Genomic DNA, 288,358 nt, shown 5'->3' with positions numbered 1-288,358 from the left:
ACAACTATGGATCACTTAAAATTATTGACAAAGTAATTACATATCATAAACATATTCTGTGTAAGACAGAATATGTTAAATTTTCATAAAATTCATGGTCTTTTTGGTGAAGTTTCTTAAAACTAAGTTTATAGACAAATCCATAATACTTGCATAGGGCTTATTTTGGTAAAGGTGAATATTTCAGAGTCAAACTGTGAGTTCATCACCCCCCTCTCTCTCTCATTTAATAGCTACAGAAACTTAAGCAATTTTCATAACCTCGTAGATGGAATAATGCGCTTCAGCTAATGTTAAGGATATAGTATATGCTCAATAAGTGGTAGTTCTGACTACTATTATTATAACTGTCAGTACAACCACTACCTTTACTACCAGTGGTCCATCCACTACTTCTACTAGAGGAAGGAAAAATAATAAAACTGCAGAAATGCAGAAGATAATTGATGAACATACTGTTTTATGATGGGAAGAGTTATTTAGTTGTTCCAGCAGTTGTCCTGTTGATATTTTATGATTCAAAGGATTGAAATACTCTTTTATCGGATATTGTTAGTCACTTATCCCAATTTTATGGAGCATTTTTATTGCCCTGGCTCAGTAATCCTGGAGATACATTTTCCTTGGGCTATGACAGTTCAAATAGTTAGCAGTTAATGTTGGTCATCATCAAAGGAAATTCCTTTGATTTGGAATGGCATTAGTTTAGTGGATAATCTTGCATGCAATGTGAAGTAATGCAAAAAAAGTTTATTTTACCTAAAGTCAGATGAATAGGAGAATTTCAACTGTCGTCTACTGCTTAAAAATAATAGCTTTTGGAAGAAGAGTAGCATTCAAATTCACAGTCAGAAAAAGACAGTGGATATTTGTAATAGATAACATGTTAATTCTTGTACAAAAATCACAAATATTCTGGGTATATTTTAGTGTGTAGTTCAAATGAACTTTGATCCCTGGATATATCTGTTTTTCTAATGTGAATTTTCTTCCTTTGTTTCTTATTGAAAGTGGTTCCAGTTAAAAATAAAATTGCAAATTCAACTTCTAAAGTATTACCATAAGCGGATTCTATCTATTGCAGCATATTCATACCTACATAGAATTTTATTCTATTTACAGAGCTTACTGAATAAACATTTGTTGAATAACTATTGAATTTGAATTGCTATACAAAATGCAGTTCTGTGTATAATGCCATAAGGTAAAGCTGATTGTTATGCAATCTGCTCTCCTTTTCTGCCACCGTGTGAGGCAGCATTCACTCGACAATTTTATTAACATATATTTTTGTCCCCATGTTCTCAAAGTTAGAATTTAAGCAAACCATCCCAAAAATAAAATTTTGGAAGATGAATTTTGCATGAAATGGAAAGAGATGACTGCAATTCTATAAAAATATTTCAGTGGTTTTAATTATTCAACCAAATGGAAGTTTTGACTACCAAATTTGCTGAAGGCTATGGCACCTTCAAAGTGTATTTGCCTCCAAGCTGCACTTTAGAGTACAAAAAGAAGCCACAAATAACTAGCTACATGACTATCAGGGTGTGAAATATCAAATTTAATTTCACAATTGACTCAACAATTTTTGCATTTCTAGGGAAAGAGAGTTAAAGAGCTAAGCGATAGGCAAATATGGCTGGAGGTAAACTGTTTCGTGTTTGCAAAACAAGAAGTATGCTTCCCTGTGCAAGTCAAACATGAAAGAAAAATTTAAATACTGAGAAATCATATTTGTGCAGTTTTATACCAAATTTTAGAGTATTGTTTATCTCAATTTAAGAATTATTTTCACATTCTCTCCAGGGAATGTAATTAATTAAAATATGACATTGGTAATTATAATTATCTAAATCTTTTAAAATTGAAACATAATGCAACATACATATTTGAGATAGCTTAGAATCGATGTCATAAAGACAACTGAATAACTAAAACAACAATAACAGATAAAAACTATGTAGCAAGAAGAAGGAGGTCATTATTATAATTGCTACAATGAGTATCTCATTGTGCAATATAATAGAAATTATACTTTATGGAGTTTTCAAAAGAAACTGTAGGAGTATTTTTATGTCTCTTCACTGAATCACTCAGTTCACTACCTTACAAATGTCAAAAGTCAATTGCCAATTAACTTAATGTGCATATATCGTTGGGGAGCTAAAATAATTGGGGTCTGGTCACCTAGTTTTCTAAACTAGTACAAAGATTTTGCTACCTGGATCCATATTTTTCAGATATTGTTACACAAAAGGATCACCTGGAAAGCTTTAGATGCAAATGCCTGGATCCTGCTCCAAGATATTCTGCCGATTTAACACAGACCAAGAAACTTACTAAAAATGACTCTCCAGGAAATTCTGAGGATGTTGACCCAAATGGGAATCTTTTAGGCTATTGATCCAATATATGGTATTTTGTATGTAAGATGCCATCAACTATATGGTGCATTTTTCAGTATTTCTAAGAAAGAAAAAAGAAAAAGATGTCAGTTGTACAATTTCATTGATTATAAGATGCATCTTAATTTTAGAGAAGTTAAAATGCATTATTCATCTTGGATTGCTGTCATACTATATCACTAATCTATACCAAGCTTTTGACATCATTGGATAGCAGTTGATTCAAAATTAAAAACTCTAATAATCTCTGCTTGAACCAACCAAACTTATTTTATTTATACCTATACTCTATGTCAAGAGCTTTGATAAGCATCAGTTCCTGTTATCTTTTGCTGCATTAAAAAAAAAGACCCCAAAACTCAAGATGCTTAAACAGTAATTTATTATTATTGTACAAGGTTCTCTGACTTGTTTGGGGCTCAGCTGGGCAGTTCTTAGTTGATACATCTCACGCAGTTACAGTCAAATGCCGGTTGGAGCTGCAGTCAAAATAATGCTCAGCTGTGCTGGGCTTCCAAGATTGCTCATTCACAAGACTGGTGGTTTATGCTGGCTGTTGGCTTAAAACTCAGCTGGGGATTTCAGCTTGAGTACCTTCATTGGCCTCTTCATTTGGCTTGGGCTTCATCGCACTTGTTTAGTTTTCTGAGAGGAAGAATTCCAAGAGTGAGTGTTCCAAGAGGCTGAGTCTGAAGCTGCAAGGCTTCTTCTGACCTAACCTCTGCTCATTATGACCATAGAATCACCTTCTCTGCATTCTGTTGTCAAGAGTGAGTCACAGTCAGCTTACAGTCAAGGGGAGGGGACTACATTGAGGGCATGACTAACAGGCGGAATGGTTCATTGGGGCACCATCTTTGGAAACTAGTTATATAGAACCATTACATATTATCTAATTTAATCTTCATTACAAATTCTAGAAGATACTTGTTAGCCAAATAGAGTTGATTCTCTATTCTCTGTGCTGATAGCTCACAGAAATTGACGCATTTCAAGTACAGCAAGCCCTTCGTATAGTCTGTTGGCTTAAATCATGGAAAATTCTTTAAAACGTTCCTCATTCTATAGTCACCTTCTTAAAGGAAGACATTCACTTTTTCAAGCCCATTTGGTCAGATCTTTTTCTTTTCTTTTTTTTTTGCGGTACGCTAGCCTCTCACTGTTGTGGCCTCTCCCATTGCGGAACACAGGCTCCGGATGCGCAGGCTCAGCGGACGTGGCTCACGGGCCCAGCCGCTCCGCGGCATGTGGGATCCTCCAGGACCAGGGCACGAACCCGTGTCCCCTGAATCGGCAGGCGGACTCTCAACCACTGCGCCACCAGGGAAGCCCTGGTCAGATCTTGAATGTAGAAAAGTCATTCTGGGTTCCCCATTATTCTTCCACCCTTATGCCACATGCTCTCATTCCTTCCTTACTGCACTCTCCTCTCCACCCTTTTCATACAGCTAAGACCAAAGGGGGAAGAAAATCAAGGACCATTTTTTTAATGAAATTAGCATATGCTTGACTGGGAAACTGTAAAAAATACCTATATAGCATATCAACCAATTATTGCTGAGCTACTGTGTGCCAATTATGTGCTAAGTGCTTATGTTTCCTACCTAACTGAACTTACACAATAAACCAATGAGGCAGACATTATTATCCTCATTTTCATGAGGAAATTGAGGTTAAGAGAGGCAAGGAACTCTCCCAAAACTAAAAACATGTTAGAGAATTATATCAGATTGTGTCTACCTGGAAACTTATATCCATCTATCTCATAATGAATATTTGAGTTTTGGCTCAGTTGATGCTAAAGCATTCTTTCTCTCAGTAATTAGTCAACATTTCCAGTTGCTTCCTAAGGCAGTTCTTGATTTATGATAATAAATTGTTATCGTCAGATTAGAGGAGGAGATTGTCTTCCCATTGCTGCTGTGATAGAGAAAATGTACACAGCTTCTCTCAATGCCACATCAGCTTGTCTAAATCATCTTAAAAGGGGAGATAGAATTTAGCTTTGTTTTGTGCAGCTTAAGAAGGGATTTTGATGTGCTAGTATTCTATTCTTACCCATTCTGACATGTTATAATGTTGCAATCTTAGAAACAATATTACATGTCAATATAATAGGAATTATGGTGAAATCTGAGCTGATCTCAAAGGTAATACTACCTAGAAAGTCAAAGACTGATCAGTAAATTACTGCTACAAGTTTTTAACTATGTTTTTCTGGAGTTGCCCTATATTTGCTTGCTTCTCATTGCAGCTTTTGCACTTTCATAGGTGTAAGAAAAGTGATATTGAATTTGGATGGAATATTCTGCAGAGAGTCAGGTGTGTGGTTTCAGGATAAGAGAGAGTTGGCCTTCTTAAGAAATTTACTGGGGAAAAGCTCAATTCCTTTCTGGACAGTGTCAGTTTGTCTTCCAATTAAGCTGAACTTCTTTACACATTGGTCAATCAGGTGATCAACTATGACTCTCTCTCTCTTTGTGGTAATCTGTAAGCCCATATAACATCCCCAGTATTTTGTTTTTAGGTCCTATAGGCAAAAAATATCCAGTCTCAATCTAAAAGGTAACTGCCTGAGATTTGGAGCTGACTTAGAATTATGAGCTATTTTCCTCCAGGTCCTCATTCAGCAAACACTATTTCTAGCACAGCCACCAGGTGTGAACAACGATCACCTCTGCCATCAAAGGGTCTTGCCATCTAGGGGAAATACAGACAAATAAGCAATCAAATTATGGGAGGGTAAGTACAATGCAATGTGGAAAGTCGAAAGCACTAGAGGCAGACAAAGCAGGGGTACCTCCCCTAGCGTTTGAGGTCTGGAAAAGCCTTCCCAGAGGAAGTTACTTCTAAAGCATGCACCTGCAGGAAAATTAAGAATTTATGCAGGTGAAAAGGCATTAGCAGGGGGAAGAGTGTCGTAGCCAGAGGTACCCGTTTGCACAAAGACACGCAGAAGAACTGAGAGATTATCAGCCTGGCTGTAACAAGCAACATGTGGGCTGAAGTTGGGAGCTCATGTTGGTGATGTCAGCCAGGGCCACATCCTGCAGCTGTGCTAAGCAGTTTGAACTTCTTCCTGAAGCAAGGAGTGCCAGTGAAATTTTTTAAGGTGAGGAGAGAACAAAAGGATCTTTTCAATGAATAAATAAATGAGTCTCTCAGAAGGTAACTTGGAGAGGAGAATGGTAGATGGGGAGAAGGATAATGACTGAAGGCAAGGTGGCCTTGGAAAACCTTTCTGACCATGTAACTCATAACCCAAGTGAGGGCTTAAGGAGCAGAATTTTCCTTCAGTCATTAATTTAACAGAAATTTATCATATACCCACTAGATCTCCAATTCTTTTAAAATCATTAGAGGATGTAGCAGTGGACAAACCAGACAACATCTTTGCCATTATGGAGTTTATGTACATAAATGAATATATATCAGGTATTATTTATGCTGTAAAAAATGAAACAGGATAAGGAGATAGAGAATAAGGGGATGAAGGTGTTCTTATTTTACATAGGGTGCTCTGGTAAAGGTACGCAACTCATCCATCTCTTGTCTCTGGATGCTTTTTGTCTGAGAAAAAAAAAAGTTGCACTGTTTGTTTATCCATTCATTCAATATTCATGTAGTGCCTGTGTATACTAGGTGCTCTGTGAGACACCATGGCAGTGTCATGCAGGTTTAGAGGCAGAAAAGATCAATCAAGCAGTACTTTGTAGACCATGTTAAAGGTTAAAGGTTTCTTATGGACAATGGAAGCCATTGTAGTGTTTAATTAAGAATTCCATGTGATTCGATTTGTATTTTTAAAAGAGCGCTCTAGCTGCAGGGAGAAGAATGAATTAACAGATTGGGAATGGGTTCTCTTCCAGTAAAGGGAAAAGAACAAATTTAACTTGTTTAGCTATTAGTAGTGAAGGATAAATTTCTCTCCAAAGAAAAATAACAGTTTTTTTTTTTTTTTTTTTTTTTTTACTGTGAATGAAGGATTTTCTTCTCCCAAGTAGAAAAAATTGATTGGGCTAAAATAGAATCTAGTATTTTAAATATTTGTTATCACCTAATCATTTGAATTCCTGACATCTATTTTTAGACCCATAAATAAATGTCTTATGAATACTTTTTCCTTTTGAATGCCAAACTTACTATTTTGTGAAGGCTAAGGTGTGAATGTGTGAACCAAGTGAACTTACAAAAGAAATCCTAATGTGTCCTTACCTACTGATTGGGGACCTTTTGGGTCTAAGGGAGAGTAATATTATCTTTATCTATGACACTTGATTGGCAGAAAATACTCATTTTATTATGAAAACACATCAGGCACACTTCTGTTACTACTGCTAAACACCTTTCTCATTAACGTTTTATACATGTGGAATGTTAAAGTATTTGTTTGTATAACATTATGTAAGGATGTATCTTAATACAGCTTTGGCCGTATTCAAAATGCCTTATATGTCATGTTGCTCAGATGGCATGTTTACAAATAAGTTTTCAAAGCTCCATATGCACAAATATGAAGTTTTCCTCTAAATACTAAGAATACAACTCATTCTACATTTGCTGGTTTATCGTGCTAACATTTATCTGTATCTCTATATCCCAAGATTTGCAAATGAGATAATTCTGTTGCAGTATGCCACCAAGTATAAACAGCTGGCTCTCTTTGCCAAGCAGAATAGCATCTGAACATTTAATGTAACCCTTCCTCTAGGAGGCCTTTTATCATCAGAATTTAGGGAGGGACATTTGCTTGGCATGTATAAAATGTACTGTTCTCTAAAGTCTTACAGCCCATGGATTCTCTTGATAACTATAATAATAAGAGATATGGAAAGGACAAGATATTAATATTAAGCATTGTAAATGAAATCTTATGAACCTATAATAGGGATATTTCAGGGAAACAGTTTGAAATTTTAAATAGGTAGTTTAATGTAGTGATGCTATCTTAAGTTATTTACAAACAAAATGAAATTCACTCAGTGGAGTTTTGAGGAGCTGCAGTATATCCAAATATGGAGTAGGGGTGAGAAAAAGTTTCACTGTCAACATGATATAAAACATGAATCAAATAACCAAATATTTCCCTCTGGGTCCCATCAATCCATATATGAAGCATATTTCTGCCATTCTTTCACAAGTGGAAATAACATTCATTGACACACTTTCATAAAGTTACAAATAACACTGCAACAAAGAAGTAATCAAGACCAGTTTGAGAAGGAAATTGTAAGAACAAATGTAGGAGCAAGAATAGTCGGTGTTGAAATGTAGTTAGTGCCACTGAGGAAACACATTTAAAATTTAATTTAATTTAAATTAATGGAAACAAATTTGAATAGAAACATGTGGCTATTGGCTATCACATTGGACATGCATGTCTAGGCCATGAGAAGAATCTTTCTCTCTGTAACTATGACATAGGACAGTAATTCAGAGCTGGTCCTACAGCCACTCCAGCCCATAGTTCACAGGAAGGCTGACACCTGCACAAAGCAGTAGTTCTGGACTCCACTGTCTGTGTTCTCAGGATGGGTGACAAATTATCTTGGAAGATTCCCGAGAACCACTAGTTATTCTAAAAGCTCATTCAGAAGTGATGATAGCCTAGATGAGGAGAATATGTTAGCTACCCAAATGAACAATAATCATCTTAACTGAAAATCAGATGTTTCACAGGGAAGATGCAGTTAGAGGAAAGAAACTTACTGTTGATGTTAGAGGTATTATTTTATGATGTTTCAAAAGGTTTATTTTTATACTGAAAATTATGAATTATTTATCTCACTGCAAAGACACTAATATTTTGAGCCTCCCACATTTATTTTAACTCTAAAGGTTACAACTGTATGGCAAATTAATGTTTATTTATTATTTTAATAGTTCTTTTCACGTCAAAGCAACTTAAGTGGAAATTACCTGTCTGAAATACATATGTTAAGAAAACAGAACAACTCAAGAAACAGTAGAAACAAAAAAAAAATGTGCAGGGGAGACAAGATTCTCTTACAAATCATAATTGCTGAAATGTACTTGAGATTTTTATCAAAAATAAAACTAACTTAAGATAATAGCAAATACTTACTGGGTATTTACTATACGCCTGACACTGTAAGTGGTGTATATGGATTCTAGATTTTAATCAATCTACAAAATGGGTGTTATCATTATTTTTATTTTGCCATTGAGGATGCTGGGACCTAGAGATATGAAGTAATGCTTCTAAACTCAAATAATAAATCAGTGAGCTGACCAGAATCTGGATCTAGTTTTGCACAAATCCATTTTTTTTTTTTTTTTTTTTTTTTTTTTTTTGTGGTACGCGGGCCTCTCACTGTTGTGGCCTCTCCCGTTGCGGAGCACAGGCTCCGGACGCGCAGGCTCAGCCGCCGTGGCTCACGGGCCCAGCCGCTCCGCGACATGTGGAATCTTCCCAGACCGGGGCACGAACCCGTGTCCCCTGCATCGGCAGGCGGACTCCCAACCACTGCGCCACCAGGGAAGCCCTGCACAAATCCATTCTTAACCAATTAAATGAAACCTTCAGAAGATCTAAAATGATTTCATTTGTATCATAGATTGTTGGAATGAACATTTTCTGTAGTCAAAGAATGACTTTCCCAAGAAAACAAATGGACAACAGAAAACCTGAATTCAGATATTCAGAAAACCTGAATTTAGTAAATAAGTTCATTTGTATCATTTTTTTAGATTCCACATATAAGTGATATCATATGATATTTGTCTCTCTCTGACTTACTTCACTCAGTATGACAATCTCTAGGTCCATCCATGTAGCTGCAAATGGATTGACATATACACACTACTATATATAAAACAGATAACGAACAAGGACCTACTGTATAGCACAGGGAACTCTACTCAGTACTCTATGAGGACCTATATGGGAAAAGAATCTATAAAAGAGTAGATATATTTATACAAATAACTGATGCACTTTGTTGCATAGCAGAAAATAACACAACAGTGTGAATCAATGATATTCCAATAAAAAATTTAAAAAATACATATGTCTTTACACATATTAAAGTTAAGATATGTGACAGTTTTTTTTGCGTGTATAATTTGAGCATAACGCACCAAATCTGTGACAATGAAATCAGTTCTGTTATGCAATTGTAGTACTAGAAAATCTGAAGGATACAAGAAAGTGTGTGAGCTGCTGCTATCATCGAAGTTTCCAGTTTGCATCTGAGAGCTGGAGGGCACTGTGCATCCACTTGCCGAGGTGGCCAGGTACATGACTACGTCTCTGAAATCAGTGTAGAACTACTTCCAGAGGAACTGAAAAAATGTTTCCTCCATTCCTTTTGACAAGAAGTCATTACCAGCAGCCTTTGGGGGAGATTTGTGGAAGCTGCATAAAAAGTACAAGACCCTTATTTACTTTTGATACTTCAAGCCTAGGTCTGAAGGAACAGATACAGTAATAAGACCTATTGCTTGTGACGAGTAAGTCTCATTGTGACTCTCAGCCAACTTTAAAAATACAGAACTGAGCTCAGAACGTGTTTTTTTTCTGTAGATGTTCTTGTTTCTTGTCTATTTGGGAATTTTATTCTGCTGGTAACATTGGCCCTAGTATAATATTACCACTGTAATGTTTTATTTTTACTTTAATGCTATCACAGTGACGGTTCACCGATGGTTATTTCATGATTAGGAGAATATAACATTAGAATGAATTTTAGCATTAAATATTTAACCACGGGTAAGAAGAAGAATTGTCTTTTTTTTTCCTACCTGTGAACATTTATACATCGTTTTCCAGCTTTTATTTCTGACAGAGGGAGGCAAATGACATGGTTATTGGTATGTTGAAAATTGCTCTAGATTTTGATTCAGTTTCCATGGGTTCTGGTTTTAGTTTTCAGTTTGAGTCTGCTACCTGCTAGCTGAATCATTTTTGGTAAATTCCTTAATCTCTGTGAATATCTATTTAATTCTCTGTGAATAGGGATACTAAACTATCTTGGTGATAAAGATCAAATGAAACACTAAATTTGAAAGTAAACTATAAAATCATAGAGATTTGAAAGAGTATAATTTTATGATTTAGAGATATGAAAATGGTGTTTAAATTTCATAAAGAAATGCTTACATTTGGCATTTTTGTTTTAAAAACTTATAGTTTTAGTCCTTCTCACCACTGAGCATGTGAACATGCTTGTGTGTCTAACTTCTCTAATCCTGAAAACATTTACTGCAGATATATAGAGAGGGATAAGCTATCTAACATCATGCTGATTTATTTCAACAGTTAAGAGATCACAAAATGAATTAAAAAAAAATTCAACCTAAACTCTTTTACCCAGATTATTATACAAAAGTATATCACTAGTGATTTTATCTATGACCTTTATCTAAAGGATTAGCAAGGGAGCAGGTAATTATCATCTGTAGGTTTACATCAGTGTTTATTTCATTTCACCTTATTGGTTTAATGCACATTCAAAATGCAGGGACTGATCAGATCAATGTCACAAATAAAGATATTCAGGGAGTATCTTTAGCATTACAGGTGGAAATGTAGAGATTCTCAAAAAGCTGTAAAGGAGCTTGAAAACCTTCCATCTGCTTCTGTGTACCAACACCAATCATAAATCTGAAAGTGGCTTGACTTAGTAGTATGGGACATTGTAGAAGATGAAGGTGGTCCAGGTATGACACTAAGTTCTACCCCTACCTCTTTCCTTCAAGAATTTGGAAATAAGGAAACTCGGGTTGGAAAAGAGCAGAGGCAGAATTTGTGTTGGAAATAGTCTTGACTGAATGGATTCATCAAAGAGGGAAAGGTGCCAAAATAAATTCTGGGTGGGAGACACAGAGACAGACAGAGACAGAGACAGAGAGACAGAGAGACTCTAATTAGTGAGTCCTTCTGTCTGCTTGTATATCCTTGTATTAGAAAGCACTGCTGTCTTCCAGAATATAATGTAATTAACTTTCTGAATTATATAACTAACTCTCATTATATTGATTCCCTTCTTTTTAAGATGCGTCCCCAAGAGAAGCTTCTGGCTGAAAGACATAAATGCTGGTCTAGCAGCTGAGGTCAGCTGGCTTCCTAGCTTATACCTTCTGTCACTTGTGAATACAAAAAAAATTTTAGGAGAAATCGTCAACTTTAGGGCACTGGGGAGATCTAGTTTCAGCAAAACTCAAGACCAACATCAGGACATGGTGAAATTACTAAGTCAGTGTCATTATGTGTGGTCTCTTGTAGGGAGTCATTTGACCATCCTCAGACTACCTTAACTTGTTCATATGCTTTTGAGAAACATCCACATAAGTCATATGTCATTTTCATACAAATCCAATATGTGTGTGTGGGTGTGCGGGTGAGAGAGAGAGAGAGAGAGAGAGAGAGAGAGAGAGAGAGAGAAGTGTCATCTTAGATTGATAAGGTTCTCCTCTCTCACATTTGTGCCACATTTTTTAAGGGCAACTTTCAACATTTATTTTGCCCTCCTCAGTCTCAATTACCTACTTTTGGCTCTCCAAGATATGGGTATGTTCTTGTTATCTATTCAATGCCATCTATGTGTAATGTGTACTGTATGAGCATTACTTCAATGCTATCCTATCAGTTATGTTCAAGGACTTTAGTATTGATGATCTGATTTAACCTGAATATGCATTATAGCACAGAGTGAAGGATGGGGGTGGGCTGTGGAGTAGAACATTACTAAAATATGCAAAAGGTGTGTGCACTTTTTATAGGAGGACACAGCACATGCTATAGACCATTAATTGAGTCTTTGGTTTGCTGATTTTTTTCTCTAACTTTTAGTCAATTTTGCAAGTCATACTTTTTTAGTTATTCACATTTTGATCAGTTCATCACTGCATTATGTATTACTGATACTTAAGTGGCAGAGTCTAAGACTGTATTCTTGAAATTCCAATGGAAACCTGCAGGTTAGTTTGGGATTTGCCTGGTATATAAGTCGCAAAGGTGATCTGATTCTATATCATTAATTCAGCTATTACTTTTATATTTATAAAACTTAAATCTATATATTTTGATATATGAGACTTGGACATAATTTTATATTATGTACATAACTCGACGTTGGAATTTTAGTTTTCAGATATAGCTCCTTTTATAGATTTTGCACTTTTGAGGTCAGGGACCTCATCTTATTCATCATTGTATCCTTCGCACTCAGCTTGGTGCCTAGAAGATAAATCAACACATATTTACTGAACTGAATTGATAGCTATTTCTACTATAGCTCTTTGTTTTTATTCTCAAAATCTAGTTGATTAATCTAGATCCATCTGTTAGTTTAAAAATTTATATTCTGCCCCAAATCTCCCTAATTCAGTGAAGAAGGGGCACCTTTGCTATTACAAAGTTCCCAATTGGCTGGCCAGGGTAGACATATAAACAAGTTCAGGATGGGGCATTGGTGAAGACAGCAGGATAGGAGTTGAATGGAGTACAGTGGGTAAACGAAAAAGAGGCTGCATACCTCTCTTGGTTGGGAGGCAGCTAAAGGCAGAAAAAGGTCCAAACAGGAGGTGATGCTGGAGCTTGAATTTGCAAGCTGATGTGTTTGCTTGTTGAGCAAGGTGGTGGTCACTGTGAGAAGGGTTAGCACAATGTTTACAGCCTAGGTTGTCAATAACGATGTGGTAATTGGGAATAGCATGAGGAAAAGCAGCTTAGTGGTTCCAAAACTGTAATTACTGTGTTCTGACTGGAGTACAGGGCATGAGGTCAGCCTCACAAGAGACTTAGTAAGTACTGAGAGGGAGGCAAAGACCAGAACATGAAGGGCTTTGCATTCCATGGAAAACAAAATTAATTTTGCTGTTTTGTCTGAAAATCCTCCTTGTCATCTTTAACTTTTCGTTTTATGTCTTCTATCTTCTACTGATTAAAATTAAACCTGTTTTAACATGCTTTGTAATGTTTACTTTCTCTACCTTATTTTTCTTGTTGCTATTGTTACTAGTCTGGTCATTCATTCATTCAAACACTATATTTTATGTGCCAAATGTTATCCTAGGTTATAGGGAAACAGTTGTAAAAAAGCCAGACAAAACACCTCCATCAAGCTTGTAGATAATTAATACACAATGTATCTCTTAAATTTACCTTAAAATATCAAGAAGTAATAAGACCTGTGAAAGTAAAATGTAGTAAAGGGATATCGCATTGTAGAGTATACCTTGCTAGACAGGGTGGTCAGGCAGTCACTGCTGAGCAGATGACATTTCAATTGGGACCTGGATAAATTCATGAGCCAGCCATGGGAGGGCTGGGCAAAAGGAGTTTCGGAAAGAGTGAATGGCAAGAACAAAGATGCATGGGTGGGGATGAGCGTGACTGATTTAAGGATGAACCTGAGCATCTCCCACAAGTATTTAAGGTCAAATACATTCCCTATTTGGTAATAATCATAGTGGCTCTGCCTCCTTCCTCAAGTCCCGATAGGTGCAGGTATAAGTGACTGGAGCAGAGTGAGTGAAGAAAGCAGCCTGTGCTCTTGTTTGTCATCCTCACCCTGGGATAAAAAACCTTAACTTTTCATTAGATATCCTTCTGGTGCTTATTTAGAATATATACTGAGCACTTTAAGAATGTGAGGTGAAAAGTTTGGATAAAATATAAATATTATGTTTAGCCCCACCATTTATATAATTCGATCAAGCAACATATCTCATAGAATATACTGTGATGTTGTCCTGAGTGAAAAGGCATTTCTTCAGCTTGAATATATTTGAAATAGAGTTAGCCGTTGTTCACACTGTACTGTGCAAAATGGAATCGAGTGGAATACATTTCTTGAGGGATCTCTAGAAGTGAAATATTTTTTATCTACACTGAAATAAAGTCTCATTCATTACTAGGAGAAATAAACAAAACTTAATAGAAATATCTTAGCCCTTAAAGGATACCTTTCTGTTACCTTTAGATCTGTTCTTTGATTAATTTAAGGAAGGCCTAATATTTTACCTATGTATTGTTTTTCCACTTTGGAATATAATCATATTTCTATAAACACAGCCATATTTGGACTGGCAGCTGTAAATACTCTTTAAATTCATTTTTGAGAATGGCATTTGTCACGGTTAGGACTAGTTCCTTCTTAAGATTCAGCAACCCTTTTTGCAAATGATACAGTATTTCTTAAGAGCTTTAACTTATCAAACATTGTTAAAATGTAAATAAAATCAATAAAATGGAATTTGGATCCATGGGGTGCCTCTAATAACTTTTCCTCCTTGACATGGAGCTAATATGAATGCATCTAACCAGTTGATTTTTATAAAATTGCAGAAACTGACAGTTATTTTCCAGTGCTGCTTGCCACTGTTCTATCTCGTTTTAATTCCAGAATCAATGGACAATACCGATACCTATGGATTCCATGTTAAAAAGGATTTATGAATTATGGAAGAACTGGGACAGTTATTGGTATTTAAAGGCATCATATTTCATGTTGAATATTAATAGAAATGAAAGACCAGAGGAATATATATAGTTACAAAAAATATTTCAAAACAGACTAGCTTCTTTAAGCCATAGGATATAAGAATAAATGTCAAAAGAAATTATAGGGGCTTCCCTGGTGGTGCGGTGGTTGAGAGTCCACCTGTCGATGAAGGGGACACGGGTTCGTGCCCCAGTCTGGGAAGATCCCACATGCCGCGGAGCGGCTGGGCCCGTGAGCCGTGGCCGATGAGCCTGCGCGTCCGGAGCCTGTGCTCCGCAACGGGAAAGGCCACAACAGTGAGAGGCCCGCGTATCGCAAAAAAAAAAAAAAGAAATTATAGGTAACTCATTTAGTGACAATTTCTACAATGACGACTAGAGATGAGAACTTACCATCAAACGCTTTTTATTATTATTCAATTAGTGCAAATCTAATGTGGACATTAAATAAAAACATAGTTTAAAAATTGTCCTATATTGTGATAGTGTCTATTGTCTCATTGTTTGGTTTTATATGATTACTGGAAGGAAACTACATGACCACATGATATATAATAAAATGTAATTTAAATTTTTAATTTTAAGAGTTCAAGTCACTCTTAAGAAAATAGGAAAATATTTTTATTCAACACTTGTGAGATGGCATCATAAATGATTACTTTTACTATGTATGTCTGTTCTGTTGGTGCACAATAAAAGTGGCTGGGCCTCTGCCTCTTGGGATTAGGGTCTTATTTCCCAAATTTGCATAATCACAAAAAGGAATTTATTCATTCTCTTAAACTGTAAGGAATTGGATCAAGCTCACCAACCCACAAGAAGCTAATAAACCGAAATATTAATATCCAGTCATGGATTACTGTGTAATGAGAAACAAAAGAGAAATACCAAGAAGACTAGAATGTGTGCTGACTGAAAAGTATGTTGCATTCCCTGTAGGAATGTCATTTATCATTTATTCATCAAATGTTCATTGATGTCTGATTTATACCAGACATTTTGCTAGACACTTTGATGAAAAGTCAAATAGGGTATAGTCTACACCATCAAGGAGCTTATTGACTAGTTAGAATGACAGCCAAGTAAAAATAGCAATTATAGCCGTGTGAAGAGAAGAAGATTCCAAATCCAAATCGTCATCTGGAAGGGCTTCTCTAAGGGGATGAAACAAGGTGAAATAGAAAGTAAGTAGAAGTTTATTAGTAGAAGAAAATAATTAGTTCATTTGAAACTCTCTGGTTTCTGGACGTCTGAGATGACATGGTACTACGAAATCCAGGTGAGAGTTCCATGAGTGAAGACAGGTATGCCTGTGGATTGAGGCTGCTTTGCCTGCTCTCTCTAACCAAGAACCTGTCTCTCCATGGGATCCTATCCATTAGCATGCAACTAAGTTCTGGTTTATACCACTTATTTTTTATTCAGGCATCCTACAAATTCTTTGAGCATCTACTGTGTGCCAAGCAGTGTACTAGCACTGAGCATTAAGTAGTGAACAAAATAAAATCACTAGGCGTCATAGAACTTAGAATCTTATTTTAAAAAATACCCTCCCTTGACCCATGTACCCTGTCAATTACCTTCCCATTTCTCTTATCAAGCTTACTGATATTTCTACAACTGTTTCTTTTGCCTCACCTCACTTTTTGTCTTCATCTACTCTAAATCTTTCCACTCCACTCCCAGCACTGCTCTTGATGATGTCATAACAACCTCCATGTGTCAAAGCCAGTGGCCACATCTCTCACTCTCATGTTATTCAAACACTCGGCAGAATTAGACACTCTTGCCTACTCCTTTCTCTTTAGTACTTTTTTCTTTCCTTTCCGTTTTTTTTTTTTTTTTTTTTTTTCTTTTTTGACTTCAAAGACAGATTTTCCTTCTTTCATCTCACTGGTTCCTCCTTCTCTATCTCCTTTGCTTCTCTTGGCTGGACAGACCTCCAAAGGCTGTAGTAACTCAGGCTCAGTCCTGGATTCACCTGTATCTTTTCTCCTACCTATCTTCCCCTTTTTTCTTCTCCCTTCCCTTTTCTGTCTCTGAGGAATGTGTGATCCTCACATGTTTTAAGTGATTGATTTAGGAATATAGAAAACAATTTAAGAGAGAGAATGTCAGGATTAGATTTACATTAAAAATTATTTAGCAGTCTCCTAAATTGTCTTCTTTCTGTATATTTGTGATGGAGTAAGGGTAGTTGAATTATCTCAATCATGAAAATAGGGATATGATGTCCAAGTGCTTGGAGATGTTTACCTGTAGTTCTAGGAGCCCTTCTCACTGGAACATGTGGAAAGTAAACTGACAAATTATTTTGCTTGGGTTCCTTTCTTCTATACTATGTATATTATATACCTTTATGTCAAAAGGAGACTACAAGTAATAACTTTATCACTTATCTTGGTCTACCTATATTCTATGCATGATAGGTACAGTCTCTGAGGCATTCTGGTCTCGGCGAGGTGGACGTAGAAATGCCATAGTCCCATTACAACCGTTCGAGTTTTTTTTTTGAGTGATGATTTATAATAGTGTTAATCTGATTTTAAAGTACTATTTTCTAGTCCTGTTAATAGGTTCTGAGATTATTTGGGGAATGCCCATTATCCTATGAATAACTGATTATCTAAACTTAATGTTCTTATAGCATAATATTTATTTTGAATCATGCGCACCACTGTCAATGCAACAACTCAGGGTATATGGTAACTTTTCCTGAGTTCCAGACAGAAATCTCCTATAAATAGTGCTATCTTTATTATAGGATGGAATAAAAATAGTAGCAAATAATTTCTGAGTATTGATTGCTTTGTTCTAAGGTTTTTACTGTATGAAGTCATGTAACCCTCACAAGAACGCTCCTTGTGAGAAGAGAGTTTAACCTCGCCTTAACTTCAAGGCGAAGTTAAACAACTTGGTTATGTCACAGAGCTAACAAGGCCCACGTCTATCTCCAAAGCCTGTGTTCTTAATCACCAAGCTGCACTCTAAAGGTAGATTTATGCCATTAGAATAGTTCCAAATCTATGCCATTAAGACTGAACATACTGTTGTGATGTTTTATTAGCGTCATGCTTGATTGGAATAAATATGTTTCTGAGGCAGGAAGGCCTGAGAGCAGGAAAACGCAGGGGTCCATCCCTTCCTCCCCTACCTGTTCTGAAATCCTTCACAGCCCACTGCACGCAGTCACTTCCAGTACTGGACCGTCTCTGACTGTTACCATTTGGATGCTCGAAAAGGATAGGCAGTGTTGTATTTAGCTATACAATAGCAGAATATAAAATATAAGCAGATTTGGGTGAACCTGATCAATATTTATAGCTAAAATTGAATAATTTACCTCCTCCGAAATAAATGCACATCAATGAAGATTTTATTCTTGAAATATTTGGAAGACTATTTTAAACAGTAACTCTACTGTTTAAAATGTCTTTATGTAAAGGGACATAAAAAGAGGCATTGGAAGTAGAAACAATTAACTTGGGTAAATGACTTGGCGTTCTCCAATCAGGGCAATATGTTGTTAGAACAATAACTTAGCTAATTGCAGTTTTGTCTATAAGACATTACCACGTCCACAATTCAGGAGTCAAATGATATTTTTCCTTGCTTTTGAAGATGACAAAATTTTCTTCCCAAATAAGACCCTAAAATTGTCCTTCTCTTGTATCTTCATAATTTCTGGTTCCATTCCAGCATGTCTCTGTCTATTTCCTCTATCTTATATTCTCCATTTGGGGTTTTATTATAATTTCAAAAAGTACATGTTAGAATCTGTCCTTGATCTTGCGTCTTTATTTATATGTCTTTCTGTAGGGCTCGCGTGTTTATTTTGCTAGCAGTCATAATGAGATGATAACAATAGTGTGCAGAAAACAAGAAAATAATTTTATGTTTTAGCTCACATGTAAATCTTTGGAGCTATAGTTCAAAATTGAGCAATAATCTTTGCTGTTACTGCTGGTTTGGGGGTTTGTAGGGAAGATAAGAGGAAGGATCAAAGAATGTGAGTAAAGAAAAGTAAGTAAGAGGAAAGCAAAATACTATGGCAAAAGAAGGGTTTTGTTTGATTTTCTGTATAAAGAGAGAAAGTTTACAAGGTAAGGCTTGAGGTAGGGTAACTGAGACAAAACCTCAACTCCAGTGAGAGAGGACTTTTGGAGCTTAAGTTCATCTGAATCCTGTTACAAGGTGAGGTGAAATTGGAGCGAGGCAAGGGTTTGCTACCAGAGAGAAGGGAATACTGAGGAATGAAGAAAAGCAGGGTCCAATACTGCAAACATACTTTTCAGTTGGATTGAAACATTAGCCTCTGAAGCAGGAAGGGGATGGTGGGTGAGTGGAACAGGTGAGAGTCAACAAAGAAATGATGGTCAAGAGAAGAAGCTTTTTTTCTACCTCATCCGATATTATTTCTGAAATATTAAGCTTTTTCTTTGTAGTAAAGTGATATATTCCTTTATGAACAAAGGATGGATTACATATCAAACAACTAAGAAAATAAAGCTACAGAATATCTGTATTTGGTAGTGAGAGAGATTCAAGAAGAACAATGGCATGTAGCCATAAATACAGAATAGCCCACAAGCGGCCAAAGGCAACAGTCATGGAAACTAAGAGAGAGAGAAAACATAGCTAATGTTGATGGACCACTTCCATGCATTCAGCTTTGTACTAAGTGGTTTCATTTATTTGGTGTTATTCTTTCCTGAGAATATCTCTGTGAAGCTTGTTATTTTATCCTGAGTTTGTAGATATGTTAATGACTTAAGATCATATTATTTTTTAAAAGATGGAAATGGAATGCTTACTTTAGACTCATATTCTTTCTATTCTGCTATTCCTTGCGGCATTCTTGTTAAAATCAGAACACCGTGCTGACTCTAAGAATAATTCCACTCTTTGAAGTTAATGTTTGCCAAACTTTTCATATCATACAGCACCATAGGTTAAAGAGAATCGATCATTCACTTCCATTGTATTTATCTATTTTGTATAAAGTATGTGTATGACTCTATAAGAATATAATGTCCCCTATGAAACATACACAAAACTTTAAAAGTATGAATTGAAACTAAATGTAATTAAAAGTGCTAATATTTCCAGGTAGTATCCCAAATTTTTGTCTAGTTCAGCCTCCAGAGTAATTTTGTCTAGTTCAGCCTCTATAGAGAGCACTGTTGCATATCACCATTACCACCTTCTGTACAGCATGCATTGGGTTATATACATACAACAAATCTCAGTATTTAAGCCTCTTAAGCAGGTTACGATAATGATGAATCCATTATGGTGGTCAGCATATCTTCTGGTTTGATAAAAGTCACAATTATCTAAAGGACATGGCTTCTTTACCTAATGCTTTATTGAGAGGAGATGCCACCTGCAGCATGTTATTTTCTAAAAAGTCCTAATAGACCTGCATGCACTGCTGAAGTGGGATTCAATGAAAGATACAATGCAGAGGTTACCTGTTATTCCTGAATCTCTGAAAGAACTTAACTGCTCGTCCTGTAATGGCACTTTCCTCCTCCTTATCCCACAAAGATTATTTGTTTTGGATAATGTATTCCTACATATATTAGTTAACTGGCTCCTTCCCCTCTCTCTGCATTTTTTTTTTTAAGTGTCGGGAGGTGTGGAACGTGAAATCAAGTCTAACAGGCCAGTGGACCAGAGATGTGATATGCAGAGACTGCAGCTGTAATTACAGGTCACTGTGTGAAGCCGTATAAGAGGTTGTCCTCACTGTGAAGCCTTCTGTTTTGTCAATACTTCTACATCAATACTTGGCAGTCAGTTCTGTTGCTTTAGGGTTTCAGCATATAAAACAGACAAAGTCACTAATATCAAATTGGAGCTACTTTGCATCTGCAGTTGACAAATCCTATTTTAGAAATATATATGAGCCTGAGGATTAGATCAAGCTTTTAACATTTACATTTTTTTTTTTCCAGCAGGGAAGTTTCTGATCCTCTCCTAATTTACCTGTTGTTGATTTCCTGAATCTTTTTAAATTCTTTGCAACCGAGGCTGGTCTCCCCATCGGAGAAGCAATTAACCAAATCCCTGACTAGAGTGTATGCGGCATCTGTTATAAAAGTATAAAAGGATAACTTAAATCCCAGCACACAAAGGAGATGTCAGACCAGAACAAATCAGCATGGAGAATTACCTGGAGGGGATGCAAGGTTAGGTGGAGCACATGTACAGTTAAGAGGATGTTTATGACTAGCGGAATTTGTTTTTCAGACTGAGAAGCCTGGAAGATTAGAAATGACATGTCTATTATGAATCAACATAATTCATATTCTGCAGCTTTTACCTGACAAAAGAAGATGTACCTTATTTTTCCCTCTGCAACTCCAAAACCAAACAAAGAGTTGTAGAGGTGTCAACTTTCATCTCACCTAAGTGCTTAGGTATTTTCTTTTTTTAAAGAAGACAGCAGTTTTTAAAAGATCATGCATTGCCTGAGTTAGGTGGATTAGTAAGCAGGTAACAACGAACTAACTTGTTTTTTATATACAGACAGGCCTCTTTCCGCCAGCTATTGTAGGCTGGAACAACAAAATTTATTAAAATATTGTAATTATGAAGCTAATAATTATAAAGTAAATGGGCTTGGATATTATAATTTTAGATGGACTTATGCAGCAGGATGCAGATGGCCATACATTCTTTGATACTCTTCCCACTGGGAGGAGGGTTCTAGGTCCCCTCCACTTGAATCTTGATGTGCTCTGTGAGTGCCTTATCAGTAAAATATGGCAGGAGTAATGCTGTGCCCAGTTACTGGACCAAAGTCTCCTAAGACTGTATGAGCCCTAAGCTATTGTGCAGGTCCAGCTATCTTGAAAAGACTGTGTGGTGGAGAGACCTGAGACTGGAGAGAGAGGCACGATTTAATTCAGTCTTTCAGCCTCGCTGAGATCCCCAAAATGGGAGTGAAGCTGTCTTGGAACCATCAGACTGTACTAGCCATCAACTGGATGCTACCAAGTAACTCTTGTTGACATCCTGTGGAGCCAAATAAACTGCCAAGGAAGACTCTGTATCAGTTGGTACCGAACAAAATATAAAGTTTATTAAAACGTGGTTGTTCTAAACTGCTAATCTTCAGGGTATTTCGTTAAAATAACAGGTAGCTGAGCTGGTAGCTATGACAAATTTCATTACTTTTATAATTAATCCTTAAGAATTAGGATATTTTCAATTCAAGATTAGTACATTTTAAAAGTAAATATGAAACCTGAGGAAATGGAAATTATAAGCCAATATGTCAGAGTCATGTATTGAGGACACCCTTAACTTGATGAAGTTACATAGATAAAGCCATGAGGGGAGTATAACATAACATCTTTGTTTCTTCACCACCCTGATAGGTGAGTCTGATGTGTTTTCTCTAAAGTCGCATATTCTGGACCATTGTCCCAAATCTTTGGATTTTGCAAACATATAATGTTATATCAAACGTGAATTCACTCTGTTACAAATTTGTCATGGCTGTCAGCTGAAATTCTCTATACTTGTAGATTTAAAGCCTATCACACAAGGCTTCCCTGGTGGCGCAGTGGTTGAGAGTCCGCCTGCCGATGCAGGGGACACGGGTTCGTGCCGCGGTCCGGGAGGATCCCACATGCCGCGGAGCGGCTGGGCCCGTGAGCCATGGCCACTGAGCCTGCGCGTCCGGAGCCTGTGCTCCGCAACGGGAGAGGTCACAACAGTGAGAGGCCCGCGTACCAAAAAGAAAAACAAAAAAACAAAAAAACATCACACAGATAGTTAGATCCCTGAATCCCTGCAAATCTATACAGTGTCTAGGGACGAAGAATGGCAGCTTCTCTTCCCTTCTCTTCCTCTTCTTCCTTCTCCTTATCTTTTCCTTTCTATACATCTTGATGTCTAATCGCCCAATTTCACTGAATTAGCTCTATGGTGGGTCATTTTACCATCCTCCTGGGGAATATTTCACACATATATGAGGTACAGTTCTTTTTATTAGTATTACTTGACATTACTCCTGAAAAGCATTTTATGGCTTTCAGCTTCTAATGAAGATTTGCTGTGGTAAAGATTTTACACCAGCTAGGCTGCACTCTCAGTGTATTTTCATTCCTCTCCAGGTGCCTCCATTCCAGAAAACTCAAATTTTTACTTTGTTTTGCCAAGAAATTGTTTTCTCTATCCTTTACTTTTTTGTAAGTACATTCTTTTATATATAAATATTTACTAACTAACTTTGTTAATCCTGAAACCATATTCCTAAATTTATCCCCAGCAGAGAAACTGACAGAGGTGAGAGCTTCCATTTTTATCATTTTCCCACCCTATGTGTCTCTTTGGGTACAGGGGAAAAGGGGAAAGGACATTTTTCAGATACTACATGGCTCCAGGATTGGATTAGGAAATCAAACTCAAGTGAATCAACTATCTTCTCTAGTGTCAAGATTTCAAGGATTTGATTTCAAGGATACGACAATAAAGAGGCTCGGATGAAGAAAAGAGATCTCTGGGACGTTGAGAGTGATTTCCCAGGTCCTTTCTTTTCACATCAGACATGCCTCTTTGGCCCCAAATAATATAAGAGATCTGCAAGTGGAACTTTGTGAGTTATTACCTCACACAGCAGGAAGATTATTTAAATGATGAACATTTTCACTTTATACCCCAGAGAGTTGTGTAGCTTATGTGACATTCTCCAAGGGAGTCAGGCCTCATAACTCTATAGATCTTGGGTATATTTACTAAAAATAACCCTCAACTGGCAACCTTCTGGTAATGGCTTTCTACATAAGAGGACCATTCCTTCTAGAAAATATAATTTGCCTATTTACATAGAGATCCAGCTGACAAGATGAAACAAAGTGACACAGTTTTTTTCCTTTTCTAAGAAAAAGAAAGTAATTCCGGTAACATGAGCGACCTGCTCTAGGCTAGATGCTCTACTGCTTCTCCCGCTCTGTGTCTCTCTGTTTCTTTCACACACACACACACACACACACACACACACACACACACACACACACACACATCCCTTCTCTTCTACCATTCTCCCTATTCTCATTCTCTCTCTCTTGCTCACTTGCTCTCTCCCACTTCAATGTCCATGTGTACCTTACTTTTTTTCCTGTGACTCTTTTTAGTGTCCATTATCTCACTGTTTACTCAAAACAACTCTGTTAAATATATATATATATATATACACACACACACATATAATTTCTTATACTTTAAAAATAAAAATATATTTGTGGTTCGAGGGGTTCCATTACATTTTTCCAAACTGACAGCCACTTAATAAGCAACCACTGAACGGCTTCAATGTACCAGGCATTACTCAAGGATACTGAGGACTTAAACAGGGCTGAAATCCCATTGGGATGTCCCAATATTCCTGTATCAATTATTCAAATATTACAACGCTTGTATATTTTCTTTCCCTTCCCCCTTTGTCAGTTTTTCTCTGGGCCTCTTCTCCGATCTGCACCTACTGTGATCAGGGCACTAAAGTTTTATACCCAGCTCAGGCGGCTCCCATGATCCTGCCTCACCTCAAAAACTAGATTCTCTCCATGTAGAAACAGGTGAACCCCTCTTTTGCAAATCTTGCCTCCCAGCCACCTTTATTAGGGAGTAGCCCAATTTATAGGGTTAATCAGTTCCCTGCTTGAAATACTCATCATGAACATTACTGGGCCACCATTGTGGACTTCCCTTCCAAGCTGCCACAGCTCTAACACACACTCACCTGGCCAGAGCTACACACACCATAACACTATTAGCAGTGCCGGCATCTAAAGGGACTACTGTCTCTTGATCATCTGGTTCCTACTGTGACTGCCTCTCATTGGCTAGTGGCTTTCCATTCCCTTTTTTTCCAACTCTGAGTTGCCTTTATGTAGCTGCCTGTGGGAACTGTATCCTTTGCACGTCATTGACCCCGAGTTCCAGAGGAAAACTTGGAGAGAATGTAGACTGGCAACAATGGTAATAGCTCAGGCTCTGATATGGTACTCTTAGCTGCACAGGCATGGCTGACCTTTCTGAGACAAGATTTGGGAAGAATGGTGGGACTTTGATTAATGACTAGGGATATGGCATATCTAGGATGTGGGTTCCACTTTCCATCCTCTGGTTGAAATTTACCTTTATTTGGTGGGAGGAGATCATCAAAATGTACCTAATGTCTGCTCATCATGTCATTAACAATCTTCATTTTAATAATTAAAAAGAGAGCTAATGCATATTATAAAGCACTTAGTCTGAGACAGGGCTTGTTCAAAATACATTTTAACTAATCTGAGTGCTAGATTTACTGTCGTCATCCCTATTTCACAGATGAGGAAACTGAGGCATTGAGTTATTACCTAAAGCTTAAGTGACAGAGCAAGGATTTGACTGCAGGAAATTGTGAAACAAAACCTACTCTTCAAACGACGAAAATTTGCCACCTCGCCACAATGTACCTCCTCTCATGTGATCTAACAAGCTTGGTTTGCCTTAATAAAATTTGACATTTCAATGAACTGTTTTCCAGACTGGTTTCATATAGAATGCTACATTATTCTCAGGTTTTCATTGCCCCCTATTAAAGAATTAAACCGCCTTGTTTTCAGTAGCTTCCAGTAGAGAGAGTGGAGTATATTTCTCCACCCCATTAATGTTGCACTGGGCCATGTGACTTGCTTTTGCCCAGGAAATATGAGTGGAAGTGGCAGCATTTTGTTTCTGATAGAGGCCTTAAAAGGCATCAGGCATTTCTGCTTGCTCCTCTTTTGTGCTTCTGTCATTGCAATGAGTCGATGTCCTGGGTAACTGCTGTTTCCAGAGTGATGTTGGATACGTGTAGCACATCTGAGCCCAAACTTCACCTCCCAGCCCAGCCTCGATAATGTGTAACATTAATGTGTAACTAAAACAGAGGTGCTCAGAAGAATCCACTTTAAATCAGCCAAAACCTTAGTGGACCTGCAGACCCAGAAACAGAAGAGTAAATGCTTTCTTTTGTAAGATTGAGTTTTAGAGTCCTTGGTTTTTTAGTATTATTGTAACAATACCTGATAAATACTTTCAATAAAAGATATATTAAATATATTAAGATATAAGATATTAATCTAAGATTTATGAAACTCCTAAATACAGTTGTTATTTTTTACACACACACACACACATATACAACTAAAACAAGAGTTTGGACTTACGAATGTTATTGATAGTAAGAGAAATTGAGAATATAAATCATGTAATGTCTACCCGTTTAATGAGGAAGTGTTAGGAAATTTCATGTTTTTCCCTTATGTCAAATCATGATTCTGACAGTCATTTCAAACCAATGTAGTGCTACCACTTTCTAAAAATCAAGAAATGTTTTGGAAATCATTAGAATAATTTAATGAAAAATCAGCACTGTAACAAACTTTGACAGTGTTTGGTAATATAGTTTAATTTTATTTAGAAAATGAAGGTAATACATTTTTCAAGTTTTGATTTTTATAAAAAATTATCTTACCATACTGTTTGTTAAATATTTTGAAAATTGCTCTTGAATATGAACATAAATGGCAAATGGCCTTTTCCTTAGGATAGTTCAGGAGGTTATTAGGAAGATGCATATTTAAAGATAAAATTAAATTAAACAAGGTAAGTGAGTATAGCAAGCAAAGACACTATAATGAAACTAACTCGTAACAGCTACCCAGTTCTGAACTGAACTGTCTTAGCCTACAAAACCTGTTTTATCTCAACAATTTTATTCCGTTGAGGTCAGGATGCCGTTTTTGTACTGAGGAGAATTTTGTGGGCAGATGACTGTAACTTTCCTGTTGGCTTATCTCAGTCCCATTTTCATGTTCTCCTGCCTGGCATGGAGTTTTTGTGGCGTTGAAAGGTTATAATATTGGGAGACTCTTTGTAAGAAAAAAGACATACATTTTTTGAATTTTTTAAAAAAGTTTATTTATTTTTGGCTGTGTTGGGTCTTCGTTGTGGCGCGCGGGCTTCTTGTTGCAGTGGCTTCTCTTGTTGCGGAGCACAGGCTCTAGGCACGCGGGCTTCAGTAGGTGTGGCTCGCGGGCTCTAGAGCGCAGGCTCAGTAGTTGTGGCACACGGGCTTAGCTGCTCCACGCATGTGGGATCTTCCCTGACCAGGGCTGGAACCCGTGTCCCCTGCATTGGCAGGTGGATTCTTTAACCACTGTGCCACCAGGGAAGTGGTAAAATTAGTTAAATTAGTATCGAAAATGAATATCTATTTAAAACAATAAATTACAGAAAATTGGTACAGCTTTTGAGCTTCTAATCCCTTTGGCAATCTACCGTAAATACTCAGAGCTTGCCAGTTGCACTCTGCCATTCTCGCCCTCCTAGAATATCTGAAAACTCTTGCAATTCTCCCCCATCTCAGGGACTGTGCTGTGGGAGAGGAGTACTAGTTTCATGGTAAACTTCCCTCTGTTGATTTTTGAGACTCTTTCTTAATGTCCACTTCATTTCCATATATTTTTTTCTGTCAAAGTTTATTTTCATCTGTCCTACCTTCATACTGCAAACTTGTATTGAGTTTATTAAATGTTTTAAGAATAGTATTCAATGCTATATTCAAAGGTACTTCTGACATACATCCTGTTCTAAAGAAGTTTATGGTTTAAGGAAAACTGCCATGGAAGTTAAAAATTATAATTAGTGCTAGAGTAGAAATATGCTGTGGATATTAGACTAAGAACACAAAGGAAGCAATAGACAATTATGTCTAGGAAACAGAAAGACTTTGTGGAGGCGATGGAGCTTCTACTGAATTGTGCAAGATGGGGAAGTTTTGGGGGGGGGCAAAGAGGAGTGGGACAGGTATTTGAGGCAGAGCCATGACTCAGATATAAAGGAGTGATCAAAAGCACAGAAGCCCAACAGAGTAGTTGATAAAAATAGTTACCTAACATGACCAGGATGAAGGATATGAGAGGAGTCTTCGTTCTCATAATGGCAAGCTGTGGTGCCACCCTAAGGAGCCTGTGCCCTGCATAGGAAGTACGTAATGTATGAAATAATAATGTATTATAAACAGAAGCTTGGCATAATTGCAATTTTAGCAGCAATAGGGAGGGGACGTTTGTGAGATGGAGTTTGAAAAAGGAAGTGGAAAGACCAGTTAAAAGATTGTTTTGTATTTGAAGTTTTGATTGCAGTCAGTTTTGATACTTCTGCTTGACTTATGCCAAAAAGGAACCTTTAAAGGAAAGGAGAATAATTTGCTAGGAGATATGGTTCTTGGAATGCAATAGTAAATGGGTTTAAAACTATTCCTTGATTCTATGTAGAGAAAATCATCTTTATCTTTTGATTAACGTTCAGAAGTGATAGAAAACTACTCACAAACAAAACCCAGGCATGAAAAGGTTATTCATTGTAATGTTTTTTCTGAAGGAAAATTACTAAAATTTTGTGAAAGAGATCTTACACCAATGTCTATGAGATTTAAATGATTGTCAAAACATGGTCAAATTGAAATGCCATGTTACCCTCCAGTTGCCCAGTGTACAGTGAGTTGATTTTCGTTCTTTGCACCAAGGAACCAGATAGGTAAAAAAGATAAGGTGTCAATAAGAGGGAGGGAGATGGGGAAAGACCATGGGGAGGAAGGATCATGGGTAGATGGAAGCTCAGTGGAGGTATCCAGGACAATTACATGATAGGGATTCAATGTTAGAATGTTAGAAGAATGCTGGAGGAGGCAAAATTTCCACCATTTAAAACGTGGGAGAAGTTCCATTATTTAAAAAGTGGGTCAGATATCAGTAAGCCTTTCCATGTTCAATGATGAAATATGGTGAAATATAAAGGGAAGATCATGCATGGTTTCTCATCACATACTTTTAAAATATGTATTCAGTGAAATTTGTTATCTCTACGCTCCTTTAAATGATGCCAAAAGCCCAAGAAAACAAGTCTTGGAGTAATGTCTAAATCTCCTGGGAGTTACTAGACTAATGTCTAAAATTGATCAAGATAACTCCACTTCCATCCTCTTTGATTTCTGGTTTATCACAAATCACAGCTCCAAACATTTACTTTAAGATTATATACTGGCTCTGCACAACCCACCTCTGATGATGAGTTTTGCACACATCCTTCTGACTGACCTTAGTGCTTTCCTTTGGAAAGCCTTGTAACTTTTAATCTTTGGTTCCACCTACATTCTGCTCCAGCCCTGCTAGACTGACCAGCTGGGCCTCCCATCCAGGTAAGGTTAACACACGTAAAGCACAAATAGAGAGGAACTTAGATAGGGTGAGAAGATAGGAGAAAAGCAGAGACATTTTCAGAAAGAAAGAATAAACAAGATGGTTCTTGCGCTCAGTGTAACTTGCACTTGAGTGGAGGATATGCATAACTAACACTGGACAATGTAAAAATGGCAAAGAGTGAAAATATTGAGTCTTTTCTGAACTCTGACATAGTATATTGATGTTTTGGTAGGAAGGGCCACTTGGATCACAGAAGCACAGGACATGTTTTCTCAAGTGTGGGAACAAGAGAGAAGGTTGGATGGGGAGGGATATAGCTAAGTACTATTCTAGCAATATGGTTGCAAGTAGACACGCTCTAGTGTAAAGGAAGACATGAGCTCTGTGCCTACTGATTCTCACACAAGCTATTAGAGAATGTTGTGTTGTCATGAAAAAAGGAAAAGTTCATTTCAAGGTCTACAGCTTATTCTGTTACTTTGAGTAACAGAAAAAATGAAAATTTAATAATTATTAGAATAAAATGTGATGAGGTAATGCATGTTAGCATGTAGGAGGGTTGAATAAGTGAACAAATAGGTCTTATGTGCCCATCAAAATAGAATATTTACAACTAACTGGTGTATTCCTTCTTCATATCAGGATAAAGTTTTGTCAGTATTAAGAGAGATAAATGTTATGACATCTCTTTTAGGCCATCACTTAAGCACATATTATACCTAATCTGACTCCAATTAGGCATGGACATAACACTAACTTGTATAACTGACTGTATAGGGCTCATGGTAGTAAAACTGTATTTGAAATGCCATATGTATTAGGTTGGTTATTTTATCCTGTCCTACTTTACATCAGCAAAAGTGATTGATATATACATTTTTGCATGATAGTTTGGATGTCATATGTTTTAAATTTTTCTATTTGAGGTAGACAATATTTATCTTCTTGTCAAAATATTTCCAATTAAATTTTAGAAAGTTCTTTAACTTATACAATTAAGTGCGTAGCCATTATAAAGCAGTCGTTCCTAGATAAAGCATTTGGACAGTTACCTCAATAGGGAACCACATGTTAACGATTGAGTATCTGTGTAAGATAGGATTGTGGACAATATTTTCACTTTCTTTGTGTGTGTGTCTGTGTGTTTGTGTGTGTGTGTGTGAATCCTGTTTATATAAGCAATTTTTTAAATAAAATAATATTAAATATACAAAATGGGTTTTGGTTAATTGAATAAAACTAAAATAAGCATATTATTCTTATTTAGCAATCTTACATATGGAGAAGGAAAGAGGTAGGGATTGAAATATTCTTTTCTGGTGTGCTTGACATTTGCCTATAAAATGCCTACTATGTTTGACTCAGCTCTACAAAAAGAAGGAAAGAATTTGTTGAGATACTTACTCCAAAGGATGAAGTGGAAAATATATGTAGTTTACTATGTATAACATTAGCTAACACTAATTGAGCATTGACAGTACTAGGGATTTTACATTTACTATTTTATTTTATTTTCACAAAGTCTCACAGGACAGATATTCTTCAACATTTCCATTATACAACTAAAGCTTAGAGAACTTGAGCTTGGTAGATTCTCTAGTCATGTGCATCCAGGATCTAGAGGTCAAGACAGAGGAGAATTCTACTGTCTTGTCTTCATATATAAATATAAGCAAATCTAACTTCACTCATCTACTTTTTCCTACACCTGACTCTCAAACCTGTTCCTGAAATATTTCACAACATAAGCCATTTTAACTTTGAAAATATAATTTAAATCACATCAACTTTCTGCTTAAAAGCCTTCAATGATATTCCACTGAAATTAGAATAAAACCTAAGCTCCTTAACATGGCCTACAAGACTACACAACATCTGTCTCCTTACTACCTCTCTAACCTTGACAGGTACTATTCTCTTTTTGCCATAATGGCCTTGTTTTAAACATGCACAGTTCATTTCTGTTTCAGGACCTTTACAATTGATATTCTCTTTTCCCGTTCTTACCCTACACTGTTATAACTGCTCACTGTTTTTCACCATTCAGTTCTTTGTTGCAATATCATCTCTACAGAGAGGGTGTAAGACACCTATTCCTTACAATCTTAACCAAAGTAACCTTTCTTCCCTCTACCTTAATGCGCTCTGTCCCCTATGTTGTTAAATTTTTCTTTATAGTACCTATCACTATTTAAAATTATTTTATGTATTCGTTCGCATTTATCATTTGTCTTTTCCAGCTTTACTAGGCCAGGGGTTTTATCTGTTTTATTGTTGACTCATCAGTAGTAGAACTACTACTATCTACAAACCAGCCCCCAAACCTACAACATATTAAATGAATGAATAGATAGAATTTGATATGACATTAAATATTCAGAAATGTCCCAATTCTCAGAAAGACCTAAACGACTCACCTAGTTTAGAAAACTTTCTGAGGTTAAATGCTTCATATCCCATGTTTATTAAGCTCATGTCTGAGTACTTCCAGGAGTAGGTAATGCATTAACTCTCAGTGTAAACCATACAGTGTAAATTGTCACCTTGGTGTGGTTCTGGCTGCTAGAAAATTCCTCCTAAGATTGAGTTGAAAAGTATGGGCCTTTTTATCCTATATCCATGCATGAGACTACCCACTGGGACCATGCAAGTCTTAAAATCTCAATTATTTGATAAGCACTATAATTCACATTGTGAATCTTATCTTCTGCAGGATAAGACATCATAAGTACATTTTACTTATTTTTTAAATAAGGTATTCTTTCATTATTTTTTATATTCCTTTCTGGACATCTCCCATTTTGACTGTATGTCCTCTACATTGCAGGACATGGAATATGGAGTAAACATAATTGATTGTCCTCTAGCGGGCTGGTAAATGTTTAACAACTGGCTCTCCAAGTATAGTTCTGACTTAAATGTTGGTTGATATGTTTACTTTAATGAGTAAGATGAAAGTGAAACAACAAAGACCAAAGTCTTTGTTCTTTCATCAGTGGCACTGGGGATTTCTTTGCTGAACTGGATAATGGTTTTGGAACTTTGTATGTATATTCCTCAAAATTTTGAGTTATTCAGAATGTAATAGGTACAGACACAGACACACTTTTAAGTTTAATCATCATGCAACATCTAGGGACAGGGGCAAACTTTTAAGTTTAATCTTCTTTATGAACATTTTCTCCACTTTCTTAACTTTAGACAATCCATAAAACACACACTCAAAAGAAGGCAATCTATTGTATATGTGGCATTTTCTGATTACTGTGGTGTAAATACTCTCACCATGGTCAATATTAAAGTACAAACATGACATTGTTGAATACAAAGATACACAGAAGTACACCATCTATATGGTATTTACAGTATAAAGATGTGATTGGAACAAATAAACTCAAGAATATAGATAATAGAAAAATGTAATAAAATAATTAGGTAAAGATGAGTGTGTGTTACCTTCAATATTGATTCCCTCTGTTTTAATATCATTTAATGATAAGTTTATGTAATATAATTTTTATAATGGCTCTGTTTAAACACTGGTTCACAAAATTCCTGAAAGTTTAACACTTAGATTTTGTGAATTTTTAGTAGCTGGCTCTAGCCCATAATTGCAGGCTGACCCAACTCCATAAATGGGAGTCAACTGTGATGTTCCTGGGAGAGTTTTTGCTTTCTGGTAGTAGGATCTGCTTTTTCTTTCCTTTTCCATCCTGCAGGAAATTCAGTGCAATTGCTGTAGCTACGACAGCCTTGTTACTTTGAGGGAAATACAAGTCCTTTGCAAACGTAGTGGCCAGGCCATGTTGTACTGATGAACCAGCGCCAGTAACCACCTACTTTGGACTTCTTATCATGAGAAAAAAGTTTAGTTACCAAGATTGGCTCTCTGTCACTTGAAAGAAAAAGCATTCCTAAATGATGCAGAACTGAATCCAATGCTCTAGGTGTTTTGGCCAATCTTGACTTATTGTTCATCCTGCAGTAGATACTTCATATTAACTTAGAAAGACAAAGACTGGGTTCTTTTTTTTTTTTTTTTTTTTTTGATAGCCTAATTCAAAGTTTGAATAACAGGACTGGCCAAAGTTTGTTTGTTTCGGTCTAACTGACGACTTATTCTAGATATGAATTGTCTTCTGGTATGTGTTGAGGTTGTATACAAAGAAATCTCTCCCCCCTCCCTGTCAGTTGCTTTGTGGGATACAGGAAACAAAGGCTATCCTAAGAAATAGAGAACAGATTGGTGATTGCTGGGGGTTGAGGGTGGAGGGTGGCAAAATGGATGAAGGTGGTCAAAGGGTATGAAATTCCAGTTATAAAATGAATAAGTTATGGGGAGGTAATCTATGGCAAGGTGACTCTATAATTAACGATAATGTACTGTATATTTGAAAGTTGCTAAGAAAATAGATTTTAAAAGTCCTTACCATATACACACACACACACACACAAATTGTAACTATGTGAGGTAATAGATGTTTTAACTAATCTTATTGTGGTAATTATTTTGCAATATATACATATATAAAATCACTATATCGTATACCTTAAATGTACACTATGTTATATGTCAATTATAGCTCAAAAGATCTGGGAAAAATACTCAAAGTATGCTGAGGTAGACACTTTTATAATTTCTATTGTTAGGACATAATATAGAATTGGAATTTAACCCTGAGGAAGAAATAAATTACTGGATACTTTTGAATAGAGACTGACCATTGTGGCAGCAGCAGGGGGGAGTGAATTCTGGTTTGGTCAGAGAGAAAGCAGACAGAGAGGCAAGCTGGGTGATAATTATGGGGGTTTTAGACATGAAGATAGTGAGACTTAGGGTATGCCTTGAAGGAGGAGCCTAAAGCTATCAGTTATAAAGGAAAGAGAAGAACCAGAAATGGTTCCTTATTAGTTTTTGCTTGTTTCTTGTATTTTCCTGAGAAACTATGTGCTTTTTACTGAGATATTAATAATGAAAGCTAATATTTATAAAGCATTATATAGGCATATAGTATATATATATATGTGTGTGTGTGCATATATATATATATATATGCACACACACACACACACACACACACACACACGTATACTCATTTCAATCTTACATTAACCCTATAGGTTGGCATTTTTATTATTCCCATTTCCCAGAGCGAAAATTTAGAAACAGAGAGGTTAATAACTGGCCACTGAATCATACGACCCGTGGTAAGGAACACAGCCAGAATTTGAACATTTGTTATTTCGTAACCACCATGCTTTTAAACAGAACTGCGTGGAAGGGAAGACTGGAAATAAAAGTTCAGGTTTGTGTGGTAATGCTGATATAGCCAGTAAACGTGAGAGAGTCATGGAAGAATTGATTAGAAAACATTGAGATATTCCCATTGAGTACAGGCTGTTTGTAGCAGAATGGTATTATGTGTAACTTCTTTGGTGCCCCCTTGCCTACCATTTTGGGACTTCCAGGTCCCTCCAACACTCGGCAATCAAAATATGCTTTCTTTACCCTAGTGAAGAAACTGTGATTAAGGAGTGCAATATCTCAGGCCATATTACTCTCAAGAAAGGGTGAGATTCCTTCAGGTCTTGGACCATTGTATCACAATTTGATTGTATCAAAAATTATAATTCAGGGCTTCCCTGGTGGCGCAGTGGTTGAGAGTCTGCCTGCCGATGCAGGGGACACAGGTTTGTGTCCCGGTCTGGGAAGATCCCACATGCCACGGAGTGGCTGGGCCTGTGAGCCATGGCTGCTGAGCCTGCGCGTCCAGAGCCTGTGCTCTGCAACGGGAGAGGCCACAGCAGTGAGAGGCCCGCATACCGCAAAAAAAAAAAAAAAAAAATTATAATTCATATCTTTACATAGCACTTTACTTAGCTTTACAAAGCACATGCTTATAGTTCATATCATTTTGATATTAATTCTTACATTAACTCTACAATGTTTCTAATGCAGGCATTATTATTCTCATTTCAGAAGTGAATCTACTTGTCCTCATACAAATTAAGGACTATCAACCTGAAAATTAGTTGCAAAGAGGAGATAGTAATTAGGGTTTCTTTAGTTCATCTTGTTGTCTTTTCTAAGGACTTTAGACCCAACATTAGAATTAAGAGTTCTGTTTGAATCTTATATGTCCAGGTGGCAGCACCATGACTTAATGTAATGTAAGTGTGCAATAGAGTATTTTATCACATAATTCCAGATAGTTTAAGGAGACACCTGACAATACTGATTGATTTTGTGGTTGGTTTTCCATATGCATATGGAAAAGTCAGGGCTATCCAAACTTGATCTTCAGTCAATATCTACAACACGCACAGGATTCTCAGCAGGAAGAAATACCTAAGTGTTTGGAGAGCCTAGGCATATGTAACTTGTTCAGTTCCAAACCCCATGAAACTCTCAGCCTTGGTGAAGTGACCTGGGCTATGGACAAGCACCGAACTTAATTTTCCCTTTTTTTAAACTTAAGCTAATGGGTCACACAAAATCTTCCCAGCAATGCATCACCTTCTTACTCATGGTATTTCCATGGCCATGGATAGTTGAGATTTTAAACATTCAGATCTTAAAGCTCACTTACTGTGGTCTAAGACAGCGTTCAAAATTTTAAGCCTATTTCCTCTTTGATAAACTGAAACACTCAAGCCTTTCTAACAAATAGCACTGCTCCCACTCTGACCCTGGAGATTATGAAAAGAGCCATCACTAACCCTCCCACTAAAAATCACTGACCTGTACTAATTGCAGGCTTCCTGGGTTCACAACATACTCCTCTCTTGATATCTTATCAGGCAGTGGTGGAAAGAGGCAGGGAGGACAACCTAAAAGAGAAAAGAGACAAGTGAAGTCATCTTTTCTCTCCAAGGCCTACAGAAGGCATGACCAGCCCATTGGCCCCACCTGCAAGCGTCCCCACAGTGCAGACTCTCCTAAGTGGCAGGCAGCCCTGCTCTCCCTGCACACCTGTTACATGGAAATAAGTGATTCAAAAGAGAACTTAACACTTTTGAAGCAGGATCCAAAAATAAAAGAGGTAGAGAGAAAGCAGGCTACATAGAAAAAGAGCACATTTAATGCTGATAGTTTTGTTTTGTTTTGCGGTACGCGGGCCTCTCACTGTTGTGGCCTCTCCCGTTGCGGAGCACAGGCTCCAGACGCGCAGGCTCAGCGGCCATGGCTCACGGGCCCAGCTGCTCCGCGGCATGTGGGATCCTCCCGGACCGGGGCACGAACCCACGTCCCCTGCATCAGCAGGCGGACTCTCAACCACTGCGCCACCAGGGAAGCCCTAATGCTGCTAGTTAACGCCCTTGACCCAGATGATAACTTGTTTGCCTCGAGGTGGGAGAAGATTAGAGCAAGAAAACTGTGAGATTAACAGTGGGAAGAATAAAGGCACCGCAAAACAATGTTTCTCTTTCCTTTTTAAATTTTAAAATGCTAAGCTTTTAAATGGTTAAAGAAAACTAGTTATAAACATGTATTGCTTTACTGCTTGCATCTTTCCTTGGGGCACATTCTGTTCTTCATTTCCCTTACTTGTTCTCTGGTCTGCAGTTTTGAAACAGCAATTCACTGCAGAGATCCCTGGGTTAAGTAGTGAGGGAAATCATTCCAGCTTAAGCATGTTAACTTTGGATGAGGGTACAGAACTCTAGAAGAAATCGAAACTTACAATCGTGCTTGATAGGCTTTAACCCTTCAACGTACTGTGTGGTAGTGCATTGGGTAGTAATATGTCCTGTTACCCTGTGCAGATGTTATATGTAAAATCCTTTAAGTGCAAGCAGCACTTGTCACTCCATCAACTATTCAGATTGTCAGAGGTGTATCAGCCAACCCTAACTACCCTCTACAGGCAATCTGGAGCCAGCCTGCTGTTTAATAACCAGCAGTTAACAAGAAATAACACGTAGATATGGTGTGTGGTTTAAAACATTGTGTTAAGCGTCATTAAAACTCAGTCTCCTAAGAGGCTTATTAGAAGAGCCCTTTCCTCACCATGATAAACCATTTCTCTGTGACTATTTCGATCTAGCTGCTAACAATACAAACAAAATGCCTCTTAATTTAGCATCCCACTAGAGGGCCATTGTGATTGTAGAACTGTAAAAGCAGGGAGAAAAAAAACAAAAAAACAAAAAACTCTAAACTACCCTTCCCCAATCCCATCTAATCAGTGAAACTAAAGCACTAGGAACCTTTGATTTTACGATTTTATTTTTACAGGGTTTTTTTTTTTTTCCTTCCCTTATACTCCATGTGTTGTTATTACTGGGGGCTGTGCCTTTGTTCAGCATCAGGAAGAAAGGTTGCTAATGACAGAAATGGGCCCTGCATCATGGGATCAGCAATCTGTAGTCGTTGGATGGGCTGATGCAGTTCTCAAGACAGTGCATACACGAAACCTGTAAGAATTCATGAGCTCTTGATGGTACTATTTATCAATATTTGAAAAGAAAATGAAATTTGCTTATCTTACAGTTAGTGTGAAGTCCTCCCATCCTATTATTGTAAGAGAAAATACATGCATAATTTTGTCAATTAACAGAGATAATAATTCAAATCTTCTACTACAGAAATACAGAAAAATCCAATTCTGTTTCCAGTCTTCCTCCTTTGAAAATATGTGTGCCAGGTTTCTCTGTACAACTTTCCCTACCGCTTCATAGACAGTTAGCTAACAAAATTGACAAATCACAATAATATTTTGATAAAGAATGCTAGCAAATTAGATTTAGGAAGACTTTATTATTTGGTCTACTGAATAAATTTTCTAACCTGCAATATTTGAAGTGACTCAAGCAGCAGTATATAGGATTGTAAGTGGCCAGTTGACTAAAATTGATCTTTGCTTTCTTTTGAAATGACTACAAAGGAAAGAGAAGTTGTTTTATCTCATTTTCAGTTAATCTTGCCTACAAGACTGAGACAAGGTGCCAAACACACTGCTTTTATTTTCACTCGTGCTGTTTATCCAAATGCTGGGGGATGTATTGATACTTGGATAAATAAGTATTTGTACCCCAGATTCTCTAAATTTCCCTGAAATATAGAATAGCTTTCCAAGGTTTGAAAAACTTACACAGTGCTATAGATGAATGATATCTCAATAAAACTGGAAGAAAAACTTTAAAAAAATGAATAAATAAAGTGAATTATAAATTTATTTTAGTAGCAGTTTCTCTGAATATAAAGATCAAAGTTCAGAGTCTTTCCTTATGAAAGGATGACTCTAACACACATGCAATGCTGTAATACGTTCTTCCTAAAAACTCAGAGGAGAGGACCCATAAACTCTTTATTGGTGAGTCAAATATTTCTTTAAACCCTTTCAATTTGAAAGTACATGCTGATGGTGAAAAATGAGATAGGAGATTGTATTATTTACATGTAAGGGTGACATATCGAGTGTGCCCAATATCCACTTAAGGAGAAGGTTGCATTTTCACTCTCTATCTTATCTCTGAATAGATAGTACTGTGACTCCACTACATTTTCTCTACATTAAAATTTATTCAGGGCCCAATGAAATCTGCCAGGTTATTCCCAGGAGGCCCTCTGGAGACAGAGCTATTAGTGAAGTGCACAATATAATTAAAGTGTAGACTGTGAAATACATTCACACCAGTATGATATGAGATATTACCTGCACCCAACTGTGGTTTTCTTTTGAAATCTCGCCGTATCATGTTCCTCTGTGGCATTTTTCTTGTATACCACTTCTTCTTCAGTCACTATGTGTTTCGGCAATTTAGAGAAGTTAAACAATATTCTGTCTCGATAGAAAGTATGCCATCTAAAGTTAGCCCATAAGAAAGGTCTTATGAAATCCACAGATTTAATATAAACTAGATCATTATGTTTTAACTCTGATAAATAAAATTTCACATAAAGATTATGGTAATTTCCCAGAAATGGAAAAGTTCACAGTATAACTTGCTTTGTATTAATGTACAAATTAATGTACATCCATGCTAAAATATAAATTTCCATTCATTCCAAACCAATTTTTTGAATGCCTACTCACAGGCTATACCAGGTATTGTGGATCCAAAAATGCAAAGATACAGACTTTGCCCTCAAATTATTTATTGTATAGTGGGTAGATCGAACAACAAATAAAATCACTAACGAGGAGAAGGGCAAAGGGCAGTGAGACCACAAGATAAGCACCTTTGTTTAACCAAAAAATGCTTTTTACTTGTTGAGACTTGAAGACATATTCCAGGCAGAAGAAGCAACATGAATAACAAACACACAATTACAGATCCTTGAAGGAGCTTGTAATGTTTGGGTAAGGAATGAGGTCTAGATCATATAGGGCAGTACATGCTGTGCCTACGAATATAAAATTCACCCTTCAGTGGAATGGGAAGCAATTGAAAAATTTTGAGCAAATGAGGAATATGATGAATTTAATTGTGTGACTTATCTCTCTGATGGCAGTGTGGCTAGGTATGTTGAACAGGGGTGAGATTGAGGGGTGAGGTGGGACTCTGATAGCCCAGTAGAGAGATGACAAATGTCCACACCAGTGCACCTGAAATCTAATGAAAGTAAGAGGATGGATAACAGAGATATTTAGGGAATGTGGGAATAACTAGTTGAATATGAAATGGAGGCAAATAGGAAAAAAGATTTAGGATGATGTCTGGTTTGAGTGTCATATTTGTTTCAATCATCCTCTATATCCCGAAGACCATCTGATATATTTCCCCAGCCCATTCCTCTAAATTCTCCACTTTGGGTTCTATATACTTTAACTGCATTATGACCAATTGCTCTCTGCTCCCAGGGATGCTTCCTTTTATTCTACATTAACCTCAGCTCATGGCACCATCATTTATTTACCTATTAGCTCAAGCCATAAAACTTGCTTGTCAGGCTTACATTTTATTCTTCTTCATTCCAATAAACTACCTAGTCCCATTGATTTTCCTTATAAATATTTTCTCAAACCTCTCCACTGCTCTTCATTCCCACTGCCAAAATTCCCACCTCCACTTTCTGCTACAAGCCTAAGCTACCAAGTGCTTCTATTCTACTGAGAGAGTCTTTTCTTTTTTTTTTTTTTTTCTGAAATAGTCTTTTCAATTGTTTCCCCAAACTCAATTTCCTTCACTCTTGCCCTCCAATTCGCACTTGCTCTCCACTTCACACTGGCGCCAAGTGATCTATAACTAGACGTTTTTGAAATATCCTTAACATTGCCTATTCAGCTTTGGTCTCTGCCAGTATCTCACATCATTTACTACCTCCTCCATATATACAATTTCTGTGACTCAGCTCTAGTGGCCTCTTTTTCTTGCTTCAGCAAATTCATATATATTTTTCTCTCTTTCTGAAATGTTCCTTCTCTTCTCCCTCCTCTTAACACCAGTAACTCTTACGCATGTTTCTCAAGTCTTGCTTAGAGATCACTTCCTCCATTCTAGAGTAAGACCCTAGTAACAAGTTTATATAATGCCCTAAATCACTGTGCTGTATCACTGAATAAATATTCAATAAGGAATAATGTACAAGTACGAAATGGAAGTGTAATATTTGAGCTGGGATGGTGATAGGTGAAGTGATAAAGTTGAATGGACGGAAGGAAAATGAACATTTAAGAGGTGAAGAATCTGTGGGGTTAGTTTGTTAGGTGGGTCAGATACGAGGAGATTAAAAGCCTTCAAGATAACAGTAAGCATTGGAAAGGTGAAGAATATGGTGAAGTCAGTAATGGATGTGTAGGAGTTCAATAGAGTGGCATAGGCTGATTGTAAGGAATAAATTTTGAGAAACAGCCATGGACTACTGTTAGAATAAAGGTATGGTCATCGACTTTGTGGAATCTATTTAATATGGGAAAGAGGTCACATTAAGATGGGAAAATAAACCAGGGAGCTAGATGTATGAGCTGCTGTGGAGGGTGAAAGTGGTAGAGATGAAAGATATGAAGGATGGTTATACTTGGCAAATGGCAATGGATGATGGTAGAAGAAACAGAATTTTTCATTTCAAAGTTCCTGGACAGAATTTAGATTAAAATTATTCTGATGAAAAACTGACACAGCCTTTATATGGTTGGGGAAGTAATATTTATATCCTACTGTTGGATCTCAATTGCACTGGAAGGGTGAAAGTTAAACAGGTCTCTGTGTTAGAAAGTAGGAGAATAAGACAGGTGGTGTTAAATATCACTCAGAGTAGGAGTCTGAAGACTCTAGCCTGTGGGCTGAATCTGGTCCTACGACTATTTTCGTATGGACTCTGAGCTAAGAATGATTTTACGCTTTTATATGGTTGAAAATATCAGATGAATACATTTATATCGACTGCTTTATAATATGCCATGCAGTGTTCTAAATCTTTGCATTTGTTAGCTCATTTAATCTTTACAACAACCCTGTGAAGTAGGTACTATAACTCATTCTTAGATGAGGAAATTGAAACTTTGAGAGGTTAAAGTATTCAAAGATAATACAGCCAATGAGTAGTTTGGCTGGGTTTGAAACTCAGAGTCTTAACACAGAAGCTGTGTTTCAACCTGCTTTCCCATATGAAAAGTTACCCAACATAATGAGGGCAGTCTGCAAGTGTGAACAAGAGAAATGCAGGGAACACATTCTGGTGTAGTCCCGGGATGAATTTCAGAGAAGCAAGGGAAGACTGCAGAAGAATAAGACCACGTTTCTACCATGAAGAGTGAGAACTCACTTTGAATCCTAATTAAGCAAAATGGTTCCCCGACTCAAGAATGAATTCCATTCTTCTCATTAGTAGAGTCTTAATTATAAAACTTTTACTCAGTTGTTATTATTATATTTTGAAATCCATCCATTGAAAATTTGCAGAAGTTTGTTTTTCTCTCCTTTTTGCAAGTACCTTCATAAATATCCTTGATTTTGTCTCTTGGCTCACAAAGCCTAGCATATTTACTACCTGGCCCTTTACAGAAAAAGTTCAACAACTTTTGACTTAGAGTAGTTGTCTTCAAGTTACTCAACACTAACTGAAAAATAGGATAAACTTGGAGTATATAAGACCATGTCTACCATCAATATCTAGTAAGATCAATCAAATGTTTTTGCATCATATCATGCTTAGACTTCTCTAACCAGTCTGTGTTCCATTATTTTATCACTCTTAGTTTCTCACGAACTAGAAGAACCAAACCAGAACATCGCCCAGTGCAGGGAGTTTGCTTTCTCCATAGGGGTTTTGCCAGTGGGAAGTACATCTGCTCTTGCTGTTTGAGGTGTCTTTGTTAGCTTGTTCCTCCCCCAACAGCCAATATCAATTGTCCCCTGTGCATATATTCACTTCATTCCTGCCGAATTTTACCAGATGTTAGTTGTGCTACCGAGAAAGGAAGATGGACAGAATCCAAAATTGCAGATCAGCTATCTCCTGCCAATGCTCACCTTAATTCCTAGGGGATACATGTGCGCAGCAAATTCCCTGTATAGAGCATCTCACATTGACAATTTCAGCGGCGATCAATTTTTTTCCCAGTGTGTACAAGCTGTTATTTTTGCATGTAACAAGGAGACCTAACATAATATCCATATTGTTTCCCAAACCAAAATGGTAGTATTCTTAATTCAAGTTTTATTTTTTACATATCTATATATCTAAAAGAAACTAAACTTAATGTTACTAATGTAAACTGCAAACACCATCAAACCTAGATCATTAATTTCTAGGGCAAAAGGCCAGAATGCCAAGGAACCCATCAACTTCAGAGGACCAGTCATGGGACACAGTTAGCCAGAGGCAAGTTCCAGGAGAGAACCAGGAGAATAAATTTCCTGAAATAGCTCTGCTCTCTTCCCCAAATTACTCTCCAGAGATATTTACTGACTGACCCCATAGGCAGAGGGCACCATGTGTAAAGCAGGGTAGGACAGGGTGAGGAGTAAATTTGGAGTGACCAAGAGAAGATAACTCTCATTGTTTCCCTTTCCTTGTGCAGTCAATAAATACCCACCTGTGTATACGTGCCCATCATTGCACTAGACCTGGGTATACTACATGAAATGAAGCTCATTCATATCTAATCCAGGGGTCATTTTTGTGGGTAGTGTAGTGTTATGGAATGAAAGTGTTCGATCAGCCTGTGCTAGGACCAAAGGTTACAAAAAAGTATGTAGATTAAATAAACAGTTAAGAATCACAAATGAAGCATTGTTCTCTTTGTCCTTATTTTCACAACAGATGGTTGAATGAAAAACTCTGGTAAACTCAGAAGACTGATTTAATAATGGAATATTATCCGTAAAGCTCATTTAGAATATGCGATTAGATTTCATTCTTGATTATATGTTCAAATACCTTCTAAGAAAACGACAGCTTAATTTTGGTTCAGTAACCATTTCGAGACTTTGAACCTTATGATTTCTAAATTTTTGTGTAGTATGATAGTCTAGGGAAGCCATATGCATTTATAAGGTGAAAATTATCCACTTTTAAGTTGTTCATAGGAAAATAAATAATACTGCCATTGAAGAGAAGGAGAATTCCTATAGAAAACCTATTACTACACTGTAGGATACCTCAAGAGAAACCAGTAATCATCAGTTTTTGGTGTGTATTAAAGTTGAGGTAATAAAAGTGATACCCCAAATACTACCACTAAAGTTTTCACATTAATACAAATAACAGTAATAGTAATAATGCCCTATAAATAAAGAGCCTGCTCAGAGGAAAAGAATATTTTGTTGCTGTTACAGTACGTCGCAGATTCTTAAGAAAAGAAATTTAAGTTGAAACTCATGTCAGTTTGCCATTTGTCTCAAAGATGATTCTAGACTTGAGACCAATAGTAAATATAACAGACATTTATTTCCTTGTTTTAGAGACTCTATCATCTCCCTAACATTACATAGTCTCTCCATAATGAGATCAGGCAAGAGACTCATATCCTCCTTGTGGTCAACGAAACATTCCCATAAAATTTTCCATTAATTTATCTGAAGCTAAATATCTCTCTTAAATGCATTTTTTAAAAATCCTCAAACACAGGTACATTGTATATCAGTGTAACCATGTTATCCTGATTCGTTTTTGTTTTGTTTTGAGTCAGTTATTCTAGTTGATACGATACTTTATTCACATAAATTCTGCCATCTGGCATATTAACTATTCTTTCTCATTGTGTTTGGATCACAATTTTGATGACGATAGACTCAATACAGAAACCTATAGTGTATCAGTAGAGACATCCCTATAGGCTGACAGAGATTAATTGCGCAGCATCAGCTCTGAATTTATCTAACTGCATGTTTTTAAAGTTTTCTATTTTTTTAAATTTTTTTTGTCAGTGCATATCGTTAAATATTTATTAAGCTCTGCCTATGTGAAAGAAACTGGGCCAGGAGATGGGAATACGCAATGAAAAAGCCATGATCTCTACCTCACAGCCTAGCCAGGAAGAAACACTGTCACATTTACAGCTTACTGTAGTTAATGTAGTAAGAACCATAGAAAGTCTCAGAGAAATTATGGTGCCTAGAAGCTTCAGTAGAAAAAGTATATGGATGGTTTAGGGACCCAGGGTATATAGCTAACTTTTCTTTTTGATTACTCTGTGTCAGGAATTGTTCTAAATGCTTACCTCATTTAATCCTCACAATAGTATAAGACCCTTCGAGATGGGTCTCAAGATCTCATATTTAGCGCTTTGTCAAGTCTGGATTTGAACACTGGTAATCTCTCACTAGAGCTTGTGTTCTTTGGAGCCAAATTTGAATCCCTAATAAATACCAAATTAAGAATGGCTAACTCGTCTTGCTAGCAATAGGCAAGTTTCAAAAGGTGATTTAAAAAATAACTAATGCAGTTACATATTTAAGAAGGATGATTCTAGAGTCAGTTTGAAAAGTGGAGTGGATAAAGACATTTAAGGAGACTGGAAAACGGAGTTTCTGACTTCTGTATGAAGGGCTGGAGGAGCATGGCAAGGTTTTACTTACCCTGATCAGTTCCACCTCCAAGCCCATGACCCTGCCTATGAACTGTGTCACAGGAATTCCTAAAAAAAATTCCCTCTCTTCCCTCTTCCCTCCAGTTGCTACCCACCAAAGCCACTTGCTTTGCACTATTTCTGCAGACCTTCTACTTTTGTGTGTGTGTGTGTGTGTGTGTGGTACGCGGGCCTCTCACTGTTGTGGTCTCTCCCGTTGCGGAGCACAGGCTCCGGACGCGCAGGCTCAGCGGCCATGGCTCACCCGCCCAGCCGCCCCGCGTCATGTGGGATCTTCCCGGACCGGGGCACGAACCCGTGTCCCCCGCATCGGCAGGCGGACGCTCAACCACTGCGCCACCAGCGAAGCCCAGACCTTCCACTTTTGATCCCGTGCCTGCTCACAACAACTGCACTGTTTCTGAGTGCCACTTCTCCTGAGACATCACTTAGACTTTACTCTCCTAAAATACAGATTTGATTCCCTAAACTCAGTTCATCCTTTCCTACTTCTGTGCCGGTTTTATATCCTGGGGATCTTAACCTGAGTCTGGGCTCGGTCAGGACACTTGAAATGGAGCAGAAGGGGCGTTGCAACAGGAAACTTGATCCTTTCACTCAAAGATCGTAGTGAGCCTCAGGGCAGGTTTGGAGGCATCTCTCTTTCCCTGCCTGCCTCTTAGGAATCTCAAAGTCTGGTGGGTTTTACCTCCACAATGCATGTTGAAGGATCTAGGTCAATGCTACCTGGGCTTAACTAGGACTAGTGTAAACCTCTGTTATGCCTATTGTAAACATCTCTGATAAATGTTCTGTGAACTTTACCTCTGTGGCAAATTTGAAATCTCTCATGCAATGGGGGCAGTTAATAATGTATTGGCTATTCTATTTATATGCATTCATACATATGACACCGGTGTGTCAGCGTGTATGTGTGACTAAAGGCCTCATCCTGACTAGCAGCCGTCACACAGAGAACACCACAGATTAATTCATTGCGATTTATAAAAGCTATATACATTCTTATTCTCATATTTGTTAATTAAACAAATATGAAATCTTTGTTTAATTAACGCCTTCTGCCTTAACAAGGGGTGTTAGCATATGGAAGCATCTGTTGAGCCTAGCCTCCTGATGTGAAACGTAAGATTTCTGAAATTTGAATGTTTGCACGAATATATGAACACACATTCAGTGGCTATAATTGGTGTAGCTCTCACTTAACCAAATAGTTTTATGGATAAAAGTGTACAGAGAATCACATTTCATCATGAAATAAGTTCTCAATCTGCCTAAGTGTAGTTTAGCTCCAGTATATAACAACTAATTGTTCTGGTCACTACAGTAATGCAGTTTTTTAGACAGTTGGATCAACCAGAGGAATTAGCAGTGATTTCAGGAAGCTTTATGACAGAAAGAGACTGTGAAAGTAGGTGAGAAAATTTAGTGGAGAAGTGGAAGGGCAGTCCTCTGTACATAAGTAGAGAGGTAGAATTTGATTTATTTGTCTCAGGATTTGTTATGTCCCTTCTAAGGTGCATATAGGAAAAAATCAATTATAGTATAGAAAATATGTAAATGCAAAGGTATATTTGAGGGAGGTTAGAGTAAAATCAACTTACTGTCCAAGACTAGGAGTTTCGGTTTAGTGTGAAAGATAATTGGGAGTCAGCGTAGGAGTTAAAGTGAATGAACTGATTGCAATATGTAAATCAGTGGTGGAAGAAGTTGCTTGTAGTCCAACAGCTTTATCTATAGTTCAATCACTGAGTGTTTAGGAGTGAAACCAAATCTGTGATGGCAAGAATGAAAAAGAAATGAGGGGAGGGGGTAGGGTAAGTTGGGATGAAGTGAGAGAATGTCATGGACATATATACACTTCCAAATGTAAAACAGATAGCTAGTGGGAAGGAGGCACAGGGAGATGAGCTCAGTGCTTTGTGACCACCTAGAGGTGGGATAGGGAGGTTGGGAGGGAGGGAGATGCAAGAGGGAGGAGATATGGGGATATATGTATATGTATAGCTGATTCACTCTGTTATAAAGCAGAAACTAACACACCATTGTAAAGTAATTATACTCCAATAAAGATGTTAAAAAAATATTTTAAGGAAATAGTAAAAAAAAAAAAAGAAATATCTGAGGGAGAAAAGATGAAATGAGTCATTGTTTTAATCCTTAAAACCATGAGCACTTTAACAGTATTAATAATGGAAGATATTTTAGGCAAGGAAAAAGCTTTTGCAATTAGGAGTCAGGAAATAGTTTATGTATAGAAATATTGGGTTTTGGATATTGATGTGCAAGTAGAAATATTTTTGAAGGGCCAAAAATTAAAAAAAAAATTGATCAAGTCTCCATCAATAGAAATATTCAGAAAATCCGGATATTATTGCCTGCCCAGCAGATGGACCAGATGCTGCAAATTTACTTTTCCATCTGTGCAACTTTTTCAGTTTTATTATTAACATTGCCTCCTTTCAAGAGTTCCTGGTGTGTGTGTGTGTGTGTGTGTGTGTGTGTGCACGCACACACGCACACGCGTGCACGCGCACATATGCTGTTCCTGCCGTCTTGCTGTTCTTTGTTTCACGGTGCTGAGCATCAGCATTGGAAGACAGGCAACAGCAGGTTGAATGCTAAATGAAAAGTGTAAAAATAGAAGCAGCAGACTCAATGATGTGGTGAGATCCATAAGACTAGGGGATTAAGGGAAAAGAGCAACTGCTCTATTCCAGTATTTGCTCTAAAAGATGTAATGGAGTAAGATATAACCATTTGCCATACAATTAAGATGAAAAAAAGTAACCACCAATCTTAGCAAACTAGTTAGGCCCTAGAAACCATGCCGTGACACCCTGTCTCACTCAAAAATCCTTGTGGGCTAATGAGAGCTAAGCCTAAAAAAGAAGCAGGCTCAGACTTTGGGGATGGAAACATTCTCAGACGAATCATGACGATCTCAAGTAGCAAGCACATAGAAGCAGAGTGAGAAAAATGAAAAAAATGCCTTAAAGATTTCAGATGCTTAGAAAAATACATGTCTGAAGTGTCTGTAGGTGAAATTATTATTTAAATGCCAATTCTTGCTATTCACGTTTTAGCATAAATAGGATTTACTTTATATGTCAGACTAAAGAAACACGTAAGAGGAAGCAGAATTCTTAGAAGTAAAAGGAATAAGGAGAAGCTCAGGACCTGGAAATCTTGAGATTCCACAGTCTGTAAAAATATATTGTGAATTCAGGGGAACCATTTTAAGCCCAACCGAAACAGAATAGAAATATTAATTGTAGAGAAGGGAGTTGTGCCCCTTTGCTGAAAGCCTCAGACAGGACGTAATTATCCAAGTTCATTATTTTTCTTTGTTTTAGTGCTGTTTTATTTATCCTAATTCCATATCAAAGTAATTCATGACCATTTAGAAAACTTGTTTTCTTCTGTTTTCCATTCTGGATGTTTTGTAATAATTATTTCTCCTTTAGAAAGTCCTCTGCTCTCTTATTCAGGGCCTCTTTTCAGCTTGTTTGATTTTTTTTTTAGACATTGACTTGTGTTTCCTTTAACACATTTTTATTTTCACTTTGATATTTTTTATTTGATTAATAATAATCTTGTGAAATGATTTTCTAAATGAAAGCTGGACAGTCTTGGAGTGAGTCAGCTTCCAGATGACTAATGGGAACTAGAAGGGTTTTTGGTTTGGTTTTGTTTTAAGTATCTATCCATCTATTATTTTCCAGACATAGGCCCTTTTTCTTTCTTGGAAATGTCTCCAGGTCAGCTCCCAGGTCTCATTTCTCATCAGTTCCCCTCAACCCCTCACCAACTTCCCTGCTCTCCTTCTACTTTTAGATAAACCTTTCTTTCTCCTTTCTAGTTTCCTTCAGAGGAACCTCTCACTTTCATTTCTTCTCTAACTCATTTGTCGTCTAGTTCTTTCATGAGCGTCTTGAAGGCTCATCAAACCCAGATCTGAATCATTAGCAACTGAAAATGACTTTGACTTTCTTTGAGTGTTTCAGAATCAAACTTCAGGAAGAGGGGAAATCATCCTCCTTTCACTGTCTCATTATGACGAAGAAAATAATGCAGCAGACTTTCAATATTCGAACAATCGAAGCATTCTAGTTCTGCCGTGCGGTCAGTACAGAATGTTGATTAAGTGATTAAGTGAATTAGCTGAAGGCTTATCCCTCGTCACTTTCCACCACAGAGGGTGGAAAACCTTTCTTGCAGCTTGACATGGGCCTGTGACACAATTCTGTTCCCAAAGGGAAGAAAGTCATCTGGTGGTGATGGTGGTGGGTAAAGGTTTATGCGATGTCTTTTTTTTTTTTTGGTAAAATGATCAAATGAGGGTGAACATGGATGTGATACCAGGAAATGCAGCATTCTTTCTGTGACGATGAGGCAATAGGCTGTACACTGAGGATGGTGAAGCAAAAAGATGAGGGTCCTTGGTCATAGATGGCATCTTGGAGCAGTTGAATCACCCCCAGCAACTGCCTGCATTCTAACGTTTCTTATTGTGTGAGAGAAGTTTCTTTGATTCATATCCCTCCACTCCACTTGAATGAAAACATTTTCTGCCTATGGCTAAAAACAGTCATGCAAATTGGCTTCTTTTGTCTCAGTTACCAGTTGAGGACACATGTTTAGACACATCTGAATCCCTACTTTGTGCAAGTTGGGATGTCAGTATTTTTATTATATTTATACAACTTAGTGAATTACATGTATGTGGTGTGGCAGTATGTTATTCAACAAGTCTCAAGTAATGACATAGACAAGCTCACCTCTTTTATTAGCAGAGGTTGAACTAGTCATAGATCTCTACCTACATTTTGGAAAAATAAGTTCCTTTCCTAGGAATTGTTTTTGTCTCTAGATGTCAATCTTAGATCTTTAACTCACCATCATAGGGCTTGTGATTTCTTTTCCTCTTACCATTAATTTTGTTTTATATTCTTAGGTGTTCAGACTACTGGCAGAAACTTTTCCTACAGATTATCATAGCTCTCCATTTTATTATTCCCCTTTCCTCTTTTTTTTTTTTTTTTTTTTTTGCAGTACGCGAGCCTCTCACTTTTGTGGCCTCTCCCGTTGCGGAGCACAGGCTCCGGACGCGCAGGCTCAGCGGCCATGGCTCACGGGCCCAGCCGCTCCGCGGCATGTGGGATCTTCCTGAACCGAGTCACTAACCCGCGTCCCCTGCATCGGCAGGCGGACTCCCAACCACTGCGCCACCAGGGAAACCCCCCTTTTCCTCTTTGATCCATTTTGTATAGTCTCATAAAATTTTTCTTCTCATTCAAAGCTTGTTGACAACTTTAAAGTTATCCTCATCTTGAAAAGATTAATTCCTATTATTATAAGACCATTTATTAAGTAAAATATGCTAGACTTAATATATATTGCAAATATTATAATTTGAGTTTAGGTTATTTATTTTAGACATAGCATGGCTGAAAGTATTAACAATATACAAGGTTTCATATATTTTTAGAATATTTAAACATCCAGTTCATACAAATATAGTTTTTGTGTCCTTAAAGTTGTATTTCATAGTTGATGAGGAAAATTTGTGTATCACTAGGGCATAATTCCTGCCTTTATAGTTGTTATATACAAAGGTGAAAACTTTGAGCTTCATGTATATAACATTTAAATTGTTCAATAATTTCAAAACAATTAAATTATTTTTTAATTGTATATTTTTAAAAACCTAATACTTCTTGTAGCCATAGAATGCATTTTGACAAATGCAGTCAGTGGAAGGCCTGAGCTGCTGTCTGGGGTAGTGGAAGGAATATTGGCTTTAGAATGTGGCAAAGCTGGGCTTTGACAGCTCCTCTGCCACCCTCTGTCTCTGTTGCCTTGGGTGTATCACTTTACCTTCCTAAACCTCAGTGGCCTTCATTCTGAATGGTAATAATAATGGCTATTTAGTACTGGGATGTTTTTCTTCATTTCATTTAAAATGAAACACACAAACCAACAAAACTTTTCTCTGACTATTTTTTTTTCCTCTGACAGCAAAAGACTTAATTCCCTCATGCAATGAACTTTTTTGAATTAGGTAGGTTTATTCTTCAAGTCAACTTTCCTCCATCTCAGAATAATTTTAAAATTTTGGACTAATGCTACTGTTTTGCCCTTGGATTTATGACAAGTTGTTTTTTGTTTTTTGCTTTTTTTTTTTCTCTCTCTCTGTCACCTATGGCTTCAGTTATTTGAGATAATAGCAAATGCACTGACCATTCTGTTGATGAACTTGTTAGCTTGTTGACTCACTGCCTAAGATAGAGTGTTTGCTATCTCTTATTCTCATATAAGTTATTCCTGCTTGGCCTGTGTTTTTCACAGATTTAAAAGAAAATAGCCATATTTCTCTTTTTAAACTACAGTTTCAAATGGTCATTCCCATAGGCATTTGGTGGGATCTCTACCACTTACCATCACCTGTTACCTTAGCTATATTTGTAAAAACAGTTAAGTATGTTTAGGTTTCCCTGATGTCATAGCACAAGTAGGCTTATATGTAAGGTATGATGGGCGCATTGGTAATACAATCCACTGGGCAAAGAAAGAAAACTGAGCCCAGGAAAGATGATGCAGCAACAGCTTCGGGACCTGCCTCATGGTCCCTTGCTCACCTCTGACTTTAGCTGTAAGTATGGTAGATTGTTTTCTGTAAGCTCAGATTTACCTGGCACTGACCCAGCAAAAGCTGACCACGTGTCTTTCCATTCTCTGATTTGCAGAATTCTCTGGCAACACAAGAGTCTACTTAATCTACTCTGCCATCTTTTAAGTGAACAATTCTGGATGACATTATTTTTTATACTTCTCAGAAGGTTTCAGAAGGTCAAGGCAACCTGTCTTATAGTAGTAACCTGAGTGCACCCTTATCTAGGTTTTTCTTTCTTCCATGTCCAGTCTACCTCCTCCTTTTCTCCTGCTTCCATGAGATCATCTATCAAATAAACTACCTGCACCCAAACCCTCATCTCTGACTCTGCTTCCAGGGACATCATACCTAAGACAGGTGTACTCTGTGAAAGGCTGCCCTTATTCAAATGGCCCCATGGCCAATGCCCAAAAGGCACAGGAAACCCAGGTGTGGTACAAACAATTTGGGTATAAGAAGGACATCTAATTTTGTAGTGAGGTTCAGGAAGGGAAGAAAAGAAGGTGACACCATTTTTGTTCTGGGTGGTCAGGCCATTCATGGTGGGATCCCAGCTGACAACTGACAAAGCAAGAGCCTTTGTAAGAACAAGGTATGGTGCAGCCAGACAGGCCAGTGCCAACACAGGGCTCCTGGCCTACCCATCAGAGGACTGAATTTGCTGGATAGAGGGCCCGAGTCAGAAACCCACATGTGACACTGGTTCAACATGTCAAGGTCAAGTGAGGAATGCTAAAATTTAGAAGTTACATAGGAGTCCCAAACTCATTCATAAAGCTTGAAATATTAGGTCTATGCAATAAGACGATTGCAAACACTTTAAGCTAGTTGCCCAGGTTTCCTTTTGTTCCTGTTTTCCAAATGAAAGGCATTTGTCTCTTCATCTTCCTGTTTGAGGAAAGTAGGCGCTAATAAAAATAGACCAGTAGTTTTCTACTTTTTTATGTTAATATAGTGGAGGCACTTGGAGGTTAGGGAGGTGAATGAAGGAGGGAGGATCATGACCCATCTCCCTCTGTCCTTGGAACCTCTGAGCCATTTCCATGGAACACAAGGGGATATATGGAATACAATAAGTTTTTATAGAGAAAGGACACTTGTCTTATTTGGTTTTAGATTCTCCATAATGTCTTCTTGTTAAAACGTTTTGAAACTTAATTAACTTCCACAATGAACATGTTGTAAAATGGATAATTCATAAAGGATGCTTATATATCCCAGATTTCTGAAGCAGTCAGAGCAGAACAAATAGAGAACAGGTGGCAACTTTAAAGTCTAGATACAGAATCTAACCAGTAACTAGAAAAACAGTTACCATGGAGATGGCTTAACTTTCTGTTGTTCTTCTTCTGGAAAAAGAAGATGTTATGTGGCATAGCTTGGGTTATTACGTTAGGCTCCATGGGAAAATTTTGCCATAGTTGCTGACTGGGGTCCTTGTAAGTCCTAAGATCTGTGTTCAAATCTCAGCTCTATTGCTCGGTGACCATACAACTTTGGACAAGTCACCTTATCTCACTGTTTCCCCTTCTGCTCAATCAGTGGTTAGCTTGAAATAATCTCCAAGGCCCCTTCAAGTTCCAGCAATTTTATTCTAGTTCACAAACAGCCCAAACGTTCATAAAATATTCTGGAATTGACAGTACCTGAGTAATCAGATTCTTAAGTGAATAAAATGAATCATTTTGGGATATTTACACTAAACATTTAATGATCATTTTATTCCTCTCAAAATGCATATTTATTTTTGATTTAGGCATTGAGGTGTAGATTTAAGTGTTGGCATGAACACTCTGGCCATTTTTATAAAAGAATGATACTCTTGATAGATTAAAAATTCTTAAATGCAAAAAAGCCTGGGAGGGGCTTCCCTGGTGGCGCAGTGGTTGAGAGTCCGCCTGCCGATGCAGGGGACACGGGTTCGTGCCCCGGTCCGGGAAGATCCCACATGCCGCGGAGCGGCTGGGCCCGTGAGCCATGGCCGCTGAGCCTGCGCGTCCGGAGCCTGTGCTCCACAACGGGAGAGGCCACAACAGTGAGAGGCCCGCGTACCACCAAAAAAAAAAAAAAAAAGCCTGGGAAATGTAAACTATATTTTAGTGAACCAACTGATTTTGCAATTGTCAAATGCATTTACATTCACATTCACAATAGATTTCATTAGGGATTCTTAGCATATTTTTACTACATGATTAAAACCTTTGTAATGCTTGAAGACATTTCTCCTAGAAGCACAAATGCAGTAGAAACAGATGTAGACATCAAATAAGATAACACTTGTGAAAATTTTTGAAAATTATAAAGTGTTATATACATATAAAGGAGTATTACAATTAGGTATAATATAGTTACTGAAATTGTGTAAATTGTTTCTAGGTCATTTTAAAAAGCCAGAATGACCAATTTGATGTCATGCTCTTATTTGTATTCTTGTTATGTATTTCGGTTGTCTCAAGTTAGCATTTCATGCTTCACAGCTTCTGACTGAAGCTAAGGAATAGCAAAAATGACCAATTTTTGTGGTGTGAGCTTTTGCGGGCTTTCTATGCAGGATAACGAAATCCCTGTGCTAGCAAAAGTATAATGGGTAGAAGTGGAGATTGAGCTTACCCTCTAAGAATAATGGAGTGGGAATGTGGAAGAATTACACTAGGGAACAAAGGGGATAGCACTGTCAACTTGTAGTCCTTTAGTTGGATCAGACTAACCAATGGCAGAGACTGAGTCCTCTGAAGAGAAGGTCCCGTCAGCAATATCAGGACAGGCTTGGGGGCTTGAGTCAGGTGGGACCCTGCAATCCATAGATTTACTAGCTTGCTCCTGAGGCCTGTAGAATGCCCCATAGCAACGGCCTGTTTTCTCTAGCCACATGTGTAAAGGAGCTCTCAGTCACCCCTAGGTACCTCTTTTGGGAAGACCCACTCCTGAGAGCGCCAAGAAGAAAAGTCAGCATCCTGGTATTCAGTAAGTTTTCGACCCTTCTTTTGTGAAAAAAACTTAACAGGAGTACAACTGATTGTTTCTCATGATGAGTATGAAAGTTAAGTTGAATGCTCAGTGAATCAGTGAATCTACCAGTCTAACAAATGTTGAGTGCTAAAAAAAGGGCATAAATTAGGGAGGAAAAATGAAACAAGTAAGGTATAAAATGAAGTTAGAAAAAATAATATGTTTTATAGATGAGGCTATTTTATTCCCGAAATTATTTTGGGTTCCTCTTCTAGTTACTCGTATAGAAAAATATTTTACTTTACTTTTCAAAGAATCAAACTACTTGTTCTCACCCTTTCTGGCCCATCATTCCAGGCTCAGTTGAAACTTCGGAGATGCGAGAGATAGCAGCCTTTATACTGCCTGCGTGGCTGAAGGGTTAGGACCTAGGGCGTGAGGAAAGATAAGGTGTACTTGGTAAATTGCATTGTGTCTTCTGTGATTCTGGTGGTATAGTTATGTGCCCTGGGTTAGCCTGCTCCCTCTGCACAGAGAGTGGAATTAGATTCATTTAGGCAATAAGAAAAATCAGAACTAGAAAACACATTCCCCAGAGTTCCACTCGGTTGCTTGGCTCACTGAGCTATGTTGCTTCTGAGGGGGTCCTGAATCTGCCCTAGTGTCTTGCAGGTATTTTAGGCATCTGCCAACCAAGCCTATAAAGGTGGTTTATGTGGACATAACCTTACACTTTCTGAACTTTCACTTTTAAAAACCAGAAGGTTTTTTTTAAAATAATGTAATAAACAGTTGCAAAATATAAACTTAACAATCCCCTATAAAAACAAATCTCATGACAAAGAAAGAAAATGGATGGGTAAGATAGACCTTGTACATGACTTAAAGGTTAATAGTCTGTCGCTGAGACCATTGTCTGATTTCCTTTGGCTGATGGAGCTGTTTTGTATGTCTGTATTTGGGGTCAGTGATCATCTTTACATTGATGTTAGAGGCTTTTTTTTTAGTGAAACTATTAATAGAATGCTTACCCTAAGTCTGGGCTTGATATTCAAAATCCTTTCCAAATAAAAAAAAATTCAAAATGGAAATGACTGTTACCTCTGTTCTCAGTAACAATCAACCTTGACAATTTTCGAGGACTAAATGCTGCTTAGAGACACTCTGTTTTCTGCTGGTCAATGCCATTGACTTTAGAAAATATCTGAAAACAGAGATCTTAGTTCATTGCAGCTTTTTTCCAATTTTCCCATGAAGTCCTCCTTCTTTATTTCATTAAACCCAATTAGGCATATTGCACTGGCAGAGGTTAATACTGCTAAATGTCAATGATGTGTCTGCTTTGAAAAAAAACTATTGAGCTGAAGAGTAAATAGCAATACAATCAAAATGCCCTGACATCTTGCTTGCAAGAGAGCAGAGAGCTGTAAGATGGCAGGAAGCGTAAAGAAGAGGATAAAAATGGTTGATCACTAAATTGATTTCAGTAGTTTACGTTCCCAGAAAATCAGCTGAACATACACACAGAAAACAAAGCAAACCAAGAGAAAATGATGGAAGGTCATAGCTGGTGGGTACAGTCATTGACATAAGGGGTGCTTTTGGCCATGCTTTCAAGAATGTGTTAAAAATGAAACAGTGACCTTTCCTCTTCCATATGGCTCAAAATGTTATTAATTAGCAGCATTTTTGAAAAGTCTTGTTGTCCTCAGGCATATGGACTGTGTTGTTCAATCTCTAAAATCTAGTTTCTGTAAGAAATCTCTCACTATGCCCCAAATGTCACATGTAACAGAAATACTCTTCCTAGTTGGAAACCAAGGTGACTGGCTAGACCAGCGACCAGCCAGCTTTGGCCAGGGCACCAAATCTGGCCCACCACCTGTTTTTGTAAGGCTTAATGCTAAGAATTTTTTTTTAAACATCTTTAATGGCTGAAAAAACAAAAGTAGAATAATATTCTTGATCTGTGGAAATTATATGAAGATCAAATTTCAGTGTCTATTAGAAAGTTTTATTGGAATACAGCCACACCCATTCATTTCCGTTTCTGTATTATCCTCAGCTGCTTTTGCAATGTAACTACAGTGACAGAGCTGAATAATTGCCCCAAGCACCATGTGATGGCAAAGCCTAAAATATTCTCTGTCTGAAAAAGTTTGTGGACACTTGGGATAAACAGTTATTTAAGAATAAGTTTGGGGCTTGAAGTTTAATGTTGAATTTTTTCCTTTCTGTATTCATCCATTTTCAAACATAAGGAGAGGACATAAAGTTTGTGGGAGGATAAGAGGAATGAAAATTGCAAAAATTTAAGTTTTATTTAAGAACTGGAAATTACTCTGCGTATTAATATTAGGGTTCTCTAGAGAAAGAGAAACAATATGAGATCTATCTATCATCTATCTGTCTATTGAGAAAAGAGAGGTTTATTTTAAGAAATTGGCTCACACAGTCATGGGGGCCAGCATGTCTGAAATTTGCAGACCAGGCTAGCAAGGTAGACATTCCAGAGAGGGTTGGTGTTGCAGTCTTGAGGATAAGGACACTCTGAAGTCAGAATGCCTTTATTTTCCTCCTGGGAGGACGTCAGTCTTTTCTCTTAAGACCTTCAGTGGATTGAATTAGACCCACCCACAATGTGCAGAATGATCTGCTCTACTTTATGCCTACTGACATAAATGTAAATCACACCTAAAAAATACTTTCACAGCAACAACCCACTGGTGTGTTTGTTCAAACCCCTGGGTACCAAGGCCTAGCAGGGTTGACTTAAAATAAACTATCACACTCCAGAATGATGTCAGTGAGGTCAGTATGGGTACTCATCACGGACACTGGGAAATAGTTTTTCTGTTTAAGCAGAGGGAAATTGAATTGCTATGCCTCATTTTCAAGTTGGAAAAACAGAAACAATAAATTGTTTAAGGAAGGAGGAAGAAAATTTGGAAATTAATTTTAATTTATAATTTAGACCAACCATCAATCCACGGTTCCATAGACATAAGAGCGCAAATAAGAGCTTGGAAAACTTTATCCTTCATTTTTCAGGACTACATACACATTTTTCAAGACTATATTCCTGTGTGACCTTTGTTATTGCACGCATATGCAATGACAATAGATATAAAAGTTGTCCTGGGGTATTCGTTTACTTGGGCTGCCAAGACAAAGTGGCTTAAACAATAGAAATTTATTTGATCAAAGTTCCAGAGTCTAGAAGTCCAAGATTAAGGTGTCCACAGGATTGGTTTCTTCTGAGATCTCTCTCCTTGGCTTGCAGATGGCAGCCTTCTCACTGTGTCCTCACATGGTGGTCCCTGGGTCTATATATTGTCTGTGTCCTAATCTATGGCTCAAAATGTCATTAATTAGCAGCATTCTTGAAAAATCTTGTTGTCCCCCAGGCATATGGAATGTATCATTAAGGACACCAGTCATATTGGATTAGGGTCTACTTATATGAACTCATTTTACCTTAATTATATTTTTAAAGGCCCTACTTCCAAATACAGTCACATTTTGAGGCACTTGGTAGAAGAAGTTCACATATGAATTGGGAGGCAGGAGGCACAATTCAGGCCATAACGCCTAGCAAATATTCAATGACAATATTTTCTATCTGCAAATGAAAATTAATAGATTTGATCTATTTTTAAACTTAAAACATTTTCTATTAATAAAATGTTATATTAAAATGTTACATACATGCAGAAAAGTGAGCAAATCATAAGTGTGAAGCTTGATTAATTATTTTTTAAATTAATTAATTTATTTATATATTTTTTTATTTTTGACTGTGTTCCATCTTCGTTGCTGCGCGCGGGCTTTCTCTAGTTCAGGTGAGTGGGGGCCGCTCTTCGTTGCGGTGTGTGGGCTTCTCATTTCAGTGGCTTCTTTTGTTGCGGAGCATGGGCTCTAGGCGCCTGGGCTTCAGTAGTTGTGGCACGTGGGCTCAGTAGTTGTGGCTCACGGGCTCTAGAGCACAGGCTCAGTAGTTGTGGCGCACGGGCTTAGTTGCTCCACGGCATGTGGGATCTTGCCGGACCAGGGCTCGAACCCATGTCTCCTGAACTGGCAGGCAGATTCTTAACCACTGTGCCACCAGGGAAGTCCTTGATTAATTATTAAAAACAAACACATCTTTGACAAAAAATATATTATTCCATCATTTCCAGCATCCCCCTTTATGTCGTCTCCCAATTACTATATTCACTCCTTCCCAAAGTTAACCCTTATCCTGTCTTGTTTTTAAATTTTATATAAACATGATGTATTACTTTCTGTCCGGCTTCATTCACTCAAAATTATGTTTATAAGATTTACCCTTTGTGTGTGTGACAGCTCATTTTTATTACTGTGGAATATTTGTTATATGAATATACCATAATTTATTCATCCTGTTTCCAGTTATCAGCTATTATGAATCATACTGCTATGAATATTTGTATAAATCCCTTTAAAACACTTTTAAACTGCAGCTAAGTATTGCTTAGTCAAAACTGCTCTTTGTTGAAGAAAGTAATAAAGAAAAATACTTTTATCATATGGTTTATCTTCAAATATACATTTTTTATTTATTCATCCTGTTTACAATTTTTGTTTGTTTTGGTTTGATTTTGACACATATGTCCCAGGTGTTGTGTTAAGAGCAGTTGTAGATACACTGATGAGCACTTTACAAACTTCTTTGAAGGTTTTGGGGTATGATGGAGTAGGGCGGTGATTTTCAAAGTATGGTCTCCAGACCAGCAGCTCCCCATCAGCCTCCACTGGGAACCTACTAGGCACATAGATTCCCAGATTGTTGAATCATAACTCCATGGGTGGGACACAGAAATCTGTAATTTAACAAGTCCTCCAAGTGACTCTGATGCTTTGCTGAAGTTTGAGAACCACTCTGGTGGAAGGTGAGAAGACAGGAAATGAATACATAGTGCCTAGATTTCTCTTCTAGAAGCCAAGGGAGCCAGTGGTAGCGCCACTTAAATCATCATGGGGTGAACGGGACTTCCCAGAGGAAGCCATTTGTTATCATTTTTTAATAAAGACAGAAGCCTTCTTTCAGGTGACCTTAGCATTTTTTTATCATGAGTAGTAACAACATTTACCTGCTGGCTTTTAATTTCTTTCAAGCTTGTCTCAAAACCTGTCACCACCTGTTAGGAAAAGGTCAGCTATGTCATAGCATATATTGTACAACTAGGCAGTAGAGGAGCAGTATCCAGTATGACGGATAATAGGACAGGCTCTGAAGAAGACATGCCTGGATTCACATCCTAGTTTTTTGCTTCTTGACTGAGTGGCTGTGATCAGATTGCTTAACCCCACTATGTATTGGTTTCCTCCTTTGTAAAATGGGGATGCTAACAATACCTAATTTGTAGTGTTAGAATAAGGATCAAAGAAATCAGTACCCGAAAAACACTTAGACGTGTTTTGCACATAACAAGTGTTTGATAATTGCTAGATTTTAAATGTTTCTCGGTGGAATTCACAGTCCTACTTCTTTTTTATCAGTATTCTTTTTCTATTACAGCAACATCCTGGTGTGACAAGGATCCTTTTTTAATTTTTTTTTTATTGGAGTATAGTTGATTTACAATGTTGTGTTAGTTTCTGCAGTACAGTGAAGTGAGTCAGTTATACATACACATACATCCACTTTTTTATATTCTATTCCCATATAGGTCATTACAGAGTATTGAATAGAGTTCCCTGTGCTATTCAGTAGGTTCTTATTAATTATCTATTCTATAGCTAGCAGTGTGTATATGTCAATCCCAATTTCCCAATTTATCCCTTCCCCCTTCCCCCCCCCCGGTACCCACAAGTTTGTTTTCTACATCTGACTCAACTTCTGTTTTGTAAATAAGTTCATTTGTAGCATTTTTTTAAAATTCCACCTATAAGTGATATCATATGATATTTGTCTTTCTCTGACTGACTTACTTCACTCAGAATGACAATTTCTAGGTCCATCCATGTTGCTGCAAATGGCATTATTTCGTTCTTTTTATGGCTGAGTAATATTCCATTGTATATATGTACCACATCTTCTTTATCCATTCCTTTGTTGATGGACATTTAGGTTGCTTCCATCTCCTGGCTATTGTAAATAGTGCTGCAATGAACATTGGTGTGCATGTATCCTTTTGAATTATGGTTTTCTCCAGGTATATGCCCAGTAGTGGGATTGCTGGGTCATATGGTAGTTCTATATTCAGTTTTTTAAGGAACCTCCGTACTGTTCTCCATAGTAGCTGTACCAATTTACATTCCCACCAACAGTGTAGGAGGATTCCCTTTTCTCCACACCCTCTCCAGCATTTATTGTTTGTAGATATTTTGACGATGGCCATTCTGACTGGTGAGGTGATACCTCATTGTAGTTTTGAAACAACAATCTATTTTTAATTAATTAATTAAAATAAAATAAATAAATAAGAACGTTGCTTTTTTGATTACCCCTGGCATCAATAGGTAAAAATTTGTAACTTATTATCTTATTATGATACAGTCATCCCTTGGTATTCAGAAGGGATTGGTTCTAGGACCCCTGGGGATACCAAATTCCAAGGATGCTCAGGTCCCTGATATAAGATGGTATAGTATTTGCATATAACCTATGCACATCCTCTTGTATACTTTAAATTATCTCTAGATTACTTATAGTGCATAATACAATGTAAATGCTATATAAACATTTGCCAGGTTGCCAAATTCCAGTTTTGCTTTCAGGAACTTTCTGGAATTTATTTTTGTGACTATTTTTGGTCCAAGGTAGGTTGATTCTGTGCATGCAGAATCTATGGATATGAAGGGCCAACTGTATACATTATTCTACCCTATGAAGTGTAGTACACTATGAAGTATACTACAATCATATGAACTGTTATATGAATTATATTTACACATATAATACGTAGTTCCAGACTCAAAGTACCGACAGATGTTCCCATTTAAGTGTTGTAAACTTTGGCTGTTAGTCAATGTGTACGTCCCTACGACACATTATAGGTTCTATTGAAAGATGTTTAACATCAATTCGTATACATGTGGAAATTAATACTTCAAAAGATTCTAGACTTTGTAGACTAAAGTTCTAGCAAAAACTGAAAAGGAAGTGGAGATAATTTCATTCTGAATTGCCTGGGATTTAGAAGTCATGATTTTTTTTTCCTACTTTTAAGCTACCAGGGCCTTTTTGAGACCTAGGTCAGCTCCAGGAGCGTTATTTCTCTCCTATCGCCTAGAATTCAATTATTCTAACTTCTTTATATCTTTTTCAAAATTTCTACTGTCTACTTTAGTTGTGGGGAATCCCTTCCCTCTAAGATTGACAAGGGAGTGGGACACCAATTTCTCAAGAGCAAAAACTCTTTACTACCTTGTGAAAGAAATACATAAACATTTTTCATTCAAAGGATTTTTACTGTTTTTTAAACTTTGAGAGCCTCGATCAAAAACATAAGGCAGACAAAAGAGAAACTTTTAAAATCTTTACAGTTATTGACCTCAGGTATGTAGTTATTACTCTCCTGGTGAAATAAAGAGCATTACTCTTAAGTTTAATATATGAGGCTTCAAGCATTTAGGAGTTAATTAGAGGTTTATGACATAGAGTAATTTTTACATTGTGAGACATACATTTTTACTGGGAGCTTGCCTGTCTTATAAATAAAAAACCCAACTAATACAGACTGTGACTTCTCAAATTCCAAACCATCTTTGCTAGATCTATGATATATTTCAGTTTTGTCTTCTTGCTTATCTAGACACAAGAAATGTAGTCAAACTCTTTAAAAAAAAAAAAAAACATTATTACATGGTTCATGATATCACAGGCTCTGAATATAGATACCTGGGCTCTCATACTAGTGTTTTGTTTTCTTTTTAATAAAAAGGTATTTATTGGCTTACATATATTGTTTCAGCTATTTCTCTTGTTATTTCCTCTAGGTGGCTCCCAGCTCAGGTTCTACTGGGGGTATCTAGGCATTTCCATGTGGTCATAGTAATTCTAAACCTCACATACTCATAAAAAGTCAATTGGAGAAAAAGTCTTGCACTCCCAGCTAAACCTAAGAGTTAGACGGTTAACATCATTCTCTCTGAGCCAAAATACATGTGCTTGAAAGACGTGATACGCTGTTTGACCTGCCCAACTCATAGCCTTCTCCTGGATATTGGAGTTGAGGTGAACCATCCACAAAACAGACTGAGGAGACAAATACCCTAAGGAAACTATGAGGTTCTGTTATAATAAAGAAGTAAAGTAGCTTCAGGGTAGCAAATAGAGGCTCACATCAGGATCAGAGAGCCTCTTAGATTGTGAGTGTGGCCAGTGGACAGTCTGTATCCACACCTCAACACAGCTCACAGCCCCACCCATCTCCAAGCAGGCAGTGCTTGTTGATGAGTGATGGAAACTCTTTCCTGGTAGAACATGACCCTAAAATGAAAGCCAAATACCTGTGTTAGGCAGGATGTGGGAAAAAAAAAAAAGCAAAAGGGGCCAGGAAAGTAAAGGAGTTCACACATTTGGAAATACAGATCTTACAGTTCTCTGTTATGACTATCAAGAGTCAACTTTGCTATCTTCTTTTATTCCTCTAGCTGGAAGCATCTTCTCTCCTGAGCCTCCCTTAAAATCGAAGGATATGTAGACAACTTTCCAGCAGAGCAGTTAGGACAATTACCACAAGCCCACTTTTCTCTAGAGTGCATCTGCCTTTCCGAAAATATTTGAACAGGGTTAAAACCCCAGTGGAACTTTGTCCACATGAAATGTTTATACTAACGCATTGATTTGGGGGCTTGTTGATTTTATTTTATTTTTAGGTATTGTAACAAACTGTCACATCTGTCCTGTTCTATCCAACCCCTTTGTCAGGTACTATCCAATCTTTATGTAGCAGTTTCCCAGTTTACTACCTGAGAATCCTTCTCCCCAAGCCACTCCAGAGTACGGCCAAACTTATGTTTACACAGATTTCAAATGGGCGTTCAATAATACACTATAAAATCGTTGTTTTGGTTGCCAAGGTTACCTCACTCTGTTCTTCCTGTTTTTTTTTTTTTTAAACGTATGGTACACACTAAATTTTACCAATATTCAGTCAATATTTCCTTAACCTGCCTTGCAATTTTATGTCTCCACCAATTTCATTGTGCCATTTCCTTAGTTTGAGATGTTACATTTCTTTCTACACTTCCATCTGTCCTTTATGACTAGTTAACCAGTGATCTCTTACTTGAGGTAATTTTTTTAATATAGTCAGAAGTCATTTCCTCCTGAGAGTTCGAATTGTACCTCTACAACAGATGATGTGTGTTACACGTGGCATCGGATTGGTGTCAAAGTCAGCCCTCCCACCAGACTGCAAGCTAGAAAAATGAAGGGCAGAGTGATTGGAAGCACAGACTTGGGACTCATGAGAATTATGGTCAACATTCTGACTTTGACACTAATAAGCTGTGTGACCTGAGGTAAGTCAACTTAAAAGTTCAGTTTTCCCACTTGGACAAGGGTGCTAGCACAACGGCTTCTGGGCTGGATCATACAATTTGCAATCACGTCTTTTCAGATCTCCCTAACAAGTCCACAGAACATGAACTTAGCACCACAAGTGCCAAACACTTTAAAATACTTTAGGCCAGTTTATTTTGAGGTGGGGGATGGGAGCACAGTGATCAAAAGGAAGAGAAAGAGTTAATCTTCTAAATGAATATGCTTAGCCCAGATGCGATATTAAAGACCCCCTTCTCAGGAATTGGTTGTGATAGACACCTTTTTGCCTGGCTTGGCTTGTTCTTAAGTGGGGAGACTGTCGGGTAACCGTATTATTTATCATCTAAACCCAGACACATTTGAGAGTGAAAGGAATGCTGTTACTAATTACAATGAACTTAAGCTAGATTGGCCCAAACAAACATTCCCTGTGCATGCAGGAGGCTAAAGGTTGAATTTCTCGGAATCTGAAAAGTAGTGATGTATTCTGCAGCAGGCCACCCCCTTATTGGGAACGTAGCCTCATGTCATTGTACTTCCAATGCGAACATCAAACAAAGGCAACTATCTCAGAGCAAGGCAACTTCTCACTGGTCCCTTTTCCTCAAGGCTCTAACGTCAGACTGGAGGATTTGGGGGAGGTGTTAACTTCTCACAGATTTATTTCCCCTAATGACCAAGTCAGAGAATATGAAGTCTAATTTCTGTTAATCTGATTTAGGAATACAAGTTTAATAATACAAATGAAAATGTTTCACTGTCCAAGATCACACTGACTGGAACGCATATTCATATTTTATTCTTTTCCCATATCTATGGCTAGAAGATCCTAAGCAGGATTTCAATATTCCTTAAAAATGGAGAGAATAACCCCCATTTCTGAAGGAGAAGATTGAAATTATAAATTTCAATAGACGTGTTATTAAAGTTTAGAGTACGTAAATGTGTGGTTGATTAATGATTTTTATCTTTTAACAGAGTTTCTGCTGATAACTCTTAGTACAGGTAGCGATAGAAGGTCTAAATGTTGAAGGTCTTCAAGTACTGCTCCTGGGCACACTTTGCACCTGCAAATCAATCTTCTCCTTCAATAATGTCCTCCAGTTCTGTGATTCAAACGCCACCTATAAACTAAGATTTCCAAATGTTCATTTCTAGGCACTACCTCAAATGACTAAATACTTTCTTTCCACCTCCACATGAATGTAGCCTATGTGATCCTGCCCCTACCTTTCTGACACTGTCTTGTGCACTTAGTCAGTATATTCAAAATACACTGTCTCCATCTCTTCGTTGAACATGCTGAACTCTTCCCTGCCTCTTGACTTTGCTTCTTCTATTGCTGTTGCCCAGAAAATTTCTCCTTTGAGTTTTTTGCAGGGCTCACTGATTCTCAACCTTTACGTCTCGTCTCAGAGATCATCTCTTCAGGGAAGTCTTCACTGGCCACCTTGTCTTTCCCCGATTGTTCCATTATGTTTTTGGTACTTATCTCTTACCTATCAATACGTTATAAATATATCTATATCCATACCATGAGATATATATATATATATATATATACACACATATATATCATCTACCATGAGGATGTGATCATAAATGGACCGTATCTATATTCATTACTATATCCCTAACACATAGCTCAGGGTCTGGCTCATAGAAGGAGCTCAATAAATATTTGTTGAACTATTAAATGAATATATTTAATTGACTGATTAAAGTAACTTAAAAGAATTATTACTTCCTCTCCATAGACCACATGAGAGTATTTATGGGGTATGAAGTGAAAGGAAACCCATTTGCACTCTGCTCTCTTAGTATTAGAAGAGAAAACCAGACCCTGATAACATGGCCTTACATTCTGTGATATTTTGTGAAGGAGCCAAGTGGTATAAGCATTTCTTATATCTTGAAAAAAAAAAGACATCAAGTGTAAGTGAACAACGTATTAAAATTCAGGCAAGTAAGTTTTGGGTACAAACTTTAAAAAGTGGTATAGTTTGGATAAACATATCACTAGATCAGCAGATAGATAGCAAAGCAATATTTCGTGAACAATTAAAGAAAGGGACTCAGGGTAAGACTTACTTGCCTAAGCAGGTTTTTAATGCATATAAATTTGGTCTGTTTTGAAAGAAGATGCTTTTTAGAAGACTGTAATTATTTTATTATAGTTCAGAATGCATATTTAGTTCTTTTTTTTAATCAATTTTCCCACAGCCACCTATTTTTACAAATGATAATTCTGTTTATCACCTTCCTTTTTCTAAGTTATATAAATCTCATAGTTGGGAGAAATTGTGTATGCATCTATACGTCTATGTAACCAAAAGTGTTCTGCTTCATGATTTAGGATATACGTAATTAGCCCTGATCAGTTCCTAGAATGAAATTATCGAAGTCTCCATCTGTAGGTGAAAGTAGATTTAATCTGAGAATCTGCCTTGTCCCTCACATTGGGTCTTACCACTTCCCATTGAAAAATGGAAGGACCTCCTGTCTTACTTAGACATGTCTTCAACTCAAAGCATCTACTTTTGCCTGGGTCTGTTTCTGTTCACTGCCTATAGCAATGTCAGTCCGGCTGCTGGTCCAAACTGAGTGCTGCATGTATGAAACACACAAGGTGCCGTGACATTTTTGCCAAAGTAGCAGCCCCAGGAGCTAGGAGAGTATATTGCTCCAGTGGTAGTGAGCCTTAGAAAGTAAGCATATTAGGTTCAATACAGAAAAGATTTCAGCCATTTTGGCCAAAGATATTTAGGTTAAAATAATCCTGATTTTCTTAGTCATCTCTATATCCCTCCAGGATGGCCAACAAAGGATGCATCTGGAGTCAATACAAGGTGGCAGAGATTCAGATTTCAGTAGAACATTGCCATCAGCAACATGCTGCTTATATGGTGGGGTAGATCAGGATCTTCGGAGTAGTTGAGTCTCTCTGGTTGACTGCATACTTGGCAAACGGGTGAATTTTGGTTCAAGGGGTGATTCATCTCGAATTGGATTTGTCTGTTAAGGCACACGGCCCTTTCAATAGAGTGTAATACAGTAACTTGAATTCATCTTTTGCCTACTGGGACCTAAAATGACTAACTTAATAGGCCTTAGACCTAAAGGTCACAATGCTTAGTGATCAGTTCTTTTATTTTATAACTTTGGTCATTTCCCAGCCTGCAGTTTAGTCCAAAGCAGGATGGGTCACTTGATCATGTATTTCTCTTTTCTTTTGACTCAGGTCTAGAACAAGCCAAATAGCTCACCTCACTTTTATTTTTTTTTCTTTTTGGCTTTTCTTTGAACTGGGCCTTATGTATGGCAACCCTTTCCATGCTAAATGATCCTCTATTTTTTTTAATTCTGGAAAAAAAGACTGGACACATCATGGCTTCTTCTCTTCCAAGATAACTGATGCAAGTCAGTCCACATTCCCTGCCACCACTAGGTCTATATACTAAGAGGTGAAATAACTTTGGCAAGTATTAGATGCTAACAGACAAGTAGGCAAATGAAAGATTACACTATGTGCTTATTCCAGGAAAACAGAAGCTGCCCACTTAGATGTGACAAACTATCGGGCTTCTAAAAAGAATTATCTTTTGGAAAACAAAGATCACTTTCTGCTAATTAAAATGCAATACCATGCATGATAAAATGTAACAACTACAAATGTTTATGGGCCTAATAAAACATTCTCAAAATATGTGAATTAGAGGAAAATATAGACAGTTCCACAAAAGTAGTAAAAAATTTTAATAAACCTTTTTCAACACTCAGAGAACAACACAAGAAAGCATGGTATTGGTATAAAGAAAAACAAATAGATCAATGGAATAGGACAGAAAACCTAGAAAAAAAACCACATATAAATGGTACATTGATTTTTGACAGAAGTGTCAAAGCAATTCAGTGGGTAAATTTCAAAGTTGTTCCAACCGTATATACTCCTGGGGGAGCAGGGAAGGAAATGTTAACATATCTTACATCGTACCTCAAAAATTAACTTGAAAGGAATATAGACCTGAAGATAAAAGCTAACCAATAAAACTTTCAGAATAAAACATAGAAGAAAATCTTTGCCTTGGAATAGGCAATGACTTCTCAGATAGGACACAAAAAATACAGATAATAAAAGAAACAGATACATTGAACTTAATCAAAATTCAAATCTTTTACTCCTTGAATGTCCACATTAAGAAAACTAAACAGGAAGTTACATACTTGAAAATATTCCTCACACATATTATTCCTCAACTATATTCCCTGAACATATCCCTGACAAAGGATTTGTTTCTAGAATACATTAAGAACTCTTACAACTCAACAATAGGAAGACAAAAAGCCTATAGAATGACCCAAAGATTTGAGAAAAGCTTAACATCATTAGTCATCAGTAAAATTCATATTAAATTCACAAGAAGAAACCACTAACACACATCGGACTGGTCAAAATTTAAAAGACTGAAAAAAACACAACACCCAAGTGCTGGTTAAGATTTAGAGCAACCAGAATACTCATACACTGCTGGTGAAATGCATTTTCTCAAAATGTAAAACATACCCCTACCAGACAAAACAGCCATCCAACTCCTAGGTATTTATCCTAGAGAAATGGACACATATATCCACACAAAGGCTCATACTCAGATGATGATAACAGCTTTACTAGTACAGTAATAGCCAATCACTGTAAATAACACAAATGTTCATCAACAGGTAAAACACATGTGGTATATCCAAACCCTGGAATACCATTCAGCAATCAAAAGGATCAAAATACTGATAATTGCAACAAAAGCGATCATCTAAATTCACAATGCTGAGTGACAGAAGCCAGACACAAAAGAGCCCATACTATATGATTCCATATGTATGCAATTCTGGACAATGCAAAACATATTTCAAACAATTAAAAGCTGATCAACCGTTGCCTTTGACATGAAAGAGGAGAGGGAAGGATGGACTGCAAAAGGTATGACCTAGGGCTTCCCTGGTGGCGCAGTGGTTGGGAGTCCGCCTGCCGATGCAGGAGACGCGGGTTCGTGCCCCGGTCCGAGAAAATCCCACGTGCCGCGGAGTGGCTGGGTCCGTGAGCCATGGCCGCTGAGCCTGCGCGTCCGGAGCCTGTGCTCCGCGGCCGGAGAGGCCGCAGCAGTGAGAGGCCCGTGTACCGTAAAAAAAAAAAAAAAAGATATGACCTATTTTTGGAAATTTTGAGAATGTTTTGTACCTTGATTGTACAGAGGTGCATCACCAATATTCATCCAGTTGTATACTTTAAATAGGTGAAAATTATTGTATGTAAATTATTCCTCAAAAAAGTTGATTTAAAGGTAGCAATGTTGGGATTGAAATTCATAATCTTCTGGATCCAAAGCAACCTTTTAACCAGTATTTACTTTTTTTTTTTTTCCCCCTATGCGGGCCTCTCACTGTTGTGGCCATTGTGGAGCACAGGCTCAGTGGCCATGGCTCACGGGCCCAGCCGCTCCATGGCATGTGGGATCTTCCCGGACCGGGGCACGAACCTGTGTCCCCTGCATCAGCAGGCAGACTCTCAACCACTGCACCACCAGGGAAGCCCTACTTTTTTATTTTAGTATGTTTATGCAACTTCATGGTTCAAGCTCAGCATTTTCCTGATTGGGCAAAACCACACTGGATGCACTTATACTCAGTCTTCATGAAACAGCTACCTCTGCAGTCTCCCAGCTAGTCATCAGTGTGCTATGAAATACTAGGGCTGTTACTTTATGAGAATTTGTGACGTTGGCTTTATCCCAGCCTGCTTAATCTATTTTCATTTTCATCATTGTGGCCATAAGCCATTCAAGATTCCATGATGAAGTGTGAAAGGAAATTAACTTCAGTGGTTATTGCCATTTCCCCCTCTACTCTCTATTCCTGTCAACCCAAGGCACGTACATCTTATGTATTAGGGTCTCCCCATGCTCCTTGTTCCTTATTTTATAAAGCATTCTTTTACACAGTATAGTTCTGTATTATAGTCTGGTTAAATACGATTAGTTTATATCTCGCTAGAGATAATAGATCTTTGAACTTGTAGAAAGTCATTTATGTGGCTGTTGGTTGTATATCTATTTTTAGAGTTGCCCTTTAACGTATAATGTTGTGGTTGGTTTTCTTTCAAGCTACCATTTGTTTTATGATTTAAAAATGCAAAAGGTAATAATTTGATTTGAGTCATTGGAACTCAGGTTTAATTATAAAGCAATTCTTCTTTCCCTTTCAGAGAATAATGAAGCAATATAGTTTTCATGTGGCTCGGGACAGAGAATACAAACAAGGTGGTGACTATTACCCTGGCAACACAACTTTTGTAGGTATTCATGTGTTGAATTTTCCACCAGGTATTTTCAATACAGATTATTGAAAAAGTTTGTGGTTTTCTTTCTTGGTTTTATTTATATACATTACATATATACATTTACATTTAAATTTAACTCCGTTTTTCCCCAGAGGACTGAAATGCACTTTGTGTTGACTATTAACAGTTTAAGGGTTTGAAACACACTTTTTTTGCTGTTATCCATGCAACTTTTTTAAACAGGACATCTGAGAAAGGATATTTTTCTGATTATCTGATTTGGTAAGGGTATGTTAACTTAGAATTCTGAAAAAAAAAAAAACAATTCTTGTGTTTTTGTTAACTCTTCTTTCCTCATTGCTTGCTTTTAATTTTTAAAATCAATTTCTACAGCCTCAATTCTGATTTTGACTTTCTTTTTACTAGACCGTCTGTTTTCTCCTTGACCAAGCTTGTATCCAGCCTGGCCTCTAGCTTTCTCTCCACTTTCCCTAGTGGAGGGAAAAGAAAAAGGATTTTGGACTCGCAAAGAAGTAAACGTGTTACCTGGTTGCACTACTGCCTAGATGTGACCATAGGTGAGCTATTCAATTATGCTGATGCATGTGCATCACATGGACTAACAATAATTAATTACTGTGTGGTTTTGAGAATGGAATAAGGCTCTACCAGTAAAGCACCTGGAGAGTGAGTTCTGGTTCCCTGTGCTTGATGCTATATTCTTCCCAGCTACCCTGACCCTGACTTCCAACCCTCACTTCTTCATTCATACATTGTCAGTGATTCCAAAGGGCACCCTTCCTGCTTTTTGGCCTACTTTTAGATATTAAAATACTCTTGGTTATTATATTGCAATTAACTTGCTGTTCTGCATTTACCTGTGCGAATTATTTTATTATTCACAGTGTGAAGTTGACCTTAGTGGGGGTCACAATCCTAATCTTATCCTTTTGCCATTTTCTTTTATTCAGATGTAGTAATCAAGTATTCTGTATTGAACTTCCAACATTTAATTGATGTGCTGGAGTCATGATTCACTTTCTATTATATTTGTTCAAATGATAGAAAATGGAGTTAGATACTGAGAGACTAATATTGATAATATTGATTGAGCAATTCTTCAAAGAACATCATGTGTATTCTATATACTGTATTAATTCCTGAATTATTAAGATTTTAAGTTTAATATTTATCATTAATATTAATTAATTAATCCTGTTTTCATGGTAAATGTTTAATAAGCAAATGAGGCTTTAGATACAAATTCAAACAAAAAATTCTGTAACATTTATTTGACTATATATCCCTACCCATGACATGGTTTTCCTTAATTCATTATTGCTGTAGCCAATATCTTTAAACAAACACTTGCAGTTTACATTTAGAGACTGCATGAACTGCTAAATTTATGAGACCTGATATTCATGAAAAACATCTAAGATAATTCAAAGTAATATATATTTTTTCAAATAATGATAACAAGGAAGCATGACAAATATTACCAATCGCAGGACACCTCATAGGCATAGACTGACTCGCCTGTTTTGTTTAGGGAGAAAAGAAAACATAAAAAGGAAAGGAGTCCAGATGAATACTTTTGCTGGAATTAGTGGTGATGCATGTAGTGAACTTCTAAGTATCCATGACTAATCGAGATGGACAGGGCTGTCCCTTGCTAATCACAGAAGATATTTGCCTGTCCATAAGAGAAAGGAGTGATGATATCAAAAAGAACAGTCAGCTATTACCAGGGCAAATTCTGTCAGGACTGTCTGTGAATGATAAGAGAAAAGGACAGAGATGAAATTAAAAGCAGTATTAACTATCCTTAAATAAGAAGGCATTTTTATGTGCTCATGCATTGCACTGAAATATACTGCTTTTCTTACAAGGAATTTTTAAAGGAACACACCACTTTATTGTCTTGAAATCCTTTGTGACAAAAATTAATCCTACTCATTGTTTCTTATAGTAATATACAATGCTTAAAAATTTATAATTATTTTACATTTCCTAAATAATCTTTAAGTGCTAATTATAGCCTATTATCGAATCAAGTGCAGGACAAAGGATAAAGCCAAACGAAGTAGGTGGATTAGATTCTTTTTTTTTAACATCTTTATTGGAGTATAGTTGCTTTACATTGTTGTGTGAGTTTCTGCTGTATAACAAAGTGAATCAGCTGTACATATACATATATCCCCATAACCCCTCCCTCTTGAGTCTCCCTCCCACCCTCCCTCTCCCACCCCTCTAAGTGGTCACAAAGCATGAGCTGATCTCCCTGTGCTATGCAGCTGCTTCCCACAAGCTATCTGTTTTACATTTGGTAGTGTGTGTATGTCCATGCCACTCTCTCACTTCATCCCAGCTTACCCTTCCCACTCCCTGTGTCCTGAAGTCCATTCGCTACACCTGTGTCTTTATTCCTGTCTGGCCCCCAGGTTCTTCAGAACCTTTTTTTTTTTTTTTTTTTTTTTTGCGGTACGCGGGCCTCTCACTGCTGTGGCCTCTCCCATTACGGAGCACAGGCTCCGGACGCGCAGGCTCAGCAGCCGTGGCTCACGGGCCCAGCCGCTCCCCAGCATGTGGGATCTTCCCGGACCGGGGCATGAACCCGTGTCCCCTGCATCGGCAGGCGGACTCTCAACCACTGCGCCACCAGGGAAGCCCTTTTTTTTTTTTTTTAGATTCCATATATATGTGTTAGTATATGGTATTTGTTTTTCTCTTTCTGACTTACTTTACACAGTATGACAGACTGTAAGTCCGTCTACCTCACTACAAATAACTCAATTTTGTTTCTTTTTAAGGCTGAGTAATATTCCATTGTATATATGTGCCACATCTTCTTTATCCATTCATCTGTTGATGGACACTTAGGTTGCTTCCATGTCCTGGCTATTATAAAAAGAGCTGCAATGAACCTTATGGTACATGACTCTTTTTGAATTATGGTTTTCTCAGGGTATATGCCCAGGAGTGGGACTGCTGGGTCATATGGTAGTTCTATTTTTAGTTTTATAATGAACCTCTATACTGTTCTCCATAGTGGCTGTATCAATTTACATTCCCACCAACAGTGCAAGAGGGTTCCCTTTTCTCCACACTTTCTCCAGCATTTATTGTTAGTAGATTTTCTTGATCATGGCCTTTCTGACTGATGTGAAGTGGTAACTCATTGTAGTTTTGATTTGCATTTCTCTAATGATTAGTGATGTTGAGCATCCTTTCATGTGTTTGTTGGCAATCTGTATATCTTCTTTGGAGAAATGTCTATTTAGGTCTTCTGCCCAGTTTTGGATTGGGTTTTTTGTTTTCTTGATACTGACCTGCATGAGCTGCTTGTATATTTTGGAGATTAATCCTTTGTCAGTTGCTTCGTTAGCAAATATTTTCTCCCATTCTGAGGGTTGTCTATTTGTCTTGTTTATTGTTTCCTTTGCTGTGCAAAAGCTTTTAAGTTTCATTAGTTCCCATTCATTTATTTTTGTTTTTATTTCCGTTTCTCTAGCATAGGAGGTGGGTCAAAAAGATGTTGCTGTGATTTATGTCACAGAGTGTTTTGCCTATGTTTCCTCCAAGCGTTTTATAGTGTCTGGCCTTACATTTAGGTCTTTAATCCATTTTGCATATATTTTTGTGTATGCTGTTAGGAAGTGTTCTAATTTCATTCTTTTACATGTAGCTGTCCAGTTTTCCCAACACCACTTATTGAAGAGGCTGTCTTTCTCTATTATATATTCTTGCCTCCTTTATCAAAGATAAGGTGACCATATGTTCGTGGGTTTAACTCTGGGCTTTCTATCCTGTTCCATTGATCTATCTTTCTGTTTTTGTTCCTGTACCATGCTGTCTTGATTACAAGACAGCTTTGTAGTATAGTCTGAAGTCAGGGAACCTGATTTCTCCAGCTCTGTTTTGCATTCTCAAGATTGCCTTGGCTATTTGCAGTCTCTTGTGTTTCCATACAAATTGTGATTTTTGTTCTAGTTTTGTGAAAAACACCATTGGTAATTTGATAGGGATTGCATTGAATCTGTAGATTGCTTTGGGTAGTATAGTCATTTTCACAATGTTGGTTCTTCCAATCCAATAACATGGTATATCTCTCCATCTGTTTGTATTGTCTTTAATTCCTGTCACCAGTGTCTTATAGTTTTCTGCATACAGGTCTTTTGTCTCCTTAGGTAGGTTTATTCCTAGATATTTTATTCTTTTTGTTGCAGTGGTAAGTGGGAGTGTTTCCTTAATTTCTCTTTCAGATTTTTCATCATTAGTGTATAGGAATGCAAGAGATTTCTGTGCATTCATTCTGTATCCTGCCACTTTACCAAATTCATTGATTAGCTCTAGTAGTTTTCTGGTTTTAGGATTCTCTATGTATAGTATCATGTCATCTGCAAACAGTGACAGCTTTACTTCTTTTCCAGTTTGGATTCCTTTTATTTCCTTTTCTTCTCTGATTGCTGTGGCTAAAACTTACAAAACTATGTTGAATAATAGTGGTGAGAGTGGGCAACCTTGTCTTGTTCCTGATCTTAGTGGAAATGCTTTCAGTTTTTCACCATTGAGGACGATGTTGGCTGTGGGTTTGTCATATATGGCCTTTATTATGTTGAGGTAGGTTCCCTCTATGCCTACTTTCTGCAGGGTTTTTATCATAAATGGGTGTTGAACTTTGTCAAAAGCTTTCTCTGCATCTATTGAGATGATCATATGGTTTTTATCCTTCAATTTTTTAATATGGTGCATCACACTGATTTGTGTATATTAAAGAATCCTTGCATTCCTGGGATAAACCCCACTAGATCATGGTGTATGATCCTTTTAATGTACTCCTGGATTCTGTTTGCTAGTATTTTGTTGAGAATTTTTGCATCTATGTTCATCAGTTATATTGGCCTGTAGTTTTCTTTTTCTGTAACATCTTTGTCTGGTTTTGATATCAGGGTGATGGTGGCCTTGTAGAATGAGTTTGGGAGTGTTCCTCCCTCTGCTATATTTTGGAAGAGTTTGAGAAGGATAGGTGTTAGCTCTTCTCTAAATGTTTGATAGAATTTGCCTGTGAAGTCATCTGGTCCTGGGCTTTTGTTTGTGGAAGATTTTTAATCACAGTTTCAATTTCAGTGCTTGTGATTAGTCTCTTTATATCTTCTATTTCTTCCTGCTTCAGTCTCAGAAAGTTGTGCTTTTCTAAGAATTTGTCTATTTCTTCCAGGTTGTCCATTTTATTGGCATAGAGTTGCTTGTAGTAATCTCTCATGATCTTTTGTATTTCTGCACTGTCAGTTGTTACTTCTCCTTTTTCATTTCTAATTCTATTGATTTGAGTCTTCTCCCTTTTTTTCTTGATGAGTCTGGCTAATGGTTTATGAATTTTGTTTATCCTTTCAAACAACCAGCTTTTAGTTTTTATTGATCTTTGCTATCGTTTCCTTCATTTCTTTTTCATTTATTTCTGATGTGATCTTTATGATTTCCTTCCTTCTGCTAATTTTGGGATTTTTTGTTCTTCTTTCTCTAATTGCTTTAGGTGTAAGTTTAGGTTGTTTATTTGAGATTTTTCTTGTTTCTTGAGGTAGAATTCTATTGCTATAAACTTCCCTCTTAGAACTGCTTTTGCTGCATACCATAGGTTTTGGGCCATCGTGTTTTCATTGTCATTTGTTTCTAGGTATTTTTTGATTTCCTCTTTGATTTCTTCAGTGATCTCTTGGTTATTTAGTAGTGTATTGTTTAGCCTCCATGTGTTTTTTTTTCTTAACAGTTTTTTTCCTATAATTGATGTCTAGTTTCATAGTGATGTCTAGTCTCATAGTCAGAAAATATATTTGGTACAATTTCAATTTTCTTATATACGGGTCTTGCTTTTTATCCATTCAGCCAGTCTGTGTTTTGGTTGGAGCATTTAATCCATTTACATTTAAGGTAATTATCAAGATGTATGTTCCCTATTACCATTTTCTTAATTGTTTGGGGTTTGTTATTGCAGGTCTTTTCTTTCTCTTGTGTTTCCTGCCTAGAGAAGTCCCTTTAGCATTTGTTGTAAAGCTGGTTTGGTGGTGGTGATTTCTGTTAGCTTTTGCTTGTCTGCAAAGGTTTTAATTTCTCCATCGAATCTGAATGAGATCCTGGCTGGGAAGAATAATCTTGGTCGTAGGTTTTTCTCCTTCATCACTTTAAATATGTCCTGTCACTCCCTTCTGGCTTGCAGAGTTTCTGCTGAAAGATCAGCTGTTAATCTTATTGGGTTTCCCTTGTATGTTATTTGTTGCTTTTGCCTTGCTACTTTTTATATTTTTTCTTTGTATTTAATTTTTGACAGTTTGATTAATATGTGTCTTGGAATGTTTCTCTTTGGGCTTATCCTGTATGGGACTCTCTGCACTTCCTGGACTTGATTGACTATATCCTTTCTCATATAAGGGAGGTTTTCAACTGTAATCCCTTCAAATAATTTCTCAGTCCCTTCGTTTTTCTCTTCTTTTGGACCCCTATAATTCAAATGTTGGTGTGTTAAATGTTGTCCCAAAGGTCTCTGAGACTGTCCTCAATTGTTTTCATTCTTTTTTCTTTATTCCTCTCTGTGGTAGTTATTTCCACTATTTTACTTTCCAGGTCACTTATCCATTCTTCTGTCCCAGTTATTCTGCTATTGATTCCTTCTAGAGAATTTTTAATTTCATTTATTGGGTTGTTCATCATTGTTTGTTTGCTCTTTAGTTCTTCTAGGTCCTTGTTAAATGTTTCTTGTATTTTTTCCATTCTATTTCCAAGATATTGGATCATCTTTACTATCATTACTCTGAATTCTTTTTTTCAGGTAAACTGCCTATTTCTTCTTCATTTGTTTCATCTGGTAAGTTTTTACCTTGCTCCTTTATTAGCTGTGTATTTCTCTGTCCTCATTTTGCTTTACTTACTGTGTTTGGGGTCTGCTTTTCACAGCCTGCAGGTTCATAGTTCCCATTGTTTTTGGTGTCTGCCCCCAGGGGCTATGGTTGGTTCAGTGGGTTGTGTAGGCTTCCTTGTGGAGGGGACTGGTGCCTGTGTTCTGGTGGATGAGGCCAGATCTTGTCTTTCTGGTGGGCAGGACCATGTCTGGTGGTGTGTTTTGGAGTGTCTGTGAACTTAATATGATTTTAGGCAGTGTCTCTTCTAATGTGTGAGGTTGTGTTCCTCTCTTGCTAGTTTTTTGGCATGGGGTGTCCAACACTGGAGCTTACTCGTCATTGAGTGGAGCTGGGTCTTAGCATTGAGACAGAGATCTCTGGGAGAGCTCTTGCTAATTGACATTACGTGGAGCCAGGAGGTCTCTGGTGGTCCAGTTTCCTTAACTCAGCTCTCCCACCTCAAAGGCTCAGGCCTCACACCTGGCCTAAGCACCAAGAGCCTGTCAGCCACATGGCTCAGAAGAAAAGGGAGGGAAAAAAAAGAAATAAGAAAAAAAGTAAAATAAAGTTATTAAAACAAAAAATTTAAAGAATATTATTAAAAGTAATAAAAAAAAGAAGAGAGCAACCAAACAAATAAACAAATCCACCAATGATAACAAACGCTAAAAACTAAACTAAGATAAACATATAAATCAGAAACTAGTCAGTCGCATACAGCAAACCCCAATTCTACAGTTGCTCCCAAAGTCCATCACCTCAATTTTGGGATGATTCGTTGTTTATTCAGGTATTCTACAGTTGCAGGGTACATCAAGTTGATTGTGGAGATTTAATCTTCTGCTTCTGAGGCTGCATGGAGAAACTTCCCTTTCTTGTCTTTGTTCGCACAGCTCCTCGAGTTCAGCTTTGGATTTGGCCCCACCTCTGCATGTAGGTTGCCCTCTGGCATCTGTCCTTCACCCAGACAGGAGCGGGTTAGAGGAGCATCTGATTAGGGGGCTCTAGCTCACTCAGGCCGGGAGTGGGTATGGAATGCGAGGCGAGCCTGTGGCGGCAGAGACCGGTGTGAAGTTGCAACAGCCTGAGGTGCACCGTGTGTTCTCCCGGGAAGTTGTCCCTGGATCATGGGACCCTGGCAGTGGTGGGCTACACAGGAGGGGAGGTGTGGATGGTGACCTGTGCTCGCTCACAGGCTTCTTGGTGGCTGCAGCAGCCTTAGCGTTTCATGCCTGTCTCTGGTGTCCGAGTTGATAGCCATGGCTAATGGCCATCTCTGAAGCTCATTTAGGTGGTGCTCTGAATCCCCTCTCCTCGCACAACCCAAAACAATGGTCTTTTGCCTCTTAGGCAGGTCCAGACTTTTTCCCAGACTCCTTCTCAGCTAGCTGTGGCGCACTAGCCCCCTTCAGGCAGTGTTCACATAGCCAACCCCAGTCCTCTCCCTGGGGTCTGACCTCTGAAGCCCGAGCCTCAGCTCCCAGCCCCCACCCTCCCCCGTGGGTGAGCAGATGAGCCTCTTGGGCTGGTGAGTGCTGGTTGGCACTGATCCTCTGTGCAGGAATCCCTCCTCTTTGCCCTCCACACCCCTGTTGCTGCGCTCTCCTCCGCGGCTCCCAAGCTTTCCCCCTCTGCCACCCGCGGTCTCTGCCAGTGAAGGGGCTTCTAGTGTGTGGAAACCTTTCCTCCTTCACAGCTCCCTCCCACTGGTGGAGGTCCCATTCCTATTCTTTTGTCTCTGTTTTTTCTTTTTTCTTTTGCCCTACCCAGGGACGTGGGGAGTTTCTTGTCTTTTGGGAGGTCTGAGGTCTTCTGCCAGCGTTCAGTAGGTGTTCTGTAGGAGTTGTTCCACGTGTAGATGTATTTCTGGTGTATTTGTGGGGAGGAGGGTGATCTCCACGTCTTACTCTGCCATCTTGAAGCTCCTCCCTCTGGTGGATTGAATTTTTGTGTGTGGAAATGCACTTTTGTTTGTTTTCAGTCTGCCATTATTTATGAAAACAGGCAATTAAGTCTTAGTTTATAATTCATAATTGATTCTTTTCTGCCATCAATAATTCTTTTAAGTTTTGTTGTTGTCACTGAGGCTTCTGTTTGGATGCCATCTCTGAATTTAGCAAACACTTTTTTCAGGAATCAGTTGTTGGAAACTAACTTTTTTATGGGCTGTCAGTGAATCATCTCCATTCTCCCATTATTGGAGTCTTTGGAAAGTTCCTCTTTTTCCAGATCATTGCTTAAGTCTAACTAATCAAAGAATAACAAAAAATTCATGAAAGTTCAGTTGTTTATAAAGAAATATATTTTCAAAATTTAGAGCTCTAATAAATGAATATATTAGTGAAGAAATTATGTTGCCACTAGTAAAAACTCAACAGAATTTTGGGGAAATTTTTTATTCCTTTCTATAGAATGCACACACAATAACTTCAGTAGAACAGCAAACACAGAGTCAATGTAATATTAATAATCAAACTATATATGTACCAGACATTGTTGTAAGTACTCTTCTATGTATTGATTAACTGAACCCTCATGTCAACTGTATAGTAGGTTCTGTTTTTATCCTTGTTTTACACACATGGGAAATGAGAGACAGGGAGTTCAAGTACTTTAAGTTCACACAGCTAATATGATAGAACAAGAATTTAAATCTATATAGTCTGACTCCACAGTCCATGTGTTCCATTACCATAATATTTTTCCTCTCAGGGCAAAGCAGTTACAAATTTCTGTGACCAGAATTTTGACTTAGTAGGGTAGGATAAGCTTGATTTAGATTGCTATGGAATAAATAGAAAGGCTGGGTATAGTCTTAGACTTTTTTCTTCCAATTCTTGTTATAACTCAGCTCCAAAGTGAGAACTCTAGAGGCCAGACATAGATTTTTGGTTGCCTGATATCACTCTAAGTCTTATTAAGCCAGAAAGGGATAAATGTAAATTGAGATCCTTCACCAGCTCCCACCAAAATTCCTTGGAGTGTTTACTTAACTGGCTTACTGCATTTATTCAGTCGTAAGACCCCATCAATTTTAGAACAATTTCCAGCTGTAGAGGGGGCTTAACTGAAATACTAGGAACTCATGGAATCTAAGACACAAGCAAAGTTTGGAAATGAGAAAACACAATAATGCTAATCAATCAAAAACATACGTCCTTACAGTCTGTCAGTGAGTTGCTGACTCTCAAAGGGTTGTCCATGACTGTGACCAAAATCATTTTGGAAGAGGTGGGGCAAGGATGAGTTATATAAACTTTCCTGAGATCAACCACTGAAAACTTGAGCTTATGAAAGTTTATTTTTCCAATTTTTTCCATCCCCAAGGGATATTTTTTCCTCAGCCTGAAGAAATGCCACCCTATCCTCTTAACTGTCCAGAATACAGGCTTGCTGCTACAGGTACTGGACACCTTGCTCTGTAGGTGACCAGTCTCTTCTGGCAGTGTCTTCACCTTGCCTTTCATGAGACCTGAGCCAGTGACCACAGTCTTCCTCAAAATGTCCTTCTATAGGCAACATTGCATTGACATCTGAAAGTTCCTAATGAACACATCCTTCAACTGAGGTCCGGCTAATCGTGGTGTTCGCTCAACTGGCTGCAAATATAACAAGACTATCCAACATGATCTGTTCCTCCTCCCACAGAGTGAATTGGGCAGAATTGCACAAAAAGATACCCCTGATAGAGCCCTAGTCTGTGGGCTCTTGGAGTTGCTGCGTCTAGTTCTTTTCATTGCTAAGGAAACGTGACACATATTTTAATCTCTCTGAACAAAACCCATGACCTGTTATCATTATTTTTAATTTATTCATTTTATTTATTTTATTTTTGGCTGCGTTGGGTCTTCGTTGCTGTGTGTGGGCTACTCTTCATTGCAGTAAGTGTGCTTCTCATTGCAGTGGCTTCTCTTGTTGTGGAGCACTGGCTCTAGGCGCCTGGGCTTCAGTAGTTGTGGCACATGGCCTCAGTAGTTGTGGCACATGGGCTCAGTAGTTGTGGTACACAGGCTCTAGAGCACAGGCTCAGTAGTTGTGGCGTACGGGCTTAGCTGCTCCGCGGCATGTGGGATCTTCCTGGACCAGGGCTTGAACCCATATCCCCTGCATTGGCAGGTGGATTCTTAACCACTGCACCACCAGGGAAGCCCCTATCAGTTACACATTTTTTAAAATAGTGCTATTGTTCCAAAAAGTAAATCCTTCCCACTCTCCCAGTTGGAGCCGTAGGTGCCCTGGGTGCCCAGTGAGACCCTCTCATTGCTCTTGGAGGTACCTTCATACATAAGTAGCCTGTTCTACACAGTCTTCACCAAGCTTTGCACTCTTAGTTAGATGGCATTCAGGGTTTCTGAGACTCTGGGTTATGTTTCATTAGACTGTCAAATGGTTTTCCTTCTTACTGACCTACTTCTACAAGCTAGATGGTCTCTCTTTTCTTCCTGAGGCATGTTTCTCAGAACTTTCTAGGTATTGATTAACCTAGTATTTTTAACACCATAGAAATAATTACTGTAAATATCAGCATTTTACAGATAAGGAAACGGAAATATAGAAGGGTTGAATAACTTACCCATAGTCACCAATTGGCGGTAAAGCCAGATTTCAAATTCAGGCAGTTTGTGTTTAAAGTCTGCACATGCTATGCTATTTAAACGACCATGCTATGCTCCTGTGAAAAGGGACGGTAGATTTATAGACGGGGTCAAGAAATGGAGGTAGTTAACTTCTAACGGTCTCAATAATCTCTATGACTCCAAGTAGAAGAAGGCTCAGTAGGATTGAAAATCATGAAAGTGATGTGAAGTAAGTGGCAAAGCTTTGCTCAGAGACTCACCATTGGTGTGATTTTTTTTCTATCAACACTCAGAACATCACAAGCTATATTAGAGAACGGCAGGGGAGCATTGAGGATATCGATGGACAGTGGTTCAGGTGAGGAGACATCCAGGGCGAGTAAAAAAGAGAAGCTTCGAGATGACCATTGGAATGGAATACCACAGAGGGAGAATTTCTTCTGTAGGCGAAAGATGACATTTGGCTCATGTTTAGTTAGAGTAATATATGTAAATCCTGGAGAATTCAAGGTTATAGAGAGTACAGTCTGTGTTTTCTGATCCAGGATGTCTGTGGATAAGGGAAAATGTAAAGGATTTTATACCTGGTTTGAAACTTAAAGGAGGATGGGTCTGTGAGAGGAAGAGTAATTTATGGTGTAGTCATCAGATTCGGGAAGCCTTGGTTTTACTTCCAAGTTCCAGCCAGAATATGGACCCAGAACAGTTAGTCGATGGGTGTCCTTTGGATCAGTTGGTCAAGATAAGTCACTGCTGTGATAATATGCTCTTCTTCCAGAAAGATGCTTCAGACCTTGCACTTGAAGTGTCTTATCAACTAAAATTTCTCTGGATTTAGTTGTATGCTGTTATCCTTCTCTGTTAAAACTGTGGTTGTTTATTAATTGAAATAGATAGGAAAATTGTGCAGTCATTCTTGTGACGAGATTTTAGACACAGGGAACGTTGTCAAGATCAACCTAATATAAGGCTTCTCTTTTTACATTGCTTGTAAATTCTCCTGCCAAAATCAAGACTGAAAGAGGAGTTTTGTCCTTTTTAGATTGTATTATCACACTTTTATTACTTTGACAACGTTCTCCTTAGCTTTTTTTTATAACTTAAAACCTCTCTGAATATACTTTAAGGAGTCACTGGGCACAAGCTATATAAAATAGTCATGCAAAAAGCAAAGTCCAAGGTGTTCCCAGGTTCACTTCAGTTGCTTCACTGCCAATAGACTCATGTTTTGATGCCAAAAGAATTTTGGTTTCCTACTCCTATCTCCTAAATGTATCTCAAAACCTTCTATTTCTCCCCATCTCCATTCTACCCCCTTTGCTCAGGCCACTACTATCCCTTGTCTGGAATTCTGCAATAGCTTCTTAACTGGTCTCCCTACTTTTCTTTTTATCTGTCTTCCTTATCTTTCTTCATACTGCATATAATGTCATCTTTCTAATGCAGAAATGCACTATCTCTGTTTAAAGTCTTTCAATTCTTCCCTATTTTGCTTAGCGAAAAAGTCCAGGGCCTTTTTTTTTTCTCTCTCTCTAGTCTTCTATCTTAGCACCAGTATCCTTGTTTCTAGGATTTTGATTCAAAAACTGTTCTGCTGCTCATCTCTAGCCTGTTTCCTGCCACCTGGCTGATTCCAGATTCCTCCTTCAAGTTCAGTTTGAATGTCTCCTCCTATAAGAAGACTTGTTCCCTTTTGACTACTGTAGGTATTCCCCTTCTGTGCTCCCAAGAACCCTATACTTATTGCTTTCTTATTTAAGATTGTGAAATCACCTGCTTCTTTCAATGGAACATAAACTCCTTGAGGTCAGTGACAACATCTTGTTCATGATTACATCTCACGTTGAGACCAGTGCCTGGCACAGAGTAGGTGATCGTGTGCATTTGGTAAATTGAAAGTGATCTGACATATTCTACAGCAATCTTTCTCAGCTCTCCAGGATAAAGAGGACACACCGCATCAATTTTGGATGGTCTTCTAGACATAAAGCCTGGGTTTATCCTGAAATAACCCAGAGAGTGTCTGATATATTAAGGTGATTACATATGAGAGACCTAAGAGACTATGTCTCCCTCAATCAGAGATTTTCCTGACCCAGCTCTCCAGGGACATTGTGCCTATCTTACATGTCTACAGTGTGTTTCTCACTCACTCAGAAATCCTCCTAAACCAGCTCTCCAGAGATATTCAGCCTGTCTTTAAACCATCTTTCTCTTGCTTTTAGCTTCCCTTATCCTTGGGGTTCACCTTCTGACTCATCATGCTTCCTCCTGATCACATACCCACATCCATATGGACTGAAACTTTTTCTCTAAATAGTGCTCTGTGTTTTGGTCAAAATCAGGGTCATCAAAAAATCCACATATAAATCCGCTTAGGTAATATAAACACAGAAAAGCAAAAGAGTTTATGCAAATACATACGTATTTGTATATATATGTAAAGCAAAAGCAAAAGAGTTTATGCAAATACATATATATTCGGGGAGAGACATGCAATCTCAGGATTGGCAGTTATAGACAAGGTAATGTGTGATTAGGCAGTAAGGATTTCAGGCAGAGATCGCAGAAAGTCTGTAGCTGCCGTTTCAGGATACCTTCAGATTTAACAGGTCTCCCAAAGCATCAGTGCATTTTTACCAAAGAGAAGTCAAATTCAAAGGAGAGACTGCAAAATCTCAAATGTCTGAATTGTATTTTTATTTTAAACCCCAATTTAACAAGATTTTTAAACATAAATTTATGTAGGCTCTGTACACACTGACAAGTAAGAAGTAAGGGTATGGTTCTATATAGGTAGATTTTGTTTTCTTCTGCAGCACTGGTAGCTTCTTTTTATATCCGTCAGACAGCCCTTGGGTAAGTGACATTTCAAGAAGCCACCAGAAGACAGATAACAGCATCTGATTCCTTTAGGGTTAATCGTTAGCAACATGGTTGTGCTAGTGACATTGTTTATAGTGGTCAATTAAATGCCAATTTAATGACACTCCACATTTAAACAGCACTGCTGAGCTTTTATGTAGTTCCAGCCCAGAGGATTGACCAGCTGTCCACCCTTGCTGACCCACCACATGCCTTTCCTTCTGTGTTTCAAGGATGCAGGTAATTGCTAGTCCTGACAGAGACTCAAACAAGCTATTGTCTTGCTGGATACATGATGCCTTTCCTAATAGGAAATGGATTGGCACTATTTACAGCGCCAAGTACCCAACAGAAACTGGGTCTGGATATTAATACAGTAGAAATTTTGTTTCATGAAGCCTTGGCTGGATATTTCACTCTATATTTGCAGCTTTTTATTATACCTTGCATTTTGAGAGGAATGATGGCTGCATTACTACCGACTAAGCAGGTGCAGGGTTATCTTTTCCACGCAACCAGTTCACTTGGGTTTTTGGAAATAGGGTTTGCAGACCTGAAAAGTATTCCCATTCCAGGAGTGACAGAGAACAAATTGATCAAGGGCTAATATTCAGCAACGATGAGACTGCCAGCCCCTGATAATTTGCATCTAAAGAAACCAATTTGAGCCAAAGTGCTGCTACTGAAATATGTCATTTACTAATAGACTTCTATAAATATGTGATGTTTTGCTCATTCAGATATTCTCAAGTGAAAGAAAATAAAGTGAAGGTCATTTTCACCCTACTGCCTCACTAGCTACTTGTTCAGATATATTTTAGAGATGACCTGCAATGGGAATAGGTCTTGAAGATATTAACCCATTTTCCACTTTATTCCTCTTAAACAATACAGTAGACAAGAGCTTACTATATGTCAAGCCTGTTGTTTTTCCTTGCTGATGCAGACATGCAAGAGATAGTCTGTCTCTCAGAGGACCTCACAGTCTCGTGGAAACAACAGAGAAATAAACAGAAAAACATAATGTAGATGCATACAACTATGATGAAAGTGGTACAAGCTACACTGGACAATATAAAGGAGAGAGACATTTTTGTCAAAACAGAGGAAAAAATATTAAAGAAACTACATACAGAAAAAAAATAGGTTGAATCACTAATCTGAGGTGATTTTAGCTCTTGCTTTATATAACTGTATCATCAACTTATAGAATATAAATTTTAAGTATACTACAAATAATCTTACAAGGAAAACCTCTGTGAAAGTATAATATCAACTTAATTAATGTGAAGATTAAATATCCTATTTGAACTACTTAATACAGCATACAGCAACATCTGACATATAGCAATTGTAAACATTTTATATAATTAATCAGTAATTATTATTAATGGAAGGTAATCAAATATTTTTATTAATGTGTATTATTTTATTAAGAATTTATAGCTGTATTTATGTCTAGAGAAGCAGAGACAGAGAGACAGAGAGGGAGAGAGTCATGTAATATCAGATATTAATACTACAGGAGAGCTCTCAGGGAATATACTATTCTATAGCAAACCATATTTTGAGAAATTCTATTTTAACTAAATTATAAGAAGAGGCAAATTATATTTCAACACACTGGTTTACCATGGATACACCTTTGTTTTCTATCACTTCTAGCTATTCAAGTGAGAATTTAATTAAATGTTTCTTCCTTGAATAAATAATATGGTAAAATGAGATCAGCAATGGCTAGTGACTGGAGGGTACTGTCTTTGGTGATTGATGACTCTGAGAATGCAATACCGAATCTTATTTTACATTGTATTCTGCCCCTTAAGTAGCATTTGATCTCAAAGAAAGCCAGTCCGAATCAGAATACTGAATCAGAATTTTGGGGGTGGAGCATAGTAATCTGGTTATGTTTCCTTTAGGATTTCAGGTCAGTTATTAGAATTAATAATATTTCTTTATTTGTGAAACATTGTCATCATAATTCCATGTAAAATATATTCCTTATTTAATTTTATCCCAATTTTTATTTCCTATCCCTTCTTTGGCAACCACCTAACGAGGTCAGTTTAGTCCTTTGGATTTACATGTATCCTTGAAGAATGTCCAGTGTTTTTGATGTTACTATTCTTGCCTTTTCTTTGTCAAATACATGTTATTATATAAGTAATATTATGCTGAATTTTCTTTTCTTTTCTTACTTGTTTCACTCAACACTAATTTTTAGATGTGTTCATACAGTTGTAAGTGTTTGTGTTTCATTTATTCTAACTGACCCATAGTTCCGGTTATTTATAGCCAGGAATGTGATTTTTGTAGCTTGAGTATTTTGCATACCTAATTTCACTAAATATTGTTATACTGCCCTTCAGAAGGTTTGTGATGATTTGCACTCCCAGCAGAAGTGCATGGTAGATTCCATCAATCTATTACTTACAAAGGAAGAAGTTTTAACACACAACTTGTGCAAACTTCTGTAGAAGTAAATATCTGTAGTGTATATCATAGTGTATGATATAAAATTTAAGCAACACGACCTGGCATGTCTTGTGTTAAGGAGATGCTCCATAAATATTTGTTGAACAAACTGAATTAAGTGCAGGGAACTTCTGGCTCTGTCACTTATAAGCTGTGTCACTTTGGACAAATTAATGAGTCTCTTAGGTCTCTCATATGTCAGTTGAATATAATATACACATTTATTGGATAGTTAGAAAGATTAAATTAGATTTATTTAGAAGATATAGTCAAATATTCAGAAATAATAAACAGTTTTTATTGTCATCATTTTTCTTATCATTATTATTCAGTGGTGTCAGAGGTTCATATATAGCCGTAAAGTAGTGAAAATAAGCAAGTTTTGAAAATGAAGGTAAACCCACACAATATCTATTATCTCTCCATTACAGTGGTCCCTGTGGAGTACACTTGGTTTTTAAATACCTAAACTTCATAGAATGCATGTAACTCTCAGTACATTTTTAGCTGATGTTTACATAGGAAATTTCATATTTACATTTGGAGAACAAAATACAACCACTCTGAGAAAACAAGGTTCATGAAAATGTTAAGTTATAATTCAAGTACAATTAGTAAAACATAACCACATGTAGATATTTTGAAAAAAGCAGCATGTGTCAAAAAAGAGGCAGGCACGTACTGGGGATATTTCTGGCTCTAGGAGCCAGCATCATACTCCTTGCAAACCATTCTCTGCCCATATACTTGTCCTACAGGTGTTTCCAGAGTGCCTTTCAAAGTTAACCCTTATTTAACCTAGATTCATACAAGTCCCCCCACCCAATTAAGAAAGTATTAAAGAAAGACACTACAAAAAAGAACACGGGTAAGTGTAAAACCATGGTATAGTGGAAAAGATGTGACTATACACAAAAGCAACTCTTTGTACTATCTATATCAATTATTGGGTAATAGGAGATAACTCTTTAATCATTTTATATCCAAGCCTACTCATACAGGAGTTTTCTGTGTTTTGTCTACATTAGATAGATGAAATTAGATATTTTACTAAAGTGAATTTAAGTTTTGTAGTAGCTACAGCTTAAAATATTTGGGAGGAGTCCTCTCAAACTGAAAGAATACAGAATTATCCTACGTTTATTAATGTTATAAAACAGTTATTTCTAAGTTTCCTTCCAAGATCTTGAAAGGGGCTCATGCAAGTGAGGGGTTCTGAAGGTTAAGCTTCATCAGTTTCATAATAAATCAACCTCTGGGATTCGGGATTAATGTGTAATGTATCATAATCTTTCCCCTTTTCACATAACAAGAAATCGGTTCCCAGTTAGCATTTTGGCGCAGAATGTCTGATTTTCAGGAAAATATAACTGGCTGTTATTAAGTAGAAGATTCCTGTTCTAAGACAAACCATGAAGAAAAAAAAAAATCAAGCGATTAGGAAGAAAAAAAACTTCAAGCAATCAGTCAAAACTTCCTCTTCAGTTCTTTGTTACTTGATGCAGTAAGTCTCTACCAATTCTCTGTCTCATTTGCTATTACTAACTGTATCAATCCTTGGATTCTCAGTTTAATCAAACCCATTGCATTTGCAAGGGACAATTACAAGGCAGTTTTATTTTTATTTCCCATTGTCCTTAAAATATACTGTGTGGAGTTATTTGTTCCTCTGCCCCTGATCAAAACTCAAGCAGATTCTATGACTTTTCTCATTATTCTCAGGTGATAAAAGTTCTCCCGTTCCTTTGAACCATAACTTAGAATGTCCAGTCCTATGTAAAATAAAAACGTCAAAAGTGAGATCCAGTTTATCTTCTCCTTCCTCACTTAGCCCCTCTGCTCCTTTCCCTTCTCACCATGGGTATTATCTGACCTCTTCTAAAATTTGAGGGTGGGAACAGAAGTATTGATAATTGACTGATACTAGTGTGATGATCTGATCATGGCCCTTTCTCCCCCATTCCTGAGGTTTTCTCAACTGTGGCTGAGACAAAGTACATGAATCTCTGTGGACAAAGTCGATGAATCTCTCCCCCACTTCATCACTTACTCTTTCCTCATCTCTACGCATCCCTCAACTTCTTTTTTCTCTAGTTTTTCTTTTTTTGTCCTTCAGAGAAGCCATATCAAAAGGATCTAAGATGACCCCATGCTGGCTCTACAGTCTGGTCCATGGGAAACAATCATACATTCTTCACCTCCACAGACTCTGCCTACTCACCATTGCTCCCCCTTCTGTCCTGCTTCAAAGCAAGAAGTCACCCCAGCTTTGCCCTATATATTATTCAATATATAGAGGCAAAAGTCAGAAACTAGACCACTGCATCCCCAAATTACTGGGGCACGCTTAAAGTTCTCCACATGGCAGTGAACGAGGCACCCCTCATGCTTCCCTCTTATTGGGTAGTGGGGGTTAGAACTCGTGAACAAATCAGCTACTCACTACAAACAAAATATTACCTCTTCGTTATTTATATCATCAGTGTTGGTAAATGGTTTTATAAGTTATAGTTCTTGTTTCCTACCATCTTCTTTGATATATATTTATCCTGAACTGGAAACTCACTTGAAATCTCTTTTGACATCGTAGTACTTTATTCAAAACATCCATAAGAAATGAAGAAATAAAACATTTTTTGGAAACCTAGATATTTTCAGCATGGCATCTTTTAGTCTTTGTATGGTAAGTAAATAAGATTTAGTATTTGCAGTGGTTCTTCCTCTATTTATATCATGGTACACGGAGTTGTCTATTTTAAAGGGTACTGAATGTTTTAGTTTGCAACGTCCTTAGTTATTTTTCCTTAACCAATGCTAATCATAGTTATATAGATATTATGAGACTAGTGCCTTTCATATTCCATGATATATGCCATTGGCATTATCCTTAATCTGGAACAAAAGAGAAAAATGCCTCAGGGAGAGATACTGGTCACTTAACTGGTAAGGAACATGTAAGATTCGAATATTTTTCCAGTTTTGTTTGGATTTTCCTGTTGCAATAAAGTTAACCATTTTGGCTTACTATAAAATATAAGTGGATTTTTTTTTTAACATCTTTATTGGGGTATAATTGCTTTACAATGGTGTGTTAGTTTCTGCTTTATAACAAAGTGAATCAGTTATACATATACATATGTTCCCATATCTCTTCCCTCTTGTGTCTCCCTCCCTCCCACCCTCCCTATCCCACCCCTCCAGGTGGTCACAAAGCACGGAGCTGATATCCCTGTGCTATGCGGCTCCTTCCCACTAGCTATCTACCTTACGTTTGTTAGTGTATATATGTCCATGCCTCTCTCTCGCTTTGTCATAAAGACACAGACCTACTGGATAAGTGGATCTTAAGGACAGGTTCAAATATTTTGAATTCCGTGTACTGGAATCTTAATACATATATATTTATATGGTGTCCCATATATATATGGTGTATATATACATACTTAAGACCCCTTCCTAGAAATACCACAGCAGAAGAGTCAAGAAGCTAAACGAACATAAATTGACAAATGACAACCTAAAAAAGTAACAAGTAGGGGGTAAGAAAAGAAGACTGGGTTACAGATAACAGGAGAAGATAATTTTTATCCCTCAGATTTATTAGGATCCACTACTTCTCTATGACAGAAACTAAAGTTATTTGTATATTATTTGTTTCCTTATTTTCCTTTTGTAGGTAAACAATTGAAATATTAAATAGTTGCATAAAGATGAGAAGTGGTTTAAAAAAATTTTTAATATATTTTTCCCAGAAGGAAAAACTTTACATTTTTCTAGAACAGTGATTCTTTTATTCCAGCGCATTCTATACAATATGTTAAGCACAAAATAGATGGTTTCACTTTTAAAATATCAGTCATTTATTTTTGTTATGCTTAGACCAGCTGACAGTTTTAATAATCGTAGAGCTATGGTGGGAATTTCTGCTTTCAAATGAATCACTTAGTAGTAAAATAAAACAAAAAAAGTTCAGATTCTGGGTCTGGATGGATCAGGCGAAAAATACTACAGTTTTAGAATTTACTACCTGTGTATAAAGGTGCTTGTATTCTGACCCTAATGTAGAGCTTTAATATAGTTAAAACACCTTCTGGTGGCATGAGGTCCATGGTATCTATACAGTGCTCATGAGTGCTACTTTGCCAAAGTCATGTCTATAGTGTGCTACAGTTGTTTGGCTGTCGTTGTTTTTTTTAAGTTTTTCCAACCCTAGTGTCCGCTATGCTGTTTGAGAAATAAAAATTTTTAATAAAATCAAGAAAATCAAGTTTAGGACCTGCTAAAATGGCTGTTTCACATTATGTGGAAAACTCAATCTTAACTCTTCAATGAGCACATCTCCTGAATTTCACATTAGTCCCTGGATGCATATAATACAATCCAAAGATACGAGTGATATGATATACTTGCTGGTTTATTTGAGGCATTTACCTCAATTAATGCTATGTAGAATTATAATCATCCAACGTAATTTTTGTATTGGCATTTGGATTAGTATAACTAATAAGCCCCAGTCCACTTACTTTCCAAGATCACTACTTAGCATTCTTTAATTCACTGGCCTTATAGCATTTACACATGCAGGGCTATTTGAAATGTAAGGATAAAGTTAAAGGATTGCAGCTCTAAAGTTCAACTATTAAATTTAGATCTACAGAATATTAATTTGGGAATAGGTTAAGAAAATTTTACAGATAAAAAATTGAGGTGGTGTAGAAAGAACCAACAGGTGATTGGTGTTAGGATAACTAATTGTGACTGGAGCACAAACATCTTACACACCACTAATCCAGGGCTCTGCCAGTATCACTGAATCCAAGCACGAAGAGATAAGAGAGAAATATGCTTCCCAATCTTCCATCATCTGAAATGTACTTAAAACAAGCATAAACTAATAAGTTATACTGCCTTAGGCATGCTACTTTCATTCTTATTCATAAAAACACTTCACACATAGTAAATGCTTGATAAATATTTGCTGAAATGAATTAAATTTATTCAGGGTTAAATATAGCATAACACATATCTTTCCAAGGCTTCGCTGCATTAATATCAATTCATGAATTTCACTAGCTCTGCAGTTCTACCTACTCAATAACAGTATCTACCCTTTACCTAAAAACTCTTAATTCTGAGAGAACCCAAAGCAGGTTGTCTCCCATGTGCTCCAGAAGATGTCATCTTGTCATCTTGTGTTGTTTTGCTCTGAATCAAAGAGCTCTATTTATATCTCTGCTCTCTGCACCTGTCATTTGAATATGGCCCCATGGGGTAGTGATATCCTACAACAGTGGCCACCTTGCCCTGCGAGATGCTACAGATGTTCCATGATTAGGGATGGAGGTGGGGAGAATGACTCTCTTTCTCTGCATTTCTGTGATTCTTCTCTTCCTAAGGCCTGAAGGAGCACTGCTGGGTCACGCCAGGTAGTAGGTGGAAAAATGTCTCTCTTGCATCTTCAGCCAAACAAACATTATTTGCAGGTAAATTTCTTGAATAGGTTGTTTGTAGGGGAATAAATGAGGAAAGAGCTTTTGTCTAGCTTCACTTTCTAGAAGGTTGCCAGCTGTGCTCCAACTTCCAACCCAACTCTTTGCAATAAAGTAGCAAGATTTTTCGTTCTATGATATATATTTTATACTTTTCCTTCGTATTTTTACACTTATTGATCTAAGACATACAGTCTTGTTTTGAAAAGCTACATAGCACTATTCAATTATTCATTATTCTATATAGTACATTTCTTTTGTGATGATGCTGCATTGTAAACAACTCTAAAACTCTCAGTGGCTTCAAACACTATTTCTTGCTCATGGGCTTGCAGGTCAGCTGTAGCGTTGCTGGGCTCAGATGGGGTCAGCTGGGCTTGGATCCAGGCTGCACCTTGTGCTCAATGTTTCTTCTCATTCCAGTACTAGTGTCTCAACTGAGTATTTTTTCCTCATGGCAGGTGACAAAGGTACAAGCAGCAAGAACAGCTATTCAAGTATATTCAGTGCCTCTGCTTGCATCAAATTCATTAACATCCCATTAACCGAAGCAAGTCACATGGCCCAGCCCAAAGTTAGCAGGGTAAGGATAGATATTCTCCCTACTCTACTGGAAGGCCCTGTAGAGTGATGAAACAAAAGATTTAGATATAATCCTATTACAGAGAGCGGGTGAAAAAATAGAACAACAATCTATTTTGCTACAGTTGGAAATAATGGCAATGACAGTGGTGACAGTGATGATGATGATAATATAAGCAAGTTTTCTTTCCCCCTAGTTTTTGACATTAAATTATATTCATCCTGAGATGTTAATCCTTAGTATTAATGGCTCAACAAGTTGGCCCTATAGCAATGTTTTATTTTTCTTCCCATGAACAGTTTAAGAACATTTTTGGGGGGAAAAAAAAGAAGTTTCTCTCAAGCAAAGAGGGAAGTGCATAGGAGCTGGTGTGCCACTTTCAAAGAGGACACAGGACTTTGAGATGGGCTTTGAGGATGGACTAGTTCCCACAGTCTTATGCTTAAGTATTAGGGAAAGATGACTGTGATCTCAAATGTGAAAATTTAGAAGATCCTTTAAAAAAAAATAAAAATAGAGGCTGCAGTACTTTGTTGCTTAGATAGCAAGAGTGTGTCACACTTTGGATAAAGATTCCTTCTTTCCACTTTGCAGGCACTCCCAAAACCCAGCAGTCTGAGAATGAAACAGAAACAGTCAACATGTGAACTAGAAGCAGGAGAGAACATTACGGGCAAAAGCAGGAAATCTCCAGTTTTGAGATGTGGTGACTTAATGAGACAGATCAAGGGAGCAGGAAAATGGTAGACCCCATAGTAAGCGAGAACGAACTACCTCTAGTACATACACAGACAATGGTTGAGAAGAAAATTCAGGGGAGAAATTTTACTGCTACCGCAGGCTGTTTTCATCCAAGCTAGTGCGTTTGAAGGAATCACAGCTTATGTTGTTTTCGCTATTATTGAGTACCATTGTTACCCATATATTTCTGTTTTACCTTTAGTGATACGACAGAATAGTGAACTCTGACAGTTCTGTTGTTCATGAAAGGAATATGGTTACCCAGCTCATTTCCCTTTGCTTAGGCTAAGAGAAAGAAAGCAAAACTGGATCTAAAGGAAACAAGGATGAATGATAGCTTATCAGATCGATAAACAATTGTTGCCATTTGGTTAAGAATATGCCCAATGGACAAAAATTTGCTTGACGCTTCTAAGTTTTTATGTTCCATAATATGCTGTGTAAGTACTAGAATTTATTTATTGCTATCAAGTTAGAGGAAAATAAGAGTTACCTCATCAGTACCATAGAATTGTATTCCAACACTTTTCATCACCTGAGGGACATTCCACAGGCTGTGAAATTCTCAATAAAATTGAAACTTCATTGAATTGTCTCACACTGAGCTGAATGTCAGTAAAACTACAATTTCATTGGCAAGCGCTGGCCAGCAAAAACGGGAATCGCATTGATTTACATTATCATAGTTTAATATCCTTTAACAGACAATGTCCCCTAGGTTCACTCCACAAATAACTTTCTTCTATGTTTAAACTTACTCTTTCTCTGGGACTTTCTTTCTTAGGAATCTCATCTATTCCCATGCTGTAAGCATCAATGAATCCTGAAATTCTCTCTCTAGACCTGCATTTCAGTCTCTTTGACAATCTGCCTTGGATATCCTACAAGGAGCCAAAACTTGGCAAGTTAAAAAACAAATCCATTCATTTCCTTTCCTCAGTATTTCCCCAAACGTGGTTCCTCTTGGTTTTTGCATTTCTGTAAATAAGTCTGGTGTATTAAACGTGTAGCTATTATCCTTCTCCTACTTTCTTTATATTTAATCAATGCAAATTCTATGTCTAAAATTCATCAATATTTAATACCCGCATTTCCATTTTTAGTCCATTTCCTCTACCGCAGAGCCTCCTAATTCTTAAATTCTTTGAAAAATCCTTCCAAATGTGATTCTCAGGTTCATTTCTCTTGCCTTCTTACTTCATCTGTAACAGCCCATTGCTTATTAATTTCCCTGATGTGCAGTCCCTCTGCTACTCCGAACTTTATTTTGGGGGTCCACTTCAAATGCCATTAACTTCATTATGATTTTTTCTAGTGTCATAACCATATATAGTCTTTCGGTCATGTGAATTTCCTTGTAAATCTTACCCTTAAATATTGTCACCCATGGTTAATCCTTTTTAAAATGTGACCAGTTTTGTGTCTGTTCCTCCATTTTCTCCAACCAGGCACAAAATTGAGTGTCTCCTGATGCTGAAGATGGTAAGTTGCTCATCTTTCTATCCCAGGCTATAATGTGCACATAAAAGATGAACAGTAAATGCTGACTAAATTTAATCAGTAGCTCAGCTCAGTCCCTGTGAGTTCACAATTTATTTTCTAGCGGAAGCAAGTATCATATTTTTCTTCCAATGGTTATGCAATTGAATTACCTAGAGCCACATCAATACCCAGGAGCACAAATGCTCACAAATAACTATTGATATTCTTTTGCTTTGATTTATTGGAAAGCATTTTGTTTTACCCTAAACCTAGGAAGATTTTAAGGCCTCTGTTAGGAGAAAGCGCTCGTTTAACATATTGGTTGTTCTCACTCAAGAGCTGGGATATTGGACCAGAAATTCCTGCCATTGACAGACTTGGTGTAAGTGCCTTACACTGAGGAGATGCCTTTTCTAATGAACTGTTGGATGGCTACTGATATTGAAAATGATGTATTTTAGGTACAATTAAATGAGGCATTCCAGTTTGTCTTCAAATTCAGTAAAACCTTAATTTGCAGGAAAAAAAAAAAACAGGAAGATGTATAATTTATACGGCCAGTAATTCTTTAGCTAAGTGTTGCCCACATTTGCTGTTTTCTATTTTTCTTTAATATGTAGTCTAAAGCAACTTGCACTCTTCCTTCCCTGATAGCTACTGTTGAACATGTGCTAAATCTTGCCAGCATATCTGCTATGAAAGTAAAAATAAGTGCAGTTCATTTAAGATGATCTCCTCTATTTTCTTGGCTATTTCTTGGATTGCATGATTCGAATAGTACATGTTCTCCCTCAGCTTCTGTTTCATGAATTGATGTTAAATAAACCCCGAAGCCCTGGTGCTAAAACAGACAACTCAGCAATTAAAGAGACGGAAAAGGGAGATAGTATGTTTACTTTAACACTGCCCCCATTATTCTAAACTTCCTAATAACAACAGTAATAAAATATTTTAGCAAGAGTTTCCAGATGCAGCAGGAATTTAATTTTCTTCTCAGAAGGGGGAACTTGTTCATAACTCACCAGAGAAGACTGGGCTTATAAGTTATTCAGTTTTTCTTATTGTGCTAAAATTGAGGCACAGAGTAATTTATTTTCTCTTTCAATGTGGTAGATACAATGCGGTAGATAAAGCTAAATAATTGAAGTAAAAATTACATATTGTTACTTGGGGAACTATAAAGTCTTGGCGGTTTCAACAGTATAGGTCAGAATCTCTCTTTCTGTTTGCACCTTCACACGTGGTCACTTGTGAGTGGGCAGCGTGTGGACAGGTAGGCTGGGTCACAGGAAGTGACATTTATCCATGCTGTGTTCATACCAGCACTGAGGCTCAGTACCCCACTCACGTGCAGGATGTGCTTTTCAGGGGATCACCCTACATCTGTGCTTTACTGACTGTGTAAGCCGTTTGGTGCCGCCTGTTGCAGGGGACTTGGAAGGCGTGGGCCACATCGTCCTTAAAGAACTGTTTTTGTCCGATGTTGTCCGATTGCAGCCACAAAACTGCAGCAGATATTTGGGAAACATTTCCATATAGCTATATCCATTGACACCAAATTTAGCGTGAGTGGTGCTGATGCACATGTAGAGTTTGTGTTTTAAAAATATTCTTTTTCTTATTACGAAAGTAATTCATGGATATAAAACCCAGGGAATTTTTATAAATCCATAGAAGGAAATATTTCTCATCCTCTTGATAACATTGCACCGTGTTTTATTTTATTCTTTTTACTCTGCCTGTGCGTACGTATATGTATATAACATACTCATATGTGTTGAATCTTACAATATATGTATGGATCCATCTCTATGCATACACGTGTATCTGTATGTATTGAAATCTTATATTTTTCATGTTACATTGTCATTGGAAATTTAACCACGTCATTAATTGTGAAAAAGAATTACATTCATGGCTGCTTAATGGTCCAATGTTAGATATACTCTAATTCATCTGTCCATTCTCTATTATGAATCACCGATTTTTTTTTCTGTTTTTAATATCATAGATGCAGTTGTAATGGATTAACTAAGGAAAGTGAATTTTATGTAAACTATAGTGGACTATCTTCTTTCAAAGTTCACCATATTCTACCTAGTTTTTAGGTTTCATAGCAAAGACAGTCTTTGTTTTATTTAAAATATACTAAAATATTCTTTATAATACGTTACTTACAAATAAAATTACTTACTTCTTTTAAAACCGTAAGTTCTTTTCTCTCTTTTCTCAGTCCTCTTTATTTGGCTGTGTTTTTCTGACTCTGTCTAGTACTTTCTGTCTAAAACTTCTTCCCTCTAGGACTCCGTAACACTGTACTATCTAGGTTGACATCCTACATCTGTGACCAAGTGTTGTTTTCTCCCCATCACACTTGGAGCAGCACCCAGGATGCAGTACTTGGTCTTCTCTCTGGCCTATCTCACTTGAGGAACTCATTCATTCTGAAGACTTCAATAACCAATGCCATGTGGTTTGAACCTATTTTTGTTTACACATATCTTATCTATTACTGACTATTGGGAAAGACTCTTGAATCATAGAACACACTAAATAATTTTTCCATTATTCCATATACTTGGTACTATGCTATTAACACTACTACTACTTTTAATAGCAATGCTCATTGGCCATTCACTATATAGGCCAAGGATTGTGCAAAGCACTTTCTTTATATTTATCTGAATTGAACTTCACAAAAATCCTATGAGGTAGGTATTGTTATTCTTATTTCACAAATAAACAATGTGAGTTTTCAGGGTACTAAGTATTTTGTCAAGGTCTACATGACCCTAAAGCACAGGTATAACCTATCCCACTATTCAGTCTCATCGTAAGCCATTAATCATAAATGGACACAGATCATTACCATCTTTCAAATAGCTTCTTTGTAAGGCAGTTGTTTTTTCTTAATAACGAATCCAAAATTCAAACTAGAGCTCAGCCATGGAGTTCAACAGTGGTCCTGAGAGAAAGCAATTCAGAATTTGAACCTGAAATGTGGATATAGACAGTTACCTTGTTAAACCTGTATAGTTCCTTAATCCCTTACCTGAGTGCATCCCTTTCCAACTAGCAAAGCATGTTTTTGTTAGGCCATTCTGTTCTTTCTTGCCCTACTCAGCTGGTGGTGCCTGGAGAGTGGACGTGGGGTTGGACATAAAGGATCTGTTGATGAGTAAACCACACAGCCACAGACCTGCAGGCTTGTAGAACTGTGGGCTCAGCACTGTTGGTAACACAAATCCATTCCAGGAAACGTTTTGTGTCTTGGGCATGTAGCTCCCCATTCACCTACTTTGTTTACTTCTTATGGCTCCAGGATGGTTCTCTCTCTCTTCTTCCACTTTTGTTACTCTTTACTAAAATTTCTTTCCTGAACAATGTGCTCTCACAGTTATTCTCCTGATTGAGGAAGAACCTCAAGGCTCTTTAGAAGTTTTTCTTCTATTCAGGTTTCCTTTCCTGTTAGAAACAAAGAAACAACACAAATTTAATTATAAAAGGAAAAAAAGATGTGGCCAAAATTCTCCTGTAGGAGTGAGGAAACCCTAAGTTACAGTCCCAAGGTAGTGTGGACCAGCCGTTGAGAGTGTGAGCTTTCAGTGCAGACCTGGATTTCAGTCTCAGCTCTGTCACTTGGCCAAGTGGTTTAACCTTTCAGAGGTTCAATTCCCTCAGGTATAAAATGCAGAAGCTGTGAAATTCCGCTATATTTTATAGTATAGTCAGTCTACAATTAATATCTTCTTTGTTTTTGTCAATGAGCAAAAAAAGGAAAGGGGAAAAGAAGGGAACCCAGACAGCAACTGAATAGAGTACTGCTCACCCATCCATGGCGGCGGGGGGAGGCACTATCGAGAACCTATACCAGGTCAGTAAGTGCTCCAGTTACTGTCAATAAATATATGCAGTTTGATTGATTTCTAGTTTATTAGGCAAAGATAATTATTGCATTTTAAACTAAAAAGTGTATTACAACTGTCATTAGCCTTGTCAAATTGCTAAATGCGAAAAATGTTAGTACAATGTTCATTTCAAAAAATCACATTATTTCCTTGATCCTCCCCCACATTCTTTCTCTTCCTTGCTGGTTGCTGAACTGCATATTACCTTTTTAATTCTGCATCTTTGTTTCATAGCATACCCTCATTTGCATTTCTAAAATCAGATGTTCCTTTCATATAACACAGTATCCTAATTAAAATATTAAAAGATGCTTTTTGAATGAAGAGAACTTACATTGCCATAAAAATGCTCAGAGTGATGCAGGATGTTTCCTTTTTATATTTCAATGATACTTTCTAATTATTTCTTATGGAGTTAACCCTCTCAGTCTTTATGTTGGATTAAAACTGTGGAAGAGGGATAGGCAGCAAAAAGAATTGTGGAAAAAAGAAAATGTTGACTTCACAGTAAAATTATGAGAAAAATATCTAATGTACTTATTTTGTAATTAACTCCCACCAAGGTGTCTTATTTTCTTTCTTTCTTTTTTTTTTTTTTAAATGTTGAGCCTTCTTTTAATTAATTTATTTTTATTTTTGGCTGCGTTGGGTCTTCGTTTCTGCGCGAGGGCTTTCTCTAGTTGCGGCGAGCGGGGACCACTCTTCATCACGGTGTGCGGGCCTCTCACTATCGCGGCCTCTCTTGTTGCGGAGCACAGGCTCCAGACGTGCAGGCTGTGTAGTTGTGGCTCACGGGCCCAGTTGCTCTGCGGCATGTGGGATCCTCCCAGACCAGGGCTCAAACCCGTGTCCCCTGCACCTGCAGGCAGACTCTCAACCACTGCGCCACCAGGGAAGCCCTTATTTTCTTGATTGATTGTTTCATTTGGCCTCCATGTGCAGAGTAGAGCTAAACACAATTTTGGTTCACAGCTCATTGTTCTTCTCAGTTTGTGGAAATCCAGTTTTCTTGTTTCATTTGACTTTCCTTCCTTCCCTGATTTCCATTCTTATCCCACTCACTCTTGCTGAGATGTTTGAAACCCTTAAAATGTTCTTTTAAACATCTTATGTGTTTATATGTATTTGAAGTTAACTAAATGATGCCTTATTCTGTTTCCTACTCTCCTTACTCAACACTATGATTTTGGGATCTGGGTAATATTGCTGAATGTATCTCTAGTTTGTTGCTTTTTAGCAACATTCAATTCAGTGTTCTCATCATTACTTTAGGGATAGACATCTGAGTTGTCCTCAGCTTCCTTCATCTACCTGCATTACCATCATAAACATCCTAGCAGAGCCGTGTGTGAACTTAGAGTTCAAGCCCTAGGTCACAGAATGTACACACCTTTAATTTTTTCTAAAACCTTCCATGTGGCTTTACACAGTGGCTGCAGCAGTTCAGTCACTCTAGAATTCTTATTTTCCCTATTTCTTCAGAAGCATGTACTGTCATTCCCCTCTTTAACTTTTATTATTATAACAGGAATAAGTGATAACTCATCAATTTATTTCCCAGTTCCATGCACAGTTCAGAGGAGATGAAACCCAATCCCCCTAAAACTGAGGCAATACTTTTAAGAATAATGACTAGAAATTTTCAGAACTGATAAAACACATGAATGCATAGATTTAAAAAGCACTGGAAAAGAAGTTTTGTTCACAAGACTGTGGTATGAGAAAGTAAGTTCTGGGAACTTTGCAGTGTGAAATAAACAAAGAAAATGGCAAAGATATTACTAAAGAATTCTTTCGGGCTTCCCTGGTGGCGCAGTGGTTGAGAGTCTGCCTGCCGATGCAGGGGACGCGGGTTCGTGCCCCGGTCCGGGAAGATCCCACATGCCACGGAGCGGCTGGGCCCGTGAGCCATGGCCGCTGAGCCTGTGCATCCGGAGCCTGTGCTCCGCAACGGGAGAGGCCACAACAGTGAGAGGCCCGCGTACCGCAAAAAAAAAAAAAAAAAAAAGAATTCTTTCTATCTTACCTATCACTGTATTCCTAGAATAATTGTGCACATAGTAGGGTTAATAAATATTTGTTCCGTAAATGAGTAATGATCATAAAAGTGTAGGTCCTCCTTTTGCAATTAACATAATAGCGTAAGTATTCCTCCATGTTACAGTGTTTACTTTTAAGTATTTTTATGTGTTTCACCATCTGTTCATTGCATAAATATCAATTTCAAGATTGTTGGGTGCTTTGACTTATGTTCATCACCACCATAAACCAAGGTTCTTAGCAGTGCAATCTCCCTCATCAATTCCTACTATATCCTGCTTCCTCTTCACTTCTAGAAACTACAACTAAGTCTTTGTTGAAAAAAAGACAAGAGCAGAGTCCTAATTCAAAAACTAATGAGCATGAAAAGCTAATGAGAAAAATACTAAAACTTCCTTTGTGGTTCTTTATTCCTGTTGGCTTTTTTTTTTTTTTTAATATAATGACATCACAGTAAGCACGAAAGGCCTTCTTCCTTCTTTTTTTTAAAAAATGGCCTCTGTTATTCCAGTTAAATTTAAAATTCACTTTCTGACTCTACACTGACACTACACTTTACATAAAAGCATTGAACAGGACATGAAGAGGTGTTTCATCTTTAAATTTGGTATTTTAACATCTGATGCTTTATTCACTCACTAATATGATTAATATGATTAGCTACAGTAGTATGCAAGGTACTGAGGCCCAGTTTAGTGGGATGAGCAGCCATGTAAGCCAACATTTATTACAAACTTCAAGATCATGACTCTCAACAAAACTATGTAAAGTGTGTAAAGATAAGGAATCTTTATTTTCTCTATGAGGGCTTTCATTTTAGGGAATGATTTCAGGAAAGCTTCTGTAACAGGTAGCGGTGGTCTAAGACTTAGATAACAGTTTGCTTGATGGGTAAGGGAAGACATCATATTTTTTAAATGATTTTTATAGTTAAAGTATATAGCAGGGACAATATCCTGACTTTTCAGAAATCAATACAAAATACTCCAGTGTGAAAGGAAAATCAAAATGGAGCTGGTATTGCTAAGAGAGCTCTCTGAAATGGAGCTGGGAGGCCATTGAGGAAGTGGGGTTGATGTAAGTCTCAGCTTGGACGGAATCTGAACTGTTGGCCACTTATTGTCCTAACACAGGCATCTGGAATATCTGTTGAATATTCCAGAAACTCAGAATACTTATTGGACTTTTACTCTGAATAACTCATGGCAGCCTATCCCTTAAGGACAAATATTTCCTTTTTGCATCAGAGGCAATCATAATTCTTGAAAGACAATTGAACGATCCTGTGGCTTTTGCCTTTATAATCCCCCGACTCTTTCTCTTCTCCAAAACACTCTTTGTGTTTTACCTGATTCTGTTATCTCCCAAAGTACAACTCCTAAAACCCCAAATAAAGCTCTTTGTTCTCTTCAGCCTCAATACTGATTATTGTTTGACACAAGCAAGTTAATTTTTCATAGCTTAGAAAAGGGAGAATTTGAATTGACAGTTAGAAATCTATAATTTTAATATATAGAAATGCCCACACTAAGTTATCAAAATGAAAAACTGTCAAGCGTGCAAATCCATGTAAGCATTGCCTCTTATTTTCAAAAAGCTGTTTGGAAGCTTAATAAATTGCCAAGCAATAATCAATTACATATCAGAAAGGGACTAAAGCTTGGATTGTCATCATTGTCTGTGAAGACATGAATCAGTTTAAAATATGTTTTTTTGTACTGGAATGATATCCCTGTCAGTTGAGAGTTCTGGGTTTTTATGCAAATATTGTTACCTGAGTATATCTGAAATTTCCTTTCAGAATCATCTTCAAAGTAGGGACAGATCAAAGTGCAAGGTCCTAGATCAAAACAAGCAATGCCTTTTTCAAAACTCTTATTTTTGCTGTAGTTCAAAGCAAGTTAATAAATGCTATCTTCTCAACATTATTATACGGAAGCAAAATTTAACATTGGCCCTCTCATATGCTTACCCTGAGGAGTAAGAGGACCTTGTTAAAAAATAGAAAAGTAGGAGACTGTATTGTTTCATATGCTGAAGACAACCGAAGCATATGCTTGCGCTGTAAAAAGTAATTAAAGGTATACAATGAAACACTTGTAAAACCTTTGTCCACACCTCTATCTTAGCTCTTATCACATTGAACTGTGATGATATACTTACACTTTGCTTTCATTTCTGTATCATACACCTCTAAAGGAAGGGACAATATCTTATTTATCCTTTTTTCATTAGCACCTGCAATAAATATCTGCCTCACTATAGCTCCTTAATAAGTGTAAAAAGAACTGGGAAAAAAAGAAAGAAAGTCCCTTTGATAACAGGGTGTTTTTGAATAACTATGTCATGACAACTTTACCTAGAAATTAATTTTGTCATATGTGAAACCTAAAATGATTTGTAAATGGACTATACAAATGACATGTACTCTGGGGTATTTTTCTTTTCTTTCTTTTTTTTAAAAAAAATCAATTTATTTATTTATTTATTTTTGGCTGCATTGGGTCTTCGCTGCTGGCGAGCGGGGGCTACTCTTCATTGAGGTGCACAGGCTTCTCATTGCGGTGGCTTCTCTTGTTGCGGAGCACAGGATCTAGGTGTGCGGGCTTCAGTAGTTGTGGCTCGTGGGCCCTAGAGCGCAGGCTCAGTAGTTGTGGCGCACAGGCTTAGTTGCTCCGCGGCATGTGGGATCTTCCCGAACCAGGGCTTGAATCCGTGTCCCCTGCATTGGCAGGCGGATTCTTAACCACTGTGCCACCAGAGAAGCCCAAGGGGTATTTTTCAATACATTTAAACAATTGCATATATTTTACCTTAGGGTATAAAAACAACGCAAAATGACACTATCACATTGAAGATATAACTTACTTCAACTTTTAGTTTCCTTTCAAAATGCAGTCATGTTTCACTACTATGAAAGAACTCATAAATTGAAATTAGTCATTTACATTAGTTTAAGTGAATTACACAAAGCTCTAAATAAAACAGCAATTCCCATATGAAATGTGTTCTGTTTTTCACATTGTTTATAAATAACTTAAACAAAATAACTGAATTACTGGTATTTCATATGGACTAAAATGAATTCTTAGATTTGCTGTGTAAAAATCTGCTAAGTATTCATGACAATATCAACATTTAATAAAGATTATAGCAGCAAACAAGGCAAACATATTACACATGGATATGATTGAAAAATATTCTACAGAATATTTTAAAAATTGATATTTCACAGAACATTGTCTCATGAGATGTCCCTGGAAGTAAAAAGCTAAACAAAACTAGAACTCAGTGATAAGAGGATTAAGCCCCAAGGTGTCATAACTTATTTATGACCCGTCTAATCTGTGAGTAGCCAAGAGTTGATTTATAGAATCACAATGGTGTGGAAATTTCTGCATTGAAATTGTTACTTTGCTTTCTTTCTTGTAGGAATAGAATATAAACTAGTCTGAATTGCTTGGTCTGAGAATATCATTTCCAATCACAGGTGTTTTGTCAGGTATATATTTAAAATGTCAACTCATCAAAAGTTAAGTGCCACTTATATTCAGTTAATGTGTGTCAAAAATGACAAAAATATTTTATTTGATTTCCAATGAGAAAAAAACAATCATAGTTTCCATAAGTCCATACAAATTTAGAAGTAGAGGTCAGATGTCAGCTTACTGCCAGATGTACACTTATGTCTATATCTACATTGATACTGACATATTTTTCATCTATGTCTGCACATTGATGTCCACCTTAAGATTACATCTATGTCTGTAACTCCTGAGAGTTTCCTGAGGCCTCGTTGAGTCTATAGCCATTTCTGCAGCAATAAGCAAAATTTACCTGGCTCCTGAATTCATGCACATAATGTAGGAACTCAGCCTTCTGCAAAAATACCTCAGTTATTTCTGGGACTTTCCACGTTGTCTCAAAGCCGTGTACAGTCTCTTCACGTTCTCCCGCTCATATGCTCTTCCCTCACTGGTTGTCCTCTGAATAGCTGGTTGAAGGCAGCATCCTTCAACTGACCATCAGCACCCTCCAGAGAAGGTCAATGTCTGGTCGAGAGCAAGTTCGTTGTGCTCCCAGTTGAGCTGCAAAGCACCGATTAAGGAAAAAAATTACTCTTACCTAAGAAAGTAACCACTGTAAGACTGACACCAAAGCTAATTTTCCAACGTATACAAAATACTTCCATGTTATTGCGTATGATCACTAATTAACATGATATTCAATTTTGTAGTACTCAGGATCAGTTCTAAATTCATAAATTCAGGAGAGATGAGGCAGAATGATATGGAAAAGGTCATAGAACCGTTGAAATAATGGCTTGTGTTGGTAAAAGAAAATCCGTTTGTATCCTCTCCTAAATGAAAAGATCTCTAACGGCACTGGGTCTTGTGAAGCTCTTAGGAAAAACTGAAAATGTGTTTGTAAGATTTATAGTTCGAAGTTATTGAGGAGCCGGGGAGAATGTGGGCATATGGGACTGAGCAAAAGACCTTAGACGGTAAACAAGAACTTATTAAGTACCTGCTGTGATGCATTAGTTGGCAAATTAGCTCTATTGGTTGTGGCGTGATGCTAATGAGCCCAAGGATGAGTGTTCCCCTTGGACTTCAGGGTTAGTTAGGTGTCCTCTTCAGTAGCCTCTAATTACAAGGTTTGGCAAGTCATTTACATGTGCTGCTGGGGCTCCAGGTACAGAGCAATCATGGGAATTTTGTACACCCATCTCTTCGACTGATTGCATACTCTCAAGCCGTGTGCAGGCTGCTGGCTATCACAGCAACATCAGGATATGTACAGTCATGAACAAAAACAAAATTACTTCTCTTAATAGTCGTTTTACTTATATTGTCCTTTGAAGTTAGTATTGGAGAAGGCTGTGGTGCGATTTCAGGAAAGCATTTTGGCATTATATATAAGAAGTTGTACAAATGTTCAAATACTTTAAGAATCTCTTCTGAAAATTTAGCTCAGAAAATAATTTGATAACTAAAAAAAGTTATATATATAGGAATTTATTGCAGTGCTGTTTGTGTCAGGCAGAATTGAAGGCAAGCTAAATGAAATGTTAAATCGTAGAAGAATGCCTTTCTCAGCTTTAGAACATTATAGTATAGACTGTTATGCATGAATAAAATAAAATATAATTATGGCAATTGAAGGAGAATATAGGAAAAACTTACGAGAGAGTTCTAGAAGAAAAAAGCAGCATGTTAAGTACTTTATGAACAAAGTTTTTGAATACTGAAATATGAATACAACTATGTGAATACACACACACACGTATGCGCACACACACACAGAAACAAACAAACAAACAGAAAAGTAGTAAGACCCTGGTTGAGAAAGAGAACAGTTGAGTTCATGTGTGGCAGGCAGTATATTCTATAGATTAGGGCTAGAATGTGTAGGTTCTGCCGTCACACAGGTATGGTTTTGAATTTTGGCTCCTTCATTTACTAGCTATGTGGCCATGAGTAAATTACTTCAACATTCTGTATGTCGACTTAAAGAAAAATACACAACATATGAGTTGTGAGTCTATGTTTTATTCAAGGCCTTACTGAGGGATATAGCATGAGAGCCAGCCACCCAGTGGCTCTGAGTAAACTGCTTTGATGTGGTAAAGGAGAAGCCAGTTTATATATAATTTTGGGGCTAGGAGACACATGCGGTCAAGCATGAATCTTGGTAAAAGATTCCTGCTAATCACAAAGAACAGATATCCCAAGTTACTGATTTTAGTGCTTTTCTATGTATGGGAAGATGCAGGAATCTGGGGTCGTCGACCTTCTTTCCGGGGCGTGCATCTAATTATCTAAGGGCCTGCTTGTCCAAAGCACAGAGTACCTCATTCTGTTTTTCATCCCGAATTCCTTTCGGAGTGTACCGTGGGCAACTGCAGTGGGTTATGACTCAAATCTTGTAGAACTGGGTGGTGAGCAATGCTGTTTCTCTTAGGGATCTTAATTTTTCTGCATTCACATGTACCTTAATCTGCTCTGTAGTTCTGGGATAATAAAGATGATTAATTCTAAGTAATTACTCTTTTAGTAAAGATTATTCATTGTTACCCTATGAGGTAATTCTAGCCACATAAAGATGTCTGACTATTGAACAAGATGAGATATGCAAAGGCCCTGGTCATATGCTGGTACTCAATATATATTTGTTGTTATTAGAGCAATAATAATAGTACGTAATTATTATTTTTGCCATTAGCGATTTTGTATTTTTTCAGTTTTCACTCTTTAATTTTAATAATGACAGCAGCAGATATTTAAGGGCTTTCCCTTTGTCAGGCAGGGGTCCAAAGCATACACTGCAGAATTAAGCATACCTGAGTGTGAAGCAGGCTCTGTAACGCACTAGTTTTGCAATATTGGGAATGTCATCCATCCTCTCTGTCAGTTACCTCATCTGTAAACAACTCATTCATGGGTTTGTTTCACAGATTTAAAAAAAGATGATGTTTGTGAAGCACTTGGAAATTATTCGGTAAATGGCAATCATTTAACTTAAACTTCACAACAATTCCACAATATGTAAGTTGAACCTTATATACTACAGTTGAAGAAACTGAGATTTAGAGGGTCCAGAAGCTACCCTAGCCGTGCTGCAAAGAAGAACCTGAGTCAGGATTTTAACTTCTATTGGTCTAACCTCAAAGGCTGTATTTCATAATTGGTATAGTATCCTGTGGCTGATTTTATGACCAACCATTGCTAGAGCCGCATCACTTTGAAGAGTAGGGGAGCAAAGTTTGCCTACCCAGAATGTGTCTCTTTAGCATGAGGATTAATTTAGAATGATTATTTTTAACAAACAGAAGACGCAGGAAGTGTTTCTTGTTACCTCCCCACAACTGCCTAAAGAAGTTAGATAAAAGACCTGTTCTTGGAATAGAACTATCACCAGAGATATCTGCAAAGAATATGGGCTAGGTGTGATGGGGAAAACTCAGCGGGGCCTAGAGATCAGAGCTCACTCTGTGTCCCACTGCCTCTGAATGGCTTAACAAATATTCGTTTTCCAAACCTTTGCTTTTCCATCTCCATGTGAGTTGCCCTTCTCCCCTTTGAAGTCTCAAACCACTCTGGCCAACATTCTCTTTTGTCTTTAGCTGAAGATGGTGTTTCAGTTGAGAATTTTGGCCATCTTGGCAAGTTACTCCGTTTTCCTGGGTCTCTCCCACGTATACATGTCATTGAGCTTTTGTTTGATTTTTCTCCTGTGAATGTCTCATGTCAATTTAATTCTTAGGCCAGCTAGAAGAATATAGAAAGGTAGGGGAAGATTTTTTTCCTCCCTTACAGAAGAAAAAATAATAGTAAATGGAGGGCTGGAATTAGAGCGCCCTTGCATCCTGGTCTGTGGGGAGTGAAAATGCCTGGGGTTTTTATCATTGCCATCTTCTTTTCATTCTCTCTAGGGCCCCTGGGTCCCCAGCTGTCGCGTCACATACTGCCCTGGCTCTTCCACCACCATAGCTGTTGCAGTAATCCTTTACCCTCATCATCCTGTCTCTGTTATTCACTCTCCTTACTTCTCTTCATTCATGTTCATAGGGCTGTGTTTTGCGTAAGTAAATCTAAGACTTCTGCTCAGCTTGACATTGAATGACTTAAATGCTCAATTGTCCCTTCCCCAGCCCAGGAGGAGGGGATGGCTCAGGCTCCTTGTCCCTTATTTTCAGTGGAGCCCCTCACTTCTCCGAGAAGGTTTAAATCTCCTGAGGGTCTGGGAGTTAGGAAAAAGGGGTGCTTAAAGACACCCACTACTAACTGGTATGGCCAAAAGGAGAGACAATTTCACTCCCTGCCTCTGCAAGACGACTTTGTGTAAGAAAATGACAAAATAAATAGCAGCCCTTTGTAGTATAGCACGAAGAGACGCAAGACATTTAAATCAACGTGTTGTCAGTATCTTAGCTTTTTTCAATAAATATTAAGCAGAAGTATGTTTATTCAGATATTTTCTCCTCTTATACTTTGAATCCACAGTCAAATGTTTCCCTCTGTCTTCAGCCTCCCATACCTTTTTCCATTTGGAATCGTGTCAATCAGTTTTACAGCTGAAGGCAGTGATGTGCTGACAGGAGGTAAACGCGACGTGAGCTGGTTTCCTTTGTTACTTGCTGCTCTAAAAGTTTGTAAAAATTATTTTCTTTTAAAACTGGGAGTAATAAGGCTCATAAAGATTAATCTTAGTTAATAATATTGTGGGAACCCAGGATGCCAGAGGTGAGTAGTACTTAGATCGTGACATCTTAGCCTGAGAAGAAACAGTGTTCTTATTTGGGGATGTGAGTGTGTTCTTGATGTTTGCGAACCTGTTCTTGGAACTTTCTTTCTTCCGATGATTACATGAACTAAAATGTAATGATTTCTCCTTTTCTCTTTTACGCATGAAAGGTTTTCCTTTTCTTTTCTGCTGATATTTTTTTCTGTTCCTTAATTATTTAGCTACCACCTCTCTTTCTAGATTTTATTCCCTCCACTGTAAAGCCCATAATGCCCAGACCTTCATTCTTATCTCTGAATTCTCCCTGGAGGTACAGTATCAAATCTCCAAATATCAACTATGTATAATACTTGAATACCTCCTTGTCACCTGACACTTAACATTCTCAGAACAAAATTCATTAATTTCCTTCCATGTCAACTTTCTTGATGTTTTCATGTCATCACAATTCTATCCATAGATGCAAAACCTCTGTATCTTCTAGGTTTATAATCCTTATTTTTCCTCATCAGATTCGATCAAGTATTGATTCCCCCTGTTTTGTTTATGATGTATTTGAAATTTCTATCCTCCTAGAATATCTGGAGAACTATATCTAACAACTGTGACATATTAATATCACAAACTTATGTTTAAATGATGTGATAGCCAGCTTCCAAGATGCCCCCCAATGATTTCCACCCCCTGACAGCCAGGTCCTTGTGTAATTTGTCCCCGTGTTGTATTGGGCTAACTTTGAGTGGTAAATAGGACTCAGCAGAATTGATAGTTTGTCACTTCTGAGATCTGTTATGAAAGACACTACAGTTTCCATCTTGGCTATGCCTTCTCTCTTGCCCTTTTCTCTTGGCTCACTTCTACCATGTCATAGGAGCCCTAGAGAGAAGTCCGTGTGGCAAGGACCTGAGGCCACTGTCCAAAAGCCAGTGAGGAACTGAGGTCAACTGTCAGCAGGCAAAGGAGTGGCTTATAAGAGCCCCACCATCAGAGACATGTAGCTAAGCTGCTTCTAAATTCCTGACCTGCAGAAAGTGTGTGAGCTAATAAATGTTTGTTTAAGCTAAGTTTCAGGACAAATTGTTATGTATCCATAGATAACTAATACAATGACTTTCTAATATAAATAGCATATGTATGTGATTAAATTGTCTTGAAAAATTAAGAGATGGAGAGGGGTCCAGCAGAGATCTGCTGGGGTCACGTAGTCCTGGAGAGAGAAGTCTGCTCCCTGAGTGGAGAGAGGGCTCAGGGGCTATGGGGTCATGGACAATCTCTACCCATGAAGCTCTATGGAAAACATGAAGGAGTAGTCATAAGAGATGTTAAAAGTTATCTAAGTTCACCCAAAGCAGCCGACTCCTCTGCAAACTTTTGACAAGTGACTGAGAAGATCTGAAAGCAAAAGAAGAGATTCACTTAGGATGTTTGAAATTTGTATGATAGCTGTGGTGAGGGCCTGCTTAAGCTACTCAAGCTCTGATGAGGGTGAGGAAGAAGTTGCTTCTTTACCTTTTAATCTCTCAATTATAAAACATTAATTGACAAGCCTATACGTAACCAGATGATAAATCTGTCAAAGCTACTGGCATAGTGTGTGGAATAGTTGGTGTGCAAGATTTTTTTTTTTTTTTACTCTAAAACAAAGTGTTCTTGCAGTGTTTTATGTTCTAGAATATATTCATCAAACTTCAAGAGTTTTGGACAGACTTCAGAAAACAGGTGAGTAACCATCAAAGAAAGCAAGAGCTCCTCAGAAACAGACTTAGTTGCTAAACTAGCAGCATATGCTCAGTATCAGGCCACATTGCAGAGTCAAGTGAAGACTAAAGTAGCAACGGTCTCCGTGGAAGTTTTCCTGGGATAACAACATCTTTAGCAGTAGCTTTATGAAATGTCTTACTGGATTTAAACATGCACCCATAGGACCCACTGTGGAAATAGCTCAGAAAATGTGAGAATCCATGTTCTCATGTAGACTTCAGGCTATCTTCCCCAGTCTTCTGGACTTCTGTAATGATGACATTTGCAAATTTGAATGTCTTATCTAGATATAAATCATTGGAAATCAGTTGAAGCCTGGACTTCTGATACAATATATATGGTTTTGACGTTCACCTCATTGGTTGATGTGCTGATGGTGGGGGAATATCCTGTCTGTCCAACAACTCTTTGACGTAAGTAAACAAATTGGCAAGCTTTTCTCTTGGAATGATTTAATGGTTCCAAAGGCTTAGGAGTTTCAGAAAGTATAAAGGACTCAGTTTTTGAATGGGAGTAGAAGTGATTGACAAGGCATTTACGTCAAACATAAGTAGCAATAGTGGAAAGGGTAACTGGAGAAAGAGGCACACCCATGCAAAAATAAAGTGAAGATAATACAGGGACCTCACGTATGACCCATTAAATCATCATTTTGGTTGATATTGAGGTATAGGTTATCGATTTGAAACACACAATGTTGTAAAAAATAGGATAGACGTTTTGATGTATTATTGATTTGCTCAGATAGAGGAAGTAGAGCAAAGTGGGGAATGGTTCAAAGAATGAATTATATTGTCCTTAAATCTTTCTATGGTATGTATTGCAAGCATTAGAAAGGTGCTGGCTGATGATGCCTTATGAGTGGGATTAATAGTCTGATTGGTTTTGTTACCATGCATCCTACCCTTCTATTTTCTCTTTTGGATTCTATGATATTAACATAACTGAACTCATTCCACTCAGAAGTTATACAAAACTTCCTTTTGAATGTTTTGAACACTTTAGAGAAACCAGGACCATCATAGAATCATTAAAACTCTTTTAAAACAGAAGTTCCAAGTCACAGATATCACATGGGAATAATATTAAAAGGGGTAGATTTTATGAAGCCCTGTTTAGTATGTATAGTCACAGTGTAATAGGAATTAGTCATCGTCTCTTGAGGATACATTTGTATGGATGGGAAGAAGGTGAGACCCTGACCTCTAAAGTATAAGATGATATCAACTAACTGGATATCAGCTACAGCCTTGAGAAAGACACAGACAGATTCATCAAAACAGAAAGCAAAAGTCCCAATCCCAGCAAGGCCAAGGATATGAGAAAAAAGTTACATTGCATCTGATGAGTTGCTGTATGGAGAGAATTGTAATTTTGATCCCAGGCATATCTGACCAGTAAAGCTCTCTCAGCTTCTACATTTAACAAGATCCATCAGCTGCTCAGAAACATTGGGAGGGGAATTTTACACAGAACAAATTTATAACCAACCCAACTGTACCACTGCATTTTTCTACTGGGAAACTGCAAAACATAGAGGATATATCAGTTCCATATTTGTCAAGTGTGTGGAGAAACTATTTTAGTCAACATGGCAGAAGGTTCAGTGTATAAAGGTGGCCAATTATGTTCTAAGTTCTAAGTTTTTGAAGAATTTTGTAGTATTTTCTGAGCTACAGTTTATATGCATAGTTAACAAGAACTGAAATTCTAACTTTTTGGTAACATTAAAGTATCAGTAACTGGATTAAAGGATATGATTGGAGAAGGGTAGAGTGGTCAATGTATAGGAACTGCAGATACAATTGCAGGTTTTCAATACAGGCTGAATATTTGGAGGTTTCAGAAGTTATTCCAGTCATATCTTTAGTACTCTTTCTTACAGAAATGTGAAGGAATATCATCATGGTTAGTTCATCACCTAATTATAGAAGGCATAATTCTGAGTTTGTTAGCATTTACTGCAGCATGCTTTAAAATTTTACAGAGATATTGTTATTCTCTGATTTTTATTTGGAGTTCTGTATAAAACTGGAAAACACTATGCACTGTTGTACATTATACATATTTAAATGTTATATTTTGAAAAATGAAAATTTCCCTAACACTAAAATATTTAACTGGAATGATTGACAAGATGTTATTCACGGGATTTCATTCTCCATGCTGAAGAGCTGGAGAAAAAAATGTTGTCCTAAGTTGATTTTATTTTTTCTTGCTAAAAAAATACATCCCCTCCCCCCAGAAAGTGATTCTGTTGTTTTCTGGCATTTCCCTTAGTCTCTGAGGTAATACTTGTTATAACAACATCTCAAAATAGATATTCTGAAATGCCAGGAGAATCAAAAGCTGTTTAAAGGTAAATTAATTTCAGATTTCAAAACTATTCCAGCTCTACTTTAAGTTCCCAAATTTGTCAAAAACCTAATCTGCATGTGAAATTCTTGATTTTCTTAAAATTCAGCACACGATAGAGATTGTCTTTTATTGTATCCAGTAATAATTTTAACAATAATTACTAACTTCGGTGATGTTAAACATTCTCCTCCAAAAACTTAAAAGAAGATAAAGGTAAATGAAGAAAGATTTACATTTTCTATCTTTATTTTTATTATGTATTTATTTTTTACATTTTCTATCTTTTCCAAAAAACTTTCTAATAAGTTGTGACTGAATAAGAGAAGTCTAGCTTTTTCCAGCGAGACCCATACACTGAATTGTCAGAAATTAACTGCATATGTTCTCAAAGTGCTGCTGGAATTTATCCTGGCCTTTTCAAATGGTAATATTGATTATTTCCTCTGGAATACAGGTAGAGCTATTTAGAAATTAATCAAAATGATTAACCTCTGCATTCCTTCAGCCAATGAATCACTTTAAAAGATGTCAATGGAAAGCCCCAGGAGACCACTTTAAGTAATATTTTTGTTTGAAGTTTAAAATGCATAGAAAGCTAAAAACTAGCAATTGACTAATCTAAAATATTGCCCTAGTTTGGGTCCAATAGCATTGGTAATGTTCACAGGTTTATTTCATTTTCTGCAAGAGGCATTAACAACTTAAACTTGCTACTAGAAATAAAATTTATTTTTCTATTCTGTAAGAGTATGTAGGGCCATATGTCTCTTTGGAGATTCTTTGGGGACATAAACGTAGTTAAAATCAGCACAAGTTAATTTTCGTGTGTCAAATATATGTAGTTTCTGGTGATAAATTAATGGACACACCCCCTAAACCAGCGGTTCTCAGTTTTGTCCCTGCATAAATTGTGTAACACACCTGAAACGTGTTACAAATGCAAATTTTACAAAGCCCCACCCCAGATCTACTGAATTAGAAACTCACAGGATCTGGGCCAGCAATCTGGGTTTTAACCAACGTTCCAAGTGATTCAGATCCATGCTTAAAATAGAGCAACACAGTCCTACTAAACCAACACTGTTGAGAGAGATCCACTGTAAAAGGTAACACTCTCATACTTCTCAAATCTTACATGTTGAGGAATCTTTCAATAAAACTTAAATTCTATAAGACTTTCAAAGCAAGATTGAAAGACCTTTGACGTTTCAGTGAATTAAACCCAGATCTGGAATTTCATAACTCGGGCACAAAACCCAGTTGTTTTGTTGGGGCTACCACAAAACAGGGGGCTGTTTAGGGAACCAGAAAAAGCACGAAGCATATACCTTGGTCTCAGTAAGTCCTGATGATTAGTTCTTTGAATTGTTCATATGCAGATATGTTCTATGAGCTTCCAATTCCAAGCAAAATGAGGCATTGGCTATTTTAGCATTTCCCACCCAACTATGAAATATACATCAGTAACACCACTGCAAAGAGATTTCCTTGTTGGAAGCTTGTGAACAATTAGAGGGTAGTGAGTTTCTAATATCTAAATGCAATTTGAAGTTCTGTTCATTTGGTGAACCCTTTTAAGTCCACTGATAATGAATAGAAAACAATGCATAGAAATTTTATGTCCTAGCCATAGTGCCAATTGTTCAGTTTAATCATCCAATTTTTCCTTTGTGGTTCAAAATGGGTTGCTCACCTTGGATCTGTCTTTATTTTTTCTTGTTAATATAGAGTGTTTGTGTGTGTGTGTGTGTGTCTGTGTATGTGTTTGGGGGGCGGGCAGGGAAGAGGGAGGTATTTAAACTCATCCCTCTCTCTGCTGTGTATAAATAAAACTAAAGCTGTTATCAATTTATTATCCTATGGATGCCCAATTCCATCAACATTTGTATTATGATACTATATATTTTATAATAATTCATTAATATGGAAGCTAATTTTTAGAACTTTTTTAAAATATAAATTTTTCAACTGAATTTATTCTTTTAATTTTTATTTGACAAATGTCAAGGTAAGTTTCATTATTCATGTATTTTTGGATATTTAGGTCACTACCTCTATAGAGTTAATATTTGGGTTTTTGGTAAATTGATAAAGTGTTTGATTCACACATGAAATTGTTATAGATAGATATAAAAATATGCCAGAATACTGCAGTTTCTTATCCAGACCATTGCAATAAAGCAGATATGGCAAAAACCAATTCACACAAATTTTTTGGTTTCCCAGTGCATATAAAAGTTATGGTTACACTATACTGTAGTCTACTAAGTGTGCAATAGTATTATGTCTAAAAAATGTACATCCTAAATTAAAAAATACTTTATTGCTAAAAAATGCTAACCATCTTCTGAGCCTTCAGTGAGTCATAGTAGTAGTAACAGCAAAGATTATAGGATCACCATAACAAATACAAAAATAATAAAATATTTAAAATATCGTGAGAGGGGCTTCCCTGGTGGCGCAGTGGTTGATAGTCCGCCTGCTGATGCAGGGGACACGGGTTCGTGCCCCGGTCCGGGAAGATCCCACATGGCTAAGCCCTTGAGCCATGGCCACTGAGCCTGTGCGTCCGGAGCCTGTGCTCCGCAACGAGAGAGGCCACAAGAGTGAGAGGCCCGCGTACCGCAAAACAAACAAATAAGTAAATAAATACTAGCATAAAATATTGTGAGAATTACACAAAATGTGACACAGACATGAAGTGAGCAAATGCTGTGGGAAGACGGTGCTGATTGACTTGATAGATACAGTGTTGCCACAAACCTTCAATTTGTAAGAAGTGCAACATCTGTGAAGCACACAAAAAACCCCAAAAAAAAACAAAACAGAAAAAAGCACAATATAGCCTGTGTAGCTATATATCACCAAACTGTTCTCCAGAGAATCCAATATAGTGATCTCTAACTACAGTATATCTATCTATCTATGTATATATTGTATTATGTATTATATAGGCAACTGCATTGTGTTATAGATATATTATCTAAATACAGTATATATTTATATAATGTATTATGTAATATAAAATATTTACAATATTTATATATACAATTATATGTGTAATTAAGTTAGAATGAAAATCAGAATGTTTGTAGCCAGCTCTGCAAAGCCGTAATGTTTTCTCACGAAAAATCTTTAAACACAAGCTATTTTAAACTACGTAATTAAATGTTTTTTAAAAACTATAAACAACATAAAGCAACTTGTTAATAAAAATATTTAGCCCGTGACCTCACCTAAACTCACGTACTACTCAGTAAATCACTAATTAGTTTAACCTAGGAGGCTGGTGGTAAGCACCTGCAGCTGACCACGAGGGCAGCAATGCATAACCAACGCTGTCCTCCGGAGTCGCCTGAGGGGTTTAAATTCACACATGGACCTGGAGTCCAAGCTGGAGCTCCCGGAGAAGTTTCAAGGTATGCAATGAAGGACATTTTGTCTTCATTCGTGGTAAGGAATTTTCATTTTAAAACAGATAATCTGTGCAATATGTGATCCATCAGAAACCTGAGAAAATAAAGAATCTCTGACGTGCTGCTGTTTTCCTCATCAGCTTTTCTGAGGCTTGCCTGGGATGACTCTTACAACTAGTGTTTCCGTTCCTCCAGTTCATTCTCCAACTATTCAGTCATTCTGCTTAGTGTTACAGGTATCCTTAGAATGTCCGATGGTTGCCCTTTCCCAAATTCCAGCACTTTGGAAGGTTCGTTCTCTTTTGCTGTTTCTCTTTCTCGGGTTATCTATCATTTCAGTGGCCCTTTGTTTGTGAGCAGAAGCAGAAACCTGTGTTTAGTATTTAACCAAAATCAGAATGAATGAGATGATCCAATGTCACCATTTCGACCTGGAAAACCTCACTTTCCTTTCTTTGGAGGAAGAAGCTTTTCTTCTAGGATAAGTTTGAGCATTGCTGTTGTTCTGATTGACCAGGTCATGTCTAATTTACTTCTAGTTTGGATTTATTTTGTTTGTGCTCTATACACATACTCTACATCTGATTTGTTTTAACCTTTTATTTTTTGGTTCAAAGAAGAGTGTTTAGGTTGTTCTCCTTCCATGCCTCTGGTCCACAGAGTCCGTCCTGTCTGCCACTGTCATCATTACTTCAGCTCTTCCTGGTCTCCGGTCATCTGCTTCCTCTCTCAACCAGCAATCTTTCCACTCCAGCCTATTTTTAAAGATGTTCTGCCCACAAGTGCTAGAAATTCCATGGTCTTTTAACATTTACATAGGTAGTTGAGTCTAATATTCTTCAGATGCCTGTGGCAAATAGTTTCCAGAAGTATGCCCATATTCAGGGTAATATTTCTTACCTTTATTCTTCAGGCCAGGATGGTTCTAAAATATGTATTAGACCAATCTGGAAGTGTGGGAATTATGGCCTTCCAAATGCTTATATTTATATGCACAGGTAAAAATTACTGATGCTGGAATATGTCACTTGAAGAAACAGTCTGGCATGACTGCAGCTTTTTGTTTTTTTCTTTTTGCGGTACGCGGGCCTCTCACTGTTGTGGCCTCTCCCATTGTGGAGCAAAGGGTACGGACGCGCAGGCTCAGCGGCCATGGCTCACAGGCCCAGCTGCTCCGCGGCCTGTGGGATCTTTCCGGACCGGGGCGCGAACCTGCATCACCTGCATCAGCGGGCGGACTCTCAACCACTTTGCCACTAGGGAAGTCCATGACTGCAGTTTTAAACCGGCATACATCAAGTACTTAGAGCTGTGGGAAAGAAAGCCATGTAATTTTCAGTCCTCTTTGTGCCAATAGCCGAACGTATCTTGTTTCACTCCAGACATTGCGGTTCTTTGGTTCCAAGTCTCCTTAGCCCATAATGCTTACATTAGGCTCCTATTTTCATTCTTGCAAGTTTTTTGGACTTGTTGACTGATCTTGTGAGCCCAGCTTGAGGCTCTATGCTCTAAATAACTTAGAGTCAAACGACCTCTTAGATTTTCTGCCTCTGGTTGCCTGAGGTATGTCCATGGTCTGATTCCTCAAAACCCAAACCCTGGCAACTGCTGGCGCTATGAATACTCCGTTTCATCCCACGTGGCTGGAATTGGAGCACCCAAAATTTGGTCAATGCATTCAAACTATCTGAAGCATTCTGCATGTTTGGTTGGATATCTTTTAAAGTAATAAGCATGCCAGTATCCATTTATTTAGATTCTTCATTGATTCTGTGATGATTACTTTCTGTGTAAAATGTTTTTCAGCTCCAACCGATAACACTCTCACTTGATCCTATTTACCTGACTGAGTGGAAAAATTTTGTCCTCTTAAACCAACTACTAAGGGAATTCCTTCATCCCCCTCTCTAACTAGCTCACTCCATCTGTGCTAGGAGCAGAGTTCACTACTACTGTAGATATATCAAGAAAGGATTTGATATGGTGATTTAAGAAAATTCTATCCAAGTACAGGTGTCCATAGCTTGGGAAATTATTGAATTTAAGTGATGTCATATTCTTTGTGTTTCTTATTAGTTACTGACTGGTTCAGTTACCCGCCATTGCCGTAGTACTCCACAACAAGCAAATGCAGAAGCTCAGTGGCATACACAGCAATAAGTATCTGTTGTTCACATCTCTGAGGTGGTTGGGTTAGAAGACTGCTGGTCTTGGCTGAGCTCTTTCACAGGTGGCATCAGTTGGCTATCGACCAATCTAGGCTGACCTTGGCTTGATTTGCTCGTATATCTGCAGGTCAGCTGGCTCACTCAGGTGTCTATGGATTGCCTTTGATTCACGTCTCATCTTCTCCTAGGAACAATGGGTTAGCCTAGACTTACATTTTTTTTTTTTTATGGCAATGGCAGATGACAAGAGAAAATATCCCAAAAGTTCAAGCCCACTTCACTCCTCTGCTTGTGTTGCATCTGGTAAAGTCATGTTGGCCAAAGCAAACAACATGGCTACCGAAGAGCTGAGTGAGAGGGCGCTACAAAGTTATAAGGCAAAATCCCTCGGTAGAGGAAGGGTGAAGAATTAGGACCACTAATGCATTCAATTACCACATTCACTGAACACATGGGAGGAAGACATTTAAGGAGATAGACACTGCAAGTCCAAACTGTCTAAAAATATTCAGAAAAAATTATATTTGTAATATTATCCCTTGGAAGTCTTCTCCCAAGCATGAAGTCAAATCTGCTAAGTACAATTGGTGTAGACGCATACCAAAGGAAAAACTGCCACTTTCACTAATTGCTTTCTATTAGGAAGTGAAAATTATCTCAGTTTTTGTGTTAGTACTATTTTCAGGGAAAAGTATGTGCAGTTTGTTTTTTCTCTTAAAAATAATTATAGTCCTAGACTACTAATGGGTACAGGGTTTCTTTTGGAGATGATGAAATTGTTCTGAAATTAGATAGTAGTAATGGCTACACAACTCTGTGAATATACTAAAAACCATTGAATTGTATACATTAAAAGGATGAATTTTAAGGTAGGTGAACTAATCTTAATAAAGTTGTTATTCAAAATATTTAAAATTTGAAGTATCTTCAATGTTGCATGTATAAGTAAGAAAAATTATATATATATATCATATAAAATATTTTCCACTTTTGTGTTTAAATTTATGAACAGTAAAGGAAAATTTTTTAGTAGTTTTTTTCCTATGCAGAATTTTGGAATGCGTTCCTATAACTGATTCTGGTATAGTTCTGAATTAAGTGCGAGTAAAACCTTAAAATAAAACTAAATGAAATAGTGTAAATCAAAGTCCTAGAAAAACATAAGCATTATAAAGAAGGATCTCATTGTTATAATAAGTAAACAGGTATAAGTTTATGATTTGTAAAGTGTCAAATATACTGTTAAAATATTTGTCTGTTATCTAGGCTTTTTCCCTCCCTGTGTTCCATTTACCATGAATCACTAAGAGCATAATCACATTTTTATACAAAACGTAATATAAGAACTCTATGAAGTGCATATTATATACAAAGTCCAGGTGCTGAGAGAAGAGTAGGAACATACTGATGAATAGGACAAGGTCTCCACCTTCAAAATCAAAGAAAATTTTAATACTGTACCTGGATTTTAATTAAAATGTATTTTCCTGAATTTAGTTTTGTTATTTCCCTGGGTTCTTTTACAGTGAGCCATTTAATTAGAAAAGATGCTATTTATGGATTTTCTGACATTATAACATAAAGTTAATATCTGCAGTCTTAAAATGTGATGCTAATATTGTACCTTAAATTTCAAAAAAATTGTTGATGTGACATTCTCATAGAGACCTTTTCGTCCACACGGAAGAAAGTGCTTGAGCAAGCTTTTGTTACTTAGGGTTATGATTCCATGTTAGGAGTCTTCTATTAACAAAAAGTGTCTAAACCAAACATGCCAAATTAAATAAGGCTCTACATACACAAGAATTACTATTTTTTAAAGAGTTATTAGTGTAGATTAAGCTGATAAACTAATTTATTCTCTTTCTTCTCTGATTTTTTTTTAACAGAACTAGAGGTCCAAATGTGCTAGGTTGAACCAGATGAAATTGTCATTTTGTAGGCTACAAATGGTCAGATACTGACAATTTTATGTGATTCAAACAAATGAAAGTACTACTGAGAGGCTCTACATTGAGATATGCAAAGGCACGCTCATAAAGCTGTATTCTATCCTTTACAGTAAGATGATATTAAGTAAAATCCCAAATTGGTTGGCATTAAAGTTCATCATGGTTTAATCCCTCAGGATGACTGGTTTCTGAATATAGAAGCGACACTCGACTCTTCTGTATATATGTGATTTTGTTGCTAACAATAATATAGAGCTTTTAAAGACAATTTATTTACTGCAATCAAAACCTGTGCCGTTCTAAATAGGTTATACTGGATTACTATCTAACCCACCCTCACAATTCTCTCTCAAAATTAATCTGAACCTGAAAAGAGGACAGAGAAGCAGAGGGCAAATTATTGTGTTTAATAGAAAGATTTATCTTGAAAAGAATGTTTTAGTGAGAATCATTAAAAACTGCTGAGTGTATCACTGAAGTTTATCAAACCTTGGAATAGATCATCACCAATAAGCTGGTTTGAGACATGGGACATCCACCTATTAGTACAATTATTTAAATTTCTTTCTGCATTAATTTTTTTATCTATATAATATCAGTCATAATATCATTTCTTTAGCATCATGGTAGAGCTGTTGTTCAGATTAAATATTGATGTGTAATATTCATAAGCACTTTGTAAAATTTAAAAATTCAATAAATTTTAAGAACTATTCAAAATTAATACAAAAATTGTATTAATTTTAAATTGCAACAATAAAATCATCTAAAAAATTTACAAAAATAATCCATGTCTCAATAGTATTTTAAGGAGTATTTTGGCCTAACAGTGGTCAAAGAAAATGGCTCTATTTTTAAAACATTGGTATAATGTAGTACCTTTATAATAATCCTTCCATCAAGAAGTCCTCCCTCCCAGATTTTACATATAGGATTGCATTTTCAAATCTTCCTGAAACAAAGTTCACTGAATTGTCCACTTTCAGATTTATATATAATTTTAAACACTACCATAGCCTGAAATGTCTTGTCTTTTCAATTAACTAAACTAATTTTATCGTCCCACAAATTGTGAATTTACTTTTGCCATTTACATTGAAAGTAAGTATGCTTATACAATACATCATCTTTCAAGAACTATAATCTGTGTATTAAATATAAAGTGATTTATTGTATCAGTTGAGATGGCTTAGCTGAATACATGACTCAAATTGACCGAATAAGAGAACATTTATTATCTAATGTCACAATAATGTACAACTACTCCAGGACTGTTAGACACATTGGTCCTATGATGTTCTCAAAGACACAAGGTTCTTTTCACCTCTCTCTTCCACCATGTTCAGTTTAATTTTATGCTCATGGCTGCAAGAAGACTGTAGTAGATTCAGATGAAATATTAAGATATGAAAATATCCAGGCAAAGAAATGGACTATCTCTTTCTATGTTCTCGAAGGAAAACTGAAACTCTTAATAAAACTTTTGCTCACAACGCACTTGCCAGGTTACGTTTATATGCAAATCACTGTCAAGGGGAATAGAATTGCCATACTGGCTGAGGTAGGTCATTTAGGATGGGAAGGATGTCAGCCACAAAAATCACCTTAATTGTACACTATTTCATTATTCTCATATAGAGTCATCATATGCACAAATCTTAACATAAAAATACAGGCTTCTGAGATGCCTATTTTTATATTCAGAGGCAAGAGGAAATCTTGTACTCCAGATTGGCATCTAAGTAGCTTTCAATTGATAAGAAACAAAACAAAATAAAAATTTTATTTATTTTATCCCACTTCATATAGTTGTTCATTGTGCATGCTTCTGTTTTCTCCATAAGGGTACTCTCTTCATGCCAGGAAAGACACTGAGTTACCTGCTTTCCACAAAAACTTACAAAAGACAAGATGTTGATCAGGTGGTCAAAATATGTTCATTTCATTTAATTTCAGAATTTGCAAGTAAGAGTATTTGGAAACCCCAGCTTATGTACTCAGAATTTTAGTATTTCATTATCACATATAAACTGATGAAAAAGAATTATGAGACATTTGAAGGAAGCCTCTAACATGAAAAAAGTCTCAACAAAGAAAGGGAAAAAACGGAATTTGGAAGAAATAGAGAATATTTCATAAATAGAAATCTCAGATATAAAATTTTAAAGGATTGTATAAAAAAATAGAATCCTATAATAAAAAATATTTAAAGAACAGAATTAACTCTGTGTATATAAAGTGTGTATATATAACTATATATAAAGATATACTTGATAAAAATTTCAGCTTAAAAAACAAAAGACATGGGAATATGTAAGAAAAAATATATCGAAGTTAGAGGACCAATCCAGAAGTTGCAATATCTAATAATGAGTTCCAGAAAAATGTAACATAAAATATGGAAGTGAAAATTCTATTTAACTATTATGCAAATGTCCCATAGCTGAATAATAGTTTCCAGAATAGTATCCACCCATAGCAATGATTGAAAAAAACACCTATACCAAAACCAGTCACCCGAAAATTTCACAACAGTGGATATAAAGTGAAGATTCTAAATTCTTAGAGAGGAAGAAAAAGAAAACAGGCCACCTACAAAGCCTCATTATACAGAATGTCCTCTGACTTCTCATTGGAAGCTAGAAGAATGTGGAATGATGTTTTCAAAATTCTGAGACAAGATAGTGCTTACCCAGCCATACTACCAACATGTGTGAAGGTTGCCAAAGAGGATTTTCAGATATTCAAGGTCTTGATGCACATATACATCCTTGAAAAACTAACTGGAATTTGTGCTCTGCACAGTTGAATGAGAAAAACAAGAAAGTGGAAGACTGGATACCCTGGAAAGAGAGCTTTCCCAGAGGAGTGAAAGAAATTTCCAAGTTGATGGGCAAGAGAAGGAAGTCCCAAGATGACCACCAAGCAACCAAGCAGTTAGTCCAGAGAACAAATAGTTCAGATTGGAGCCGGAGGACAAAGGACTTCAGGAGGAATGTCTCTAAGAAAAAGTGAAACTGAATGGGAATGTGTTTGGATCCTTTGAGAGGATCTTTAGAGATTGTTTGAGGATGAACTTGTGATGGTCACAAGTTGGTGACCATCTTGTGGTCACAAGAATGGTGACCAAATGAAAAAATTAACTCCAGGGCAACAAAGAGTTGAGCAAAATATGAAATGTAATGTTAATATACTACATGGAGTATTCTATTATACATGGCTTAGCTATGAATAATATTTACATAGTCATGACAATGCAAAATTGACTGTTGATCAACCATTAAACACTAAAAATCAGATTTACCTAATTCTATTGGAAGAAAGTTTGTGTGTGTGTGTGTGTTTACATAGGTGTATGTTTATGCATGTGTTTCTGTTTATGTGCTTTAGCAGAAAGAGAGCAGGATAAGAAAGTTCAATCCTTCCCTTCTATTTCCCATTTTCAGAGGTCCATGGATACTGCTTATGACTGAATAATCAAGAAAGAACAGAATACTTATGTGATTTAGAAAATAGAAGTAAATAACAGAAGAAACGGGTAGAATGTTGAATGGAGTATGGAATCTGGAATTTACAATCTGAGGTATGGATGAATAGAACAAGAAACTTGGTGCAAGATTCACAGAACTATCAAACTTTCAATGATAAGTGGTATAAATTTGCTAAAATTGAAAACTGCAGAAGGAATAGGTAGAATACTTCTGAAAACAGAAACCAAGCTAATCTTTTTATTTACATTTTTTATACAGCAGGTTCTTATTAGTTATCTATTTTATACATATTAGTGTATACATGTCAATCCCAGTCTCCCAGTTCATCCCACCCTCCACCCCCCACTGCCAGGCTAATCTTTAGTAGCCTCCAAGTGAAGAAAGTGCATGAATGGCCATGGAAATAGTTTTGTTTTTCATTTGTCAATTATTTTGAACCGATAGAAAAGCATGCCATGTACATGTATAACCGCTTCAAAAATTAATAATATGATATATGAAGAAAACAAAGAAAACCAAGGACTATCATGATATATAACTACCCTCTCCAAAATACATACATTGTTTTAATGAAATGATGCCTGGAATATAGGCACAAAATAGACAATAAGTATGTATAGAATACCTTGAAGAAAATGTCATATGATGAAATCCTCACCTTCCATCCTAATGGTTTTTAATTATTAAATACACAGTTTAAAAGTAGAGAATAAATTGTGAAAATATCTCTTCAAAAACTTTAACTGGACACTTGCCTATCTTTTAAATTTTCCATTCAGTAAAACAAATGATTTGCCATCTTAGTGATTTCATAATTGATTATTCTGGAAAATTAACATTTTCAAATTTTGGTATTTTATGCAGTAAAGGCATTTCATTTTCATATTATTTGTAGGGAGTTAGTAAATAGAACATGTATCTATCCCAGAATAGCAACTACCTAGTAAATAGGTCCAGATGTTTAGGATAACAACTTTCCACCTGCATGTCTTTAGGACTCCTTTGCTTTCTCCCTCTCCACCTCCCACCATGTTCCCTTCTGTCATATCTTATTTAATGTAGCAGATGTGGAATAACTAGAGACATACAACAACTTTTTAAAAATTGAACAATTACAAATTTTATCAGCATGGCAATAAAAATATTCAAACTTAGAAAACCACTGGGTGCTAGGAAACATTTAAATAAGTTTATATTTCTCACATTAAGATTCACTGATTTTTTTCAAAGCATAGTGTACATGACAGCTACAAAGAACTTGAGGAAGGGGAATGGATTTTTGTACAATACATAGTCCAATCTAAATGTAATGGCCGCCTTTGAACCGAAATAGAGCTAGAGAGAAGTTTAGTTTCCTGAGTGACAGAAGATAGCCCTATGGAATGTTAAGGAGTGTGCCTTTAGAGAAACCTGTCCTGTTGGTATAAAGGGAACTCCAGTAGTATCTTGAGTGTACCTGAGGGTGGATCTGTTCTTATGCAGATGCAATAACCACGGTTCTGTATGGGAAGCTCCCTTCCAAGCATGATGCTTATTTCTGTGCCAAGCTACTGAGGGAGAGAAAAATGATTACACTATATGTCCAATTGATTCTGCCTCTCTTGTGGAGTGTGTCAAATAAATTGCATTTTTCCTGAGCCCATTTAGATGGAGTATTATCCTGCTGTGTTCCTTTGGATCCTGTACAGATTTCTGATTGCTGAATTGTAACACTAATCATAATAATTATCTATGTAATAAGTTCACAATATGAATTGTTACAGATGGTCACATTTTCTATCACAGAGCAATCAAGCTTATTTGTACAATCTACTTGCTCCTAGATAAAACAAAAGGCAACATGTAAGTTTCTGTATGTTCATCACACATTATAAGTGGCAATTTAGGTCTAGTACATCAGAGAAAATGAGAGATGATAAGAGAGTGCTAAAGAACTTTTCAATAAAGCATATTTGGATTTTGCTATTAGTTTTACAGATATTATCATTATATATCCAATTAAATACTAAAGATTTGTTGTTTTTTTCACAGCAAGCAATTTCGTTTTTCCTATCTAGAATCTGAAATTCATTTTGACAAAAGAGGACATGCAAATGAATTATAATTCAAATACAATAATATAAGTTATTGAAATAGAATGTGGAGCAAATTTATGACCTTCAAAAAAATGGTCTTCTAGAACTGACTGCAGTTGGAAACAGTTTGCCCTCTCTGTCATTTTAACAGTTGCCATGTGGGCCTTTAGTTAATGAGCCAGAACTGGTCACCATTTACAGGTAGTGACAGAACTGAAAAGATTCTTTGCTGATGCTGGTACTTTGCTGAAGAGATATTTTATTTTTGTCTTGTTGCTGATTCTGAAACATGGCCCATTTTGCTTACCAATGTTTTGTACTAGTATGCCAAAAAATTCATTATAGCAAAGGGAAAATTACTTCTCCTCTGATTTTTATTTAATATTTCATCAAAATCAAAGGAGGCTTTTGCAATATGAGGTAAACGCACAGCACATACTTGAAAAGACTAGCAACCTTCGCTGATTTTCTTGTGGTGCCTAACTTCTATCTACTCATGACCAACGAGGAGCACATATTCATGTATATCTATCCATCCATAAAGGTGACTACATCCCATTTCTCTGCTCAGAGGTTCTTTTTGATTTTATTAATGGTTTAATTTTAAACCAGTAATATTTTATACTGGTCCACCCTGAAATAAAAACCAAACATGATTTTTGCTTAGTAACTTCACACCCTAGTCAGTTATATACTGAACTATTGGCACTGTATCTTCAGTACTGAAGTAGTTGTTAGAAGTGTCAATAGTAAAATTAACAACTCTTTAATTACACAAATGACTTACAAATTTTAAGCCGAATGTCATAAATCCATTTGAATAGACGCACAACAGTTATGATACCTGAGAAGTGAAGGGTTCAAATATTCTTCAGGAAATAAAAACATGCAGAGTGAATCTTTTCCTTTAGGCCTGCCAGTTTCTCCTCTTCACCTTAATACGTACATGATAAATTTCCTAAAGTGAATGCAATCTTTTAACTCTTTCTGTTTTTGAGCTACGATTCTCACTTGTATTTTCTGGAAACTTGTGTTCTTCTTTATTGTAAAGAATACACCTTAAACTTCCTAACTTTCTAATTTGAAAACCAAATTAGAATGAGAGGAATGAAACAGCTTTCATGAATGAAAACTCAAAGGAATGAAAACTCTGTTCTGGGACAGCCAGAAGATGTCAATTAATTCATTTAAATTCATCCAATAGAAAATAACCAAGTAACAGACGTCATGTTCCTTTGGATGGCTGGCAGATAATTAACTGAATGGTTTCAAAATGTTCAAATATAAATAAGTAATTCACAATTTTATTTTCTTTAGATATTTAAGGATGCATAATGCAGTAAAAGTCTTATAAACGTGCCACAGAGATTTCCATAACTATGTGCTTTCTCTCTGACTCCCAAGAATGTGCCTTCTTCCAAGACCATGTTGTTACATAAATGTTTTTTAGGCTGATGCACATGGGTTTTTTTGTACTTTTCAAGAGTGAAAGTTACAATAGCTAACATTTATTCTGTGGTTATTCAGCAGTGTATTGTGGTAAGTGTTCGATGTGGATTATTTTTATTTAATTTTCATAACTTCATGAAAAGTTACAAGTATCATTCCCATTTTCAGTTCAGAAAACTAAGGTTTAGTACCATTACTTGAGTGACCCTATCTAGGTCACGCAGCGGGGTCTAAGCACTTAACCTTCTCATTCCAGAGTCAGAGATCTTAAAGATGGTTATTTTCAAAAGAAGTATTCAGGGGTATAAAGGGTATAGCCATACAAAATCATTCATAAAAATATTTTCTTACAAAATATTACTTCCAGGTTCTAGGTATCAATCATAATTTTCTCAAGTTAAAATATTTAGTGACCTATAAATGCTCGAATGAATGCTTGTCAAAGATTTATTAGCTCACTAATGATTGAACTAGTAAAAGGGTAAAGCTGTTTCAAAGAGCATTTTGAGGAACCAGGAGTATACAGCCATTTAAGATTAGACCTGGTTAATGGCCAACAGAGTAGTAAAAAAACAAAAACCGGAGGTTATCTTTTCTAATGGACATTATTTACATCTTTACAGGACAATAACAAGTTAATGCATGTCTTCCAGCGTCTAAAGACAAACAAAAGTATATTCCCCTAGATGGTGAAATAATCCTTGATTGAGCTTGATAAATGATGTTCCTGGACTCTCTTGGCATTATTTGTATAATTTTTCAATAATTTTTTTTTTACACAATTATCAACACTAATTTCTGACACTGTGCTTGTGGCTCTGATGTCATTCACAGTCTGAAGCTCCCTTATCACTCAATCTTTCCATTTAAGCCCTCCTTCCTCCTTGATAGTCTATAATTTGCCTATGAAGTATGAGTGAGGGTAATCTTCATCATTCCTTTTAAGCACTCTGAGGGCCCTTTTAATCTGAGATTTCTTTTGTAAAAAAAAAAAAAATCTTTGAAATTGATATCCATTTTTACCTGAAATAATGATTATTTTTATCTTTATTTCTCCTGTTTTTGAAATAAATAAATCTTATTTTCCAGATATCAGCACTTCTTTTTCTAGCATCCCTATCTCTTAGTTTATATTTTAGTCTTCTGTTTTTCTTTATTTCTTTCTCTGAGAAATTTTCTTGATCTGATCTTCCAGTTTGCTAATATATTTCCTCATTTGTATCCATGTGGTCCTAAATTCCATCTACTTTTATTTTAATATTATATAAATGTATATACATTTATATATATAAATAATAATATATAAATATATATTTATATTTCTGTCTATTTGGTATGTTTTCTTATTCCTGTTTCATCTTAATAATATCTTCCCTTTTATCTTTTAGTTTATCATTTGGCTAATTATAAATCTTGATAAACATGTTCTAATACTTCTGGTTCTAGCAGAATCAGTAGGTATGTTTCTCAAGTGTCTTGTTGTTTGTACCTGTGAATTCATTTTCCCTTAGGAATAGAAGCTCCTCTTTCAGTGCTTATGGAGGAAAGCCAGACTTTCACACCAATGTGCTTAAGGGATTTAGAAGCAGGGGATAGATGAGTCCCAGAGTGGAAAATCCCAGTGACTAAGAAGCCATAAGTGATGACCAGCCCCATAAAACAAAGCCTTAGGTAAATGGCTTCACCTTTTACTTTCCAAGGAGAATTAGCAATAACGCAGACAATCCCTACAATAGATTATATCCAACAACTCAGGGCCTTTGGAGATGGTGTGGGAAAGTGGCTGTCCAAATTTTTTCTTCATCTCTTTTTGTCAGCCCTCTTTTGTCAGGGCTTCTTTGCTGTTCTGATTTTATTCTTGAAGACACCTGTACTGGAGTTCTGAGTGGTCACAAGAGCCAGCACTCTTTGTCCCATGATAGGTTTATGTGCGAAACTGAAGCAGAGCTGCCACACATCCCTCCTACTGTTAGCTTTCAACTCTGCCTCTTGCCCAGTCAAAAGCACCTCCTCACACACAGCAGTTCAAACTCCTGTCACTGCAAGATTTTCTTACATTTCTAGTTTGATTTGATTTTACTTTAAAGTCACGTAAAATTTGAAATAATACTTTTTTATTCATGATACACAAGTTTAATAGGAAGCAAGCAATATAAGGTGAAAACCACTTACAGTTCAAGTATAAATAGTTCATTGTCAAGTTTTTATAAACTACAATAATAGTTCTATTAATGGAAATATTCCATATTCTATATACATGTCTCTGCAGTCTTTTATTTTATTTTATTATTATTTTTTAATAAACTTATTTTATTTTTGGCTGTATTGAGTCTTTGTTGCTGGGCTCAGGCTTTCTCTGGTTGCGGCGAGCAGGGGCTACTCTTCGTTGCGGTGCGCGGGCTTCTCATTGCGGTGGCTTCTCTTGTTGCAGAGAACAGGCTCTAGGCGCACAGGCTTCAGTAGTTGTGGCTCACGGGCTCTACAGCACAGGCTCAGTAGTTGTGGCGCACGGGCTTAGTTGCTCCGCGGCATGTGGGATCTTCCCGGATCAGGGCTGGAACCCGTGTCCCCTGCATTGGCAGGCGGATTCTCTTTTTGTTTTGTTTTGTTGTGGTACGCGGGCCTCTCACTGTTGTGGCCTCTCCCGTTGCGAAGCACAGGCTCCGGACGAGCAGGCTCAGCGGCCATGGCTCATGGGCCCAGCTGCTCCTCGGCATGTGGGATCTTCCTGAACCGGGGCACGAACCCGTGTCACCTGCATCAGCAGGCGGACTCTCAACCACTGCGTCACCAGGGAAGCCCGGTAGGCGGATTCTTAACCACTATGCCACCAGGGAAGTCCCCTCTGCAGTCTTTTAAATGTGCTTCATGGAGGAAAAAGAAAACCTAAATATCGTTCAATAGTGATGCTCTTTATAGTGGCGATAACCGAATTATCACTTGTAAATGCTCTATTTTGCAAGACAAGGAAATGCAGCAAGAATCTTTAACATTTATTTAGACCTAGTTGAAAGGTGGCATGAAGATCTAGGCCTTTCATCTCTTCTTGAATGATTCCTTATTCAAAATGAGCTGGAGTTCTGAGAGCAGAATGCTATGCTTTCTTGGGTCTCCATCCAATGGAACCTATACTTCACTGTGTTTCATAATAAATTTGGGGAGAACCAGTCATGACAAAATATGCGATAGTGTGCCCTACTTGAATAGTGCAGAGTGCATGGCTTTCAGTTCTGCAATGTTGTATATTCTCCATTCATTGATTTATTTTAGGCAAAAAAATATGTAAAACAATAGGCTAATTATATGTCCCCTGATTGATTTTACCTAGAGTTAAGCTATTCTAAGCAATTTTAGGTTGACATTTTTTCTTTCTGTTTGTGAGCAACTGAGCTATTTAGTTATTGTTACCTGGGGCTCAGAGCTCAGGTTTGGTGTATTCATTATTTTGCAAGGTACTGTGAGTTTAGTGAAAAAGTTCGCATTTTTTTCTTTTGTGTTTAAGTTTTAAAATATGCAGAGCATATAGTTATCTGAAAGACTAGTAAAAGTACTCATGACTTTTCCCCTGTGAAAAATAATACTTTAAAGTTAAATTTTAATTTGGAGAGAAACTCCACCTCTTGGAACCTGGCAGAAAAAAAAAATCAATAACATGATTCCGTGAATAAGTTGGGGAATAAATTCCATCTGGTAATGAATACTACAAACTGGGAAGAATTGATTCTTGCTATCTATAGAATCAGAGTGACTGTATATCAGGATGCTACACTCTAGAGCTACTAGTTCATTGGTACGTGAATGCTCGATCTATTTACAGTAGTACCGGATGTTTTCTTGTATCAACTCTGACAAAGGCAAAAAAGGATAGGGATGAAAACGGTTTAAAGCACAGGTGCTTCAGCTCCCATCTGTGTTTCAGGTTACAATACATGTCCTTAACACAAATCCCATTTTTCACATAGCAATAACAATACTGCTGTTACACAGCGATTGGTATTATACAATGTGCTGTGAGATAAAAACTGTTATTATGAAAATCCTATTAGCAAGTCCCTATGTACTATACATGCAGAGCAGCTTTATTAACATACACTCTGTAGTCACTTTCCCGAAAACTTTCACCAGCTATGAAATACTATGCAATAATGCCATTCATAAATGTATCTAATTGCAGTATATAAGGGTGAAACACTGAATAGCTTGAAATGGCTTCTGTGAATGGTGAGATTATTTCAAGTAGATGCACTGAGCAACAGATACACTATGTTACCTCCTTTTTATACTGCCACGAGTCAAGTGATAAATCATTAAAGTGCAGTCAGACAGTTAGGCTCTTGAGAAAATGCTGGTTCTTTTACAAAAAGCTGTCAGTAGATGGCAATGTGACTGTTTTATAAGGCCTTTTTATTCCATATGGAACTAAAAACTTGAGATCATTCACATTTTCTACCTAAATTACTGTAATTTTTCCCCCCAAAAGGGCCCCAACAGCCATTTTAAACTATTTTTTAAATAATTGATAGTTACAAATGAAAAGCCAAGCGTAGAATTTCCAAAGTGATCAAAGTTGTTTTAATTTTCCATTGGTCATTGTTGAATAAAAATAATGTTACAAACTATACCATCAATAACCAAGGATTGCAGAGCCTCCATTTCAAAGTAAAGCACTTTTAGCAAGTCCGTATTGTGCCCTCACTTAGGCGCTGTGACCAGCTATGGCCCACTGGTGCACTATTTATTAAAAGACTCTGAAGGATAATGTTGCATTGAACATTTTGATTTCCTTTTTCCCCATCTTTTCTTTTATCTTCTCAGCTCTCTTCTTATCCAAATAAATCACATCTGTTTTCCTGTTATTTGTAGTGATATTTTATACAAATACTCACACGCCTATATATTACATATATACATATATAATAACATATAATATTAAATATACCTAAAAAGTCAAAGCATCCTGGGCAGTCTGCATATACATTAAGAGACCATGGCTTCTGAATTCATTATAAGTTATAAAAACCAAAAAAGAATAATATATTCTGGAGAGAAATTCTGGGAATTGAGTTTTCACTAATGTGGAAATTCTAAGAAAAAGAAAACTATGTTGAAGTTCTTGGACAATTCTATCAGAAGATGCAAAGATATTATTCAGCTCTACAGAATTATTTTAATCATATTGAGCCTTAAACTTGTGATTCCATTTTAGGGTTATGAGGGGTGAAGATAAAGATATATTATGAGGAGTGGGACTTTATGAATGTGCAATGTGCTATAATGGGGAATCACTGGTCAGTTAAACATACAATTAGTAGTCATGGTCTAACCTGTGGGGAAGTCAATTAAATAATCTGAGTTACCATTTTATCGATAAGGTGAATGGAAGTAATTTGTCAATATCTAATATTTCTTCAGATCTGATTAGTGATTGAAAATTTACCCTGACTTTGATCACATTTTGATCAGCAAGGCACACTAAAATGGGAAAAATCCAATCCTGGGAATCCTATTCAGTCCAGGATCCCTGAGACCTAATTAGTGTCAACCCAAAGGGACAAGAACTGATCAGTTCACATCTTGGAAATTAGAATTTTCAAAGGCTGGCTTCTTTCTTTACATAACTCCTTAAAATAGGTTTTCTTGACTGTGGCAACGGAAAATCCATAAACCACAAAGGTTCCTTGAATCTGTAATTAGATATATAAGTTAAGAATAATTTTGCCAGTGACTAAAGTAGGAATAGGGTGGAGGATTAAAAACTAATTTTTCTTCTACCTATTGACCTAAAGAAAAGCACAGAATGTAAAAGTTGTGAGTTTAAGCTTTATTCAGGGTCTTACTGAGGACTATAGCCTGGGAGTTATTTAGTTCCTATTCAGGTAGCTCTGAGGAAGTGCTCCGAAGAGGTAGGGGAGAGGCCAGTTCATAGACTGGGAAATACATGCGTATCAAATAATCTTGACAAAAGATTACTGCTAGTCACAAAGAACAGATATCTCAAATTAATGATTTTAGTGCTTGCCTAAGTATGGGAAGATGCAAGAATCTGGGGTCATTGAAATTGTTCCTGAGATATACATCTAACTATCTAAGGGCCTATTTATTCAAAGCACAGAGTGCCTCAGCCCGATTTTCATCCTGAATTGCTCTCAGCTTGCACTGTTTGTTCCTGGGCAACTGCAGCAGGTTATGACTTAACCCTTGAAGAACAGAGTGGTGAGCAATGCTCTTTTGTTCTTTGTTCACATTCCCTTCTATGTTCTGCGCTGAGACACCCCCACACACACCCTGTAATAAAAGACAGATTAACAGGAATAAGACAAACAGAAGTTTAACAACTTGTGTACTCCCTTATATCTGGAAGAGACCCCGGAAAACTAACTCCTTGAAATGGCTCAAGCCATCACCTCAAATAACATGTTCAGCTGAAGACAAAAGATGTTGGGGGTAGCCATCAGGAAAAGCACAGTAAACAAGTGTAAGCTTGCATTGCAGGTTTGGTTTGTTGCCTTCTCCATTGATAGAGTAGTTTCTAGAGGTTTAGTGTACCTTCTCTTCCTGGTACAGGGAGGGAGACATCCTTACAAATGAAGTTTTCCCTTATAAAGGTAAATATCTCTTACAAAAGAGTAACTTCTACTCAGTTTTCCGAGCTTTCTCTATGTCTGCTCTTTCTTAAAAATAGTAGTCAGCCTAAGAAAGTCCTTATACCAAAGAGGCATATTTTGGGGAGGCAAATTCTGCTTACCTTCCATAGCATCCCTTGTAAAATATGCAATTTGATATTTACATAGATGAAAGAATTAAAGGAGATAGTATACTGGCTTTGAATTTTTTATTTTATAATTTGAAAAATCAGTAGTACTCTCTTGTGATTTATTTTAGATAAACCTTAGGAGCTTGTATTGTAAGGACACATAAAAATTAAAAATATGAGGCTTAATTCTCCCTGGTAAAAATGGGGGAAGAGATTTCCTTCCCCTTCATTTTCTCGGAACATTTACCTTAGAAAACTTGTCTCCTTGAAATGTATATAAATCCTTTTGAAGACTAAATAGACCTTCTGTCAGTTGGCCTGTTGTCAACTTTATGACCCAGGAAAGTTTTTCTCAAGAACTTGCAAGGCTTTTCTTTGAAATGCTAGCATCCAGGGAGATAGCACTCCTATCTCTCAGTTTCTGTGGGAGAGTAGGAGCTTAAATTCTTGGTGGTCACCTCACTCCAAGATGCAAAACTATCTCTTGTCATAAGAATGAAAAGTCTGTTATTCTTTCAGATAAAACTAATTAGCTAACACAGATGGTGAATCCAATTATCAGGTAAAGTTAGGGTGAATAACCTGGGACAAATGATGCTGTCTATTCCTCTTACTTGAGGACTAGTTATTGTTGGTTTATCTGAAAACCTTTGCTATAATGTGATCTGCTTAGCTATGTGAAACTGTGAGATTTCTTTTTGCCTTTGCAATCTCTCAGCTGATTGCCTGAGATGCTCATTACATTTTGGTGTAATGTTTATTCTTTCTCTACAAACTTTGAGGAGAGGATTTCTGGGTTACGAGAAGATTTTGTTTCTAATTATATTCCCCCAGTGATATTTAACCACAATTCAAATTTGATTTTCTTGCTTTGGATTTTCTTCCTACGAGCTCAATTCAACCTTAACTATTGCTCTGGGCAAGAATCAGATTCCTGTACTAGTTACCAGTTCCTATTGATATAGTTGCAACTTATCTTCAGGATCTTTCATTATTCATTGAAGATAATTGTGTGCCTTATAGCATACCACTTGTTTCAAATAAAGCAATCAAGCAAGACATAAAGAGGAAAGCTATCAGGGGAAATTTAATACATTTTAAAGTAAGAAAGCAAACCCTTTAGATGAGTTTCCATTTTTAAAAAAAATCCATGAAGTAGTGTATGAATTGTTTTAGGCAACAAAAATAGCTTTGTTTGGCAACATTTGTGGCTAAACCAGTGTTAAACATAAGTGTAAAATGAATAAAATCCTAGTTAGAATTCTACCATTCCATTTGTGAAGGAAATGATACTTATCATTAAAAAGGGTTTATGCGTATTTCCTATTAAAACAGCATCTTCTTTTCAAGGAAAACATGAGAAGACAGAGATTTGGGAACTTCCTGTGGAAGTTGGCACATTAAAATAATAATTCATGGTGAGAGCTATATATTTTGAAGTATCTTTCCTTCAAAAACCCTTGGAGTTGCTCTTTAATCAGTAGTTTCATTAGACATTTCTCCATCTGCTATCATCACAGACATATGTGAGTGAGAAAACCTGTTCTGTGAAGTGATACTTTAATAATTATTTTTAAATCAACTGTCAGGATAGAAGGTTATATATCTTCAATTTTGCAAGATTTTCTTAAAGACCAAGTAAAACCCAAAAATGTATTTTCCTTCTATAAATTGCAATATTTCCACCTTTTAAAAACAGATGATTTTTCTTGCGGTACTAAATAGACTTACAATACTAGCCATAAAACATCCATAATGCTTTTCTAAGTTTTATCATTCTTGCTATGTTTTTGCTATAAAGCTGCCTATAGAGACAAAGTAAAGCCCATTGACTCACGTTCAGTGCTTTAATAGAGTTTGGAAATCAATCTTAAACCACTGATTTGAGTTTTCACGAAAAGAGAGTTGAAAGAATAGCATATATAATCTGAGTATTCTTAATATCTGAACTGTATGATTTCTGGGCCTTCTATTTGATTAGCTGTTGAAAGGTAGCTTGGACGTTATTCAAAAGACAATTTTCCTTGCACTGGCAATAATATCATAGGCTGGCCTATGACCTCAAAGTCATATGTTATTATCAATCTGTCTTCAGAAGAGATGTCATTTTATAAAAATCTCTAAGGTTAAAGGAAGAGATTCAACCTGCATTAAACATCTTTTACCTCCCTTGTTTGAGGAGAAGTATACGGCAAATTTTCCACTCTTATTTCTTCTAGAAAATTCCATAATGAATTGATTGTGAGACTTATTACTTTTAGGAGATTGACATGTACACACCGATCTATGCCCAGCATACTTTTTACATGCAATCGAGCTTCACTGATGACACTAGTGTTCTCTGTATTGTACCAGCTATATTTGGCTGCTAAATAAAAGACTGTGTCAGGTTCTAATATTGAAAATAAAAACCTCTTCATTTCTCAGTATACTTCCTCTGATTTAACATACTCATATTTCAGATGTAGCTTTGATATGCTGAGGTATAAAAATTTGAAGACTAAATGGAATCATTGTCCTACAGAGTTGGAAGGATCCTAAGAAACTTAGTTGGTTTCTTCCTTCAGTAAGAAATATATTATCGCAGATATGTGAGAATACTTCCAAGAATATTTTCAACAATTACAACCTATTTTAGTGTGTAGCAACCTTGAGTCTAAGGAAACTGTTCATATAGTCAAATCTGTTACACAAGAAATTTTTTTTCACTTATTCTCTCTTGCATGTAGTGGAATTTACTGAAAGCTTCTTTGATATAGTCAGAGACAGTTAATAAATTATAGCCCTCAACTTCTGACTTTCCTATTTGAGTAAGTAAATTCTTGTATTTTCTACAATTTTAGTCATGGAAGGTAAATATGCTTAATTTACTTTTCAAGACATATCTTAATTTTGAACTAATATCTCAATTTCTAATCATACTCAGGTAGGCATACTGCATGTCTAGGGAAGTTATATAAATTTTTAAAATTTGGTTTGTTTTTTAATTTTTGATTTAAAGTCTTTTTCTAAAAGGGATAAACAGTCCTTGCTTCCCTAAGGTTTTTTTTTTTTTTCCAGTTCTTTTGTTTGTTTGTTTGTGCTTTTTAGTAAACTAAGTGTACTCTAGTGCTTAGATGTTGATTTTGAAATTCTCTAAATTAAGACATTCTGGGGAACAAAATATTTTTTATCTAGTAAGAGTTGGATCTAAATATTTCATAAGTAGTACTTTTAAATGCATAATTGTTATAAAACTTCAGATATTTAATAATTATTGTTACCCTGGTTCATACCCAGACTAATGCTAAGATTCTTTTACTGTAACATCTTCAACTAGATTTTATGTTCTGGTCTTATGGAGGGCAACTTGGTTTTATATGTCATCAACATGCTACAAATAGTGAAATAATTATTTATTTGGGGCTATCTAACTTACTTTCATAGCAGCCATACCAAATAAAAAGAAATTGGATTGATCAAACTGAAAAATGATTAGTATTTTTATGTGTTGTGAATTCCATTGTGCTTTGAGCCCATGGTGTTAGCTCCTGAGTTTGTTATATTTCCCCCAGGGCTCCACTGGAAGGGTTTTAAGCAGTTTTTAAAAAATTGTTTTATTTCTTCTCTGTCTAAAATAACAATTGGTGGTTAGTAGGAATGGCTAGATCCCTATTATGTCCAAGCTCAGCAGTAATTAAACATGATTGTGTACTTTTCCAAGGTTGGCTATGAAAGGTCCTCTGGTGCAGGTATTTGTCTTGGGAGAAAGTAACTGACTAATAGTGCACACAGGGAAGTAGCAGCTGCATGGCATGGCAAACAAGGAAGTACTGGAAGGGAACGTTTTAAGTAAGAGAGGAAAACATCATGGTCCTGGAAACTATTTACTGTTTTATGTCTGAAATGGGCATAGATTTTAAAATATATGCATAATATAAATACCATAACATTATTGATATTTGTATCTGAATCAGATATGCATTTCACACCTAATATTTACATTATGATTTCATTATTACCGTTTCAACTTACATTATTCATTTTAAAGGTCGCTGTATGTATATTGTTAGATATTTTTCTAGCTTCCATTCTGCATTTGCTAATGCACATTTATATAGGCAAAGAGAAAACATTCTACCAACTATAACAAATTTTCACTGTAAAATTTGAAGAAAATTAGCTAGAATTTTGCTCAGAACGAATATCATTATGACATTGTTTTGTTAAATATATCATGAGTCTCTGATACTACAGGTCCACAATCCATTATCCATAATGCTGCAATCCAGAAGTATGAAAATCAAAAATATTTTGAAACTAATTTTTTAACAGAACATTTCCCAAATGAATATCACTATTGATAGTGTTTATCCCTCTTCATACATTTCCCTGCACATATATATTAAGGTTTGATTACTGTGAGGAGTGCCGACCGCTCTGTGAGAATTACACAATACACAATTTATGCATCAAATTAACCTTACAAAATCTGATGAATTCTAAATTCTGAAGCATATCTAGCCCCAAGGGTTTTAGATGAATAATTGGAACTTGTGTTATTTAAACCGAGATGAGACTTTAAACCCTTCTATTCTGAAGTTGCATATCTTAATGTATTTGTAAACCATCCATTTGTTATTGAAGGTCATATAGAAAAACAAGAAATTAAACCTAGAAGGTATTGATAGTTAGAAATCATGCCCTCAGTTTTAGCAAAAGAAACTGCTGGCCAAGGAAGTAAATTATTTTGTTCAACATCATGCAGCCAATAAGTCAATGATGAAAGGACTGAATGCAATCTCCATGCAACTATCATCTCCTGTAAACAAAAAATAAAAAGTAAAGGGGAAAAACATGCTAGGGTAGCAGCAGAAGAAAAATGTGGTGAGATCCTGCAATTCATTTGGGGAAATGGTGCTGGAGCAACTGGATATCCATATGGAAAAATGGATTTTGACCTCTACCTCACATCATACACAAAAATCAATTCAAGATGAATCATGGTCCTAAGTGAAAAAAGTAAATCAATAAAGTTTTAAGAAGAAAACATAGGAGATTGTCTTTCTAACCTTATTATAGACACAGAGTTCTTAAGTAGAATAAAAAAAAAAGCACTAACCGTATAAGGAAGACAAAGGATAATTTGGACTTAAAAAAACCCACCAGGGCTTCCCTGGTGGCGCAGTGGTTGAGAGTCCGCCTGCCAGTGCAGGGGACACGGGTTCGTGCCCCGGTCCGGAAAGATCCCACATGCCGCGAAGTGGCTAGGCCCATGAGCCATGGCCTCTGAGCCTGCGCTTCCGGAGCCTGTGCTCTGCAACAGGAGAGGCCACAACAGTGAGACGCCCACGTACCGCAAAAAACAAACAAACAAACAAAACCCCACCAAATTTCTTTTTATAAAGTGACACAATAGAGAGAGGGAATTGCAAAATACAGGATAGCAAATGTCTACAAATGTCTGACAAATACATCAGGATACATAAGGAACTACCACAAATCAATAAGAAAGATAAACCATCATATTAAAAAAAACACAGTTGAATTCACTTCACAAGAGAGAGTATCTAAAAGAAATAAGCAAATGAAGAAGGGTCCCCAAATATCCATCATCAGGGACATGTAAATTAAGCCACAATGAGATCGAGCTACACCCACCCAAACTGTGAAAATTAAAGAGACAGATAATACCAAGTTTTGCCAAGCTTGTGGAGAAACTTGAACGTTCCCTCACTCTGTAGTGTAAATAGGTAAAATCACTTGGGAGCACTGGCAATATCTGATAACCCTAGATACACAGGGATAAATCTCACAGACATTATTGTGAGTGAGAAAAAGAAAAAGCCAAGACAAAAGTTAAACTACTGAATGATTTCAGTTATATGAAGTTCCAGACTGGGCATAAGTAATCAACTGAGATAAAATTTAAAATAGTGGTTGCCCTGGAAGACACATATGTTGGGAAGGGCCCCAAGGGAAATTTATGGGGTAATGGAAATATTCTGTATCTTGGTCTGGGTAGTGATTAAGTGGTATGTATATATTCCAACCCCTCCTTGAGCTGCAACTTAAAATTAGTCACATAAAACGCTATGTTTATAATGTGCCTAAGTAAAAAGATGGAAAAAAATGCAGTGGAACCTAAGTAAGTAAGTTCGTTTCAATTTGTAGTTCTAGAACACAATTCACAGATGAAATGGTTCTTGAACTAAACATTCATTTAATAAATGATCATTATGCTTCTTCTATTTGCCAGCCGTTTATTAGGTATTAAGAATACCTGGAAGGTAACACAGTTGACATCCTCAAGGAGCTTAGACTGGTGGTCATAAATGGTGAGTAGAGTGCCTGTATATAAGAGGGAAGATGTTTCCAAGCTGGACAAACGGATTGTAGAAGTGAAGTTTGGAAGTGCATGAATTACATAAGAAATGAAAAATAGTTCAGTTTGATAGAATTTCATTGAATAATATGAGAATCCCAAATCCAAGTTTCTCTTCCTTGTATAGAAATATATTCATTGTCTTTCTGTCTTTGTGTTTTTGTTTTTCCCTCCCTCCCTCCCTTCCTTCCTTCCTTCCTTTTCTTCCCTTTCTTCCTTTTATTCTTTTAGTTACTATTTAAAAAATTTTCAGTAAAATTGCATTGATCCCCAACTCACACATCTTATATACGCTGATGGACTCATTATATTAGCATTATAATCATCTATCTATCTATCTATCTATCTATACTTTGTATCACCAGAAAGAGGAGATATTACAGGATTCTAAATTCCTAGGTAACCAACTTACCAGAAACCGCCGCATTGGGTTTCAAAGAGTGATATGCAAAAGGGTATTTGGAGCTACTATTTCAAATTACATCATTTTTTTTTCACCCTGAATTCCAATATAAAGCTCTTATTCCTACTGAATCAATGTGAGATGGACAGTATGTGGGCCATGATGATTCTTTTTTTTTTTAGCGGTACGCGGGCCCCTCACTGTTGTGGCCTCTCCCGTTGCAGAGCACAGGCTCTGAAAGCTTAGGCTCAGCGGCTATGGCTCACGGGCCCAGCCGCTCCGCGGCATGTGGGATCTCTCTGGACCGGGGCACGAACCCACGTCCCGTGCATCGGCAGGCGGACTCTCAACCACTGCGCCACCAGGGAAGCCCTGATTCTTTTTTTAACACTCTGGCTTGAGTCTTTGGTCTCTTTCCCTCAAGCCCCTACCCTAATTCTGATCTCAGGGAAAAAGAAGTTTTTTTCACTGAGGTCTAGAACAAAGTTGGTGCATTCATCCAATGCCAGGCCTTCCCCGAGTTAGAACGGCCTTTGAACCACAAAACATCACAGCTAAGTAGTTACCATCATCACTTTGAGGATGGAGATATTTGGATTCTAAGGCCAATTCTGCCACCCATTTGACCTTGAGAACGTTGTTTACCTTCTTGACCTTCAGTTTCTTCTTTTATAATTAATAAATAATACTTATTGACACTTATGGCAACCATTGTTTAAAGCATCCTCTAGATATTCACTCATTTAGTGCACAAAGCAATGGAATAAAAAGAACATTATTTTTGTCCTGATTTTACAGATGAAAAACCTAAAGAAAAGGCAGCTTAAGTAACTTGCCTGAGGTCCATAACTTATAATTGACTTAAAGACTGTTCTGAAAACTAGTCTGGGTCCAGAGTTCACATTTTTCACATTTTCACATTTTCTTACTGCTTTAAGATAACTCGTATTAAGAATAACATAGTATCTTCTCCTAGACTTGCATCAAAGCTACATTCAATTAACACATGTAAAGTTCTTAGAAAGCTCCTAGCCTAGAGTAAATATTCAATATAGGTTAGTAATCATTATCATTTTTAAATGCAAGAATAATATCATTTTCTAATGAGGACTAAATTAAATGATGCATGCAAATAACTTAGAAATTAAAAATGCTCACATAATAATAATACATTATTACTATTATTATTTGGCCAGCTATGAAGGACAGAATGTTCAAAAAATTCACAAGAGGGAATCCAGACATGCGTCACTTCCACTTCCTGGGCAATATGGGATCAAGGCTCACTTCCCTTGCTTGCAGTGGTGGCAGTGGAAAGAAAAAAACAGAGGGAATCCAAATTGAGCTCATTATGTGAATTCAGACGGAATTAATCTTTCACTTGCACCTGAAGCTTCCATCCCTCAGTAGTGTGGCCTCATAATGCCCTTGGTCCATATCACTATTATTATTATTCTTGGAGTGGTGAGAGGTTCGAGGCATTAAGCACCCTCTAGTTGTTGAGGGAGAGAGAGATTATTTTTGTGGTTTTGCATTCAGAAGACACTGTGGGAGAACATTTTATGCTATCGTCAAATTCAGTCACTCAGGCTTCAAGTATGTCTTTTACTTGAAATTCCAGTGTTGAAATAACTTTCTAGGTCCAAGACGGAGCTGCTCCTGCCTGGGGTCCATGTCAGCAAATGGAAACTTAGGTAAGTCTGTGTGTCTGTAAATGCTCCACTTGACCACAGGAAAAGGATTTCAGTCTAAAACGGAACCAGAGGATAGGAGATGAATCTCAGGCACACGCTCTCAAGAAGAACGGACCTTAAGAACTGACAGGCTGATTTCACGTAAGTTCCTGATTTACAGAAGATAGAGACTTATCTCCTGACCAATGAACATCTGCAAGAAACTCTCCCCATCCTCAAGGCTCTAAACTTCCTGCTTGGACTCCGGCTGGACTCTCCCCTGTTTGCACCGCTTGCCCATAAATACAGCCCACCCGAACCAGCAATAGACTTGCCCATAGCTTAGTACTGCATGCGTTTCCTGGATTGCAGATCCACTGTCATACTGAAAAAATTTCCACTTGTCAAATCATAAGTATCTTGTGCAAATGCATACTTTGAACTAGGTCCTCACTAAATGATTAAATGAATGAATAAATAAATAGAAGGCCACCCAAGTTGACTATTGAAACTAAAGACTAGAGAAGTAGTCTGTTATTTTTATTCTATTTTTTAAAATAAATTCATTTATTTTTGGCTGTGTTGGGTCTTCGTTGCTGCACGTGGGCTTTCTCTAGTGGCTAGTGGGGGCTGCTCTTCTTTGCTCTTCTTTGCAGTGCACGGGCTTCTCATTGCAGGCTCAGTAGTTGTGGCACAGGGGCTTATTTGCTCCACGGCATGTGGGATCTTCCCCAGGCCCAGGGATTGAACCCATGTCCCCTGCATTGGCAGGCAGATGTCTTTTTTTTTTTCTTCTTCTTTTTTTTCGGTACGCAGGCCTCTCACTGTTGTGGCCTCTCCCGTTGCAGAGCACAGGCTCCGGACGCGCAGGCTCAGCAGCCATGGCTCACGGGCCCAGCCGCTCCGCGGCATGTGGGATCTTCCCGGCCCGGGGCACGAACCCGTGTCCCCTGAATTGGCAGGCGGACTCTCAACCACTGCACCACCAGGGAAGCCCTGGCAGGCAGGTTTCTAACCACTGCACCACCAGGGAAGTTCCTGTGAGTTATTTTTTTTAATTGCCCTAAGAATTTGAGAATAAATAAACCCACAAGAAAATATTTTCTTCCTCAGTGGATTAATTAAATCAGGTAATGTATGTAAACTAGTGGATACAAGGTCTATGCTACATTCTAGTCTCCTGCTTGCCCTTTTTTTTTTCTTCGGTTTTTAATACGAATTCTGGCGTCAAAAGCTGCCTGCGGCGCCCACGGCCGCAGCACGCACGCCCGGAATCCCTCCGCTGCGCGTCCTGCCCGCGCTCCACCCCTGACAGGCTCAGATCTCTCCTCCTGCGGATAGAGCGAAGGGCTTTGGGCGGAGTTTTAGGGGAGCCCGCGCCGGGAGCGTCGAGGACCCGAGCGGACGGACAGTGAGCCCTTCCCTTTTAAAAATGGCTCACTTAGCAGAGTACTGTGACACCAAGATGAATTTAATGAAATTTTGTGATGTACTGGCAAAAAAGGGTATTTTCGGGCTTCCCTGGTGGCGCAGTGGTTGAGAGTCCGCCTGCTGGTGCAGGGCACGCGGGTTCGTGCCCCGGTCCGGGAGGATTCCACGTGCCGCGGAGCGGCTGGGCCCGTGAGCCATGGCCGCTGAGCCTGCGCGTCCGGAGTCTGTGCTCCGCAACGGGAGAGGCCACAACAGTGAGAGGCCCGCGTACCGCAAAAAAAGAAAAAAAAGAAGGGTACTTTCTTTTGTCGAAGAAACACCATGCCGGCGGAGTGTGGAGAAGGCATGAACATTTCAAACAAGCGGAAGCTAAGCTGGCCTATGGCAGGGAGGATGTCCTCAATCTACTCGGGTAAGAAAGTCCTTTTCTGTTTCATATTCCTTTCTACTTACTGCCAGAACTAGACTTATTAAGTTATATAAGCTTTCAGATAACTCTTTGGGAAGTAAAATTTTAAGTATTTTAACAAAGTTCATCTGCTACGATCAACTCTTATTTTTTGTTATTTAATTAGAAGGTACTTCTGATACATCTAATCCAAAGCTCTCATTAAAGTCAAGCAGTAAAAGCTTTAATGCCAGTCGTGCAGAAACTACATGGATATGACAAATTCTTTTTTATTATCATGTAAACATATTAAAAGCACAATTTCATGGCCAAGAAATTTAAATAAGATGAATCAATTTATACGTATGTAAACAAATATCATAGGAACTACACTAAAAATTAAACATCACCAAAATCATTCCTGTAGTAAAGTTGTCCCTTGCGCATTGAACTAAAGGTTATATGTTATTATTTCTACCAAATGTTTATTAATGTTCATAGATCTAAATTAGCTAATTCCTGTGATTTAAAACTCTTAAACTTAAGGATATTTTCTTCTTTTAAAATTTAATATACAGTGATAAAAAATAAAGATATATGTGAAGAAAAAAGTAGTTATAATATTAAAATTTTAATGCATTTTGTTGGCTCTCATGTAAAAAATATCATGGACTGAAATATTTTATATCAAAATAGCAACACTTTCCCCCATCATTAGTTTCATCAGTTATATATGTGGCCTAGTAATCCAATCTTGAGTCACTTTTCTAATTTATGTATGTCATTTAAGGAGTTTAAAATTTGCCTAGTGGCTATTTCAATACCTGTCACTTCATGAATTGTGAGGTGATATATTTACATGAAAAGAAAGTTGATGAGTCAATGGTGTGAGTCATTATATTAAAGCCATAATTATAAACCATTAACTTACGTTCTTTTGAAAAACTTTCTGAATCTCTAATATAGTTCAGATTTAAAAGATTTTCTGTAGATGGAACTCTTCTGTTCCCCAAGTTGCCTTCTACAGGCTTGATGATTTTAAATTTCTTCTCTGTATAATACCATACTATATTTTAAAATAGAAAAGCAGATGAAATCTATTATTCTTAACGATTTAAATTGGCTTAGTTCGGAGGCTATTCCTTAGAATTCAATTACATGATTTGAGAAGTTATTTTAACTCTTTGTTTTCAGAGCCATATTAAAATACGAGATTACCTCCCCCCTCCAATGGAGTAAATTTTTGGTAAATAGATATCAGGACCAAATTCTGGTTCCTTTCCTAAGGGAGGCACATGTTGGCTTTTAGTTTGAGATTTAGGATAATTGTAAACAGAGAATAACATCAAACATTAAACTGTGACTTGAAATTATCCACATCAGTGCCAACTCTTATATACAAAACACTCCAAAGCCTATATTCTGTTTTTAAGAAATTTGACTCATTGTATTCTAGCAATATGGAAATGCCACACAATATCCAAGATCAGGGAGTAGTTTAGGTGATGATAACATTACTTTTTCAAAATCATTACCTGATACGATCATCTATTTTCTATATCACATTCAAACAATTAAAAATATGAAATAAAAATGAAACCTAACAATATATTACAGTAGTTCTCATAGAAATACAAGTGACTATGGAATTAGCACTGTGGCATTCATGTTGCTATTTATTTTCTCAAAATATTGACCTCTGCAGCCAGACTCCTAATTCAGCAGAGAAACAGAAGTTTCAGGTAGCTTTGCTTCCCCAGGGTATAGCTCCTGGCTGCCAGTTGGTTTCACAGTACTCTGCATGCTGGAAGGAAGGCTTTCATGATGATGTTCTGTTATCCTATAGATTGGTTTCTTGATCTCTCACAAAATTAGCATCAAAGATTGGTGAAAAATTGCTGGTGACAGCTTGCCAAGAAGTGTTGTGGATTGCTTTATTGAACTCTGTCGTTCACCTTTTATTTATTTGCAAGTCATAAGGATTGATTTTGAGGTATATGCCATTTGGCTTTATTTGCTCCATAGTAGAGCCTACCCCTTATGTAAAAAACATATTATTAATTTTAAAGCAGATTGTATAAGAAACCAGAGATAGAATTAAGCAAATTAGTAGGTAGTAATAGAAAAAAAAAAAAACACCACCACCAAGATGTCATACCCAGCAGTTCTGGATTATTACAAATGCTAAAGTCTTGTTTATCAGTCAGGTTCCCAGAAGGAGTGGATTGCATTGTCAAGTTGGGAATTTGAAGAGAGTTTAGTAAAGCTATTTACAAAGATGTGGCAAGTTATAGCAAAATTTAAGGGGATTATGTTGTAATATGGGACACGGTTATTACCCTTAAACGTGAAAAGAAAGGGAAAGATGAAGTTATGGGAATCAGGAGAGATGGCATCTTGACAAGATCTGTGGTCATCATCAATTGAAGCACAAAGTAGGGCAGGGAAGGAGCTGTGGGGATGGGTTCCACAATCTTCTTCCTCTCTCTAACCTCCTGCAGTGTTCTTGGCTGGATCTAACTGGTAGCCAGATAACTAGGAAGTTTGTTAAACAATCAGGGTTTGGAAGGTTAGGAAAGCAGAGAGGCACAGGAAAACACAATCTGTACACAGTAATTTATGATGGACTGGTAAAAATTGTTTTTTTAAACCAATTATTGTAGCCTCTAATGCAAATATGATATGTCTTGATTTACAAGACAGCTCAGAATATATTATTATATTAATCCCTTAACCATACTGTAGAATAGAAATCAGGTAATGCTGATCTCATTTTGCACGTGATTAAACAGCGTAGTAGAAGACTTGTAGCTCGGAAGTATTAGAACTTGGATTCGAGCTCACCTTCTACTTTTAAGCCTAGTGTTATTTCCATTAATTTCCAATTACTAAAAATATTTGAGAGTATATATTTTCTTCCCATTAAAAAGTAAATGATTATTTTTTTGACAGCCTCAAGCATCTGCCCTCAATCAACTGAGTATTTGGTACATGAAGTCAAGTAACTGTTTTGGTTAAACTATTGGAACATAATTGACTATTAATCAATTAAGCTAATGGCTTATAGACTCAGTTTTAATAGTGTTAAACTAAAAGACAAACGCAGTCTTGAATCCAAAAGAGTCTCATTCATCTTCTTGTATAAAACTAGAGAATTTATTTCTGAAATATAGTCATTATGTTATAATTATTGTTACATTTTGGGGGGAATTATTTTATTGTATATTTGTATATTTGTTCAGGCTTTGTCTTAATAATACCAAAGTGATCTAGTGTGAAGTAAGGCAGAATCCTTCCCTGGGTTACATTAAAAATTTAATGGCAGAGAGATGGTTTACCATTTTGGGCTGTCCTTGGTTAAAGCTACATTTTATACTCTTCATCACATGTGTTCTGACTATGCAGTCTCATAGTATAATGACTCAGTGTGACATGGTGGACAGATAACTTGGTTTTAGGTAAGAGCTGGATCCAGTCTCAACTCTGGTACTAGCAAGTTATGACTGTTAGCTTCTCAATCTATGAAGCATACTTTCTGAAAAATGTGGAGTCGTGTTTTATTGTTTAAAAATTATCTTCTACCTCAACTGTTCTTTCATTTTAGAATTGTTTCCTTCAGTACAAAGTATTGAATTCATGTAAACATGGCAAGTGCTTCTTGAGTATTGTTTAAAAAAAGAGTAAAACAAACGTTAGTTCTAATCCCTGCAATGAGAATTTGGGTCCAATAGTAATTACTTCCTTTGTTTTATGTTAATTAAAATGTACACTTTCATTGGTAGCAGTAGGATAAAGAACTGCTAATTTAGTTTCTTTCCATTTTCTTCCTTAACTTTAACATATTTACATGAAAGAAAAACTATATAGCGGCAAAATAAAGGCCTAATATTTCAATTTGCTGTAAGTGTGTGCAACTCTCTATATATCTTGGTAATTTAGAATAAATATATTAGGTTTCAGTTAATCAAAAAGCAAAGAATGTTGAAAGGTTAATTCAAATACTAACTTTTATTGTGTTCGTTTTAGTAAGGCATGGAAACAGCATTAACAATTTTAAAAATATATTTCTTATGAAGCTATTTAAGCACTTTTTAAAAAATTTATTCATTTTATTTATTTTTGGCCACGTTGGGTCTTTGTTGCTGTGCGCAGGCTTTCTCTAGTTGTGGCGAGCGGGAGCTACTCTTCGTGGCGGTGCGCGGGCTTCTCATTGTGGTGGCTTCTCTTGTCGCTCTAGGCACGCGGGCTTCAGTAGTTGTGGCACATGGGCTTAGTTGCTCCGCGGCATGTGGGATCTTCCCGGACCAGGGCTGGAACCCGTGTCCGCAGCTTTCGCAGGCAGATTCTTAACCACTGCGCCACCACGGAAGCCCTATTTAAGCACTTTTAAATTGAGTTGCTCTAGTAGAGCACTCACCAAGAAATCATCCTCTCAAGTTTAGAGTCTAAATACTTCTTCTTAGTATCTAGTACATCTCTCAGTGTTAAAACATTTTGTAAAACTATTTACTGATTTTGTCAATACGTAAAATTGCATGTAAATATCAAAAGTATTGAATTTAGTTTGTAGGATAATTTTTAATTATTTCTAGCTGGGTCACTCTTTAGAGAGTTATTATTCATGTAGATACAGAGTTTGGGAAGCATTTCAAATCAAAAAGGAAAGTGAGTGGAGTTTTATTTTTCCTTCAGCCTATGGGACATCCTCTCTGTGGAGGAATGGAGCTGTCCTAGCTGTCTACACTCATCATATCTCATTTGGTTGGTTTTCTGTAAAGAAAAATCTCATCCTAAGTCTCATATTATGTTTTCAAAGCCATGTGTAAGAAACTCTTGCCCAGGTATCCCAGATGCATGACTGAAGATTCTGATGTCTCTTCTCCATCTGCATTTGACTGCTCTTTTCAGGATCCCTCTAGCACATGCTTCTTCAACTCCGGCTTTCTTTCATGGCATTCCTTCTGGTCAGAGCACATTCCTCCCTTCTATTCACTCTTAAAACAGTTTAATATGATTTTTCTTCCAAAGTTTTCCCACAATATCCGGGTCCCGCCTGTACCTTCCATCTTCTAGTCCACCCTCCAACCCAGGAGATAACTATTAAATAATTGTTGTATTTGTGAACTATTAAATAATTATTGTATTTGTGTTGGGGTCATCCTTAAACTTAAGTTCCAGGAGGGCATGGATTTTGTCCAGTTTGCCATCATTCAGATTGATGCTTGATACTGATTGAATTTTTTAAATGAATAAGTGTTTGTCTCTTTTCCTTGAGGCTGTGCTCCATTCTCTGCAGAAATATTTTCTTTCACATACTAGAGAATTGTCAGGCTTGGAGGCTTTAGACAAATATGAGGTGGTTAAACTCTGAATTGACCAGAGATACATTTTCCTGAGGGTATTTAAGATTATGAAATACATGAACTAGTTGTAAACCTGTATCATGCTCCTAGTTAAAAAAAAGAGAGAGAGAGAAAAAAAAATCCACAGTGATTATGGGTCCAGAAACACCACAAATTACATTGCAGTTCTGAGGAGACAGTTGTCTTATTCCTAATTACCTTTTTGAAATTCACCAAAGTGAAAATGCATGCTTAATAGAACCACATAATACTTTGAGTTTACAGATGGAATTCTTGTTACAGCTTATACTCTTTTTTTCTCATAGATTTCACACCCTTGCAAAAAACCTAGGGACAAGTGCTAAGTCATTTGATTTATGTAACTCTGAATTTCTTGGCTTTAGGATTATAAATCAGACTCTTATTGTCACTTTAATGCAGAAAGCATTCTTTTGTGTTCATAATATAGATCAAGATGTGATTTAAGTCGAATTTTGTCAAGGTAACTCCTTTTTAAACCATGAGAAGAGACTTGGCTGTAGCCCAAAACTAATGGGAATCATATTTTATAATAAAAAGTAATATGTTAGTAATAGAGGCTTTGCTGCTTCTTGCAGTCTCCACAAGCACAAATTCTTGTCAGTTTTCACAGCTAATGCATTTTTTTGTCAAGTCATAAGCACTTTGCAAAAGCCTCTACTTAATATTGTGGAAGACAGAAATTCTAATTTTCCAAAGGAAGCAGTGAAAGTAGAGATCTTAGCCTGGAGGAATAAGATGTATGATGCCTGACTATCAAAGGAATCCCATTTTGAAAAGAGACCATCAGAGAGTAGAGTAGTGTGAATATAAAATTGAACAAACTTTCAAATTGAACATAAAGGGGTGTCATATTGCCAGTACTTTTCCTTTTCCCCACATTTCATAAAGGGATTCTTCAGCTGATCAAATGGAAAAAGATGACAAGAAGTAAGTTATATTGTTTACATCTACTGTTTAATGACTCCTGGGAGAAATGAAAGCTAATTTCACTTGTGTTTGCGTGTACTGCAGACACTTGTCACACATCGCTTATAGCTCTTGTAAGGCCACTTGTCTGTAACGTAGAGCTAGATACTACTGATGTGAAACTATAGCAAAAGTTTCAGGAAAGCTAGTTAAACTTTTAAGTTTTAACTTCCGTGACTGCCAGTGTGAGGAAGCCTAAGATATATTGAGTAAAATAAAGACCAGTGTGAGCAATTAAGTCAAATGGGGGAAATTCACTTTAAAAATACTGATTACGTTAAGAAGTCATCTTCCTAGAAAAGCAAGTCAGTTTTATTTATTAAATCTACAAATTTAATGAAAAGGAAAGACCAATTCCATTTACAACTTTAAACTAAGGAAACTTACTTTGTTCTTCAGTTTTTACATAGTACGTGAGATCTCCAAAGCCCTCATTTGCCTATGAACTTCCCGGGTTTTCAAAGAGTTTCGGCATTTCAAGGGCATTCATGTAGCTTCTTTTTAATATTTAGTTTTGAATTATGCAGATCCACTATGTTCACATTGTTATTCCTGTCTTCGTGTGTTCCTCCTTCGTGGGGTGTCACAGATGGAGGTGAATGGTATTCTTTGATGTCAGTGTGGCTTTCTTCAAGAAGTATCACCAGTGGATTAGTAGATGTTATCTTTTTCCTTTGTTCTTAGGTGCTCTAGAATAAATTTATTCTGTCACAGGTGTCTTTCTTTTTTATTTTCTCCTTGAACGGTGTGATGATAATGTTCTTTATTTATGCAACCAAATTCCAAATAGCAATTAAGCTGCTTTGGACATTGTACTAAAATCTGTCACTTACCTAGTCTCAGTTTGCTCTTCACAAATTGGTGTGTAAGGTGAACAAAGTTTTTTTAATCTGTTTTCCATGTGAAAACTCCGTGGTTCAAAAAATTTAAGTAAATGGTAAAACCAGGATATTAATATAGGTCTCGTAACTCTAGTGGGCTTTTCCCCCCTCACAAAGTTAGCTCAAATTATTTTAAAGACAAAGTCACCAACTTTTCTTAGGATTATGAACTTAGTAACTAAAGCATCTCTAAGTATTAATAAGAGTAATAAAGATGAGTCTTAAAGAGAAAGTTAATTCCTACAAAATGTACACATGTGCCTTGTTATTTCTTATTATAAGAACCATTGTTCCCAACAGAACATTTCAATAGAACCTGAAACTTTACCTTAACTTTTCACTTAATTTTTGTTGAGCACAACTAGAGATTATATGCAGAAAAAAAATGTTTTAGACAAAGAATCTTTTACTTACCTAATAAGAGACACTTAGTTTCGTTCACTAACAATCTGTTACTAGGACACATAATATCTCTTTCATAGTCCTAGACTATTATATTCAGTGTCTGATTTAGGTCATTTCTATTGGAGTTAATTGCTTATATTACCTAGTAATTTAAAATTATTTAATTGCTATATTCTGTAATTCTTTAGACTGTTTTAAATTGACAGTTTTTGTTCTTGAAATCAGCACCTGTTATTAAAAATCATTAATTTTTTAGAAAAGAAGTTGCTCTTTTTGATCCTAACTATATGGTAAAAATGGAGAATTGTGTGAATCATTCCATTTAGATCATTTAGTAAAGTGAGAGAATGTCATCCATCTCAACTCTGTGTCTTGATGTAAACTGTCTTAACATGTATTTGTTGTCTGTTAACATTCTCCCTAAGTAATCTCATCCACTCCAAAGGATTCAACTATCAGAGAGAGGCCGAGGACTGTGGAATTCCCATCTTCAATCTAGAAACTGTTCTGGGCTACAAGTTATATAGCCACTGCCCCACTAGATCTCTCTACTTAGATGTCTTAAACTAATAGACTCATGACCCCTCTCTGCACTCTTGAACTAGCCGCTCCCTCAGTGTTTTCAATCGCATTCAAAGATAACACAATTTATCCAGTTTCCGAAGACAGTGATTTTGGAATTATTCTTGACTCCTCTCTTTTCCTCCCTCCTCCTTGAGGTTATCAGCAAATTGTATTGATCTACACCCTTCTCCATCTGTCACCCTCTGTTTACTACCACTGCTATCGCTATAGACCAGAGAACCACACTGCCCTTTATTGCTGAAACTAGAGCTAGAGCCTCTTGGCCATCCTTCGTAATTCCTGTCGCCATTTACAAAAAGTTTCACGCTTCATATAGATAACAGGTATTATTAAAGTATTGTCTCTGCCCACCTCTTGAAGTTCATCTCCCATTCCTCTCTACTTCCACATCTGTGTATGCTTCAGATCAGTCAGACTTACTTCAGTTGCTTCTACACATACTTCCTCTTTTCACATCCAGGCATTGCAACAGGAAATTGCTTCTTCCAGAAGCTCCTCTTCTTCACCACTACATCTTCACATACGTAAGTTTACGTCATCATTTTTGTATTAATTAGGATGTCACTTCCTTTGCTAATCTACCCAGAGCAGACTAGGTGTCTCAGTAAATGATCACTCCACACCTCCTTTTATGACACTCATGAAAATAATAATTATGGGTTTATTGCCTATCTCTCCCCCTAGAATTTAAATTTCATTAGGGCATAGATTTTATTTCCTCTGCTGAATTCCTTGTATCTATCATAGGACACTGACTGACAGAGAAGGAATGCAGTGAGGGTATGAGTATTTATTGAGTAAATGAATATCATTTTGATTCTTGATTATTTGCCCACAATACCATTCATTTCTGAAACCATCATGCCATCTACTTTGTGGAGAAATATATATATATTTACACATTTATATCCAAGTCCTAGTTTGCGATATAGAATCCAGTCAAGGCCAAAAACCTTCCTTTACCTTGGGGTCCATTAGTAGCCGCCTTTTGACCCTGCCATTTAGCAGTGATGAATTTGACGTTCAAGAATTGGGACTCTTCTAGAAGGCACATTTAGTGAACTTAGTCTTTAAAAATGATTGGCCAAATATTATTAAAATTTATGAAATTAAATTGGACAGAAATGTAAGTCTAAAGCCTAAAGATTTCAGAAACCAAATCATACATTTTAAACCTCATAAATTGAATTCACATCCAAATAGCCCACACTGATTCCACTTATTTTTTTTTAAGACAGCAGGTATATAAGTAAGACTCTTACATCCAGAACAAGTCAGAAATCATTACATTTGAAAGTTTTCACTGCATTTCTTTGGGAGTTTGGTCTTGTGTGAATTAAATAAAAATGTACATTTTCATATTGTGGAACTATGATTTGTCATTTTCTGTGATTTTTGTCCGATATACCCTGAATTCTAATCTTCATTCTGTCACAAAGCTACATTCCACTGCTAATTATAAATCATGTTAATATCTTTGGTTGCCACATAATGTACAGAAAGCAGAGTGCCATTAACCATTTCCTTTCGAAAATGAGTGTCACTTTGTCTACTGCTACCATCATAACTGTGGAGCACATGCAATGGACTTTAACTCATAACTACTTGCCTTTGACAATGCACATTCTTTAGCAAATTAAGTTTTATACAATGCTAATTTTAAAAAGCGATAGCGACTGTCCCTCTCAATTTCAAAGTATGATAGATTTCCTTAGATGATGAACATTTTTAAATTATTAAATTTTCCAATTAGAAATGCATCAGTATGGCAAAGCTTACTAACTTTCCACAGTATCCGTTCTCACACTACCCTCCTTTCACACTTGTTTAAGTAGGGTCCATGGAAGTCCATTTCTCAGCTTTCTCGTATGTTTCCACATGGCTAAGTTCTCCGTAATGTAAAATAAGCAGCAGTTGTATAGACAGGTCCCATGCCAATTTCTTAAGAGAACAGTGCTTCCCCTCTATTCCTTCTCTTTCTCTTTTCTTGGAGTTGATAGAGTAAGCCAGTTTCTGACTTGTAGGTGGGACAGTCGGGTTGCAAAGTATGGAGAAGATGACCCACCTGAACTGGGACTGAAACATACAGAGGAATGCAATTTGAAGAGAAACGTATATCTTATATCTTTTTTCATAATCATTTTTTGATTTCCTAAATAATAAAATTAAAATATAAATGCATATGGATATAGGGAGGGGGTGGGGGAAGGAAGGATTGTGAGTTTGGGATTAGCAGATGCAAACTAGTCTATATAGGATGGATAAATAACAAGGTCCTACTGTAGAGCCCAGGGAACTATATTCAATATCCTGTGATAAACCATAATGGAAAAGAATATGAAAAAGATTATGTATAGCTATAACTGAGTCACTCGCTGTATAGCAGAAATTAACACAACATTGTAAATCAACTATACTTCAGTAAAATTAAAAAAATTAAAAACGCACATGGATATATATGTATGCATACCTGTGTATATATGCATATATACATTTTAAAATCTGCTGACACATAGCTTAGATAATGTGTTTTGTGCTAAATTAAGGGTAGAAGAAATCCTTGTAATTGTAAAAAAGTGATAACGGTTAGGCAAGGGATTATCAAGGAAAGTAGACTTGATTCTTTTTCAAACTAATTAGTTTTTATTTCCTTTTTTAATGGAAAATGCTTGAATATGGACTCCTCTGTTGTAGGAAAAATAAATAGATTAAAAATTGCTAACTCTAAAAGTTTGTTGACTACGTTCTTTTTGCGTAGTGTTGTGCAGCCCTCAAATAGAAGGATAATGTCTTTCTAGGCTTGATGAAGTTATTGTTAATCTCCTTCTAGATTCTGAATAGAATTTTATTTAAAGGCATGAAGGGGATATACATGCCTAAGAATGGCCTGCTAACATTAACCTGAATTTTAGCTCTAACTCTAGGTCTCCAAATAGCATAAATAAGTAACACTAGGTAATATAATGACTTATTTAAAATTTCTTTTTCTTTGTTTTTGAAATTTTTCTGTGGTTGATTCATGTTAACATCTGCGTAGAACTAACATCAATGGCGTTCATAGTAATAATTATTCAGGTGAACTCTCTTTATCCCAAAACGCTGTGTGGTGTCTTGGCCTTCCTCCCTTTTAACGCTATTGGTTATTAATAGGTAACTTCAAGCATCTGTGGGTGAGCCACTCATTAATCATTCCCAGAGAATCACAAAATCATACATAAGAATAGATGTTATGTTTAGGGTCTTGCTAACTTGTGACTCTTCTTAAGATGCCTTGTGTTTACAACTTTAAAAGGGAAAATATAAATTCTGATTTCATAGAGGCCAATGTAAGCACCGTGGTCTAAATTTGGCTTTCCAAATTAGTATTATTACCAGAAAGCCTGAATGCCCACAGGATGGGCTGGTGACAACTTGACAGTGTTCAGACATTTCCCAAATTAGGTGGTGTGTTTGAAAACTTGGCCAAGGGAGATTGACACAAGCTTCTCAGGGAACAGGGAGAAGAACAGAAGGCAGATCAAATCTGGGCCTGCCAATCTTTGACAGGCTTGCTTTAACTTTCTCTCTCTGAAGTTCTTTGTCTTATATTCTCTCTTCCCTGAAATTGTGACACAAAGGTTATGACAAGCATGTGAAAATAGCTAGTGACTTATTAATGTCGGCTATGACTTGAGCATCATAGAACAGCACAGCGTGGCTCCAGTGGTTGTCTTTCCTTCTTTCCATATATTGCAGCCAATCTCTTGAGCTGTCCAGAAGTGTCTTATTCCTTCAGTGAAATCAGATCAGTGCATTAATATGCTCCTCTACTTCAAAGCCCATAGTTGTCGCATTAATATTTTGCTTAAACCAACTTTCCCTGAAATATAAGAATACAAATTACTCAGCTCTTGAAATTCTCTTGCAGGCTCTTTTCCAACATCCAGTTTACAAATATATTGAAGTAATGGACACTTTTAACAAACAGGAGTTTTCATTTATTTATATTCATCCAAATAGAATTGAAAAGAATATTGAAACAGGTTTTTTATGAAGTGGATCTAATAGTTAACAACCTCTTTACAATACTAAATTTTGAATCTTTAAAAAAAATCTCTATACGTTCAGTTTGGGGGCATGATTGCCTTTATTCTTCTACCCTTAGTTGTTTTAATAAGACTGTCATTTTTATTGGCTTAAGTTTGAGTACAGATATGCAAAGGCCGTCCTTGTAGAGCTATAGCTTATTTTGTTTTTCCTTCCTCCAGAAATTGAGAACAAGGTATTGTCAATAACAATAATAACACAAACTTTTGGGAGCAAATCTGCCACTGCACACAATGATAGTTGTGAATTTAAAAGATAAATGAGGGGAATTGGGGGGAACAACTTAACATTCCTAGAGCAAAACAATTCTTATTTATCTTTGAAGGAAGGATGACAGCTAATAAAATGACATCTTTACCGTCTTTATTTTTATGTTTTTGGCTCTAATTCTTTCAAAAGCTGTATCATCCACCTGATAAAAGTATGTGTACATCTTGATTCTCGCTGTTCTTTCTGAAATAAAGTTTCTGTCCAATATTACTGTTTTTTTTTAACATCTGTATTCCTGTTATGCATTTTGGTTGAACTAATTGTGAAATAGATTAAGAGAGCATATCATTTATCCAGGTCTTATGTTTCACTCAAGTTATAATAAAACAAACTGATTGTGTAATGTTTCAATATATAGTTATTAATAAAAGTAGTAATATTTAAATTTATTGCTCTTTTACCATGCAGAAGGCATTATCCTAAGTTCTTTTTTTATAGTTATATTTTTTTAATTAATTAATTTATTTTTGGCTGCATTGGGTCTTTATTGCTGCGCATGGGCTTTCTCTAGTTGCAGCGAGTGGGGGCTACTCTTCGTTGCGGTGCGCGGGCTTCTCATTGTGGTGGCTTCTCTTGTTGCGGAACACAGGCTCTAGGCGCGCGGGCTTCAGTAGTTGTGGCACGTGGGCTCAGTAGTTGTGGCTTACAGGCTCTAGAGCTCAGGCTCAGTAGTTGTGGTGCACGGGCTTAGTTGCTCTGTAGCATGTGGGATCTTCCCAGACCAGGGCTCGAACCCATGTCCCCTGTATTGGTAGGTAGACGCTTAAACACTGCACCACCAGGGGAGTCCTCTAAGTACTTTTTATATACTATTTCTTTTTCGCCTCACAGCAAACCCTAACAGAGGTTTTATTATTATTCTAATTTTGCAGATGAAGAAACTGTTTGCTTCAGAGATTTAATAACTTGTTTAATATATAATGTAACTAGTTAATGGGAGGTTAACAGTCCAACCCAGAATTTATAATCATGTTATGCCTGCTGGGCACCCATGTGACTCATAAACATTGAAGACTTTCACTTTCCCTTAAAGTCTGCCACATCCTAAAAGTCTGATAACTATTTATTCCAAGCCAAGTAAATAAAATGGATTGACTTCCGTGGTCAGTATGCATTAACACTGACTTCTTATCTCTGTAGTTTTATATGATGACTGGAAATAGCTGTGTCTTCTAAAGAAATGGTGTATCCTAAGCATATTAAGTTCACACAACCAAAAATCTTGTCGAAATGCTGATGAGGGAATCAAACAGTGCTTCCACATACTTGGTATCCTGTGAACTTCCTAGTAATCACACGAAGAAGGAGGACACACACACACAGAGTTTGTATAATATAAGGAAACCAGGGCTCTGGGAGATCAGGTCGCTCAGTTCCAAAGTCCAAGTCTCTTGGCTCACTGTTTCCCATACACATACATTTCCATTTGAAACATTAAACAACAACCACGACTTGGTGCTGGTTGTATCTAAGAAATAATCTTGCTGAAATGTTTAATTTACAGGTGGACTAGCTGATATCCATAAAATTTAGTGTGACTTGCTCAAAGTATGGATTTATTTATCTTACTGTGCCACCAACTATCTTTATGATCTTTTGCAAATCACTTCAGTTCTCCACATTTCGGGTTTAGAATGTCAAATAGGGGTTGGTTATGAGCTTTCTGCTCTCTTGCAAGGTCCCTGTGCGTAATGCAGTATGTTTCCAGGCCCTCAGTGGCAGAGCCAAAGCAAGAACAGAGCTCGTGGCTCGATTCCTGCTGTCCTCATCACTCATATTCTTCACTTGAACTTGTATCACTGAGATAGGCTGGCTCATCCCAATTCTAGGTGAACACAGAGATGATGTGCAGATATCTCCATGTACATAGATTCCTGGGAGGAGAAAGGGCAGTGCTGTGAAAACCAATGGGATTCTAAGTCGAAGGCTTTAACACTTTTACGATGGAGAACTTCAGATTAATATCTTATCCACAAACTGAAATGTTAGCACATTATTTAGTGTGGTCCTTAATGGTAATATTTAATTTAAAACAATTGCAGAAGAGTAATCAGCGTTTAACTTGCTAAAATACGTGCTTTGCTATGAATATGAATTGAGTCCCTTTGTTTTCTGTATAAAACTACTCCACAAAATGAACATTCACCTTCCATTTGGCAATTTGTTGTGGTTTATTTGAGGCACACCCACATATGGAAGCTCGTTCTCTCCTTGTACTTTCTTTAAATCACTGTCATATGCTAATATTCTGCTGGCTACCCATCAAAAAACATGTGTGATGCACAGAGAGTTTCTTTAGTCAACTAAGGTTCTGGAGACTAACAAATCTGGATTTAGTGACCTTGAACAAGCCTCTGTTTACCTAATTACAGAGCTGTTGTGAGGTTTAAATGAACACCACAGACACACACACACACACACACACACACACACACACACACACACACACACACACACACACACACACACACACACACACACACACACACACACTCTCTTAACCCTGTTCATGGAACATAGTAAATACTGAGTAAATGTTAACTGTAGTGTTTCTTATGAAAAATCTTGCATAAGGACTAGGTTATCTCTGTGGATGTTTTCATAATTGAGACAAATATTAAACATTGTTGTAATTTGTGATATTTTGCAATTAACACAAATCAAACTATCTTTCAAATGAAATACGAATCCAAAAATTCTCTTTGGGAAACTAAACACATTAAAAAGGAGGGTGTAACCATTAGATAGCAAGCATATCAGAAACCAGAGTGGCAGAGTTTTAGTTACTGTCCAATTGTTTCACAGATCATTCATATTTTTCAGTAGGAAGTTAGCATTAAAATATATACAATAAAATTCCCCTGCACCTCTGATTTCCAACTATTTCAACATCAAGATCTGCCTTCCTTAGTGGACCTGACCCTCAGTATCTTTGTCAAAGCATTTGCTATGCGGTGACCATGCATTCATATCCTGGATAGATATAAGATTTCCACTGATTTGGAAATATCAAAAAATCTTATTCAAGCACTCCTGTGATTTCTTACAACTATTTATTAGAAACCTTGTGCTAAAGTTTTATAACTTCTTGCATGTGTATATTGCTGTAGAGTGTATAAAAATGTTTACATGAATTACCCATACAGTCTTGCAGACAACACACAGTAAAATTTTATACTCTTTTAAAATTTGATGTAACTAGCATTTATTAAGAGACATGAAGTGATCCTGTCAGTTCTCGGTATTAAGTGCAAGAATGAAGCCTAATACTTTCTGCCTTTTTTCTCACATATTTTATCTATATCTTGCTGCCTCCTGAAAGGATCTAGAATGTAAATGGAATGCCCGGCAGCCGCTTAGAAGCTGAGAATGTTTCTGGTGGTTCTTTGCTGGTTCTTTATTGGAATTTTCAATGATCCCTATTCCATTGTCAGATAACATATACCATGAGAACTCTCAGTTCAGTTAGCCAGATGGTACAGCCAGGAGACAGAGGGAAGACCCAAGCAGATTAAGTGTGAAGCTAGAGGCAGGCATATGATTAGAATGCAAAGCCTCCATTCTCCATCCATGTTTCTGATGCTGGGTTACTCTCTCCAAATGTTTTACGTAGTTGCCAAAAAATCTGCATAGAAATAATATTCATTTGTGCTTGCAGCATTCATTAGTTACCCTGAATTTTCTCTGAATATCAAATACATGCCCAAGTGAGATGAGATATAAAAGCAGCAGGCAGTGCAATCCAATTACCCAAGGAATAATGCCAGTCCTTAGCCCAGCAACTGAATGGCTGAACCTCGAGGCCCCTGTACATCTATTTCTAATTGCTTATACTTGGGAGTTTGGTTTGGTCATCAGCTTTAAAGAACCTAAAGAATTGCTTGAAATAACACTTGATTTTTAAAACTTTTATATGCATTTGTGCATTGAGCATAGACCTCATCCATCTTACTCTGAATGTCTCCATTGTAGCCGTCCTTCCTTGACTTGTCCTGTACAGGGGTACATGACCTCATATTTAATCACTCACACATTCCTTCTTCTTATACTTTCATATCCTGTTTCTCCTAGCTATAATTCTAACCAATTTGACGTTTATTCCTTAAGTGACAGCATGCCTCAACATATTTTTCATTGTTTACTGATTTGTTTATTCAGCTGAGCTACAGGGTGTCAGTGAACTGACTGCAGGATGACACACGCAACGCTGGCAGGCGAGGCATGGGAAAAATCGAGCGAATATGGGCAGGCATTCTAGGTTTTTCAGTTGAGATCCGTGTTCCCCAATCAATATTCTTTGCTTTAAAATTGCTCCTGGATTTATACACTGTGACAATATCCAGAGCCGTATATTTCCATCTCTGCTTATAATTGCAATTTTGATTTTTTATTTGGATTATAAACCTATCCCAGCTGGGTTTTCTTGTGCGGCTTCATTCTCAATGGCAGAAATGAGATCGATTTAATATTATAACCATATTGCAGCTTAAGAAGTATTTTTGCATTCTACCCTAGGGCAGGTGGCTTCATTTATGTTTTAAAAATAAGGAATTACAGGTTATTGATTATAAATTGCCATGCAGTGCAGGCTAATTTCTTTTGATTTTGCATACTGCAAGTCTCAGCCTTTCCTCAACAGGTCGTCTAAGTTTCCTAAGAAGATAGCCTTTTACAATTACTGTCTTTCAGCTTTGTTTCTAACAATACTTCTCTTCACTCATTAACTCTTTTCTGGGCTCTTTCTAACTGCCAAGCTCTGTGCTGGCTGCTGAGTAAATGCCGGTGTTCTAGATGCCCTTGCAGCCAGTAACAGTTTATAGTTCGCTGGTAATTAGTGCCATTTTCCAAACAGTCCAGTTCTTCTGGGAATGTGTCAGAATTTCACTCCCTGTCTCCCTTGTCTTTGTCTGGTACGTGAGACCAGTTCTGTCCAATAAGTTGTAAACATAAATGTCACCTCAGGTTGAGTTTTTGTCGTGACACTAGGCAGTATCTTTTTCTCCCTGCTACCAAAACCAGCAATGATCTAAGTAGGTAGGGGCTGTTCCATTAGCCTGGTTCTTAGAGTGAGGTCAGTGACAACGTAGAGAAGAGACCACAATTTATATATGATGGGGATTTGGTGTGAGAAGAGATGACATTTTGTTTTTTAAGTTACTGAGGCATGGAGTATTGTTGGTTACAGCTGTATAACCTCAGTTATCCCGATGACATAGAAAGAAAACTTAGAAATTGAATTACAAACTTTATTTCAAAGGTTCATTATGATGACTGGACACCTGTCTGTCTATAAAACATATATAACAATATATATAACAATTATATCTATCCTATTTTGTATACTTTGTTGCTTATCTTTACCTCTTAACACTATTAATAAATTCTAAGGTAATATGTATTTAGTGAGATTATTGATTTAGGCAAGGAATATTTTTTGTTCCCAGTCTTCCAAAATTAGAACCATTTTTCAAATAATTCATAAAATAAACCCTTACAAATAAAACAAATATCATTGATTTTCTTAAGATATCCAAAATGTAAAATGTATTTTAAATCAGAAAAAAGACAGGCTATGGGAAAATATTTGGGATAAAATGACTAGCATGTAACGAAGTAGACCACGTAAGCTCACCTTCTGTTTCCATCAAGAAGGCAGAGAAAACTATTTTTCTTTTTTTAAACTTGTTACATTGAAATATAGTTGATTTACAATGCTGTGTTAGTTTCTCCTGTACAGCAAAGTGATTCAGTTATACATATATATGCATTCTTTTTCATATTCTTTTCCAGTGTGGTTTATCACAGGATACTGAATCTAGTTCCCTGTGCTCTACAGTAGGACCTTGTTGTTTATCCACTCTCTATATTACTAGTTTGCATCTGCTAATCCCAAACTCCCAATCCTTCCCTCCCCCCTACCCCTCCCCCCTTGGCAGCCACCAGTCTGTCCTCTGTGTCTGTGAATCTGCAGAGGAAACTTCTTTTCTGTGTCTTACTCTTACTCCATCTTTCCTGAAGACTTGTAGATAATAAAAATAGACTATTGTTGAAAACTCAAATATTCTCTTCAATGGGTCAGACTTTGAGGTATTACAAGAAGACTAAAGCAGGGAGGTTGGACCGTTAATTAGAAGACAAGCATGAATAGATTAATCTTTGAAATATTGGGTTGGCCAAAAAGTTCATTCGGGCTTTTCTGTAACGGGAAAAATCCGAACGAACTTTTTGGCCGACCCACTACATCTAAAATATTTATACTGGTGCTTGAGTTCTACTCAACTTCGGAGTCACAACAGACCTGGACTCTAATGTCTAGACCCATCTAAACATTTTAAAGTGGAGGCTTCTTTTCATTATTGAGAAAACTGCTAGTTGCATAAATGAGTATGTGTTCTTCTTGGAACTGTTGTCAAAAAAAGGTAATGCAAATGATCATGAATGAAGAGAGCTTGTGCCCACGTCTGTCCGGCCCCTGCTGGGTATTGTATATGCACTACTTCATCTAAGTCTCAAAGTTATCCTCCAAATCGATACTATTCCTACCCATTGTTTGACATTCCTCAGCTAATAAATAGAGGCACACCATTCCATGTTATTTCTGTCTGACTATGAAAACTATCCTCTTTCTACTAGGAGGGCCCAAATAACAATGATTTGTTATCAAAATAGCGTATCTGTCATTTAACTACAGGGAACTGAACTTTGAATGCAAACTTCCATTTTTTTTTTTTTTTTAGGATTTAGGAATATTAGAAATTTACTGAAGTTTGCTGTCTTCATGATACATATATTTTATAATTAAAGTATCTGATAAAGTCACTGAGCTAATATCAGCAGTAGTCTCCAGGAGGTGATGTTACATGACTGAGCAGACAAGTGGTAATATGTACGGTGCTCCCTGTCAGCCCGGCTATAAATGATGATGTGCTACTCCTAAACTCCATAAATTCAAACAGGAAACTCATTGAGCGTTCTCTTTTCACAAAACACCCAGCCTTCCTTTGCATAAAAGCGGAGGACTCTAGGGAAACTTACACGTTAATATCCATATCTGTAAGGGGAATAAAAGTGATTTGGCTAGCAGCATATAAAATTGGGGACATCTGAAAGATTCACAGTTCTGCTCTGTCAACTGAAAAGCGTCCAACTCATTTTCCTTCATGCTGTGAATGAGAGAAACTGTAGTGGAGGCTATTCCTGCAGCTGTCACTAAATAACTTGTCTCCTGTAACCAAGGGATAGGACAGGATGTCGTACCTCAAAATGAAATTAATATAAAATTAGCTAAAAATATAAATAAAAGGACTCTTTTATCTACTGTGAATTGTGAAGTAGTTAAGTTTTATCCCCAGACGGCTTTTAAATCAACCTGGTAAATTCTAATTATTAGTACCAGAAATAGTATTTGGCTTAAGTTTTCAATACCCTGACTTAATCCCTGCTAGATTTTTCTGTACTCACGCTGTAGAGTTATGTGTGCTGGAACAGTAAGTGACAAGTGAATGGGGCCTACCTGCTCTCCTTGACTTTCCTGGCCTGAGTAGCACTGGCATTAACTAAGTGAAACAAATTACAATGGTGAAACAGAAAATAACCACTTTTTTTGTTGTTGTTGTTGTTCAACCTATTTTCTTAGTTTCTCTATTGTGGTAATAAGATTTAAAGAAAAAAATTAAATATTTAAATAAAAAGAAATTTATTTAAATAATTAAATTCAAGAGGTTTTTCATTTTGATGAAACAAAGCTCCCAGAAATGAGGTATTCTAGTCACTTTTCACAGTGTTTTTGTAATGTCACTAATTCCCCTTCACTGTAATGGGATTTTGTGTCATTGACATTCTCATGAGATTTTTATAATATAAATCCATAGACATCATGTTACAATGTCAAGTGAAATAAGCTAGCAACTCTATGGAGATACATGTCAATGATGCAAATATTTCTAACCTGTAGAAGTAGCAGTATGTCAAAATGATGGCAAATAATACCAGGGGATTTCTCGGGATACTATTTTCTGGAGCAAAAACAGTGCAAAAAAGAATGTCAATACAGTTCCTTTGAGACAATGATCTGATTATCAAGGCTATAATAAAGAAAGATTGCTAGTGTTTGTTTTCATCCAAATTATTTTTTCTATATTTGGGGAAATTGATATTTTTTATATGCCTCATTGCAAAGAACTTAAGAGCTTCTTGTATCTTAAAAGGAAAATTTCTGGTCTCATAACACAGTCCAAACCAAGAGGAAAGGAGACTGTCCTGACTGTCCTGATTTTAATGTCAGGAAGGCTGCATTCTTTTACTCTGTGGCTTGTTTGAGTCTGGTTATTACCTACTGAAGCAATCATTAATATTCTCTGCTTCCATGCTTAATTTTTAGGTGTGGTTCAACTTTGGCAAAATCTAAGTTTGACATGGTCAAAAGTGTTCATAAAACTTCCGAAATGTGATTTTAAAAACTAAGGCATGACCTTAATTGGATAAGTGGAGGAAAGCAGGGGGGGTGGAGGGAAATCATCCATGATTTATTTAATTCTTTAAGTGTATTCAAGATAATGCCATAAGGAGAGTAATTTGACCTTACTGTGTAAAAGCAATTTATTATAAATAGATATTTTTGGCGCCATTCATTTAAGTTTCTGCGCATGGATAGAGTCCAAAGTAAAATATTGAAATTCATGATTTTGAATTATGTGAGCTATTCAATCATTACCGCTGAAGCACCAGACATACGGAGTAATTTCCGGCAACAGTGTTGTTAGAGTGATAGTGAAGTGGCCGAGAGAGCCCGTCCTGGACCACCACTTGGAGAAATAATCAGAATAATATCACAGCTCCTCAGGAGGAGGTGGAGCTTATATACACAAACACATGTACTCAAAGTATTTTCAAGCTTGTTTTATCTTCTTTTATCATAATATTCTTGTGATAGAGATAAGGGCAAGGATTGTTGTATTTTTGCATAGAGAAATGGACACAAGCCCTAGTCATTGTAGTTCTTTCTGATACTGTATCTAAGTAGCATCATGTAAAATTTGGATACTTAAATTTTTACTTATTTCAGGATAGTTTGAATGTGCACCTACAATGAAATTGTTTTTCTTGAATATTCTTCTTCTTTCTTAATTCTGCATTTCTACACACATCAAATTGGGATTAATTCTAGTTTTTAAATGCCCCCATTTAGTTTCTCTTTTAAAAATTCAGTTGGAGCACTGACCCTGTCAATATCATGACTTACTGTAAAGCTACAGTAATCAAGACAGTGTGATATTGGCAAAAGATAGACAAATAGATCGATGGAACAGAATAGAGAGCCCAGAAATAGGCTCTCTATTGATAAAGGAGCAAAGGCAATGCAATGGAGCAAAAATAGTCTTTACAACAAACGGTGCAGGAACGACTGGGCATTCACATGCAAAAAAATGAATGTGGACATAGATCTTACACCCTTCACAAAAATCAACTCAAAATGAATCACAGATGTAAATGTCAAATGTAGAACTATAAACTCATGAAAGATAACATAGGAAAAAACATAGATGTCCTTGTGTATGGCAATGCCTTTTTAGATATAACTGCGAGGGCACAATCCATGAAAAAAATTGTTAAGCTGGACTTCATTAAAATAAAAAAACTTTTGCTCTATAAATAACAATATCAAGAGAATGAGAAGAAAAGCCACAGACTGGGAGAAAATATTTGCAAAAGACACATCTAATAAAGGACTGTTATCCCCAATACATAAAGAGCTCTTAAAACTCAACAGTGACAAACAACCTGATTAAGAAATGGGCAAAAGACCTTAACAGACACCTCATTAAAGATATACAGATAACAAATAAGCACATGAAAAAGTGTTTCACGTCACATGTCATCAGGGAAGTGGAAATTAAAATAACAATGAGATAGCACTACACACCTATCAGAATGGCAGAAATCCAAAACACTGACAACACAAAATGCTGGCAAGGGAGTGGAGCAACAGGAACTCTCATTCGTTGCTGCTGAGAATAAAAAATAGTATAGCCACTTTGGAGGGCAGTTTGGTAGTTTCTTATAAAACTAAACATACTCTTACCATATAATCCAGCAATGATGATGATGTGTCAGTGTAGGTTTGTCAGTTGTAGCAAATGTACCACTCTGGGGGAGGACATTGATAATGGGAGCTTATGCATGATTGAAGGCAAGGGGCAAATGGGAAATCTCTGTACCTTCTGCTCAATTTTACTCTGAACCTAAAACTGTTCTACAAAATAAAGTCTATTATTAAAAAATTATATTTCAGGTAGTTGCCCTCCTGCTGTAAACCAGTACAGATTTATTTTCATTCAGCATTTGTTATGTTCCAGGTAATTTTATTTCTTACAGTAATGTTCTTTAAAAAGAGCTTAGGGGGTTTCCCTGGTGGTGCAGTGGTAGAGGGTCCGCCTGCCAATGCAGGGGACGCGGGTTTGTGCCCCCGTCCGGGAGGATCCCACATGGCGCTGAATGGCTGGGCCCGTGAGCCATGGCCGCTGGGCCTGTGCGTCCGGAGCCTGTGCTCCGCGACGGAAGAGGCCACAGCAGTGGGAGGCCCGTGTACCATGAGAAGAAAAAGAGTTTAGGGACTTCCCTGGAGGTCCAGTGGTTAAGACTCCATGCTTCCATTGCAGGGGGCATGGGTCCAATTCCTGGTCAGGGCACTAAGATCCCATGTGCCCCATGGCTTGGCCAAAAAAAACGAGCTTATAAACCCTGTTTTATAGATATGAAATATAAGACTTGAAGATGATGAATAGATTGCCAAAGTCAAATGGGCATAATTGAGAATGTACATGGCATGAGTCATGTGTGTGTGGGGATCCAAGCCTGTGCCCTTCAAGGAGACACCCTTGCTTCATCCATTCATCCAACCATCCATCCAGTAAACACCATTTTTAGTGAGGAAAATATTTACTCAACCTGCCATTATTAATTATGCTTAGTTCAGAGAATGAACAAATAATTCCTGGACTTCCTGTCTTCTTTTTACTGCTCAGCAAACTATGCATATATTTTTGGCTGGGATTAAAAATAATAGGACTAGTCATGTCTTCCGTAGAATTTTTATATTTAACAGTTAACCCATATATGCACCTAAATACAAGTGGGTTGTTAGGGCTAGCATACAATGTCATTTCATATTCTGCCTGATATTTTTCCTCAAGTTTTTGTTGTCTTGAATAGGACGGTTAGCCTGGACATGATACATTTGTAACTGGAAATGTTTTCTAATAAAAATATTAAAATATGTAAACTCTGTTTCTTCCATACTTAACCTTAATGTAGGATCAATTGTTTCCTTGTTTAGAATAAAAGTAATTACCTTTGTTTCCAACATGTGCTGTTACATGTCAAAGAATTCTTTTATACTAAAGCAGTGAGTCATTTTAAGAAAAAAGATGGTTCATACACATAATTTTGCTCTGTGTTAATCTACTTTCTGTTCTCCATAAGTCCAAGTTAATAGGAGTGGTACTCAAAGTAGATGGATGACTTTAAGATTTGTGTAGAGGGCTTCCCTGGTGGCGCAGTGGTTGAGAGTCCGCCTGCCGATGCAGGGGACACGGGTTCGTGCCCCGATCCGGGAGGATCCCGCGGCTGGGCCCGTGAGCCATGGCCGCTGAGCCTGCGCATCTGGAGCCTGTGCTCCGCAACGGGAGAGGCCACAACAGTGAGAGGCCCGCGTACCAAAAAAAAAAAAAAAAAGATTTGTGTAGGAATACTTCTGTGGAAATAGTAGATGCTGCAACTGCTGTCATTTTATGGGCTGATCCTTTACAGGATTTTATGAGAGCTTATCAGCATATATAAAAAACGTATATGAGTGTAGAGTATATATAGGAATTCTATTTGCAAATAATTGAGTAAAAGTTTACAGTCATGTTTTCTTTACATAAAGTCAAAACAAAACTAAAGGCACTGCCTCATGACTCCATTAATATTTTGACCTAGACTTTACCTGTTAGGAGGTAAAGGATTACTAAGGATTTTAAATGCCAAAAGTCTATCAAATAACTATATATATATTTGATAAAACATATTGCTGATATTAATGGAGTATTTCTGATAATTAATATTACTTTGTAGCTACTGCAAAGTGTTAGACCTGCCATTTTTTGAAATGACACATCTTTTATGAATCTGTGTTACATTTTTTTGAGGAAAATCAGTAACTATCTCTTCACCCATGTATAGCTCATTAATCCTAACGCTTATCTAAAATTAAAATTTTTATAACAGTTATTTTCAGAAAATCCTAAAATTCAATCTTCCCGCTTTGCTTTTGTTTCCTGCTATCTAAGCAGCCTCCTCGCCTTTCCAGAAAGCTTCCTGCTGCTGTTTCCAGAGCTCTTACTAGGCTGGAATTCAGACACCCTTTGTCCAACTTACCTGTTCCCTTTACAAAGGAAATGCATTTTATGTTAGCCTGTTCCAGGAATGGGGTCCAGTGCAAAACCAAATATAGGCCCCTTATTCAGAAATTATTAGTATTTTCACAAAGGCTGCAGCGGAAAATTAAGCCAAGTGCAGGGCCCTTCTGAGCATGGAGCCCTGTGCACTACACATGTTGTGGAATCATGAAACTGGCTTTGACCTATTCTCTTGGTTGTTATGCCCCAGAACTTGCCTTCTTTTCTGATACATCCTTACCCTGACTATATCTTTCTTTCCCACACTCTGACTCCCTTTTTCTGTAGCTCCAGAGGCTTGAGCTGCAGGGAATTGTACATTCCCTCTTTCTCTTTTCCCAGAAGGAAGGTCAAAAAGAGCCAATACTGAAATTTTTCTTAAAATAATTTTATCATCAGGAATCATGTAAGACATTCTTGGTATGAAATCTTATTTGATAGTTGAAGTAGTATAAGAATTCTGTGAAATATTATGTTTTGACTTAGTTTTGTTGACTCAGTGTATGATTACTTACTAAAGTATGTATCTTTTCAAAGCTGAGTTATGTACATGTGAAAATTAACTCATTTGACAACAGTGTCTATGAATGTGATGTCAGCGGTTCCAGGGACAGTTTTTTTAAATCATACTGCTAAAATATTAATCCTTGTTTTCACCGTTAAAAGGGCAGCTGCCTTCCATAGGTTTGGCACCATTTTCAGGAGCAAAGACTTCTTAGCTGCCCCTCCTCTTTCTGATCTGTGCCTTTATCCTCTGGGAACCATCTTCTTCATTATCTCCTTTCTATTCTGGTTTGCTTTTTGTGTTTCAGAAGCAACAACAATTAATCTGATAGCCCATTAGATGGTCAGAAGATACAAAATCATCTACTTTGTTTCTCCCATGAGATAAATGGCATTTGCTTTTTTATGCCAACTCTGTAGATGATCCAGTCTAGTTTATTGGCTCTTTCAAAGGGGTACTTCCAATTGTGACAATTACTGATTTTGTTCCAGTTGGAAAGGAAGATTGGGTGACTAGTATTGGTGGATATGAGGAATATTTAGAGTATTTCAGAACATTTTCCCAAAGTAAACGTAGTTGGCTAATTCATTTGTGCTTTGGCCCAATACTGGGTCTACCAGAGTTGAAAACATTGAATATAAAAATCTAATGATTCTTCACCATGTCTCTTAGGCAAGGACAATGGCAACAGTCACTTATACTAGCAGTGATAAACCAATTTGTTCTATATTTTAACTTAAAAAGAGTTTTAGGTCTCATTTCTCCATCCAGAACTCTTAGATTTTCCTATCTTTAACAAAAAGAGACTTGATTAAAACAATCTAATACTTTAGCTAAAAGACAAAAGATGAAATATTTAGAAGATATCAGTAATTCATGTAGAATATAATGATATGTATGTGCCATTTACAGAAATTTAGTTGTATAACCACTTATTAAATGTAAAAATGTATTTAATAAGTAACCATATTGCTTTGATAGATCAATATAGATGTCAGATTTCTTTTTGACTCCTGAAACTTCATCGTTATATCATTAACATCACTTTTTCCTTTTTGTACTACTGCTTTCTCATTAAATGTAAATGTTTAATGAAAGAGCAAAAACCTTCTATTTTTAAAAAAATCTTTCAGTCATTTATTCAATCAATAAACATTTGTTGAAAGGCTCCCAAGAAGTAGCCATCTTAATCATATTTTAACTCTCTGATGATCTTGTTTATGCCTCATATGTACTATATTGTATTGCCATTTTTTTGCATAAATATATATTTTTTAATTGAAGTGTAGTTGATTTACAATGTTGTGTTAGTTTAGGTACACAACAAACTGATTCGATTATACATACATATGTATTCTTTTCCATTGTAGTTTATTACAGGATTTTTTTTTAACATCTTCATTGGAGTATAATTGCTTTACAATGGTGTGTTAATTTCTGCTTTATAACAAAGTGAATCAACTATACATATACTTATATTCCCATATCTCCTCCCTCTTGCATCTCAATCCCACCCTCCCTATCCCACCCCCTCTAGGTGGTCACAAAGCACTGAGGTGATCTCCCTGTGCTATGTGGCTGCTTCCCACCTGCTATCTATTTTACATTTGGTAGTGTATATATGTCATTGCCACTCTCTCACTTCGTCCCAGCTTACCCTTCCCCCTCCCTGTGTCCTCAAGTCCATTCTCTATGTCTGTGTCTTTTTTCCTGTCCTGCCCCTAGGTCCTTCAGAACCCTTTATTTTTTTAGATTCCATATATATGTGTTAGTATATGGTATTTGTTTTTCTCCTTCCTCCTTCCTTCCCTCTGTATGACAGACTCTGGGTCCATCCACCTCACTACAAATAACTCAATTTCGTTTCTTTTTATGGCTGAGTAATATTCCATTGTATATATGTGCCACATCTTCTTTATTCATTCATCTGTTGTTGGACACTTAGGTTGCTTCCATGTCCTGGCTGTTGTAAATAGTGCTGCAATGAACATTGTGGTACATGACTCTTTTTGAATTATGGTTTTCTCAGGGTATATGCCCAGTACTGGGATTGCTGGGTCATATGGCAGTTCTATTTTTAGCTTTTTAAGGAACCTCCATGCTATTCTCCCTAGTGGCTGTATCACTTTACATTCCCACCAACAGTGTAGGACAGTTCCCTTTTCTCCACACCCTCTCCATCATTTGTTGTTTGTAGATTTTTTGATGGTGGCCACTCTGATTGGTGTGAGGTGGTACATCATAGTAGTTTTGATTTGCATTTCTCTAATGATTAGCGATGTTGAGCATCCTTTCATGTGTTTGTTGGCAATCTGTATATCTTCTTTGGAGAAATGTCTATTTAGGTCTTCTGCCCATTTTTGGATGGGGTTGTTTGTTTTTTTGATATTGAGCTGCATGAGCTGCTTGTAAATTTTGGAGATTAATCCTTTGTCAGTTGCTTCATTTGCAAATATTTTCTCCCATTCTGCATCTTGTTTATGGTTTCCTTTGCTGTGCAAAAGCTTTGAAGTTTCATTAGGTTCCATTTGTTTATTTTTGTTTTTATTTCCATTTCTCTAGGAGGTGGGTCAAAAAGGATCTTGCTGTGATTTATGTCATAGAGTGTTCTGCCTATGTTTTCCTCTAAGAGTTTGATAGTGTCTGGCCTTACATTTCGGTCTTTAATCCATTTGGAGTTTATTTTTGTGTATGGTGTTAGGGAGTGTTCTAATTTCATTCTTTTACATGTAGCTGTCCAGTTTTCCCAGCACCACTTATTGAAGATGCTATCTTTTCTCCATTGTATATTCTTGCCTCCTTTATCAAAAATAAGGTGACCATATGTGCGTGGGGTTATCTCTGGTCTTTCTATCCTGTTCCATGGATCTATATTTCTGTTTTTGTGCCAGTACCATACTGTCTTGATGACTGTAGCTTTGTAGTGTAGTGTGAAGTCAGGGTGCCTCATTCCCCCAGCTCCGTTTTTCTTTCTCAAGATTGCTTTGGCCATTCGGGATCTCTTGTGTTTCCATACAAATTCTGAAATTTTTTGTTCTAGTTCTGTGAAAAATGCCATTGGTAGTTTGATAGGGATTGCATTGAATCTGTAGATTGCTTTGGGTAGTATAGTCATTTTAACAATGTTGATTCTTCCAATCCAAGAACATGGTATATTTCTCCATCTGTTTGTATCATCTTTCATTTCTTTCATCCGTGTCTTATAGTTTTCTGCCTACAGGTCTTTTGTCTCCTTAGGTAGGTTTATTGCTAGATATTTTATTCTTTTCGTTGCAGTGGTAAATGGGAGTGCCTCCTTAATTTCTCTTTCAGATTTTTCATCATTAGTGGATAGGAATGCAGGATATTTCTGTGCATTAATTTTGTATCCTGCTACTTTACCAAATTAATTGATTAGCTGTAGTAGTTTTCTGGTAGCATCTTTAGGATTCACTATGTATAGTATCATGTCCGCTTCAAACAGTGACAGCTTTACTTTTTCTTTTCTGATTTGAATTCCTGTTTATTTCTTTTTCCTCTCTGATTGCTGTCACTAAAACTTCCAAAACAATGTTGAATTATAGTGGTGAGAGTGGACAACCTTGTCTTGTTCGTGATCTTAGAAGAAATGATTTCAGGTTTTCACCATTGAGAATGATGTTGCCTGTGTGTTTCTCATATATGGCCTTTATTATGTTAAGGTAAGTTCCCCCTATGCCTACTTTCTGGAGGGTTTTTATCATAAATGGGTGTTGAATTTTGTCCAAAGCTTTTTCTGCATCTATTGAGATGAACATATAGTTTTTCTCCTTCAATTTGTTAATATGGTTTATCACATTGATTGATTTGCATATACTGAAGAATCCATGCATTTCTGGGATAAACCCCACTTGATCATGGTGTATAATCCTTTTAATGTGCTGTTGGTTTCTGTTTGCTAGTATTTCATTGAGGATTTTTGCATCTATGTTCATCAGTGACATTGGCCTGTGGTTTTCTTGCTTTGAGACATCTTTGTCTGATTTTGGTATTGGGATGATGGTGGTCTCGTAGAATGAGTTTGGGAGTGTTCCTTCCTCTGCTATATTTTGGAAGAGTTTGAGAAGGATAGTTGTTAACTCTTCTCTAAATGTTTGATAGAATTCGTCTGTGAAGCCATCTGGTCCTTGACTTTTGTTTGTTTGAAGATTTTTAATCACAGTCCCAATTTCAGTGTTTGGAATTGGTCTTTTCATATTTTCCATTTCTTCCTGCTTCAGTGACAGAAGGTTGTGCTTTTCTAAGAATTTGTCCATTTCTTCCAGGTTGTCCATTTTATTGGCATATAGGTGCTTGTAGTAATCTCTCACGATCCTTTGTATTTCTGTAGTGTCAGTTGTTACGTCTCCTTTTTCGTTTCTAATTCTATTGATTTGAGTCTTCTCCCTTTTTTTCTTGATGATTCTGGCTGATGGTGTATCAATTTTGTTTATCTTCTCAAAGAACTAGCCTTTAGCTTTATTGATCTTTGCTATCATTTCCTTCATACCTTATTCATGCATTTCTGATCAGATCTTTATGATTTCTTTCCTTCTGCTAAGTTTGGGTTGTTGTTGTTTTTTTTTTCTTCTTTCTCTAATTGCTTTAGGTGTAAGGTTAGGTTGTTTATTTGAGATGTTTCTTGTTTCTTGAGGTCGGATTGTATTACTATAAACTTCCCTCTTAGAACTGATTTTCCTGCATCCCATAGGTTTTGGGTCATTGTGTTTTCATTGTTATTTGTTTCTGTGCATTTTTTGATTTCCTCTTTGATTTCTTCAGTGATCTCTTGGTTATTTACTAGTATATTGTTTAGCCTCCATGAGTTTCTATTTTTTACATATTTTTTCCCTGTAATTGATAACTAATCTCATAGCATTGTGGTTGGAATAGATACTTGATATTATTTCAATTTTCTTAAATTTACCAAGGCTTGATTTGTGACCCAAGATATGAGCTATCCTGGAGAGTGTTGCATGAATACTTGAGAAGAAAGCATATTCTGTTGTTTTTGGATGGAATGTCCTATAAATATCAATTAAGTCCATGTTGTTGAATGTATCATTTAAAGCTTGTGTTTCCTTATTTATTTTCATTTTGGATGATCCGTCCATTGGTGAAAGTGGCATGTTAAAGTCCCCTAGTATGATTGTGTACAGTCAATTTCCCGTTTTATGGCTGTTAGTTTTTGCCTTATGTATTGAGGTGCTCCTATGTTGGGTGCATAAATATTTACAATTGTTATATCTTCTTCTTTATCCCTTGATCATTATGTAGTGTCCTTCTTTGTCTCTTGTAATAGTCTTTATTTTAAAGTCTATTTTATCTGATATTAGAATTGCTACTCCAGCGTTCTTTTGATTTCCATTTGCATGGACTGTCTTTTTCCATCCCCTCACTTTCAGTCTGTATGTGTCCCTAGGTCTGAAGTGGGTCTCTTGTATACAGCATATATACAGGCCTTGTTTTTGTATCCATTCAGCCAGTCTATGTCTTTTGGTTTCAGCATTTAATCCTTTTATATTTAAGGTAATTATTGATATGTATATTCCTATTACCATTTTTTTAATTGTTTTGGGTTTGTTAGTGTAGGTCTTTTCCTTCTGTTGTGTTTCTTGCCTAGAGAAGGTTGTTTAGCATTTGTTGTAAAGCTGGTTTGGTGGTGCTGTATTCTCCTAACTTTTTCTTGTCTGTAAAGGGTTTAATTTTTCTTTCGAGTCTGAATGAAATCCTTGCTGGGTAGAGTAATCTTGGTTGTAGGTTTCTCCCTTTCATCACTTTAAATATGTTCTGCCACTCCCTTCTGCCTTGCAGAGTTTCTGCTGAAAGATCAGCTGTTAACCCTATGGGGATTCCCTTGTATGTTATTTGTTGCTTTTCCCTTGCTGCTTTTAATATTTTTTCTTTTTATTTAATTTTTGATAATTTGATTAATATGTGTCTTGGTGTGTTTCTCCTTAGATTTATCCTGTATGGGACTCTCTGTGCTTCCTGGACTTGATTGACTATTTCCTTTCCCTAGTTTTCAACTATAATGTCTTCAAATACTTTCTCAGTCCTTTTCTTTTTCTCTTCTTCTTCTGGGACCCCATAATTCGAATGTTCATGCGTTTAATGTTTTCCCAAAGGTCTCTGATACTGTCCTCAGTTCTTTTCATTCTCTTTTCTTTATTCTCCTCTGCAGCAGTTATTTCCACTATTTTATCTTCCAGGTCACTTATCTGTTCTTCTGCCTCAGTTATTCAGCTATTGATTCCTTCTAGAGAATTTTTAATTTCATTTATTGTGTTGTTCATCATTGTTTGTTTTCCCTTTAGTTCTTTTAGGTCCTTGTTAAACAGTTCTTGTATTTTCTCCATTCTGTTTGCAAGATTTTGGATCATCTTTACTATCATTATTCTGAATTCTTTTTCTGTTCGACTGCCTATTTCCACTTCCTGTGTTTGGTCTGGTGGGTTTTTACCTTGCTCTTTCATCTGCTGTGTGTTTCTCTGTCTTCTCAATTTGCTTAACTTACTGTGTTTGGGGTCTCCTTTTCGCAGCCTGCAGGTTCATAGTTCCCATTTTTTTTGGTGTCTGTCCCCAGTGGCTAAGGTTGGTTCAGTGGTTTCTGTAGGCTTCCTGGTGGAGGGGACTGGGGCCTGTGTTCTGGTGGGTGAGGCTGGATCTTGTCTTTCTCCTGTGCAGGGCTTTGTCTGGTGGTGTGTTTTGGGGTGTCTGTGACCTTATTATGATTTTAAGCAGCCTCTGCTAATGGGTGGGGTTGTTTTCCTGTCTTGCTAGTTGTTTGGCTTAGGGTGTCCATCACTGTAGGTTGCTGGTTGTTGAGTGGAGCTGGGTCTTAACGTTGAGATGGAGATCTCTGGGAGAGCTTTTGCCGTTTGATATTATTTGGAGCTGGGACGTCTCTGGTGGACCAATGTCCTGAACTCGGCTGTCACCTCAGTGGCAGAGGCCTGATACCTGGCGGGAGCAACAATACCCTGTCAGCCACATGGCTCAGAAGAAAAGGGAGAAAAAAAGAAAGAAAGAAAAAAATAAAATAAAGCTATTAAAATTTTAAAAAATCATTAAAAATGAAAAAAAGAAGTAATCAAAAAGAAAGAAAGAGAGCAACCAAACCAAAAAAGAAATCCACCTATGATAACAAGCGCTAAAAACTATACTAAAAAGAAAAACAAACACAAAAAAAGGGACAGACAGAACTCTAGGACAGATGGTAAATCCAAAGCTATACAGGCAAAATCACACAAGAAGTATACACATACACACTGATGAAAAGAGAAAAAGGAAAAAAATGTATATATCTATATATATTAAAAAAAAAAAAGGAAGAGAGCAACCAAATCAATAAACACATGTACCAATGATAATAACCTCTAAATACTAAACTAAGGTAAACATAAAAGCAGAAACAAATTAGATGCAGAAAGCAAACCCCATGTCTACAGTTGCTTCCAAAATCCACCACTTCAATTTTGGGATGACTCGTGGTCTATTCAGGTATTCCACAGATGCAGGTACATCACGTTGATTGTGCAGATTTAATCCGCTGCTCCTGAGGCTGCTGGGAGAGATTTCCTGTTCTCCTTTTTGTTTGCCCAGCTCCTGGGGTTCGGCTTTGGGTCGGGAGGGGTATGGAACGTGGGGCAAGCCTGTGGCAGCAGAGACCAGTATGACGTTGCAACAGCCTGAGATGCGCTGTGTGTTCTTCCTGGGAAATTGTCCCTGGATCACAGGACCCTGGCTGTGGCGGGCTGCACAGGCTCCCAGGAGGACCAATGTGACCTGTGCTTGCACACAGGATTCTTGGTGGCTGCAGCAGCAGCCTTAGCGTTTCATGCCCATCTCTGGTGTCCACACTGATAGCCGCAGCTCGTGGCCGTCTCTGAAGCTCATTTAGGTGGTCCTCTGAATCCCGTCTCCTCACGCACCCCGAAACAATGGTCTCTTGCCTCTTAGGCAGTTCCAAGCTTTTTCCTGGACTCCCTCTGGCAAGCTGTGGCACACTAGCCGCCTTCAGGCTGTGTTCATTTAGCCAGCTCCAGTCCTCTCCCTGGGACCTGACCTCCAAAGCGGGAGCCTCAGCTCCCAGCCCCAACGTGTCCCGCCCTGGTGGGTTAGCCAGAAAGCCTCAGGCTGATGAATGCTGGTCGGCACTGATCCTCTGTGCGGGAATCTCTCTGCTTTGCTCCCTGCACCCCTGCTGCTGCACTCTCCTCTGTGACTTCAAAGCTTCCCCACACCACCCAGCGTCTCCACCAGGGAAGGGACTTTTTAGTGTGTGGAAACTTTCCCTTCTCTACAGCTCCCTCCCAGAGGTGCAGGTCCCGTTCCTATTCTTTTGTCTCTGTTATTTCTTTTTTCTTTGCCCTACCCAGGTACCTGGGGAGTTTCTTGCCTTTTGGGAAGTCTGAGGTCTTCTGTCAGCGTTCAGTAGGCGTTCTGTAGGAGTTGTTGCACATGTAGATGTATTTCTGATGTATTTGTGGGAGGAGGGTGATCTCCGCGTCTTACTCCTCTGCCATCTTGAAGGTCTCTCCCTATTATAGGATACTGAATGTAGCTCCCTGTGCTATACAGTAGGCCTTGTTATTTATCCATTTTATATATAGTAGTGCATATCTGTTAATCTTACACTCCTAACTTACCCCTCCCCAACCCCTTTCTCCTTTGATTACCGTAAGTTTGTTTTCTGTGTCTGCCTGTCTGTTTCTGTTTCATAAAGTTCATTTGTGTCATATTTTAGATTCCACATGTAAGTTATATCATGGTATTTGTCTTTATCTTTCTGACTTACTTCACTTAGTATAATAATCTCAACATAGGTCCATCCATGTTGCTGCAAATGGCATTATTTCTTTTTTATGACTGAGTAGTATTGTGTGTATATATATACATACAGCATCTTCCTTATTCATCTGTTGTTTTACATTTAGGTTGCTTCTGTGTCTCGGCTGTTGTAAATAGTGCTGCTGTGAAAATTGGGGTGCATGTATCTTCTCAAATTAGAGTTTTGTCTGGGGATATGCTCAGGAGTGAGCTTGCTGGATCTAAAACCTTCTATTTATAACAAGTAATATGTACATTCTATTTTATATTATAAATTATAATTATCCATTGCAAATTGTGCTTTTTATTACTTTTATCGGTTTTGTTTTCATGACTGCTTGTGGTATTTTTTCAGTTATTTCAGAGCAACCTGTGTGCTTTCTGCATAGACTTACAGAAAATATACAACTAAATCAATTTTTCAAAATTTCATACCTTATGCTACTTTTATCTAAATAATTTAGATGGAATTGTGCATGTAAGTGTGTGTTTTAGACTGAATTATTTTAACAATTGCGTTAATTCTTTGTTATACTCTTGTGTGTAAATAAATATAGTTCAAAATTTGGGGCTACACTTGAACTTCCATAAAATAAATATATTTTGTGAAACAGATTACATTTGAAAAGACTCATTAATTGTATATGAACACATTAATATAGTAAAATTCATATATAAAGGATGATAAATTTACGTTCATATAAATATCAAAGTGAACAGCTATACCTATATAGCAAATAACAAGAGTAAGTAGTTACTGCATCTGAATTTAATTTTAAACTTCCCAAAGTCAAATCAATCTAGAAACTCTTGATCATGGGACAAAGCAAGTATATTTATGGGTTTTTTTTAGTTTATTTTTTATGGGGCATACATAGAATAGCTTTGGAACCCAGCGAACGTATATTTCTAAAGCCAGCTATGAAATGTTTCAAATAAAATATTTTACCTACATTTAGTTTGACACATTATATTTGAGTACTTCATTAGTAGACAGACTGTCATAAATATCTTATTAGTAGTCCAACTAAAAATCAAGCTTATTTTATTGGATGATTTTATAATCTTTTATGTCTGATCAAATGGTATCACTGAAAATGTATTTGCTGAAATTTAAATTATCCGAATGAAAGGCACCCTCATAAAAAATGCCATCACTCTCATAGGTTTAAGATATTTTAATTTTTGAGTGAGAACGCCTTAGCATTCAGCACCATTTTATCTTAGTAAAACTTGTTTCACATGATAAACTTCACAATTAAAGAAACTTTGGTGATTCAAAAAATTGTATAAAGTTCTTAAATGGCAGTTATTACCTGCTTTAAATATTTTAATAAATCACTCTTTTTATCCTTAAAGGAAACCACATGATATGAGATGTTGCTAAGAAAAATTAAATTGAAGTGTCTTCAAGTACAACTTACATTTAAAGATTGAATAAAGTCATAATTTATTGAATATGTCTGTAAATAACATTAGGAGAAATTCAGTTACATATAAAAATTATTTTTTCACATTAGCTGCTGCTATATTTATATTTTGAATGATGCAGCTAAGAGGTGGTGAAAAATATTTATGATAGCAAGTCATCAGGTTAAAATAGGGACAATGTAGTTTAATCACTTGGTTTTTTTTTTGAAATGTGCTTAATGGAAAGGATGAATAACTGCCTTGCTTCAAAATTAAATTCTATTGCCTTGAGTGAAAGATTTGAGTATTAGCATAACATTCTATTTACGTGAGTTATGCTGTAGTTTTTGTCACTTTTTACATTACACTGCGGGAAATGCTACTGATTTATTGTTGCATTTTTAAAGGGCAATGCTGTGCTGAAACCAGAGACTGAAGGAAGCTAAAAATCATATTTGTCAGAAACTCAGCCTTGACATGGTTTATGATCACTGACTATTTGCCCTATTTATAGGGCTGTATTTAAAAGTAAGCTAATCTAACAAGATCAAATATGATTGATGTTTTCCTATTTATTATTTTCCAGTGTTTCAATTTTTTGGTTTTAAGATGGTTATAAGATACAAGATATATGAAGTTATGTGGAAGTTAAAGAATGCATAGTGCTTTCTATTTTCATTATGCTCTTTTGAAGAGAATTATTTTCTGAATATTCACCTTGGGTCCTATCAGCATCTACTATAATCAGAGTAATTTTTAAAATATCAAATGAATTATGAATATGGTCTTCAACTATGCAAGCAAGATGATAAATGGTTGTATGAGGATTTGAATCCTATGGTCTAGTATATAAGGTAATTATCACCAATGTGAAAAACATTTCTGCTTATAAATTATAAGGGCTTGAGAACTTGAAACTTTTACAAGATTATTTCTCAGTTGAACTATAGGAAGCAGAGTCTAACTGACAACTTATTTGGCCAAGCATCTGGAAACATAGGCAGTGAACTTATATGTTTACTATTCAAAAGCTTAAGAGTATGAATATATTTGTAGCCTAATAAAATTACTTAATTCAATTTCTTTGACTCAAAGTAAGAATAATAGCTGTATTTTTTTTAGTTTTTAAAGAAGTATTTATCAGTGAATTTTTAACATGAATAATATATTATTTTGATATATCTACAAATAAATTACACTTTTTTGATATTCCATACATCACAATGTATTCAAGGTATAGGCAGAGCAAGAAGATTTAGTAAGTGACTTGATTGTTTAAACCATTAGGTGAGGAGGCAGAAGAACCCTCCACTTAAGTGTATTGCAAACATCCAGTGATTGTAGTCTTTGGGATTAATGCAGATGAAACTGTGTGGTTTACTACATCCATTTAGGCTAATTGGACTGCCTATTGTAAATTGCATTTACTAGAGTTGTCATTCCATGGAAACTTTATTCCATCCTTCGGATTAAGAATGAAATTAAGCCAAGATAAGCTTTCTAATATCATAGATACCTGAGATGCTATATTCCACGTTGGAAAAAAAAAAAGGTTTGTGTTTATCGTGGATTTATTCAAGTGGTTAGTATTTCTAGACTTCAAAACACAATAGAACTAAGAATGAAAAACTTTGAATTAGTAAAGCTCAATCTATAATTACCATTTACACCAGGAAAGAGTAATATTTTATTGTAACTGACCTGAACAATAGAGTGGGATGGTAGGAAAGAAGTTTATTTATTTGAAACACCAAGTGGAAACTATGAAACACAAAGGGGGAAAGGCAGTTTCATTGAGAATAAAATATTCATGTTGATAACTTACATAAGACAAAAGATGGAATGTTTTCTGCAGGGAAATTACTTTCTTTGATGAGCTCCATTTATGCATGATGGAGTTTTAAATTTTTGAAAACCCCCTTGGTTATTTTTTCTTCCTTTCAATTCTTGTGGTTTTAATTTCAGACATAAACAGATATAAAATTTTCTTGCTAAAAGCTTCTTACTGTGTTTAAAGTCGAATTTATGCCAGGAAAAAAACCAGAATGCTTTCCTACAAAGACAGTGATTAGGAAATCAATATTTAAGGCATCAGTCTCATGAATTGTACGGTGAACAGTGGCTCCATTCATTTTGAAACTACACTATGATAAATATATCTTCATTTACTTTGCTCATTTTTAACATTGTTTGTTTGAAGCATATTCTTGAGGGGTGCTGAGTATTACATCTGCTAACTAGCAGCTTGAGTTTAGAAGCAATTTTGTTTGAGAGAAATCCACTATATAATGACTTTGGCCTCCAAGCTGCACGTTAAGATTCAAATATTTACTTCTTGAGGATGGAAAGCTATTGGTTTTACTTGGTAATTTAATGTGGAAAGTGTTTTAGAAGCTGTGCTGGCAAGTAAGGATTTGAATCTCACATATTGCCCATCACCCTAATCAAAAGAGAAGGGAAAATAGAATATACCTCATCTTTAGAGACTCGGGTTCTAATGGTAGAATATGAGACTAGATGGGAAAATAAATGTGTTGGTTTTAGTGTGGAAACATAGTTGTACATCACAGAGTCACCATGCAATCTGACATTATTTGAAGGAGGTTGCTAGTATCAGCCTCACAAAGGACTGGGACAAAAATGGGCAGAAGAATGACTGTTGATAAGTTGATTTACATCAGCAAAACATTCACAGAGCCTGATTGCATGCAGTTGCCTGATGCATTAAAAGCAAATCTTTAGGGAAATGTCCTTAGCAACATAACCATAAACAAAGCTCTATGGAATTACCAAGTATGGTAAATAGATACCTGCACTGGCAGAATATCTGTTATTAGAAAGGAGAGACTCTGAATTTGCTGCCTCCATCAAGATAGTTTGCAAATCTCAGTGGCCCAGTTTTGCACTCCTTGACAGCAGGAATCTAGCTCATAGACTCAGGACTACATTTTCACACCTTACAATCTAGCGAAATCTAGTGATTGAAACACGTTTTTGGAGGTTCAGAAATTGCTGAACAAATAAATGACTACACACACATTTAATTATATGTATATATACAAAAAGACACACCCCTATTTTTGAACTCTCACATAATTGAAAAAGTATGTGGAGTCATAGAAGGATAATGTTTAAGAAATCAGAAGTATTGGAATGTCTCTCCCTCTAAATATGAGATAGTGGTTTTGCCAAACCGATGTACATTTTACAAATATTTATTGATTTTTAGTCCGCAGAGATTCAGAGCCAACTGTGACCCAGTTACACCCTTGAGAAGCACAGAGTTAGCTGAGGTAGACAGAGAAGTCAATCAAATTTTCATAGCCTAAAATGATTAAGTATAAGTTAAGTCGAAGTTGTTATGCAAGTGTGCTTTACTCAGTCTAAGAAGTAAGAGGAAGGTTTTGAACTTGGTGATGTGGAGTTGAATTCTGAAGAGTAAATGAGTGGAAGGCTATGATGGGGTGTGGGAATGTAATGTGAATGAGGTGTGGGGATATGAGAAAACCTGAACCTTAAAGATAAGAGGACATGGAACTCCAGGATCGATCATATGTTAAGCCATAAATTTAAGAAGATTCAGATCATATCAAGCATTTCTGACCAGAGTAGTGTGAAACGAGAAATTAATTACAAGAAGAAAACGGGAAAAATCACAAAAGTATGGAGATTAAACCACATGCTACTGAACAAACAATGGATGAACAAAGGAATCAAAGGAGAAATAAAAAATACCTTGAGAAAAGTAAAAGTGGAAATACAACATACCAAAATTTATTGGATGCAGCAAAAGCAGTTCTGAGAGGGCAGTTCACAGTGATGGAGGCATACGTCAAAAAACAAGAAAAATCTCAAACAATCTAACTTCACACCTAGAGGAACTAGGAGAAAAAAGAACAAAGTCCAAAGTTAGTAGAAGGAAGGAAATTAAAAAGATGAGAGTTGAAATAAATAAAATAGAGACTAAAAAGACAATAGAAAAACCAATGAAGCTAAGAGCTGGTTCTTTGAAAAGATAAACAAACTCAACAAACCTTTAGCTAGACTCACTAATAATAAGAGAGAGAGCATTCAAGTAGGCAAGAATCAGAATTGAAAGAGGAGAATTCATAACTGATATCAAAGAAATACAAAAGATCATAAGATACTACTATGAATCATTATATGCCAGTAACTTGGACAATCTGTGAGAAATAGTTAAATTTCTAGAAAAATACAATCTTCCAAGACTGAACCATGAAGAAATAGAAAATCTGAATAGACTGATAATTAGTAAGGAGATTAAATCAATAATCAAAAACTTTCCAACAAACAAAAGTCCAGGACCAGACAGCTTTACAGTACTGGTAAATTTTACAAAATACTCAGATTTAATACTATCCTTTTCAAACTCTTCCAAAAAACTGAAGAGGAGGGAATGCTTCCAAACTCCTTTTATGAGACCAGCATTACCATGATACCAAAACTGGACAATTACGCAACAAAAATAGAAAATTCAGACCCATGTCCCTAATATACATAGATGCAAAAATCCTCAATAAAATATTAGACCAAATTCAGCAGTATATTAAAAGGATCATATACCATAATCAAGTGGGATTTATCAAGGGATGCAAGAATGGTTCAACATCCACAAATCAATCACTGTGATATACCACATTAACAAATGAAGGTTGAAAATCATATGATCATCTCAATAGATACAGATAAAGGATTTGACAGAATTCAACATCCATTCATGATAAGAACTCTCAATAAAGCGGACAAAGAGGAAACATACCTCAACATAATAAAGACCATATATGACAAGCCCACAGCTAACATCATACTCAACAGTGAAAGCTTAAAGCTTTCCCTCTGAGACCAGGATTCCCACTATTGCCAGTTTTATTCAATATAATATTGGAAGTGCTAGCCAGAACAATTAGGCAAGACAAAGAAATAAAAGGCATGCAAATTGGAAAAGAAGAAGTAAAACTGTCACTGTTTTCAGACAACATGATTTTATATATAGAAAACCCTAAAAACTCCACCAAAAAAACTGTTAAGATTAATAAATTCAAGTTGAAGGGTACAAGATCAATATACAAAAAGCTGTTGTGTTTTTATATAACAACAACAAGCTATCAGAAAAAGAGTTAAGAAAACAATCCTATTTTTAATTACATCAAAAAGAATAAAATACCCAGGAATAAATTTAACCAAGGAGGTGAAAGTCCTGTGCACTGAAAACTGTAAGGAACTGATGAAATAAATTGAAGATGACACAAATAAATGGAAAGATATTGTGCTCATGGATTTGAATAATTAACATTGTTAAAGTGTCCATGTTCCCCATGGCAATCTACAGATTCAATGCAATCCCTGTAAAAATTCCAATGGCATTTTTCACAGAAATAGAACAAACAATTCTAAAAGTTTTGATTCCAAAACTTTTGTAGATGTTGAACCATTCTTGCATCCCTCGATAAATCCCACTTGATTATGGTGTATGATCCTTTTAATATACTGCTGAATTTGGTCTGAATAGTCAAAGCCATCTTAAGAAAGAAGAATAAAACTAGAGGTATCACACTTCCCGATTTCATACTATATAACAAAGCTGTAGTAATCAAAACAGTATGGTAATGGCATAAAAACAGACACGTAGATCAATAGAACAGAATAGAGAGCCCAGAAATTAACCCATGATATATGGATAATTAAAGGATGTGAAGGAGGCAAGAATATACAGTGGGGAAAGGACAATCTCTTCAATAGATGGTTTTGGGAAAACTGACCAACCACATGCAAAAGGATGAAATTAGACTACTATCTTATACCATGAACAAAATTTCACTCAAAATAAAGACTTGAATGTAAGAAACCATAAAACTCCTAGAAGAAAACATAAGGGGTAAGCTCACTGACATTAGTTTTGGTGATGATTTTTGGAGCTGACTCCAAAGGCAGGGGTGACAAAAGCAAAAATAAATAATTTGGATTACAGCAAACTAAAAAGCTTCTGCACAGCAAAGGAAACCATCAGCAAAATGAAAAGACAACCTACTGAATGGGAGAAGATATTTTCAAATCATATATCTGATAAGAGGTTAATATCCAGAAAATATAAAGAACTCATACAGCTAAATAACAAAAAAATTCCAAACAATCCAACTGAAAGATGGGCAGAAGATCTGAATAGACATTTTTCCAAAGGCATACAGATGGCTAACAGGAACATGAAAGGATGCTCAACATCATTAGTCATCAGGGAAATACAAATCAAAACCACAATGAGATATCACCTCACACCTGTCAGAATGGTTATTATCAAAAAGACAAGAAATAAGTGTTGGAGAAAATGTGGAAAAAAGGAACTCTTGTGCACCATTGGTGAGAATGTAAATTGTTATAATGACTATGGAAAACAGTGAAAACAGTACAGAAGTTCCTCAAAAAAATAAAAATAGAACTACCATATGATCCAGCAATTCCACTACTGGGTATTTATGTGAAGAAAAGCAAAACACTAATTTGAAAAGATATATACACCCCTGTGTTCATTGCAGCATTATTTGCAACAGCCAAAATATGGAAACGTATCCCTTAGATGAACGACTAAAGAATATATATATATATTCACACACACATGTATAACGGAATACTACTCAGACATAAAAAAGAATGAAATCTTGCCGTTTGTGACAACATGGTTGGATCTTCCATCCATGAACGAATGAACAAATGAAACAAATGAACAAAGAGGACCAAACTAACAGATACAGAGACTAGATTGGTAGTTGCCAGAGGGCAAGGGTGTTGAGAGGGAGGTGAATTGGGTGATGGGAGTCAAGAGGTACAAGCTTCTAGTCACAAAATAAGTCCTGGAATGTAATATGCAGCATGGCCACTATTGTCGATAAAATTGTGTTGCATATTTGAAAGTTGCTAAGAGAATAACTCTTAAAAGTTCTCATCACGAGGAAAAAAATTCATAACTTTGTATGGTGACAGATGGTAGCTAGATTTACTGTGATCATTTTGTGGTGTATACAAACATCAAATCATTTTGCTGTGCACCTGAAACTAATATAATGTTATATGTCGATTATACCTAACTAAAAACAAAAACAAAACAAAACAAAAAGGTAAGAGAGCATACAAACAGTTACATATTCCTTCCACAAAGCAGCTGGGTAGGTGGAGAGAGCACTAGGTTGTGTCCTGGCTTTGTCCAACCACTCTTTGGTGTTCTTTGCAAGTACTTAACTTCTGAGTTTCACTTCTTTACCAATAAAATGTATTTAATAATACATTGCCTTCTAGGGATATTGTGAGCTATGTTTTGTTCATGGTACATATATTAGAATAGGGATTCAATAAATAGTATTTAAAGAGATTACATTTATCAACAATGACCTTAACCAGAGGTTCCCAGTCTTGGCTGCATATTGGAATAATTTAGGAAACTTCCAGAAAGCATTTTAAGAATGCTGATGTTTGTATCTCATCCTTAAGGATTCTGACTTAACTGGGAATGAATATGAAACTTAACAGGAAAATCTGAGAAAAAGTAAGTGTCAGTAACAAAAGAGGAAATAATTGAGCAAGTGTAGTCTTCTCCAGAGAAGGCTTTATTAGTCTCCCAATATGCTAGCGAATAAATTTCCTTCATTTCCCAGAACAGAAAGATTTCCACTGTTAGGTGTGGTTAGAAGTATTTCCAGGTTTCACCTGTTCCAAAGTAGTTGACTTTCGAGAGGCTAACCGACAGAGGCAGAGTTTCTGCATTTTAGACGTCTCTTCTGTGCATCAATTCTATGCTTTATATTGTGGTAGAATAGGTTATAAGTTTTATTCCTTGTAATGGTGTAGAAGAAGTGTGGAAGAGCTGGTGAGGATATCTAATATTGAGGATAAAGATTCTTAGAGCTCTTTTAAGTACTTCAGTTTAGCCTGTCTAATTAATATGCATCTCAAAAGAGACTGAGGCCCTGCTTTGAAGATGTGAAACACAGCAAAAGCATTCCTGCCTAAGCCTTAAATCATAGGTTTGATGACTGGCAACGATATTTTTTACTATGTTAGGAGGAAAAGAAATAGGCTGAATTACAGCAGAAAGAATTGTAAATACATACTAGAGAAAGTGCAAGCTCAGTTTGAATCTTAAAACAATTTACTCTTTTTTTTCTGGCCTATCACAAATAAGCCCTAATATTCTACCCTGGTTACCAGAAAAGAGATTGCATGGCAGAATTATATTCTCTAATACTGAACATCAAAGAGAAACCAAAAGAAGCAAAATTATTTTTAATAGATTCAGATTCCTGAGGTCTAGAATTTATTTTTTACATGAAGAACAACTATGTTGATATTTTGATTCTGTGAATAAAATACAATATGTTACACTGCTGTGATTATTATCTGGAACCTCCAGATAAATGAATTATTTTACCCATATATTGTTTTTCCCATGAAAATATTTGAGGCTAATTGGAAAATGATTAACTGCATTCATTTTCTCCCCATGAAAGTCTTTTGGTATTGCAGAAATATTTCCCTGTGAAATACATAATTGCTGAAATATTTTCCACTTAAAATCATTCTAGTTACTTTGTGCCATTCTTAGGATAGAAATACTTGAAATATCATCATCTAAAGAGATTTTATTAAAGATCTTTAATTCAGTGCATGTTAAGCAACACCTATAAAGTATTTTAGGAATAGGAATTAAGGACCCAGACTATAATTAGAACATATAAAAATAATCATTGGTGAAATGTATCCGTTTTTGCTCTTCATCATGTCAAATTCATATACTTGCAAACATGTCTGTGAGTGCTGTTTTTATTTTTGTACTCAGCATTCGTACAAGATCCCGTCACTGTCTGACATTCACTTCAGCCACTCAAATGGACTGTCTTTGTTGTTAAACACACCAACTGTTTCATGTAAACAAATCTAGTGATCACTTTTCAGTCCCCATCTTATTTGATTTCTCATTAGCATTTGATACAGTTAAGAGTCCTTTTTTTTTTTTTTTTTTTTGCGGTATGCGGGCCTCTCACTGTTGTGGCCTCTCCCGTTGCAGAGCACAGGCTCCGGATGCGCAGGCTCAGCAGCCATGGCTCACGGGCCCAGCCGCTCCGTGGCATGTGGGATCCTCCCGGACCAGGGCACGAACCCATGTCCCCTGCATCAGCAGGCGGACTCTCAACCACTGCGCCACCAGGGAAGCCCTAAGAGTCCTTTTTTGAGATGTTCTCTTTGTTGATGTCCACTAGTAAGAGACCACCTGTAGATGAACAAATTGGGAATTTGCATACCTGGTCAGGAAGGAGACAGTCCACCACGAGGAACTGTAGGGCATCTTAATTAGAGTGTGCTGAGAAGTTCTTGTTATACGTTGTGGACTTGTGTTAGGTGATTTGGAGGAAGGTTCAAGGAAATGAAATCTGTTCTAGACTGAGTGCTTTCGGGAAGCAGTGGGATTCTATGGCTGTGTATCTTTTTCTAAAATTTTTATTGGAGTATAGTTGATTTACAGTGTTGTGTTAGTTTCAGGTATACAGCAAAGTGAATCAGTTACACATATATATATGTCCACTCTTTTTTTTTTTAGATTCTTTTCCTACATAGGCCACTGCAGAGTACTGAGGAGAGTTCCCTGTGCTATACAGTAGGTCCTTATTAGTTATCTATTTTATATATAGTAGTGCATATGTATCAATCCCAATCTCCTAATTTATCCTTCCCCCCCTTATCCCCTGGTAACCATAAGTTTGTTTCCTACATCTGTGACTCTACTTTTGTTTTGTAAATAAGTTCACTTGTAACCTTTTTTTAGATTCCATGTATAAGCAATATCATATGGTATTTGTCTTTCTGTGTCTGATTTACTTCACTCAGTATGACAATCTCTAGGTCCATCCATGTTGCTGCAATTGGCATTATTTTGTTCTTTTTTATGGCTGAGTAATATTCCATTTTATATATGTACCACATCTTCTTTATCCATTGCTCTGTTGAGGGACATTTAGGTTGCTTCCATGTCCTGGCTATTGTAAATAGTGCTGCAGTGAACACTGGGGTGCATGTATCTTTTCGAATTATGGTTTTCTCCAGGTTATGCCCAGGAGTAGGATTGCTGGATCATATGGTAGCTCTGTTTTTGGTTTTTTAAGGAACCTCCATACTGTTCTCCATAGTGGCTGCCCCAATTTACGTTCCCACCAACAGTGTAGGAGGGTTCCCTTGTCTCCACACCCTCTCCAGCATTTATTGTTTATAGATTTTTTTGATAATGGCCATTCTGACCAGTGTGAGGTGATACCTTGTGTATCTTAATTTTACTTTGTAGGTAGAAAGAATAGGGCGAGGCTAAAGCTATAATTCGTGAAGAAGCAGCTGTCATTCTTACTAGTTCAGAGTTGGGAAGTTTGGAAATATTTGTACTTTTCATAGTGTTCTTGAATTTGTCTGTGTTCAGACATGGTCAAAGAGTCTTCTTGTTTTTATCTCACTCCATCATGGTTATATAGTGACCTTGTCTCAAGCAGGTGTTCTTTGAAAGTGTCCACATTCAACAGGAAAGCACCATGGCCTAGCTCTGTCCCAGCTTATGGTTGTCAGGATCGCATTTTTCTTTCTCAAGATCCTGGGTGCCATATTCTCTGCTTTCTTTCTACCACTTTACTTGTTCCTTTTCAGTCTTCCTCACAGTATCTTTTTCTTCTGTATAATCTTTAATTCTTAGAGCTTGCAAAGCCTTATATCTGAATCATCTTTTGTACTATCCTGTATTTCCTATGCAATTTCATTCTTTTTTATGACTTTAATTACCATCTGATATCTTCAGACCGGACTATTAAGTGTGTAAACGGTGGGTTGGAAAACTACAGCCTGTAGGTCAAATACAACCCAAAGTCTGTTTTTGCCCATATATAAGATGGTTTTTATAGTTTTAAATGGTTAGAAAAAATTCAAAGATGAATAATATTTCATGACACATGAAAATTATGTAAAATTCAAGTTTGTAAACAAAGATCAACCAAAGACACTGCTCACCACCCAGTTCTACAAGGATTAAGTCATCAGCCACTGCGGCAGCCTACCCACAGTGCAACTTGAGAGGAATTCAGGATGAAAAACAGGATGAGGCACCTTGAGCTTTGGATACAGAGACCCTTAGGCAGATGTGTATTTCAGGAAGAATTTTAATGAACCCAGATTCTTGCATCTTCCCATACATAGCAAAGCACTAAAGTCATTAACTTGAGATATCTGTTCTGTGTGAATAGCAGTAATCTTTTACTAAGAATATATGCTCGACCTATGTGTTTCCTAGCCAGAAATCATATATAAACTGGCTTCTCCCCAATCTCTTATGAGCAGTTTCCTCAGAGCTACTGCAAAGGTGTCTCCTGAGCTATAGTCCTTACTTAGTAAGATCCCCGGATAAAACTTAAAAGTTACAACTCTCAGGTTGAACGTTTTTCTTTAAGTCAGCAAGTGTCCAGAGGTAAACTTTTATTGGAATCCAGGCATGTTTATTTGTTTAGGTATTTTCTGTGGGTGCCTTCTTTCTGTAAGAGCAGGGTTGAGTAGTTGCGATAGAGAGAGCCAAAATTATTTACTAGCTGTCCCTTTATAGAAAATGTTTGCCAACCCCTGCTCTAAAATCATGCATTTAACTAATATGTGAGATTTTTCAGTTGAATATTTTAGTCATCTTTAAATATTGAAAAGAGAAATTTTATTCACTTCCAATCCATACCTACGCCTGTCCATCTTAATAGATGGGGCCACTGTCTACACAGTTACTCTCCTCTACCCTGTATTTCTAGTCCTTCTGGAAAACCATTGTTTCTGCTTCCTAACTATATTGCAGATAAGTCAGTTGGTCTCCATTTTTTTTCTGCCATCACTCTATATCATACCATCATCACCTTGTGGCTGGTCTACTCAAACAGCCTTCTTATCAGTTTCCCACCTGTGTGACTCTAAGTCCCCAAACTATGATATTTTCTATCATTACATCGGTCTGTTTTTTTTTTTTTATAGCAATTACCATAATTTTTATGTGAATATTTGGGTTTAAATTCTATATATTTATTTACTTATTTATTATCTATCCAAAGTAATAAGCTCTAAGAAGGTGAATTCATGCCTTTTAGTTCAATAGTGGATATAAACACTTTTTTTTTTTTTTTTTTTTTTGCGGTACGCGGGCCCCTCACTGTTGTGGCCTCTCCCGCTGCGGAGCACAGGCTCCGGACGCGCAGGCCCAGCGGCCATGGCTCACGGGCCCAGCCGCCCCACAGCATGTGGGATCCTCCCGGACTGGGGCACGAACCCGCGTCCCCTGCATCAGCAGGTGGACTTCCAACCACTGCGCCACCAGGGAAGCCCATTATAAACACTGTGAACTGTGACTGGTATGGAGTGGAAGGCCATTAAGTATTTTTTTAACCAGTGACCAACTTGCGTAGAGACCACAAACATAGAAGTATTGATCCAATTACCCCCCAGCCACATGTACCAAATCCATTTCTAAGGAAAAAAATATAGTAATGCATATTCAACTGATGAGCATATACATGTTCATCAGTTGAGTATGCATCATTTTAAATTTGAACCACATCTATAAGAGAGTTTGTTTGCTTTGGGAAGGACGAGATGATTCTGATTTTATCTTGATTTTTAAGAATTAGAACTTGGTCAGCTTTCGTTGTTGTTGTTAGTGGTAGTGGTGATGGTGACCTTTTTCCTAGCAAAACAAAACAAGCAATTCACTTACATCATTCTTATGACTCAAGAGCTATCTCAAAGTGCACTTGTCATTTACTTGATAATTTCTTGTCAAGCACCAGTGTACATTTTCACTTTCTTTTTTTATTTTATTTTTTTTCTGCTTTTTTTTTAACATCTTTGTTGGAGTATAATTGCTTTACAATGGTGTGTTAGTTTCTGCTGTATAACAAAGTGAATCAGCTATACATATATCCCCATATCTCCTCCCTCTTGTGTCTCCCTCCCAATCCCACCCCTCTAAGTGGTCACAAAGCACTGAGCTGACATTTTATACAGGAAACAACTATCCAGTTATTTTTATGTGGATGTTAAATAGGAACTTAAAAAATCTTCCAAAATAATACCGAAATAAGAATGTAAGCTAACTGTAGATAAGCCCTGTTTTTGTGTATTCAGCAATTGGGAGAAACTGCAGAATGTGTGAATTGGGTTTCAGGTAGAACCAACATGCATGGTGAAAATGGCCATAGGATATGGCATGAGGAAGGCCACTTGAGAACAGTTTTGTAAAGTGATAGGGAAAGGGGCCAGACAGCAGTTCTTTACAGATAAATTACCTGATAAGAAAAAAGGCAGTGAGTTGGCAGTAAAAAGGAGAACAAAAATGGGGTGATAGACAGTTGGAGAATCAAATACAGCAGGAAAGGAGAGGTAAAGTTCTCAGTGTTTGAAGGCAGAAGAAAAGATATCACTAAAGTGGAAAAGATTAAATTTGGCAGAGAGGGAGGAAAACATAAGAACCATACCACTCAGAAGCTTAAGTGTCTTCCCAGGTTTTGAATAATAATTTGGATTTCAAAAAATGTTTCTACATAATTTACATCATATGACCCTCACAAAAACTGTGTACGTCTGAGTAAACTGAGACAGGTGGTTCTATTCCCATTTCACAGATTAGGAAACAGAAGCTCAGTTCCTAGGGTCATGCAGTGGAAAACGAACATAACGGAGAACAGAAGTGTTCTCACTCCTACGTTTTTATACTTTTCTATACCATGTGGACAATGTGGTGTTAATCTTTAAACAGGAGGAGATCGAAATCTGCTGTGAGGAAGCGTTTAAGGTAGTCACTTTTCCCGCTCACTTAAACTATTACCACATTTAAGTGAATTTCAGTAAGTCAGAAGTCTTGAAGGAGATGACTCATGAAGAAGCATGGGTAGAATTCATTTATTTTTTGAATTACTGGACATAACACCATGCTCCAAATGTTGGAGATACAATGGTGAGTAAAAATAGCCAGAGACCCAGCCTTAATGAAGCTCATTCTCTAGTGGACAGGATCAGCTTTTAATCAAGTAACAAAATTAAGTATTTGAGGACAAAGTCAAATATGAAGGCGGCGTCAGGATTGCTGTGTAAACGTGTTACATGGGGCCTCACTGAGCCTACAGAGAGAGGGTATGTTTGCTTCATGAGAGGATGACAATTGATCTAATCTCTAAAGGAGGAATAGAAGTGAAATATCTGAGAGAGAGTGGTCCTGGAGCCTTTTAGGAAGGCTCTTACATATGAAGAAATGAAAGGATCTGATATGACCAGAAAAATTTTAGTTTTCTAATGTTTGTGTGCCCTGAATTATAACCAACACATAGAATTCTCTCTTCATTTTAAATAATTATGTAATGATATCGAGCCATGTAATTCTGATTCAACATTTTTCCTCAAGGGATGGCTTAAAAATAGAGAATAGGGCTTCCCTGGTGGCGCAGTGGTTGAGAGTCCGCCTGCCAATGCAGGGGACATGGGTTCGTGCCCTGGTCCGGGAAGATCCCACATGCCGCGGAGCAGCTGGGCCTGTGAGCCATGGCCACTGAGCCTGCGCGTCCAGAGCCTGTGTTCCACAACGGGAGAGGCCACAACAGTGAGAGGCCCACGTAACGCAAAAAAAAAAAAAAAAAAAAAAAAAAAAGAAAATAAAAATGACTGCTGTAAAATATTAATTTCTGGTAGAATATATATATGTGTGTATATTTATGTATATAAAATAGTAGACTGTGTATAATGGTATAATACATATAATAATATTCTAGCAAAGTCTTAAATAGTGTTTTTACACATGATAAGCAGTCATGAAATAATGATTAGCTAATGCTTTCAACATATATTTATTGAAAACCTGGTTAAGTATAATATATACAAACACCTTGCTGAATGCTACTGTAAGCTTCTTATCCTCTATTTGACCAAAGAATGGTCAAGGCATGTTTTGAAGCAATTCTTCTTGCCACGAGAAAGGCATTACCATATGTGTTTGATGTCCTTACAAACTCTAGATTTATGCTGTCTTTTTTGCCTTAGCCTCAGGCAGGGCAGGACAAATGCATTCTTGCAGTGGTATAGTGATGAAAATGTTCCTTATCTGTGTTGTCCCTAATGGCAGTCATGAGCTACATGTGGCTATTGGGCACTTGGAATGTGGTTAGTGCAACTGAGAATTGAATCTTAATTTATTTAATTTTAATTAATTTTAATTTAAAAAGCTACATGTGGCTAGTAGCAACTGTACTGAAGTGACACTTCAGAGGGATTCAGGAAAAGACTTTGAGTTCCCACAGCAATACTTTTGATACATTTGACATGAACTTGATATTTCTCGTATCTGGTGGCCTGGATATAATTGAAAGAGATGTTTTCTTAGTATGAGGGAGAACTTATCTTAAGGTAAAAAAAAGTAGGTGTGAACAGAAGCTCATTTTCCCAACTCACTTGGGGAATAACAGCTGAACTTGTTTATATCAAAAAATCTGCCAAAACATGTAGATAGAATTGCACAGAAAGTGATTTTTTTCAATGACCCAAAAGAGTCAAAGTAAACAGTTTTCTTTATGCTTACCATTTGAGTAACAGCCACTTACGAAGAGACAGAAACCATAAAAATAAATGAAGTAAAATTAATTTTATAATAAACACCCAGAAAAATCTAGTGATCATATAAAGAAGCAGATGGAAGATTAATATATGGTCAGCCAACTCATTTCTCTCCATCATATCCAATATTTAGAGTTTCTAAGAGACATCCGTTCTCTCTAAAATATTTATATTTGAATGTGAATGCCTGCAATTTAATATGTTCATTCAAAAGGTAGAAAAAGAGTGTATAAAGTGAAAAGTATATTTATCTTCCCTGTTTGTATGATAGCCATCTAGTACTACTGCTTAGAGATTGTGCTTACCGTCAGTTTTCTCTTTCTGCAAAATTTCAGAGATATTTAATTTACTTCTTCAACATATTTACTGAGTGCCTCTTATATGCTAAGCATTGTTCTAAGTGCTGGTTTATTAAAGTGGAAATAAAAAACAATTTAAAATTTCTTAAAGAAACTGCATTCCAAGGGAAGAAAATAGTCAATAAGCAAAATAAATAAGAAAAACAGATGCTATTTTAAATAGTGATACGTGCTACAGATTTTTAAAAATAATTTTAAAAGAGGTGACAGTGTTGAAGGAGGAAAGGGAATAAGAATTGCCTCAGCTGGGGAAGGAGTTTACATTTTAAATAAGATGAGCACAGAAGGATTTTCAGAGTTTTATTTTCATCAAAGACTTGAAGGAAATAAGGGAGCAAGACATGTTTAGGCAGAGAACTGCATGTGCAAAGATCTTAAGGTAAGAGCTTGTCCAACACTTTATGGGAAAGCATCTTTGCCATGTGGCTGGAGCAGGGATCAAAAGGCAGAGGCTTTTGTTTTGTTTTTTTTTGCGGTACGCGTGCCTCTCACTGTTGTGGCCTCTCCCGTTGCGGAGCACAGGCTCCGGACGCACAGGCTCAGCGGCCATGGCCCCGGGGCCTAGCCGCTCCGCAGCATGTGGGATCTTCCTGGACCGGGGCACGAACCCGTGTGCCCTGCATCGGCAGGCGGACTCTCAACCACTGCGCCACCAGGGAAGCCCCAGAGGCTTTTTATGTCAAGTAATTAATACACCAGTCTACTGATAGCTGTTACTATTCTATGTTGTATATATGTTGTTTTTTTTTCCATCAAATTTTTTATGTCTCTAGGTTTGGTAAATAGGGCTTCCATCTCTCTAGTACCACTCACATCTATTAACTACACATTAACTTCAAATAAAATAATTACATATTAGAGTATGATTATTTCTCTTATGGAATATGTTATGTAATGCTTACAAAAATAGCAAAGCTAGTTTCTGCTCCAGTGTTCTTTTCAAAAGCAAATTCATTTTGTAATATAAGATTCTGTCCTATATAAGACAGATTGTTTTGCGCTGAATACAGTTTCATAAAAACTTACCAAATTTTAATTTACTTGATCATAGTAACATTATTGGCCACTGTTATTTTTACAGAGAAAAAAGGCTTATGGAAGAGAACATTTCATTAGTTTGGTTTATTAATGGGAACATAAGAGTCTAGAGAGAGGTAAAATGATTTGCCCAGGACTCATATAAGTGATGATAGTTACAGCTAGCATTACTGTGTCCATACTATATGATAGCCATTGTCTAAATACTTTACAAGCACTATCTAATTTTAATCCTCCCAACAACTTTGAGAGGCAGCCATTATTACTATTTTACTAATGAGGAAACAGGGAAATAAGTAACTCCTGCAAAGTCACAGAGCAGGTAAATGGTACAGCTAAGATCCTATCTAGATGATTATACCTCAGAAAGAACTCACACTGATAATTGTTTGCTAACACTGCTAGAGTTCCATGGTCAGGAATGTCCTATTACAAACAAGAAGGGCAGAGAGGTATCCTGGGAAGAGAGTAAGCTTTCACTGTGATCAGATGTTGGATTGAATTTCGCTTCCATATAAGAACTGAATATTTTGGAGCAAGCTACATAACTTTCCATATGTTTCCAGCTGTGAAAATTGAGGAACCAAATTATAGCTCCATATTTGGTTATTGGGACCTTGACTTTATCCAGTATGGGTAAAAGTTTGAAGCCTGATCAGGCATCCCAATTATATTCTTATAGAGTAAATAAAAGAAGCTTTTCAGAGATGAAGACCTTTATATGCCTAACAAGAACATAGATCATTATATTAAAAATAAGACTTAAAATTTTAAATGAAATTTTAGTACAATATCAATAGAAAACCCCAAGTATCTACTTATTTTAAGATTTAAAAAGTATATTGAATTTAATAAGGTGTTCATTAATTTGTCCCATCTGCCTACTTTTCATTTCTTTCTTTTTACATACACTTGACGTTTTAATTATGTTCAGTGAAGAAAGTTCATGTTATCAGTATGGATCATAGTGTATCTACATTGTAAATGACATTTAAAAAGTAACTATTTTGTTTGCACATGCGGACCTATAAACTCCAAGTTAGGTTCATAATAGTCACTCAGTATTTATATTACATATAATTTGGTATTTTTTTCAAATTTACAATAAATTTACTTTTATAGGGTAAAATAGCTTTGAATAGGCTATTAATCTGAAGTCATGACTGATTTTGATTGCTTCTACCAAGAAGCAAAGTTCCTGTTACCTTGATTGCTGTATTTTGCCAAACATCTTTTTTTAACCCATTCTTTTATATATGAAAATGATATGATTTACCCACTGTGAGTAGAAACGCTTCAAGTTATTTTTACATTTTTAGTAGTGAATTTACAATTAGCATCCAACCTCCCACATCGAGACCCCTGGTGATCAATTGAATGCATTTACTGGATCACCAGCTGAGATTACAAGGTGTAATCTGTGGCTAGGGATCGGAGAATACTCTGTGTAAATTTAATTTACCCTTGTGAGGATCAAAAGCTCATTAATACTCCATTCTTTCCAACTGAGCTAAAAGCTTGAAGCAATTAGTATTTGAAAAAGTATTTTTTTTATTTTTTCAGTTTGTAACCTGCGTTGGTTCCATTTTAAGTACTGATAGGATGTATTTTAAAATCATGGACTGTATCTTAGGTCTTGTTGTTTTGGATTACTATTCCCTAACAGTTTTTATTCCCTAACAATTTGTATAGCAACTTAAACAACAACAACAATAAGTTAGCATCTAGGTGTTCATTTCATCTGCTTTCCAAATGAAGTGACCAATCACTTTCAAGAGATCTAGATAATTCCTGCAAGGAAAGAGAAGTGAGAAAACACTTTTAATCATTAAATCAAGAGACTTTGCTACTTTTCAGTGGTGAAGACACTGTGTGCTAGCCTCTTTAGCCTGAAGGCAGTTTATTAGTTACACAGATTTGTTGGAAATAGGGCTTCTGGCAGTGTTTAGCATGACCAGTGAATGAATAAGCACAGTTTTTGTATACTTCGTCTAAGATATTATCTTATTCTTATCAATTATTATATGCAAGTAAGTCTGTGTGATTATACAGCTTCTTTTATATCCACATGTTATTCATAAAGAAAATATTTATGAAGAGAAAGAGATGATAAGTGTTGGTGGAAAACAACCAAAGATTTTTGTTTTAAGACTCGACATAATTTGAAATTATGATATATGACTGAGTCTCTTCATTATAATGGCGTGTTGACAAATGATACTGTGAATGGATAATCTGTAATAATACAAACCAGAGATTAGGGAGAATTTCGTATAATAAATTAGAATCATTCTTTCACTAGCATCCCTTCTTGGTAGTACATCTAGTGCTTAGAGGGGTGTATTAACTCTTTTGGTCCATTAATGCAACTGTGAGGACTTTCAAGTGATATTGAAAAATACAATAAATAAAATTACAGTGGCATTAAGGAAGAATGTCTCTGCAAATCCCTTAGTAATACACTTTTAACACTAGTAAAACTGGAATTGAAAAAGAGATTAACTTGTAATTAAGGCTATTAGAGAGTAAAACTTTTTGACCGCTTTTGATATTCCTTTTCTTTTGTGGTGGAGAATTGTAAAACATGTCTTAGGAAAATAACATACAAACTTTTTTTTTTGTAACTTTTTATTTTATTTTGGAGTATAAATTGATTAACAATGTTGTGTTAGTTTCAGGTGTCCAGCAAAGTGATTCAGTTATGCATATACATGTATCTGTTCTTTTTCAATTCTTGTCCCATTTAGGTTGTTACCTAATATTGAGCAGAGTTCCCTGTGCTATACAGTAGGTCCTTGTTGGTTACCCATTTTAAATATAGCAGAGTGTATATAACATATGACCTTTTGTCATCAATTCTTGTTTCAGTGAGAATTTACTTTTTTCCAGCTTTACTGAGATACAGTTGACAAAAAATTATATTATTTAAAGTCTGTAACATAATGATTTTATATATTATATATTGTGAAGGGATCCCCCCATGGAGTAAACACTACCACACCTCATGTGTTTACCTTTTTTTTTTAAATGAGAACATTTAAGTTCTACTCTCCTAGCAGATTTCAGTTATACAATACAGTGTTATCAACTATAGTCACATTAGATCCTCAGAGTTTATTTATCTTATAGATGAAAGTTTGTACCCTTCTAACAACCTCTTCCTATTTTCCCCACCTACCAGCTGCTGGCAACCAGTTTTCCTCTCGGTTTTGATGAGTTTGACTTTTTTTTTTTTTTTTTACAATTCCACACATAAGTGATACCATGCACAATTTGTCTTTCTCTGTTTTGTTTATATTGCTCAGCATAACACCCTCCATTTTCATCTGTGTTGTTATAAATGACAAGATTTCCTTCTTTTTAAGGTGGAAAAATATCGTGTGGTATATACAGGCAGCTCTCTTCACTTGATTGTGCTTTGCAGATATTACATTTTTTGCACACTGAAAGTTTGTGACAACACTGTGTTGAGCAAATCTATCGGTGTCATTTTTCCAACAGCATTTGCTCACTTTTTGTCTGTGTCACATTTTGGTAATTCTTGCAACATTTCAAATTTCTTCATTTTTATATATTTTATGGTGATCTGTGATCAGTGATCTTGGATGTTATTATTGTAATTGTTTAGGGGTACCAGGAACCCTGCCCCTATAAGACAGCAAACTTGGGATTTCCCTGGTGGCGCAGTGGTTAAGAATCCACCTGCCAATGCAGGGGACACAGGTTTGATCCCTGGTCCGGGAGGATCCCACATGCCGTGGAGCAACTAAGCCCGCGCACCACAACTACTGAAGCCCGTGCGCCTAGAGCCTTTGCTCCGCAACAAGAGTAGCCACCGCAATGAGAAACCCGCACACGGCAATGAAGAGCAGACCCTGCTTGCCGCAACTAGAGAAAACCCGTGCACAGCAACAAAGACCCAGCGCAGCCAAAAATAAATAAATTTATTTTTTAAAAAAAAGATGGCAAACTTAATGGATAAACGTTGCACATGTTCTGACTACTCATTCATTGACCCACTAGTCATTCCCCTGTCTCTCTCTGTCTCCTTGGGTCTCCCTCTTCCCTGATACACAACAGTTGACAGATACTTAGGTTGTTTCCATGCCCTGTCTACTGTGAATAATGCTACTGTGAACATGAGAGTATAGAAATTTCTTTGACATAATTTTTTTGATATATACCCAGAAGTAGGATTACTGGATGATATAGTAGTTCTATTTGTAGTTTCTTGAACGCCCCATACTTTTTTTCCATGATGGCTGTACCAATTTACAGTCTCGTCAGCATTTGTTGTCTCTTGTCTTTTTTATAATAGACATCCTAACAGGTGTGAGGTGATAACTCATTGTGGTTTTGATTTGCATTCCCCTGATGATTAGTGACATTGACCACCTTTTCATGTACCTGTTGGTCATTTGTATGATTTCTTTGGAAGAATATCTGTTTAGGTCCATTGCCCATTTTTTAAAAATTAGTTATTTGTTTTTCTGTTGTTAAGTTGTATGAGTTCCTTGTATATTTTGGATAATAATCCCTTACTGGATGTGTAATTTACAAATATTTTCTTCCATTCCATAGGTTGCCTTTTTGTTTTGTTGATGGTTTCTTTTGCTGAATAGAAGCTTTTAAGTTTGATGTAGTCTCACTTGCTTATTTTTGCTGTTGTTGTCTTTGCTTTTGGTGTCAAATTTTAAATATTATTACCAAGACCAAGGAGCTTACTCTCTCTGTTTCTTCTAGGAGTTTTACAGTTTCAGGTCTTATGTTCAAGTTTTTAATCCATTTTTAGTTAATTTTAGTGTACGGTGTAAGTTAAGGGTTCAGTTTCATTAGTTTGCATTTAGCTATTCAGTATCACCAACACCATTTATTGCAGAGACTGTCCTTCATGCATTGTATATTCTTGGCTCCTGTGTTGAAAATTAATTAGCCATATATGTGTGGATTTATTTCTGGGCTCTCTATTTTGTCCCATTGATCTGTGTGACAGATTTTATGCCAATATCATACTCTTTTGTTTACTGTAGCTTTGTAATATATCTTGAAATCAGGAAGTGTGATGCATCCAGCTTTGTTCTTCTTTCTCAAGATTGGCTATTTAGGGTCTTTTGTGGTTCCATACAAATTTTAGGATTTTTTTTCTGTTTCTGTGAAAAGTATCATTGTAATTTTGATAGGAATGTCATTGAATCTGTAGATTGCTTTGGATAGTGTGGACATTTTAACAATGTTAATTTTTCAACTCATGAATCTGTGTCATAAAGAGATTAAGTAACTTGAAAACAGTCATACAACTATTAGGTGGCAGAGTGGGAATCTGATCCTGGCCACAAGGGTGCCAGATCACTTGCTCTTAAATCACTCTCCTGTCCTTTTTTGTAAATGGAAAATAACAGAAAGGCAATATACAAAGACTTGAGAAGATCAGAAGAGCCGAGTGGGGTATTTCAGAAATCGAGGTTATAGAGCAGAAGGTAAACTTTCTTACAACGGAAGTCTCTGACCAAGGGAAAAACTGCTGACCATATAATTGAAAAAGGTGTAGATGGCCTTAAGTTTTAAGAATTTGAGATAATTAATTAAATTGGGGACAAACTAGTGACACCATGAAGATGCTTTGCTCCTTCAGAAAAGTTGCAAAGACCTAAACTAAGTTTATTTTCATTCTGTTAGGAAGCAACCTTCAGAGATGACCGACTACATCCTGCCTTGCTCTAAGATAACTTGAATTCATCTCTCTCTTTGTAAGACAACCTTATTCCTCCTTCCTTCATCTCCTTTATTCAAATATCCAGGGAGACATACAATAACCCCCATATCTTCCTATTGTGCCCCATGTTTTCAATATATTAGGTTGGGAATCTCACTGATGTCAAGTCTATCCTAATTCTGCTCTAAAATAAAATTAAATTGTTAGGCAATTGGAAAAGCTATGATTTAGCCACAGCTCTGTGGCACAATTTAGAAGAAATTTTATAGCTACAGTTTATTGAAGCTGGACATTGATCTAAATGCCTTGCAGGCAGTCTCATTTACTTCTAACAATAAGCTAATTTATAAAGTAAATACCACTATATGCCCATTTCTGAGATGAGAAGATGGATATTTTGGAAGATTAAGTTATTTGCCCAAATTTATACAACTAGTTATTGGCAGCATCGAGATTAAAGTATTACAAACTCTGCTTTGTAATAATGACTGACATCAGATTTATATTTTTTTCTTTACAAACTGTATTTACCAAAATGTAATCTATGTATTTTTACTGCAGAAACTTGACTGTAGACTTATGTTAATGCTGGAGCATTAAGTCTGAGAATTTGAATGTTTTAGATAAAAATATGTAGCGTATGTATGGTTTACATGAAGGAAGTAGAAGTTAACTGTGATCCACATAAAGATATATAAAATAAAATTTTAATCGGATTATTTGGAATAATTTTCTGCTACTTATCTTCTCATACTTCCCCTTTGAATAAAGTAGAATATATGCATAATATAGAGAAGAAAATATTTTTAAAAACTAGGAAATATTTTATATTAATTTATCTGAAATAGTTACATTTTACTTTTTAACCACTTATTAGACTTCGAATAAAATGAGAGATAATTGAAGTCAGAAATTTCACAATACCTACACATAGTAAGTACGCGATAAATACCTGCTAATTGATCAATTCATCACACATGATCAATTGAGTAAACATTGTGTACCAAGGGATTACCCAAGGAATTCTAAAAAATCAGTTAATTTTTTTTTTTTTTCTTTTTTTTGAGGTACGCGGGCCTCTCACTGTTGTAGCCTCTCCCGTTGCGGAGCACAGGCTCTGGACGCGCACGCTCAGCGGCCATGGCTCATAGGCCTAGCCACTCCGTGGCATGTGGGATCTTCCCGGACCGGGGCAGGAACCCGTGTCCCCTGCATCGGCAGGCGGACTCTCAACCACTGTGCCACCAGGGAAGCCCCAGTTAATATTTTTATTTAGTGCACAAGACAAAGCTTTATTTTGTGTTACCAAATCATTATACCTTGGGTTACTTATTGTGCTAATCATTAGGGTTGCAAAGATGAAAAAGATACTAAGACTCTCAAAATATAGCAGGAGATACAAGGCAGCAAATCATATCACCAAGGTACCTATGTAGTTCAAAGGGATGATCTGGAAGGCAGTGCCTAAGTCTCTAATGCAAAGAACGACATGAAGAGCCTCATAGACGAGGTAATGCTTTACCAAATTCCTCCTCAACCCGAAAACGAAACTGGTTTTGAGGTTGAGTAGGAAGTTGGCAAGGCCATCTACGATTGAAGGTTACATAGTTGATTACTGTATGTGGAAAGTTATGTTGGGGGCTGAAACATTGTGGTAGGTGGAATCATGAACTCTCAAGATATCCAGATCCTAGAACCTGTGAATGATACCTTATAGAGCAAAAGGGACTCTGCAAATGAGATTAAGTTAAAGATCTTGAGATGGGGGAAATTAGTCTGGATTATCTCGGTGAGCCTACATGTGATCACCAGTGTCCTGATAAAAGGGAGGCAGGGGGAGATTTGACTGCAAAAGAGGAGAAGGTGATGTGATGATGAAAGCAGAGATTGGAAGATGTGGTTTTTTAAAATAATTAATTAATTTTTTTGGCTGCGTTGGGTCTTCGTTGCTGTGTGTGGGCTTTTCTCTCTAGTTGTGGTAAGCAGGGGCTACTCTTCATTGCGGTGAGCGGGCTTCTCATTGCGGTGGCTTCTCTTGTTGCAGAGCACGGGCTCTAGGCACACGGGCTTCAGTAGTTGCAGCACGCAGCCTCAGTAGTTGCGGCACGCGGGCTCAGTAGTTGTGGCTGGCGGGCTCTAGAGCACAGGCTCAGTAGCTGTGGTGCACAGGCTTAGTTGCTCCGCAGCATGTGGGATCTTCCTGGACCAGGGCTCGAACCCATGTCCCCTGCATTGGCAGGTGGATTCTTAACCACTGCGCCACCAGGGAAGTCCCCTGGAAGATGTGTTTTGAAGGTGGAGAAGAAGTACAAGCACAGGAATAGAGTCCACTAGAAGCTGAAAAAGACAATTGGATTTTCCTCTCAAAGCCTCCCAAAGGAACCAGCCCTGCTGATAATTTGATGTTAGCCTGTGTATCTGATGATTTCAGACCTCTGACTTCGAGAACTATAAGATAATGAATTTGTGGGGGTTTTTATAGCAATAAATTTGTGGTAATTTGTTATAGTAGCAACGTATGAGGTCTTACCCTGAAAAACCTCAATAATAATGTAACTGTTTATTTCTAAGATTCTAATGAATCCTATGCTTAGATTTGAATTTCAAAAATACAGCTTTATCATCAAGTCAGAAAAATAAAATAGTGAGTGAGAAGTGGTAAGAGGATCAGTGAGGAAGAGACTAGATTACACGTAGGAAAGGCTTGTCTTGTGTGGGAGCGATAAATAAAGGCATACTCAAAGATATTTTGGATCCAGAATCAACAGTGTCTGATTGGATTATTGGGGTGTTGGAGCCAAAGACAACTCTGAGATTTATAACTTGGTTAGCTGAATCATGAGAACTGAGCTAGGAGATACATGTGTAGGAACAGGTATACAGTTTTAAATCTATGTAGCTTCAGGTTCCTGTTGGACATCTGAGTGGAGATTGATATTTAAAAGTGAAAGTGGCATGCAGTAGAGATGCCAGTGTGCTGGTATGGAGGTTTAGAGATAAGCCACCTGAGGTCTTTGGGGATAGCAAGCTCCCAGAGACCCTGCAAGGATAGGAAAGAGTTCCAGTTCCAGAATCCTAGGAAACATTAACACTGAAAACTCTGCAGATAGAAGAAGATCCAATCACAGAGACTGGAAAAAAGAAAAGAAAAGAAAAAGAAATCTAAAGGGAAAGATCATCAAGAAATGGTACTGTTGAATCCAAAGGAAGAATTTATTATAGAGATCTGTCCTCTCTTGCATACCAGAAAGAGAGATAATAGAGATAGTTGATTGAAAAGCAGTGGTGACATTCTGGATGAGATGATAATTCAGGAATCTGTAAATGTTTTTACCCCAAGATTTTAGTTAATGGGATTAAAGAATAGGATATAATGGAAATATGTACATCAAAAAGGATATGAACTTGCAGGAATCTATGAACTGTTTCATATGTCTGCCCTTTTGTACCTTAGGGTACTTATTCTAAATTTTATGTTCTTATAATGATATAATAGTAAGTACATTTAAACCTGCCCCTCAATTATTATGAGGCTTAAAAATAACTGTATTAACTCTTTGGGATTTAAAAAAGATTCTCAGCCATTTAGGTTCATAGTATTCATGCATATTGGTGGGATCTTCTGTCTGCTTCTTATAAATAAAATGCTCTTATGGTTTTTGGTTAGAGGCTAGGAATTTTCACTCTCTGGAAAGTGAAATGTGAAGAGGTGAAACACATTTATGTACAGTAGAAACAAGGATGCCGGTTGATCTGTGAAATGTGAAGTTTCCGACGCAATCATGAAGAAAAAGACGTTTAGAAAGGAAAATAATATCTACCTTTGAGTGCCCTTTTTACTTGGTCACAGTGTCACTGTGACCACTACTCTTAAGTAGTAAGATTATGAATCTCCATTTGAATAAAAATAAGTAGCCAGACTCGTTTGTATGAAACCAGAAGGCATTCTGAAATTCATATTTTCCTGCTTCATATTTTATAGATAAAGAGATTCTTTGATTTGATCAAAAGGCTACAAAAATGACTTTTCCCTAAGTTTTATTCACATATAAAATTTAATTTCAGTGGACCCTGCATTTGAGCTAAAGATAGTCTTTCTTACTAACCATAAGTCACTCTGACTTGAGCTGTTATAAAATATTAAATCAGTTTAAATTAATCTCCTCTAAGGATATAAAAATGGGATTCTTTTCACATTTTTAACATATTTATCACACCAAGTTTTATATATCCATGTATAATGGACTCGGATCTTGTTTCCAATATTAAATCATGGAGTTCCGAAGAGGCTAACATTTCTCAACATTGTTTCCTCTCCTCACCAATGATTTGGGCAGTAGCAGCCTTGGGTTCATTTAGGGATATATGTAGATTCTCTTGGAGATTTCACTAATTTTTCCATCAAGGCCAAGTCACTGGTTATATGACTCCAGTAAGTGTCTGCTTCCTTAAGATATTCAAATATACTCTTTACTGATTTAGAGAATATTGATGGCTCCAGTAGAGTGGGTGGTGAATGAAGAGCATCTCTCTTTGGCTTCCAAGAAAGTTTCATAAAAATTTTTGGTTTCCTTCTCTGACTTACTCTCTGGTGAGATGATACACTCTGACTGGTGATGGTTCTGTCTCTGCCGGTGATGGGGACTGTTGGTGCTGGTTTGTTATGATGGCTGCTCTAATCTGGTGTTACAGATTCTCTTCAAATCCAGGATTTGCCAGTAACTACTCATGTAAATTTGGGGCAAAAATTATATTTTGTGAACATCAGTTTTATCATTTGTAAATGGGGACAGTATTACTTAGGTATGCGTACTTTGGAGGTTTATGAAACATAGTGAAAATAAAGTTCTTAACACAGTGCCTAAGTCACAGCAGGCATTTAATATGTAAGAGCTATTCAAATTATTTAATGATATGTATCTTATATGTGTTATTATATAAAAGTTATGCATTACTACAGATTTATGGAAATATAGACTTGACAGTTTGATCATGGAGGAAGCGTCCTGTATTTCTCACTATGATATTTTTTAATCTTCTAAGCCCAGTGCCTGGAAATTCTGCAGACAAAAACATAGTAAAGCCTATTACAATTAGATCAGTTGACTATTTTGATTCTGCTTTCATAGCATTAATATAGTATGCAGATATACCACTTTATTTAATGCAGACCTTGGGAGTGATTGCTGCAGTTAAAAAAAGAAAAAGGCAACTAAGATATATACCGACATCTTTAGGTTCATACGTCATAGGCTGAAGTCTACAGATAATTGAGTACAGTCCATGTGCTAGAAAAGGTTGCAAGCCCTAATATCATGCTAAGTATTTGATGAACGAAGTCAACATCACTTGAAATTAAAATCCTTTTAATGTAATAGTACAGACTGGTGGTTAACGGTTACTAAGGAAATTGACAACCTGAACCCATGAAAGAGAAGAAAATATTATTGAGCACTTATAATGAGCTATGTATTTTCATTTATACTATCTCAATTATTAAAAACTCTTGTATGATTTTTATACATTATTAGATGAGGTAACAGAAAATTATAGAAGTTAATGAACTTTTCCAAAATTGGACACATAAGTGAATAGTGTAGCTGGAATTCTTCCCAATATAATATTCCAACTTGTAGACATTAAAAAATTAACATAAGCAAGCTAAAAACATGAATTGGTTATTATTCTTTCTATACATAAAACACCTGTGGCCAGTTCATGACTGTCAGAAAATAGAATCAGATAGTTGGATATTAGAAGTAGAAGGTGTTTTGGGGGGAAAGGTATAACCTCTCAAATCTCTTTTCTTTTTCTTCTTTTTTGTGACTTATTTTTAAGGAATTAAGAAATAGGACTTTAAGATACTTAGCAGATTTCTAAATGAAATCTCATGTCTCAAGAAAAAACAAGGCCTTAGAAATTATAAAATGTATTATTAAATATAAATCCATCCTAATTAGTACTCTAACAAAATTATGCTCCTGATTTTGGATATTCTGAGTGAATGATTAAATTTTTCTTGGCATTAAATAGTCAATTTAGAGGTTTATGTTCCAAGACACAAACTTTTAGTTTCAATTCTTCCACTAACTCCAACTTGGTGACCTAGGACATTTTTATCACTACTGCCCCTGCTTCTTTATTGATAAAATGTTAATAATAATGTCCTACTTCACCAAAAGAATAAATTCATAAAATATAGTAAAAATTATTTTGACCATTAAGATTATAAAAAGGAAAGTTTGAGGTGTTAATATAATCTAAGCTTGCTGAATTTCAAATTTTATGAAACTTTTTTATTGAAAAACTGTTGTGAATAATGTAAAGTATTTCACTGAAGCAGTAATGTCATTTTAATATTCAGTGATGGTATTAAAAGACTTAACACTGTCTAACCACAGTTTCTTGTTCCGTAAAAGGATGAGCATCTTTCTTTTATTTATTTGTACTCTTTTAAAAAGCACTACTCACAAGTTGAATTTTTTTAAGGCTAGGGGAGAAAAATCCTAATGGAAAAGTAAAATCTCAACGTCTTGGCCTGAAACCACATAACGCTGTTTTTCAGATGGGAAAAAAGGAAGAGCAAAAAATGTGATGAACCCTTAATACTATAAGCTCCTCTAACTGAGATGTGGTGGTAATTGCTTTTTATTTTTTTGTAACATCTCCTGGAAATGGTAATGCTTTCAAGTGAGGATCAAAGAGAATGACCTACATAAGAAATAGATTGCAACATGTAGTTACATTTTTCATCCTTTGTAATATGCTTCTTGCATCTATACTTCTAAGAAGAATCAGAGCATAATGCTCATCATTTTTTAAAATGAGTTGTCACTAAGGTCAGATAGGATACTGGGAAACTAGGGAAAAAATACGATTTGGACCAAGGTGTTAATGCCAACAGATGGATCCTAGATGGATCTGTCTTCACAAACCAGCCTTGTATATGTAAAGAAAATAAGACCAAATATTCAGAAAAAAATATATATTTTTTTCTGAATTTTGTATATATATATAATGTATATTTTGTGTATATATATATAATATATATATATTCCTGAATTTTGTGTCTATATGTATATATGTACATATATACACACATAGATATGTTATCTATTTCTGATGCAGTGTATGTGTGTGTCATCAGAAATACTTAAAAGATTAACTGAAAACAAAGTGATATTGTTTTTAAGCTTAAAAACAAACAAGTTTAATTCACAAATTTAGTTGTTGTTTTTCTAATTAGGCAGTGTACCTCAAAATATATTGTTACTGGTAATTTTTGGCAACGAAAGATATCTCTTGCTAACTCATCATGATGCCAAAGTTATGTGATTAGTGTCATGCTTCCTAATGTACAAGTTTTCCTAGAGAAGTAGCACCTTAACATATTATTAGCTAAAGTAATGCATCAAATATTTTCAATGATAAAAGTTGCCAGAGGAGACCAGAGTTTTATGGAAAGTTTCAGTGTTTAGGAATTGGTGGAGAAGGAATTCAGCGGTACCAGGAAAAAGGCAAACCACTTAATTCATGAATTTTCCCAAGGGCTCCTTTCTTCCAGGGATAAATTAAAAGATAACTGAAACTATAATGTTCCTTAAAAAATGATATGGTCATCTTCTGATATCATTTGTAAATGTCCTTGATAGCAGAAGAAGGTGAAAAACTATTTAGAAATTGCCCAGGTGGGGTGAGTACATTGAAAATAGTCACATTTGTTTTGATTGAAAATGATTCTTATCCTATCAAGATATCCAAAGTGGTGTTCTATAGTTATAGCGTCACCCTTCCTTCAAAAGGTAAAATTAATTTCTGCTTAGAGTCTAGATGTAGGCTTCCAAAGCCATTTCAGGAAGGCCAGAATGAGCTGTTGGATGTCTGCCAGCACGCACTTAACAATTTTGGGACATGCATAGAGGGCTAAAAGGATCCAAAAGGAAATAGAAATGGATTAGTCAATATGCCTGTACGAAAAGGAAATACTTCAATAAAGAGATAGCTGCATTTTCTTTTACATAACAGATGTATCTAGTCCACTGAGAGTTTGGTATATATTTCTTGAATATCTGTTTATTGAATCTTATTTGTCTTAAAATCATGATAAAATTTGATATGTATTTCTGGTAAAAAAAAATATTGTTTCCAAGAAATCAACCTCAAACAACAAACCACTTAAGTAGCTTAATGAAATGCCCATCTGATAGGAGAACAGTGTTCAAATAAAACACATTATATATCAAATATTTTAAAAAATTATTTTCAGTTGGAACTAGTCTTGAATTTAAAAGGGAAACTGACCACCTCACAGAGTAGAACATCCTGAATTGAAGCCCTTCAGCTTCTATTAAAACATCCTCCTAATATTCTACTACAATAAATTCTGTTCAGGCTTGCACCTTAGTGAAAGTGATACTTCTAGAAATGAAGGAATCAATTCTGGCTAAATGCAGGAGATAATAAAAATATACCATTTTCCCAAATTGAAAATGTCTAAGCAAATGTGAAAATGTTCTTCACATTTACAGAAATTATCTATTAAAGAACCTGAAAATTCTTCATTCATATAATACATAGTGCAAAAGTTCCTAGGCTTATTTTTTCAACCTAAAAAAGAAAAACTAAAAGAAAAAAATTACCAAAAATAAAATAAAGGGATGCTCAATACATATGGATTGACTAACTTATTAATTTTTAAATGCATTAATATTCATGAATTTAATATTATGAACACTCTAAAGAATTTCTATCTGTAGTATATGGTATATATAAATGCTTCCTTTAATTAAAATACTCCCAGAAGTTTTCAGTGATAAAACCTGTCAAATATAAATAAGTGTTAGAATTTCTAAGTATGCCTTTTGTACTCATAGGACTTATTTCACCTGAAGATTCTTTTATTTGAAGGGTGTTTAGTTTGTATCTGAAACAAATGGAAAATTTTAAAATTGAGACAAGTATATAGATTTTCTGTGTTGGTTTTTTGGTGTTTCGTGTTTTCAGTTTAGCCGACAGTGGGAAAGTTTTTCATGTACTATGTTTGCCAGTAAAAAGCACAATATTCTTCATACAGATACCAAAATTTTGGCTAACAAGCTAGAAATCTATAACTTCCATGAGAAGAGGGGAACAAGCAATACCCATCCAGTTAAGTAACTCTCTTCAGAAAGGGCTCTACAGATGAAGAAATTACTTTTGGGAATTAGGTTCAGGATTTTGGGAAAGATCATGTGTTTGGGGATTCATCCTTATTCCCCTCCTTTAAGAGATAGCTCTGGGAAGAGGAATCTAAGTATCTTACTGTCTTGTTTTGTTTTTTGACATATCAGGTGTTTTCACATACATATACATAGAGGTCATATTTTCTTACAAGTGTAGAAAGCCTATCTGCTTTCTAGGTTGTGTATCTGGATTCTAGACCAGGTATTAGGGCTAGAATAGATCTTAGGTATCATGATGTTAACCTCATTTTACAGGGAGAAAACCAAGTCTCATGGATACATGATTCTATCCAAGATGGCTCCTATTTGTACAGGACACAATGCACAAACAAGGAAGGCATTGTAGGAAATTCATATTCAGATATGCCACTTAAAAAAATGCCTGCGCTCCTCTGGAAACACTTATTGTGATCCTAAGAATTTAATAGGGTTTTAATTCTAAATTCCATCTCTCCTACCCCATCTGTCCATCCAGACAATGGTCACAATTGAAATGGTCTTGAATGGTGAACGATAGTGAATACTTAACAAGTTATTTTAAATTATGGAACTCTAATTCCACAAGAGGTTGTTATAATAAAACCAGTGACTTATGGACAGCAGAACCCTTGTATATAATATTATAGTCTCATAATTCAAAACTTGCTTCTTATTTGATGTAACTTAAGTGTTCAAGAATAAAAACTTTGTCTTATTCATTCTGCTTGTAAAATTGCCTAAAAGAAGAGTTTTTCTTCCTGCCAAGCTGGCATGACTACGTGTTAGTCACTTGGAATATTCAAGTTCACCTTTTCAGCAGATATATCAAGCAGTCTCCCTAGCAGTGAAAGTTTATAGTTTGCTTATTACCTTGAGAACAGTATTAAATGGTGAATGTAAATAACACAGATTCTTCGATGCATATAGAGTAGTATTTAAGAGCACTTGCAATAAAGATGTTTCTAAGAATGCTAATTTAGGCACATAGATGGATGGACACTTTATTTGGTGACCAGAGCCAGGAATCTGAGAAAGTCTGTTCTTTCTCCATGACCTCTAAAGACTGAGTTTAAGGTTCTCATTCATAAATAGTAAATATTTTATCAAGTATGTGTTAAGCTTATTTTTCTATTTATTTATAAGTTGGTTTGGCTATTTATTTGCTTTATTTAAGAAAGCTCTGGGTCTGGAGGAAAGAAAATACTGATAAGATTTCTAGTATTGTCTTCATTCAACTCTTTATGTCCAAAATCTGAAAATCTAGAGTTGTCACTAATTAGGCCAAGCTGTAGTTACTCCAACTCACTTACTGACTCCAAAGAGTACTTGAGTAGAAGGAAAGCTGTGGATATGCAGCTCAGCAGATCATCAGTCAGTCAAGGACCTTGTAATTCAAGGGTCTGGCGGTGAACATCTCAGCATCCATGTTGAATGATAGAAATGGTGCATAAAAGCTTCCATTGTCGCCCAGAACATGATTATATAGAACATTCTACAAAATTGCATTTCTCCTGTAGCATATGATATGTGCACATACAGCTTTTTTCATTATTTTTTAAGAAATTATATTTGAGAATACTATGTTAAGATTTTAAAAGAAAAGCATCTAATTTGTTTTCTTTTTTTTCTTTCCTACATGTTCTGCTATATAAATTAGTAACCATTTAGTGTTAATATTAATCTAATGGAGTTGATAATTTATGTACATGCATTTAACTTTTGTGTCATCATGATCAAAGCAAAAACACTTTAATCTGTATTATGTAGATAGGAGACAAAATCACTAAGATATTAACATTTGTGATCCATCACTATGCATAATTGGAGAGCCTAGTTGAAAATAAAACAAGCATTTAATGTTCGTTCCTGCTCTTGATTTTTAGTATAAAGAAATTTAAAATAAGAATGAAGAACCAAATGCCATATTCATTCTTTTTCCCCTGAAAATTGCATGTTCTAGACAATCATTCATAACCTTGTTTCTTCTTAAGTAAGGAACAATGGCAGTCTACAAGACATACATTTTAAATGTTTCAGTTTCTTTTATGCCGTTGTTTTAAGGAAGGTATCAATGTAACACGGATAGCAAGCTTTCTTTTTTCCTTGTTAACTTTGCCCAACTTTTCAGGTCATTTTTTTCAATTATTTTTTGACTAGGATTCAATCCTAGTTTAACTGTTGCCATTTCTTCAAATATAAGTATATTTAATACCTTTAATAAAATAAAATTTATTCAGTTTTCTTTCTGAAATATTTTATAAGCTAATCATAGGGTAGTGTGTATGTGTACACACACACGCACACACACACATCCAAGGTTAATAGAAATGGGAAGCACGATAAAGATCATCTTGATCATCCTTCTAATTTGATAAAGAAAGTGAACCCCACAGAGATTAAATGAATAGTATATATTTTTGAAGCACTGTTAGATATGAAATTAGGATCCCAGTTTCCAGATGTCCCCTTTCCTAGTAAAAATTTGTAAAGATTCCAAAGGCACATAATTGAAATAGCTGTCGGTCAACTGCAATGAATGGAATTATGCCAAAGATCTTAAAGAACCCTCCTGAGTGTTAGAAAATGGTCAGCATCTCTGGCTCTCCATTGAATTATTCTGATACCTTTTTTATGTTGGGTAGCATTAAAAAAACACATCAAGATTTTTTTTAAGGCTCATCGTTAAGCCTCTAATACTGCAGCACCTTGTAAAATGCATCCACGTGTAAACCCACCATCCATGCATCTAAGGATCTGTAGGCACTTAACTGAAAATTGTAGAGATCATGCGTAATAGCTTACTTGTATGCTCAGCTGGTGCACCGTAGATGTACGAGTTCTGTGGGTAGTTCTCTAGGAATGTTATGTCTGACTGCCTTTTATCTGAATTTATTATGTCTAGCAGTACCATGCAGAAGTCCATAAAGGAGTAGATAACTACTGCACTTCTGAGATATAAGGTCTCATGGGGTATCCACCAACTGGGATTTCTCCAGATTTTATTTTGACACAAAATGGCCTCAATTGCTTGGGTCTGGGCTCCGAATTGTGGTTGCCTTTGTAGTCTAGAAAGTATTGCAATTTGGTGAACATGTACAAGAGAAGTTTAAGATGGCATTGAATTAAAACGGGATTAATATTAGTATAAAGGCGGTTGAGGGGTGTGGGGCTATAAAGGTCCTTCAGATTTTTCACTTTAACAACCTGTTTTCAAGGATGGCAAACCAAGCTGATAAACTTGTCTTTGAACTAAAACCTGGAGAGTTATTACAGGTGTCAGACTGGAAACAGCATTTATTGGCTGCCTCTGAAAATATCAACCTGGTCCTTTTAATGGTAAAAGGGTCGAGTGCACAGAGTTGTACATCTTAGAGGTTTTTTTAAAAAAAAATTACAGTGTGTGGATCTGCTTTGCTGATGAAATACTGAGATTTAAGCAAACTGAAAAATGGCAGGGCTTCCTAGTTTATTACAAAATAACGATAAATACATACATATATCAGAGTATTGGACAGAAAGGGTATCATATATTTTTATAATTGTTTGAAGTGCATTGGTATACTGGAGAGCTTATACATATGTGTATTATATTTAATGTTAATGGATCTAAATTAAAATAGTATTAAATTATTGAAAGAATCAGTGATACACTTTGCCACTAGTCTCTGGTATAAACCTCATGTTAATCTAAAATTGGTGAGAACTTACATGTCCTGGGACAGAAAGAAGATACTGTAGTCGGTGGATTTCAGAAGAGTATCTCATAAAACTTTAATTAAATATATTTTCTGAAGTTGCTTCTTTTAAAACAGTTTCTTGCAATGCTGTGCAGCAATGATTGCTGGAAAATTCTTTTCGTTCAGTGGAAATTGTATCCCTAGTTCTACCTTACTCTAGGAGTGGCACAAAATGGCTTTGATTGTCCCCTACTAATTATTCTTTTTCAAGTTTGATATCTACTCGTCCTTCCACTAAAGGTTAATAGGAAGAAAAAAATTGACATTTGCAGCTAACTAAGAGGTAATGCCTGACCCAGTGGACACCTGGTGTGGGATTCTGAATTTATAGCTCAGTGGGGAGTCCTAAACTTTAGAATGACCCCGTTATCTTAGAAAGCAGATCTTACTTAGAACTGTCAATCTATTACATATTAACATTGTGCACTTGCTGAGGCTGTTTAACTGGAGCCTCTATACCCTGATCTGTGAAATAGGTTCATCATTATTCATGACAGATATTTTTTGAGGTCAAGTGAAATAATGGATGTAAAATTTTAGCAGAGAATCTTACAAAATATGAGCCTGATAAAAGTTAATGTCTAACTATTATTTTTATTCTAAAACAGTTGTGTAAAATTCCTGTGAATACAGTTATAGATAAAATCCCATGAAAAATACTACTAACTCTGCTACTAGTTAATTCTACTTTAAAAAAAAATGTTAGCTATCTGCCAAGTGAGATTATACGTAAACTACATTGAAGTTACTTTCACTGTTTAAAAGGTAGCATTTAAATGAAGGGAGTTGTATATGGATTGTTATGTGAAAAACCAAGGAGATACAAGTAAGAACATCTTTGTTAATTCAGAGAACCTTCAGATAGACTGAGGAACTTCATTATGCAATACAGATACAAATGCTGGTCAAAGACCTGCTGTGTACTATATCTGGAACCATATGAGGTAAGTACTGACTCTTGTAGAGCACAGAAGACTTCAGTTGCTTGTTCAAAGTTATTACATAGCTGTTATGAGTGAAATGAGATTGCAGCTAACTTTAAAACCTGTGTATTCTGGCTGCTGTGGTTGCATTACAGAGCACCCCAAAATTTTAGTAGCTTGAAACAATGATCACATTTATTTTTGCTTACAAGTGTGCAGCTTGGGCATGGCTTTGCAGGCATAGCTTGCCTCTGCTCTCCATGATGTCAGATGGGGTGGCTTGAAGACCAGGTCAATTCAGACTCAGCTGGAACATCTGGAATCAACTGAGGGCTTACTTACTCTTAGGCTTGTTACCTATACTGTGAAGATTCAAATAGCTGAGGACCTCAGACACATCTTTTTGTTTCTAGTCATATATAAATGTCTCAGTTTGGATTCATTGATGTAAATGTTGCTGCTCTCCTCCAGAGAATTGCCCTCAGGTGACACTTCACCAATGACTGTGAGTCAGGGATACAAAATTGTACTCATTGCCTGAAAGTAGATAACTCTGCAATGTGTTTTATTAGCCAGAGCTCTACCCCTGAGAATCAGGCCAAGGCTGGACCGTAGTGGAGAACACATCCTTGCTTGTTCCCTTCTCCTTTCCCGTAGGGCTTCACTTTCCTACAGGTTTCTCAAGATGAGCACTCTCCCAATTAGTCACGTGCTACTGAGCCCCCTTCTTGGTCTCCCCCCTAGGAAACCCAGTCTAAGACAGAGTGTAGAAGTGCATGTAAAAAGGTCAAGAAAAAGAAGAGTCCTTATTAGAATAAATAAAGCAACAGACAACATTTCTCATTAAAACTTTTTAGAGACGTTATAATGACTCTTCCCTAGTATTAATTAATTTTGTTCTAGAGATATATTTCTTAGGATTCTCCAAGGTTCCATTAGAGCTGGTTCTTCACAGTTCTTGACGTTGCTTTTGCTGGCAACTGTCTGCAAAAAATCCAGGTGCCTGATTATCTCTCGCACCGCTTGTCCATGTAAATTGAGTTTTCTTCTAGCCTCCCTTTTCACACATGAAGTACAAGACACAGTTTTTAAGAAAAAAATCCCCTTACCTGTCTCAGCATGATTAACTCTTGTTAATCAGAGATTCACAGAAGCATAGACAGCTTTCTGTGGACACTATGCTTTTACCTTTAAGTCTAAGTTTACATTATTTCACACTATCAAATAGTATTAGATGATTCAAGTGGGATTTTAGACGAAACTTGAAGAATCAGAAGTTGTCTAAATATGTAGTCGATACATTCTGTGTATTTATAGAATCTAGAATATATTTCTCAGAGCAGGCAAGAAGAAGAGGAACGATGAGTCAATAGAGATGTATACAATAGCATGTATACATGTATACATGTATATACATTTGTATATACAATGTATATACAAATTATATGTATATACATGTATACATGTAATTCCATGTAATTCCATCTTTGTTTTGCTCTGGGGAAAGTTTTAAGTAGGTGAATCTTCTCTTCAGAGGTCTCCTCTAATACGATTCATGGTCTCTCTTATTCTAATGTATACGTTTGCCAGGACCGGGAAGCTGGTCACTCCTCCGACCCCAGGATACTAGACATATTCATAGCAAGACAGCCCACTCATTCCCCTTTTTTAAATCCGGAATCATTATTTCGAAGTAACTCTTTCCTTCTAATTGTTAAGGAAAAGAGTATTTTGTGTAAACTGTACTTTAAACCTCACTTATCTTCAGAAAGTGAAAGCAAAGGAAGAAAGCTGGTGATTAATGATATCCATAAAAACTAAATGATAGTATTTTTATCCTTCAAGTTATACTTGTAGTCTAAAACAGTAATTTCTTAACTCACAAAATGGATTTCCTCAATGACAGTATTTTAAATCTCCCAGTTACATTTGAAAGAATATTTTCTTAACCCGTAAAGTGGACTTAATCAGGAATTTTACTGGTCAAAAATCTTTTTATGAAATAGTTCCTACTTTTTTCCTTTAAAGATAGAAAGATTTCTGGGAAAATATGGTGTGGAAGTCACAGAAGTGCAGACCTTTTCTACTGCTTTAAAATAAACACAATAAACAAAAATATGTGAAAATAGTAAAAAATTAAACCTATCATCCTCAAACATAAAAAAGGAGAATAGACTCATAATTTAGTATTAAATTTACAGTATGAGAGCAGAAATTTTGGCAGTTTATGAAAGGCTCGTTATTCACTGCTCCCCAAAATACTCTGATATATGGATAAGATAATTAGAAATAGAAGGGCTAAGGGTGGGGGTAGGGAAACCAGAATAAAAATATACAGCATGTTTCTCTAGGCCAGTGAGGGGGTGGGATCTGTTCCTTAGTAAATCGGGAAGAATGTGGCACTTCTGGAGATGTTTTTGACTGTCACAACTAGGAGGGGGGCACTAGTTGCATCTAGTGGGGAGAGACCAGTGAAGCTGTTACCATCTGCGAGGCACAGAGAAGCCTCTGGATAATAAACAAAGAATTGTCTGGCCCAAAATAGCAATAGTGCCAAGGTTGAGAAACCTGTTCTAAGCTAAAGCCTCTCTTTCACACTAATGAAAAATTATGACCAAGGCAAATTATACTCAGGAAAGTAAGTCATTAGTAGTTGCTTTCTGTTTTTATTTTGTTAATTTAGCTGCACACCACATTAGATCCTAAACTATGGGGTAACTCACATATGGGATCCTCAAAGTGGGTCACCTTCTTTCAAAAACATATCAATTGTATTATGCATTTGGCCCATATCTGTACCTGTTTATCACAGTATTGCTGTGTTCCAGTGAGGGTCGACTTGCCCATCATTTCTGTATGAGGGGAAACTTCTGGGAAGACAACTGTACAGCTGAAATAGCCTCTGGGTGGCTCCTTGGAGGATGCACTGTAACTGCACCGATACATTTCCCCCAGGTTAGCTTCTCCTCTGGGCTTTTCATTATTGTTTCTATCTCCTGTAAGGTCCGTATGTGTACAGTTTTTAAGGATTCCCCCAGAAGAGTAACATTGAGGGCAATTTCTCACATTTATTTCCTAAATTCTTCTTAATGGTGGTTTTGGTAAGCCCCAGCAAATTCTGTAATAGCTGTAAGCAAGTAGCTGTCAGTTTGAGTGGAGAAACTCCCACGAAGAGAGCAGTTAGATTTCCCGGTGTGATCAAAATATATTTTTCATGAGAATTGTCTTTACTGTAACACTCAAGAGCTGTGATTGTTTACTGTAGGCAGACAGTGTTGCAGTCGCCGTAGAGCCTGCTTGCTTTGAGAGTTGTGTAAAGCTTGTAGTTAGCACTGTGAGAAGGTTAGGTTAGGGAAGAATTCCCAGGATGGTGTAGTCCCTGCTTTTTTTTAAACATGCAGGTTTTAGGAAAATGTTTGTCAAGGTCACACTCTATATCCAGGTGTACTGTACACACAGTTCAGCTCCGTTGGCACTTTGGCACATTCCCTGCGATGGGGACCGGTGTGTTTGAATAAGGGCGACGGGCTATGGGTTGCCCATTGTCTGGCGCCCTTTGGCAGCACACTGACTCCCTTGTTCAAGAAAGACCATTGCTTTTCTTGGTTTGAGAGTGCAGACCATCCTCCCTCCTGTCCCCATTAAGCAAGAGGAAGAGGCATTTCAGGGGATTTTTGGCAAGTTAACCTCAGTGGCAGGATATGTAGCTATTTCCTCAAGAAGGTGTGAAAATCCAGTAGAGCCCGGTTTAGCTGGAACCTTTAGATACTGTTTCCATTTCAATCAGGAGGCCTCTATTGTGGATCCAGTTTACAGGGACCGATTTCCATTATCCCGTGCATGATAGGAACCTCAGTCCACCAGGTGATTGGCTCTGTCCAGAAAGGGCTTCAGCTTTGATAGTGCCCAGTACACTATTAGGTGTTGCCTCTCTAGTGGTGAAAATACCTTTGGGCTGAGTCTGGCAGCCACTTTCATCAAAAGCCTATAGGTAGGCATTTTCCTGTCTTTCTGGCTCTTGGAAGCAAATTTTGGGGTGGTCACAACTTCTGATTGTAAATTCTGTCCTCAAGGCACAAGTTGGAGAACGAAGAAATAGCCTCCTCAGTTTATCTAGGGTATGTTGTCAATCTGGTCCCACTGAAAAGTGGAAGACTTGTGGGTGACTTGCTAGGTGAGGGCCTTCAAGTTTTAGAGGTGAAGGGTAAGTTGGTAGCAGAATCCAAATATTCCTGCCAAATGTTGTGATAGGCTAAAGAGCTAGGAGCTTGTCTTTTACTTGATTGGAGATAGTTTGCCCATCTGAATTCCAGATGTATCTCCCAAATTTAACAGACTGGGGAGACGTTACACCTTGTACACGTGTCTGGTCCTTCTCAGTGAGGTGTTTATTCACAGTTATGATGGTCTGTGAGACAGAGTCTTGGACAGGTCCAACGAGAAGAGTGTCGTCAGCATAGTGCCAAAGCCATGTTTTTGTTGGGAGTGTGGGGCAAGTGTCTAGGTCTTAGCAGCAAATCCCATGTGCAGTTTCAGAGTTGCTTACGCATCCCATAGGCAATCAGGGAAAGGTGTACTGTTGACCCTCAAAGGTGGAGACAAGTTGTGGTTGACTCTCCTGTGAATTTTTACGGAATGTAACATGTTAACCAAGTCTATAACTCCAGATCGTTTGCCCATGTTCTTTTGAATGTTATCCATTAAGGTAAAAATATTTGGTAGAGGTGCTCTGATAAAGGGAATAGTCTGGTTTAACTCTCTACCATCTATACTTATCCTCCACTCATGAACAGTGCTTTATTTTTTTTTTAATTTTTATTTTATATTGGAGTGTATTTGATTAACAATGTTGTGTTAGTTGCAGGTGTACAGCAAAGTGATTCAGTTATACATATACAAGTATATATTCTCTTACAAATTCTTTCCCATTTAGGTTATTACAGAATATTGGGCAGAGTTCCCTGTGCTATACAGTAGGTCCTTGTTGGTTATTTTATATACAGCAGTGTGTACATGTCATGAGCAGTGCTTTAAACACAGGCCGTACCAGGAATTGAAAGTTCAGATGGTAAGAATCAGTACCCCTTCTTTAACTAAGCTACAACAGGCCAGAATCCTTCAGTGCCTTGTGTTAGCTGATATTGTGGTATATTTGTCACCTACTACCATAGAGGAAGGTTAACTGGTTCCCACTAGGCAGCACCTGTCATTATAATAAAGACTTAAGCTTGTTTTAGGAGGTTACCCGCTGACTGAGGAGGTCCATCACGGGAAAAGGGACAGTGGGGGCAGCATGTGGGGAAATGATCAGGTCAGAGGCATGGTTTAACAAAAATGGGCCAATTTTAGTAGGTGAACTGGTAATCACCCCTTTAATTGATCCTGCTCCTAAGATGCAAGACTGCCATGTCCTGGAGGGAGTGAGGGGGTCTTAAAGTGTAAATGTTTCCTGGGATTAGGGAGATTTGAGCACCTGCGTCCAACAGAGCCAGCCAGTGCTGCTTCCTTTTTGGAGCCCAAACTACAGTTAATATGGTAAAAGGGCGATTGTCTGCTCGAAGGGACCCCCTGAGAGACCTCTGGATCCCTGTATTGGGGTAGGTTCCTGCCACCTGGACAGGTGCTGAAGGTAGGGCTGTCTCTGAGGGAGGTACCTGCTGTGAATTTAATCTAACTCTATTAAATATTGTCATTATTCCACCAATTTACCAGAGATTATCCAATTTGGGACTCCCTTATGCCTTAGATTCCAATATAACCCCTCTTGATCATCTTGGGTTCATGCTCAGAGAGGGCCTGGATGGTTTGTTTGTCCTGGGGATGTTGGTAGTAATTTTGATGTAGGCTGGGTGGGATATTGTTTATAGAATTAATAGGCAACGCTAGCTCTGAGGAGTGTGTCTTTCAGGAGTTCCTGTTAAATCCAGGACAGCTATGTTTTATTGAATTGTTTCATCATTAACCATCATAGCCGGTAAAGAGGACTTATATTTGTCAGGAACCTCCTTGAGAAACAATTGTGCAGACTCAGGACTCAATTCAGCCTCCTCTGGACTTGCCAAATCATTATCTATTGCCCAAAAAGCCCATTCTAACCTCCCATCTGACAGAGGAAGTCCTTGGCCTTGCATGGTATTTTCCATGGACAGTCCAGGCAGTTAACTTAAAGTAGGGTGAGCAGACCTTCAAGCCTCAAAGTCCATGTTGAAAAGGTCTGTGTGAACAGAAGTCCAAAACCTCCCCTGGTGGTCATTCCCATCATGCACACTAATTGTGTGGGATCCTTTACTAGGGACACCATTTTTCCATCCTGTGCTATGACAGCCAGTCGTTTAAGTTCAACCCCAGGTAGTTGGAACTCACCCCTGCCAGTTACATTCTATATGTAGCCAGACAGCCATATAGCCATCTGTGTAGGTTCTTAAGGAGGGGCTGGGCCTGAGGGTGAAAAAGAGGGTGTAAGAGAGGGAGTATTTCCTCCTGCAAATGAGCAGTGGACCCCCCTTCTTGACTCTTCGTGTCTTTTTTCTCTTTATTACTTTGCTGGTGGTCATCAGCAAAACTGAGAGTAAATTATCCTCATCATTATCATGATTGTATTGTGTGTATTGACCTTTCACTCCAGAGGCCATCAGTCCTTTTATCTGTGATCTTGCCCTCCCTTGAGTCTACCCAGGGCTTTGAAATCATATAAAAATATGATTGAAACCGCATGGAACTGCAAAGAATGGACAATCATTCTCTGGGACAAAAAGTAGGATTTAACTAGGTGAATATGAGGGGTACTTAGAAAAAAAGGAGCAGAACCAACCCAGTGACCCCAGTGCAGGGAATGTGGCTAGAGAGGAGGGGACCAGGATATGCAGTACATTGAAGGCACAGTTAAAAGTCTTATCCTGAGAAAAATGTGAAGTCACTGAGATATTTTAACAAGAGATATGATAGGATCAGAGTTTGCTCTGAAACACCTTTGCCGTAGTATCACTAAATATGAGAATTAAACATGGGTAATTTAAGACAAAAAACTTGACAAGAGGAAGTTCCAGAAGTTTAAAAGGATAGTATAGTTTTGAATAACTATTTACCTGAGAAAAGTCTTGCTGTTATATTCACATAAGGAGTACAAGTTAATTGGGCATAGTATCTTTTATTTCTCAGTGCTCTTTGAAAGTTGCTCTGAATTGTTTTTGTCATTTGATGTAGTGGAAAAGTTTTAAAATATATAGATTTTTGTTCATGTGCTGGTAATCTGTGTTGTTTTTTCAAACATGGGTGCTTATAATACTTGATTTCAGAGTTATAAAAAAAGTTTTACCAAGATGCATCCAGTATAGGTATCTTATCTATTTTCCAAATACATGAAAACACTCTTGGTTTTCAGACTTAGACTTACTTTAGATTAGAAAACTTCTATTATTTTTATAGTATTATTTCTTCTTTATGGTTTATTTTTTTTAATCTATGGGTTATCTGCTTCTATAATTACTAAAAATAATTATAATTTTATTAGTATATTGTTTGTTTTATATTTTTCCTGTTTTCTTACTTTTTGGCTTCTTATTATTTGGAATTTCTACAGTTTATAGCCTGCTACTTACTAACAAAAATCTGATTTAACTGTTTACTTTGGTTTTCATTTTAATGGAGTTATTCCTTGACTTAATTGTTATACATCTATCACTTGCACAAAACTTTTTTATTAGTCTCCTTTAAAAAATTTTTAGATAAGAGTAGTTTATTCCACATCTCTGGTTCATTACTTCTCTGTTCCTCTGCTAGCAATTTTTTTTGTAATGTGTCCTAGGTTAAATACTGCCAATTTCTCTATTTCAGTTTCCTTTATGTTGTTAGGAAAAGTATTCTTTTCAGATTCTCTGAAACATGTCTAGTAACAATCCTTAACCATATCCAATCAAATGAATAGATAACAGAATTAACCATATGCTTAAAAGTAAAGGAGAAAGAGCAATGAGATTGTATGAAATAATCACAAGACTATATATAAATCTTTTGTATAAAATAATAGAAATAAAATAATCATTATTTTACTCAGTAGATGTAGTTGTTTAAGGAGAACCACGTGAGTACTGGCAGACTCTCGTTGATCAAACTAGTCAGGCTCTTCTGGGCCCTCTTCTTGATGAGGATGTTACCAAGTCCAGGTTCACTCTGCTCGCCGCACAACAGGCCAATGAATCAGGAGACGAGGTGTTGAGGCAAAGAATAGAGACCTTATTCGGAAAGCCGGCAGGCTGGGAAGATGGCGGACTAGGGTCCCCCAAAGACCATATTATCAGGGTCTGGGTGCCAGTTTCTTTTACAGAACGGAGAGGGGGAGGAGGTGAGGAAGTAAAGAGGTCATTTATCTTGTAAAACATCTGGCATGGCCTGTACTGGGGAGGGGATGTGTTAATTTCTTCTTTTCTGCAGCCATTCACAGGTGGGCAGGGTCAGAATGTCCTTCTGTGAGCTGAACAAAGGCACTTTAGTTTAACAGTCAGGCAGAGGGGCAGGGTTCCCTGTGGCAGGCCATTTGATGTATGCTTACAGCTATAGACAGTGATTATAATAACAAAAGCTATGAAAAGCAAAGGTTAAAGTAAAAGGAACAGATCCAGCATGGAGTCAGAATTGGCTCTTCCCAGTTACAAGGACTCCACTTTGGTCTCTGTACTTGCTGTGGCTGCGTAGCCCAGTTTTACCAAAAATTCTGTTAAATGGGTTTAGCAGGAATCCCCCTATCCTTGATGTCCCCTTTTAGTAACTTTCCATCCCGTGGACCCCTCACTGCGCCTTGGCTATAAATCTCCAACTGTCCTTTCTGTATCTGGACTTGAGCCCAGTTCTGTAAATGAGGTTGCTTTTTCCCTTTTGCTGTAGTTTTAAAATAGAATCTATTTTTACCACTTTAACTACTGTCTGGCTCTGGTTTTCTTTAAAACTACACTTTAATAGTATATAATATACAAGGGTACTGTACATTGAAATTTGAGTCAAAATACTAAAAGAATAGGAAATAAAATTAGAGAGGTTTTATAAAATAAAATTAGTCATGCTTCTCTCATGGAAAAAATAAATGAAAGGGCAAAACAATACAGCAAAGACCAGAACAGTGGGGCTCAAGCCGCAACATCCTCCAGAAAACCTTGCCTTACTAAGCTAATTTGTTTCTGTTTGCTTCCTCTCTGGCCCCCAGGTGCTTTCTGCTCTGCTCAGTAGGGTTCCCAGTTTTTCCTGGAGGGTATGAGTGTATTACTCAGTGTGCAGTAAATACTCAGTAAACGCTAACTTCCTAACTGCGTGGAGGTGAGCTACTTTCCGCAACAAAGCTGTAGAATTGTTTAATAGGGAATACAGCCAGGAGGACCACTGGCTCCTCCTGGCAGCTTTGGAGATCATTTATTGGCTATGTGGTGTGCGAGTGGTTCATTTGTTTTCTCTTTTTGTTCTAATCTTTTTTAAAAAATTTATTTAGTTTTGGCTGCATTGGGTCTTCATTGCCGCACGCAGGCTTTCTCTAGTTGTGGTGAGTAGGGACTACTCTTTGTTGCAGTGCATGGGCTTCTCATTGCGGTGGCTTCTCTTTTTGCTGAGCATGGGCTCGAGGCGCATGGGCTCAGTAGTTGTGGCGCACGGGCTTCAGTAGTTGTGGTGCGTGGGCTCAGTAGCTGTGGCACATGGGCTTCATTGCTCCACGGCATGTGCCATGTGGGATCTTCCTGGACCAGGGCTCAAACCCGTGTCCCCTGCATTGGCAGATTATTAACCACTGCACCACCAGGGAAGCCCGAGAGTGGCTAATTTGAATTAGCAAAGGGGAATGAAGAATGTCCCATTTTGTATTAAGAAAAGTAGAAACAAACATCTTTTCCAGGGTGCTTTTATACACACTTATACCATGATATGCACTACCTCCACTGCAAACATATTTTAATAATAATTATTTAAATTATTATCTAAGTAGTAATTCTAATAATAATAAAGGATGAATGAACATATATCTTATCAATTGTAAATTTTCTGTCTTTTAAATTGATTGAGCGTTATGTTAAACTTCATGACTTTAAAAAAATGTTGATTTGGAGCAGTCATTGATATACTCAAAATATAATCTCCATAGAATTAACTTTGTGAACAGGGTTATCTTGTAAGAAATCTAATTCCGGATGTGACAAATAAAAAGTGTGCTTATTACACAGTCCATCTTGATTCTTAAACATAAACTTCAGAGTACATAATTGATATTGTACAAAAATGTGATTTTAGAGAATGAGAGTTTACGAATGAATAGATTTTAACATTGCCTTATCTAGAATATTTTCCTAAAATCATCTATCAATTTTTCTGTCTCCTTTGGAACTCGTAAAACATTTAACTGGAGTTTTACTGGGTAAGATAAGTGTCCAAGAGTCCATTTCACACAGTTGAGCAATAGTACTTCACTCCCTGTCACAACATATTTTTTAATCGTGGATGCCATTCATTTCAATTTTTCATTTTCATTGTGGCTGAGATTAAAAAATAATTTATGATTGAGGGACTTCCCCGGTGGCGCAGTCGTTAGGAACCCTCCTGCCAATGCAGGGGACACAGGTTCGAGCCCTGGTCCGGGAAGATCCCACGTGGCATGGGGCAACAAAGCCCGTGCGCCACAACTACTGAGCCTGCGCTCTAGAGTCCTCACGCCACAACTACTGAGCCCACGTGTCACAACTACTGAAGCCCGTGCGCCTAGAGCCTGTGCTCTGCAACAAGAGAAGCCACCGCACCTAGAGAAAACCCAGATGCGGCAACGAAGACCCAAACGTAGCCAAAAATAAATAAATAAATAAAAATTTTAAAGAAATAATAATTTATGATTGAAAATTTTATGCAATGGATTTTTAGGTTGCCTAGATACCTTACTTGATATTCCAAAAATGTTATTCTGTATTTGAGTACTGCAAACACCATTTAGATAGAAGTCTTCTTAGAATAGAAACAGGTTGTTCCTTATTGTGATAAAAGTGATGCATGGAAAAAGTTTAGCTTTTGAAAAAATTTTGGCAAGTGAACTTAGAAGAAAAGTTGATTTTGTTCAAGGGTTTCACCAAGCTGAAGTATTAGACAAAAAAGCTGGGACTGATAATGAAAATGGCAAGAGGTTATTTTCTTCATTTCACCAGTGCTTATAAAAAGATCAGTTTTCACACCAATACTTACTGAACAAAAATTAGTAGTTTCACATACTCCATTTACCACAGGAAGGGGCCACAGGACCCCAGTGTTTCTGAAAGTGGGATTTCAGTGGCTCTGTACTATTTAATAATAAGACAGCAGATGGATCTTTGGTGCAAGTTCAATTTTTGAGTGTGCCAAAGTAACTAGAGCTTACAGCTAAATAATTAAATCATGTTCAATACCTTGGTTGAGTTTAACAAAGTTTATTCAGCTGGATGAAAAGATTGCTGGGGACATTGTAGGTAAGGTTTCTAAAATGTAATTGAGAGTGTCAAAATAAATCATAACAAAATGTACTACTGTGCCGATTTATGCATTGCACCAGACATTCCTAATGCATGGTATAGTTGCACACAAAAAAGCCTTCAGTGTCAGTTATGAAATTGTATGATAGAGGAAAATTAATTTCTCTCTTCCTTTATGATAACACATTCTAATGGCTCTAGCTATATGAGAGTTTTTTTTTTTTTTTTTTGTGGTACATGGGCCTCTCACTGTTGTGGCCTCTCCCGTTGCGGAGCACAGGCTCTGGACGGGACGCGCAGGCTCAGCGGCCATGGCTCACGGGCCCAGCCGCTCCGCGGCATGTGGGATCTTCCCGGACCGGGGCATGAACCCATGTCCCCTGCGTCGGCAGGTGGACTCTCAACCACTGCGCCAGCAGGGAAGCCCTATATGAGAGTATTTTTAATACAAAGGCCATGAATTATATGAACCGTGCATGAGATTTTACTAGAAAGAAATAATTTTCAATATGCTAATGCTATTCTGTATTGCTTAGAACAGTGGTCCAGTAGAAACATAATATAAGTCCTATATGCAATGTAAAATTTTCCTAGCAGTCACATAGAAAAGAGTAAAGAGAAAGAGGTGAAATTAATTCTAATAACATATTTAACCCAAAATATTCAAAACATTATCCTTGCAACACATGATCCATATAAAAATTATTGAGATAGTTTACGTTTTTTCCGTGTTTGTAAATCTGGTATATATTTTATGCTTACAGCACATCTCAATTTAGAATAGCCACATTTTAAGCACTCGGTAGCTACATATTGGACAATACAGGCTTAGAAGAAATAAGTATACTACTTGATTTCAGTAGTATAATTGTCTTCATACATTATAGGTATTTATTATATTAATAGTGATTAAAGTTAGAAATTCAGTCATGTAGTTGGGATAGATATTTCTCTGTAAAGCTTAGATATTGATTCAACAAAATCAGTGTTTTCAAATGGAAATGCTTCATTTGTTTACGATAGTTGAAAATGGAAAGCAAACCTCCAAATGTCATTTTTATACTACTAAATTGTCCTAATATCCTAATATTATAAAACTTTTCTCCCTTGTGCATATTTGATACCTGAATATTTTTTTAATGTATAAAGTGGATATATAGTCGAACTATTTCAGGGAGACTATACCTGTGATTGAAATTTTATAAATCCACATGTATATCTTCCATTTTCAAAGAACTGAAGCTCTGTAGGATCATGCTCTCAGGAACACTGAAAACAATTTCATTTACCTTCCCATTCTCTGTCACAATATCTTAATTTACTGAATGACGCTAATTCCTTAACTCGTCTGTCACCACTCATCATGAGATAATGCCCTGACCTCTCTAAGTAGGTAGCCTAAGCCAGAAATAATGCTGAATATCTGTTGGTGAGAAAGATGGATAATGGATATGTTTAAGAGCTGGGTAGTACCTGGATAGGGACAAAGTAAATGTAGTTAGTCAAGTACTCTGTTCATGAGGACAGTGTCTGCCTGCTCGGACAGGCTGTGAAGGCAGGAGGGAGATATCAAATCATGAGGATGACTCAACTCAATTAATGCTCCTCAAGGAGCACTAATCAACTGATTTGGCTTAAGAAAAAGCAAAAACAAAAAACCAAATAACTAAATAGTCATCCTTGATTATAAGTAAAGGAAATGAGATAGTTGATAGCAAATACTTCATCAGAGAATTAAGGTTCACAGGTCAAATTTACTAACAATTTAATTTGATTGACAAGCATTAGTTAAATTTTTAATTAAAAGTTCCAAAATCAACATAAATCCATGATCTTTTTATTTCATATCAACATGTTCATTATGTCCCAATAGTGCAGACATGTCTGCTGTTAGCCATTTTAATTGCCAGTTTAAGTTTTAAATGTCGTGGTAATGGACCACATTATTCGAAAATTTAAACATTCTATTACTTTAAGGTTCATTAGGTACAAACACTTCTAGTCCTGGTTATAATACATAGGTCAAGAATTGGTACCCTTATTTTGAAAGTGATAATTATTTTTCTCTGTTATTTATTACCAAAGCAGAATGGAATGAAAGTTAGTGTCAGTCCTTGAAAAATAAGCATGATGCCTTGAAAAAGTTACAGAGTATGCTCTGTCTAAATAAGAAAATATTATGGTAACAACATATTAAAATGTGCATTGAAGGAATGTAAATATTAACTGTCCATTTCAAGTCATAAATTATAACAAGTAAAATATAAAACATGAATTAAAGATAATTTTATTATGAAGCAACATTATGTATTTATTTCACAAATTTAGTAGTATCTTTGATACACATTTTTAACAAATTCAATATAGCAAAAGTTCTACATAGAAAAAGAATTAAAAACAACTAGAAGGCATGGTGAATAGATTAATAGTGTAACTGTAAATATCAATACTAGTTTATCCATAGCATGATTGACAGAATTGGGGCTTAGCTTCTATAAGGGAAAAAAAAAAAATCAGAGTGACTGTTTTAACTATATCATAATATTCAAACCTTGTCTTTGTATAATGTTCCCAATTTCACCAGGGTCCTTGAGCCCCATGAGTGTTATCCATAAAGAGGATCTAGAGGGTCACAACATGAAATGACTTAGGATTTGCAAAAAGCATTGACCTAAAAGAGACATTTGAGATCACCTAGTATAGAGCCTTTATTTTATGGATAAAGATCCTTTGCTGATTTTTGCAAATAACTTGCCTCTAGACTCACAAGGTCTTCATTCACTTTTTTCCATTAAAAGAGAATTCTACATTTCTTTTGGGAAATTTGTCCCCTACTATCAAGCCATGTGTTTCTGATGGCCAAAGTCTACCTCTCCTCACCTTCCAGGAAAGGGAGCTGCTTGGCTTTAGCCACTTCCTGGCCAGAGTGATTTAACCAGGCATACATTTAAGCACCAGCAGGGAGAGGTGCTCATCTCTCTGTTTCTTCTCCCACAAGTTCAACAATGTTGCAGAACAAACACAGAAACAAACCAACCAACAAACTAAAAACCATGAGGCAGAGACTCAGAGATTCAGGCAACCTCCAATGGGTACATAGTACAAGAAAAACATAAATTTTAATCTTTGCAAACTACTGAGCTATAGCATATTTTAGCTTAGCTGACTGACTCAGGAAGTGAGGTAAAATATGTCCAAAACTGAACTCTTCCATCTTCTCTGAAAAATCTTTTATACTTAACGGTCTGGCTTGTATCAGTTTATGTTTATGCAGAGTCTGTCTCCTGGCCAGAAACCTATGTGTGATCTTTCAGGCCCCACTATAGACAATTACAAAGGCTTTACCTGGCAGGCAGGACACAAGGGGAGAGCTGCTCTCCCCACATCAGACGTGGAGCACAGCCAGTGCCTTGCAGTCTCTGCAGGGAGTGGCAGTCCAGGACTCAGCCTCCCCCGGTGGCCCCTGCACTCTTATACATATTCCTAGTAGAGGTGCTTCCATTCACAGGGCCCTCAGCCATGGTCTTCCCAGTGTCTCTACCAAGACCTCTTTATTGGGGGGAGAGGAGAAAACTTTAAAGATATTTTTCCCCACTCTGACTCAGTATTTAATACTTTTTCACTCCTAGCCCTACCCTCACTCCTTCTCTGGACCCCTGGGTCCATAAAATGACTGGAGCCTTTTGTTCAGGGCTCCCTCAGCAGTGAGACCCCAAGTCTGTGCTGATGCACCTGACCCTCTCCAGGAGCCCTTCCAAGGGGAGGAATGGTGGGAAAGCGTTTTCCGCTCTTCAGCCTCATGCTTATGCTATTGTGGTGATTCAAGGCTTGATGGTTACTTTCCTTTTGGTTTGTTGTCTTAAGAGGCTGCTCTGACACCTGTCGGCTTGCTCCCTCCAGCTCAGTGCAGCCCCTAACGGTCACTGCAGAAGGGTATATATTCTATTTATGTTAATTATTAATGTGATAAACAATTTGACAGTAAGTTCAAAAAAGTTAATTTGGCCACATGGAAAGATAGAGGAAAGTAAGATGAAGTTAACTCCATATTTCTACTTCCAATTTAAAAAGAAAATTTCATTACTTTTAATTTAATCACTTGTGGTTTAAATTAGTATGTTTTAAAATTTGGTAACTTGAAAAAATATGATGTGAAGATCTATAGAATGACTTGGACAATCAGATTGGCTCTTGTCTGTTGTAATGTAATATATAATAAATGAAGAGATTAAAAATCTGTCCAATGTCCCTTTCAAAAGAAAGAAAAAAGTTTAGTTTACCCAGACTCTTTGTCCCACATCTAAGCATTTATACAGATGTTAAACGTTAGGTTTTCCATTATGTTGATTGATTCCAGGCATCTTAAGAATATTCCTCTCTGTTGATGTCAGCACAATGGGTTTTTAAAAAGCTGTTGTTTTGAGTGATGATAATCTAGGGAAGGAATATGATATTTCTAGGAGAATTCTACCGTTTCTATAAAATGTAAGATTAGCTCGTGGTGGTAGAGAGAAATGTATAATAATGTCAAACATATGAAATTCTTATAATGAGGTCTTAAACACTTGATCCTAGGGGGAAGAAATAAAGAGAGATTCTTTCAAGGTATTTTATGTATTTAAGGAAGAAAAAACTATTTCTCAGTTCTGCTCTAGTCCTCAAAACACAGTGAAGGTCACTGCAGTAGGAAATGTCTCTGCTGATTTAGACAAATGGGGCCTCATTCCAGTATATTCTGTTTTTCCTTTTATCCAATTGAAAACGTACCACAGGTTTTTACTGTAGGCTGTCAGACAGAGCACAGATATTTCATAACCATAGCGGGCTTATTAAGCCTTTAGGACAGTTTACTTCATGATTTAAAATGCTTCCTCCCTCCCTTCTTTATTACAGAATACATAATACAGATGTTCTTGTTTTGAAAACCTAATGTTAATGATATCTCCCAATCCATGTGCTGGTATTAGTACACAGATCTGAGGTAATAGATCATAGTTCATGAATGAAGGTGGCTATAGGAGATAAGGAGATATGCCTTAGATGAGTAATTTATACTGAAAAGGCCCCAAATAAATCAGTCTTTTAACAACTTGATGATTCTAATGTTTAATTTATGCCTGTGCTGTTTGCTTCCCATAATAAAACAAATAAGGAAAAGTCAGACATAAAAATCATGTAGGGGCTTCCCTGGTGGCGCAGTGGTTGAGAGTCCACCTGCCGATGCAGGGAGCATGGGTTCGTGCCCCGGCCCGGGAAGATCCAACATGCCGCGGAGCGGCTGGGCCCGTGAGCCATGGCCGCTGAGCCTGCGCGTCCGGAGCCTGTGCTCCGCAACGGGAGAGGCCACGACAGTGAGAGGCCCATGTACCACAAAAAAAAAAAAAAAAAAAAAAATCACATAATGAAAAAAACCTGGAACTTAGAAATCGTTTTTTTAGGATTACTGTAAGCCAGACACTGTTAGATAAATTTAAAATAGACTCAGTCTTTAATTTATATGAGAAGCATATATGTGGGATTATTATTGTTACCATTTTCCAGAAAAGGAATATTCGGTACCTTTCCCAAAACCTTGTATCTAGTGAGTACCAAAGGGGGATTTAGACCTGGATACAATAATTTCAGAGTCTGTGCTCTTAACCACTGTACCACTAATAAATTGGATAAAATGTAAATGAAGAGATACCATATAATTAGTTAATAGAAAGAAAGTTGTAGGTAAAGGACTAAGGAGGAAGGATACACTGATCAATAAAATAAAATTAAAATAAAATATATGAAGTAGAGCAAATGCAAAAACAAGAATTTAATGAAATATGTACTATTTAATAAGATATTAATAATATTTAATTAAATATATGGCAGCTTGGACCAAAAGCATTAACATTTTATTTGAATAAGATCACAAAAAATGAAGTATACTGTTAAGAGAATAAAATTATGTTAAAAGAAAAAAAAAGGTAGCAACATGAAGTCAAGTATCAACATGAGGATAAGCCTTAACACACTGACCTAATTCCAAAGCAAAAGCGATTGCATAGTGGTCAGGATTCCAGTTCTCTGCGTGGTCCCTTCCTTCCCTCAGGGACACGTGCATTCCTTAGTATATCTTGGGCATCTTCGTTGCTGTAGGCGCTGATACAGGCACTGAGAATTCAGGGGTACACAAACCACACCCCCTCCCCTCGCTGAGTCCCTTCCCCTCACTGAGCTTACAGTACCTTATCCTTGTTATAGAGGGAGAGCAGATGATGAACTCACGCATTAAAGCAAAGTGTGTTCCACAAGTGTTGTGGGAAGAAGTAAGGCAGAGGAGGACAGGGTAAGCTAGGAGATTGCAGTTCTAAATAAGGTGAAGGTCTTTACCCAGTAGGTGGCACCTCAGGAAAGAACTGGAGAAATGTTTTGGATATCTAGAAGAAAAATATTTCAATCAGAAAGAACTGGAGATATAACTTCCCTTAGCTTGGAGTGTGTTGAAAATCCTTCAAAGAAAGCAAAGAGACCTTATTAGTCTCCTGTAGCTGCTGTAGCAAATTACCACAAATGTGGTGGCTTAAAACAACAGAAATTCATTCTCTCGTAGTTCTGGTAGCCAGAATTTGGATATAAAGGTGTTGGGCCACACTTTCCTTGGAAACTCTTGGGGAGATTCCATTTCCTGCCTCTTCTGATGACTGCAGGTGTTCTTGTGCTGTGACCACATCACTGTCTCTGTCTTCACATTGCCTTTTCTTCAGTGTGTTTCTCTCAAAATTCCTCTGCCTCTCTTTTATAGGGATATATATGATTGCATTTAGGGCCACCCAGATAATCCAGGGGAAGCAGATCCTCTCATGACTCTTAACTTAATCACCACTTTTGCCCTCTAAGGTAAAATTCACAGGTTCCACTGATTTGAGGCAGATATTATTTGGGGGGCATTTTTCAGCCCACCACAGAGGCCAATTTGCCTGAAAGCAGAGTGAGTGAGGAGAGAGCATGGGGAGGGTGGGAAGGGGGCAGAGATTGTAGATGGCATAATTATATTGGCTTTTACTCTGATTGAGATGAAGCCACTGGATGACTTTGAGCAGATAACTGACATCACTTGCCTTATATTCTTTTTTTTTCAATAAATTTATTTATTTATTTTTGGCTGCCTTGGGTCTTCAATGCTGTGCGCGGGCTTTCTCTAGTTGCGGCGAGCGGGGGCTACTCTTCGTTGCGGTGCGCGGGCTTCTCATTGCGGTTGCTTCTCTTTTTGCAGAGCACGGACTCTAGGCGTGCGGGCTTCAGTAGTCATGGCACGTGGGCTCAGTAGTTGTGGCTCGCAGACTCTAGAGCTCAGGCTCAGTAGTTGTGGTGCACGGGCTTAGTTGCTCCACGGCATGTGGGGTCTTCCTGGACCAGGGATCAAACCCATGTCTCCTGCATTGGCAGGTGGATTCTTAACCACTGCACCACCAGGGAAGTCCCTTGGCTTATATTCTTAAAGGAACAGTTCTTGTGCTGTGGTGAGAACAGATCAAGGAGGTCAAGAGTGGAAGTGAGTGACAGTTTGGAGTTCTGTTGCAGTTTTCTGGGTGACAGATGTGTGCTGGATTAGAGGAGGCTGGGAAGTAATAAAAATAGTGAGAACGGTTGCATTTGAATATTAATTGAAGGGAGTGTGGAATTCTCAAGGACCCTGGCTGTCCTTTAAAGCTAGAGCACCATTTTGCAGGTTTGAGAGCACTGGTTCCTGGGAAAATACCCTCACTGTGGAGAGTAGCAAGATCAGAGGGGCTTTGGTCATTTTCCAGCAATGCCAACAGCCCAGGCTCTTACATGTCATAATGTAGGTGAAGGCTCTTGAACTCAACCTTAGCAGCTGACTTCTCATTGGAAAATGTACTAGAAAGCATGTGCCCTCTCATGTCTATAGATTGAGCTAATAAATGAACATTTAGCATTGAGTGAACTTCACAGATCCAGAATTCCAAGTCATTTGTGAAAACTAAAAAAAATTCAGTGAGCTTGAGGGATGCTGTTGAATAGAAACCTTAGCAAAACTACGGAAAATCATCAGAGCCTTTCTTTAGCATAAAGCACTGCCAGAGCAGGGAAATAAACGCTGTAGAGCAAAGCTACAAACTGATAGCATGTTGGTGGAGTTCAACCCACTGATTTATGTTTATACAACAATGTTTGAATTTGTTGTCAGCATTCCAAAATTGGACATTTCATATAAAAATCAAAGTTCTCATGTAGAAGTCTGTATTTCCAGCTTGAGAAATGAGTAACAGTGGCCCATATTCCTACATAACACTAAGCTGCTGGAGCTTTGCAGAAGAGTCCCCCATCTAGAAAGCCCCAGTCTCTTCCCTACCCCTTTCTTTCTTTAATGAACTTACAGAGCTCTCTGCCCTCTGATTCCAGTCTGGCTGCTACTAAGGCCCAGAGCATGGCTGGCATCATGGGATGTCCCCTCCTCTTCATCCTGAGAATTATGCTCACCTTTGTTTTATGTCTCATTCTTAAGATCCCAATACATACTGTTTACAAGTTTATCTCCTCCTTTGGTAGAGCATATTTGCAATATTTGGAGAACCAGCTAGAAAGTTTAGAGGAAGCACAGTCCACAAGTCCACCACCTTCGCTTCTGACAGCAATTACAAGTTTGGAAGTTTTACAGAATCACCCTCAATTTTGGTAATTTGCTAGGCGGACTTAACGAAAGTCACTGAAATCTGTTTTACTCATAGATACAATTTATAACAGGGAAATAAAACAGGTAAAGATCAGGCAAGGGAAGAAGCACACTGGGAAGACTGGGGAAGTACCAAATGCAGAACTTCCTTGTTCTCTCCCTGTGGAGTCAGGAAGGATTACTTACCTGGCATGATGTGGGAAAATAAGCATGAAGTATTACCAACCAGGGAAGTTCACTTGAGCCTTGGTGTTCAGTCTTTCATTAGGGTTTCTTTACATAGGTATGATTGATGGATGGATTGCACATGTGGTTGACTGCAGTTCCCAAACTGGTATCATGTGACCCCAAACCCTCACCCTAAATTATCTGTCCTTCTGGTATGGCCAGTCCCCACCCTAAAGTATGGTCATGTTCCAACCTGAATCACATTGTTAAACTGTTTGGTATGATCCAAGATTACCAGGTAAAAACAGACATTTCTACTAGGCATAAAATTCCAAATTCAAAGGCCGGACCATCTCTTTGAGCAAGGACAAATTCTCTACTATGAACTATTCTATAATAACTGCTTAAGCATGGTACTTGGGAGTCACAAAAACAAATAGAAAATTATTAAAATGTACAGTGATTGCTTATTTGGCATGGTAAAGAATTCTACCCTCTTTCCACCCAGTTCCAGCCAACATACGTTTTTCACTCAGAAAGCAATACTTTTAGCTTTTAATAATGTTTTAAGAATTCTCATAACTTTCTGACTCTTGATCAATTATAGATGACTTACTTTTGCTCTCTGATGCTTTTAGAATTTTCTCTGCATCCTTAGTATTGTTAAATTTCACAATTATGATCCTTGGAAAAAATCTTTCTTCATTCATTATATTAGGATTTGGTTGGCTTTTTAATACTAGGAGCTTCATCTTTTTAAGTTCTGGAACTCTTATATTATTTCCTTGATATTTCTACTTTTTCATATTCTTTTTGGATTGAATCAAGCATGTAATGTTAGCCCTTTTTCTTATATTTTCATGTCTGTATTTTGTGGCTTTGAGGAGGAAAGTTTTCATTCATTTTCTGTATAAAAAGTTTTGTTTTTATATTTCTACTATTATAGATTTAATTTGAGTGTTTTGTTTGTTTTCTGAATGTTCCTTTTATTGCATCTTGGTTTTGTTTTACTGGTACACTCTTCTTTTTACATTTAAAGATAGTAAATTTAAAAATTTTAGAGTTTTTTTTCTTGAGCTTTGTATTATCTTTTCTTTTCTGTTAGTTTTTTTTTTTTTTTTGACATTAATGATTCCTGTAAGTAGCTTTCCTCAAAGTCAGGATATTTCTTACAGTTTATTCATATTTACTGTTGAAGAAGTATTATAGTTATTGGAAATTCTGTGTGAATAGGTGGTGTTTGTTGACTGGTAGATCTCCCTGCAAAGGTGATCAGAGGGGAATCTGTTTTTTTTTTTTTTTATTAGGAAAGCTCTAGTTTTTCAGGATTTTTTTCTCTTGGGAAGAACAGTTGGAAGAGGAATGGTAGTCCCTCAAACTCCTACAAAGATTATAGGCCTGACTCTTAGCATTTGAGGGGAGCTGGAGGCCATAATTCAGCATATAAATTTTAATATTTTCTGGATGAAAATAATTACCACCACCCTCAATGACACTGAGCATCTCCAAGATTATAAACTGTGTAGTTCAATATTTCCAGGGACTGAACTTCCAGTCTTTTACCAAAGTAGAAAGGGATAATTGCTTGGCTTGAACAGATCTTCCTTGATCTATACTGGGGTTTCATCCCGATAAACCCATCATAAGTCAAAAATACCATAAGTTGAAAATGCATTTAATACACCTAACATACTGAACACTGTAGCTTCGCCTCTCCTACCTTAAACATGCTCAGAACACACCAGCCTGCAGTTGGGCAAAATCATCTAACACAAAGCCTGTTTTATAATAAAGTGTTGACTGTCTTATATAAGTTATTGAATACTGTACTGAAAGTGAGTATGGGTATGGATGGTTGTAAGAGTATATATAATTTGTTTACCCTCATGATCGCATGACTGACCGGAGCTGTGGCTCGCTGCCACTGCCCAGTACCTGCTGCAGAACACTAGCCCAGAAGAAGATCAAAATTCAAAACTCAAATTAAGGTTTCTACCGAATGTGTATTGCTTTTGCCCCTATCGTAAAGTGGAATCATCCGAACTCTGGGGCCATCTGTACTGGGGGAGGACATCTGAGAATGTAACCGCTTGTCATATAAACTTTCCAACAATCCTTCCTGTAATCAGTTTCAGAAAAACTTCTTACCATGTGACATACCTGATTTCTCCAAACCCTGAGCCTTTGAATGACTGCAGGGTGAATCAGCCTGCTTTTGTTGCCCTCCCCCAGTGCAAGCTTAGGTGTCATTTTTTCTCATGTAAGTAGTCTAATTACCCATCAACTTTTCAGCTTAAAAAATGTAGTTGGCAGCTCTTGTCTGCCGTAGTATCCTGTAGTATCTTGTTCTCTTTTCCCTTGTGGATTTCTGCTAGATTTTTTTAATCCTTTTACTGCCATTTCAATGGCATTTTCAATCGGCTTTCAGCAGATTCTAGAGAAATACTTGCGTACTCAGCCTTCCATACAAGACCAGAAGTCAAAATCGACTATTGACCAGTGTAGTGAGCAACCTCCAATTATAATGTGACCGTAGTATTACTACATCTGAGTTTATTTCTTCTATTCAAAGAATGAATTAATAAATCACATTTCAGTTGCATACTGCAGGATTGTGTATGTAATATGGAATAATCTTAAAGTCAAAGCAGATTTATTCTGCATAATCTGAGGATATTTATTTTATAGGTACTTACTCATATATTTATTTTAGAGCCTTAGACACATTTATCTCCTTGTACATAACCACTTATGCATATGCTCCAGTTGCTGTTACAAATCACATTTATTGAGTTCCTCCAGTGACCCTGATCTGGAAGTATGGATTGGGAGTGCGGAGATTGATAAGGTGTGATTTTTGCCTTCAAAGAGATCTCAATTTAGCAGAGTTTCTATGTGTAGAAATAAATTGGAACAAGGAGCTCAGGTATCAAACAAACTTTACTGTTCAGAACGCAGCGTAGAATCAGAAAGTAAGCAATGAAAAGCTTTTGTAAATTCATCTTCATATTGTTCAGAAATTAAAGCTTGAACACTGTATTCCTAGGAGTTCTCTCTAGACCCTTATATGAATTGCATTTGCCCATTTTATAGATTTAATTCTAACAAGTTTAGTTGTGTGATTTCCCAGAATGCCTAATATTTAAAGTAGCAAATAACAAATGCAGGCTACAGCTAAGAGTGATGGAAAGTGGCCTTAGGTTGAAAAGATGCCTGGCTGTGAGGGAGTATCTACAACAAGCGAGTACTGGTGGAGTTAAGAGGCCAGGTATAGCCCTGATTCTGCTACCTGTTAACAGGGTAGCCTTGGACGAGTCACATTAGCTTTCTAGACCTCGGCTTCTTTATCTATGAACTAGAAAAATGATTGTGCTGACCTTCTAGAGTTCTAGGAAGGAGTAAATAAAATAGTACATGTAAAATACGTGGAAATTAGTAACAGCAGAATAAGTGGTAAATATTTATCATTACTGTTATGAGAGCACAACTGACCGGGATGATTCAGTGTAGATCAAGATGGCTGGACACAATTTCTAAGACCCTTCAATTCAACTGGGAAGCATGTCTGCCGGGCTCTAATCAGTAATCAGAAACCACTCTCTGTATTTAAAACACAGTGAATTGTATTCAGAGAATGGCTTACATGGTTGCAGAGTCATTGAGAAGCTAAACAGAAAAAGAGATACAGAGGCAACCCAGACGTAAGCCCCAGCAGGAAGCTGCCGTCCCTCCTTGGCAGAGAAGATGCTGAGCTGCCGAACCTGAGGAACCCGAGGTGCCCAGAGAGCGGCAGCCCGTGCCGGCCGATGAACCTGCGCGGGCTCAGTGGGAGAGGGAGAGGTACCCCAGCTTCTCCCTCCTTCCACCCGTGAGTCCCCACTGACCTCACAAACTGGGAAATCTAGCAGAAGGTCGCAGCCCACGCTACGGGCAGAGCAGGAGCTGGCCAGAAGTGGATGTGCAGGCAAAAGCGGGCTCAGGAGCGGCACCAGAACTCAAAACTTGATCACGTTGCCCACCACTAACTAGAGGGCTGCTGAAGTTATTGAACGTTCAGACTCTAACGCACCTCCAAAATCAGTGCTTAAAATCATACTTTCTAGGGGCTTCCCTGGTGGCGCAGTGGTTGAGAGTCCGCCAGCCGATGCAGAGGACGCGGGTTCGTGCCCCGGTCCGGGAAGACCCCACATGCCGCGGAGCGGCTGGGCCCGTGAGCCATGGCCGCTGAGCCTGCGCGTCCGGAGCCTGTGCTCCGCAATGGGAGAGGCCACAACAGTGAGAGGCCCGCGTACTGCAAAAAAAAAAAAAAAAATCATACTTTCTTTAATTTTGCAAGAATCTTGGCAAGCTCAAATTTTCTGTTTCATTAAGGTTATAGACATGTGTGTGCATGCTCGTGTGTGTGTGTGTGTGTGTGTGTAAGGACAGAGAATGAGAGAGGAGAACAAGTGAATACTTAACAGGCTGCATGAACTCTCTTTCCTATGCTGCTGTGATACCTCACACCCTTATTTTTGTTTCCAAAGCCCTATATTGAACATACGTATCCCTTTTGAGTCTCTTTCTCTCCCCACGCCTTCCCCTAGAAGTAAGGTGGTCAGGTAGAGAGCTGGAATCATTTGTTATTGATTCCTTTCCTATAGTGTCTGATGTAGTATCTGTCACATAGCAGACATGTAATAAATATTTTTGGACTGAATTGAGAAACTATAAATGATTAGACCCCCTTCTTCGGGTTCTTTATTCAAAAGTTGGTGCAGACTAAAAAACAATGGCGCAGCAGAATATCAGTTATTGGAAAGCAGGGAGAGAAATTTGAAAAGCTGTCATAGTTCTAGGTATTTGAATATAATTCCTTAATGGGATATTCTGCATTTGGTTCATACTTTGCCATGAAAGCTTAAATGCATTTTTTCTTCTATTGTGATTAAATAGATCGATCATCTGATATTCTGAACCTTCATATGGTACTTTTTAATGTTATTCTTTAATATATTAATTCTTACATATGACAGTGCAAACAAATTATTTAACAAAGCATCTCCTGTGTTTAGAGAAATCATCTTCACGTGTAAGCCAGCAGATGTGGGTTCTGGGTGTGGGCGTGTTCAGGCTGTGACATCTGTCACCACGCTGATTTTCAGGTTGGAGTCAGTTGATCTAAGTGATTGTAGAAGGTATTTATTTTCTTCCTCACTAATGCTCGTGTATCTCTCTGAATGCTGCATTACCAAAAAGAAGCTGCATTAAGGGAAAAAGATTTTCTTCTATGAACGAGGGATGTACTTATGCCACCATGTTTCTTTCATAGGAATTTGTTTGTTCTCTTTGTTGAGGGTCCTGTGTAAATACATATTGATTTCTTCAAACAAAAATAAAATAAAGATACATACTAAACTTTTGCCAAGTTTTAAAATCACTTCTGAACCAGGTTACTTTACGTGCACTGTTTAGGTGTGTATGTACTTTTTTCTCTTCATAGTTGCCAGACACAAGCTAAACTCTTCTGGAAGCACTGGACCTCCCACTTGCTTCAGTGGTTGCAATTGGGAAGAACAGATGAAAGCCATCCATGAGGTGTGTGTGCCTTTCAGCCTCTTCTCTGCTCTTAGTTTACAGTTTTTCTCTTCAAACAACTCCAGGTCCACGGTCAGCATGGAGGTCGAATGCACAGTCGGGGCGCTCACTTTCAGCTCCTTTTACCCTTTGTAACTACATTGCTGACATCGCATTCTCAAAAAGGTCTTAAACTGTTGCCTGACAAAGTTATTTATAAAAATAGTAAGACTTTGATGTTCTTGTTTTCTTCCCTCTGAAGTGTGCAGTGGCAGTGAAAGACTGTAGACTAAATGACCTTTCCAAGGGTAACTTTTATTAGGAAACAAATGAGTCTTGCCTTTCACAGATGTTTTTTCTAGGCTTTATATGTGCAGGTAACTCCAAGCGTCCTGTAAATAGACATTGCTTTGTGGCCACATACTCATAATTCTGATAAAATGAAATCAATGGAAGGTGGTTTAAAAGATCACCACCTCTTCGCTATGAAATAACTTTCTTTATTTAATTATATCAAATAAATATAAAATGCTCTAGTCAGTAATTAATCACTAGAAGTATTTTATATTTATTGATAACAGTAAAAATGTCTATCATATAATCCTTCATGAGAAATTCAAGCTTTTTTTTTATAGGGAAAACAAACAGTAACCATATGAGAGTCACTGTAAAATGAAATACCAGTTTTTGAAATTTGAAAATAAAAAGCTATCAAAAAAAGGTCATTCTGGAATCTCTGGGGGATATTCCTGTGTCCCACATCTTTCTTGCATGTTGATATCTGCCTTAGCTTTTTTCTGACTTTGGAGTTCTGGACATTAGTGACTGTTCTTTCCAGGGGGACTGGCCCTGACCTTCTTGACCTGGCCTTTCCTTTTCCTGTCTCATCCCTTGTGTGCACAAAAATTCTTCACCAATTCCTGAGACCAAGCTTTAACTTTTGACAGTAATTTACTGAAGGTTAGGAAATGATGAAAGGTGAATGCGATACAGAGGCCTTCCTTACATGCCATCTTCAAAGGGTTAACAGAGAGGGAACGAAAATGCGAGACACATCTACCCTTGATACACAGGGTATCAAGCTGACATTGTTTTTTAAAAAAACTAACTTTGCTAGGGATAGTCACAGAAGAACTGTTTACGTTTATCCTCACCCCCTGATAGATGAACCAGCTTTTATTGTCTTGTTGCTTTTATTGGTTGCCTTGGCCTCCTGTAGACACAACCTCAGAGCTTTCTACTGCAACTGTAAGATGCCTAAGGCCAAGGCTGCATCACTGCCCTGAATATTTTCAAAGTTTTTTCTGAACTGCTTAGAATAACACAAAGCAAGCATTCTCTGGAAACGTACTGATTTTATGTGAGAAACTGACCAAACTCAGGAACAGAGATAATGTAGTGCAAAAAAATTGTAACCTTTATTAATTATTTCCATGGCTATATTGATAGTAAATACTGTTTTTTTTAAAGACTTTTTTTGATGTGGACCGTTTTTTTAAAGTCTTTATTGAATTTGTTACAATATTGCTTCTATTTTATGGTTTTGGTTTTTTTTGGCCCTGAGGCATGTGGGATCTTAGCTCCCCGACCAGGGATCTAACCCACATCCCCTGCATTTGAAGGCGAAGGCTTAACCACTGGACCACCAGGGAAGTCCTGTAAATACTATTTATCTAGCCAAGTTCCTATTTAGTAGTAATTACCAGTTTTCCTGATATTTATTAAAGTGTTTAAAAATAATTTATATAAACATTGATTTCTTCACTTTGTCTATTTAGCCTAACAACCTAAGTCATTACAAGTATGTAACAAGTTTATTAAACTTAGTCTTGATTTGCAATCGATTGGTAGTCCATAACTGTAGACTTTTATTCCCAGGAATTCTCCCTATTTTCAAAAAAATGGAGCCTTGGCTATAATAGTTATAAGAAGGGAAAGTTACAATAAAGAAAATGAAAGCACAAAAATACCATCATCATTCCTTATTTAACTATACCAAAGTAAAAATTATTAATACACATATGCAGATGCACAGTTTAAAATTTGTCTTAGGTATTCCCCAGTGCATCTATGCTTATAATGCTTGTGGTTTGCGATTTTAAAAACAGAATCAATGTTTCCAGATCTATGCTGTATTTAAAAAATTGCCTTAGTAACTTTGATATAATGCATTCAGGGTGATTTCTAATAATTAATTTTACCATTATAGTTATTCGAATTTTTATTTTTATTTAAAAATAAAGAATATATTTTTAAATGATGTTAATACAGGAATTATGTTACTGAGCTTCACTTTGTCACTCAAGAAATAGTGGAAATAAAAAAGTAGTAATTGCAAAAAACATATTAAATAAATTGGCTGTGATTATACAAATATAAGTCAAACAGAATGTAGCATCCTATATAAAAAGGAATACCAAAGACTACTACGTGAGCATTTTGTTTAAACTTAACTAAATACATTTTTATGATTGTATTCAAAGATTATTTTAAGAAAAAAGATTAGACTCTCAGTTCAGAGTTGTAATTCCTTGGGTCTTTCAGACAGCGCCATCAAATGACTAGGATCTGAAAAAAGCATGTTTTAAAATTTCCATTTGGATTCCCTAAATATTAATTTCTGGGTTAGCAATGCACCCTTGGATATTATTTAATAATAGCTGTGCTCAATTAGTCAATAGGTATTGAATACCTACAGTGCACACTGCTTAACAGTGTTAATTCCACCCACAATGTACTCACTGAGAAATGGCAAGGGTCATCAAAATGTTCTAGGATCTTGTCAAAATCATAAATTCATATTCAAGATGAAAATTAATAGTGACTAGCTGGCTTCCTGCATGTTCTTGGGAGAGTAATTAGCCATAATTAAATACACAACACCCTTTTCCATACACCCTGAACATCATCATAAAGTTGTGTATGTAGGTGTTAGCAGAAGCTTCATGCAAATCAAGGTATAATTTGTCTGCTCTTTAAGATTTTCCTCATCCCTAGCTCCCCAAGTGAATTTCATATATTTTTAGTTGGCCTTCACTTGTGACAGATCATTTTAAATATACTCTCAAATTTAGTATATTTTTCATATGATATGGTAAAAATAGTGATAGTCAAAAACTTAATTCATTTGTAAATATATTATTAGTATTATGAACTAATATATTTATTCCAATATCTCCCTTAACTTTATTATGTCTAATTGTTATAGGATATCTGTGCACATTTGATGATTCATTTCATACTCTGACATTATATGATGTTATAGAGTATAATAAATATTAGCATTAAAATTTAATTATTTTTAAATATACTTAATATATATACATGTGTATATCTGTATCTTAAATAATATTCCTAAAAGTAGAATTTCCATCTAAATTTTATTCAAGATTCAATATCAAGGTTTGAAAAATATAAACTCTGTCTGATTCTTTAATATAAATCCTCATTTTAAAATATCTTGTCTATAAAACTAGCTCACTGAGAGTAGCTAGGTAGTTTTTGTGTTTTCATTTTATAAAAGAGACTTGAAAATTACGAATGCTTTATTTTTTAGCAGATGACCAGCTGTACAAACTATAAAAATGCAAGAATGGTGATATGAAAATTCTAGTTTTGAAACATGCACCCACTTAAAGTTTTATACACAGACACACATGTGTTATTTGATTTACTATTTTACATCATGAGAATTGAGAAAAACCACCTAAAATTGTAGGGTACGAGCATTCCCACTTTGAAAGAAAAACAATCCGGAAAAAATATCAAATTCATACTGTCAGCTATGAAAAATGGCTGACAGTAATTTTGCATTACCACCTCTTTTGTTTGTCTAGCAATTTATTGGTTAAATGATACAGACATCCAGTATATTTTCAAGTCTTTGTGTGCACAACAGTTAATCTATATCGTCAAATGTATTTTACAATATTAATTTTTTATTTTCCTAGAACCCCTTGGGACTCATTGAAATTGAACACATTTTGCTGCCATATTTTTTCCTCAGATTAGGTTCTGTGTTTATGTTCTCATTGGAAACCACAAACTGAACTTCATGGGAATAATGCCAAACAATTTAGGCACAAGCAAGAGTAAAAGAAAAACACTCCGTATTCAACAGAATACTATTTTAGGACAGAGGATTCAGGAAAACTTTGAGTCCAGTTGAAATTGCATGGAGAATTAAAATGGCAATAAGTGCATATAATTAACCATGCTGGAATTTGTTCAGGATATCAGGGCCAAGTGCTCTTTTAATTATTCAGTTAATGGGCCTCTGCATGCCAAAATAGCCATCCTACACTGAGACCAGCAGCCAGTTTTTCAGAAGCATGCCCTCATTTGTGCACTACAAAACCACACAGAAGTTAATTGCTTATCTAATGCCTCCACTTTTGTTCCAGGACTCCAGTTTCACTCATGAAGTTAGGTATATGTCATGTGGAGATCATTCTTGGGGTTTGAGAGATTCCTTTAACAGTAGATAAGTCAGTTCTCTTTCGTTGAAATGGTTTTGCATATGCAGATCCAGAACGTTGAATCTTCATCTTTAAGGACAAGTCTCGCTTTAAAACTTAAGTAAAAGCTATGTCTTACTTTAGGGAGTCCTGAACAGAGTGTACACATTATTATTTCTTAAATAATCTACCCAGTGATGACATCGTGATAACTCTTTATAACCTCTCTCCCTCAGAAGATGTTTTGTTTTGCTTTTTTGTTTTTCTTTTAAATTTCAAATATTCAGTAAGAGTAGTGTTTTAGAAATGGCTTTTTAAAATTTATTTATTTATTTACTTATGGCTGTGTTGGGTCTTCGTTTCTGTGCGAGGGCTTTCTCTAGTTGCAGCGAGCGGGAGCCACTCCGCATCGCAGTGCGCGGGCCTCTCACTATCGCGGCCTCTCTTGTTGCGGAGCACAGGCTCCAGACGCGCAGACTCAGTAGTTGTGGCTCACGGGCCCAGTTGCTCCGCGGCATGTGGGATCTTCCCAGACAAGGGCTCGAACCCGTGTCCCCTGCATTGGCAGGCACATTCTCAACCACTGCACCACCAGGGAAGCCCAGAAGATGTTTTAAGTTATTTTATTAGTCACTCATTCAGATGTTTCCAAATATGCTTGGATCCAATTTCTAGTCAATCTGTTGAGGTTTTCACATTTTATTTTTATGCCTTGGTACTTTTTAAGTGAAATTCTTACACTTAGATATTTTCTCCTGAAAAAAAGATTTACGTGAATTATGAAATGCGTCCACTTTCCTATAAGTCACTAATGCCCCCAAACATGAAAGAGACTCATATAAATTTTACTCAGGCCCTGCAGTACAAACAAATGTGTGTTGAGTATTGACACCTCCAGGGAATTATGGGAAGTATGAGGTAGTTTGTTTCAATTTCTCCTTATTGTTGACGCTGGCTCTGAAGTGACGGATGCAAAGACAAGTGTTCAGTTCTTCACTTGCAGTTCTCCTTCCCTCTGGCATTGCCTCTTCTCTCTTTTCTACAATCTATCTCTAACTTCCACTACAGACTCAGGAAGGTATTTCTACATTTATGAAAACAAGCTTGCCTTCCTTAAAACATATCATAAACACAAAGTTATATAACTGCAATTAGAAATCTTACAACACAACTAGGAACTCTAAAATCTGATAGTATTAGCAGGTTGCTTTATTATAGGCTAAGTTATTTAATTTGATTAAGAGGTTTCTTTTAAGGATTACAGTATATACTTCATACTCTTTTTTTCTTTAATTGATTTTAAATGTGATATAACCTATGAATATCTATACAGATCACAGAATATAATTGAAATATACTTTTCATTTCTGGGTTCAACATTTTAAAGAGGTCATTGACAAGTTGAGAAGTGTTTCAAACAAGACTCTAAAATCAAAATAATATTAATAAAGGAATTTCTCTGAAATAATTAAAAAAACTCACTGTTTTTATCTACTTTACCTCTCTTAATGTTAAGAATGACCCTTTGAACAAGAAAAATTTTTAAAAGCTGAGGAAAATGATACTCAGATGACTTCACATGGTTAGTAAATGGAAGAGCCGGAATTTAATACTAGCTTTGTTATACTAACAGTCACTGACATTTTCAAGATACCATCATAAATCTGTAGAAAAAAATGCCAGCTTACTTTGATTTGCACTAGAAAGCTGACCTAGAATCAGTCAGTCAATCTACAATAGGAGCACAAATTTTGCGTTCATATACAGACCTATGAAATGAAGAGATATGGTGACAGTAAAATAAGAGACAAGGTCAATAATCTAGATTTTTTTTAAAAAAATCTTTATAATGGACCAAGTCAGCTGACATCAATACTTCCCAAACAAAATTCATGAAGCACTTTTCCAGAACACATTATTGGATAGGTAAAGTATATGTAGAGAAATGATACAAAACAACACAAAGCATTTGGTCAGGTACAAATTACCAAAAGAATTTTAATTCATGAGGTGTCAACCTAATTTTTAAGAAAAATAACGGTTGTGCAGGTGTTTTGCACTCATTACGGAATGCCGCATACCAGCTCACCCTTGCTGGTGGATTTGTGCTAATCCTCTCTGAAGACCCATGATGTTAGCATAAATTACTTTCTTGACAAAAACATGCTATTTCAGTTGTGAGAATACTAATACCACTGTATTGTCTAATACAAAATTTATTACTGTACAAAACCATGAGAATGGGCTAGTGAAGGAAAAACAGTAAACTGTTGATTTCACTTTAACACTTTCAAGAGTGCCACAATTCAATGCATTTGTTTTCCAAATCTTCAAGGAAAATTTATTTTTTTGGAAGACGCTGCATGCTTAACGGTTTTAGATGTACTTGGCACTATGGTGGATGCCAAAGGCTAAGCATACCCTTGTGTTAGAAGAACAGCTGCAGAATTTAGGAAGTAGGCATGGGTTTTACTGGTCTTTATAGCTGACTGTAGGGCTGTATTTTCAGCTCTCCTTATTCTTTTGATTGCTTAACAGAAATAAGTAGAAGTATGGCAGAGAACCAGGCTTCCTTCATGTCAAATCTTTGGAGAGCCAAGGTATTAATATCAGAAAGGTGAGAATTAGGAGGCATGTTTGTGGGTTATTGTTAATTATAATTAATTGACCATGAGTAAACCATTCTTTTGAACTGTTGCACTCAGGACAAAGAGAAAGAGGACTTGGAAGAGAAGATGATAGGATGTACAAATTTCTCAAATTTATTTAACCAGAGCCACAAAATTAGTATCTCAAAATCCAAGCACAAAGAGAAAGGCTTTTATTTCAATGTTAATCAGAAATCCTTCCCCACTGAAGTTTACCTTCGTTACGTAAAGAACATATCCAAGACAGTGATGATGATTGTGTAGCTTATCCCAAAGCTAATGAGTTACTGACACAATCAGAGGGACCACATTTTAACCACAGCAATATGTTTAAATTAAATAATAAATAGTAAACAGAATGTGGGCTTAAATTTTCAACTATGTGTTTAAGAAGAATATTTTTCCATTTAGAATATTTCTCTACAAATGTTTCTATTTACATTATTCATTTTTTGAGAAACAGGGATGATTCCTTATTCATTGTCATAACTGTAACCTCTAGAATGTGCTGAAAATTGTTTGTTCAAAGCATTTTTTATTTCAATTACAAAATGTACTATTGCTTTTAAAATCTAAAAGTCAGAATTTCCTTATTTGTTAAATTATTGATTGCAATCCAGCAGTAAAACAGGAAATTTTAATTGAATCAACGAAAATTCCTACAAATTTGCCAATTTCCATTCTCTAATGTTAAAATTTGAATTTCTTTTATGTACAGTTTTTTTAAAAAATTCAGGTTCAAAATATGAAAAATGAAGCTCTGCAAACCTAGTTTCAGAATTTTCATATTCGGATACAAATGTAATATGTTAGTTACTGACCTGTTAAAAGTTAGATGCATAAATCCAAGCAGAGATACAAAAACATAGGACTTGGTATTTATAGGGATGTAAAACTCTGAAAATACATTTTAAAAAATCCTTTAACACAATATTTTTCAACTTCAAATTTCTACCCTCAACATAATAACCATAAACTCCCACAAAAAGTCCAAACCCACAACCTGAAATAATTTTTACGTCGGAGATATTGAAGAAGTTGTAGGAGGGAGTGGCGTTCAAGAACTGTGAAATTGTGACACTTACTCCATGATAGCAAGTTAGGCTGCTGGGGTTTCATGGAGGTCAGTAGAAGACAAGAGACTACTGGGTCTGAGACAGAGGACATTTCTACTCACTGAACAGCAGACAGCAGGAACTGCAAGTTACCTTTGCCTGGCGAATCTCATGGCACAATTGTGTGGCTGAACCACACCGACTCCATTTTGTCAGCTCCACCTTAGGGCCACAGTCCTACCCCCTGCCTTTTCCCCATGACTGAGATTTAGCCTAACTTACAAGGAGTGCACCCAAGACAGACGACTTTCCTATCTGCTTTCACTGTTGCCTTCACCCAATAAGAAAACTGGAAGAGTGCCTTTTGCTGATGCAGATGGTTAATGATGGATGGTTCCAGCTGGTGTGGAAGTGCTTCTCCCTTGGTAGTCAGATTCTTTTTTTAATTTATTTTCTAATTGAAGTATAGTTGATTTATGGCATTTCAGGTGTACAGTAAACTGATTCTTTTCCATTATAGGTTGTTACAAGATATTGAATGTAGTTTCCTGTGCTGTAGAAGTAGGTCCTCGTTGTTTATCTATTTTATGTATAGTAGTGTGTAACTGTTAATCCCAAATTCCCAATTTATCCCTCCTGGTTGTCAGATTCTATTTTTAGTTTGGGCCCCTTTAAACTCCCCTGTACCCCTCTTGGAGGCACTGGGTGCAACTGCAAATGCTTCTGGGTCATTCTTCTGCTGGATCCTTCCTGCCTGTATATAGTTATTCACAATAAGCTTCTTAATTGCACTTTATGGAGTTGCCCACTTCATTTTCGGTCTCAAAGTTCTTTCTCAGTTCAGAGGATATTAGTCAGTATTTCTGCCTCCCAACAGACAATGCAGAAGAGGGCCCAGTTAGATTCTGCACACACAGTGGGCTGTGTCATAGGTGAGGAAATCTAAACTAAGGAAGCCTTACGCTTCTAAATGTGGCTACGAGCAAACTCGCCCAACCTTTTCCCTGGAGGAAGACACTTACCGTTCTTAACAAATCTTCACTCTGCCCAGGAGGCAGGCACTATGTTTTCTGAGTCTCTGCTATACAAACATCCATGCAAAGGTGGTCTGGAACAGAAGACATGCAGAACTGTGAGAGACCCATGGAAGATCAGCATGCAGTAGGGTGCTAAAAAATATATATATCTAGGATTTCATTTTTTTAAATTTTTTATTTATTTTTTAAATAGTGTTTATTTATTTTTACTTGTTGACAGTTCGCTTTATTTATTTATTCATTTATGGCTGTGTTGGGTCTTCGTTTCTGTGCGAGGGCTTTCTCTAGTTGTGGCAAGCGGGGGCCACTCTTCATCGCGGTGCGCGGGCCTCTCACTATCGCGGCGTCTCTTGTTGCGGAGCACAGGCTCCAGACGCGCAGGCTCAGTAGTTGTGGCTCACGGGCCCAGTTTCTCCGCGGCATGTGGGATCTTCCCAGACCAGGGCTCGAACCCGTGTCCCCTGCATTGGCAGACGGATTCTCAACCACTGCGCCACCAGGGAAGCCCAGATTTCATTGTTGTAAACACCAGAAACGCCCTCTACTTGTTGGATCAAACAAGAAAGCTGAGCCTTTAACTTGATTGCCACATCTTTTTCTCCACACTCATTTATTCATCAAAGATCAAATATCTTTGCATGACATTCACTTTTTTTTCCATTCCCATGGTTATTGCCCTGGTTAGTTCACTGTGATCCATAACTTGGTTTCTTGCAAGAGCCACCTTACACGTTGGTCAGGCCCCAGTCCTGTTTAGCACTAATGCTTTCTTTATAAATTCAACCAGGATTGTCTTTCTAATATGCAAATCTTATAAGGTCACTCTCTTACAGAAAATACTTTATAAGTTGCCCTTGCTGTCAGGATATAATCCACATTTCTTTAAATGTCTTGCAATGTATGGAGTCTATTTTTCTCTTCAATGGCCTCTCTTAACATTAACACCCACCTGTAACACTTACGTTGCAGCTCTGCTGAAGTACTTAATATTCCAGGACTGTGCACATCCCATTTCTTCTTCCTGGGATATCCTTCCTTAGACCCTCATTCCCTTTCCAAGGCTGATGAATGCCTGCTCATTCCTCATGGCTCAACTTAGATGTCATTTCCTCCGAGAAGCCTACTTCCCAGTCCAGTTTATGCAATTCCATACTCCTCCTTTAACATCTCTTATCACAGAGTAATTAAATTGCCTATTGTTTTTATGTTCCACTAGGTAGTAAGTTCCACAAAGATAAGTACCCAAGACCCACACAGATTGGTGTATGGTACTCATTCATAAATGCTTATTGAATATATAAATAAATTTTAAAATGAGTGAATAAATGAACATATAATGGGATGCTTACTTTGGTGTTAATAGAAATGTACTCCAGGAATAATAGGAAGAAATTAGAATCAGTCCTGTTGTTGGACACTACTTTTAACTTCTTTCTTTTTTTTTTTCCTGTGCTCTCCTACACATGACATTGTTCTGACCTTACTGGTATACACACTATGTCGTTTTACAAAGAGGATTTTAAATGTCAGCCCACTCTGACTTCTTAGAATTTTATTCGCTAAAAAGGAGCAGTGGGAAAATACGACAGGTGGATATGTGTTGAGGATTAGAGTTCTCTGGGGACTGAAATGATGCTACCAATCTCATTAGCTGTCTTCCGAGCAGCCAGATTCTACCTAGGTCCCCAAGGTGAAAGGCTAATAATTAATTCAATTTACTATCTATTCTGTGGAGAGCTCCGAAGGTTAAGATTATGGAGGACCGATGAGGGCAATCTTTTATACTGTTTAAATTGCTGTTTAAATTTGAATTAGATTCTAGCGGTGACAGTTTGAAACTGACACAGTTTAATTCATTTATCACATTCCAAAACCTGCCTACCTGAACTAGCTTTAAAGTATGTCTTAAATAAGCAGTCAGTCAGTGCACTTACGTGTCCATTTTTATTATTTGCCTGGAATTCAAAAGTGAACAGCAATTGCTAGCTTTGTCAACATTTTTGTTCACTTTCTATTGTTTCAGCTTTCTCTATTATGGGGTCCCCTACCTGCCATGATGTAAAAAAAAAAAATATTGGTAGTATAATGTACTCCCCAGGACACAGCATTCTGGGGGTAGAATTAGTTAACATAATAATGATAACAGCTACCATTTATACAGTGTTTGTGGTTTACCAGGCCATATTTTACCAGGCCTCATTTGGTCTCCTCAGCAATCCTGCAACAGGTAGCTATTATTATCATTCATATTTTAGAAGTGAATAAACTGAAGCCCAGAGAGCTGCATTTTCCAAGATTATACAAGTGAATGATAGAACTGCTTTTCAAAATCAGTAATAGAAATATTTGCCTAAATTCACCCATGTTTGCTTCATTGGAATTTGAGCACTCTTCAGATTCCTCCAAATGGTTTTTTAAATTCCCAGGGAAGCTAGTGTTCTGCCCATAGACTTGTACTTGGATACCATATAGCAGTTGCTGTTTCTTCTCTTCCTCACTCTGGCCTTCTGGTGTTGCCTGTTGCGGCGCCACTGCTGTTCCCTGAAAGCAGGGTGTCTGCAGGTGCCTGCCTCCTTATCAGATCTTCCACAACCAGTGCCTGCCAGATACTGTCTGAAGTCGGCCGTGGGCATCAGTGCTGTGTCGAGGGCACTGGGGACTGCATGCAGGGGGGTTTTCTGCTGCATCCAGAAGGTGTTCATATTGATCCGGCTGACACTTTTTACCTCCGATCTTTTGGTTTTCACTCAAGATACTGTTGCAGGTTTTGATGTTTTAGCAAGAGGCCAAGTAGGCAGGAATCAAATATGTGAGAGAAAAATAAAATGCTGTACTTGGTATCATCCCTCCATTTATTTTAAAAAGGATGTACAGCAATTCTCCTTCTCTTGGGGTTCGTTTACTTTCCAGACTATTGTTCACTCATATACCAAAGGAAGACCCCAAGGGGTAGTTCCTTCACCAGTGTTACAAATGCCCAGAATTTGAACGTAATAGGCTCAGGCACAGACATTTGCAGCGTAAGTTGCTTATTCTTTTCTTGATCAGTGATATTAACTTTCAAGCACCCTGAAGACAGACTTTGGGATCTTTTTCTTCAAAAAGGGTGAGACTACCTCATTCACTTGAGAATGTTGACTTCCTGGATGCCAGGTCACCGGGCCCACTGTCTGCTGTGGGACGTGGCAGGGCTCCTGCACCTGGTAGCAGTGAGAAATGTCAGTCTTTTTTCCTTTACTGTAATCGGTGCTGCCTCTTTTCTGGCAAAATAAAGGAGAAAGAATCAGAATCATTGTTTTTTTTTCCTCTTTGGATCAATGAAATATTATCTAAATCAATGAAAACTTTCTATGCTTCTGGGCTTCCCTGGTGGCGCAGTGGTTAAGAATCCACCTGCCAGTGCAGGGGACTGAGCCCTGGTCCGGGAAGATCCCACGTGCCGTGGAGCAACTAAGCCTGTGCGCCACAACTACTGAGCCTGTACTCTAGAGCCCGCAAGCCACAACTACTGAGCCCATGTGCCACAACTACTGAGCCCGCACGCCCAGAGCCCGTGCTCCACAACAAGAGAAGCCACCGCAATGAGAAGCCCGTGCACCAGAACGATGAATAGCCCCCGCTCACTGCAATGAGAGAAAGCCCGTGCGCAGCAACAAAGGCCGAATGCAGTCAAAAATAAATAAATAAATTTATTTTTTTTAAAAAAAGAAAACTTTCTATGCTTCAAAGGGGCCTATATGCTTACAAAAGACAGGAGGTAGGAAGGGATTTATATTATCAATCTAAATATGTGGTACACAATGATAACATCTGTACGGGGGCTAATGCATCATTGGCAGGAGGACTGGAGAACTAATGGACTCATCTGGTTACACTGTTGAGTAACTTACGTCTTCAGCATGGCTTTAAAGAAGAAAGAATCACAGCACAGAAAAATAAATGCCATTCTGTGTTTGTGAGAAAGCAAAACCATGGAGTATACAAAGGACAATATCTAATATACTGTCAAAAAAGATAGCAAATATACCAGAATGAAGGATCCTACAGCTGGCACTGGTACTGTTGACTATCATACTTTGAGTATGATCTTTTTTTATTTTTGTTTTTATGTGTGTTTGAAGTCCTAAAGCCTATTATAAGCAGGAGCACCAAAGAGGAAGAGTAGGTTTTGTTACATTTTCAATGTTCTTTTACTTGACAAAAGGGATGACTGTAGAATTTTAAATGTGGAAAGTATTTGTTTTCATTTTTTAATAATTTACGTATTAATTACATACATTTAGATTTTATTGTTATTTTCAATATAATAATATTTTTTGATATTAGCTTTCTTTCTAGACTCTGACATTGTTCATCGTTCATTGAAATATGCTCATGGGACTAGCTTCTTTTGCTCAACTTGGCATCTGTGAAACTCATTCCTATTATGTGGTTTTCTACTCCATTCTTTCCTCATTGCTATATAGTATTCCCGTGTACAACTATATGATAATTTATTTATCCACTCTTCTTTTGATGGGCATTTGAATTATTTACAATTTCAGGATACTGTGAATACAGCTATTACAAATATTTGTGTAAATATCTTCTTTACACACATGCACTTATTTCTGTTGTGTATATTCCTATGAGTAGAATTGCTGGATGTAACGCATATACATTTAACGTTAGTGGATAATGACAAATGCTTTTCCAAAGTAGCAAAATTGATTTACATTCACATTTACATTCATTCCTCTATTTTTATGATTGTTTTTGTTGGAATAGTTAGGCTAATATAATCTCTTCTGTTAATGGCCTGTGATGGTGACTTGTCATGTTTTGAAGGGCTTTGAACAAGGGCCTGATAGTAATTTTATTACTGATTTGATGTTATAACCAGGTTCCTTGATTTTGAATTAGGTGGAGATATGATATATATTAAAATACCAAAGTTTATTGGAAATATAAACTTCACACAAATATGGAGGAATTTCCAAATGAAGAGGGAAAACATATCTCACAATTGTAAAGTCCTGTATTATATCAAGAAACCAAAAAGGGCAAAAAAGGGAGATATTGGTGAAGAGATTTATTTGGAGAGAGACCCTTTACGGAATGAATCTGATCTCTTCCTCTTGGAGGATGTTAGACGGAGTGTTACTCTATATCTAAAGTAGGCATCACTAATATTATAATAACATTCAGCATGTTATCATATTTTTCCTAATATTAATCAAGTTATTTTGAAGTCTGTGGCTGATAGCTCCAGCTTCTGGAACACTTGCAGATCTTTTTTTAAAACTTTAGTTTTTATTTTGTTCCTATGTCTTTTTTTAAACTTTTTATTTTATATTGGAGTATAGTTGATTAACGATGTTGTATCAGTTTCGGGTCTACACCAGAGTGATTCAGTTATACATACACATGTATCTGTTCTTTTTCAAATTCTTTTCCCATTTAGGTTGTTACATAATATTGAGCAGAGTTCCCTGTGCTATACAGTAGGTCTTTGTTATCTGTTTTAAATATAGCAGTGTGTACATGTCAATGCCAAACTCCCTAACTATCCCTATGTCTTTTTTAAAATAAACTTTTCTTTTTGTTTTAGAGTAGTTTTAGATTTACAGAAAAGTTGTGAAGATAGTACAGAGTTCCCATTTATCGCCACACCCAGTTTCCCCTATTATTAACATTTTACATTAATATGGTTCATTTGTCACACAGAATGATCAATATTCATGCATTATTATTAATAAAAGTACATATTTTATTCAAATTTTTTTAGTTTTTAACTAATGTCCTCTTTTTTTCTGTTCCAGGATACATTTAGTTTATATTTAGTTGTCAGATCACCTTAGGTTTCTCCTTTTCCCAAACTGTTCTTGTTTTTTGATGATCTTTTGAAGAATACTGGTCAAGTATATTGAGAATTTTACTGTATTGGAATTTGTCTGTTGTTTTCTCATGGTTACACTGGAGTTATAGTTTTTTTGGGGGGAAAAGAACACATCAGTAAGGTACCATTCTCATTATATCATATCAAGGGTGTATGCCACCAACATGACTTATCACTGTTGATGTTAATCTTGATCACCTTACTGAAGACGTCACTGACAAATTTCACCAATGTAAAGTTATGTTTTTTCTCCCTTTCTGTACTGTATTCTTTGGAACGCAGTCACTTTGTTCAGCCCATCCTTAAGGCTGGGGAATTACTGTAGTCTACCTCTTTAAGGACATAGTATCTACATAGATTATTTGGAATGCTTCTACATAGGGGATCTGTCTATTCCCTTGTTTATTTATTAAGTTAATCATTATTTTACTATTTATTTATTGCCTAAATTGTTCCAGATTTGGCCATTGGGCACCCTTTCAGTTCGCTCCTGTGTTCCTTTGAGATGCCCCAGCCCCTCTTTCCTTTCTTTTATGCACTTGATTACTCTCTGACATTATAGGAAGCTCCAAGCTCCTCTTGTATGTTTCCTGACAAAGTCCTGGAATTGATCCTGTCTCTAAGGAGTCCTGGCTTCTTTAATTGCTGTTAAAAAGCAAAATCTGGATGTTGGGCCTGCTGATTGCTAGTGGGTTGTGGTGGCTTCTAGGCCCACGCAGCACATAGAAGAAGGAAATATGTTTGTGTGCTAACCCGTGCCCTATGTCCTATTTCTTTCTATGCTTAGTCATTTTTGATCAATTCCTGGACATTCTATAATAAAAAATGTAGAATACCTGAGTGATATTTTCTTCCAACATAGGAGATATTTTAAAATAAGACTAATAAGTATATATTATTTTCTTTAACTAGCAGGCAGATTAGGGGAATATCATCTTAATCCAATTAGGGATTGGATAGATTCAGGATCCGATTTCATTCTTCATGAGGCTTGGTATAACTTTGATTTTACCCTCCAAATAGAGTCCCATTGAGATCCAGGGGCATACGTGGGCCCTCTTCATGTGTGGAACCTGAACTTGTCTGCTTAACACCGTGAGACTGCCAAGGTTCACTTAGCTTCTCAGCCACTTTCTTAGTTGCTGCCCTCTGCTTAGTTTGTACTTCTTGGAAATTGGCAGGTAATTCAAGTGGAGAACTATAATAGGTCACATTCACTTGTTTGGTTCCTGTTACTCCAAGATCTTGTCCCCTCAGGTCCAGGCAGCTTTCGTAGCCTTAAAATCCAATTATTGTTTTTCAAGCCCTATAAACTTCTAAAACCTCTGCTTGGCTACTACTTTCCCTTGGGAATTCTTCTTGGGGTCTTTCTTATTCTTGTCCCATGCTGCTTTAAAAAGGGGACATTTCTCTAATAATTAGCGAGGTTGAGCATCTTTTCATGTGTTTGTTGGCCATCTGTATGTCTTCTTTGGAGAAATTTCTATTTAGATCTGCCCATTTTTTGATTCGGTTATTTTTTTTTTTGATATTGAGCTGCATGAGCTGTTCGTATATTTTGGAGATTAATCCTTGGGCAGTGGCTTCGTTTGCAAATATTTTCTCCCATTCTGAGGGTTGTCTTTTCATCCCATTCATGGTGTCCTTTGCTGTGCAAAACCTTTTAAGTTTCATTAGGTCCCATTTGTTTATTTTTGTTTTCATTTTCATTACTCTAGGAGTTGGGTCAAAAAAGATCATGCTGCTACTTATGTCAAAGAGTGTTCTGCCTATGTTTTCCTCTAAGAGCTTTATAGCGTCTGGCCTTACATTTAGGTCTTTAACCACTTTGAGTTTATTTTTGTAGATGGTATTAGGGAGTGTTCTAATTTCATTGTTTTATATGTAGCTGTCCAGTTTTCCCAGCACCACTTATTGAGGAGACTGTTTTTCTTCATTATATATTCTTGCCTCCTTTGTCAAAGATTAGGTGACCATGGGTGCATGGATTTATCTCTGGTCTTTCTATCCTGTTCCATTGGTAGCACCATACAGCAGTCAGAAGGGCCATCATCAAAAGGTCTACAAACAATAAATGCTGGAGAGGGTGTTCAGAAAAGAGGACCCTCTTACACTGTTGGTGGGAATGTAAATTGATACAGCCACTATGGAGAACAGTATGGAGGTTCCTTAAAAAACTAAAACTAAAACTACCATACGACCCAACAATCCCACTACTGGGCATATACCCTGAGAAAACCATAATTCAAAAAGAGTCATGTACCACAATGTTCACTGCAGCTCTATTTACAATAGCCAGGACATGGAAGCAACCTAAGAGTCCATCAACAGATGAATGGATAAAGAAGATGTGGTACATATAGACAATGGAATATTACTCAGCCATAAAAAGGAATGAAATTGGGTCACTTGTAGAGACGTGGATGGACCTAGAGACTGTCATACAGAGTGAAGTAAGTCAGAAGGAGGAAAACAAATACCGTATATTAATGTATGTATGTGGAATCTAGGAAAATGGTACAGATGAACTTATTCACAAAGCAGAAATATAGACACAGATGTAGAGAACAAACATATGGATACCAAGGGGGGCAAGGGGGAGTGGGATGGATTGGGAGACTGGGATTGACATATATATACTGTTATGTATAAAATAGATAACTAATGAGATCTGACCGTATGGCACAGGGAACTCTTCTCAGTGCTCTGTGGTGACCTAAATGGGAAGGAAATCCAATGAAAAGAGGATATATGTATACATGTGGCTGATTCACTTTGCTGTACAGCAAAAACTAACACAACATTGTAAAGCAACTATCCTCCTTAAAAAAATAAAAAGGGGGACAAATGCCTTGAGGAAAAATATGGTGTAGGATGTCATGATCCCCTCGTTAAGTTTCCCTTGTCATCACAATCTTGGCCACTGAAGTCCTGGCACTGGTAGCTGTCTGATACTTTCAAACACACACACTCACACACACGCACACACACAAAAAAAAATCCTTTTTTTTTTTTTTAACTTAATCTTGATGGGAAATTTTGCATATCAAGCCGAAAGGGCAAGTTTCAGAACCTTTTCTTGATAATGATATAATACTTGATCTTGGGAAACTGAGGAATCTCTTTGTAACTTAAAATAAAAAAAGCTGGACCAGAAACCTTGAATCCTTTATTCCTTTGGTAAAGTAAAGATCATCTGAAAAAGAATGCATTTAATCTCAAATCTCATGATTAATACATGAATATCAATTTTAGTTATATGTTCTGAATATAGTGTTAGTAATTGAATTCTTTCTTTTATAGATAATCACAATGATATCCTAATGATTAAGCTGACTATTTAAAAAAAATTTTTGTTAAGAATACTTTATAAGAACTCTTCATTTTTTTTTTTTTTTTTTTTGCGGTACGCAGGCCTGTCACTGTTGTGGCCTCTCCCGTTGCGGAGCACAGGCTCCGGATGCACAGGCTCAGTGGCCATGGCTCACGGGCCCAGCCGCTCCGCAGCATGTGGGATCTTCCCGGACCAGGACATGAACCCGTGTCCCCTGCATCGGCAGGCAGGCGCTCAACCACTGCGCCACCAGGGAAGCCCAGAACTCTTCTTTTTTTGCTGAGTAAATGAACATGTTATGCATTTTCAGTAATACTTAATCGATGTTGAACAATCTATTTGAAACAGTGCCATGGCCTCAGATCCCCCTAGAAGTAACTAATATTTTCATTACTAAAAGAGCTGATATGTCACATTATTATCTCTGGGTTGTGGAATCAAGTAAAGATTAGCCTCACTTGGCATTCAAGAAAATAAACTCTATATGCTATTTTAGCTAAAAAGGTTAAATGAAATGTCAGTCAGTTATTAGAGAATTTCAGGACTTGGTTGATTTTGAATGCTCCAGTACAGTAAATAACACTTAGACTGAACTTTCCGAATGGTAGCATTTTGCAGAACATAAATTAAATCTTTGTAATGGCTCTGGAAGTTCAGTGATGATATCATTCTCAGGTCGATGAACGTGAGTGATTATAGTAGTGAGATAATTTTCTTTTAGTTAGTCTCTTTTACTCTGTTATTTAAAAAAAAGAACATATATCTTGAATATTATGTATATATATATTTTGTAGCTTATGTTGGCTTTAAGATTTTGAGAAGCCATATACACATATTTGTATATAATCCTTTCGAATTTTTTCATCAACATAACATGTATTTGGAATTCTTATATTACTTATGTTAAAAGTAAATTTTCCTATGGAAATATACATAAAAATGTGGAGAAAATTGAGTAATAAAGAAAATAATAATTAAATGTAATGTACTACCAACTTAGTCTCTAATTCTCATTCCCTTTTACTGCATCAATGAATGGCTTTAGGGCTATCATGTAACTTTCCAAAGATAATTTGGCTTACGCCAATTTCAATGAAAATTCATAAACTCCCTATGCTCTCTCATATTTATTCTTATTCTTTCCTGAGGTTTTGTTGTATGTAAACAGAAAATCGCTCTTACCTACCTAACCTTACACACATGAAAATAGAATCAAAGTTATGAAGAAATTAGTGCCAAGATACTCTAATATTCTGTTCCTCTGGATCACAGGAGACTTGCCCAATATTATTGTGGGATGAACTAAATGTAGATTTTTGTACCTATTCTAATTTTTTTCCTCTGCTTATATTTAACAGGTTAAAGAACAGCAGGATCTTATTTTGTCACATAATTATTTTCTTTCACTCACTGCAAATATAATAATGATCACCTCAATTTTTTCCATTTTTAAAAATCAACAGTATATATTGTAATTAGCGTTATGATCAGCAAGGCATAATCGTTATTAGAAAGCACTCAAATGCTTGGACGTCTCTTACACCAGTAAATAATAGTGTTATCATCTGTTAAATTGTAAAAAAATACAAGACCACATATAATAAATGGATCTGATCTCATTAATTGTATTTATTTATCACTAAGAACTGTTTGCTTATTTAAAGTCTTAAGCAAATCCAACAATATTAAATTTTAGCATTCAAGCTTGTATCTTTTTCTTTCTCCTGATCTTCTGGTTATCCAATGCTCCTCAGAGCACACTTCAGATAGAAGTAATACCATGCATTTTTTATCTTAGAATCAGTGTTTAAAATGCATCCCATTATAACAATAGAAAATAGATATGCATTTCTCTACTTGATTTTGAGCTCCTTGAAAGGCAGAGTCTATCAACATCCTAATAAATGTTTTATGCTTATCACCTAGAATATTGACTGGCATATGTACTTTTTTCTGTAGATGCATATATAAAAGTTATATACTCAGATTTTACAGGACAAAGAGGTTGTAGAGGTAATCTAGTAAGAATTAAGAATTCTCTAATCAAAAATAGGTACAATCCAAGACTGTACTATTTGTTGATAGAAGTTTATTGATAGTTATCCTAGATATTTTGGGTTTTATCCAGAACTCTTTTCTGACTATGAAATTGCATTTTCAATATGATGGACATCTTTTACGTACTTTCATGATGGTACATATGGCTTTTTGGAAGCTGAGCAATCTTTTGGCATATTTACACACAAAATCATGCACCAATCACAACCTCATCAGTAGCTCAAATTTATTGCTTTTCCATTACTTAGTAGAGATACAAAGTTTTTTTTCTGTCAAGTTATCTTTAATTTTTTGTTATTTGCTTGTTTTTATGTGTCTCTTCAGAATGCAGTGTGGAGTTGAAGTTCATTTCTTTGCTGTTAGTCCTCCTATCAGGGATAGGTTTTCTTGACATATGTTTGGCACTTGGTGTACATTTTCTGTATGGTGTCTAATACACATGGTTCTACAATTGGGAAATTATTCTCTGTAACCCAGGTAGTATTGTACAGAATGATTTCGTCAATATTGATTTAAGCAGTTGATGGTTACACTGCAGAGGGAAAGTCATTCAGTTGTATCAAGGGGCTTTCAGTAAAAAGCAATTGGTTTAGCCTGTACTAAATGACATCTTCAAAAGATGTCTTGAGCAATAACCTTAAATTTAATTCTAAAGTTTCCTCTGCATAATTGCATTGTGTCTTTTCATTTAATTAAGACATTTTTAAAGAAAACAAAAATGGTTTAGCTATGGGTGCTTGCTAAGCACCAAATTCACTAAGAAATGCTTTTTTCTACGAACATAAATTTTCTCAGCTGGCATGTGAATTTGGTGGCTATAATAGTAGTCAGCTTTCTTGGAGAAATAGCATAGCAGTCTGTTCTTGAGTTCCTATTTTAGGGACAGTTTAGAATAGTCACTTGCTACAGTTTTCTTATGGAAAAAAAAATCTTTATATTCTGAAAGCCTGCTTCAGTTTTATAATTTAGAAATATTTAAATTAAATAGTTTGAAGTTATTGTTTCAGCCATGAGTTTCATGGGCTCTAAGTTAACCGAAATCTATGAATTTTAATATACACCAAATTTGGGCAGCTGTCAACACATGGCAGAATTCCTCATTGCCTCTTGTTATTATCACCTCGAGTGACATTACCTGAGCGGTCTCTCCTTTCCCCACTGCTCCCAGTGGCCCTTAACTTGCCCTGGTTTGTCTTTTCTTCCATTACACATTACATTTTAACCTAATTTTATTTACTCATTATGATTATAATTTATTGCCTATGTTTCCCACTGAAATGTAAGCTCTATGAAAGCAGGAATTCTTGTACATTTAATTCAGTCATACACCCCAAATGCATAGAACAGGGTCTTCCACAACATGGAAGACATTTGATGAATACCTTTGAACAAATGAATCTATTCCTTCATGCAAGTGTGAGTAATGATGGTATGCTTTCCAAGAAAATTATTTTTTAAGCAACAAATAGGTGGATATCTGCACACCATTTCTGAGAAAGAAATGACAATTAAAGATATACTTACTCTAGAAGAATTTACTAAGATGATTACTAAATGGAAAATAAATAATTATAATGTGGTTCAAAAAGAAAGCTTCAAAGTCAAGAGAGTTTCTAATTTCTTCTGACAGACCATCAGGAAAAGTGTTATGGTGCGGCATTCACATCCAGCCCTGAGGTGAGAGCAGTACTGTCAGATTTGGTTAGTAGGGCTCCTTCTTTATCACCAGTTTCTGTGTGAGGTTTAGTAAGCCCCAGAGTACTTGGTCCTCTTCTTGAGGGTAATGATTGTCTCCCAGACTACTTTTGTATGGCCAGTACACAATTATGGTTGTGAAATCTTCTTTTTGTTTATTTTTTCATTTATTAAAACAGACATGACATTTTACCTTTAGGTCATTGGATGTTTAAATATCGCAATGCCAATTAATATGAATCTTCCCTGTTATTATTCAAACTCTTAGATTTCTTGAGCACGTTTGTAAGATTTGTTTAAAAGGGCTATATGTCTCTAATTTATATCTATATATACTATTTATATATACATTACATATGTATATATTATATATACATATAGTTTAAAAATACATATATAAATATGTACTATTTATGAAAATGCATCATCTATAAAATATAGATATTTGTATAACTATACCATATATATTTATAAAATGGAGTAATAATAAGACAGAGGGGGAGAGATGGAGAAAGAGAGAAATCGGAGACTACAGTCTGTCCTTTAAAAGGTACCTTTCCTGGTGGTCAGAGAGCTATTCTCATGGAGAACCACATGCCAGACAAACAAGCACTGTAGAGCTTTGTGGTAAGGTCAGTTGGACCACATGGAGGACTCTGTTTATCCATGTTAGAAACAAGCTAGGGCTTAGAACAAAAGTAGGCTGAATAATTCGATTGATGTTAGCTATCTCTCTAAGCTTGCAACCTAAAATAACACGGATCCTGTGGCTCTAGTAGGAAAGAAAGGCAGTAAAAGTCTGCAGAGAAGAGTGAAGCAAAAGCATAAGAGACCCAGGAGACCAGCAAGAGCTCCTCTGTGTCCAGAGCCTCTGGCCCAAGCATTCTTGCCTAGGCATTTCCTGAGCAGAGTGCAGTCCAGCTGTCCACCTGACTGCCCCCAGGTACGTGGGAGAGACAGTGACAGAGGGAGGAAATAAGTGAGGTGACACAGAGAGAAGATTGTGCTTTCATGAAGTAGCAGTCGTCTGCAGCCCTGTTTATGTCTCCACACCCTAGGGAATAGGAAGGTCAAACTATAACCATCATTCTATAGGCTCCGAACCCTAATCTATGTCCTTGAACCTGCAAGATAAGGAGCGATCTTTCTCCTCAAAGGTAAAGTGAAGGGGACAGCAGAACAGGATGGCAAAGAAGTCCCATTTTATTGGAGCCTGTTATCAACAATAAAAATTGAAAAACAGGGCTTCCCTGGTGGCACAGTGGTTGAGAGTCCGCCTGCCGATTCAGGGGACACGGGTTCGTGCCCCGGTCCGGGAAGATCCCACATGCCACGGAGCGGCTGGGCCCGTGAGCCATGGCCGCTGAGCCTGCGCATCCGGAGCCTGTGCTCCGCAACGGGAGAGGCCACAACAGTGAGAAGCCCGCGTACTGCAAAGAAAAAAAAAAAAGAATATGTAATAGAGTTCCTAGTTAAAAGATAAAATATTGGGAGGAAGTTGATGTTAAATCTTCAAAAGGAGAAGCCTTGGAGGGAATAGAGACTGAAAGTTAAACAGCAAAATCTTTAGTATTTAGGCAAAAACAAAATTTCATTTACCTTGTAATTAAACACAAAAATATTTTATATCTTTCTCATGCTACAAAAATAAATTTTATAATAGGAAGCAGCATATCTTTATACGTTAACAGAGTATGTTTTAGTTTATGTTGAAGAAAACAGTTACTTTCCAAAGAGTCTATTAATCTGCATACTTCCAGACCTCATTTGGCTGAGTGCAGAGAAAACTTATGGCTTTAAAAATGCAATGGCAGGAACATGAGCACGGGAGGGCCACCCGCACTGACTCGTGCTTTTCCTCTCCTGCTCTTTCATCTGCTTCTTTCTGCTCTTCTTGTTCTGGAAATGGCAGCATCTGAATGTAGATAGTGGCCCTAGAGTAAATACACATTTTATAACACATTATAAAATTTCTTCAAATTATCGTGGCTTTAGATTCCACATATTAGCAATATTATATGAAAATGAACTTGTTTACCGAACAGAAATAGACTCACAGACATAGAAAACAAACTTATGGTTACAAAAGGGGAGGGGGAGGGAGGGATAAATTAGGAGTTTAGGATTAAAATATACACAGTACTATATATATAAAATAGATAACTAACAAGGACCTACTGTATAGGTCCTGTATAGCACAGGGAACTATACTCAGTATCTTGTAATAAACTATAATGGAAGATAATGTAAAAAAAGTATGTATACATATGTGTGTGTGTGTGTGTGTGTGTATACACATTGTATATAACGGAATCACTTTGCTGTACACTTGAAACTAACACTATATTGTAAATCAACTATATTTCAATAAAAATTTTAAAAATATTGTGGCTTTAACCCATATGTGCTAACACATATGAACAAGTGACTCGTTACATATTATCTAATGTTTTTAGGCCTTATGTTTCTGTTTTTAAGATTAAGCAGGTTTTATCAGATATTTTGCATATTCGTTACGTATTATCTAATGTTTTTAGGCCTTATGTTTCTTTTCTTAACATTAGCAGGTTTTATCAGATATTTCGCATATTGGGAAACAATATTTCAGTAGATATTGACTGTGTGTAGTTTGTGCACATTGTCTTCAATGTTTTATTCATTTTTGATAACTCATTAAGCTGGATCCATTTCTTTTTTTTTTTTTTTTTTTTTGCGGTACACGGGTCTCTCACTGTTGTGGCCTCTCCCGTTGCGGAGCACAGGCTCCGGACGCGCAGGCTCAGCGGCCATGGCTCACGGGCCCAGCCGCTCCACAGCATGTGGGATCTTCCCGGACCGGGGCACGAGCCCGTGTCCCCTGCATCGGCAGGCGGACTCTCAACCACTGCGCCACCAGGGAAGCCCAGATCCATTTCTTATCAATTGTTTATATAAACTAAGAAGAAGTTGGAATATGGAATTCGTTTCTTTAGTTAAGTGTACTAATAATGTTCTGTTGACTTGAAAAAGTATGTACCTCTTTAAATACATAATTTTATTATCAGAAATTAAATCAAGGATATTGGGAATTAAGGTTCAGTGTTTCCTTATCTACTGTATTGAGTGAGGAATAATAATTCAAAATATATGCAGTGAAAATGTATATTCATTGCTCATGAACATGTTTGGTTACTTCTTCTGGGGCTTATTTTATCTTCAGTGTGTGTGATAAAATTGTTTTCCTTTAAATATGCTTCCATTTCTAATGGAGGAGGGATAATTTTCGCATTGCCCTCCTGGGTTAAGTTCTGATATAAAGGGTAGAGAAATGTTATCCAGGGAATCTTAATATCTGGAAAGCATATTTTTAAGACTGATCTTCAGAAGGGAGAAGAGAGCATTGTTAAAAAATTTTAGATTTTATATTGTTATGTTGATTCTGATTCACATATAAGGTATCTGTAGCAGGCAGTCTCTAAGATGCCCCTATCAATCTCCACCTTCAGGTATTGGTGGCCTTGTGTAATCCCCTCCCCTTGAGGAACTGCTTCTAACCAATAGAATACAGCAATATTGAATTGTTACTTCTGTTACTACATTACAAAAGATGGTATGTTCCATCTTGCCAGCTGAATCTTTCTATTCCCTCCTTCAATGCTTTGGTGTAATAAGCTATCATTTTGGAAAACCTCATGTGGCAAGAGTCTGAGGATGGTCTCTGGTCAACAGATTGCAAGGAACTGAGATTCTCTGTCCAACAAGACAGAGAGGAGCTGTGTCCCACCAAGAACTATGTGAACTTGAAAGAGAACCTTTCCCCAGTGAAAACGTAAGATGATTACAGCCCAGAAACATTTTGACTATAGCCTGTGAATACCCTGCAGTAAAATATCCAAGTAAGCTTTGCCTGGAGTCCTGATGCACAAAAATTGTTGTTTTAAACTATTACGTTTTGGGGTAATTTGTTAGGTAATTATAGATAATACACTGAGATATAAATTTTTCTTTATTTTGCCTGCAAGGTATATGAGATAACAGAATACTTTACTATAGTTTATATAAAATCATTTTATGGAATCTATAATAAATGGAAAGATAAACATGGATGTTTATGATGCTTAAATAATGCAATTCCATGCTTAGCATGTGTTATTTTTATGCACGTGCTCATGTTTTTAATGTAATTTGTCTTATTTTAGAATGTGTCATTATATATGACAACTGAAGTGTGCATATTACTTTAGAATAATCCCATCTTATCTATATTTACTAAAAGTTTTTTAGTGCATAATATTTGAGGAAACAGCTATTATAAATCTCATATTTTATAAACAGTCTTAATTTCAAAATTCATACCATATGGTTTAAGAAAGAATTAGCATGGATTAATGGCTAACTTCCAAAATAAACTGAAGATCAATTTATTTTAAGGTAACATCACTTCTTCTACTTAAGAATGTTTTGCTTAGTTCCAAGGTGATTCACGCATATCCTGAACACAAATTTGAAGGTTTGAAATCATTGTTATGACATGTGATGAATGCAGACATGTGTTTGCTGTTTTGCTGAAACAGAAGAAACAGCATATATAGCAACGGTATTTAAAATGCACAGCTTACATTTGACTCTGTGTGACAACCAAGTGACAATGATAGATCCAAATGCAGTCCTGACTTAGAGCATCAATTAGGGAAATGGCAAAGCCTTTCCAACATTATAAATTACTCTGTGACTGCCAGTAACCAAAGCTCTCACTCCCAGTAATTTTGTGTGATTACAGTTTAGACAAAAGATAGCTGATGAGGGTGAAGCCTTGTAGTTATGAAGCTAAGAAACATTTCTCATTAGATATATGACGCGAGCATGATCCCAGCAGCTTCTATGACTCTATAACACATGTATTCAAACAAGCCACAGATTTAAGCTACATTTTCTTATGTCTTTAAATGACAACAATAGTATTTTTTGAGTTATTAATATCCAGGTTGTTAACATTCACATAGCAAGTTATTTTCTATGAAAAGACATGTATGCGTGTCTTGATTATCAGTTACTTCAGTTACTGACTATGTCAAATGAATCATTTTCTATTTATTGCAAGATTAGCTACCCCTTAAGAATGTCTTAGAATATAGTGTCAGTACTGTACTCCGTTTGCGTTAGATTTTTAGGGGAAAATGCACAGCTCACAATTTATTTTGTGTGACAGGTGGCAATTCCTTATGATTTAATTTGTAAAGCACTTTATGTTCCTTTAAAATATAGTACATTTCTGGATTCCCTACTGTGGTATGATAAATTGTTTGCTGACACAGGGGTTAAAAATATCAAGCATCCTCCAAATAATTATACTTTTAAGTCCATCACCATCTGACCCTTCCACCACTGTTTCTTGAGCCTGATCTTTAAACAAGAAAAATTTAAGCATTAGTGAGAATCCAATTGTTCTACTTTATTTGGATTCCTAAAACTTAAAAACTTCCATAAAGTTTATGAAGTTCAAACTCTGCATTTTTCTAAGGAAAGAAGAAAATATCCTAAGGAAACAAGAGCTCAGAAAAGTTAAGTGATTTCTTTGAGGTCATAAAATTGGAAATTTCAGTAATGTTATAAAAAATCAAGTCCATTAATAGATCAAATGCCTTCTTGAAAGACAGAATTAACCTCATAAATAAGTGCTCTTCTACCCTCTCTGAATATTCAGTATCCAGTCAAAAAATAGAAACCACTCTAGATATTTCAAGCAGAGGAATTTAATTCAGGGTATTGATTATAAAAGTGTTGGAAGGTGCTGGAAGGGCCACTATTGAAGGAGGATATTGCCAAACACAGAATGTAACTGGCTTCTCCTTTCCTTCTGTGTTTCCAAACTCCTGGCAATTGCCCATTGGGGAAACCTGAAGAAGACAGATGACAAGAGAGTCTGGAAAGTGTAGTTTGCAGGCTTCAGCCCAAGAGATACAAAGGGAAATATAAAAGTTGATTCCAGAGCTGGCAGTCAACAAACAGAGATGACAGAGTCGACGATAACTACTTTTGATTGCTACAAAATAATGCATGTTCCATGTTCTATGGTATTACCAAAGAAATATCAAGAGTTTTATGATTTTGCTCAGTGGTCAAGTTAAGAAAAGGAAAAGGAGCTTGAGTTTTAGTTCATATTCAAATAGATAAATTATATTTATAGCCAAATGAAGCATACATAAATATTCCTTCCACCTATGAATGCCATCAGAACCCACCCCTTCTATACTGTGACAAATGCTCAAATGCTCAGAGTAGAGAGAAATGGAAAGTTTTCTCTGTGCTACCAGGATTTGGCTGTGACCTCATATAGAGCTTCCTTTTGTCTGTATACTAACCGTGAAGCAAGTCTGTGATCGTCTTCAGATTTCTACCAAATAGCATCTACTCAACAAGGGATCAAATTAGCAATAGAGTTTGTTGCAAAAATAAACTGAGACATGAAGGAGAGGTCCCCTTCGAAATTTAAATTAGACATTTCTTATAAGCCTTTCTCAGATAATAGTCCACAGGTCTTCCCCTTTTGCACACAGCCTTTAATATCCCTTCCCTGTCTCTTCACAGTAATTTAGATCTTATTTCAAGTCTTAAAATTATACTCTGTAGCAAACGCAGAGGCCCTTCAGGTCCAGCTCTTTCAGAAGTGCATGTTGCAGTTCAAGTTCCAAAGGCAAAAGTGAGAAGTAGGTTTTTGTGCAGGAAGTTCACTGGAGAATACTCTTGGGGTCAACATTTGTAGGGGAGTAGAAGAAGCAGGAGTAGGAAGAAGTAGGTGGTCTCAGATGCAGTCACGATGAAGGTTTCTGTTTGTTTCCAAAAGGGCTCTGGACCCAGTACAATCCTACCTGAATTGGTGTAAAGGAGCTCAGACTTCATACCTCTCACATAGACCTGTCTTTGGATGCGGCTGCGCCGTGAGGGTCGTGTGGCTTTGGATGAGGGAGCCTTTTTCAGCCAAGGGCAATGACCAGGAGCTGGTGCTCAGCTGCGAGTTGTCAGCCATTAAAACTATTAGTATCTGGGAAGATGAGTGCTTTTGTCCCATAGGACAGTTCGGGGCATGCGTGGCTGTGTCCACTACTAGAGGGTTGGTAGATTCTCCTGTATGTTGATTAAAAAACGGGAGTTTTTAACCATATCATTCCAAATTTTGATGAATTTCATGGTTACAGCATGCCCTGAAGCAGGAGTATTTTTTTTTACCCAGCATTCTCAGTCTGAGTTTGAAAGGTATATAATTTTATTTTGTTTTTAAATTCAACATCTGTCTAGATGATTTGTAAGACAGGAGTCAATCCTACTCCCCACCGTCTTTTCTTCAGGCCAAGCCTGCTGATGAAAGTTATTTTAATGGTGTTTCTTACAGAGACGTTTGTTTATTTCAGAGACAATAAGAATATTAGTTTATAGTATCTCCATGTTCAGGTCATTTTCATTCCTTGAGTATTCAGGAAATTCTTGGGTTTTGGACAGGTATTTTTAAATTTCAGTTGCCTTGCAGCCCTTCTGTTAGGGAGCTGAATAAAGATTTATCCTGTCCAAAATATATAAACAGCTCATGCAACTCAATATTAAAAAAACAACCCAATCAAAAAATGGGCAGGATACCTAAACAGACATTTTTCCAAAGAAGACATAGAGATGGCCAAGACACACATGAAAAGCTGCTCAACATCACTAATTATTAGAGAAATGCAAATCCAAACTACAGTGAGGTATCACATCGCACCAGTTAGAATGGGCATCATCAGAAAATCTACAAACAACAAATGCTGGAGAGGGTGTGGAGAAAAGGGAACCCTCTTACACTGTTGGTGGGAATGTAAATTGATACAGCCACTATGGAGAACAGCATGGAGGTTCCTTAAAAGACTAAAAATAGAATTACCATATGACCCAGCAATCCCATCACTTGGCATATACCCAGAGAAAACCATAATTCAAAAAGACACATGCACCCCAATGTTCATTGCAGCACTGTTTACAATAGCCAGATCGTGGAAGCAACCTAAGAGTCCATCAACAGATGAATGGATAAAGAAGATGTGGTACATATAGACAATGGAATATTACTCAGCCATAAAAAGGAATGAAATTGGGTCACTTGTAGAGACGTGGATGGACCTAGAGACTGTCATACAGAGTGAAGTAAGTCAGAAAGAGAAAAATATCATATATTAATATAATATGCATATATTATATGCATATTTGTGGAACCTAGAAAAATGGTACAGATGAACCAGTTTGCAAGGCAGAAAGAGACACAGATGTAGAGAACAAACATACGGACACCAAGGGGGGAAAGTGGCTGGGGGCGTGGTGTTGGTGGTGGGATGAATTGGGAGATTGGGATTGGCATGTATACACTGATGTGTATAAAATAGATAACTAATAGGAACCTGCTATATAAAAAAATAAAAATTAAAAAAAAAATGTATTCGGGCTTCCCTGGTGGTGCAGTGGTTGAGAGTCTGCCTGCTGATGCAGGGGACATGGGTTCGTGACCTGGTCTGGGAAGATCCCACATGCCGCGGAGTGGCTAGGCCCATGAGCCATGGCTGCTGAGCCTGTGTGTCCGGAGCCTGTGCTTCACAACGGGAGAGGCCACAACAGTGAGAGGCCTGCATACTGCAAAAAAAAAAAAAAAAAAAAAGTATTCATAAAAAAATCAAGAGATTTATTTTGAAATTCAGCACTGCTCAATCTGTTATTAATGTGCAGCTGAGGGCTCCTTGGGGTGCACAGAGCCATGAGCTCATACTTCCAAGTACTTAACTAAAAATGCTTTCAGCAGCCCTTGCCCTCTAGTCTCCTCTATCTCTTTCCATAGTCTACATTCCTGCCCCCGTTTTGAATGAATTCTGTGAAAAAATAGACATTTGACATTGACTTTACCCTTTGTCGAAATTCAGTGCTTGAAGAAACATGTCTGAGAGTATTCTGATGAACTTTGTGTTGACATTTAAAATCCACTAGACACTATGCTATCCCATACCCAAGAGGAGCTCTGCCATTGGGGCTAAAATCTAATTTGGCTGTCACAAAATATAGAATAAATTTGGATATTAAAAATAAAACAAAGATCTTTAACTCTCTAGTTAGCAATAATATTGTCTCTGAATAGCAGTCATCCTTTTTTAAGCATATGTAATAGGGCCCTGGAGGAAATCCACATAATCTTTGAAAGAAATAAATGTTAGTAATCCAACAATACCAGAAGGAAATATAGAGTGTTATGAGTTTGGATAACAGAGGGGGTATATGTGTCTTTAAAGGGCCAATGGAAGATAAAAACAAGAGCATAAACACTAAGAAAAGTAAAGCCTGAATTTTTCCAGGGGTATCAGAGAAGCTGAAAAGCTTCATGAATGCCCCAGGTGGAGAGGAAACTAGATTGACATTATCATCTACATGGTATTTAGCTCCTGGATACTGGAAGCAAAAAAGACAGAACAGCCACGGGGACAGGCCCAGAAATGTACAAAGAAGAAAGAGTGGCTCGGGTTAGGAAAAGCTGAGAGTATATCTAGATGCTCTGAAGACTCAGCACATACCGTGCAGGCCTAGGAAGCTTGGGAGACTGAAAATCAAGTTAAGTGCCCCCCAGAATTTCACACACAAGGCTGGGAAAAGTAATATTGCTGCCATGGTTGTTATGGGTGTATAGGTTTTGAACTAGTAAAACTTCCCAAGAATTCTGTGACTACCTTCTTCGATTTTGATATATATTATTTTGATATTGAGCTTGTTAATTAGGCATTTGTAATGTATTACCATGATGCCAGATTAAAAAAATAATATATGAAATATATTTGATGTCAAGGTTGCTTTTTTACATTTATTTCCTTTTTTTTACTGAAGTATAGTTTATTTACACTGTTAGTTTCAGGTGTAGAGCTTAATGACTCAATATTTTTATAGATTGTATTCCATTTAAAGATATTACAGATTAATCGTAGGTTTTTTTTTTAATGAAAACTTTCCCATAGAGTTAAATGTCTCCAAGAAGTTCAAAATTCTACAAAATGCTAATTTGCTACAACTTTCAGCATGCTCTTTCTGTCTATCATAGAAGGTACTAGAATGAAAGGACCATTTGTACTGCCATCTGCATCTTCTACAATGAACAATTAATACACTTCTGAGCGTATCAGAAACTCTCTATAAGTATTAGATAAACTGAGTGTAATTAAGTGAAATCAACTGGAACAGTGTCTTAGTTTAACAAGAAGGTTGTCCATACATTTAAACTGTGTACAATATTCTAGACACTTTAGTAAGTAACACGGACTCAAATGTAAGTCAAGATTTTCCCTAATTAAGCTGTTTTTTCACTATCAAAAGGGAAGGTAGATTTAAGAAAGAAGAAATAGTAATACTTTGCCAAATGCAATAAAAAATTATGTCTAAGAAAGAGAGGTTGTATAGAGGAAGTCTGTGTTAGGCAAAGATGGGGCTAGAAAAAGCTTTATAGAGTAAGTAAGCATTATGAAGAAAGAACAGTTACTACACAGTCAAGAATAGGGTGAGGGTAGTTTGGATGGAAGGAATAATTTATTCAGAAACAAATGAGCAAAATGGAAGTATAAATAAGTCAGCATTGTAAAAAGTCCAAAGATTATCCTCAAGAGGAAAAAAAAAAGCAGATCATGGAGAATTATTTATGTTATGATAAGGAACTTGACTTGTGGCCATTCACAACAGAAAGGTATTAAAATGTGGATATTTGAGAGCAGGGCAGCTGTATTTTATTTTTAAATCCCTGGAGTTTGAACAGTGTGTGACACATAGATGAGCTACAGATTTTTATTTATTTATTTTTGTTATTTGTTTTTAGTGGTTGAAGAAATGGATAGGTGTCTAGACCAAGTGTTTGTACTGGAGTGATACCATTAGATATATATATTAAAACAATCTATTTGACTATAAGATACATAGGGGAATTTTTAAACCTGGAAATAGGGAAAACAGATAAAAAGCTAATAAAATAGTCCTTGTGAGATATAAGATTGTGGATTAAGGTAATATCAGTGAGGTGGCCAAAAGAGCATGGATTTGTGACATAGTGAAGAAATAAATTATATTTGGTAATTTATTGGAAAAGGGGTCATAAGGAGAAAGGGAAGCAGAGTGTATAATTCATATTTTCTGACCTAAATGACTAAATCATTGGGGATATCACCACATGCAGTTGGGATTACAAAGGAAAACCAGAAAAAGAAAAGTTCAGTTTAGGTCATGTGTTGAAATGAGTAGTACTTATGCTATATCTGAACTCAAAATCAGGTATTGTTTTGGTATTTATTTGGTAAGTCTGAATGGAAATTGGAAATTGAAACGTGTTCTCTTAGCTCCTGAAAATCCCCACTTGTGTTTGAATGTACCAATCTGCAAGTGGCAACATGGCCACTTTGCATCCTGATTATAATTTATGACTTTACTGAGTAACTTCATGTACATTGGACTGCACACCTATCTGTAGAGATAAGCTGGGTTTTCTGAAAATTGGCAGATACTTCACCAGGTCAAAAAATGTGGATTCTCAGAGGACCTTCAAGATGGCGGAGGAGTAAGATGTGGAGATCACCTTCCTCCCCACCAATACATCAAAAATACATCTACATGTGGAACAACCCCTACAGAACACCTACTGAACGCCGGCAGACCTCAGACTTCCCAAAAGGCAAGAAACTCCCCACGTACCTGGGTAGGGCAAAAGAAAAAACAGAGACAAAAGAATAGGGAAGGGACTTGAACCTCTGGGAGGGAGCTGTGAAGGAGAAAATGTTTCCATGCAGTAGGAAGCCCTTTCACTGGTGGAAATGGGGGGTGGGCAGGGGCGAAGCTTTGGAGCCACGGAGGAAAAAGCAGCAACAAGGGTGCAGAGGGCAAAGCGGAGAGATTCCCGCACAGAGGATCGGTGCCAACTAGCACTCACCAGCCTGAAAGGCTTTTCTGCTCACCTGCCAGGGCAAGTGGAGGCTCGGAGCTGAGGCTCGGGCTTCAGAGGTCAGACCCCAGAGAGAAGACTGGGGTCGGCTGCGTGAACACAGCCTGAAGGGGGCTAATGCACCACAGCTAGCTGGGAGGTAGTCCAGGAAAAACTCTGGACCTGCCTAAGGGTAAAGAGACCATTGTTTCGGGGTGCACAAGGAGAGGGGATTCAGAGCACTGCCTAAATGAGCTTCAGAGACGGGCGTGAGCCACTGCTATCAGCATGGACACCAGAGAAGGGAATGAAATGCTACAGCTGCTGCTGCAGCCACCAAGAAGCCTGTGTGCAAGCACAGGTCACTATCTACACCTCCCCTCCCCGTAGCCTATGCAGACCGCCACTGCCAGGGGCCCGTGATCCAGGGACAACTTCCCTGGGAGAACACATGGCGTGCCTCAGGCTGTTGCAACATCATGCCGGCCTCTGCCACGGCAGGCTCGCCCTGCATTCCATACCCTTCCCTCCCCCCGGCCTGAGTGAGCCAGAACCCCCTAATCAGCCGCTCCTTTAACCTCCTCCTGTCTGGGGGAAGAACAGATGCCAGAGGGCAACCTACATGCAGAGGCGGGGCCAAATCCAAAGCTGAACCCCAGGAGCTGTGAGAACAAAGAAGAGAAAGGGAAATCTCCCAGCAGCCTCAGGAGCAGCAGATTAAATCTCCACAATCAACTTGATGTACCCTGCATCTGTGGAATACCTGAAGAGACAACGAATCATCCCAAAATAGAGGTGGTAGACATTGGAAGCAATGGCAGACTTGGGGTTTGCTGTATGCGACTATTTACTGATTTATATGTTTATCTTAGTTTAGTTTTTAGCGCTTGTTATCATTGGTGGATTTGTTCATTAGTTTGGTTGCTGTCTTCCTTTTTTTAATTACTTTTTTATTTTAATATTTTTTAATTTTTATTTTAATAACTATTTTATTTTATTATTTTATTATATTTTGTTATTTTATTTTATTTCTTTTTCATTCTCCCTTTTCTTCTGAGCTGTGTGGCTCACAGGGTCTTGGTGCCCTGGCCAGTTGTCAGGCCTGAGCCTCAGAGTTGGGAGAGCTGAGTTCAGGACATTGGACCACCAGAGACCTCCCAACCCCATGTAATATCAATTGGTGAGAGGTCTCCCAGAGATCTCTGTCTCAGAGCTAAGACCCAGCTCCACTCAACGAGAAGCAAGCTCCAAACTGGGCACCCTATGCCAAACAACTAGCAAGAGAGGAACACAACCCCACCCATTAGCAGAGAGGCTGCCTAAAATCATACTAAGTGCACAGACACTCCAAAACACACCATCAGACTCGGTGCTGCCACCAGAAAGAAAAGACTAAGCCCCATCCACCAGAACACAGGCACAAGTCCCCTCCACCAGGAAGCCTACACAACCCACTGAACCAACCTTACCCACTGGGGGCAGACACCAGAAAAAACAGGAACTATGAACCTGCAGCCTGCAAAAAGGAGATGCCAAACACAGTAAGTTAAGCAAAATGAGAAGACAGAGATATGCAGCTGAAGAAGGAGCAAGGTAAAAACCCACCAGACCAAACAAATGAAGAGGAAATAGGCAGTCTACCTGAAAAAGAATTTCAGAGTAATGATAGTAAAGATGATCCAAAATCTTGGAAATAGAATAGAGAAAATATAAGAAGCGTTTATCAAAGACCTAGAAGAACTAAAGAGCAAACAAAAAATGATGAACAACACAATAAATAAAATTGAAAATTTTCTAGAAGGAATCAGTAGCAGAATAACTGAGGCAGAAGAACAGATAAGTGACCTGGAAGATAAAATATTGGAAATAACTACCACAGAGCAGAATAAAGAAAAAAGAATGAAAAGAGTTGAGGACAGTGTCAGAGACCTCTGAGACCACATTAAATGCAGGAACATCCGAATTTTAGGGGTCCCAGAAGAAGAAGAGAAAAGGAAAGGTACTGAGAAAAATATTTGAAGAGACTATACTGGAAACCTTCCCTATATATCAGAAAGGAAATTATCAATCAAGTCCAGAAAGCACAGAGAGTCCCATACAGGATAAATCCAAGGAGAAACACGCCAAGACAGATATTAGTCAAACTATCAAAAATTAAATACAAAGAAAAAACATTAAAAGCAGCAAGGGAAAAGCAACAAATAACATACAAGGGAATCCCAATAAGGTTAACAGCTGATCTTTCAACAGAAACTCTGCACACCAGAAGGGAGTGGTAGGACATATTTAAAGTGATGAAAGGGAAGAACCTACAACCAAGATTACTCTACCCAGCAAGGATCTCATTCAGATTCGATGGATAAATTGTAACCTTTACAGACAAGCAAAAGTTAAGAGAATTCAGCACCACCAAACCAGCTTTACAACAAATGCTAAAGGAACTTCTCTAGGCACGAAACACATGAGAAGGAAAAGACCTAAAATAACAACCCCAAAACAATTAAAAAATTGGTAATAGAAACATATATATCAATAATTACCTTAAATGTAAATGGATTAAATGCTCCCACCTAAAGACATAGACTGGCTGAATGGATACAAAAAGAAGACCTGTATATATGCTGTCTAGAAGAGACCCACTTCAGACCTAGGGACACATACAGTCTGAAAGTGAGGGGATGGAAAAAGATAGTCCATGCAAATGGAAATCAAAAGAAAGCTGGAGTACAATTCTCATATCAGACAAAACAGACTTTAAAATAAAGACTATTACAAGAGACAAAGAAGGACACTACATAATGATCAAGGGATCAGTCCAAGACGAAGATATAATAATTGTAAATATTTATGCACCCAACATAGGAGCACCTCAATACATGAGGCAAATACTAACAACCATAAAAGAGGAAATCAACAGTAACACAGTCATACTAGGGGACTTTAACACCACACTTTCACCAATGGACAGATCAACCAAAATGAAAATAAAGAAGGAAACACACGCTTTAAATGACACATTAAACAAGATGTACATAATTGATATATATAGGTCATTCCATCCAAAAACAACAGAATACCCTTTCTCCTCAAGTGCTCATGGAACATTCTCCAGGATAGATCATATCTTGGGTCACAAATGAAGCCTTGGTAAATTAAAGAAGATTGAAATCGTATCAAGCATCTTTTCTGACCACAATGCTATGAGACTAGATATCCTCAATGCTATGAGGAAAAAAACTTTAAAAAATACAAACACATGGAGGCTAAACAATACACTACTAAATAACCAAGAGATCACTGAAGAAATCAAAGAGGAAATCAAAAAATACTTAGAAACAAATGACAATGAAAGCACAATGACCCAAAACCTATGGGATGCAACAAAAGGAGTTCTAAGAAGGAAGTTTATAGCAATACAATCCTACCTCAAGAAACAAAAAAAATCTCAAATAAACAACCTAACCTTACACCTGAAGAAATGAGAGAAAAAAAGAACGAAAAAACCCCAAACTTAGCAGAAGGAAAGAAATCATAAAGATCAGATCAGAAATAAATGAATAAGATATGAAGGAAACAATAGCAAAGATCAATAAAACTAAAAGCTGGTTCTTTGAGAAGATACACAAAATTGATAAACCACTAGCCAGACTTATCAAGAAAAAAAGGGAATCAAATCAACAGAATTAGAAATGAAAACAGAGACATAACAACTGACACTGCAGAAATACAAAGGATCATGAGGGATTACTACAAGCAACTATATGCCAATAAAATGGACAACATGGACAAATTCTTAGAAAAGCACAGCCTTCCGAGAGTGACTCAGGAAGAAATAGAAAATATAAACAGACCAATTACAAGCACTGAAGTTGAAACTGTGATTAAAAATCTTCCAAAATAATAAGACCAGGACCAGATGACTTCACAGGCAAAGTCTATCAAACATTTAGAGAAGAGCTAACATCTATCCTTCTCAAACTCTTCCAAAATATAGCAGAGGGAGGGACACTCCCAAACTCATTCTACAAGGCCACCATCACCCTGATACCAAAACAAGACAAAGATATCACAAAAAAAGAAAACTACAGACCAATATCACTGATGAACATAGATAACAAAATCCTAGCAAACAGAATCCAACAGCACATTATAAGGATCATACACCATGATCAAGTGGGGTGTATCCCAGGAATGCAAGGATTCTTCAACATATGCAAATCAATCAATGTGATAAACCATATTAACAGATTGAAGGAGAAAAAACACATGATCATCTCAATAGATGCAGAAAAAGCTTTCTACAAAATTCAACACCAATTTATGATAAAAACCCTCCAGAAAGTAGGCATAGCGGGAACTTACCTCAGTATACTAAAAGCCATATATGACAAACCCACAGTCAATATTGTTCTCAATGGTGAAAAACTGAAACCATTTCCTCTAAGATCAGGAACAAGACACGGTTGTCCACTCTCACCACTATTATTCAACATAGTTTTGGAAGATTTACTCACAGCAGTCAGATAAGAAAAATAAATAAAAGGAATCCAAATGGAAAAGAAGAAGTAAACTGTCACTGTTTGCAGATGACATGATACTATACATAGAGACTCCTAAAGATGCTACCAGAAAACTACTAGAGCTAATCAATGAATTTGGTAAAGTGGCAGGATACAAAATTAATGCACAGAAATCTCTTGCATTCCTATACACTAATGATGAAAAATCTGAATGAGAAGTTAAGGAAACAATCCCATTTACCACTCTGACAAAAAGAATAAAATACCTAGGAATAAACCTACACAAGGAGACAAAGACCTGTATGCAGAAAACTATAAGACAGTGATGAAAGAAATGAAAGATGATACAAACAGATGGAGAGATATACCATGTTCTTGGATTGGAAGAATCAACACTGTGAAAATGAGTATACTACACAAAGCAATCTACAGATTCAGTGCAATCTCTATCAAACTACCAATGGCATTTTTCACAGAACTAGAAGAAATTTCACAATTTGTATGTGAAAGACCCCAAATAGCCAAAGCAATCTTGAGAAAGAAAAATGGAGCTGGAAGAATCAGCCTCTCTGACTTCAGACTATACTACAAAACTACAGTAATCAAGACAGTATGGTACTGGCACAAAAACAGAAATAGAGATCCATGGAATAGGATAGATAGCCCAGAGATAAACCCACACACTTATGGTCACCTTATCTTTGATAAAGGAGGCAAGAATATACAGTGGAGAAAAGACAGCCTCTTCAATAAGTGGTGCTGGGAAAACTGGACAGCTACATGTAAAAGAATGAAATTAGAACACTTCCTAACACCATACACAAAAATAAGCTCAAAATGGATTAAAGACCTAAATGTAAGGCCAGAAACTATAAAACTTAGAGGGAAACATAGGCAGAACACTCTTTGACATAAATCACAGCCAGATCCTTTTTGACCCACCTCCTAGAGAAATGGAAATAAAAACAAAAATAAACGGGACCTAATGAAACTTAAAAGCTTTTACACAGCAAAGGAAAACGTAAACAAGATTAAAAGACAGCCCTCAGAATGGGAGAAAATATTTGCAAATGAAGCAACTAACAAAGGATTAATCTCCAAAATTTACAAGCAGCCCATGCAGCTGAATATCAAAAAAACAAACAACTGAATCTGAAAATGGGCAGAAGACCTAAATAGACATTTCTGCAAAGAAGATACACAGATTGCCAGCAAACACATTAAAGAATGCTCAGCATCACTAATCACTAGAGAAATGCAAATCAAAACTACAATGAGGTATCACCTCACACCGGTCAGAATGGCCATCATCAAAAAATCTACAAACAGTAAATGCTGGAGAGGGTGTGGAGAAAAGGGAACCCTCTTGCACTCTTGGTGGGAATGTAAACTGATACAGACACTATGGAGAACAGTATGGATGTTCCTTAAAAAATAAAAATAGAGCAACCATACAACCCAGCAATCCCACTACTGGGCATATACCCTGAGAAAACCATAGTTCAAAAAGAGTCATGTACCACAGTGTTCATTGTCGCTCTGTTTACAATAGCCAGGACATTGAAGCAACCTAAATGTCCACTGACAGATGAATGGTTAAAGAAGATGTAGCACATATATACAATGGAATATTACTCAGCCATAAAAAGAAACGAAACTGAGTTATTTGTAGTGAGGTGGGTGGACCTAGAGTCTATCATACAGAGTGAAGTAAGTCAGAAAGAGAAAGACAAATACCGTATGCTAACACATATATATGGAATCTAAAAAAAAAAAAAAAAACAGAAAAAGGTTCTGCATGACCTTAGGGCAGGACAGGAATAAAGACGCTGATGTAGAGAATGGATTTGAGGACATGAGGGGGAGAAGGGTAAACTGGGACGAAGTGAGAGAGTGTTGTGGGCTTAAATAAGCTACCAAGTGTAAAATACATAGCTGGTCGGATGCAGCCGCATAGCACATGGAGATGAGCTCAGTGCTTTGTGACCACCTAGAGGGGTGGGATAGGGAGGGTGGGAGGGAGACGCAAGAGGGAGGGGATATGGGCATATATATCTATAGCTGATATACTTTGTTATAAAGCAGAAACTAACACACCATTGTAAAGCAGTTATACTCTAATAAAGATGTTAAAAAAAAATTAGTTGCATTTTATGGAGGCATTTATGGATAAAACATATAGAAATTTTTCTAATTTATGTAGACATTTATAGCAAAAAAACAAAACACTCAGTTCCTAAAGCACAATGCAGAGCTGCCTAACTTATATTTGCCTTATAATTTTCAATAAATATGAATTTTTGCATAGCAATAGACTTTGAATCAGTAGCAATTATATATTGTTTTTGCATATTTGTATGAGCAACCACATAGTAAACTTAGACCTTAAAATTTCTGTGAATAACAAGTTTGTGTGCTCTAGCAGAATAGTACAAAGCAGAATTTGTGATCTAGCTATAAACTTACTACAGTGAGCTTGCTGCATTTAGGAGACGTACTTCTGAGATTCACTGAGTGCCGTTGTAGTCAAAGCACTAAATATTTGAAAACATGATACCATTATCCTTACTACTGTACATAAATCCACAGATTTGCGTAAATGATTGTTAGCAGAATATATAGTCATAAGGGGGAAGAAAGTTTATCTTAAATGTTTTCTTGCTATAGCTTTTTCTTTTATTTTTTTCCTATAGTAATAGTTTTGTTTGCTTATTGTTTATTTGCATTTCAGGCCCATTTGTATATCTGATGGACAGTAAGGATACTTCCCCTTAGAAAAATGTTAGTATGCACAGTATTTTGCTTAAGATATAAGAGAGATCACAGAAGCTCCTGAAAGCTACCCAGAGAACCCAGATCAAGAATTTTTTAATTATAATTTTTTCTTTGTGGATTAGCATCCCCCCTCATCAGCTTATTTCCCTCTTCTCAATCAGTTTTCAAATACCCCATCCCGAACAGTCTTGTTTTACCATCATATTGTGGGTTGTGTTTATTGAAGTGGGATTTGGAATTCCTGTCTGTCCAATGTTGATGTTTTAGCTCGTATTTCATAGAATACTTTGAGACCACACTGTGTTTTGAAGATGATACGAGTTAAAAACTTCCACACAGTCAATGTGCACCACTCTGGGAGTTACAGACTCCAGGAGGACCCAGTCAGAGGAGGGCTGCCAACATTTGTAAGATTTACTTCCAGGAGCTTGATCAGGTTCTCACAGTAAATATCAGAGAAGAGTCCCTTCATGCTTCTGGTAGGGGCAGAAGAAAGGACGAATTTTGAAATATACGAAAGCACTCTGTTGGAGAAGCTGGCTAACCAGAGCCTAACCTACTGGGGTATTATCAAAGCCTAACTGGGCTAGGAGGAGGGAAATACCCAAATCCATCCCCACTTAAGCAGGGAGAAAAAAACTGAGAAAAACTGGTGAAGTTCATAGACTAGAGAGAGCGCTCACTAAAAGGCTGAAACCTAATCATAAGGACCATAGAAAGCTTCCCCTCCCTCCCTTCACTTAAACACCACATAATAAAAGCCTATTTAGAGTACTTCCTTTTATCCAGTACCTAGAAATCATGTCCAGCTACCAAGCAAAAACTATAAGGCATGTCAAAAGGCAAAACATACAATGTGAAGAGACAAAGCTAGCGTCAGAACCAGCATGGCAGGGGTGCTGGAATTATTGGGCAGGGAATTTGAAACAATTGCGATTAATACTGCCGAGGGTGCTAACAGGTAAAGTAAAGAATAGGTGAGCAATGTAAGGAAAGAGCTGGAAATCTAAGAAATAACCAAAAAAATATGCTAGAGATAAAAAATGCTTTTACAAAAATGAAGACTGTCTTCGATGGGCTTATTCTAGACTGGACATAGCTGTGAAAAGAGTATCTGAGCTATAGGATTTGTGAACAGAAACCTACAAAATTCAAAAGCAAAGAGCACAAAGACTGAACAAACAACTGCATATCCACAGACTGTGGGACAGCATGGCCAAGGGACTTTGCAGATGTGATTGAGTTAAAGATACTGAGATGGAGAGATTATCCTTGATTATCTGGGTGGACCCGACAAGAGGGAGGCAGGAGAGTGTGAAAAGGAGATGTAAAGACGGTAGCAGAGGTAGTGTGTGCGTGTGTGTGTGTGTGTGTGTGTGTGTGTGTGTGTGTATGAGAGAGAAAGAGAGAGAGAGAGAGAAAGAGAGAGACAGGAAGGGATTGGCTTTGAAGATAGAGAAAGGGACCACTGACCCACTAACCAAGAAATATAAGTGATTTCTAGAAACTGAAAAAGGCAGGGAAATGGATTCTTCCCTCATAGCTTCCAGAAGGAACCGTCCCTGCCAACACCTTGGCTTTAGCCCAGTGAGACTGATTTTGGACTCCAGAACTGTAAGAGAATACATTTGTGTTGCTTAGATCACCAAGTGTGCGGTAAGGTGTTACAGGAGCAACAGGACACTAACACTGCCTCAACATAACATAGTTTGACCAGGGGCAGGGTGGGGGACAGTGTATATACATATATGCATGTGTACTGCAATTACAAGATGTTGTAAAAAATGAAGCATAGTAAACAACAAGCAAGGCTTAGAGCGGTGTAGAGTAGTATAAAACAAATTGCCTACAAGATTAAGAACAAGCTCAAAGGAGGAACAACACTTGAATTTATCCGTAAAGCGTGTCTAGTAAATATGAGAAACGTGTGGTAAAGCATTCTGGGCAAATGAGATTTGAGCTTAATTAAAGGGTGGCCGTGAAATCAGGTTTCTTACTTCGATGAAAAGTATCCTCTGTCCATCCTTTAAAATGACAGTAACAAGAAATAATCTTCTATTGCCCTACCCTTTCCCATCACAAAGTCCTGCTTCTTGGAGTCAGTCACTTCTGTCCTTTTGTTTTTCTTCCAGTATTTACCTCAGTAATTCTAAATAATGTATTTATGCTGTTAATGTATATTTTTCAATATAAATTTTCATATATTTATAAAAAGGAAAATGAAGATTAAGTTCTCTTGCATACATTCTTCATCCTGCAGTAGTCCCACTGTAATTAACTTACAATTTTTAAAAATCAGTAGTCACGGGCTTCCCTGGTGGCGCAGTGGTTGAGAGTCCGCCTGCCGATGCAGGGGACACGGGTCTGTGCCCCGGTCCGGGAAGAACCCACATGCCGCGGAGCGGCTGGGCACGTGAGCCATGGCCGCTGAGCCTGTGCGTCCGGAGCCTGTGCTCCGCAATGGGAGAGGCCACAGCAGCGAGAGGCACGCATACCGCAAAAAAAAAAAAAAAAAAAATCAGTACTCACTTATTGTTTACATTGTATAACTTTGTACCTACAATTTATAGCTGAATCACTGTACTCCAATTATGTCTTATCTTTTTTGAAGGTTTTTTAGTTTTCTATAGAATTAGCTTATCTCTGATCTTCTAACTTCCCTTCTAGACCTTTACTTACCTATCTCCTCTCACAATTAAGGTCTAATTTCTATTATAAATCCTTATTTTAAAGCAATCAAAATGGTTCTGCTTCTCTTACATTACCCTGAATAATACTTTCAGCCAAGTCCATGTTTTCCTTCATATATATTATTAAAGTTTTAGCGGGGCATGCCTGCTAGAGATTATGTTTCTTCACAGCCTCAAGTGCAACTAGGTCCTGCGACTGAATGTTGTTATGGGCAAAGATGTATGCAATTTCTCTTTTATGTCCTTAAAAGAAAATTGATTTGATCTCCACATTCTCTTCCTTCTGCCCAGTGAGATGGAATATGACATAAGGTGACCTAACTTTAACATGGAAATGAGAAGCATTCTTAGAGCATGATAGGGCAACAAGAGGGACCAGCCCCAGATCACTGACGAGCTCTGGAGCCAAGCCGTGCTGCCAGCCTGGCTCTCTCACCTCTGGTGTGTTACGTGAGCATGAATAAAAATG

The sequence above is a fragment of the Globicephala melas genome, chromosome 5 (genome assembly GCF_963455315.2).
Source record: "Globicephala melas chromosome 5, mGloMel1.2, whole genome shotgun sequence".
NCBI lineage: Eukaryota > Metazoa > Chordata > Mammalia > Artiodactyla > Delphinidae > Globicephala > Globicephala melas.
This window is presented reverse-complemented; position numbering follows the sequence as displayed.